This window comes from Nyctereutes procyonoides, unplaced genomic scaffold, assembly GCF_905146905.1.
Source record: "Nyctereutes procyonoides isolate TBG_1078 unplaced genomic scaffold, NYPRO_anot_genome, whole genome shotgun sequence".
NCBI classification, from domain to species: domain Eukaryota; kingdom Metazoa; phylum Chordata; class Mammalia; order Carnivora; family Canidae; genus Nyctereutes; species Nyctereutes procyonoides.
This window is the reverse complement of record NW_026575140.1, coordinates 25940687-26187420: the sequence shown is the minus strand read 5'-3', so window position 1 is coordinate 26187420 and position 246734 is coordinate 25940687. Positions and strand designations below refer to the sequence as shown.

The 246734-nt window shown below is 48.8% G+C and overlaps 3 protein-coding genes, 1 long non-coding RNA gene and 1 other non-coding gene across 21 annotated transcripts; 3 read left to right on the top strand and 2 right to left on the bottom strand.

Moving 5' to 3' along the window:
- Positions 1 to 13785: 13785 nt before the first annotated feature.
- On the top strand, positions 13786 to 84337 carry PIK3CD (phosphatidylinositol-4,5-bisphosphate 3-kinase catalytic subunit delta). 7 transcript variants are annotated; one of them, XM_055305099.1, is made up of 24 exons: positions 31277 to 31356; positions 54902 to 55020; positions 69692 to 69864; positions 72055 to 72283; positions 72359 to 72588; positions 72921 to 73100; positions 73444 to 73593; positions 74099 to 74188; positions 75240 to 75305; positions 76090 to 76186; positions 76275 to 76405; positions 76834 to 76884; positions 76953 to 77120; positions 77217 to 77338; positions 77482 to 77625; positions 77756 to 77855; positions 78020 to 78198; positions 78287 to 78399; positions 78666 to 78744; positions 79295 to 79462; positions 80081 to 80204; positions 80311 to 80456; positions 80639 to 80771; positions 81451 to 84337. In XM_055305099.1, the coding sequence occupies exons 3-24, from the start codon at positions 69724 to 69726 to the stop codon at positions 81586 to 81588; spliced, it is 2979 nt and encodes a 992-aa protein (XP_055161074.1). In that variant the 5' UTR covers positions 31277 to 31356; positions 54902 to 55020; positions 69692 to 69723; the 3' UTR covers positions 81589 to 84337. The 7 variants fall into 7 exon arrangements, with proteins under 7 accessions (XP_055161072.1, XP_055161074.1, XP_055161073.1 ...); XM_055305098.1 differs by having other exon boundaries at positions 75240 to 75461; positions 76956 to 77120; XM_055305094.1 differs by having other exon boundaries at positions 75240 to 75461.
- On the bottom strand, positions 83259 to 163741 carry CLSTN1 (calsyntenin 1). Of its 4 annotated transcripts, XM_055305101.1 has the most exons (19): positions 163425 to 163741; positions 120707 to 120829; positions 108028 to 108057; positions 106654 to 106849; positions 105075 to 105283; positions 103148 to 103297; positions 102845 to 103030; positions 100263 to 100511; positions 99779 to 99900; positions 94351 to 94513; positions 91353 to 91409; positions 90027 to 90184; positions 88738 to 88886; positions 88204 to 88430; positions 87543 to 87713; positions 87014 to 87159; positions 85757 to 85892; positions 85300 to 85484; positions 83259 to 84852 (listed from the first exon to the last, which is right to left on the bottom strand). In XM_055305101.1, exons 1-19 carry the CDS (start codon positions 163513 to 163515, stop codon positions 84655 to 84657), a joined length of 2946 nt encoding a protein of 981 aa, XP_055161076.1. In that variant the 5' UTR covers positions 163516 to 163741; the 3' UTR covers positions 83259 to 84654. The 4 variants fall into 4 exon arrangements, with proteins under 4 accessions (XP_055161076.1, XP_055161078.1, XP_055161077.1 ...); XM_055305103.1 differs by lacking the exon at positions 91353 to 91409 and having other exon boundaries at positions 163425 to 163740; XM_055305102.1 differs by lacking the exon at positions 108028 to 108057 and having other exon boundaries at positions 163425 to 163740.
- LOC129497988 (small nucleolar RNA SNORA40) lies at positions 119370 to 119480 on the top strand. The gene has a single exon (XR_008662033.1). It is a non-coding gene; the product is annotated as a small nucleolar RNA SNORA40 (small nucleolar RNA).
- A 259-nt stretch (positions 163742 to 164000) lies between the features above and the next one.
- On the bottom strand, positions 164001 to 236748 carry CTNNBIP1 (catenin beta interacting protein 1). 8 transcript variants are annotated; one of them, XM_055305599.1, is made up of 5 exons: positions 236542 to 236748; positions 213533 to 213617; positions 208538 to 208656; positions 207889 to 207979; positions 164004 to 164369 (listed from the first exon to the last, which is right to left on the bottom strand). In XM_055305599.1, the coding sequence occupies exons 3-5, from the start codon at positions 208631 to 208633 to the stop codon at positions 164152 to 164154; spliced, it is 405 nt and encodes a 134-aa protein (XP_055161574.1). In that variant the 5' UTR covers positions 208634 to 208656; positions 213533 to 213617; positions 236542 to 236748; the 3' UTR covers positions 164004 to 164151. The 8 variants fall into 8 exon arrangements, with proteins under 8 accessions (XP_055161578.1, XP_055161579.1, XP_055161574.1 ...); XM_055305601.1 differs by lacking the exon at positions 236542 to 236748 and adding an exon at positions 213768 to 213831; XM_055305602.1 differs by lacking the exon at positions 236542 to 236748 and adding an exon at positions 213698 to 213772.
- On the top strand, positions 164376 to 176545 carry LOC129497092 (uncharacterized). The gene is made up of 3 exons (XR_008661872.1): positions 164376 to 164914; positions 171582 to 171679; positions 175207 to 176545. It is a non-coding gene; the product is annotated as an uncharacterized LOC129497092 (long non-coding RNA).
- Positions 236749 to 246734: the final 9986 nt, after the last annotated feature.

The following is a 246734-nucleotide window of genomic DNA, read 5'->3' as shown; positions in this document are numbered from 1 at the left end:
AGGTGGAAAGCCTGTCCCAACCAGCAATCCCCAGCCCCACCCCAGAGCCCAGGGGCAAGAGACCTTTTTCTCCTGAGCCTCCTCCCAGGGGCCCCACTGGCCCTCCTGGCAGTGAGGCTCAGCACCAGTCCTGGTGTGCAGGACACTGCCCAACCTGGGTGAGGAGGCCTCACTTCAGGCCCAGTGAAGGGCAGGTGTAGGGTGGGCCTGGAGAAAGCACTTGAAGATGCTGTACTGTACCCACGCTGAGCCCAGCCCAGGGGCAGGGCCCACGGGGTGGCCCTTGTCTGTGTCATGTGCAAACTCTGCTTGAGAGTCCATGCTGCCCTGAGCAAGACTATGATGAGCAGCATTTGCAAGTCCCTTTGGTGGGGGTCTGTTACTATGGGCTGAGTTGAAGTCTGAGGTAGCAGACTTGAGGGGGTGATAAAAGCACAGCATGGTGCAGAGGGGCAGCCCAACAAATGTGAGCACCAAGGGGAGGATGGGAGGGTGGCATTTGGTGGGGACAGAGACTTGGCCAGTCATTCTTAGACTAGAAGCTGATCCTCTGGGATGGCAGGGCCAAGCTGCTCACAGATGGGACCTCAAAACTGATCCCAGAGGTCACAGACTTCCAGGGTCCTTGTGATGCCCCAAGTCCATAACCAGCCTGCAGGGTATGCTCACAGGAGGAGCCCTCGGCTCCCACAGTCACAAGCCACAAGCGTGTCCCCTCACCCTGGGTTCCCAGGACTCCCCGGGCTCTGTGCTGTGAGCAGGAAACCAGGTGGGGGCGGTGTTGTGAGGGATTCTCTTCCATCCCTAGGTGTATTCATATTACTCTACTAACATCTCTTGTTGCTTTCTTCTAAAAGGGAAATACATTCATGTAGGAAATCCAGAAATACCAGTGAGCAAGAAAGATCCCTCCCAGTCCTGCAACTTTATAAAGTACGGGCCTACTCTTCTGATTTTCTTCTATGTATGTGTTGGATAAATGGATAGGTAGATAGATAGATTTTATTTATTTTTACAAAAATGGAATCTTTCTGCACCCAGCATTTTGTCACTTCACTTCTGATACCATCATAAAGCTGTTCCGGGCTATGGAGTCAGCTTTCTCATCCTCCTAGAGGCTGCTCTGTGCAGCACTGCTGTGGTTTTTGCTCACTGCTGAGGGCCTGGAAGACGCCCGTTCTCCCCACACTGGTAATTGGAGCTGCCAGTCGCCTCTGTAGGCTCCTACCTCTTCTATATGTAAGGCTTTTCTTGGGTAATTCTTGAGAGTCGGAATATTCTATCAAAGGTTTATCAAGATTTTTTTAAATTTTTTTTAAATTTGTATTTATTTATGATAGTCACACAGAGAGAGAGAGGCAGAGACACAGGCAGAGGGAGAAGCAGGCTCCATGCACTGGGAGCCCGACGTGGGACTCCATCCCGGGTCTCCAGGATCGCACCCTGGGCCAAAGGCAGGCGCTAAACCGCTGTGCCACCCAGGGTTCCCGGCTTATCAAGATTCTAAAGCTTTCTATATGTGATGCCTGGTTGCACTATAGAAAAGACAAAATTATGCAGTTATGGGGGTTTTTGCTGTTTGTTTTTCAAAAATCCTGAGTTGATTTGCTTTGCAAACCTGGCCGCTGGTTACCAGACAGTTTACATGGTGGGATGGACAGATGACCAGGTTGGAGTTCTAATAATATTTGTGAAGAGATGGTGTTGACCCCAGGCTCCAGGGAGAATCTGGAGGAGGATGAAGGGAGGGGGCCAAGGTGCCCGGCACCCCCACTTCTATGCTGGGCTTCACTTGAGTTTTATGTGGGGAAAAGTTCTCCTGATTTTGTAAAAAGTTTCAACAACCACTGCCAGCCTTCCATATGGACCCTTACCCATAATCCATGAGACACTGGGACCCCTCTATGCAGCAGGAGTGGGAGGTCCTAGATGATATGGCCCCTCTGAGAGGTGATCAGAGGTAAGAACCTCCCTGTTAGGACACATCGGGGGTTCTAGAGTGGTTCCACCTCTGCAAAGTGGTTTGTTGTTTTTTTAAGATTTTATTTATTCATGAGAAACACAGAGGCAGAGACAGAATGCAGATGCAGATGCAGAAGCAGGCTCCCTGTGGGGAGCCGGATGCTGGACTTGATCCCAGGACCCCCTGGGATCCCTCACTGAGCCGAAGGTAGATGCTCAACCACTGAGCCACCCAGGTGCCCCTGCAAAGTGGTTTTTATGATAGTAACTCAGGGCATTTTTTGCAACCTAGTGTGGGGAACCTGGAGGAGGCTAAGGCACTGGGGTTCAGCTAGCTTCGGGGCTGACGTGGGATTGTGCCCAATTGCCAGCTTTGAGTTTGTGGGCTGAGAGAGCTGGATCATGGTGGAGGAGAGGAGTGATCCAGGATTTCCAGGGCACACTCTCCTTCATCTGTCCGTCACCAGCCAGATTTGCACAATAGTTACAGTGGCCCCAGCGTGTGCATGGAACAGTGATGGTCCTGCTCAGTGGAGCCCTACCTAGAACAGAGGCAGGCTCAGGTCAGCACATGCATAGCAGAAGGCAGTGAGGTCATGGGACACAGTATCTGGTGTGAAGAGTCAGGAGGCTGGAGAGGAGGATCAAGGACGAGATTGAGATCACTGTATGGGGGAGTCAGTGCCTATGGAAAGGACCCAGGGTCAGCTTTCAAGGAATTGAAAGGACAGTGTGGCAAGAGCCCAGGGAGGGAGGAGGGCAGGCAGTCTTCCGTGAAGGAGGCACTGGGATTTTAGATTTTATCCTAAGAACAAAGGGAAAGCCAATGCTGCATTCAAGCAAGGGAGTGACAGGAACAAGTGTGCATTTTAATTTTTTTTAAGATTTTATTCATGAGAGAGAGAGAAAGAGGCAGAGACATAGGCAGAAGGGGGAGCAGGCTGCCTGCCTGACATCCAGGTGCCCCCAGATGTGCATTTTTAAAAGGTCACTGGGCCTAATATGGAGACTGGGTTGGAAGAGCACAAGAATGAAGGAGGGAGCCAGCAGGAGCTGCTACCTGGTTCAGGAGAGAAGGTGCAGTGAGAACAGGAGTGTGGAGGACACTGCCAGATTGCCGGAATGACCCACAGGACTCGGCGATCGGAGGTGGGGGCAGAGGGATGTCCAGGTTGACCTTTGGGCGTTTAGCATGTATAGTTGGCTGGATGGAAGAGCCCTTCCTAATTTAGGGAAACTAGGAGGGAGACAGGGTAGACTGCGAATTCTATAACATTCAGCTTTGAGCATTTCCATTTGCTGTTTTGGAGAGAGTGGGTGGACACCTGCCCATGGGGGCCCTGCCCAGAGCCCTCCTGCCTTAACTGCACAGCTTCAGGCACCACTCAGAGGCCACCTGCTTTGAAAGGCCGCCTCTGTCTGGATCCACCTGTGACTCCCTCAGTGCCCTGTTGCCTCCATTCAGTTCCAGCGGTGGCCACCTCCCCTTCAGAAGATAATTCCCACCAGGGCAGACACCTCGGCTCATGGTGGTGGCTCCAGAAATACTGTTGAATGAATGAATGAGATGTCCACAAGGCATCTGGCCTGCATGTATTTCCAGGCCTCAGCTCCAAGGAGAGGTGACAGTAGAGACTCGCGGGGTCCCCTGAAACCAGGCGATAGCACCAGGTGCTAGCTCAGGGAACTGGAGCCAACAAGGAGGGGAGGTGAGTTGGGGACCACAGAGCTGAGACCAGGTCCCCAGGGAGGCTTGAGGTCATGTGTATTCCATCTCCTGTCCCCTTAGGGTTTGCAGTGCTGGGGGCAAGGGGGACCAGGATTAAAGGAACAGTCACAAATAACTACAATTGTCAGACATCCTGTAGGACAGCAGAGGCCAGGAGGCAGCCCAAGCCCCTCCTCACCCTGAAAATCCAACCCTAGAAGGATGGGGAGGGCTTCAAGGTGGGGCAGAAGGCTGGTCTAGGGAAGAGGGCCTAAGCAACCCAAGGTTTGACCCTCTGCTCAGCTGCACTGTGTGCCAGAGGATGCCCAGGCCATGAGCGTCAAGGGGGAGTGTTTCAGGGTGGAAGCCCAGCTCCAGCCTCATACTGGAAGTCACTGGGGAACTGATCTGACTTAGGCAGTTTCGACTTCCTGGATCCGTTTGGAGAAGGTCCCCGCCACCCACATTCAGAGATGAGGTGCTGGTGCCAACTGGGGTCAAAGGAGGGGGAGTCTCTCAGGAGGAAGAACTGGGGGACAGGCACTTGCAGATGTCCTGGGCGGTCTGGCCACTGACCTGCTGTGACCCTAACAAAGAAAAAGCTGTCAGGCCAGATCTGAGGCTACAGGGAGGGACCTCGTGGGATAGTGGGTCTGCAGGCTGCTGGGAGGGCATCACAGAGAGGAGTGCAGGGGCGAAGGGATGGCTTTCCTGGGGGCCCAAGGTCACCGCCTTGGCTGCCACCCCAGGGATGGACCTCTGAGCTCAGCAGGAGCACACAGACTGGGGACTGTGGACAGAGCCGCTCACTGTGGATCCACACAGAACCAGAGAGGAAGCCGCACTGACCCTTGGGGTCTTTCCTGCCTCCTAAAGCCAAGTAAGGACTTAATGTTAACCTAATGTCCCTGAGGAACTGGGACACCTCAGTGGCTCACCGGCTGAGCGTCTGCCTTTGGCTCAGGATGTGATCCCAGTTTGGGGATCGAGTCCCACATGAGGCTCCCTGTGAGGAGCCTGCTTCTCCCTCTGCCAATGTCTGCCTCTCTGTGTGTGTCTCTCATGAATAAGTAAATAAAATCTAAAAAAAAAAAAAAAAAAAAAAAAGCAATGCTGAGGAGCTGCTCAGAGCCAGGCTTCCCATTCAGTGCGGGCTCTGGGGTCTGGGGGGAACCTCCAAAAACTGACTGAGTCATTGCTGCCCAGAAAAAGCACATCCGATGTCAAAGAGTGGGTCCCCAAGGGGCAGAAGAGGCAATGCCTCTATCATACGCTGTTGGGTTTGCAGAGACCCATGGTGGGTGGGTTCATCTGCTGTACTCAGTGCAGTAAGTCCCCCAACCTGGGGCTAAGGGTGCAGGGGAAAATTTCCTGGGGCCTTTTCATTCTTTCCATGGATTCTAAAGACAGAAAGCATTTTCAGGTGGTGAAGTTTTTTTTAACTAAGAGTTGTTCAATTTTTGGAGAACCAAAAAAGATCCGAGTCCAAGATCCATGTGCAGAGAAGCATTTTCTGTGTTTGATGTTTTCCTCTACTTAACAGAGTCAAATATTCACTTAGCTTGAATCCTGTGTGGAAAGTTTTTTTAAGTGTTTTTTTTTTTTTTTTAAGATTTATTTATTCATGAGAGGCTCAGAGGAGAGGCAGAGACATAGGCAGAGGGAGAACCCCAAGATCACGACCTAAGCCAAAGGCAGATGCTCAACCGCTGAGCCACCCAGGCATCCCTCCTGTGTGGAAATTAATAAACTAATACCTACAGCATCTCAGCCAGAATCAGGCAGCACAGGTGACAGGGGTCGCAGACAGGCTTCTGGGGCCACTTGATGCCTTTTACGGAAATAATTTCTGTAAATGAATTTGACTTTTCCTTGTAATACTAATTGTAATTTCCAGGTTAATCCATCCAAGTGCTGTGCATTAGCACAAATCCCCATGGAGGGCCCCAGCTTGCAGACCCCTACCCCCAGGACCTGCTGGGGGTTCCTTCCCAGTGTCGAGATGCAGGCTTTTCCTGTCTCCACTTGCTATAGACCCAACACAGGAAGAACAGAGCTAAGGTGCAGCACATGGTTTTTGATTTTATGGCAAAGTCTAGCACAGAGCAGCCGCCACTGGTTAGGGCATTTTATGACCTTGAGTCCTCCCCACAGCTGCTGAGAGGTTTGCTGAGCTGGGATTTTGTGTAAAGATTTCGTTTTCTTTTTGCCAAGACACTGACAATTTGTCATGAACTAGCAGCTTCCAAATTCAACTGTGGTCGGGCTTGAGGAACAGGCTTCTCTGTTTTGACTTTATAAATAGTAAAAGGGGGAAGCTGAATTTTTTTTAAGATTTTTATTTATTTATTCATGAGAGACATAGAGGCAGAGACATAGGTAGAGGGAGAAGCAGGCTCCCTCTGGGGAGTCCCATGTAGGACTGGATCCCAGGACCCTAGAATCACAACCTGAGCCAAAAGCAGATGCTCAACCACTAAGCCACCCAGGCATCCTGGGAGTTGAATTTAATATTTTCATTTGGCCCCTTCACTCAAACTTGCCAAATTACCAACTGCATTCACTGATGACTTTACAAAATGGCTGATATAAATGTCCCTAAATGACCCCTGGCACAATGGAGCAATGTAGAAAAAGACCAAATTAGCAGGTCCCTTCTTCCACCTTAATGGTGAGTAAACAGCAGGCTTAAGTTGCTTTTTTTTTTTTTTTTTTTAAGATTTTATTTATTGGGGCAGCCCAGGTGGCTTAGCGATTTAGTGCCACCTTCAGCCCAGGGCGTAATCCTGGAGGCCCCGGGATTGAGTCCCATGTCGGGCTCCCTGCATGGAGCCTGCTTCTCCCCCTGCCTGTGTCTCTCCCTCATTTTCTCTCTCTCTCTCTCTCAAAAATAAATAAAAACTTTAAAAAAAGATTTTATTTATTGGAGAGAGAGAGAGCGTGCGCCTGCACGAGCAGGGGGAGGAACAGAAGGAGAGGGAGAAGCAGACTCCCCCCTGAGCAGGGAACCCTACAGCAGGGCTCAATCCCTTGAATCATGACTTGAGCCAAAGTCAGATGCTTAACCGACTGAGCCGCCCAACCACCCCAAGTTGCTTTCAAACACATTTTATTAAACTTGTATTTTCCTCCATGAAATCACTAGAATACAAGCAACTGGTGTGGAGTTCCTCTTTAAAAAAAAAAAAAAAAGATTGTATTTTTTATTCATGAGAGACAGAGAGAGAGAGAGAGAGAGAGAGAGAGAGAGGCAGAGACACAGGCAGAGGAAGAAGCAGGCTCCACGCAGGGAACCTGATGTGGGACTTGATCCTGGGGCCTCCAGAATCACACCCTGGGCTGAAGGCAGACGCTAAACTGCTGAGCCACCCAGGGATCCCTGGTGTGGAGTTCCTAAATATTATCCTATGTGAAAACAGAACCTTGTCATGGAATGTTGCTGATAGTGTTATGGGTTCATTCATCGGGACAGAGGACCCTAGAGCAATAGCGTGAGATGGTAGCAGTCAAGGAAAGCAGATGTGGGGTGTACAGAAACCCTACTATCTTCTTTGTAAATCTAAAACTATTCTTTTTTTTTAAAAAAAAAAGATTTTTATTTATTCATTCATGAGAGACACACACACAGAGAGAGGCAGAGACACAGGCAGAGGGAGAAGCAGGCTCCATGCAGGGAGCCCGGCACGGGACTCAATCCCGGGACTTGATCCCAGGTTTCCAGGATCACACCCTGGGCTGAAGGCGGCACTAAACTGCTGAGCCACCCAGGGATCCCCTCTAAAACTATTCTAAACTAAAAAGGTCATTTAAAAAAACAACAACAGAAGGACACCTGGGTGGCTCAGCCGGTTAAGCATCTGCCTTCAGTCCAAGTCATGATTCCCAGGGTCCTGGCATCAAGTCCCACATCCAGCTCCCTGCTCAGTGGGGAACCTGCTTCTCCCTCTCCTCTGCAGCTTCCCCTGCTCTTGCTCTCTCTCTGTCAGATAAATAAATACAATCTTTAAATAATAATAATAAAAATAAACAACAGAATGTGGGGAAGTGGTCATTTTATAATAACGTTACACAATGGGACAGTCACTTGAATATTTTTCTCGGTATTTCCCCCAATAGATGTCTGCACTCTTCCCCTTGGTTCCAAACTGATCACCACTGTATATGCATCACCACTGTCTAATTCCAGAACATTTTCATCACCCCAAAAAGAAACCCCATACGCATTTGCAGTCGCCTCACCTTACAGTCATTAGAGGAATAAAAACCAAAACTGCAGTGAGACCTCACCCCCTGCCCCCAGGACAGCCAGAAACAGCAGAGACAGACAGCAGCAAGTGTGAATGAGGATTTGGAGGAATCACAGCCCTCACGATTTCCAAACACTGCACACCAAGGCACCACGTGAACCAGCACCCCGACTCCTGGCACAGACCCTGCACAGAGACTCACACATCAAATCCATAGCAGCTTTATGCACAATGCCAAAAACTGAGCACAGCTTAAATGTCCATCACTGGGTGAATGGATAAGCAAAATTCAAGACCCATGGAACGGAACACAGCCTACAAACCAGGAATGGTCTGTATAATCAGCATGAATGGGTCTCCAAGTCAGCTACGTTAAGCCAAAGAAGCTAGATACAAAGGAGTACTACATTATCATCCCATTTTTGTAAAATTCTAGAAAACACAAACTACAGTAATTAACAAACAACAACAATAGAACAACCCCCGACCCAGAGCTGTGGGCCTGAGCCCAGCCGCCTGCCCCCAGTCAATCCCTGAAAGTAGACCACACTCTCCCCTCCTCGCCTGGTCGCCTGGACAGCAAGCAGCTCAGCAGCCCCTCTGTCACCTGCTGCTCACAGCCCACACTTGGGGCACTGCTGTCTTCTCTCACCCTCCTCCTCCAACACCTACTGGGCCAGAAGTGGACAGTCCCTCTCTCCCTCCCTCGGAGCTGGTTCCTCCCTGGGAGGGTGACTTCGGGGCTGGCCGCCCCCCTACCCCCATTTCCCATCCTCAGCTAAAGTTTGATGAATTGAAATCAGACCTCTGTGCCAACTGGTTTTCTTTGTTTTCAACAAATATTGGGTTTTGTAATTTAAAAAAACCAAACAGAGAATCCCTGGGTGGCGCAGCAGTTTAGCCCCTGCCTTTGGCCTAGGGCGCGATCCTGGAGACCCTGGATCGAATCCCACGTCGGGCTCCCGGTGCATGGAGCCTGCTTCTCCCTCTGCCTATGTCTCTGCCTCTCTCTCTCTCTGTGTGTGTGTGTGACTATCATAAATAAATAAAAATTTAAAAAAAATAAAATAAAAATAAAAAAACCAAACAGATGAGTAGTTACCTGGGACTGGGGCAGAGGGAAGGATAGATACAAAGGGCCCCAAGGAATCCTGAGGAGTGATAGGAATGTTCTTTATCTTGACAGAGTCAGTGTTTCAAGGGCAAATACGTGAGTCACAACTCAGCCAACAGGACACCGTAAATGGATGTGGTTTGCAATACATAAAGTATAACTCTGAAAGGTTTTATTTTATTTTTAAAAGATTTTATCCAGGATCCCTGGGTGGCGCAGCGGTTTGGCGCCTGCCTTTGGCCCAGGGCGCGATCCTGGAGACCCAGGATCGAATCCCACGTCGGGCTCCCGGTGCATGGAGCCTGCTTCTCCCTCTGCCTGTGTCTCTGCCTCTCTCTCTCTCTGTGACTATCATAAATAAATAAAAATTAAAAAAAAATAAAATAAAAGATTTTATCCATTTATTTGATACAGAGAGAGCACAACAGGGGGAGCAGCAGAGAGAGAGGGAGAAGCAGACTCCCTGCAGAGTCTGATGAGGGGCTCCATCCCAGGACCCTGAGATCAGGACCTGAGATCAAGGCAGAAAGAAGCTTCACCAACTGAGCCACCCAGGTGCCCCAAAAGGTTTATTTATTTATTTTTTAAAGGTTTTGGCCTTTTTTAAATGATTACTTATTTATTTATTCATGAGAGACACAGAGAGAGAGGCAGAGACACAGGCAGAGGGAGAAGCAGGTTCCCTGTGGGGAGCCTGATGTGGGACTCGATCTCAGGATCCCGGGATCATGACCTGAGCTGAAGGCAGATGCTCAACCACTGAGCCACCCAGGTGCCCTAAGAAGGGGTTTTTAAAAACTCTTTTTTTTTTTAAGATTTATTTATTTATTTATTATTTTTTATTTTTATGATAGACAGAGAGAGAGAGAAAGAGGCAGAGACACAGGAGGAGGGAGAAGCAGGCCCCATGCTGGGAGCCTGACGTGGGACTCGATCCTGGGACTCCAGGATCACACCCTGGGCCAAAGGCAGGTGCCAAACCGCTGAGCCACCCAGGGATCCCCCTAAAAACTCTTTTATTGTCTCAGATGTATGGCTCCCAACTTAATTAAATGGACATGGTGGCAGGCAGAATGATGAATGGCCCCCAAAGATGTCTGTCTGCACCCTAATTCCTGGAAGCTGTTGGATTCGGAGAGGTTGGGAGGTGCTCTGCCTCTGGCTTTGAAGATAGCAAAGGGGCCACAAGCCAAGGAGCGAGGTGCCTCTAGAAGCTGTAGAAGGCCGGGGAGCAGATTCTCCCCTGGGGCCTCCAGAAAGGAATGAGCCCTGACTCCTTAACTGATCTTAACCCAGTGAGATACCCCCACCCCCAATGGCACATCTAACGTGCAGAACTGGAATGTGATGAATGTGTGTGGTTTTAAGCCACTAACTTTGTGGTTACTTGTTACCGCAGCTACCGGGAGCTAAGACAGCGACCTCCCTGATGCTGGTGTCCATGTGGACACGCCGGAGGGGGCAGCCCTCCCTGCACTTGAGCTGCTCTTCTCTCTCACTGGCCACCTGCCCAGGTTGAGATCCAGAGCTCTCGTGACCTTGTAGTGCCGCCTGCACCTGCCCCCAGCCCAGAGCCGGCCTCGTCACCTGCCTGACGCTGCTCCCCTCTGTGCCCTCCATGCTCTCACCCTCGGCCTGCATGTTCCAGGTGAACCGTTTCTGGCACTACCCTCTGTTTCTCCCGAGGACTCTATCTTCCCACTGGCTAGGGCTCAGCTCAGACTGCAAGCTCCAGCCCCACCGCATGGAAACATCCTTTCCCCAGAAACAGGCAGAGGTAGCGGCCCCAGAGGGCTGCTGCATGTTGGTCATGAGATGGAGAAATTGGAAGTAACCTGCATATCCGTTGTCAGGAGACTGATGAAATGAGCGTGGCACATCTCCAGCCGGCGAAGCATCGGGCAGCTGCTGGCAGCAAAGAGAAAACTCTGTGCGTGCTGACCTGGAAGTCGGCTCATCTGCAGTCTCTGTCTCCAGAGTAACCAGGTAGAGTCAACTGGGCAAACCCCAGACCACACCTCCTGTCTTCCGATCCTCTGTCCGCCACTCCCGCGTAGCCTTGGGTCAGCTGCTGGTCCCCTTCCTGCCTCACCTTCTTCAACTGTGTAATGGGGATTAGGACAGTTTGCCTGTACCCTGGGCTGCCTACCTCACAGTGCTGTAAAGGAGGCGTGCACAGTGCCTGGTACATAGCATTTCCTGTTATTCTTCATAAATAGAAAAGCAAGTACCAGTTGGAGGATAGCCTGTGAGGAGGCTGGCTTTTCTTATATATTTAAAGTCCTGAACATATTTTGGGAGTGTACTGAAGAGGCAAACCAGGGAGCAGGGGATCCCTGGGTAGCTCAGCAGTTTAGCACCTGCCTTCGGCCTGGGGCGTGATCTTGGATCACGGATCTTGGATCACATGACTTTGGAGCCCTTGGATGGAGTTCCACATCAGGCTCCCTACATGGAGGCTGCTTCTCCCTCTCTCTCTTTCTCTCATAAATAAATAAAATCTTAAAAAAAAAAAAAAGTAAACAGGGAGCCGAGCTAGCTTTAGGAGTGTGAGGCCCATGCAGCAACACAGCCCCCCACGTGCAGAAAGGGCCCATGCCCCACTTAAAGTATTGCTCTGCTGCACCATCTTGAAATTCTTAATAATCCTTGAACCTGAGGCCCCACAGTTCTGTAGCCGGTGCTGGCAGGAAGGGACCGCTCCAGTAGCTATTCCTGGGAAATAGGACTGGGGCAGAGTGAAAGCCCCAAGGACCTCTTGTAACCTTCTGTATCTGCATGTTTACAAGCACTCAAGCTTTGGTAACATATTTGTACCTCCAGAATGTGAGAGGAGATGTCAGGGAGAAGCCAGCCACCCAGTGGAAAAGGTGTGGGCTCGCAGTGGGCAGAACTGGGTGGAACTACGCCTCTACCAGTGAGTTACTGGTCCACTCACCTTGGATAAATTAATTATTTTGCCAAGCCTCAATTTCCCCCTGGAAAACAAACAAACAAACCTGGCAATTGTTTCCTACCCCTTAGAGTAGCTGTTAGATGGAAAAGAGCCCATAGTGTGAAGGTGCCTTGTCTGTAACACTGGTGACAAACTACTGCTTGTTCCTGAGTGAGCATGATTGGGGGGGGGGGGAGGCAAGGGGTGTAAGAGCGCTGGAGGACAGATTAGAGAGAAGACCCTAGGGGATCCCTGGCTGGCTCAGCCTTTTAGTGCCGCCTTCAGCCCAGGGCGTGATCCTGGAGACCCAGGACGGAGTCCCAAGTCGGGGTCCCTGCATGGAGCCTGCTTCTCTCTCTGCCTGTGTCTCTGCCCCTCTCTCTTTCTTTCTCTCTCTGTGTGTCTCTCATTAATAAATAAATAAAAACTTAAAAAAGAGAGAGAGAGAGAGAGAGAAGACCCTGGGGTCAGAAGCCTCCCCTGAAATGTGACAGGTGACAAAGTGGGAGGCTCCAACTCAGACCAGTTTCAGCCAGAGAAGCCCTGGGCAGGGGGAGGTGAGGAGGCAGGCTGGTTGTGCCAGGATCAGAAGCCCCCCCCCCCCCGGGGTGAGACTTTGGTGGACAACTTGTCCTTGCACCTCTCAGGGCCCAGGGAGGAGGCCTCGGGCTACCGAGTTCACTCCACTCACATTAACCCCAAAGACAGGGAGCCTGGGAAACTTGGCCCCTTGTCTCTAAGGGACGGTAACTGGGTTGGGTGTCTGGAACCAGCAGCTGCTCCGTGGGTGAGGACAGGCAGGCAGGGGCAACAGCCTAGGGGGCGAGAAGAGAAGGTAGAGGGGCAGGTGTAGGTGCAGACCCATTGGGACCAAACCCCAAAATCCAAAGAAATGCAGCCATGCGGATGGGTCTCACACCGCCAAACCTCGAGGCGCCTCCTGTAGCCCCACAGTTCCACTCCTGGGGAGTCCTGAGGGATCCTGGGGAGACTTTCTATACCCTCACTTCCCACCCTCATTCTCAGCATCTCCTGCCCTTTCCTCTGCAGCCAGTGAGCTTGCTTCTGATGGCACAGAAACAAAACCACAAAACCCAGGAGAAAAGTCCAGACTGCTGGTTATAGCTACCGGCCTGTGGACAGCCCCTGCCCTCCTGCCTGAGGCTAGACTGTCCTCACAGCCCTCCAGGCCCGCTCCCTATCATAGACCATCCCACCCCCTCCTACCCTGCGACCCCATCCAGTCCCACCAGGCTGCTCCTCTGCTATCTGAAAACACCCTTCTTTAGGGTGTATGGCATTCACTGAGCTACTCTTTCTGCTTTGGGGAGGGTTTAAAATTCTCAAAATATCCAGTTGATTGGGGGCACCTGGGTGGCTCAGCCTTTTAGCACCGCCTTCAGTCCAGGGCGTGATCCTGGAGCCCCAGGATTGAGTCCCACATCGGGCTCCCTGCATGGAGCCTGCTTCTCCCTCTGCCTGTGTCTCTGCCTCTCTCTCTCTCTCTCTCTGTGTCTCTCACGAATAAATAAAATCTTTTAAAAAAGAGAGAGAAAGGAGGGAGGATCCTCGCCTGGGGTCTGTACCCTAGAGAGTCAGGAAGGCCTGCGGACAGCAGCAGCCTGAGCTGGGGTGTGGAGCCCAGGCAGGGTGAGGGGGGCACCTGCCTAATCTGGCGGCCCCCTCCCCGGCTTTGTTCTCCCTAGTACCACCACCCTGCGAGGTGCTCTGGATGCATTTGTTTCTTACTTGAGTCACCTGCCCCGCCCCTCACTTGAATGTCCTGGAGGCAGGGCTGCTGGTGGCCGCAGTATCCTCTGGGCACAGGACCGCACAGGACCGCGCCTGGTGGCTGGACAGCAGGTGCCGAGTGGGTGAGTGAAGCTTGGGGCCCCGCCCCTCGGTGGCGGTGCAGACCGCGAGGCTCGGGACACCTGCGCGGGGCTGGGGCGAGGGAGAAGTGGGCCGGGTCGGGTTTGTGCGCCGGCCGCGGGGTGCGGAGGGGCCACTTTCACCGAGGCAGGAAGGAAGTGAGGGGCCCGGCTGGGCTGGGCGGGAAGTTGAGCTGGGGTCCACCCCGGTGGAGGGGACACGGAGCTGCCCCGGAGGGGCGAGGCGCAGCGGTCCGGGCCCAGGAACTGCGAGCGGCTGGGGCCGGGGGCGCCGAGCTCAGCCCGAAGGAAGCTCCGGGACAACCTGCGTCGTGCGTGCGGTTACTGAGGAAGGAACACAAGTTTGGGGGAACATACATTTTCAGCAAAACGAGCTTGCCGCCTCGATACCTGCCCGCAACCCGGCAGCGGCGCCAGGGTCTTCGCGTTCGGCCGCACCCCGCCGGGACGCCGGAAGCGCGGCGGGAAGCCGGAATGAAGCCCGCGGCGCGGGTCCAGGAGCTCCGCCGAGGCCCGCCCCGAGACGCGGCGCTCACGCCCCCGCCGCCGCCAGGTGGCGCCCGTGCCTCCCTGGATCCGCCCGGGAGGCCCGAGGTCGGCGCCGCGGCGGGAGGGGGACTGGCCGGCGCGGGGGACCCGCCCCGGGCTCCGCCTCTGCCTCCGGGGGTGCAGCCTCGCACCCCATCCTGTCCTCCTGCGGGGGTGGGGGCAGCCCAGAGGTGGGTGTGTGGGTGCTGGAAGGGGGGTGGTTGTGTGGGTGGAGCGGGGGTCTGTGTGGGGGTGCGGCTGGGCCTGGGGGAGTGTGCATCCAAAGCTGGCCTCCACGCAGAGCCTCCAAAGGACTTGGCTTTAAATCTCGGTTCAGGCACTTAATACTGCCTAAACGTAGGCCTGTGACTTCACTTCCCTCTCTCGTAAATAGGCACGTAATCCTGACCTCACAGGGGTGTCGTCAAGGTGAAATTAGATGGGGACGCCTGGGTGGCTCAGCGGTTGGGAGTCAGCCTTTGGCTCAGGGCGTGATCCCTGGGGTGCCAGGACCGAGTCCGCATCCCGCTCCTTGCATGGAGCCTGCTTCTCCCTCGGCCTGTGTCTCTGCCTCTCTCTCTCTGTCTCTCTCATGAATAAGTAAATAAAATCTTTAAAAAACAAAAGATTAAATTAGATGGTGATGATAAGGGACACCTGGGTGGCTTGGTGATTGAGCCTCTGCCTTCGGCTCAGGTCCTGATCCCGGGGTCCTGGGATTGAGTCCCACATCCTGGGATGGAGTCCTGCATAGGGCTCCCCATGGGGAGCCTGCTTCTCCCTCTGCCTATGTTTCTACCTTTCTCTGTCTCTCATGAATAGATAAATAAATCTTAAAGAAATAAAAACAAATGGATAGCCCGGGTGGCTCAGCGGTTTAGCACTGCCTTCAGTCCAGGGCATGATCCCGGGGACCCTGGATCAAGTCCCGCGTCAGTCTCCCTGCAATGGGCCTGCTTCTCCCTCCTCCTGTGTCTCTGCCTCTCTCTCTGTGTGTCTCTATGAATAAATAAATAAAATCTTTAAAAAAAAATGATCATAATACCCATATATTGAGCTCTTTACTAAGGGTCAGGCATTGTTCTAACCACTTTACATATAACACCGTATTTATTTGTTTGTTTGTTTGTTTGTTTGTTTTAAATAGGCTCCACACCCACTGTGGGGCTTGAACTCACAGCTCTGACTGAGATCGAGTCACAAGCTCCATTCACTGAGCCAGCCAGGCACCCCTGTAACACCTCATTTTAATAGCTCCCTCTTACGTGGAGGAGCCAGAGACAGAGGCTGGGTCTTTTCTACAAAGGAAAGGAGGCATCCCCCTGGCCCCGGGGTGCTGCTCAGTACTCAGGGGGTACTGCTAGCTGAAGAAGGCAGAAAGAGGCAGGGAGGCCTGAGGCTGGAGGCTGAGAGCCTCTCTTGTTTCCAGTTGTGGAGCTCAGCAGCCTGGCCTGTGGGGAGCAGACGTGGAGCCCACCCAGTATCCAGAGAGCAGCAGAGGGACCACTGAGGCAGACGGTACCTCCTGTCCTGTCCGTACCTGGCTTCTGCTGTGGTCTGACAGCCCCCAGGCTTCTGGGAAAAGCACCCTGTCATGGCGTGTGAGTGAAGGCCACAGCACGACCCTGTGGCTTCAACCTCAGAGATGGAGGTGGGCGGGGAGCAGTGCCTTCTCTAGGGGGTGGCCAGATTCGGTGGGCCTGGGAAACTCTGCTTGAGAGCTCTGTGGGGTGTTGGAGGATGCCCAGAGAGAGCTGGAGGTAAAGAGGTGGTGGCCAGGAAGGTGTGGGTGGCCAAGGATGCCGAAGCACAGGGCATGACCCTTCTGTCAAGGCCTGGGAGAAACCAGGCCCGAAAGGGCCATCTCCTGCCTCAAGGCCTCAGATCTGTGGAAGCCGGCGCCAGGAAACCTGGGGTAGAAGTCTGTGAGGGGGGTTCCCTAGACGTCCTGATTTGCCTACTATGGTCTGTCCTGGCATGGGGTGAGCAGGGTAAACCGGGCATCACATCCCAGGGCCGGGAATGCTGGTGTCCAAGTGAGGGACTGGCGGGGTGGCTTTCGGAGGGTTCTCTCCCCACCGCATCACCTCACCCCTCTCTGGATACCTGGAGCCAGTCTCCCTGCTCCTCCTTGGACTCTCGTTTTGATAATGCCTCTCAGGCCTGAAACCATAGGACTGGGGCTCCCCTGAGTCCCAGGCCTGAGAGGGAAAGAAGGTTCTGGACTCACCTGAACTTTTGAGTCCTTTGGGCTGTCCGCCAGCTGAGGTTATCAGTACTTGATTTTGTATTGGGGGTCAATGCCCCCGCAATGCCTGTCAGTTGGCTGACTTCCCCTCCCTGGCACCAACCCCCCTCCAACAAAGGGACCAGGGCACTCGGACCTTCTGGCTCACACGTTGCAGGAAACAGAATCTCAAGGGATAAGCCCTCAGCAGCCTTTTCTTACCGCCAGTTTAGATGTGCTGAGATGAAGGAGCCAGAAAGAGTGCTCCCCTCCTGCCCCCCCAACCCCCCCCCCGTCCGCTCACAAGCCCAGAACAAAAACACACCACAAATAGAAGTCAAAGTCTGAGAAAGAATCAGGGAGCCATGACCCGGCCGTGGGAAAGGCTGTATGGCCTTGGCCAAGTCACCTAACTTCTCTGGGCCTATTTGTTCATCTGTAACCTAGGGTGGTTGGACTAACCTTGACGAGCTACTGTGAACAGGTGAGAGAAGATGCAAAATGCAGAACACAGATGTAATGTTGTCTAAAAGCAAAGTCCCTAAAAATACAGCCCAAGGGTCTTTATTGGACTCTCCCATCGGCACCGCCCCCCGTCTGTGCCCCCACGGCTCGGGCTGGGGCTGCCCCCTCGCCACTTTCCTGTAAGGCTGCGGGTGGAAGGGGCTGCCACATTCGCCTGGGTAGCGCCTCTGCAGCCTTGCTCTCAGGCTCCACTTCCTGTTTTTCTCCCCAACGAATTTTGCACCATTGCTCTTTCATCAGAGCAGGCTGGGGGGTGGCGAGGTAAAGGCAGAGGCCTGCCTGGGAAGAAACCCTGGGGGTCAGAGGATCCCAGGGGTGGGGGCACCAGGAAGTGTGCTGGGTGTGCTCTGGACTCTGTGATCTCCGGCTCAGAGCAGATGCAGCAGTGGAGGCTGGAGGCTGGTGGGAGAAGCCAGGGGTCCACCTGATGGGAGGACCTGAGGGGTCCCTGTTCCCATCCTCAATCTGGAAGCAGTGGTTTTTCCTAGACCTGGGGGCAGGACCTAGGGATGGAGTGATACAGGCCGAACTCACACCTCTGGTGAAATGAGGGGTGGAGGGCCTGCTCTGAAAGGTGAGTCTGGACTCCCTGAGGCTGTCAGGCCTCTGAGCATCTGGCTCCCCAGGTCACTGGGTGTTGGGCTACCCCTGGGAGGAAATGAAGGAGCTGTTCCCACACTGGCAGGACCAGGACCTTGTCCTTCCTCTCCCTTGGCTCCAGACCCCTGACCCTTCTACCTGGCAAAGCCTGTCCGGCCATGACAGGGTTATTTCCTTCATTCATTGGTTCAACATTTCTACAGACTCACTTGTCAGACTCTGGGTGCACCACACAGAGCTCAGGGCCAGGATGCCAGCCTGGAACCAGGCAGAGGCCCTGCTCCCTTCCCAGGGCAGCTGAGCACCCAGGCAGTACAGTTGAGCAAACTGAGTCCTGTGGGGGATGGTACAGCCTGGAATAAAGACCTTCTAGACAAGGGGGCCGAGTGGATAATATCTGTTCTGACTGGCTAGGCATAAAGAGAGGGATAATAATAAAGAGAGGGAGAGTAAAAGGAATTGCTGGGAAGGGGACTCCAGGCAAAGGGAACTGCATGAGCAAAGGCTTAGAGTCAGAGCGCCTGGGGTGGTCTGGAGCTGCAAGGCACAGCCCATGGTGCTGCAGCTTGAAGGGTGGGTGGGGGAGGTTGTGGGAGGAACCCCAGGGGGGTAGCCAGGTTGGTTCACTTGATTCTTAGATGTTTTGAGGTCATTCTCCAGCCACAGCTGACCCGGTACTCCGGTGTTGGTCGCTGTCCCAGCAAATAAGTGGTTCCAAGGATCAGAAATCAGTGCTTGCTGGGGTCCCTGGGTGGCTCAGTTGGTTAAGCATTTGCCCTCAGCTCGGGTTATGATCCCAGGGTCAAGGGATTGAGCCCCGCATCAGGCTCCCTCCTCAGTGGAGGGTCTGCTTATCCCCCTCCCTTTGTCCCTGCCCACTGCTTGTGCTCTTTCAGATAAATAAAATCTTAAAAAAAAAAAAAATCAGTCCCTGATAGGAGTGCCTGGCAGGCTCTGTAGAGCATGCAAATGGAAGGTGTGGGTGGCCGATCTATGGTTAATCTATGGTTGTGAGATCAAACCCCACATTGGGTGTGGAGATTACTTAAAAAAAAGAAAGAAGGAAGGAAATCAGTGCCTGGTAACTCAAGCAGGAAAGGAGACTTTTAGCAAAGGTACAAGGTGTTCTCATGGAACCCAGAGATGCAGCCCAGCTTTGGAACACTGGGACCAGAGCTCTCAGACACTTTCTCAGCACTGCTTGCCTGTCCCCATTTGTCCACCTGCATTACACCTGCATCATACCTGGATCATTTAACCCAAAGAGAAATATTTCCAGGTCCCAACCCCCGGGAAACGGGAATCAGCGATGGCCAGTGGTCATGTTTATATGCTGCCTTTCTGTAGTGACTATGTGAGGGAGGGTTACCAGAAAAGGGGGCCAGATGGACAACCTAATAGCCTAAAAGCCAGTAGTGTCCACTCTAGGCCATGCCGTTTTATCCTACACACACACGCGCGCGCACACACCCACACGTTTCATTCTGTTGGCTTTCCCCAGATACCTCCATTCCAGTTGCTCTTGCTTAATCTTTATACCACAAAGTCCACCACAAATATTTCTCCCCCTGCCAAATGTGAAGCAATCTACGGCAGGTCAAACTATTGCTTCCAGGACTCTGATCTCAGAGCTACCATCTCCAGCTGATATCCACTCCTGTCTATTTCTACTGAATCTCCTCTAAGATGGCTCTTCAGGATCCTCCTCAATCTATAGACTAAGTGATCAATTTAACCTCTCCTTCCATGCATGATCTATAGAGCAGAAAAGGGAAGCACCATACAGAGTACGCACCATGGTCTTCTAGTCAGGCAGGGTAAATTAAACATCAGGAACAAGATACTGCATGGGGTTTGCTCTGCTGGTTACCTTCTCTGGCTTCTTTGTTGGTAAACATGGCTGTCCCAGGTTCTGCCCACTGGGAGGGGATCCCTTCTCTAGGGGTCTTTCAGGCATGCCCTTGAGAGGTTCTTGGGAAACCTCTTTCAGGCCTTGGCAGCCTGCTTCATCCTGGTGCTGGGACTTGAGCTTTGGAATCACCCAGAGGGTAAGACATCAAAAGCGCCAATTTGCCAGGTTTTAGGATTTCCTGGAGTTTCAGTCGTACAGAAGCTGAGTTGATTGACTGTCAATTTTATTTTGGGCCATATCATTTACCAATAACCACCCCCATGAAATCCTGTCTGATTGAATATTTGGTCTTAGACTGAGCCATCCGCCAGGGCTGGGGTTTCTCAGCAGCAAGCACAGCGGCTAGTTTCTTCTTTTAGCCTAAAGGTGAATTGGAAATCATCTAACTTAAGTGGAAAGAAGGCTTTTTATCTAATTTCTTTTGGAATGTTACCCCTACCTGCCTTCATACCAGGTGACAATGAGAGGCTTAAAGACCAGAGGTTAAGGGTTATTCACTCCTGTGGCTCTTCCCAGATAGCCCTATTCCAATGCTGAGCTCACAGACTTTTCTGCTTTGTGTGCTAACCTTAGGGTTAGACACAGGGTGTGGCAGGGAATGTGGCTGCTGCTGGTTGTCATTGGCTATAGGAAAAAAAGGATTTCCCTTAACATAGTTAAATATTTGCTCTGATTTCCCCCAATCTTGTACAGAATTGAACAAAAGCTCCTCTTGTATGGGCAGCCTGGGTGACTCAGTGGTTTAGCACCACCTTCAGCCCAGGGCCAGATCCTGGAGACCCAGGATCCAATCCCACGTCAGGCTCCCTGTGTGGAGCCTGCTTCTCCCTCTGCCTGTGTCTCTGCCTTTCTCTCTCTTTGTGTCTCTCATGAATAAATAAATAAAATCTTTTTTTTAATTAATTTATTTATTCATGAGAATACACAGAGAGGAGAGAGAAGCAGAGACACAGGCAGAGGGAGACGCAGGCTCCATGCAGGGCGCCTGATGTGGGACTTGATCCTGGGTCTCCAGGATCACACCCTGGGCTGAAGGCGGCACTAAACCGCTGAGCCACCCGGGCTGCCCAATAAATAAAATTAAAAAAAAAAAAAAAAAAAAAAAAAGCTCCCCTTGTAGCAACTTCTGAAGGGTGATAGATAGAAGTGAATCGTATACTCATGCTGGACACTTTGCTACCAAGTTTCCTAAAATGTCAGCCTTGGTTGGCACATGTTCTGAGTACCATGAAACCATTGAAAATAGTTCAACTGATCTGTTACCACATAGTGAGAACTGCTGGTATTCCATCCAAGTATAGGGAATCCTTGTCACCCCTCACTCTACCTCAGGTCACCTAGTTTCAAAATTTTCCTTGAAAAACTGTTTCTTGGGGTGCCGGGTGGCTCAGTTGGCTAAGTGTGTGCCTTCAGCTTAGGTCATGATCCAGGGTTCTAGGATCAAGCCCCACATTGGGGTCTCCTCAGCAGGGAGCCTGCTTCTCCCTCTTCCTATGTCCCTCTCCCCACTCATTCTCTCAAATAAATAAATAAATAAATAAATAAATAAATAAATAAAAATCTTTTTTAAAAAAGGAAAAAAAGAAAAGTTGTTTCTTTCAATGCTCCACTTGTGATATGGATTTCTATATTAATTTTGAATGTTGCTTTGTTGTTTCAAAAAACAGAAACCAACTCAAGAGAGTTTGTACTGGGTTGAATATCATCCCCCCAAAATGCATGCTCACATGGAACCTCAAAATGTGAACCTCATTGGAAATACAGTCTTTGCAAATCTAATTAGTTAAGATGAGGTCATCCTGGATTACGGTATCTTTATAACAAGAGGGAAATTTGGACAAAGACATAGACACGCAGGGAGAATGCCAGTGAAGATGGAGGCAGAGATCAGAAGGATGCTTCTAGGAGCCATTGAATGCTAAGAATCGCAGGCAACACTGAAAGATAAGAGAACTGAATCTCCCTAGAGCCCCTGGAAGGAACCAATCTGGCCAACACCTTGATTTCAGACGTCTGGCCTCTAAAACTGCTAGAGAATAAATTTACATTGTCTTAAGCTATCCAGATTGTGCTAATTTGTTACAGCAGTCCTAGGAAACTGATATAGATTTTTTTTAAAATTTTTTTTTAATTTATTTATGATAGTCACAGAGAGAGAGAGAGAGAGAGAGAGAGAGAGAGAGAGAGAGGCAGAGACACAGGCAGAGGGAGAAGCAGGCTCCATGCACCGGGAGCCGACATGGGACTCGATCCCGGGTCTCCAGGATTGCGCCCTGGGCCAAAGGCAGGCGCTAAACCGCTGCGCCACCCAGGGATCCCTTTTTTAAAAAAATTTTTTAAAAAGTTATTTAGGAAACTGATATAGATTTTAAGCAGAATATGAGAGTAAGGCATAAGGGTGTAGGGGACTTTCAGGGCAAGGGCAAGAATGCAGTGGAACCTCAAAAAAGATACAAGGACAAGGAGCTGAAAAGTTGCCCCAAAATAATCTCTCTAACCTGTGATCCTCTCTTCCTCTCTGTGCACCTGCTTGCTGGTTTTCTCTCAATCTATCTCTGCACAGCAGCCTCTCTGATTCCCTTAGCCCAGGTACCTGAAGAATCACTACTGTCTTGGTTCTAATTCCATATTCCTAAGGAAACGACTCGTTGGGGAACCTGGGGCCAGGTGACCACCCCTGGGACGATCAAGTTGGGCATGCTTAAAAGCAAGCATATCTGACCCAAGACTGCAGGTATAACCACGTGGACACACGGGGAAGTGTTCCTAAGAAGGGAGGTGGGTACACACCCCAGGCACTCCATGCTCTTGCCATCTAGCACTTCTCCAAGCTGTTGCTCCCATTGGCTGAGGCCCTACTAGTCTCTGATGGACTTCCCTGACGCCATCTGTATTCCCAAAGGAGTCCTTCTCCTGGCTTCTCATCCCTGTACAGGGTCACCCCTGCTCCTGAGAGACGGGGCAAACGTCTGGTTTGTGGAATGAAACAGCTGCTCCTCCAATGTCCTGGTGGGAAGAGCAGCAAGAGGGATTAACTCTGGCTTGGGGGAGGGAACTAAAGTTTTACATTTTTTTTTCAAAGATTTATTTATTTATTCATGATAGACATAGAGAGAGAGAGAGGCAGAGACACAGGCAGAGGGAGAAGCAAGCTCTATGCCGGTAGCCCGACGCGGGACTCGATCCCGGGACTCCAGGATTATGCCCTGGGCCAAAGGCAGGCACTAAACCGCTGAGCCACCCAGGGATCCCCAGGCTTTACATTTTTTCTGCAGCTTTACTATACATTTGGCCAAATGTGTAACAAAGGAAAAAATGGCAAGGAAAACTTCTGTAACCCTCCTGTTCTGAGGCTTTCACTGTTCAGGCACCTCCTACCACATACGTGTGCATAGGTACCACTCACACAGTGGCAGTCCTGCACAGGGGCAGTTCTGCATTGGACAGGAGCCCCTTGATGATGTCATCATTTTCCATGATGCCATGGGTCTTCAGGATCACCACTTCCTTTTCTTTTTTTTTTTTTTTGAAGATTTTATTTATTTATTCATGAGAGACACAAAGAGAGAGGCAGAAACACAGGCAGAGGGAGAAGTAGGCTCCCTGCAGGGAGCCCGATGTGGGACTCGGTCCCAGGACCCCGGGATCATGACCTGAGCTGAAGGCAGACACTCAACCACTAACCCACGCAGGTACCACCACCCCCCTTTTTTTTTTTAAGATTTTATTTATTTATTCATGAGAGACACACAGAGAGGCAGAGACACAGGCAGAGGGAGAAGCGGTTCCATGCCGGGAGCCCGATGTGGGACTGGATCCTGGGTCTCCAGGATCATGCCTTGGGGTGAAGGTGGCGCCAAACCACTGAACCACCCAGGCTGCCTCCACCCCCCTTTTTAAAGATTTATTTATTTACTTGAGAATGCACACACAAATCAAGGGAGGGGCAGAGGGAGAGAATCTTCAAGCACATTCCCCACTGAGCACGGAGCCTGATGCAAGGCTGGATCCCATAACCCATGAGATCATGACCTGAGTGGAAACTAAGAGTCAGTCGCTTAATCAACTGAGCCACCCGGGCGGGGGCTCCAGGATCACCACTTTCAATGGCTGCACACTATTCTATTAAGTGGATGTACCATGCCTTCCTCTGGACTGTTCTGGCCACGGGGGAGAAGGCAGACATTTTGCCGTGTGAAGGTGACACATTTTCTTCCTTCCATTTTTGGTTCACAGTCCAACTTCCTACGATTGCTGGTCCAGTAGAGCCCACACCCTTTCTGTCACCTGACTTCAGAGTCCTAGGAAGGCTGCCACCTAATGAACTCCCTACCTGCCAGCCAGGTGACCTTGGTGAGTTACTTACAGCATTGCTTTAGCTTCTTTGTAAAATAAGGTAAATGGCTCCGAGGGGACAGAACAGGGTAATGCATGAAAAAGGCACATGCTGGAAGCTCCCTATAGTTCTACTTTATTCCATTCACTGTGTAGCCCAGACCTTCCCATAAGGCCACATTTACTGGTTGCATATATGCTATAGCAAAGTGCCACAAGCACTGTGGTAAATAAATAGATAGATAGATAGATATAAATAAATAAATAAATAAATAAATAAATAAATAAATAAATAAATAAATAAATTTGGGAGCATCTGGCTGGCTCAGCCAGAAGAGCATGCAACTCTTGATCTCAGGGTTGTGAATTCGAGCCCCATGTTGGGAGTAGAGATCACTAAAATAAATAAACACATAGACTTAAAAAACAAAACCCCAAACACTGGACATTTCTTCTCTCACAGTTCAGGAGGCCAGAAGTTCAAAGCAAGGTGTCAGCAGGGCCACTCCCTCCAGAGGCTCCAGGGGCGAATCCTTCCTTGCCTCTCCCAGCTTCTGGAGGCTCCTGATGTTCCTCAGTTCATGGCTGCATCACTCCAGCCTCTGCGTCCGACTGCCCATGGCCTTCTCTGTCTCGACTTTTCCTCTGTCTTTCTCTCATAAGGACGATTGCCATGGGATTCAGGGCCCTCCCAGATAATCCAGGATGACCTCATCTCAAGATCCTTAACTTAATTACATCTGCAAAGACCCTATTTCCAAGGTCACATTCCGGGGTTCCAGGGGCTATGGCTTGAACATACCTTTCTGGAGGTCACAGCCAGCCCCCTCCAGGTAAAAGTGGCTTTCCTTCTCCTTCTAACTTCTCTTTCTCTAGCATTTATGCTTTTTTGCTCTCTTTTTCCTGTCTGAGGAAAAAGTCACCAGACGCATGCCTCCTCGTTGAGGTTTTGGGGTTTCACATGGGGGTGCTCCTCAGAATCAATGCCTTTAAAGATAGATATCTATCTAGATGGGTACTTAGAGATTTTTAGAGCAGGTGGTAGTGTGGCGGGATGCAGGACTGGAGCAAAACCTGGCTCCTTCCAGCACTACCTCTTCCGTACCCTGTTTGCAAAGGCGTGACTGTCCCAAAACCACTTTCACTGACATATCTTTTGTTAGTCTTACAGGCTCTCTGAAGCTGGAATAATAAGCCCCATCTTAAGGAGGAGGGGACAGCCTGGAAGGATGTGGGGGCAGGACTGGGTCTCAGAATCCCCAGAGAAGGTTCAAAAATACACTCCCTCGGGCACCTGAGTGGCTCAGTGGTTGAGCCTCTGCCTTTGGCACAGGTCGTGATCCTGGGGTCCTGGGATAGAGGCCTGCATCAGGCTCCCTGCATGGAGCCTTCTTCTCCCTCTGCCCGTGTCTCTCTGTGTGTCTCTCTTGAATAAATAAATAGAATCTTAAAAACAAAAACAACAACAACTCCCCCTCTCCATCAGACTCTGAGGGCAGAGAATAAGACCACACCTTCTTATTTTCTGCAGCACCCCCTTCTGTGACTCTGCCTGCCCCCTACCCCAAACCATTGTATTCAGGCTTGTAACTGGAAGGTCCTGCTTCAAGCCCTAGGATTGGTTGGCTTTTTCCTCTTGCCCTACCTCCCCATTCTTTTCTTTTTTTTTTCTTTATTTTTTTAAAGATTTTAAAAAGTCATTCACTTGAGGGAGAGACAGAGAGTATTGAGTGAGAGCATGATGGAGTGGGGAGTGGCGATCAGAGGGAGAAGGAGAAGCAGACTCCCCGCTCACTAGGGAGCCCCACACAGGGTTCAATCCCAGGACCCCGGGATCATGACCCAAGCCAAAGGCAGAGGCTTAACCCACTGAGCCACCCAGGAGCTTTATTATTTTTTCTTTAAATAAATGTTTACTTTTAGAACAGTTTCAGATTTATAAGGGAGTTGCAAAGAGGATCCAGAGTTCGCACACACCCCACACCTAGTTTCTTCTATCGCTACCATCTTACTCTACTACAGTAGGTTTGTCACAATGTTGAACCAACATTGATACATTATTATTAACTAAATCCTGACTACCTTAGTGTTCACCTACTGTTGTTTCTCTGTTTCAGGAGCCCAGCCAAGACACTGCCTGACATTCATAGTCATGTTCTCCTTAGGTTCCTCCTGGCTGTGACAGTTGCTCCAATTTTCCTGGTCTCTGATGACCTTGACAGTTCTGAGGACTGCTCAGGTGTTTTTGTAGATCCCACTGCCCCTCCTCCATCTCTCCCCTTCTCCCCGCCTCTTCTTTCTTTGCAGCACTTACTACTTCACGACACTGTATCTTATTTTTATTCTGCAGAGTTTCTCTTCATGGAGTATAAGCCCCGGGAGGGCAGGTCTTTGGCCTGTACGGTGCTATATCCCAGGGCCCTGACTGTAGCAGGCACACGGGCTAAATGAGTCAGTGTTGCAAAGCCTGGGTCACCCCCAGTGTATGGAGGCAGGAGTTTGGATCCAGGCTCATGACATCAAACCCTGCTGCTCCCCACCACCCCCTTCTCCCAGTACCCCTGCACCTTGGACTATGAAGAGTCTTAGAAGGTATGTTTAAAAGCCAACTGCTGGGGGCACCTGGGTGGCTCAGTGGGTTAAGTGTCTGCCTTCAGCTCAGGTCATGATCCCAGGGTCCTTGGATTGACCTCTGTATCAGGCTCCCTGCAGGGAGCCTGCTTCTCCCCCTCCCTTTGCCTGCTGCTGCCCTTGATTGTGCTCTCTCTCTATGTGTCAGATAAATAAATAAAATCTTAAAAAAAAAAAAAAGGCAACTGCTGTTTCTGGAACACTGGCTTTGTGCCAAGGGCTGGGGCCTCCCCCAGCCCTGGGTCAGGAGGGCAGGAATGACCTCCTCCTAGGGTTGAACAGTGGGCAGGTTGTTGGGCTGGGATTTGAAACCAGGCATCCTGGGTTTGGAGTATTTGTGTTTTATAAAAAGGATAACTCGATTTCCGTTTGGAGCCCCCGTATACTTGGGCCCAGAAATTCAATCTCCATCTGTTCAACATTGGCCCCATAAGGGCCTCGTTCACCTGGGCCACCTCTGAGCTATCTGGGTCTTTCTGGACCGTTCAGTCCATCTGTGACCGAGATGAAGCACAAACCATCCACCTGAGTTTTCCTCCAGAGGGCACGGCTTGGGAGTGGGGGCTGCAAGGACCCCCCCCCACCCTCCATCTTCTTTTTCTCAGGCACCTCCACCTGGCCAACTCTCTGGGCTCCTCTGAGCCTATGTCCTCAGAAGTCAGATTTTCCAGGAATCAGTTCCCTCACAGTCTGTACAGCCCTTGTACCACCACCACCACCACTATCATGACATTGTCCAAGGCAGCAGCTTTCTCATCGTGTGGACTGGAGCCTGCAGTAAGAGATGCATTTTACATCTTGACTTAATGCACACTCATACGTACCTAAAAGGGCAAAAGCCGCAGGAAGTGGTATCCTGCTCCTGCAGTGGAATACGACCTGGTCATTTCTATCCTATTCCATTTTTGTAAACTTGACCCACTGAATGGGTTTCCAGTACACAAAAGTGTTCGTATGTCACATCTTGCTGTTGCTATTAGCAGAAAATTGTTGCTATTAGGAGAAAATACTGTTTTATTTTTATTTTTTTTTAAGATTTTATTTATTCGTGAGGGACAGAAAGAGAGAGAGAGAGAGAGAGAGAGAGAGAGAGAGGCAGAGACACAGGCAGAGGGAGAAGCAGGCTCCACACAGAATCCCGATGCAGTACTCCATCCCGGGGCTCCAGGATCCAGGCCCTGGGCTGAAGGCGGTGCTAAACCGCTGAGCCACCTGGGCTGCCCCTGTTTTATTTTTATTTATTTATTTATTTATTTATTTATTTATTTATTTTAAAGATTTTATTTATTTATTCATGAGAGAGACAGAGACATAGGCAGAGGGAGAAGCAGGCTTCCTGCGGGAGCCCAATGGGGGACTCGATCCCAGGACCCCGGGATCATGACCTGAGCCAAAGGCAGATGCTCAACCACTGAGCCACCCAGGTGCCCTGAAAATACTGTTTTAGAGCAGAAACATCCAGTCCCACAGAGCACAGGCACTCTGTTCTAGGATAGCTCACTAACTGACATTTTCTGGGGGTTCACTCTGTACTGTTCGAAGCAGTTTACATGTATTATGTCATGTAATTCTAAGAAAAAAAATTTTTAAAGATTTTATTTGAGAGAGAGAGACTACCATCTTGCAGACTTGAATGACAGCATGAGCAGGAGGGAGAAGGCAGAGGGGAGTTCTGAAGAAGCAGACTCCTTGCCAAACAGGGAGCCCGAACAGGGAGCTGGTGAGATCCTGGCCTGAGCTGAGGCAGCCCCTTCACGGACTGAGCCGCTCAGGTGCCCTCTAAGAACAATTCTAAATGCTGAAAGCCGTGATTAGCCTCCCTGTTTTTTCAGGTAAGGAGTGGAGGCTAGAGCTAAGGAGTTTGGCTCCAGGGAAGGTGCTCTTAGTGAGAAGCTTCACTATACATACATTTCTTAGTTGAGGCAAAATGGGCAAGGATTTGAGCTGGTTAATGTCCGCTTGGGAGGAAAGGACCCGCCGCAAAGTGAGCTTCCTGCCAGGATGGGCCAGGCAGGCAGGTGCCCTGAGTCCTCCGTGGAGCGGCTGAGGAAGTGGGCTCCTCAGGCTTCTGAGCTTGGCTTCTGGCTGCCCTGAGTTAACCCTGCTTGTGGGCATGTGTGGGTGTCAGTGGTGAAGCCACTCAAGGTCGAACAAAGACGCTTACTGCATCCGCGAGAAGCTGCAGACGCTGGATGGCTTTTGGAGGGGAAGTTCTGCAGGAGAAGCAGCAGAAGGAAACAGGTCTGGAGGCCTGTGCGCGCTCCTGCCGCCTGCCTACCCGAGCCTGTTCTCCACCGACCAGCAGCTCCTTTAATAACCGAGACCTCTTCTTCCTCTTCCATAAAATGGGGCGGAAGGATTTCCCCTTCAGGGGGTCATGTGAGTGATAAGGCCTTGTCTTCCAGGCGGCTAAGATGCTCCTTTTCTCCTAGGACTGCTATAAATTCTCCACCATGGCTAGTCTATTTTGTTTACAGTTCAAAGGGAACTTGAAGTAGCTTCCTCCAAACACACATGACAGCAGTTAAAAATAAAGCAAGAAAGAGAGATCAGAAACCATAGAGAGGAAGGCAGAAGGCAAGTCTATCGGGAACTTGAGAGACAAGGGACAGTGATGACTGTGCTCGATGTTATGGTCGGCGTCCATCTCCTGGCACCCCAGGCAACAACAGAGGGAGATACGTCTGTATGGTGCTGGTCTCAAAAAGGAAATGTGCTGGGTTTTCAGGAAAGTGAAACTTCTAGGACTGGGGCATAGGCAGCATGCCATGGTCAGAGGAGCAGTTAGACACTGTGCGGCCCCCAAATGATTAAACCTTCCAGAGCCTCGGTTTTCTAATCTGTAAAGTGGGGATAAGATATCCCTTGGGAGGCTGTTTTAGGGACAGGAGTTAACAATATGAGGAGCGTATCTGAGCATTTGGCACACCTTGGTTCCCCGTGTCACACATTACAAAGAATGACGTGAATGGCTGTCCTCAGATATTCACTGAAGAGTGCTTTAAAAAAAAAAACAGTTCTTTTTTTTAAATTTTATTTATTTATTCATGATAGACACACACAGAGAGAGGCAGGCATCATACAAAGAGCCTGACGTGGGACTCGATCCAGGGTCTCCAGGATCACACCCTGGGCTGCAGGCAGCGCTAAACCACTGCGCCACCAGGGCTGCCCTGAAGAGTGCTTCTGAATGATGCAAAAGCATTCCTCACCTGATGGCTTCTTCCACGGAACTCTGAAAGCCAGGGAGTAAATTGTTTAAATTGCAAACTAGCAAAAGCAGGGCTGGGACGGGTGTCGGAGACCTCAGGCCGGCTGCCTACCCTGCCATCAGATTTTCTCTCTGATGTGTCCATTTCTCTTCTGGCTCTTGGATGTATCTCCCTGGAGTGGGCTGGAGACTTCTGCCGAGGACAGTGAGATGGACCTGGGGTAGGATGGCCTGGGCTGTGAGCCTCCGATGATTTGTTGGGAAGGATATTATAGGGTACATTCCTGGGGACAGACCCAACATTTTTTCTTTTTCTTTTTTAAGGTTTTATTTATTTATTCATTCATGAGAGACACACAGAGAGAGGCAGAGACATAGGCAGAGGGGGAAGCAGGCTCCATGCAGGGAGCCGGACGTGGAACCCGATGCTGGAACTCCAAGATCACATCCCAGGCAGGGCGAAAGGCAGGCGCCAAACTGCTGAGCCACCTAAGTGTCCCAACATTCTTTCTTAAAGGGACAATATGGGCCCTTGTGGCTCCTCCACCGGCGTCCTGTTGAGAGTCCAGAGAGCCAGCAGCCTAGATCTCAGAACACTGGAAGCATTGAGTAACCAACGGGTCTTTCCTCATGCTGTCCCCTTTCCTGGCTGCAAAGGGAAGTCTCTGGTCCTCTCTTTGCTGCAGCCAGAGCTGGGCCCATGCTGGTCCCGGGAGGCCGGGGTATTGCTTGGGTAGAAAGAGCCCTTCTGAAACCTCAGGTTCCTCATATCTCCAAGGGGAACAACAGGTGTTTTACTTCCCAGACCCGATTGGGGAGGGTCCTTAAGTCATTGTCTAAGCAACTGATTCTTTGGCCATCACACCCTAGAAGGGTTTGAAGCTACTATTGGAACCTGGCTAATCCCACAACCCCTCTTTGTTCTTGACTCGCCTGGGCTTAGAGGCCATGGCTTTGCTCCAGGGCTGAGCCCATGGGACTTTGCACCTTGGGCCTCCGTTACCCTCCCTCCAGCCCAGCTACTCCACTCTTGGCGCTGGGAGCACTGCTCGGGTGCCTAGAACTGAAGCCACCGCCTCCCTCTCCCGCCCTCCAACCTTTCTCTGGCCACTGTGGAAATTCTTGGTGTGTGAACGTGGAAAGCGTGGGGGGTTTTATGGGCTTTAGGACCTTTATTTGGTTGTTTTTCTTTGTATAAAAAGAAAACTTGTTTTGAAGAAGGGCAAGATGCAGCTTCCAGACACCTGGGATGCTGCTCCTCCAGCCGCAGACGGGGTGCGGATTTGGGGGGGTGGAGAGGACGGGGTGGGGGGTGGGGGGGCTGGCGGGCGGCAGGAGGACCTGTTGTTTTTCCTGTTGCAAGTAAAAAGGAAACAAAGTGGGAAGTGGAGTGTGCGGGCTGTCAGCAGGCGGGGCGCCCCCAGCGCGCCCCGCCTCCCTCCCTCGAGGCTCACTCGCGCCCAGCGCCCTATAGCTCCTAGCGGCCGCCGGGCCGAGCCGCCCAGCCCCTGCCAACCGCGCCGGGACCGGTAAGCGCTCGCCTCTGGCTGCGTCTGGGGAGGTGGGGAAGAGAGCCCCGGGACCCGGGGCTTCGGGGACTCGGGGGCCGGCTCGCGGGCGTCTCCGGGTGCCCACAAGCGGCGCGCCCTGGCCGGGTGCGTCTCCGCATCTGGCGAGCGCTGCAAGGGGCGCCCTCCCGGGGAGGCCCCGGGACCTGGGCGCGCACGGCTCCCCTGCGACCGGCAGTCCCCGGCTCGGCGGGCCCGGGCTGCGCTCCCAGCGGCGGGCGTGGAGCCCGGCGGTGCTCGGCCGCGTGCGCCCTGCCCCGAGCGCGGGCGAGCCGGCAGAGGGTGCGCTCCGGCCGCGCTCCCGCTCGCTGTGCGGCTCCGGGCTCCCGCCCTGGCGCGGGCGGAGGGTGCGCGCCGTCGGCGGCGCGGCCAGCGGGGACCGGGCGGGGAGCGGCCCAAGCCGAGTCTGCCGGGCGCCCCCCTCTGGCCCCTCCCGGCGCGCCTGGGGGCCCCGGGCCTCGGGCGCCGCTCGCCGCGTGTTTACTGCAGCCGCGGGCGGAGACCTGCCCCCGGATCTGCGGCTGAGCCCGGGTTACGGCGGCAAAACCGCCTCCAGCTTTGCATTTCCGGACTCTTTTTTCCCCCCTTCTTTTTAATACTCTTACCCGTAATTCAGCCACAGTGAGGCTTCATCTTTTTTTAAATCGGGTTTCCTGTTTTTATTTAGGCGTCCTTCTCTGCTCCCTGCCTGAAATCTAGGAGAGGGGAAACAAGGAGACCTTTGGTGGGGACCGGGATGCGGGAGCACCCAGCGGCCGATGCTCCGCCCGGGTGGGAGCTGGGGTCCATAGGGCCAGGAAAAGACAGACGGGAGGCCCCGAAAAGTACGCTCCGGACGGGACGAGGGTCGGGATGGGATCTCTGGGACTGGGGTCGGGCGCCCGGGGCGGCCCAGGCTGGCGGTCCCCGTACCAGACCTGGTTCCCGGCACGCTCGGGGAACTGCGGTTGGAGCCCTCGGGAGTCCTCGAATGACCGAGCAGCTTTCACTTCGTTCAGGTCCCCTGAAGGTAGAGAGCTGAGGGTCTCGGACCCCAACAGAATATCCAGTGGAGCTGCTTCACCTGCACTCCTGGGGCAGAAAGCCCCATCGCGCCCCCCCCGCCCCCAAATGTGCTGTGCAGTCGCGGGTGGATGCGGGAAGTGTGCACTCGGGGTGTGTGTGTGTGTGTGTGTGTGTGTGTGTGTGCATAGGTGGGAGGGGAAAGTTCGCTACTCCAAAGGGACCTTGAAACGGAGGATTCATCCCACCGCTCACTTGCAGGAGAGAGGACTGTTGGAGCCCCTGGCAGTGCCTTGGTGTTCTTGCCAAGTGAATGAATGGTACCCTTGGGACTCCCCCCCACACACACACACAGGCAAAGGATCGACCTTTTTACATACATGTTTTCAGTTGAACAGTCATAGGAGCTGAATGATGTCTCCATTTTCCAGTGGAGGAAACTAAAAGGCCCAGAAAAGTTAAATAACTCGCGACCCACACAATTTGCAAGTAGCTGATCCAGAACCCCCCCCCCCCCCCCCCCCCGCACTGAAGCGTTGGGTCATCTGTAGGTGCTGTGGTTTGCAGATTAAGGAGAACATTTTCTAATAGTTCTCTTGGCCTGGGCATGGGGAATCTCGGATGGCCTTTCAGAGATGCAGCCTCTAAGGGACCCACCTTGATAATCCCCTGTTAACCATCAGGTTTGACCGGGGTGATTAAGTGTAGATAAAGAATCTTCTGATTAAGGAAGCTGCCACCAAACACAAAGAGATGGGAATAGAACTTTCTCTTCTGCTCTTTAGAGCAGAAGTTTGCCCACGCTTCAGCATTTCCACGCCCTGCTGTGGTTTGATTTTTTGACTTCAGGATTCCATCCATTCTGCCTCATGAGAACACTGCCTAGCACATGCTGAGGTTGGTTATTTTGCTGCTTTCACAAACTCCTGCAAGTGATGAAAGACACTCTGGGAGGCGAAATGGGAGTGGTGCTCTTGAAACCTTGGCGTTGCCTGTTCTGAGACATCCCAGCTTACCTCTTTCTGAGCCCCACTGCCCCCACCTCCTCTGCCCATGTTTGGAAACAGTGCTGGCCGCTCTGCATATATAGATGTTTCTGGAATTAGGGCAAGTGCCCCTGAGGTACTCCTGGCCACGCCAATGGTCCCCTTCCACCAGGACTTTTCTCTTGCTTCACTACCCCTAACATCTAACGAGTATTTATTGAGATCCCCTCCCAGGGGCTGTGCTAAGAACAAGGCAGGCAGGCAGGGAGGGTACCAGCCCCCTCCCCAGGTGGGTGGATCGGCATCTTACGAAACACAGACAGTCCGCCTGAAACTAGAGACCAACCTTGGGCCTCGTTCGCCTGTGCTCTCAACACTGTTTTGTCCAGGGAGTTCATGGGGATATGAACGGGGGTGTGAGGGGTCAGTTCCTGCTTCACCTTGTTTTTCTTCAATTGCACAGTTAAAGGGAGTTAAAGGGAGAAGTGAATGTGCAACTCATGAGGCAATTCCCCTTTGGCTGGCTTATTTTTCAGAACAATTTTTGTTTAGAGAGCAGTCTCCTCCCTCTCAGAAGCCAGCTGCTTCTGTGGGTCTGGTGATGGGTCGTGGGGCCCCACCAAATGTTTCTTTACCATGGGATCTTAGAAGAGCTCTTTGAGCCACTCCCCAGGGGACAATCATGTTTACCAGCAAAGCTGTTGGAAGGGCATGTCCAGAGCGATGTGCCCCAGGAGGATCCGGGAGTGCCGCCCTGTCTGATGGCGGAGGTATGTAGTCATTGACCACCAGCTACACGATGGCAGAAGCCTGACTTGTCAGGAGGAGAGGGAGACTTCTCCTATTTGTGTCATGGCCAGTGTTTCATAAATGACAAGGGTTGCAAAACTTCTCTCTAAAACTGAATTTTCTTTAATTTGGTTGGTGGAAATCCCCCACAATCATATCAGAAATGCTGCCAGTTTCAAGATGGAAAAAAAGAAAAATTAAAAACCCAGGAACCTTCCTCCTCACTCTTTCCTAGCAGACACACACTGTGACTTTCTGTGGGTCCTACCAAAATATGGCAAAATATGGCCCACTCTCACCCTCCCTGGGGGCAGCAGAGTCCCTGGGGTCTGAGGTTGGTGCAGTGAAAGCTCCAGCTGCCCTGGTTTGTGTGCCTGTGAGAACCGCTCCCCCTACATACACTCCTTCCCCAAGGGTGCTAACCTGGCTCCCTCTGATGAGGCTCAGGATGTCTCCTAGAAATGGGTGCTTCCCAAGGCCGCCTACTTTCTGGGCCAAGAGGGAGAGTGCTTGTAGTAATGGGTGTGGCATTTCTAGAGTGGCATTTCAGTTAGCTTCGGTTTCACTCACTTTGAGGGAAATGCTTTCTCCACTTAGAGAAAATGCCAGGAGAGTGGGGAGTGGGTGGTTAACTTGAGGAACAGCCGCCGGGGAGGGAGCGAACTGCCTGGCTCAGGCTTCGGTCCCGGAATGATGCTGTGTTTGTTGCCTCGGGCCGCCGCCGTAACAAACCACCACAAATTTTGTGGCTTAGAGCAGCAAAAAATGTATTCTCTCACAGTCCTGGAGCTCAGAAGTCCCAAGTCAAGGTGTCAGTCAGGCCTCGGGAAGAATCCTTCCTGCCTCTCCCAGCTCAGGTGGCTCTGAGGCCACACCACCCTACTCTCTGCTCCCTCTTCTTGTCTGTGTCTGTATCTTTCTGCTGTTTCTTAATGGACACTTATTGGATTTAGGGTCCATCCTTAATTACATCTGTGGAGATCCTTTCTCTGGATAATGGTTTTCCCAAATAATTCACAGGTTCCGAGGGTCGAGACTAGGGCACATCCTTTTGGGGCCACCATTCAGTCTGCGGCAGATGGACAGGAGCACGTTTCTTTCAGTGGCTGCTGGGAAGGTGTTGAACACAGTTATCTTTGCAGGAAACCAGCTGTCCCCTGGGTCTGGGCCCTGGGCTGCTGCTTCCTAGTGTCTACCCTTCCTCTCCTATCTCCAGCTTTGTAAACTGGCAGTCCCCCTCCCCAGGGTCCCAAGAGCACAAAAGACAACTTCCAAGCTGGAAGGGGCTACCTGCAGACTAAGTTCTGCACCTGCAGAAATGCCTCCGCCTCCTGGCTGTCCTCCAGTCTCCCTCCTGATCTTCCCTCTTCAAGAACTCTGCTCAGGGCCCCTCCCAGCCAGGGCTCCCCCCACCCTCTGTCTGGGGCCACAGAGCACCTCTCATTTTGGAGTTTCCTCTGTTGAGCCGCTCCCCGCCTCCTCTAGAGGTGGGAGCAGGGCTCAGTTTTGTTGTTGCTTCTGCCTGGCCACCCAAGGGGCCCTGGCTGTGGGATGGGTGCTGAGACGGATCAGGAGCTCCTGGGACAGGAGGGTGCAATTAAGGAGTGCTCCAGGGCTCTCTGGGGGGTGGGGCCCCTCTCCTGCCACCCCTCCCCCTCCCCACCCTCACCCCCCAGGCTGGAGCGGGGTATGTGTGCATTGCTATGCTTTGCTTTGGTTGTGAAATCTGGGAGAAGTATTTTCTTATCAATAGGGAAGCAAGGTCATAGCCCTGTTATTGCAACTTTGAAAAGTCACTTAAGGGTGGTGGGGTGGGGTACGGAGGTGGTGGTGGGAGTGTTGCAGGGAAGAAGTCCTGTCTTTGGACTGGGTTTTCTTTCTTTTTTCTTTTTCTTAAGATTTTATTTATTTATTCATGAGAGACACAGAGAGAGGGAGAGGCAGAGACACAGGCAGAGGGAGAAGCAGGCTCCATGCAGGGAGCCCGACTGGGATTCGATCCCGGGTCTCCAGGACCACACTCTGGGCTGAAGGCGGGGCTAAACCTCGGCTGCCCTCAACCTCTTTTTATCTGCTGAGTGCCCTCTGGCAAATCACATAACCCTCCTGAGTCTCAGAATCCCCAGCTATAGCACTGGTAGAGTAATACCATCATCCTGTAAGATTTCATATGTTGTCACATGTTTAGTGCCAGACACACAGCCACATGGCAAAACATGCAATGCCTATAAAGGAGCTGGTGCAGGGGCACCCGGGTGGCTCAGTGGTTGAACGTCTGCCTTCCGCTCAGGTCCTGATTCCCCAGTCTTGGGGTCGAGTCTCACATTGGGCTCCCTGCAAAGGGCCTGCTTCTCCCTCTGCCTGTATCTCTGCCTCTCTCTGTGTGTCTCTCATGAATGAATAAATAAAATCTTTATTAAAAAAATGGAGCTGGTGCATAGTGGGTGATCCGTAAGTATCATTATCCCATTATCCCAACACAGCCACTCCCAATTTGAGTATCTTTCCCACTTTGGGGGGTACACATTTGACATAGTTGTACCTAGTAAGCATGTGGGGGGTTTTATATTAATTTTTGTGTTTCAGTTGTAAAATATCCATGAAAAAATTTACCATCTTGATCATAATATACAGTTCTGTGGCATTTAGCACATTCACACTGTTGTGCAACCAGCACTGCCATCTCCAGAACTTTTTCATCTTGCAAAATTGAAACTCCGTCCCCATTAAGCAATTTTTCTCTCTACCCCCGCCATCTGGCAACCACCATTCTATTTTCCGTCTCTATGAATCTGACTGCTATCTGTACCTTATTAGTGGAATCATACAACGTTTGTCCTTTTGTGACTGGCTTATTTCACTTTGCATAACATCCTCAAAGGTTCATCCCTGTTGTGACACATGTCAAAACAGGCTTCCTTTTTAAGACTGAATAATGTTCCATGGTGTGTATATGCCACGTGTTGTCTATCCACTCATCTGTCCATGGACACTTAGATTGCTTCTGTCTTTTGGCTATTAGGAATGATACTGCTGTGAACACGGGTATACAAATATTTGTTCAGGTTCTTACTTTGAATTATTTTGGATGCATACCCAGAAGTGGAATTGCTGGATCATATGGTTGGTATTCCTATGCTTAATTGTTTGAGGAGCAAGGCTGGACTTCTGTAGTTTGCTTTATTCACTTAATGTTGGCTCATTGGCATGTTTCCTCTTTGCTTCACAACCCAGCCATCCTTCTCAGTGGCATTGTAAGTGTCGAAGGAACACCATCGTTATACCAAGCATCCTCCATTGTGGGACATTTATGTTGTTGTGTGTAAACACATACACACACATATGCACATGAGACTCAAAATACTGTCATTGACATTTTCTCATATTTGAGAGTTATTATATCAGGGCACCTGGGTGGTTCCATTGGTTAAACATCCAACTCTTGGTTTTGCTTCAGGTCATGATCTTAGCGTCATGGGATCAAGCCCCATGTCAGGCTCCACGCTCAGCATGTAGTCTGCTTGAGATTCTCTCTCCCCTTCCCTCTGCCCCTCCCACTTGTGTGCAAGCTCTTTCTCTCTCAAATAAATAAAAAAATATCTTTTTAAAAAAGATTTTATTTATTTATTCATGAGAGACACATAGAGGCAGAGGGATAAGCAGGCTCCCTGTGAGGAGCCCGATGTGGGACTCAATCCCAGGATCCTGGGATCAACCCCTGAGCCAAAGGCAGATGCTCAACTGCTGAGCCACCCAGGTGCCCCTAAATAAATAAATCTTTGAAAAAGAAAAGAATTATTGCATTAAAGACATTGAATATTTTGATGGCTCTTCCTGCTAAATGGTTTACCAAGAAAGACTGGACCAATTTATCCCGATGATACATAATAGTTTCCCCACATGCTCACTAACATTGAATAATATTGGGAAAACATGTTTTACTCATAGGCCCCAAAGGTAATCAATCATCTGAAACGTGTTTCTCTTATTGCTAATGAGGTTAAATAGCTTCCTTTTTGGCTCTGGCCGTGTGTATAACCTGGGGTTTGCTGCAGTGTAATACAGCATTTAAACCCCTGAACTCTGGAATCAGATGGATTCAGATCAAAAACCTTAGCTTCCCCATTTGCCAGCTGTGTGACCTTGACTAGATTACTTACCTTCTCTGATCCTTGGTTTCCTCTTCTGTAAAATGAAGCTAATGCGACCTATTCATAGGATTGTGTCAAAGATTAAATGAGAGGGGGATCCCTGGGTGGCGCAGTGGTTTGGCGCCTGCCTTTGGCCCAGGGCGCGATCCTGGAGACCCGGGATCGAATCCCACGTCGGGCTCCCGGTGCATGGAGCCTGCTTCTCCCTCTGCCTGTGTCTCTGCCTCTCTCTCTCTCTGTGTGTGACTATCATAAATAAATAAAAATTTAAAAATTAAAAAAAAAAACAAAAAAACAAAACAAAGATTAAATGAGAGGGCAGCCCTGGTGGTGCAGCAGTTTAGCGCCGCCTGCAGCCGGGGGCGTGATCCTGGAGACCCGGGTCCCACTTCGGGCTCCCTGCATGGAGCCTGCCTCTCCCTCTGCCTATGTCTCTGTGTCTCTCATAAATAAATAAAATCTTAAAAAAAAAAGATTAAATTAGATAATGAACATTAGCTAGCACATAGTTGGCAGCCAGGAAATATTAGCTGTTATTGTTCTTACTGTTATTCTAATTTAAGTTAACAAGTCTCCATTCGCCATCAAGATTCATCTTGTTTCATCTAGGGGAGACAGTACACACTTACGCTGAAGGGATTTAGGTTAAGCACAGGGATCAGTTTCCTGCTATAAACACAGACGGTCCTAGGAGGGAGCTGATAGCTGCCTTCTGGTGAAGTGGGCAGCGTCCTTGACTGTCTGGCTGGATTTGGGCATAAGCCTCTCTGAGGCAAGCAGATGCCAGGGGATGCTTTACCTCCCTGGGAGATGAGAAGAGCTTCGACGGGGTGCCCAGAAGCCCAAGGGCCCAACAGGGCTGTTTCTCCAGGACCCTATTTCCTGCAGTCCTGCAGCCTCCATAGCGTGCAGATGGCAGATAAAGCCACCCTAATGATTGAGTCCAGAGTTCATACTGGTGGCTGGCTGTTCCACTACTGATATCCAGATGCTCCTTCAAACAGTTTGGGAAACTGAGGCAGGCATTTCAAGGGCGGGACCTCTGGGCTTTGGTGCCAGCATGGGTCGCTGCCCACAAAGCCAGCTTTTACAGCCCCTTGGAGGAGGGTGGGAGGCACTTCCCTCTCCGGGAGACGTTGGGCAGCCCTGGGGGAGGGGGATGTCGGTGGAACACACAGCACTCGTACACGCTTGTGCATGCTTGTGCATGCTTGTGCATGCCTACTGCGTGCATTCTCTGCTGCTGCCGACCCAGGTCTGAGGGGGAGGTTAATGAAACTGGGCTCTGACTCTCAACCTCTTCTCAAGAAGTTTCTTTTGGGGGAAAACATAGAAAACCCAAACTTTCCCCGTCACCTGTCTCTATGTTCAGAGCCAATGAAAGGACGAGCAAGACCATGCCTCCCGCTTCTGGTGGTTCCTGGGCCTGGGTCCCGAATGTTTGCTTCCTGTTGTGTGGTGTGGTGAATATTTGAGTAAAATAGTCCATCTGCTGTCAGTTGGGAAGCAGTGACGAATTGTGGGCTTTTTAAAAATTAAATGCAGCAGCACATTGAAAATGTGGTAGTTTCTCAAGACGTGTGTGGCTTCATATTTCCAGTGGGAAGCATGGCGCAAGGCACAGCGTTTCAAGAATGGGCTGAAAGGAAGCTGAATGTTAGTGTCAGAAGCCAGAACTTTGGGGCACCTGGGTAGCTCAGATGGTGAAGCATCTGCCTTTAGCTCAAGTCATGATCCCAGGGTCCTGGGATCGAGTCCCACTTGGAGATCCCTGCTCAGTGGGGAGTCTGCTTGTCCCTCCTCCTTCTCCTCCTTCTCGTGCTCTCTCTCTTTCTCTCTCTCAAATGAAAAAATAAAATATTTTAAAAATATATTTTATTTATTTATTTATTCATAAGAGACCCAGAGAGAGGCAGAGACACAGGCAGAGGGAGAAGCAGGCTCCATTCAGGGAGCCTGATGTGGGACTCAATCCTGGTACTCCAGGATCATGCCCTGAGCCTAAGACAGACGTGCTTAACTGCTGAGACACCCAGGTATCCATGACTAAATAAAATCTTAAAAAAAAAAAAAAAAGCGGGCATACTGGGTGGCTCAGCGGTTTGGCGCTGCTGCCTTCAGCCCAGGGCCTGATCCTGGAGACCTGGGATCGAGTCCCACGTCAGGCTTCCTGCATGGAGCCTGCTTCTCCCTCTGCCTGCGTCTCTGCCTGTCTATCATCTATCTGTCTATCTATCTATCTATCTATCTATCTATCATCTCATGAATAAATAAATAAAAATCTTAAAAAAAAAAGCCAGAACTTTAGAATGAGATGAAAGTTCAGGTCTTGTCTCTGATGGTAGACACATGATGACTTTCCCTCTCTGAGTCTCCAAGTTTTTTTCTGAAAAACAAGTACTTCTTTTCCTGGATTATCGCGAAGATTAGAAATAAGGAAAAACCGGGGGATCCCTGGGTGGCTCAGTGGTTTGGCGCCTGCCTTTGGCCCAAGGTGCGATCCTGGGGTCCCAGGATCGAGTCCCACGTCGGGTTCCTGGCATGGAGCCTGCTTCTCCCTCCTCCTGTGTCTCTGCCTCTCTCTCTCTCTCTCTATGTCTATCATAAATAAATAAATAAATAAATAAATAAATAAATAAATCTATCTTAAAAAAAAAAAAGAAATAAGGAAAAACCTGTCGCAAGTAACAGGCTCTCCAAACATGGCTACTTTTGCCATTGGATGAATGAATCCTTGTAGCCCACGTTGTGGGAGCAAATGGATTTCGAGTGATGGGTTCTCTGTCACAGATTGTCTCTCCACTCATCATCTTACTTGACCCTTCCGGGACTGACCCGTGTGGAAGGCACAGAGCAGGTGGCAATAAATGCTACCATTTTATAGGTAAAGGTCGGAATGGCTTTGTCCTTTGTTATCAAGGACAAGTCCTTTGTTATCTGCTCTTCTTAGATGTGTCAAGTCCCAAAGCTTTGTTTTTCCCAGCTTTTTCTAACCCTTCAGCATCTAAAGGAACCTGAGGAACAAGAGCAAAGGAACGAGGGGGTGAGATCTCTCTGGGCCTTTCCTTCCTTCTGCCCTGCAGGAAGTGCAGGGAGATGGGTGGCAGGAGCAGCCCCTGGGCTAGCCCACCTGGCCTGGCCTGGCAGGTAAGAGCCGCTTGCCAGTGAGGCCTGCCATCTGGTGACCTTGGCTGTGGCAGTGGACACACTGGGTCAGACACCTGTCATTTGTGAGTGGCAGCCGTGAGTCGGGCTACCAAGTAGGCGAGCTGCCTTGGAGGCAGCCGTGCCAGGAGCCCTTGTGCTGTGGGTTTGTGGGAAAGTAGCTAGGGGAACGGTTGGCAGCTGGTGGCAACCTTGACCCTCATGGACCGCGTGTCTCCTGCAGGGGATTGGGATGTGCAATCCTGGCCACAGCAGCCCGCTCCAGCCGTGACCTCACTTTGAAGCTTCCAGTTTTATTTTTAACACTAATGTTAATTTTACATTCTATTCCATGATAAGCTCGTGTTTATTTTACTATGAGGCATATTTCCCCCTAAACATTGAGTCAGATGGATACTCTGGGAAGATGTTTGTATTTTTTCTGTGTCTTCTGCTACTCTTAGGACAGCATCTCCCACTGTAGTTTGAAAGTGTGGATTGGGGCAAAACAGTGTGAAGGATGATTAGCTGCAATCATGACAAGAAATGCATAGTTTAATAGGAACCCTTTGTTCCCTCTGTGATTTGTTGGTTGAGTCACTGAAACTCTGGTTTGTGTAGAGAGTATTAAAATGCTACCCCTCAAATCCAGGGGCTCCTGGGTGGCTCAGTCAGGTAAGCCTCCAACTCAATCTCAGCTCAAGTCTTCATCTTAGGGTCATGAGTTGAAGCCCCATGTTGGGCACGGAGTCTACTTCAAAAAAGAAATTTAAAGAATAAAATAAAATGCTATCCCTCAAACCCACACATTTTAACCTAAAATGCATACATATATCTTGGTCCACTGACCAGATGCCAGTCCTTGGCCTGGATGGAAGGCCAAGGGCTTCAGCCTGAGTAGGCTGGTCATTTTTGCAGAAGGTCTCCTGCAGGGAATGGGCCTGTCAAACTTTGCTCTTTCTCCCCAGACTTTCTCATGCCTTGGCCATTCCACTGCAATGAAAGTTTGTGTTAGTGGCTCTTCTTTATTGGGTTTCTAAAGCATTGTGCTTTGTTGTCATGGAAACAGCTCTTTTCTTACACACCCATATTTCTTCTCTTCTACACTGTGTGATCACTAAGGTGAGCAACTAGCATGAGCTTATGTGGGTACAAGCACAGCCAATTCTTTTTTTAAAAATTTTTTTAAAAAAATTCATTTATTTATGATAGAGAGAGAGAGAGGCAGAGACACAGGCAGAGGGAGAAGCAGGCTCCATGCACCGGGAGCCCGATATGGGATTCGATCCCAGGTCTCCAGGATCGCGCCCTGGGCCAAAGGCAGGCGCCAAACCGCTGCGCCACCCAGGGATCCTGCACAGCCAATTCTTATTAGCGGCCAAGGACTGGGACCAGGCGTGTCAGTGCCCCGAGGAGAAGCCTGCTGGCCCCCAGGCTCATCACACTGAGGCCATCAGCCAGAATGTGTTCGAGAGGGGTCGGAAAGCACAATTCACTCCAGATTCTGCTGGGAGAGGTCGGGTAGGTTGGAGGGATGGGAAGGACTACAGGGCAGGGGCCAGAGGCGGGTCAGAACTCCCGGCTGAAATTCAGAGGCCCTCGCACTGAGAACAGGCACCACCAGCCCTAGAAGGGAGGCATCCGGATCAGTTTCTTTTTCTTTTTCTGTGGATCCAATCAGCAAGCGTTCCTCCTTTGGAGCTTCCCCATCAGCCAGCTCATCACCGCCTTTGTTAACCGTGCTATTTCTTTGTCTGATAATTTTTTTAAAAAATGTTTTATTTATTGATTCATGAGAGACACAGAGAGAAGCAGAGACCTAGGCAGAGGGAGAGGCAGGCTGCCTGAGGGGAGCCCGATGCGACGTGGGACTCGATCCTGGGACCAGGACCACACCCTGAGCCGAAGGCACACGCTCAACCACTGAGCCACCCAGGCATCCCGCCTTCCCTGTCCTTGCAGGTCCTGCACCTCTGGTAGAGCTGGGACCGTGGGCTCTGGTCCACTACAGACAGGCCAGGAGGCTGCGGCTTTGGTACCCAACCCCAGCCCCGCCTGCCCATTCCCCGCCTCTGTCCCCAGGAAGCAGGGCCTGGCATCTGAAATCTCATCCCCTCCTTGCCCAACTCGTGAACCTTTTCCGGGAAGTCCGTCTGAGAGCCCTCAAGTTGCTGGGTGACTGAATCAGGGCAGCAGGACTCTGGTGTCTCTTCAGCCAGGGGCCCAGATCCAGCTCCTTTGCACAGACCCAGGAGAGGTGACATTCGGGGCAAGGGGAGCAGCCCCTGGAGTCAGCCTGGGTTCTAGTCTGCCTTTCTCAGTCAGTGGTCCTGCCCCGCGTCCCGCTCTCCTCCTTTACAAACAGAAGGCCTGCCCTAGGGGCTTGGCGTGGTGAATGAATGAGCAGAGACACGAAGCACCTAGACTTTGCCGGCTGATGGCAGGTGCCCAGGGATGGGCGCTGCTGTCTCATGAGCCATGCAAAGCTGTTGTTCTGGACAGAGTCTGAGCTTAGCCCCAGAGCTCCCAGGGGCAGAAGTGGCCCGGAGACCTGCTCTGGCACAGGAAGGAGGGGAAGGAGGTGACACGGGGCACTTGCTAGGAAGAGAGCGACCAGATGACGGGTGGTGGAAGGTGTTCAGGGCACTGTGTGTTGTCTCCAACACTTACAAGTTGTGTGCAGATCTGGGGTCTCATGAGAACAGGAGGGGAGGAGGCCATGTAAGCCCATGGCCGATGGGGAAGTGTAGTGTTGAGTGCCTGGGTAGGCAGCCAGCTGCAGAGCCAGACCCAGGAGAATGGGGCAAACGACCACTTAGCTGAGACTTTTTTTTTAAGATTTTATTTATTTATTCATGAGAGACACACAGAGAGAGAGGCAGAGACAGAGGCAGAGGGAGAAGCAGGCCCCATGCAGGGAGCCCAATGCGGGACTCAATCCCAGGACTCCAGGAACATGCCCTGGGCCAAAAGTAGGTGCCCAACCGCTAAGCCACCCAGGCATCCCTAGCTGAGACTATTTTTTTAAATTTTTATTTATTTATGATAGTCACACACACAGAGAGAGGCAGAGACACAGGCAGAGGGAAAAGTAGGCTCCATGCACCGGGAGCCCGATGTGGGATTCGATCCTGGGTCTCCAGGATCGCACCCTGGGCCAAAGGCAGGCGCCAAACCGCTATGCCACCCAGGGATCCCCCTAGCTGAGACTACTGAGAAGGGGACCCATCTCCACTGCCCTCCCCCGTGTGTGTGTGTGTGTGTGTGTGTGTGTGTGTGTGTGTGTAATTAGTTTAGGAGGTCAGGACAGAAGAGGGAAGTAGAATTTGCAGTTTTGAAAGATATTAACTATTTGGGGGTCTTTTAAATTATTTATTTATTTATTTTAAACGATTTTATTTATTTATTCATGAGAGATACAGACTGAGAGAGAGGCAGAGACACAGGCAGAGGGAGAAGCAGGCTCCATGCCGGGAGCCCGAAGTGGGACTCGATCCAGGGACTCCAGGATCATGCCCTGGGCCAAAGGCAGGCGCTAAACCGCCGGCCACCCAGGGATCCCCTACTCTGTGCTGTTTAAATCTTTTCTTTTTTAAAAGATTTTATTTATTTATTCATAGAGACACAGCTAGAGAGAGAGAGGCAGAGACACAGGCAGAGGGAGAAGCAGGCACCACGCAGGGAGCCCGATGCGGGACTTAATCCCGAGTCTCCAGGATCACGCCCTGGGCTGCAGCGCTAAACCACTGCGTCACCGGGGCTGCCCCTAAATCTTTTCTTTTGTCTTAAATTCACTGCTCCTTTTGGGGGTGCTTTCAGCAAGGACTGACTTACCTGGATCATTTGGTGACCCTCTCTTGTAAGGTCAGCTCATTTATGGAGCCAACTGACCTTTGGGACACTTGTAACTTGTGGCTTTGTGGCCCTCCCTTCTGTGTTGAAGAGCCTTGGCTGGGGCAGGTGGAAGGGCCTAGGAGAGGTGGGCGTACGTCATGGGTGGGTGGCGTCATTTACGGAGGATGGGAAGTCAGGACCATGTCCAGGCTTGGCATGTTGGGCCCCAGGCAGCTTGAGACCAGGCAGGGTCTTCCAGATTAGCAGGCAAACCTCCTTTTGCCAAGTGGGGGGCAGGGGTTTGTGTGGCTGGCCCCGAGCATCCCATACTATGGCACCCGAGGCATTGATTAGCTAGCTATATCCTGTGACCTTCGAACCATGGTCTCTGCCCCAAGCATGGGGAGACCCCTCCACTTCCTTTCCTCAGCCTTGTCAATAGTAGGCATCCCTAGGTATCACTCCCTACTTGAGACCTTGCCTGAGCCCCTCCTCCTCCTTTTTTAATAAAACAAGCTTTTGGGACACATGGGTGGCTCAGTGGTTGAGCATCTGCTTTCAGCTCAGGATGTGATCCTGGGTCTGGAGATTGAGTCCTGCATCGGGCTCCCTGTGAGGAGCTTGCTTCTCCCTCTATGTCTCTGCCTCTCTCTCTGTGTCTCTCATGAATAAATAAATAAAATCTTAAAAATAAAAATAAATAAATAAAACAAGCTTTCTATATCACTTAATGTACACAATTCCATGGTTTTCATTATTCACAGAGTTGTACCACTTTCACCAGAATGGATTTTAGAACATTTTCATCATTCTAATAAGAAACCTCATACCCATTAGCCCTCCCTCTCCACTTCTCAGTCTTCCCAGCCCTAGGCAACCATGAATCTACTTTCCATGTCTATGGACTTGCTTATTCTGGACATTTTGTGTAAATGAAATCATACAGGATGTGGTCTTTTGTGGCCAGCTTCTTGCACTCAGCCTGTTGCCTTTTCTTTAGAAACACGTCTGACTCATACAGTTACAGTAGAGGGGTTTACACCAATCTATTACTCTGTCACAAGTGTTGATGGGGCATCTGTTGTAGGAAGCAGGTGCTTGGCCACACAGCAAGGAACACAGCAGCCATGGATGGTGTATTAGTTATCTATTGCCATGTAACAAATTACCCCAAAACTTAGCAGCTTAAACAACAAACACTAATTATCATCTCACAGTTTCTGTGGGTCCAGAATCTGGAAGCGGCTGGGGCTGCCCGTGTCTAGAGCCGGTTTGTTGGCAGATCTCTGTGACTGTCCTGCTGATGGCCAGATATCTCCATGCGCACCCCCCTCCATGTGGGCTTCTTCACGGGGCAGCTTGAGTGGCCTTACAACATGGCAGCTGGTTTACCTCATAGTAAGAGAACAGAGACAAGGAGCAGAAGACTAAAGTTGCATAGTTTTTGTGAGTCATACCTTTTTTTTTTAACATTTATTTATTTACTTATTCATGATAGAGAGAGAGAGAGAGAGGCAGAGACACAGGAGGAGGGAGAAGCAGGCTCCATGCTGGGAGCCCAACGTGGGACTCGATCCCGGGACTCCAGGATCGCGCCCTGGGCCAAAGGCAGTGCTAAACTGCTGAGCCACCCAGGGATCCCTGTGTGAGACAGATCTTGAAGGTGACCTGCCATCACTGCCAGATTCTTTGGGTCACACAGACCCATCCTGCTATAATGTGGTGGGGAGCTGCAAGGAGGGGTGAATACCAGGAGGAGCAAGTAACTGGATATGGTTTCATGTGGACAATGGCTCTGACAATAGTCAGCTCCCAGCCCGCTTGTTCATAAAACACCCCCCAGGCTGCCTCTGAATGAGCCTTGGGTCAGCTGTGAGTTCTGTGGGTTCCATGCTCCACTTGGGCCTCTTCTACCTTTCCCTGCCCTGTATCTGTAACCAGGGAATGTAGTGTGTAATTATTATTATTTTAAAAAAGATTTTATTTATTTATTTATTATTTATTTATTTATTATTATTTTAAAAATATTTTATTTATTTATTCATGAAAGACACACACACACACACACACACACACACAGAGGCAGAGACACAGGCAGAGAGAAGCAGGCTCCATGCAGAGAGCCTGATGTGGGACTCCATCCCCGGTCTCCAGGATCATGCCCTGGGCTGAAGGCGGCACTAAGCTGCTGAGCCACCTGGGCTGCCCTATTTATTTATTTATTTGACAGGAGAGAGAGAGGGGAGAGAGAGAGAGGGAGAGAGAGAGAGCTCGCGCGAGCAGAAGCAGGGGGAGCTGCAGGTAGACAAAGAGAGGGAGAAGGAGAAGCCAACTCCCCGCTGAACAGGGAGCCCAATGTGGGTCTCTATCCCAGGGCCCTGAGATTATGACCTGAGCTGAAGGCAGCCACTCGACTGACTGAGTCACCAGGAGCCCCTGCGGCGTGTGATTATGTACATTGCACTTGGTGCCACCAGATTTATCCACTTCACGTAGGATGATTTTTTACAGACAATTTTCCAGGTATTTGTGAATTCTGTTTGCATTCCTATCAAATTGATGAGCCAGCTTTTGGATTTCCTTTCATTCATGTTGTCCAGAAGGATGTTGAGCAGATGAGTCCCAGGAGCCATCCCAGTGAGTCTGACATTCCCCACCATGGCACTGGATCGCACCATCTCACAGAAGTCACTGGAGACACCTTTCCCGATTGCCCTTGAGACTGTCTTGAGGGGCAGATCAGGTCTTGTTAAAATGAGCATGTATCATGCATTAAAAAACTGAGCCTCAAACCCTAAAGTAGTAGGGATATTTGTTGTGAGAAGCAGTTTTAGGCTCAAATACACTTAGAAGCTTCCCACAGAGCGGCTAGCAGATCAGTTTCGCGAGTCCCCAGGGTATCTTCCGTGAGCCTTGATGTGTGACTCACAGTGAACGCCCTGTTGGTCCCTTTACCCCCTTACTCCGATTTCTCCCAGGACGGATTCGCAATTGATCTTTTCCACAAACAAGGGATAGCTTTTCTTCTATAAAAGCTATAAAGAAGTCTAAGACGTGGTGTCCTCCCATGAGGATCACATTCTGGAATTGGACAGACCTAAGACTGCAGGAAACGGTTGCAGAATGCAGTGTGTCGCCGGATGCTCCGCTGCAAGGTCCTGGCTGGAAGCCCCCTTCCAGATGCTGTCCCATTGCCATTTGCCTCGCTGGCCGAGCTGGGCACGGGGTGCCGGCACCCGCTTTCACAGATGAGGAAACCGCTCTGGAGTGGTTAGGCAACTCCTCCAAATCCAGCTCTAACCCCAGGGCTCCTGCTCCTACCTTCTGCGAGAGTCCCTGCAAGCAGGAGTGCTTTTGGTATACACTTGGGAGAGTGAGCATTGTGAACAAGAGCATCATTTTTTTTTTTTCCTCTGCTGTTCCCCTGTCCACCCCAGGTCACAAACTCAGAAAGTCTCAATTAAGGCAGACTTTTTGTCTAAGCTTGGAGACTTGGCTAAAGGAAAAAAGAAAAAAGCTCCGAATTCTAATTAACTTTGCTTTTTAACTACAGATGAGCCACTTTTTGAATTAACTGGGGGTGAGAGTCTCAGAGATTAATGGAAATATGTGAAGATGTCAGGGAACAGGGGCCAGACACTCCTATAATTAGGCTCCCTCATCTGTGTGCCTGGAGAGTAAAAAGATCAAGGGAAGAAAGCCATAGGGGGATTATATGAATAACTGGGGAAGCTATCTCTCCCCTTTGAGGAGGATTATTTTCCAGAGTCCTCCTGTTTTCCCTAAAAGAATTAAAAACATTTAGCTGGTTTTTTTTTTCTTGTTAGTTGCATCTTATTTTTACTGACTGGAGCATTCCTGTTCTCGACTCTACTCTGCATCTTCTCTGATCACACTTAAAAATGCTGTAGGGCAGGAGAATAAATTCCCCTCTATCCTTCTAGATTCTTGGCTCAGAACCCTCCACCCCATGATAAAAAGACAGATTATCGTGAGAAAAACAAACTTAATCACTAAAGTATGGGAGCCCCACAAAAATGCGAGATTCAAAGAAGTCACTAGAGCAGGAAACTTTATACTTTTTATTTTTAAAAAGACTTTATTTATTCATGAGAGACACACAGAGAGAGGCAGAGACACAGGCAGAGGGAGAAGCAGACTCCTCAGGGGACTCGATCCCAGGACCCCGGGATCACACCCTGAGCTGAAAGCAGATACTCAACCACTGAGCTACCCAGGGGTCCGACCTTTATACTTTTTAGACAAAGAAACAATAAATTCATGAAAGATTGACAAGACAAAGGGGTTCGGGCTTTGGGTAGTAAAATGGTGAATGGCATTCACCAGTAAAACGGTATTTATATGGTCTTCTTGGCCCTAAATCTCCTGTCTCTGGTGAGAAGCCTGCCTTCTACCCTCCCAACCCCCCCCACCCCGCCCCCTACAGGGAGGGGTACTTTTCACAAGCAAGATTTATCCCCTGTTTTCAGGAGGACAAAGGAGGTTCAGAGTGTCCTTCTTGCACTGCTGTTTCTCAAATACCTTTAATTCAAGATATTCAGTATCCCAAAGTGGCATGGTGGAGGTGATAAACCCCTACAGTGCAGAGTGCCAAATGTGAAAGGCTGGTGTTTGGGATTTTGGTGGGCAGCTGGGAGAAGTTGACATTTCCTCACAGTGAGGTTACCTGGAAGTGTCATGAGAGAAGGGGGGGTGTGTGACTAATGGAGCAGATAAGCTTCCCTCTTCTGGAGCCTGGTGATTGAAGCAAGGGTTCTCAGGCGTGGGAGCAGAGGCTCCTCTGGTTTCCTGCTTGGGAACTTATAAAGAGGATCCAGTCTTTTAGCTGTAGCAAGTAGAAGGGCGGGAATCTAATTTCTCTATTTACTCTGATTTCCTAAGAGTGAAACTTATTTAGTCACTAAACAAATTTATTTATGCCCTCATCTGTATTTCAGAAAGGATTTAACATTCCTGAGCCCTGAATGAGGCAGGAGTCGGACACTTTGGTATTCCTTTCCTCTCTGCCACCAATTGATCGTGGAGCACAGCACTCCACCTCTTTATGTTTCCCATCAGTGAGAGCAAACGCTTTTTGAGCAATTACTGTACACACCCGACACTGTTCTAGAGGCTTTCCACTCACCTGTATTAATTCGCTTAATTCTCTCCCAAACAAATTATTACATTATGTGTCTTTCTGGATTTGTTAGTGTGGTTCCAGTACATGGTTGTAATACAGGCAGGATGACTTTTTGTGGCTTCTGCCATTTTGAAGAATGCTGGCTTTTCCTCTGGGCTCCAGAGAAGATGGTACGTGACGCCCCCAGTTTGGACCCCAAGCCATGTCATTGGGTTCCCCTGCTGATAAGGACCTTGTCTTTGCACTTGACTTTCATGCTGGAAAGGAAGGCAAGTCTGTAGGACTGGGCCCCTAAGGAGAAGGGCACCCACTGTGTGGATGGGGGAGTGGAACCCAGGAGCCTGTCTGCCCACGGAGAATCTCTCCCTGATGGGGAGATGGGGAGATGGGGATGGGATCAGCAGTGTGGAGTCATTATCCTTCCCCAGTTGGGGGTTGTTGGGGATACTGACCCCAAGCTAGGATGGCTGTCAAAACTCCCAGCTCAGTCCGCCTATCCAAGGTCGGGCCGTGACTCCTGGCAGCTTATTTATCATCCTCATACTACACCTCCACCCCACCCCACACCACCCCTGCACCCCCACACTCCTTGCCTGTGGGTCAAGGACCGCCCAGCTGGAGGCCAGTCCTCCACCACCCAGACCTCCTTCAGACTGTCTTCTGCCTCACGGTTCCCCTTCCCAGACTGGGGGGAGGAGTGAAGAGCAAAGTAGAAGAAGCCAGTGGGTGCAGCCCTGGAGGGGAACGGGTGGCACACTGGGCGATCTGCATCCAGTGGCCCAGGATCCTCCAGCGCAGGCCCATGTCACCTGCCAAGTGGACAGCCACGCTGCACCGAGTAGGTGGTAGAGCGAGGCTTGGTGTGTGAATGTGCGTGATGGGTGTGTGTCTGATCTCGGTGTCTGTCAGCGTGTGTCAGCTTATGTAATTGTGTGTGGGGGGTGTGTCTTGGTGAAAGTGCATCCGTGTGTGCCATTGATCTGTGTCTGAGTGCATGTGAGGGAGAGTGTGACTTGACGTGTGTCAGCTTACGTAATTGTGCCTGAGTGTGTGTGTGTGTGTGTGAATGTGTATGGGAGTGTTTGCTTTGTGTGAATGTCTGTGACATACGGGGCTGCGATGGAGAGGGGTGACCCCTCCTGCCCTGAGATGCCAGGGATGCTGACCACAGCCCTGACAGGGTCGCCAGGTGCTGGGGGCGGAGACACTAGGGTCACCCAGCGGGAGCGTGGCGGGACTCCCCACAACGCAGCGGCGGGGTCCTGTCATCCCAGGCTTCTTCAAGAGTCCAGGAGCTTAAAGCTGTTTGTGTCCTTTTCCTCCCCGCCTGCACCGGGCAACGCTGGGGCGGAATGGACGGGCCCTGCGGGAGGCACCTCACCTGGACCCTCGATGCAGGCCGAGACGACCACCAGAGTGGTCCTCAAACCACTTTCCTCATCCCTACGCCCTCCGCACCCGCTGGGACACCCGGGCAGGGGGTGGATTCTGAACCCACACTCCCTCCTTCCCTTGCGTTCCACGGTGGCAAAGCTTTAGGTCTAGGGCTATGGACCCCAAGGAACATTCTGAGGGCCACCGCACGGGACTCGGCAGGGCAAGAAGCCTAGCAGTTCTGCACCAAACCACGGCGGTTCCGAGGTTAGCTCTGCGCCCGGCCCTGTGTGCATGCGAGGGGTCAGCTGCTTGCCCTCGGAGCTTCAGGGTTCGCACTGACACCCCGAGGGCAACAGCACGCACCTCGCAGGCGGATGCTTGGACTGCCTGGAGCGCCGTGTGCAGTGCGGGGCAGAGGGTCACTGCGTTATTGCACCAGCGCCCGCCAGCGCGCCGGGAGTTCGTGGTCATGAACCGAGGTACTAGCGAAGGTCCCCGGCAAACCCATTTACCTTCTGAATCCGACCCGTGCGGGGAACCCCGATGGAAAGGAAGGCCCAGCGGCTGGGGAACGGCCCGCACACTGGATGGGAGCTCAGAGCCCGGATGGCCAGTTCTGAGGGTGACCCCGGCTCCGGACCAGTGTCGGGGGTCCAGTGCCCTGGCGGTTCCGGTGACTCCCCGGGAACCCGGGAGGGGAGAGCGGTTTGGGGGACCCCAGCCCTCGCTCCCTTCGCAAACACTACTTTGTATTCTCCAGTCACGAGGCGGGAGGGGGCCCAGGGCCAGCGTGCGCACGCTGCCCGGGGTCCCGCAGCGGCTGGGGGGCTCCTGGCTCCCGGCGCACGCTCCACCTGCCCGGGGCTGAGCAGCGGGGGTCGGGAAGCATTTGCAGCTGCGGCCGCCGCGCAGCCCGCGGTCGCCGGCGCTCAGACACTCCGCCTGGCTGGGGCCGCGGGAATTTGCCGACGGTGCCCGCGGCGCGGCGCGGCGCGGCGGGCCCTGGCCCTGGCCCCGCCCCCGCTCGGCGGCCCGCCCCCGGCCCCGCCCCCGGCCCCGCCCGCGCCGGCCCGCTGTCCGGGCCCCGCCCCGGGCCGCGCCCCTCCGCCGCTGCCCGGCTCGCCGGCTCCGCGCCGCGGGCCTGCCCTCAGGCCCCCGCGGGCTCGGCGCCGCCGCCGGGAGGCTCGCGTAGCTCCGGGACCCGCCCGCCGCGTCCCCTGGGCAACCGTCTCCAGGGAGATCGGGCCCCGCCCCCGGCACCGACCCGGTACGGAGCCCACCTGTGCGGGCGTCTGCGGGGTCCCAGTGCCCCCCTGCGCTCACCCCGCCCCGCCCGGCGCAGGGCTTTGTCCGCCCGGGGCGGTCGGTCCAGGGACGTGGGGGCTGGGGGAGGCGCGCGCGTGTCGGGGCGGACCGGACCCGGCTGGGGAGGCCGAGTCAGGGGGTCGCGCTCGCGTCGTGATGCTCGGGTGTGGGCTGGTTCGTGCTCTCCTGCTCTCCTGCTCTCCGTGCATCCCTTTTGTGCCTCCGGGGGGGCGGGGATCCAGGGTGTCCCGCTGCCGCCCTTGATGGGATGAGCAGGGCCCTCAGCCGGGCTCTGGACGTGGACGCGCCTGTTCAGAGCAAGCTGTTTACTTGTCAGGGACCCAGCAGTTGCCGTGCGCATCCTCCCCTCCCCCTGTCCCCGATTCGGGACGGAGCATCCTGCGCTGTGCCCATTCCTGGCATTGCTTCCCAAGCTTTGCCCTTGAACCCAGAGGGCTAGAGGGCGGCCGACCCAGATCCTGAGGTCCTGGGCAGCGTGAGGGCCGGAGCAGAAGACGCACCTTCCTCCGGGAAGAGCCTCCTCCTTGGCCGCCCTCTGGTGAATTCTGCTCCAGCTCCCTGTTTCCTGACCTGAATTCCTGAGGACGAATTCCTTCTTGCCTTCCCTAACTCTTCCTTCCCTCGGCTCCATCTCCATCGTGCATTCTGCTTTGTCTTTCCTCCTTTTGCAAGTGCTTTCTCTATAACCATGTCTTATTTCCCTGTGACTGAATTGCTGGGGTTTGTGCTCTTAACTCCTTGGTCAGCGATGGAAGTTATTTCTTCCTTCACCCCTGGCGCTGACCTCTCATTTCCCTTAGGAAGTCCTGGCTATCCTCCCCTGGATGCCCAATGAAGAGACCATACAGGGTCCTGTTCCTGGGCTCCTGCAGCAGGCTCCATGGGGTGTCCTTCCAGGGATTAGGCTCTCAGCAGTGAGAATTCTAGCTTGGTTCTGGAAGTGGATCCTTGGAATGGACACCTTTTCCAATGGCTTCCCAGTATGGGCTTTTTGCTGTGGAGAAGCAAATGATTTAAGTTTCCTGCTCCTCAAGCCCCCCTAGCCTTGCCCAGTGGGTTCCAGGCAGGAGTCTCCCTGCTGTGGAGGTAGCTGTGGCCTTAGCTCTGGGTTGGAGAAATTGGCAAGTCCTGCTCTTAGAATCCAGCCGGCTGGGCTTCCGGAGCTCAGGTGTCTTCCTGTCTCTGGGGTCAGATTATTTCCAGGAGTGGCTGGCAGCGGGGGAGAGAAACACCACCAATGCAGTGAGTGGACAGGCCTCTCCCCACACATCCATCCTTTTCATCTCCAGCAAGCAGGGATGAGTCTCCCTGTATGATACAATTTAGTACTTGAGTAGGGACCTCAAGTGCAGGAATCTGCTTTTTGCATCCATTGAATGGAACTTGAACCCAGGCTTGACAAGATCATTTGCTTTGCTTTCAGAAACCAAACAAAACCAATGAATAACTCTAAAAATGATGTAAGTCATCTTATGATCTTGCTTCAGGTCCTGAAAATGCTCCGATGGTTTGCTTCAGTGCCATCAAAGGGGCTGGGGGTGGCATTGACACAGGTGGTGGAAAAGGCCCATCAAGCAGAATGTGATTGGTTTGCAAAATGGGAGCCTAGGTGAAACAGTTGCTTTCAAGCTAAAACCCTGTGAGGGAATGCTTAGAAGGTTTGTGAGACTTTCTCTTTTAAAAATGTCATTCGTTCATTCATTCATTCATTCATTCATTCTTTCTTTCTTTCTTTCTTTCTTTTTTTCCCCCAGACAGATAAGGAGCTCAGAGTCAGGCAGGGGCGGAATGGTGCTCATTGATTCCAAAGCATCTCTGATCTGCCAGACAGAGGGGCCTTTGCTGCTTTTCTTTCTTGGACCATTCCAGAGAGGTAGGTTGGCTGAAGGAGAGAAGTGTGTGGGGAAGAAGAGATGTCATTTTGTAGATAGCTTAAGAATTTGAACAGACTCTGCCTTCCCTGACCAGCCAGCCAAAGGAGAAGCTCTCTCTAGCTTCCGATCTAGAACTAGATCACGCAAAGGAAGAGAATGACCCAGATGTGTGCTATGAGCCAACAAAGGGAAGTGAACCAGACCTCGGCCAGCTCCCCAAGAGAGGGATGCTGCTGTCTGTGAAAGGAAGGGGGGCTCTGCTCCCAGGAGCCCTGGAGCTCATTATTAAGCTATTTGACTTGCTTCAGTCATGGTAGAGTTGGGCTGGCCCATTTGGGGAAAGAAAAATGAAAACATTCTTCCAGAGGAAGTGAATTGAATTCTTGTAACTTGGTATTAGTTCTCAAAGAGTCCTTAGGTAGGGACACTGTTTCCCCAGAGAGTTGGCAGTCACCGTTTCAGTAAGACAATGCTCCTTGGAACTTCTAGGACATTCGCTGGGAGATGAATGCAGTCTTTTCATTGTGCAAATGAAGAAACTGAGGCCAGAGACTGACATTGAGCATTGGCTTTGGTGTCTGGGGCTAGCTGGGTATGGTTAGCAGGCTCCCAGATTGGCAGGCCACAGTCCTATTTGCAAGCCCTGTGGGTACATAGGTATGTCTGGCTGCACAGTAAATTCCTCTTTTCCTGGATGCTTGAGCAGCTACTGTCATTTCTGATGGGAAGGAGCACAGGGTTACAGCATGGTGTCATCCCTTGGAAGCTTCCCCCTGGCCCCACTCCAGACTCATTTTCTCTAGATTTTCATCAGTACTTTCCAAACTTCTCTGTTAGTGTGGCTCTCTTTAAAAAGATCAAGATATTAAAAGCATAATGTTGACCTATAGAGTCGATAAAAACAGAGTGCCCTGTGGGACAAGCAGAGACTGGCTTAGGACTTCCACTCAGTGCTCTATTTCAGTTCTGCCACCCTTTGAAGACCTTGGGACTGCTTCTGTGGAACCCCAGGACCCCTGGAACACAGTAAAAAGCCATAGATTGTGTAGACCTCTGTTGGGGGATTAGAGTTTCTTCTATACACCTGTTTACACACCTATTTACAATATTTTTTCTGAGATTGATTAATTTATTTGAGAGAGAGAGAGAGAAAGAAAGAACACAGGGGGAAGGGCAGAGGAAAAGGAAGAGAGAGAATCCCAAGCAGACTCCATGTGAGCACAGAGCCTGATGCAGATCCATTTTATAATCCCGAGATCATGACCTGAGCCAAAACCAAGTGTCAGACACTTAACCAACTGAGCTGCATGGGCACCCCAACAATATCTTGATTCTTGTTTTAGCAGATGCCTTTTAATAATTTTTAACCATGATGCTTTTTCATTTATTAAAAAATACCTACTTACTGTTGAAAATTTGCAAAATCAATTAGCATAACCTACCTCCCCCCAACCCCCCAAAGAACCACTGTTTCCTTGATAGGAGTAACTTCCTCCCCCAGATCCCCCAGAAAGCCTTCTATGTGTCTGTCTTTATTTTTTTTTTTTAAGATCTTATTTATAAGAGACACACAGAGAGAGTGAGGCAGAGACACAGGCAGAGGGAGAAAGAAGCAGGCTCCATGCAGGAAGCCCGACGTGGGACTCCATCCCGAGTCTCCAGGATCACGCCCTGGGCTGCAGGCGGCCCTAAACTGCTGAGCCACCCGGGCTGCCCTGTGTCTGTCTTTAAAACTTGATTATGATGTATTGTTAAATATTATTATGAACTTCCGTGAAAACCTAGCCAATGGAATGCATAGGTTTATCCTGGATCTGTTTCAAAACCTCACTAAAATGAGAGTAAAAGAATAAAAAAGGAGTGCATCCTTAAGGAAACAGACAAAGAAATGATTGAGGAGGAGCAGTGAAGCAAACACACTGAGAGGCAGAAAATAGGTTGGTGAAAGAGATGCAAAGCTTAGAATCTTGACTGTCCTGTGCCATGGTGGAGGCAGACTGGTGTATTCAAGGAGCCACCAAAGGCTTAAGAGTGGGAGCTAAAGTGTTTCTGATGATAGAGTGCAGGGTGGACTGGAAGCAGGAAGATTGATCGGAGGTATGTGTTGGAACAACCAACCCCTCTCTCAGCCCACATGATCAGGTGACTCCTCTAGCCTAGCAGAAGATGCCTGTTTTTCCAGAGGTATTCCTGACCTGGAGCAGCTCAGGCCCAGCTGAGGGTGGAAGGAGGTGGTGTGGGGACCAGCTGAGGGCAAGAGGCACACTACTGAGAACAGAAGGAGTCAGTGAAAATTGGTATACTGAACAGTGAGATCCTTTCCTGGTTGGATCCCAGAATATGGCAGCCTAGTTTATACCCCTCTCTGGTTAGGCCCTTGAGAAACTTCTCTCTAAGGAAATGGACCCATAAGAAAAGGTGACCCTCAAATACTGACAATGAGGGGACTCTCTTGGAAAGCTAGCTTGCTACCTTATCATTTCACAGTGATGTCTGCCAGGCAACTGGACTTTCCTGTGCACAAACAGCTTTTAGTGCCTCTGTCTTAAATTTGAATGGGCAGCTATGGGTCATCCCACATAGAGTGAAGCCTCTAGCATGAAAGACAAAGACCCAAACAAACAGAAAAAAGGGAGTCAGAAGTCATATCATAAACATAGTTGTTTATAAATGGGAATATTCATAAAATAATAAGCTCTTAGATATAAAAGCTGGGGTAGTAGAGGTGCCTGGTTGGCTCAGTTGGTAGAACATGTGACTCATGATCTCAGGGTTGTGAGTTTGAGCCCCATGGTAGGTATAGAGATTACTTAAGAATAAAATCTTAAAAAAAAAAAAAAAAAACACCTAATAGTAAAAGCAAACATTTCAGTAGAATAGAGCTGGAGATTGAAAATTAAATTTCTAGAAAGTAGAACAAAAAGATGGAAAATAGAAAATAAAAAAATAAAATAAAATAAAATAAATTAAAAAATTAAAAATTAAAAAAAATAAAAGTAATAAAAAAGGAAAATAGAAAATAAAATATAAGAAAACTGGAGAATCAGTTCAAGATGCCCAATATCCACCTCATAGAAACTCAAGACAAAGAGAAAAATGAGGAAAGGGAAATTATCAAGCTATAGTAAAAAAAAATTCTAGAACTGAAGAGTCTCTGAGTAGTACTCAACAATGAATAATAAAAGACGTACTACATAAAAGTAAAGTATGTACTGCAGGACATCATCATGAACTTTGAAAACTTCAGAGGTAGAAACTTCTACAAGCCAACAAAGAGAAAAGAGACCACATCTAGAAGATCAGATAAAAGAGTGGCTCTGGACTTTACAAAAGCAATACCAGAAGCTATAAGACAATGGAGCAACTCTTTCAAATTTCCAAGGGAAATTAATTCCTGAGCAAGAATTCTGTAATTATCATTCAAGCAAAATAATAGGATAAAGGCACCTTTGTAAATGTGGATTTTCCAAAGCTATGTGTGTGCACATGCATGCATACACACATACCTTTGTATCACTAATCAAGGAAACTAGTGGAGATTGTGCTGTACTAAAATGAGTGTAAACTAAGAAAGAGGAACAAATGATACAATATGTAATTGTCTTTTGTTTTCATTTGGTTCAGCTTCCAAATGGCTTTCAGTATTTCAGCTGTTATCTTACTTTGAGTTTGGAGAAAAAACAGACAAACACTTACCTCACCATGGGAACTGCAAAGGACTTACTTCCAAGCTTTCCCTGTAGCTAGGACCTGTGACCTAGACTCCACTGAAGAGATGCACCCACTGTATTTTGACAGAGGAGATGGATGATGCATGTGCTGTATCTGTGGTTATGGTGGTGGCAACAATGAGGGGCTCCTCAAGATCAGCTTCTTGGCTCAGAAGTGGCAGAGGAACAAACTGGCCATCAGTATTCAGTGGCAATAGAGGCAATTTTGCCATCAGACATGCAGTATGGAATCCAGGGTACTAGTTATATTTCTTTTTTTGTTCAACTTCTTGTTTTTCCTGGGGTTGATAAGCACCTCATCTTTTTATTTGCTATGTTTGCAATGTACTAATCACTAATTTTTCCTCAAACTCTCCAGCAGAACTGTGAAACTCCTCACAAATCAGATAATTTGCCAGCACCTGTTCTGCTTAATCAGTGGGAGTTGGCTTCTTTACTTGCAACCAAGACCCTTGACGGTAGAGAGATTGGTGAGAATTCCCATAATAATGGTGAAGCAAAGTTCCAGCTGTACAGTATAGCTGCACAGCTCATCTCGAGATCAACTAGGCAAATTTGGAGCAATATGGCTGAGGGCCCCAGGAGGAATATCTCCAAGAAAAAAAATGAAGCTCATGGATTTTCCGACATATTTACCATATTTTTAAAACTTTTATAGTTCTGTTAGAGAGTTTAGAGAAGAATTATATATTTGTACACAGAAAACAAAAAAAATATGTTTGTACATAGAAAATGAAGCAAATTATAAGTGAGGCAGCTATCAACTATAGAAATAACAAAAAATTGAACAAGAGAGGAAATAAAACCATAGTATACTATGCGGTTTGGTTTTGAACAGTATTTATGTAGTCATAATAATGTAAGCACTCAAGTTTGATTAACAAAAAATTATCATATAGATATGTTCAGAAGATGGAGGAGAGGATATGTGTATCTGTGTGTGTGTGTGTGTGTGTGTGTGTGAGCAGGAAAGCACAATGTCATCTTCTAAGATAAGAAGTTAAAGGTTGAAAATCAAGAAATATCCATATAAATCGATTATTTAGAAATATAGAGATAAAAACCCAAAGAAACAACTGTAGTCACGGGTGGTAGGTTTGGATGTGCAGAGCAGGAGGCTGCTGCTTTATTTCCTGCAAACATTTTAGCTTTAATTAATTTTTAAAATCATGTGCTTGTGTAACTTTCATAGATAACAAAATTTTGAAGTAATTATTTTAACATTCATATCCACCCATATGATAGCTGTTTTCATTTTCTCTATGCTTTCTGAAATGTTTTGTCCACAGACAGATGTTGCCATGGCAAATGGATGTGCATTTTTTTGTTTCATTTAATGTGGGGGATATTTGCAGTGCTGTGCTGTGTACACAGGTGTCATTTTAATGACTGTATTCACTCCTATTAATTATCATACTTTTTCTATTATTTTTGGTTTTCCACTTTCACGAGCAATACCACAAATGAGTATCTTTATACATATAGCTTTTTTTTTTCCTCCTTTGAATTGCTTCCTTAGGACAATTCCCCAAATTACCAGACCTGAGATCATGGATCTTTCTCTTGATTTTGATGCATAGTGCCAGGCCCGTGGCCTTCAATGGGCCATGAACTGAACATCATAGGAGATAGTTGGGATAGAATTTTTTTGATAGGATAGTTGGCTCACTTTTCTGATGACAGCAGAAGAAATCAGGAGTCTCCCTTTTTATAGAAGGGAATTTCCAGAGACCTTTGCCTTTCATTCTTCCATGTCTATTCGGTTTTCCTCCATTGGCGATTTTTTTTTCATTCTTAAATATTCAAAATAAAAGATATTGCTCTATTAACTAATATGGCTTCAAGGGAGGCACATTTAAAATGGGAGACAGTCAAAAGAAGAAGGGAAGAAACAAAGAACAGAGGGAGGCAGAAGCAGATAGACAAGGAGTAAGGCAGCTCATGTCCTTAGCGTACCTGTCAAGCAGACATTGGGAGGCCTTTTGCACGATTTTACATCACTTTGTTATTTCATCAATTCTCGGCCTTCACTCCTCCCACGCCTTTTTCTCCTGTTGCTGGAGCTTGGGGTGTCAGACCACCCTCCAGACAAGGCCTTCCTAATCCTGAGCATGGTTTTGGAGATGTCTTGCTTGGCTGGCCTCTGGTTTATGGAGATTTCCCTCCCATTCCTGTTTTGGATACAGGTTCCTCCTCCAACTGTACAGTAGCTTCACAATGTGGCACTTGGATTGCAAAGGTCTCCTTTTTGCTGTGGCTGACGTGCCTTTGCTGTGCTGTAGAGACTCTGCCCTACAAACTCTGGTGGCCACCAGGGACAGAGGATGCTGGGTCTCCAGGGGAGACACACTGAAGTGGTTCTTTTTTTTTTTTTTTTTTAACCTGGTTTCTTTTTTTTTTATTTATGATAGTCACACACAGAGAGAGAGAGAGAGAGAGAGAGAGAGAGAGGCAGAGACACAGGCAGAGGGAGAAGCAGGCTCCATGCACCGGAGCCCGACGTGGGATTCGATCCTGGGTCTCCAGGATCGCGCCCTGGGCCAAAGGCAGGCTCCAAACCGCTGCGCCACCCAGGGATCCCCACTGAAGTGGTTCTTATGAAAAGTTCTGTTTTTTGGAAGAACACTCACCCATCCTAAAATTGTACCTGTTAAGGGGACCTTGTGTCAGTCTGTTTTCCATCTGGTCTATGGCTTCAGTTCTTTGTCAAGAAAGTTCTTATAGACAGAAGGTTTCAAGGTGGGGGTGCTGAGATCCCTTCTCCTCAGCATTTGGGGCATTTTGTGGCAAATAGGGCCCATGTTTTCCCTCATTCATCTTGCCCTGCCAGCTCTTGCCAGGGGTCTTGGCCTAATTCCTTTCCCACCTTATTCTTGCCTCCCTCACTTCCATTTTCCTCAGCACAGCTGAAGGAATTTTTGTAGAGCATAAAGTCAGGGCATATTAATCTCCTGCTTAAAACCCTCGAGTGGCTTCCCATTGCAGTGATAATAAAACCTGGTTCCTTGGACAGCCCAGTGGCTCAGTGGTTTAGCACCGCCTTCAGCCCAGGGTGTGATCCTGGAGACCCCGGATAGAGTCCCACATCCGGCTCCCTGCATGGAGCTTGCTTCTCCCTCCGCCTGTGTCTCTGCCTCTCTCTGTGTGTCTCTCATGAATAAATAAATAAAATCTTAAAATTAAAAATAAATAAATAAATAAATAAATAAATAAAAAAAAAAAAACCTGGTTCTACACTGCAGCTACAAGGCCCTGCCAGATTGGCCTCACTGCTTCTCCCAGTCATCTCCCCTCTGGGTTCTTAACTCCAGTTTACCTGATCTCCTGCCTTAGGGCCTTTGCACTTCCTGGTCCAGTGAACCCTATTTCATGGATCATTGCCTGATCTTCCTTTGGGCCTCAACTCCAATATAGCTCACTTGAGCACCCTCCCCTGACCTGCCATCCAAAGGATATCCTCCTTCCCTGCAAGTCCCTTTTATTTCATTACAACTCTTTTCTAATCTGAAGTCATCTTGTTTATTCATTTTCCTTTTTTCTTTTTTTTTTATTTTCTCCTGTTAGACTAAAAACTCCGTAGAATCAGGGATGGTGCCTGTCCCATTCCCTGATGGGCACATTCCCTGATGCTCAGATAGATATTTGCTGCATGAATGAATGAACAGGACTTATAGCCTGCAGCATCTTGGGCTGCAGGGGGGCCCATTATGTCCTTTTTCCTGAGGTCTCTGGGAGGATGTGGTTATTGAGTGATTGCTGGGCTTGTCCCTGGATGCCAGAGCAAGAGGTGGTTTCTAGAAAGCTCCTTTAAGGCAAACATCCAGGAGCTCTGCTGGGAAGTGGGGCCTCTGGGTAAAGCACCTTTGGAATTTAGCTATGAAGTGCTCGTGTGCATCCACTTTCCACATAAGTTAGGCAACAGGAAAAGCATCTGCTTCGTTCTCCACGGAAGAGAGTCTGGGCAACAGAGCACTCATTAGAAGGACTGTTTGAGGCTGAAAAATACCTGAAATCCAGCCCAGGTCAGGAGGCCTAACTGGACTCTGCTCTGTTTGGCATGGTGCAGAAATCCAGCATATGTGGCTCCCTGTCCCTTGTCAGAGTGGGTACTGGTCTTGGTTCCTCCCAGCCTGGGTTGATGGTAGATATTGGACAATATGTGTAACCACCTTGGAGACGTTTCTGAGACTCCTCTTGAGCTATTTGGGTGGTAACTCTTGGCTCTGAAACCCAGGTTTTGAACAGATGTTTTGTCCTGGAGTTAACAGGAGCATCTCTCTCTATGGACAGATTCCTAGCCCTGACCTCGAGGGGCCTTTAGACTCTTGCTCTAGAATAACATGTGGATCTAGAGTAACATGAGAAGGTACGTGGCATGTCTTGCCCAGGGCGCCCCTAGGGAGGAGGATGTTTATTGCTCAGATAAGCAGGATACAACTTCCCTTCTCCCTGCTGCCTGTCCCCTGCTCAGAGCCAGCTGAGAGTGACTCATGTGTTCCCTTGGGAAGCTGTTCCCCAGGGCATGTGATTCTAGCACCAAAAAGCCTGTCTTTACATTGACAGATGCTGGGCAGTGGCTTCTTCTACTCAGAGTGTCAGCCGCATTTGTGATAGCCACTAGAAAGATCCGTGGAACCCTAACAGACTCAGGAAACAGACCCTAGCTCACAGCCCTAACATGGTAAAACTTCAAAAGAAATGAGAGGGACGCTTCAGGAGTCCCGGGCTTGGCACAGGCCACCAGCCCAGGGGGACTAGCACATGGGTTGCCACCTCATTCCCAGTCTGGAGCAAACTTTGGGATGCTATATCCCTTGCTTGCCCTCCTCTCTTAGAAATAAATTAGGGCCCTAGGGGCGCCTGGATGGCTCAACCAGTTAAACATCCGTCTCTTGATTTCGGCTCAGGTATGATGTCAGGGTCCTGAGATAGAACTCTGCATCAGGCTTCACGCTGGGCATGAAGCCTGCTTGAGATTCTCTCCCTTTCTCTGTCCCTCTTCCCCCCCAAATAAAAATCAACTTCAGTTTTAAAAAAAGAAGAAGAAATTAAGGCCCTTGAAACAGGGAAGGGTGATGGCAGCACACATGCTCTTACGAAATCTTGGGAGAAACTCCTCTGCTGGTGGCTCAGGACTCAGATATTGACAGCAGGAGAAACTGTGCCTCGACCTCGGCCCAGAGAAGGTGTGTCTAACTGGGCACATCTCAGAGCAGCTGGCAGAGGGGTGGTGGCTCCTGGGCCTGAGACCCCCAGCTGGGAACGTCCCGCCATCACACAGCTGTGCCATGGATTGGGCTGGCCAGAAGTGGGAAGGTGAAAGGAAGGAATGGCGCTCCTTCTTGTCCAATGTCTGATATTTTATTCATGATTCAGAGGAGGACAGCCAGGAAAGTCTGCCTCGAGAGTGGCTGACTCAGCAAGCAAGGAAGGATTGCTCATGGTTCATCTTTGGTTGACGCCACTCTGGTGCCTCGAGGGGGTCCTGGACCTCACATACCCTCTGTCTCCAGGCCAGCTCACATGTCTCTGGAGATAGCTTCCTGACCCCAAATTATACCTTGGGAACCCCAAAGACCTCTCCTCTAAGCTCCACGCTAGGGACCACTCCCTGGCTCTCTTCACGGGGATGTTCACTTAAGCAGCTCAGATTCACCATGTCTGAAGTGGACCTCTTGCCATTTTGTTGCCTCCAGATCTGTTTCTCCCTCATCTGATCTGTTTTCCCCATCTCAGTGTATTTCCACCAGCCTTCCAGTCTTCCCAGCCGCACTGGCTGTCATCCTTACATCCTCCCCCCAGAACGTCCCGTCTCATCCACCAAGCTCCTAATATATCTTGATTCTCTGCCTTTCTCATCACCAGGGACATGAACCCCCTGCCACCATTCCCCATGTGCTTGCTCCTCTCCGAGCTTCACACTGAGTCAGGGGCTTCATTTTGGATACAAGTTAGATCCTGTGGCTCCTGTGCTAAGACTGCCCACACCACTCTTGGAGTGACACCCAGGCGTCTCCCCTGTAAAGGCTCCGGACTTGGCACCTGCTGACTTTCTCAACTCATCTCACCCCATGCCCTCCCCGCCCTGCCCTATTCACACGCTCCAGTGGCCTGCCTTTCGTCTGCTCTGGACACGACTGGTGCACTCTGGTCCTCTGCTCCAGTGTCCTCTTCTCAGAGGGGCTTTTCCTGGCTTCCCTGCAGGGAGAAGGCTGTCCTCCGTTACATCACCATCTGGCGTATGCTGTCTTCACTGTGTTGATAAAATGTGTAATCTTGGAGTATAGGCTTAATCCACCACTGTGTGCTAGCACCTTGCACAACTCCTGGCACTTAATAATGTGAGTTTAAACTAATATATCTCACACTGAGTCCTATGTATGAAATATCAAATCCAGTAATACATGGGTGCTAGTTATTCCCACGAGATGAAATTACCAACAGTAAATGTGAATTCCTGTATTCAGATTCAGGAGATTAATTGGGAGAACGTGGGGTCTTGTGAGAAATAGCTGGAAGGTTGGCAGCCAGTGATATAGAGGTTGGAGCTCAGTGATATGATTGCTGAAGAACTTTCTTGGGGGAGGGGACTGATATGCTTTTAGGCTAAGCAATAGGAATCTGGTACCCAGAAAATTCTATAGTTGGCCTGTCAGGCCCTATCCACAGCATCGTGTTTTCCCAGAGTTCCAAACAATGGCAAGACTCTAGAAATTGTATTTCTAGAGGTACTGAAGCCACTATCCAGCAGAAAGAGCCATCAGATGACAGTTCTGTGTGCCTCTAGATGACAGCACAAAGGTCAGAAATGGCTCTTAGAGGCAGGCCAATTTCCAAGGAAAGAACTTTCAAAACACTAGAAGCTTCCTAAAATGGAACATGCAGCTGCAAGTGCCAAAAAAAAAAAAACCCCAACTCAAACCGCTCTAAGTTTAAAGGGGGGGGGGCGGATGGGGAGCGGAAGACAGGGAGAGGTTTTGGCTAATAGAACTGAAAGGTCCAGGGATAGTGTGTAGCTTCAGGCATGCCTGGATCCAGGGACTCAGAGGATGTCTTCAGGACCCCACTAGTCAACGCTCAGCTCCGCTCTCCTTCTACTTCTTTTCTCACTTTCCACTCCTAAGAGCCGCAGGAGGTGGCCGCCATCAGTCCTAGGTGAATATTCAATCTTTTCTGCTCCCCCAGGAGGAAGTACCCAAAGAAGTCCAGATGTCAAAACCCACTGGACTGACTTGACATTCCCATGCCCATCCTGGGATCGCTGTAGCCAGGAGATGACATACAGTGATTGGCTGGGCCTCAGGCCCATTCCCAACTCTAATCCAATCCCTGTGGCCCCGCGGGAAATTCAGGGCTCTGATTGGCTGGGTCTGAGTCTCAGGCCATGCTAGTGGCCAGACGTGAAGCCAACTCCTCTAAACCCCTCAGACTGAGGCTGTGTTGAGTTTGTGAAAAGTCCCCAGCAACCAGATCAAGAACCTGGAAATTACCAGCACCCAGAAGCCCCCTCATACCGCCTTTCCCCTGGGGTAACTGCCCTCCTTCTGGGGAGACACCTGTCTCTTCTTCTGCCAACATAGATCAGCTCTGCCTGTGTTTGTTCTCTGTATAATTGGAATCATGAGCACAAACTCTTCTGTGCCTGACTTTTGTTCAGCTTCATGTTTATGAGATTCACTTACATTGTTGTGTGTATTTGGAGATGGTTCCTTCTCCTTGGTATGTAACATTCCACTGGGAAAAGATACTGTAATTTATTTCTCCATTATACTGCTGATGCACATTTGGGAAGTTTCCAGTTTGGGGCTATTATAAATGGCAGCACTGTAGATACTCTTGTTTGTGTCTCTTGGTGCAAATGGACTCCTGTTTCTGTTGAGTGTATACCTAGGAGTGCAATTTATTGCTGGGTCACAGGGCACACGTGTGCTCAGCTTTAGTTGATACCTTGCCAAAAGTAGATACTTGGCCAAAGTGGTTGCATCACTTTGCATTCTTGGAGCAGTTCTAAAGTCCCTGGATTAGGGATGCCTGGGTGGCTCGGTGGTTGAGCTTCTGCCTTCGATTCAGGGCATGATCCCTGGGTCCTGGGATTGAGTCCCACATTGGACTCCCCTCGGGGAGCCTGCTTCTCCCTCTGCCTGTGTCTCTGCCTCTCTCTCTCTCTCTCTCTCTCTCTCTCTCTCTCTCTCTCTGTCTCTCATGAATAAATAAATAAAATCTTAAAAAAAAGTTGCTGGATTAGTTGGCATCTTTGTTCCAGACACTGCACAATGATAAGTCTGAGCTTCATAGAGTTGGGGCTTGTTAGCAGTCATACCTGGGTCCTGCGCCTGCAAAGAGAGAGAAGGCTCCTGCTTCCTCCTGACTCATCTCTGGCATTTGATTGTGTCCTGCCCGCACCATCCTGGGTCTTCATTTCTTAGGCATGACCTTTATACATGAAAATATTTCCGTGCATCCCAGATGGGTGAGTGAAGCAAAGGCTTCATCCCACACAGCACTAAGAGGCAGAAGAGCAAGGGGGCACAATTGTCTCAGGTTCCACCCCTTTGGCTGGAGTCCCAGGGAGCTCATGCCACGTGTGCTCATCTTCTCCTTGGGATCCAAGTGGCCAAACATGCTCATGTGCTCCTGACTTCCTGAGCATGGCGGAAGGACATTTAGCATTGTAAGTGGATCCTCTGGGATTCCTGCCTGCCCTCCACATTTTGAATCAAAAAGAAAGCCTTTGGCCTGGCCAGTCATAGAAAGAGGAACCCAGAGTAGGATGTGGTTTTACAATCAGAGGAAGTGGATCCCAGCAGTGGTAACATGGTAGCACAGTGTGATGCACGCATCCTGCTGCTCCAAGCAGATTCTGCGTCTAGCCCTTCTGGAGGCTGAGGTCTGGGCTATATTGGCAGAACCACCAGAAGAATAGCTCTCATAAACTGAAAAATTCCTTTCAGTTATTTTTCAAAGTCATTTAAATGTAGGAGGATGTGACCCTAGAGTGGGAAGTATTTTTCTCAAGAATAAATATCATAAAACACAAAGGACAGTATTTGACTACATCAGCGTTACGAACTTGTCCTCTCAAAAAGGTGCCATAAATAAAGGGAAAAGATGACTTGGACCAGAAGAAGATATTTCCAACTCATTTAATCAACAGAGGAATTGAATCTAGAAAAAAAAAAATATATATATATATATCACCCTATAAACCAATGAGAAAAAGATAACCCCACAGAGGTTTATCTTCTTTGCAGAAGATAAACATTTTATGGATAATCAGGGAAATACAAATTAAAACAACAAAAGAGCATTCTGTGCCTGTCAGTTTGGCAGAAATGAGTGAATTTGACGATACTATGTGCTATGGAGGTATGGAGAGTAAGCAGTGGACAGTGGTGCCATTGCTAATGGGCACCACTACTTGACCTAAAGCTCAGGGTGTTGTTCTAGGTGTCATAGGTGGTGACTGTGATCTGACAGTTCCGCTGGACCTGTGCTGTCCAGTGTGGCAGCCCCCTGCTACGTGTTGCTCTTGAGCACTGAGAATGTGGACAGTAACTAAGGAACAGCATTTTTAAGTATTTTACTTAATTTTGATTCATCATATGTAAGAATGGATACTCAACTCACTCCTTGGAAAACTTTTCAGTATGTTTGGAGCAACTTGAGTCTGTGGACCTAGTTTTTCATCTGTTAAGTGCATGACATCGACATACAGATGAGGTATTTCTGATGGAAATCTTGTGTCCAAACTGCAATGTGCTGGAAGTAAAAAATACATGCCAGCTTTCAAAGACCTGGTGTCCAAAAGAAGAATGTAAAATGCCTCATTAGTAATTTTGCTATGTTGATGACATTCTGAGATGACTAGATTTTGGGTATATTGGGTTAAACAAAATGTAGGACTCAACTTAATTTTATCTTTTTTACTTTTTTTTTTAATGTGGCTACTAGCAACTTTGACTTTACAACATGTGTTTCACATTGTATTTCTTTGGACAACATCATCCAGACTCTACACAGGGGCAAAGTGAGATGTCTGAGGATACACATTGTAGCATTATTTGTAATAACCTAAAAGAGTAGAAACAAACCCTGGGGTTCATCAACAAGAGAAGGGGCAAATAAATTGTGGTTTATGGACACAGCGAAATACCACAGGAGTTACAATAAATGAGCTAGAGCTACATGTATCAGCATGGATTAGCCTAAAGAATGGAATGTGGACTGTCAGAAGCAGGTTACAGAAGACTCGCTATTTGCTCTTCAAAGTTTGAAAGCATGCAAAAATATTAGGAATTGTTTGTGGATACATATTAGTACAAGAAAAGTATAAAAACATGCATGGAAATTATAAACAACCAGAATCCAGATGGTGGTAGCCTGGAGCAGGGGAGAGACTCAAAAGCCCTTTAATTGTGTCTATAGCATTTTGTTATGGGGAGGGGTTGCTATGACTTAGATATTTCAACAAATTTTTTGATGGCCAAAGCCATTTTTAAGCCACTTGGTTTCTGGTTAGAAAGTTTCCAAGAATTACTGGAAGTAATTCCTGGGTTGTCCTAGGTTGTCGGACTAGCGACCTTGCCATCCCCCACCTCTGACAGCTGGTGCCCATGGAGGGAAGTCTCCCACATGTGTGTGTTCTTGAGAAAAAGTGATTTGGAATGAGTGTGTTGGTGTCTTGACTTTGGGTCACTAAGGTGAGGGATGCAGAGTGTGATGAGAGGTGAGGTGGGGTCTGGGGGCAGTGAGAGCCACAAGCCACCCCAGGCAGGACGAGGCCCAGGAGGAGGTGAGCTTTGGGTGCCTATGGGAGGGAACCTCCCTTCCCCAACCTCCTGCCACCAAAGCTCCTGCCATGCTGTTTTCCAGAGGATCCTTTCCAAGGATTCAGTCGGTACCCTTGGGATGGCCCATTTTGCCTTTCCTTCCTTTTCAGGAAAGCTGGTGTCTGAGAAGTGAAGAAGCAGGATGCCCCCTGGGGTTGACTGCCCCATGGAATTCTGGACCAAGGAGGAGAATCAGAGTGTGGCTGTTGACTTCCTGTTGCCCACTGGGGTCTATCTGAACTTCCCTGTGTCCCGGAATGCCAACCTCAGCACCATCAAGAAGGTACACGATCCTGACCTTAGAGCTTGGAACTCAGAGGGAAAGACAGACAGACACTGGGGCTCAGATTTGAGATCGTACAATACTAATTGTAAAAGATGGATAATATCTAAAATTGGTTTAGAAGCTTATAGTTAGAGCCCAGCTGGCATTTTTTTAATACTTATTTTTTAAAATTTTTATTTATTTATGATAGAGAGAGAGAGAGAGAGAGAGAGGCAGAGACACAGGCAGAGGGAGAAGCAGCCTCCATGCACCAGGAGCCCGACGTGGGACTCGATCCAGGGTCTCCAGGATCTCGCCCTGGGCCAAAGACAGGCGCTAAACCGCTGCGCCACCCAGGGATCCCTCAGCTGGCATTTTGAATTCAGCTTCCCCCTTTATCATGGCAGGGTTACACTCCCTGGATTCCACTGGGAGCCCCAGGGTGTGGTTCCCATGGTGGCTTTTCCTTCTCTCCATGACTGTGCCATCATTTCTGGAACCACTCCCCGTCCACGGCCACTTAAAAGAGTCTTATCAATCTTTTCTCTGTAGAGCTGTCATCATAGTAAACATCATCTTTGGAAAGAGTTTTTGGTTTTGCTGAATAATTTTCAGGGTGGATTACTGAGTCAAAGGGTTAGCCATCTGGAAAATATTTGGTAGATATTGTCTTGTGATCTTTCAAAGGGCTTGTCCCACTTAGGAAGTGTGGGGTTTAGTAGGTCATGCCCACTTTGGAGGACAAGTCCTCAGCTCAGAATTTTAAAAGTTTATACTTGGGAGCAGGACCAAAAAAGGGAAAGAAGCAGTGGATCATCCCTGAGTTTTTGTTTTGCTTTTTAATCTCCCCTTCCTGGGAGATTTCTTTAAAAATTAAATTGCTGATTTTTTTTTTTTCCATTTCAAAAGCAATATGGACACATTGATTTGGGAAAATAGGAAAAAGTAAAAGGAAAAAAAAAAAATCACCTGTGATCCAGCCCTTAGGAGACAACCACAGTTAACACTTCGGCTGTTTCCTGTTTTCTATGGAGTGTTTTTTTTTTTTTTTTTTTGTAATAATTCTGATTATGAAGTTTGAGATTATTTTTTCTGAGTTAACATTGTAACATCTTTTTCAAGTGATTAACTCTATTTTAAGGGTAATCTGATTTTTCTGAACCACACATGCATGCTACTACAATTCCAACAGTGCAGAAATGGGAAACACATGGGTTCCTACACACACTCCAATTCAACTTTAATTCCTTCATACTTTTATTTATACAAGAGGTCAGCTAGTAAATATTCTAGGCTTTGCTGGCCATCTGGTATTTGTGGAAACCACTCAATTCTGCTGGGGTAGGGCCAGAGCAGCCTCACACAGCATGTAAATGAGTGGGCTTGGCTGTCTTCTAAGAACTTAGGAGTGGACCAGGTTTTGCCTGTAAACTCTAGTTCCTTTTATCAAATCCTGGTCTCTACTGGTTACTATGTTTATTAGAGTTGTTTTTATGGAAATGGACTTGAATCACATCTGCTGTTACATACCTTGGGGTTTTTTTCCCCTACTTTGCGTGTCTCTTGGAACTTTCTATGCCTATTCATACAGGTATCCCTAGATTCTGGGTCATGACCCTTACCTCCAAACTGTCCCTTTGTGCTGACGGACCATAATTATCCATCCCCCATGGAAGACAAATAGGGCTATTTTCTCCTTTTCCATCTTCTCTGTGACTCAGTGGTGAACACCTTTGCACTCAAGCTCGACCATTAGATGACTCTGCCAGGACCCCTTGTCCTTGAGGCATACACTAACACAACCCATGAAGGATTTGATGGCTCTCTCTGTGGGTTCAACGTTTCTGAATTAGTGGCCAACATTTAGAAATCAGGGTGATGAACCCCAGAAGGATTAGCTGGGGGGTGCCTGGAGGTCACGTCCTGCTGGCTGTCTCTCAAGGGTAACATACAGGGGAGACTGTGGACTGACTTTTAGCATATACCAGGCACCCTCCACAGAAGGATAGAAATGGAGACTCCTGGTGACCCAAGTGGTCAGGGCTCAGGGAGTCTGGAGAGGACAAGGTTTGGGTATCTTGCCTTTGCCCTCTGGTCAGGGTCATGCAGGGTGGGACACCCAGACTGAGGCCAGCCTCTGGCCAGCTCTGTCTCCTTGTGGCCCTGTTCACCTTGGCTGGAGGGGCTGACTGGCCTTTGTCCCCTCAGGTGTTGTGGCACCGAGCCCAGTATGAGCCACTCTTCCACATGCTCAGCGACCCTGAGGCCTATGTGTTCACCTGCGTCAACCAGACTGCGGAGCAGCAGGAGCTGGAAGATGAGCAGCGGCGGCTATGTGACATCCAGCCCTTCCTGCCAGTGCTGCGCCTGGTGGCCCGAGAGGGTGACAGGGTGAAGAAGCTTGTCAACTCACAGATCAGCCTCCTCATCGGCAAAGGTGACCCGCGTGCAGGTGGGGTAGCCCCAGCCCCGGCCCTGGCCTCCCTGCTGACCCAGCCTCCCCACCTCTCAGGCCTCCATGAGTTCGACTCCTTGCGGGACCCCGAGGTGAATGACTTTCGCACCAAGATGCGCCAGTTCTGTGAGGAGGCGGCCGCCCGGCGGCAACAACTGGGCTGGGAGGCCTGGCTTCAGTATTGCTTCCCCCTGCAGCTGGAGCCCTCGGCCCGGAGCTGGGGGCCTGGCACCCTGCGGGTCCCCAGCCGGGCCCTCCTGGTCAACGTCAAGTTCGAGGGCAGCGAGGTGAGCCCCTGGCTCCTGCTGGGGACTCCAGCCCGTTTGCAGTGTCCAGGCTGCTGTGCCTGCAGGGGATGCTTCCCCGTGAGACTTCCCCGTCCCCCACCAGCATCCCAAACTCACCCTCCTCCCAGTGGGACATCCATGCCTGTGAGGGACTCACAGGCAAATATCCCACCAGGCAAGCTGGGTGAGGCAGACTGACCAGGTGGCCTTGGTCATTGGTCCATCCATTCATTCAGTAAGGATTTCCTAGGTGTCGACAGTGTGTGTTTATCAGACTCTGCCTCGCGTTGCGGGCGATGTGGGGCAGCTCTGACCCTCCCTCCTCCCCGCAGGAGAGCTTCACCTTCCAGGTGTCCACCAAGGATGTGCCGCTGGCGCTGATGGCCTGCGCCCTCCGGAAGAAGGCCACGGTGTTCCGGCAGCCGCTGGTGGAGCAGCCGGAGGACTACACGCTGCAGGTGAACGGGAAGCACGAGTACCTGTACGGCAGCTACCCCCTCTGCCAGTTCCAGGTAAGGGGTGGGGTGTGGGAGGGGCCCTGCGCTCAGGTCCTGGGGTCCCCGTAGCCTGTGCCAGGGCCCAGGTGGTATGGGCAGCTGGGCCTTTGGCCCCTCTCCAGCACGATGGGACAGGCCTTTGGGTGTCACAGCACAGCGTCCCCTTGCTGGGCTGTCCTCCCCTTGAGCACGAGGAGGGCTCCATCCTCAGGATATGGGTGGGGGCAGAAGAGTCCACAGGACAGGCCTGGAGGGCCTGGGATAGGCGGTGGTCAGTGTCGGGGAGTCCTCGGGTGGCCAGTTACCCAGAGAATATTGGGGCTGCCCTTCGACCACTCACTCTGCCCCCCTATCTCAGTACATCTGCAGCTGCCTGCACAGCGGGCTGACCCCCCACCTGACCATGGTGCACTCCTCCTCCATCCTCGCCATGCGGGACGAGCAGAGCAACCCTGCCCCCCAAGTCCAAAAACCACGCACCAAACCACCCCCCATTCCCATGAAGAAGGTGAGCCGGTGCCTTCTGCTTACCCTCCCGTCCGTCCCTTCCTCCCTGCCACTGTTCAACCCTAGAGCACAGTGGCAACCGCTGTGGGCTGGCAGTGGGTCTAGGGCCCCTCATCTCATGCTCCTTGGTTGCTCAATGTTGAGAGTTGGGCCTGGAGCTTGGCCAGAGCCCACAACGCTGGTGTGCTGGGTTGCGGGGTGCTGTCTGAGCTTCTCAGGGCAGCCCCCCGGCCCGGCTCTCGGGCTACCCTTCTTATGTCCTCCCGTCCCCCTGTGCTAGGCAGAGGGAGAACTCCATGCCCTGTGGAGCTAGAGATCCTGGGGCACCTGCACGGCAGGTTTGCTGGCAAAGGGCAGTATTGTGGGTGGACACCTGAGCCTTGTCACAAACCGGCAACGTTCTCACCCCACCCACGAGTGGCTATGGGCCTTGCTGGTGGCCAGGGTGCCAGCCATGGGAAGCTCCCTGGATTCCTCTGCTTTGACGGCCCTCCCCCCCCCCCCAGCCCTCTTCCTTGTCCCTGTGGTCCCTGGAGCAGCCTTTCTGCGTGGAGCTGATCCAGGGCAGCAAAGTGAATGCCGATGAGCGGATGAAGGTAGGGGGCTCCTGGGGGGGAGGGGGGATGTTTTCCGCACAAACAAGGTGGCTGTGGTCTAAAGGGGTGGCAGAGGAAGAAGGGGGGGGTCACATGAAAGCCACCTGACCACATTACCCAGCATCCCTGCCTGGGGTGGTTGTGAGCCGCTTCAAAACAGGAAGGGGGGAGGGGAGCAGGCTGGCCGGCCAGAGAGGCTAATTCGTAGAAACCAGGCCCAGTGAGTTCTGGGTATTTGACTTTGGTGGAAGTTGTGGGGCCAGGCCCAGGCCCAGGGATGTGGGAACTGCAGTCTAGGAGGTGACAGGTGTGGGAGAGGAGGAGGTCCGGCTTGTCCCCAGGGCCATGGGACTCCCAGGGGGCCCTCGGGAGGTGTGCTGCCTGGACCCCTAGGGGCTGAGCCCTCTCTGGGCTGTTCACACACCCATCTCCCTCAGTTCTCAGGACAACCAGCAAGGTGCTTATTTCATTGTCCCATCTGTTGGACGTTACACCTGAGTCGTCAGAGGTCGAGAGTCCCATGTGGAGCACTTTTTCTTGGGCTGATTTCATGAGCCTGGCACGTCTGGGTTTCCCTGATAGCATGGAGCACTGGCCGGAGGGCCGTGAGGGCTGTGATGGTGGAGTCAGAGGAGGCAGGGAGGGGTGTCCAGGTGGCATGAAGTCCTTCCCTGCCCACGGGGCTCATCCAATTCTGAGCAGTGGAAGGAGTTCTTGGGTATCAAAGCAAGAAGGGCCCCCTGGAGTTCCCAAACCCTGGTGGGGACACTGAAGCCCCAAGCAGGGCAGCGACATGCTCTGAGGTCCCACAGAGTTGTGGGGAGCCCATACACAGCCCGCGGTGCCCTCCCCTTCACCCTGTGGCCCTGTGACCCAGCAAGCAGTCAGCTGGCCCTCTTCTGTGCCACTCTTCCGAGCGGGAAGTGGGTTTCAGGCCCTTGTGAAAGGAGGACGTTTCAGAGCTTTGAGCCTTACGTGGGTGGGAGGACCTTGGAGAGGCGAGGGAGGCTGAGCCTCGGCCACCCGTCACCTATACCTGTGTCTTCCCCAGCTGGTGGTGCAGGCTGGGCTTTTCCACGGCAATGAGACGCTGTGCAAGACGGTGTCAAGCTCGGAGGTGAGCGTGTGCTCAGAGCCTGTGTGGAAACAGCGACTGGAATTCGACATCAACGTGTGTGACCTGCCTCGCATGGCCCGTCTCTGCTTTGCACTTTATGCTGTGATCGAGAAGGCCAAGAAGGCTCGCTCGACCAAGAAGAAGTCCAAGAAGGCGGTGGGTGGGCCAGGCTGGGAGGCAGGGGCCAGGCCTCCGGAGCGGGCATGCTGCGGCCCAGGGCCACTCCCAGCAGGCACATGCCCTGGGCATGGGGTCCCCCGGAGGGCTGGCAGGCCCTGGGTCCCCACCCCGGCCACCACCCCTGCCATGTGATGGCTCTGGGTTCTAGGGCTGGTGAGCAGGGTGACTCAGAACATCGGGCCTGAGCCGTTAGGCCTGGTGGGAACCCGCAGGCAGCTCTGTGGCGTGGCAGGACCGAGACACTGTCCTCACAGGGAGCAGGGTGGCCTGAATCAGCAGCCCACAGGGAAGGAGTGGTAGGTCGGCACTGAGTCACCAGACCCAGGATGTGACTGGCCACTGAGCCATGCCAACTGAGCCACTGCTGAGCTGGGCTAGCCTTCTGGGGCTGGTGTGGTTGGCTTGGGGATAGGGATGGATCTGAGAGCAGGAGGTAAGGATGCATCTGAGGGCAGAGGACGCTGAGAGGTGCTGGACCTTGCCGGCTTCCTCACAGGGAGTCCAGGGGAGGGCAGGGGAGCTTGGCCTGTAGGCTACACCCACCCTGCAGCTGAGCAAACGGAGGCTGGGCGGCTGGCCCTGACCCGCCCGTGGTCTTTCCCAGGACTGCCCCATCGCCTGGGCCAACCTCATGCTGTTTGACTATAAGGACCAGCTCAAGACCGGTGAATGCTGCCTGTACATGTGGCCCTCCGTCCCAGGTCGGCCCGGTGAAGGGAGAGGCTCGGGGTGCGCGGGCTCCCAGATGGTGGCATCCCCCACGCAACTCCCATCTGTTCCTGTGTCCAGACGAGAAAGGGGAGCTGCTGAACCCCACAGGAACAGTGCGGAGTAACCCCAACACAGAGAGCGCAGCGGCCCTGGTCATCTGCCTGCCTGAGGTGGCTCCCTACCCCGTCTACTACCCCACCCTGGACAAGGTCAGCCTCCTCATCACTCAGGGTCTGGGACTTGCCCCCGGGGCTCCCCAGAGCATGGTTCCCCCCACCATCCCCTGAGCGGCCCAGGGCTGGCTGGGGCTTGGTCACCACACACATTTGGGGACTTCTTTAACTCTCCAGAATCCTAACATGCTCTAGGGCAGTGGTTCTCATTCAGGGCCACTTGGCTTCCCAGGGGACTTGGGGCCATGTCCAAAGACACATTTGGGTGTCATAGCTAATGGGACAGATGCTCTTGGCACCTGTGGGGTGGAGGCTGGGGATGCTGGGCATGAGGCAGCCCTCACCACTGAGAGCAGCCGGGCCGAGGCCAGGGATGCTGAGGGGTGGACACCCCCCCACACCAGGGCCCTGTCAGGCCTGGCCCGGGACTGGGGTCTCCACTGAGATCAGGCCGCTTATTGCAGATTCTGGAGCTGGGGCGACATGGCGAGCATGGGCGCTTCAGTGAGGAGGAGGTGAGCTGGGGGCTGTGGGTGGTGGGGCGCTGAGCTGGGCCGCAGCTCACCCTGCCTGCACCCCTCAGCAGCTACAGCTGCGGGAAATCCTGGAGCGGCGGGGGTCCGGGGAGCTGTATGAGCACGAGAAGGACCTGGTGTGGAAGATGCGGCACGAGGTCCAGGAGCGCTTCCCCGAGGCGCTGGCCCGCCTGCTGCTGGTCACCAAGTGGAACAAGCATGAGGATGTGGCCCAGGTGGCGGAGAGGGGTGGGAGTGGGGGTGGGGGGGCGGGCGAGGGAGCCTCCTGCCCGATCGCACCTTGACCACCTTGACCACGGGCCCCCCCCCAGATGCTCTACCTGCTGTGCTCGTGGCCTGAGCTGCCCGTCCTGAGCGCCCTGGAGCTGCTAGACTTCAGCTTCCCGGACCGCCACGTGGGCTCCTTTGCCATCAAGTCTCTGCGGAAGCTGACGTGAGTCCCGCGGGCCCTGGGCTCCCTGCTTGCCGGGGAGGGCTGCTTGGGCCCCGCCGCCTGGAAGGTGGAGCCCGCACCCCGGTAAGGACTGAACCCAGCCTGGGGTCTGCTCAGGTGAGGCCCGCCTCCCTTGTCCACAGGGATGATGAGCTTTTCCAGTACCTGCTGCAGCTGGTGCAGGTGCTCAAGTACGAATCCTACCTCGACTGCGAACTGACCAAGTTCCTGCTGGACCGGGCCCTGGCCAACCGCAAGATTGGCCACTTCCTCTTCTGGCACCTCCGGTAGTGGACCTGGCGGCCCCCCGTGTCTCCCCAGGACCCCGGGGAGGAGGGGCCCCTGGCCTGCTGGCCTCATGGTCGCCCGGGTGGGTGTGCGGGTGCAGCGAGGCTCAGCCTCCCTTCCTCCCTCCAGCTCCGAGATGCACGTGCCGTCCGTTGCTCTGCGCTTTGGCCTCATCATGGAGGCCTACTGCAGGGGCAGCACCCACCACATGAAGGTGCTCATGAAGCAGGTGAGGCTCAAGCCCTGAGGCCCTGCCCTTTGCCAGGCTCTGGCTGACCATTTAGAAGGCCCTGCCCACTCTCCCAACACTCCCCCTGCCCAGTCCTTCCCCTGGGCCAGGGCTCAGAGCGCCCCTCCTGGCCTCCTACACCACTGTCCTATTCTCCCTGCCAGGGGGAGGCACTGAGCAAACTGAAGGCTCTAAACGACTTTGTCAAAGTGAGCTCCCAGAAGACCACCAAGCCCCAGACCAAGGAGCTGATGCACCTGTGCATGCGCCAGGAGGCCTACCTGGAGGCCCTCTCCAACCTTCAGTCCCCACTGGACCCCAGTACCCTGCTGGCTGAAGTCTGGTGAGCCCCAAGCCCCCCTGCAGGGCCACCTCCCGCCCTGCCAGACACCCTGCAGAGGGGCCCCTGCTGACTGGTCTCTGGCCCACAGCGTGGAGCAGTGCACCTTCATGGACTCTAAGATGAAGCCCCTGTGGGTCATGTACAGCAACGAGGAGGCAGGCAGTGATGGCAGCGTGGGCATCATCTTCAAGAATGGGGACGGTGAGCAGGCTGGCAAAGGGAGGGATCTGTGGATGATTGGGGAGCACCACCACTGACGCATGCCACTCTATGCCCCAGGCAGTGGCAGATGGATAGGGAGGGCAAGCTGGGGAGATGGGGTCCTGGGATACTGGGGCCTGGGTCCCCCATCCCCATGCGTGCTGTGCTGCACCCCGAAGGGGGATAGGGGTCCTGGGACTCGGGCCCAGGCAAGGCTGGGAGCTGAGAGCCCACCAGAAACTCACACTCTTCCTTCTGGGGGACAGACCTCCGCCAGGACATGCTGACTTTACAGATGATCCAGCTCATGGACGTCCTGTGGAAGCAGGAGGGATTGGACCTGAGGTAAGAGTCCCTCCTGTCATCCGTTTGCACTTCCTGCAAGCCTAGGACCCTGTCCCCAAGGAGGCACACTCTGTCAAAGCCAACATTGCCACCTCAGTTGCTCTAAGAAGAGCAGAGACCAATTTAAAATTAGGGCCCAGAGAGGAGACAGGGCCACAGTAAGAGTGGAGAAGGCCAGGCCTGGCGCTTGGCATCTGTCTGGCTCCACGGTTTCCTGTGCCCCATGCATGCCTGGCTTCCTGCCCTATCTTGGGAAGCAGTGGCATCTTCTTCCAACCACCCGGATTTTTCCCTGAGCAAACCTGAGCTCAGCCACAGCACCGCCGTCTCTTCTATGCACCTTGCATGCAGGTGCTGACCTCTCTAAGGAGCTTTCCTTCGGAGTTCCAGGAGTCAAAGACTCCTCCTCAACACCTCTCTTCTCCTTTTCAGCATCTCCTCTGGGTATTTTGGCTGTCTTGAGCTCCCCTGGGCAGGGGCGGGGTGTCAGGTGCCCCCTGGGACGGCCGGTGGCCATGGCATTTCCCTGTCTCTCCTCCCACCTGGCTAGGATGACCCCCTACGGCTGCCTCTCCACCGGGGACCGCACAGGCCTCATCGAGGTGGTGCTTCACTCGGACACCATCGCCAACATCCAGCTAAACAAAAGCAACATGGCGGCCACAGCGGCCTTCAACAAGGATGCCCTGCTCAACTGGCTCAAGTCCAAGAACCCAGGGTAGACTCTGGGTCCTAGGGGCAGACACCCTCTCTCCTTTCCAAGACGTGCAGTGTAGTTTAGGAGTCAAAAGTGAGGCACAGGGCCCATGACCATCTCCGTGGCTTCTGGGCTCAGCCGAGGAGCAGGTCTGCTCTGTTGGGGTGGGTTAGGTCTCAATCCCCCCACCCTGGTGTCTGTTAGCCATCGCCATGTAAGGCGATGGAACGCCTTAGGAACGTAAAACAGCCATCAGTTATTATGGGCTCACAAATCTGTAGCTTGAGCTGGCTGAGCTGCCTTGTTCTTTGGCCTGGAATCACTCCTGCAACTGTTGGCTGCTGGTTGCTTGACTGGCCTGCATGGCCCCAGTCATGTGTCTCCATGTGCCCTCCCCTCAGCCATCAGACCAGCCTTGGCTTCCTCCCATGGCACCGGCTTAGGTTCAAGAGCTGCAAAGTGGTGTTAAGGTCTGGGCTCTGGGATGAGCCCAACACTATCTCCTCCATGGCCCATTGGTTCAAGCAAGTCCTAATGTCCGACTCAAGGGGAGGGGACATAGCCCCCACTTCTTGGTAGAAGTTGCTGGGAAATGGTCGTCATGGTTTTGAATCCCCCTTCCCACCAACGCATACACAGGGAGGCCTTGGATCGAGCCATTGAGGAGTTCACCCTCTCCTGTGCCGGCTACTGTGTGGCCACTTACGTGCTGGGCATCGGTGATCGGCACAGCGACAACATCATGATCCGCGAGAATGGGCAGGTAGGGGCAGACAATGGCTCCTTTCCTCTGGCTTTCTTCATCCCTCCGGGCACCCCCTACCCCCATCTAGGCACTCTCCTGTCTGATGCTTCTCCTTCCCTCTTAGCTGTTCCACATCGATTTTGGCCACTTTCTGGGGAATTTCAAGACCAAGTTTGGAATCAACCGTGAGCGAGTCCCGTTCATCCTCACATATGACTTTGTGCACGTGATCCAGCAAGGGAAAACGAATAACAGTGAGAAATTTGAAAGGTGAGGGTGCTCGGGAGGGGGGCACCAGGCTTGGTGCAGGGTTTGCAGGGTCGGGTCCTATAAGATGAAGCTGGGATGGGGGTGGCCGGAGGGTGTGGGGGCTATTTCCAGGGTGAGAGCAGGGTGGGAATGGCTGGGAGGACCCAGAGCCCTGCCTCCCACCTCCCTCCACCCCTGTACAGATTCCGAGGTTACTGTGAGCGAGCCTACACCATCCTGCGGCGCCATGGGCTGCTCTTCCTCCACCTCTTTGCCCTGATGCGGGCTGCCGGCCTGCCTGAGCTCAGCTGCTCCAAAGACATCCAGTATCTCAAGGTAAATGCCAGGCAGACAGTAGCCCCCACCTCCCCCAGACCCACCTCTGGGCATTGCGGCCTGTGGAGCCCTGAGCATGGGGGAACCCCACAGGGCATCCCCAGTGTGGCTTCCTCATGCCACCTGTGACCCAACCGCGGGGTCTGGTGGAGACAACCTGGTTCTGTTGCATATGTGTTGGGACCTCCCTTGGGCCACCCTCTTGCGGCTCCTCGTACAAGAGGGCTGAATTAGTTACACTCCCTCTCTATTTAAAATGCTTTTCCTCCCTATGTCTTTTCAGTTTGGGAGAAGCTGGGGGTTCATGAGGGTGGTCAGCCCCAATCCCCTCTTTGGTGCCTGGTCCATGCAGAATGAAGCTGCCCCCTTCCTCCCCCTGGAGTTAGTTTCCAATGCAGAAGACAAGGCCATATGTCTCCCACTGCTCCCCCAGGGGGCCGAGACTTCCTGGCTCGAGCTGGCATCTCACTTTGATGGTGGGTCAGGAGGCCCATCTTGGTTTGGGATCAGAACCAAGAGCTTTTCCCAGGGGAGAGGTCGGTGGGTGTCTCCTGATTTCCTTCCTGCAAATTCTTTCAGGAGGGAATTTACAATGTTGGGGGCAGAGGGGTTGCGGCATTGAGCTCCCAGTGGCCCCCTTCCTCCAGTGGAGCTCACTGCTTTGATGGTTTTGCCTCAGGACTCTCTGGCGTTGGGAAAGACAGAGGAGGAGGCTCTAAAGCACTTCCGAGTGAAGTTTAACGAAGCCCTCCGGGAGAGCTGGAAGACCAAAGTGAACTGGCTGGCCCACAATGTGTCCAAAGATAACAGGCAATAGCGGCCCCTTCGGGAACCGTTGGGCCCTGGAACCAGGCACCCTCAGCTGCCCTTTGGGGCCGAAGAGCCGAACTGCACCCCATGGGAAAGAACCTACACAATTGCCTTTTGTTTACAATGGTTATTTATTTATGACTTGAAATGTTTCAGGAACTAAACAGCCATATATGGAAATGCATCCTTTGCGCAGGGGTGGGTGCCGCCCTCCAGCACCCCCAGTCAGGGGTCTGATGAGATGACACTGTGAGTGGGGCTCGGGCTCCTGGGAGGCTGCATCTTGCCAAGGACTGTAACCCTGAGTCTTCCAGCTGGTGAATCAGGACCCAGCAAAGACTGTTCTCCCCGCCGCCGGGAAGCCTGCCTTCCTCACAGGCTCCTGCCGGGCTGCATGGGCTTGGGCTCCTGGCGGTCAGCTGGCACCCGCCATGTAGACGGGGCCCCCATGACTCTGCTCACCCCCTCCACCTTCGTGCTCTCTCCACTGAGTGAGTGCTGGGCAGCTCCCAGAGGAAGCCTGGGTACCCTCTAGATTCAGGGATGCTTGCTTTCCACTTTTAAAGTGACTCTTGGGTACGGGAATCCTCTCATCTCTCTGCTGTAAAGCAATTTTGTTTGCGGGTAAGAAAAAAAAATAGCCAAACTACATACTGAACCTTGATGGCTCAGAATGGCCTCCACCCCATAAAGTATAATATATGCTGGTCCTCAAGACATTAAAAAGATTTGAGCTTGATGGAGCTCAACCATGGATGCAGGCGCAAGCAGGTCAGAGTACTTTGTGCAATTATCTGCCTCCTGCCCTTGTTAAAGCAGGTTTTGAGGGTGGGAGGACTTGATCTCCAGAACTTTCCCTTTTAAGAACCTGCTGTGAGGAATCAGGTACCAGAAATGTGAGGTGGGTCTGGGGTGGAATCTTCTCCTCTGACGGTAGTTTGCTTGAAGCGGTTCAGGCTTAGCCTGAGGTGGATGTGAAGAGCTCTAGAGATGCCAGGTTCCTGGGCCTCTACCAGCCATCTGAAGCCAGTGCTAGAGAGGGGATGAGGAATCTGGGTTTCTCAAAGCCCACGGTGATCCTAATGTATTAGCAGCCGCCTTGGGCCACACCCAGTGACACTACTGGTCTCTCGAAGGCCTTTCAAGGCCCAGCAGAGCCGGGGCGGCTGCCCTCTGGACAGGTGCGTGGCTTAAAAAAAAAAATAGCCCAGGTGCTGACCTTTTTTGGTTAGGTGCAGTCCAAAGGCAATAAGTGCCGCCCCCAGAACACCACTGACCACACTCTTGTCCTCATCTAAGTGCTGAATTCCTTTGCCCCACCTCGCCAGTTTGGAAATAGGAAAAGACGAGTGTATGTCTCTATGTCATGTTATTTATTGAAACACGTCTCTGTGCTTCCTGGCATTCTGGTTCGGGTACCATGGCCTGTGCGCTGGCAAGAAGAGTTTTTTTTTTTTTCTTCTCAGTCTTTTAATATTTCTCTATGGGGAAGGTGACTTCAACACAAGAGATGTGGGTTAAAGACCAAGCACTCTGTGAAGCCCTGACGTGAGAGGTAAAAGCATACCAGAAGAAATAAAAAGCCTTCTTATGTTGTTATCAGGTCAAAAAACAAAAACCAAAAAGAGGATGCAAGATTAAAACAAAACCAGGACAAAACCTGACACACTCTGCCACTGGAGTTAGAACCAGCACTTTATTGTAGTGTATACACGTTCTGACCTCATCAATATACACATCTGGAAAGTGACACCACGCGGAGTCCGCATTAGCATCTATCATTGTCTACACAGAGCAGCTACAGTGACAGTACATGAGGATGGCCACACACGACGCAGGACAGCTGCATTGTCCTTGAAACTAGCAGTTATGATCACAGAACAGTATTCAAAATTATTTTCCCCCGGTTTTAGAAATCTAAAATTTTACATGTAAATTAAAAATGAAGTGCCATAGGGGTTTTAGCTCATGACTTGTCCTCTCCTTTTCCTTCCCCGCCAGGCCGAGCAGCAGGGCTCCTCACTCCTGGGGAGTGGGGCTTACCTCTGGGGCTGCTGGAGGGAAAGCTGGCACTTTGCCTTTGGGCCACGGGGCGTCCTTGGGAGCGTGTCTGTCCTCAGACGTTCTGAGTATGGACCCCTCAGGTGGGTTCTGACTCCAAACCAGGTGGCCAGACGCTTTGCACCATCCACACGTACACTCACCAGCAGGGCAACGGACATCTAGTCGGTGTGAACCCAAGGCTGCGCACGAGGAGTCCAGCTTCCTGCGCAAGGAGCTGCCGGTCATTGGAGGAGTGTGTGAGGCCAGGGACCCGGGGGCCCTCTCCCCTCTGCCAAGTCAGAAATGGGAAGAATCCCAAAAGAAAGCCCTGGCCATTTCCAGCCTCCAGAGTGGGGTCCCTGATCCAGTGCCCTCCTGCTGAGCAGCGGGGGGGGGGGTGGTGGCAAGTCTGTGCCCACTAACTGCCTGCTACCCTGCTGAGGGGGTACACCCAGCAAGGCCCAAGCAGGGCAGCTCCCTCTCCTCTCGGGGCAAGGGTGGGGCAGGAGCCCATGGGGTCTCTCCTGCGCTGTGTTTCAAGCTTCACTTGGCATGCCAGTCCTGGGTGACACGAGCACAGAGGACACGAGGAATCCCACTTTATTTACAAAATATTAAAAAGTCAGTTTGTCATCTACATATTTAACCCCCATTCTGCCATTTTATACATGCACTAGTTTGGAAAAAAATAAAAAAAAAAAAAAAAAAAAAAAGGAGAGAGAAGAGGATTACGAGGTGGGAGTGAGCAATTTGAACCCTTTGCCAACAAGTCCGGTCATCGCAGCTTTTCCAGAGGCGCGAGGGGGCCGCACAGCATGAGCCATGGGGTGCGAGCAGCAGTTTCCCACATAACTTAGGAACGGGGTGGGGGGGCCTACACACCAAGCACAGGCGCGTGGGCGGCGACAGGGAGGGTCTGTAGACCTACTGGCCAGAATGAATTTGTACACCGTGGACCCTGGGGACGGGAGGACACATGACGGCACAGTCTCCTGAAGCAGGAAGCAGGTGGGGGGGGCAGCCTCGTGGCTCAGTAGCTGAGGGTGGAGTCATCCCACTCTAGCTGTTGCTGCCTGTTCACGTTCTGCTGGTCTCCGTGCTCCCCCTCCTCCTCCTCGCTGCTTTCCGACTCGGCACTGGTGATGTCATCCTCCTCTTCCCCATCCTCACTCTCTTCTTCCTCCTCCTCCTCTTCCTCCTCCTCACTGCTGTGCTGGTCCTCGTATGTCTGATAAAGAGACAGCACATGAGCCAAGCCCCTGGGCCCCACCTGGGTGTGTGACACGAATGTCCCCTCCCCTGCCATCCACCGGCCGGAGCCGCGGAGAAAGGGAACGCTGCATCACACTCCACGTCCATGGAGGGCTGGAGGTCACCCCATCCCAGATGAGAGCAAAAACAGCTCTGGTCACCACCCCCAGGGTCTGTCAAGTGGAGGTAGTGTTTCTACACTGACTGGGTGGCACGAGCTGGAGTAAGGCCTCGCTGGACCCTCGGTTTGCCTGCCTGAGGAATAGGAACACCTGCCCATCACAAACTTGTCATGTGGATCGAGGGACATTTAAGCCACGTAAATGGGGAGATGCCAGGGCCATGCTGCGTTTCCAGGGCGAGTGTCGCTTAGGCCCTGGCCTGCAGTGGTGTTTAGTCACGGGGGCCGCCTGCCTGCACCTACCTCCATAGGGTTTACAGTGATGGTCAAGGCAGAGTCATCCCAATCCATCTCATTCTCCTTCCCGGTGTCCTGGTCCCGCATGGTTCGCTGATGTGCAGCCCGGATCCGGAACACTCCCAGGATAATCATGAAAACCAGGAAGCTGACACACACCACGATCACAACAGTGGCGGTGCTGGGGACAACTGTAACCGAGAGGACACAGGACTGTGATGTTGGAACCTGCACAGACAGGGCTGTGCCCTCAACCTTCCCTACACACACGTGGATGCTTTGTGGGCTGCCCACCTCCTGCCCTGCTGGTGCTTTATTTAGTCCTTTGTGGTGGCACAGAATCACAGAGCCCAGCCGGCTGTGGCTATTGGGACTGGGGGCTGGGCTCCTGGCTGGAAGTGGGAGAGCATCCCCATCATCCCAGACCTGACCCAGATGGCCCTGCGGCTGCCCACAATCCTACCTGCGAACGGGTGGGGGCTGGCCAGGTTGTGACCGGAGAGGTCAACGAAGGCATGGTGCTCCGGGTGGACAAACTGCGGCTGGGCAGCCATGTGGCTGGCGTGCTCCATGGGGCTGGCCGCGTGGATGACGTTCACCTGCAGCAGAGAGACACAGCAGTCCAAGTGAGGCCCAGGGCAGAAATGCGGCTCAGAAGTGACCAGGACTAGCACAACTCAAAGGGGTCCCTGGACCAGCACTGCTGAGCGGACAAGGGAAAAGAACAAAATCAAGGGTCAGCTCTTGGAAACCTGATACTGTCACACATCCCAGAAATAGAGCGCTGTTCTAAGAATTCCTTTTTATTGTATTTCATAAAAAGAACCTGTCCACAAAAGACTAGAAAAGCCACCAGCACCGTCCTTCATTGCGGGAAGCACCAGCACAGCCCATTTTCCTGCTTTTCCCCCAAATCACAGCCACATGAAAGAGCACAAATCATAACCATTTATTTCCTTTCAAATCTGTTACCCTGTGGCTCAAACAAAACCCTCCTCAATTCTTCGGCACTGTGACTCCAGCATTTGCTGCTCTGAGCTCACCGTGCAGACATTCAATTGCTGAAAATCACTCTGGGCCCATTTCGCCAGACCACAGAGGCCCTGAATAATGAAGGGGCTGCCGTCCAGGCCTGTGGAAGACTTCAGAGCAGGGTGAGCACCCTCTGATCACTATGCCCTGAGTCACCACCACCACCAGGCTCAGCAGACAGCACAGCATCCCTCTCTACGGGCCAGCCCCACTTCGGCACCCCTCTCTCCTGGGCCAGCCCTAAGTTGGCACCCCTCTTCTCCCAGGCCAGCCCCACATCAGCACCCCTCTCTCCAGGTCAGGCCCACACGGGGACCCCTCTCTCCCCAGGCCAGCAGTCTGCAAAGAACCTTTGGTTCCCTGGGAACTGCTCTTTCTCAAGCAGTATCAAATCTCAACAAACCACCCTGGCCCTACTCAAGAGGTATTAAATGCCTCTGGCTCTAACCACCTCCTTCCAAAGGCTCCTCAGACTCCCACGAAAGGGGCGTACCAGCTGCACCCTGCCCCCCAAACCTGTGCAGGTCTGACCTGCAGCAGCCCCCAGAAAGGCTAGCGCACCTGGGAGGTACCCCAACAGTTGCCACATAAATGTTCTAAAAATGCTGTTTGCAAGTATAAGGGCCGTAGGTGGATGGGCACCAAATCACCCACCACTGGCCCTTCCCAGCGGGGGCTCTGCACCCACCTCCACCTGAAACTCGTTGCTGACATAGCGGCCATTCAGCTCCGAGCAGACGAGCTTGAACTTCCGGTCAAGCAGAGACCTGGTGTGCCAGTTCCGATAGCGCAGGAGGCGTAGAACCTCCTCGTAGCTGGCCATGGTGTCCACACCTATAGGAAGAGGGTGCAAAGATCTCCTGGTGACTGGGGTCAAAGCCAGGGTCAGGGGTAGGCTAGAGTCAGGCCCAGGGGTGGCTGGACCATGCGGGCACATGTTCTGGGTTTCTGGTTGCGGGGAGAAATGCAAGTGTGTGGGCACGTCTGCCCCTCTCCAAGGGGGGTGCCATCACCTGCCTGACTTCCAACCCCTTGTCAGGATAGGCAGTAAGGCGATGCCTGTACTTCCCTTCATGCCAGGAGAACATGTGCAGCCCACACCGATGCCGGTGAGCCTCTCCTCTACCATCGCTTCCAGGACTCTCCCAGAGCTTGAAGGTGATGGGCCCAGGGCTGAGGCTCACACTCTGCCCCCAGCTGGGCCTTGGCCTGCTCACCTGTAAAGACCATGCCCAGGTCGGAGCCGCTCACTGCAATGCCCTTCTGCTGCAGGCGGGCCATGTCCACCTCCAGGCTCTCCTGGGCTGGGTTCAGTTCCTCCCCGTCCACCGTGACCTCGCAGGTATCCAGGTCGTGCACGATCTCCTCAGACACCAGCGACTCTTGAACTACAAAAACAGACCAAGCACCCTTAGCAGAGGCCGGGAAGCCCAGGGAGGCTGGTCACACTGGGTGGCCTGCTGGCTCTCCTGGAGCTCACAGAGCCCTTTAAAAGACTGATGCCAGAGGCCCATTCAAGAATCGGGGTGCTTTATGTGTCTGGGAGGACTGGTCCCCAGGCAGCCCTAAGAATGGGGAGCCCCTGTGCAGCCAGCAGGAGCCACTGTGTCCCCTACAATTGGCCCAGATCCTTTCAGATCTGGACATCATGCCAGAAAAGGAGGAAAGGACTCTTTCAGGTGGGTTTCCAAAGAGCATAATGAGCTCTAGACTGTGGGTCAGATTCTGGAAGCAGACTGAAGAATAACATCAAAACATTCAAATCTCTCAAAAATCTCAGAAGAACCCAACACAGTAGGAAAGTAGTGGCTGTGGGGGCTCAGCCACCTGGGTTGGAGCCAAGGTGAGGGTGACTATTCCAGGCAGAAGAGGTGTTACCTGTGGGGTCCTCGTCCCCTTCCCCTTCAGGCTCCACTTCTCTTGTGATGGTGCTGATGATCCGAAGCTCAGGGAAAAGGAAAACTCCTTCTGGGCTTTCAAACTCAGAAGCCGCTCGAGCAAAATGGTGGACCCCACTCAGGCTGATCTTGGGCTCCTCCGGCTGCAACACCATCACGTAGCCATCCACTGGGGGCACGGAGATGCAGGCGGCCTCGTTAAAACACCTGCCAACAAGAGATGGAGGAGGCAAGGGTCAGGGCTTCAAGAAGCGGTTTTATAGGCTACATACACAATGGCCTATGGATTGCAACTGACTGGATCCCCCAAGCACCGGGGGCACAGAGGCAGCCACAGGCCAGGCACAGGCCTCCGACAGCATTCATAAACACTGTCCACACCCTCTGGTAACAAGCAATGGCTCAGCTGTCCTTACAGAAGGGAGGGTGGGTTGTCTTAAAAACTTAAATATACACGTTTTCTTCTCGAGAGTCATGAGGAAAGGCAGCTTTATAGTTAAAAATCAGCACATACTTGACCGTGCTGGTGATTTTGAGTCTTCGGATCCCAGGTGTGGGGAATTGCCGTGAGTTCAGATAGGCGACGTGCTGCATGGCCTTATCCAGCTCCCCAACATCGTCTCCCTCCAAGGTCAATGCCAACTGACTGGGGTTGGTATGGATCTGAAATCATGCCAGAAAGGGAAGAGAAAAAGGATTCTAACTGTAAGAAGCTGAAACCACACACATGCTGGCAAACAGGGTTTGCTGGGGACCGATCTGCATCAGTGACCTGGCGAGAAATAGCTCACATAATCACAGTGACAAGACCCTTTCTTCAAGGATAAACACCGAAGGCACAAATATATCTGTGGCATAAGAAATAGAGGGGCACCTGGCGGGCTCAGTGTATTGTGTGACTTGTGATTGCGGGGCTATGAGTTTGAGTCCCATGTGGGTATAGAGATAACTTAAAAAAAGAAATAAATCTATTTGGCCTCTGTCCCCAGTTTCTGATACAGAGTCCGCCCAAACCCTGGAAATTTCCTGAGCGACAGGAGCACCTTTTGTTATATGTAACAAGCCCCTTCCAAGCACACCAGCATCTGTGCTAACGAGCAGGCTCTGGGTGGCTGAGATGGTTTCAGGATGGAGCTGGCTGCCGAAATCAGCCGTGTAACTACAGGGCTGACACTTTCAGTCCCAACCCTGACCCTCTGGCCAATGATTTAACCAGCTGTGCCTACATACAGAAGCTCCATAAGCACCCCAGAATGATGGGGTGTGTGGGAGGGTGGCGCTCCTAGAGAGGGTGGGGAAGCTCCTTCCTGTTCCCTACTTCCTTGCCTTCTGCCTTGTCGCCATCTGGTTGTTCCCGAGTGGTATTCTTTATAGTAAACCAGTGGTAGTAAGCAAAGCGTTTTCTGCAGTTTTCTGGATAAGTCAACCAAATTACTAAAACCGAAAGGTGGGGAGACTTTGGGGATCCCTGACTTTGTAGCCAAGCTGGACAGAAGGGTGGGTAACCAAAGGGCCCGACACTTGCCACAAGCATCTGTGGTGGGGGGTGGTCTCATGGGGCTGAGCCCTCACCTGTAGGGTCTGTGCTAACTCCAGGTAGTCAGTGTCAGAAGTGAACCCAAATGTGGGACCCTCACAGGTGCCTGGAGAGTTGGGGAACTGGTTAGTGGAAAAAACCCTACACACTTGGGGTCGGAGATGTTGTGAGTAAAAACAAGCCAGGATCAATCACTTATCAATCCTTTGCCAATGGCCTGCATACTTGTGAGCCAAGGAAGTCGTGTGAGGGAATGCCAGGGTTACCTTCACGCCTCTACTGCTGTCCTCGGGGACTTGCAGGTCTAGCCCTTCTTTGCAGGTATACAGACAGTCAATCACCTTCTTGTCCGCGAGTTTCCCAGAACGGATGGTTAGGCCAGCCAGATTACCTCGGAAAAACTGGGTCATGTGCAGGTCACCACCTTAGGGACACACGAATCAAAGCAGGCAGTTATTATGGGCACAGCCCGGGGCCTCCTGCTTCACTTTTCAACGCAGTGTTACCAGTGGTGGCAGCTTGATGGAGGGACATGCGGGTTAGTTCGTACCAAATCCTGTTAGCCTTGCAATCTACATGGAAGCGCAATGGAGAAATTAAATCATTTATGATCATGCATATGGCCTGGAGACAAGAGGTGTGGGGGGTCCCTCACCTGACGCCCAGAAGCCAAGAGGTCCCATGAGTATCCCTGCGCAACTGACCACTCCCTGGAAAGGGTGGCCTACATTGCACCCATCACGCTGGTGCACAGGTGACATTTTCCAGCAGCGCCAGGCTGGTGGATCACTGCCTTCTCAATCAGGTGGGTCACGCACTGGGCTGCTTTTTCTAACTGAGCACACTTGGGGATACACAGAAACTTGGGAATGAACCCACGCCAACAGGACAAGGAAGATGAAAGGGACGCTTACTCTCCCTGTTTGCACATAACAGGCCTTGTGTGGCTTATCTGGTTGAGTCCCATCGTGCCCGGCCCCCACTATTGAGGACAACTGGGAACTGACGGTGTTATAAGGAAGACAGAAACCCAGAAAGTGGTCCCGAGGGGCTGTAGCCAGGAGCCAAAAGCAGGTGAAATGGAACATATTCTCGTAACGACAAAGGAGACCAATGTCCAAGCATGTCTTGTTCCTGATAAGGACTTTAGACACTGTAAGCCATCACCAGGGAGTGAGATTTCTAAGAAGCAGATGTTTAAAATTTAGTATTGGTGAGGACAGAGTATCTAGTAATGAGTTTCTTCCTATCCTGTGGTTCAGCCACATGGGAAGCAGGAGGTGGCCTCCCTGATGTGGCCTGTGAGATTTCAGCAGGGAGCCTCATGCAGTGGGATCAGGGTAACATCTGATGGTGGGGAGGGTCTCATTAGTGCAGTGCATTAATGAGTCATTTGCCCTCACAGCAACTGGGATCAGATTGGGCAAAGGGTCAACCCCATGAAGCACTGAGGGAACTTAATGCAAAGCAGCAGCTCAGATGGTGTCTGGGATGAAAATGCAACTCGGGCATCTCATGCGAAATGTGCAATGAATTGATATCTCGTCTTTAAATGAAACACAAGAGTGAACCGTAGGGAAAGATCCAGCAACCTGCAGAGGCCATAGGCACAGGTTCGGTTTCATTGTCATTTTCAAATGCTGGATACTCTGTAGAAGCAAGACAAAGACAATAGAGAAGGACCAAGAGGTTAGGCTCTTCACATTGGAACTTGAAAATTAGTCTTGAGAAGCTACCGAATATAAAACACAAAGAGAAGAATTCCCATCTGGGCCCTCTTGGAGACATGCCTCCCATTCCCCAAGCAAGCTTGGACCTGTCTTTTCCTAAGAGTTGTCCTTACCAGCCCCCTCCTCCCTGCCTGTCCACATTCTTCTTTTATCTCCTCTCTGTACATCCACCTTGCCAAAACACAGGCTGACTTCACAACGAGATGAACAAAAGCACGTCCACTGAACTCCCGATCGGCCTCTGCTACTTGGGGCATTTTAAGGAGGCTGCTTACACAGATGGCAGAGCTGTGCCAAAAATATACAACCAAGCCCCAGGCCCACAGTACCATTCCCCTGACAGGGAGGACACTTATATAGACAAAATGGGACAGCACATGTAAGCATCCAAAGCCTGGTATATGTATGGTGAATATGGAAAAGTGTGTACTTTTGTGAGCTCCAAACAAGTTCACTTTGGTCTAGACTTGAACCCCTAAGTCATAGAGAAATGAAGGCATTTTTATTCACTTTATCTGAACAGAAAAGGAGAATTTGAGGTTTAGGAACTCACCTGGAGAAACAGGTGGTAGGCCTGGGGCCTCTAACCACTGATCCCTCTTATAGGTCCCAGGCCAGGGTTCTGACAGTAACACCAGCCCGATGACCGAGCATAGAATCTCCACTTTCCAGATCATGTCGTGGGAGCATTCACAGCCCAGGGCACAGGCCCCCACACCTCCTGCCTAGAATCAGTGGGGGGATGTGCTGGGGACAGGCCAGGGGTGTGAGGCTGCGCTGGTATGATGCCTCCATGTGCCCCGAAAACACCATTACAGATGACATTTCGGCTGATGAGCGTGAGGCTGAGGCTTACACACAAGCCCACCACCGTGAATTTGTAAGGAAAGTGGTTTCAAATCTGCTGAAAGGAGGAAGATCTTCCTGCCAGGTAACTAAATTTTATAAATGGTGTGTTTGATTTGGGAACTTAAACATGGTTTTCTGGCTGAGGATCTCAAGTGGCTGAAGCAGAAAGAGATGAAGCTGATGGCTCCTGGGTGGGAGACGCTGTGACACAAACAGGACCCGGGAAGCAGCTGGGAATAGGGGGTTTACTTCGACCCAAGCAGCACAGGTCTCAGGTTTGCATTCCTACTTTTATAACAATGCAAATTGTTATTTAATTTGGGAAGCAATTCTGGACTGAAATGCTAACACTGAGCAACTAAAACATTTCCTATTTCCCTGATGATCTGTTCCTCATTCTTTGGCCTTTTTTTTTTTTTTTAAGATTTTATTTATTTATGACACACACACACACACACACAGAGAAACAGAGACAGACAGAGGGAGAAGCAGGCTCCCTGCAAGGAGCCTGTTACGGGACTTGATCCCGGATCCCAGGATCACACCCTGGGCCAAAGGCAGACACTCAACTGCTAGGCCACCCAGGCGTCCCCCTTGTTCCTTGACCTTAAGGTCTACGGTCTTAAGGTTCATAGATTAACTGTCCCCAAAGATAAACTGAGTATCAACTAAAGAGGTTCATTCTAAAATGCTGCCTTAACCTTTCTCAAGTTAGATGGATCTGCAGGAAAATGATGACGTTCAAATTCTCTGAAATTAAAGCAATGCTGTTGTGGGAATTAGGCTGTTCTGCAAACTTCTCACCCATGTCAAGGTATGATGTTTCTACAGGAACAAGAACATACTCAGAAGGTCTGTTTAGCAGGTTTGGGCCGTGATGGTGACCCCGTCAAGTGTGAGTGGTCACGTGAGGGCGTGAACCTTGAGGGCAGACTCGGAGGTCCGTGAACTTGGGCGGGGAAGATTTTGTGCTTATTTCCACTAACTTCTGAAGCTTAGCTTTTCCTCTGGGAACGAATGTCGGCTACAAAGCACAGTAGCTCTGGCTGTCATGGCTACTTCCTAGCACGCCGTGTGGCTGCAAACATCACAAAGCCCATCACTACTTCCAAATTACCTGCCGCTAGAGCTTGTTCTCCATTTGTTCATGAAGCAGCACAGGCATTATCATTTCAAAATGTTAGCCTTTTAGTGCTTTGGTAAGTCTTTCAATTTAATTGGTTACCTTGGAAATCCTATGTATTTTGTTGCATAGATTAATAAAAAATTATCCTGAGAAGGGCTCCCCATCAGACCATGGGCTCTCATGCACCAGTTTCAGGGGTTCGAATCCTGAGGCCAAGATTAACCAGTCGGGTAAACCCTGGGCCCTGACCCTGTTTCTTTGGCTATAAAATGAGACTAAAAACTGCTCCTTCCCCCACAAACTTACTGTTCAGGATTAATGAAATAATGCAGGTAACCGCCAAGCAGCCTGCCAGTTAGAACATATGAATAAATACTACTGTCGCTTTGGTGGTTTTCTGATCCCATCTCTGGTCTTGCAGCAGAGATGTCCTGAGAGGAAGTCTCTTCCAGCAAAGCACCTGTGGACGGTGCTCCTGCTGGGTTGGCCAGCACTAAATGCTCTGGAAGAGTCCCCTGGGTCAAAGTACTCCTACAGTTCTGTGCCTGATGGTCAGCTGCCACCTCTTTATTTTTGCAAGCTTTTCAATAAACAGATTAATTTACAAAACAATCCCTCACTTGCACTCTCCCTCCGTGAAAGGCTCCCTCCCAGGTTCCCAGGGAAGGTGATGATTGCTTCAGTTCTGTAACACATGGTTAGTGAGCGCCCCAGACAATGGCATCATCAGTGTCCCCAGAAAGGCCAGGCCCGAAGAAGGGACAAGCAGATGAAGCCCATGAGGGTCAGGGGTTAAGACACCAAGATGAGCCTGCTTCCACCACTAAGGCCACAAGGCAAGATTTCATTCCTACAACTGGGGAAGAGGGTGCCAACGACCATTACCTTGCCAGCAGGCCCCAACCACGAGCTGAGTTTCGATCTTGGATGGATGAAGTGGGTAATCCTCGGTGACAGAGAAGGGCTCATGAGAAACACCATCCACATAGAGAATCACGCTTGGGAATTCTACATTGAGGACGTAGTGGTGCCACTCCTCATCACAGACCTATGAGAGGCCAAGGGAAAAACCAGAGCATGAAATGTCTACCTTCCCTCTCATCCAGAGACAACAAATGCCATAAACTGGATACTGAGAGCAAGTCACCCGTAAAGAATAATGTCTTCCAAAAAAGGAAAGATTTTTAAAAAATCTAACAACAAAATACATCTCATTCACTCAACCACATCTCACCCAAAAGGGCCATGGTAAGACTATCACATCTAGGACATTCCAGACCAGGGGGAAGTGCCCAATCATCATGTGACAGGGCCTCAGAATACAGAGCTGCCCAATTCTCTTTGGCCAATAGTCTGACACCAGGAGATTTGCATATTGGCAGGCTGGACAACTTCCCACTGAGCCAGCTTAGCCTGCAAACTGGCCATGCTTCCTTTTCTGGATCAAAATGAAAAACACCTCTGATCTGAGGATAAGGTATGCTGGAGCACATGCATTTTCTTTTTCAATTCAAAGGTGATGAGCTAAATAAATGTGAGCAATACAGCTCAGAGGGCATGATAAATTAAGCTGCACTCCTTCCCTGTGGTGAATGAGCACCCCCCTCACTGCCGACAGAAAGTACTGATCGGCAGCCTCCACGGCCCCTTTGGACTGGCACTCCCTGATCTTTGGCTTCAGAGAAAGAGGCAGGTACTCGAACAGAGATAGGCAGAGAGGAGACGGAATGAGATCATGTTTTTAAAAATGTATTCCTAAATAAGCTTGCCCAATTAATACATTCTTAAAAACTGAATCCATGAGAACTTAGACTAGAAACACCACAATAAATGAAGAAATTACTAAAGAATATCCCCCAAGAAAAGCAGCTGCTCCTGATGAGTCTATTACAAAAAAAGTTCAAACCTCTAACACTACGCCCATGTCTGCTGCATATACATAATGTAGAAGTATGTATATATTACACAAAACATTTTTAAATGAAGGAATTGCACGGTAATTCATTTTTGAGATAGGCAATATCTTAATTTCGGTTTGTTTCTATTTAAAACAAGTTCTGTAGTGTTAGCTTCTTGAAAAGGAATTTCTATACGCCTAGTTCTTTCTTTTTTTTTTAAGATTTTATTTATTTATTCATGAGAGACACAGAGACAGAGGCAGAGACATAGGCAGAGGGAGAAGCAGGCTCCCTGTGGGGAACCCAATGCGGGACTCGATCCCAGCACCTTGGGAATCACACCCTGAGCAAAAGGCAGAGGCTCAACCACTGAGCCACCCAGGCATCCCTGTACTCCTAGTTCTTGAAGTATTGCTGGTTTCTGGGGCATCAGCAGAATGACTCTGTATTTGGAAGTCCATCTGGCTACAGTCAAAAGTCCCTGAGAGTATTCTGAGAAGACAGGGATAGAACTGGCATACTTTTTCTGGTTTCCCTGAAAACTGGGCAATGGGAATAGCCAAGTCCAAAGCGGCAGACAACCCACGACATTCCTTAGTCCGATGCCTGTGAGCACCCTGAGATGCGTGTGGAGAAAAGCAAGGGGGATCCCGGTCCAGGGGATATCAGAGAGTAAAGAGGCCATGTTTGTTGAGATGCTTAGAGCCCGAAAACTAGGAAAACCCAACTCCCTCCTTTGAAAATACAGAAAAGTAAATTTATATAAAAATAAAGAGGGAAAGGATCACAACTCAATCCCATATGAACTTTTTAAATTTTTATTTATTTTATGATAGTCACACACACACAGAGAGAGAGAGAGAGAGAGAGAGAGAGAGAGAAAGAGGCAGAGACATAGGCAGAGGGAGAAGCAGGCTCCATGCACCGGGAGCCCGACGTGGGATTCGATCCGGGGTCTCCAGAATCGCACCCTGGGCCAAAGGCAGGCGCCAAACCGCTGCGCCACCCAGGGATCCCCCATATGAACTTTTTAAGAAAAAGAGAGAGATTTGCTGGAATAATATCTCTCCAGACCCCCTTTCAAGACATGCTAGTGATAGACATGAAAATGATCATCTATGGTCTCAAAACACACTAGAAATGTCAGGAAAGTGTCACACAACACAAAAGAACATAGTTCATGACTAGAACAACTAGACTAGATGGTTTAACAAAACAGGAATGACTTGGATAGAAAGTGAAGGATACAGATACAGAAAACAGGTAAGAAATACCAACCAAAGGCAAAGGGTCCCCAGAGAAGAAAAGCAAAGTGATGAAGGGGGCATGCTAAGAGCTGTTAACAACAAACACCACCATAAACTTGCCTGAAATACCAAACAGCTTTAAGCTCCATACTAAAAAAGGGCATACCACATATCTGGGAAAACAGACCCCAAACAATTAAGTCTATGCGTAAAATTAACTGGCTTCAAATAAGAAAAGAAACACATCCTGGGGCGCCTGGGTGGCTCAGTTCTTTGGTGACTCAGGTCATGATCCTGGAGTCTGGGGACCCTGCATGGCATTGGGCTCCCTGCTCAGCGGGGATCCTGCTTCTCCCACTCCCACTGTCCCTCCCCCACAGCTCGTGCTCTGTCTCTCACTCAAATAAAAAAATAAATTCTTAAAACGAAAAGAAATGCATCTTTTGGTCACGCAAACAGAAGGACCAAGTGTTTTTTACAAGGGAAAGATCAGATTGCCATCAGATTGCAACAGCAGCATCTTATGTCGTAAGACAGCAGAGATCTAGTCTTATAAATCCTAAATGGGAGCCAGAGGTTTTATATCCAGCCAAACTGACCTTCTGTGTAAAGACTGCAGACACACTATTAAACATACAGGAACTCAGGCTGTTTCCGTGAATTCCTCCTGGGGACACACTCCCTACAGCACAGATGACCGAGACCCAGTGAGCACCACTGGCTCCTTACATCACAGAAAGGGAAACCAACCACCAAACATGGAGCCTAAAGAGACCAGGAATACATAAACCCAAGCCCAATCCAGCCTCTAAGCCACACTACCAATTTACAGGTTACAAGGAAGAGAGTGGAATATATGTTTAACGGCACCACAGGGATGCAACCAGTCAAATCTACACTATAGGAAATTCTGTGGGACAAACAGCCTGATTGTGTCATCAAATAAGTTACAGGAAAGAAGAGAAAAATCTAGATTGTAAAATAAACTCAAAAGGTTTTCAACCAGTCACCATGTATGGCCCCTTATGTAGATCCTGATTCAAACAGATTATAAACATAAAGATATTTATGAGACGGGGACAAGGGTGGCTCAGTAAGTTGGGCGTCTGCCTTTGGCTTGGGTTGTGACCTCAGGGTTCTGAGACTGAGCCCCACACTGGGGTCCCTGCTTGGCAGAGAGTCTGTTTCTCCTTTTCCCCCTGCTCTTCCCCCTGCTTATGCTTTCTCACTATCTCAAATAAATATTAAAAAATATTTACAAGACAACTTGAAACCTGACCAGTGGCTAAACAGCTGACGATATTAAGTAATTGTTAATTTTCTTTTTTTTTGAGAGAGAGAGACAGAGAGAGCACGCACATGCAGAAGTGGGGTGGGGGTGGCATGGGAGAAGCAGAGAGAGAAATTTCCAAGCAGACTCCATGCTGAGCATGGAGCTTGATGTGGGGGCTCGATCTCATGACCCTGAGATCATGACCTGAGCTGAAATCAAGAGTTAGATGCTCACCTGACTGAGACACCCAGATGCCCTGTTAATTTTTGTAAAATGCAAAAAAGTATTGTGATTATGCTTATCTTCTGGAGACACATATTGCATTATCTCCACAGAAAACAAAACATCACATCTGGGATTTACCTCAAGAAGATAACAACAATCATTAATAGCGAGTGGGGGTAACCATGAAACCTGACTGGCCGAGTATTAACTGTTGAAGCTAGGTGAAGGGTACATGGGGTTCCTCTTTATACTCATCTGTCTGCTTTTACATATGTCTGAAATTCCCCATAATGAAGTTTTTTTTACTGTCATCAGAACTAAATATGTAAATAGACTATGGTTATTATAACAGAACTGCCTACAAAGTCTACATACATTGCAAAATGGTTTTTTGAACTGTGCCTTTCTTTAGTTTCTTGAAAAAAATGTTATGTATAGAAGTTTCTGAGACAGATTCTCTATGTAAATGAAAACGACACCAGTAAGTGCTACCAACTAGATGTCACTTCGTCTTTCCACTATCACATGTGGTCTTCCTCTCTCATTTATGCTATGCTCTCACACACTGATCTGTCTGGTCAGTGTTGTGGCTGATTCCTGTATTCCACAGGCATGTCTGTCAGCTCTGGCCCACTAACTCCAGGAGACAAAACTAAGGTCAGGCTAAAGGTTTCTGTCTTGACCCCACCCGAAATCAAGAGAAGAAATGGTCTGCTGTGATATTAATGGAGAGGCTTCCTCAGTTTACAGCATCCCCTTGTTTCCTGTTACACATCGGTTTTTTTAATGTGATACTTGCTTTTTATCACAGAAACTGTTGGGAAAGTGGCTTTGCAGAGATAGGCTATCATCAAAAGGGATATAACGTGACCTAATGTTGAAACTGCCAACACCCTTAAGCTATTAGTTTGTGTGGTTTCTGAAAGATTGTCAAGATTGCTGGCTTCGTGACAATTTAAATCCCATGGCACCCCTAAGTCTCCTGAGCCCCCTCCTGAGGGCTCCCTGGCACAATTCAGGAGCCAAGGCTTTAAGTAATGAATACCCCAATACAAAGATCTCAATCCCAATTTTTAAGCAAGTGCTGCTTATTTCAATAAATTACAACACAGTATTTTGAATGTAAAACATCTAATTCCTCTATATTAATACTGGCTGTATAAAATACCCACTTACAAAAAGAAAAACTTAGGCTTTTAGTGAAAAAGAGTTCAAAGGATGTAACTGCTATCCTATTACCCACAGGTAATATAATAAAGTATTTAAAAAATGTCATCAGAGGAAACTAAATATGGTTACTACAGTTACTATAATAGAATTGTGCCTACAGGGACACCTCGGTGGCATAGCGGTTTAGCACCTGCCTTTGGCCCAGGGTGTGATCCTGGAGTCCCAGGATCAAGTCCCACATCGGGCTCCCTGCATGGAGCCTGCTTCTCCCTCTGCCTGTGTCTCTGCCTCGCTCTCTCTGAGTCTCTCATGAATAAATAAGTACAATCTTTAAAAAAAAGAACTATGCCTACAAAGTCGATGTAGGTTGCAAAAAGTTTTTTTATATTTATTCATAAATATAAATATACACTGCCCAGAGTAGCTGGTCCTGTGTAAAGCTGCAAAACCTAGTTATACTCTCTGAAAGATCAGAATGAGCAAGTTTTCTGGGTCTGTACCTGATTCAACTTCCAGTGGAATTCCGCAGGTTTATACTTCTTCTCTTCCGAAGGATCTTGACGGAGGAGGAAAATCAGCCGGCAGCCATGGACATAGAGAGAATAATGGTGCCGGTTCATGTCTGCAAAGGGAAATCCTACTGGTAAGTTGCCAACTTAAGACCCTAAGGAGAAGTAAAAGCTATTTCCTTAATGGATTTTGAAGATGCAGTTTCATCAGAGTAAGTGAACTCTCTAGTTGGGCCAAGGCAGGATTTAGAAACAAACACTCAGATTTTACTGAGAAGTGGAGCCCGATTTACTGTAAAACAAACAACCAAAGAGCATTGCACGCAATAATTTGAGGACAGAACCACAGAACACTGTGTGTCGCCAAGCAGCCTGCAGGAGCCCGTGGGGTAAGAGCATGGCGTCCCACCTCCGGCACCCACTTCAGGAACCACTCGAGTATGACCGTTGCCCTGAAGGCAAAATTGGAACCTACCTGTTTTGTCCGAACTACAAAGAATCGTCTCCTTCTTCCTGCCAAAAGGCCCGTGCCTCATCCACACAGAAATCGTAAAAGGTTCCTTTGGGTTGACTGAGACAATGCCATCTGGGACCCTCACTGCCTGCGTGCCATTGAACTCGAAGACCTGGTCACTGTCATGGCCGTTGTCAGTGGGGAGGCCGACGGTCCAGTTCGAAGACCCACTTGGGGAAGGGAGCAGTTCGGCAGTGCCAGACGTAGCACCTATGCCAACACGGTAACACCGAGTACACGTTATGGGAAGGACTTCAAATAGTTTCAAAGCCACACTAAGGCAATTAGTCTGCTGGTTCCAATTTCTGTTCCCTCAAAAATAACGGTTTTGATTTTTAAAAAATCTTAAATAGTAACTGGATATTTTTTAAAAGGGAAAAAAAGGAAGAAAACATTACTTGTAATCCCATTCAAATATGTCCACTATTAACATCTGAGTATAAACACTTCCAGTCTTTTCTTTATGAATATATACATATTATAAAAATGGAGCCAAGCGATGTGCATACATATACACTCCCATTACTATTCTTCCATAGTGTAATTTTAAATGTCTGAAAGGCATTGTGTTGCATGAATATCCTGTGATTTACCTGACTGATCTCCCTAATGAACACTGAGGTTGTGAGCTCTTTTTTCTATGACAAACCTTGCCTTTATGAGGACCTCTGTGAGACTCCATGATTATTCCCTTAGCAGAAATTCCTAGAAATGGAATTAATAAGCCAAACAACAGGGAAAAAATTTTCCAGCTGTGATTACACACTGCCAAGCTCAGTTTTCTTTTCTTTTTACTTTTTTTCAGATTCTATTTATTTATATAAGAGACAGAGAGGGAGAGAGCAAGAGCAAGCACAAGCAGGAGGCGCAGAGGCAGAGGGAGAAGCAGGCTCCCCACTGAGCAGTGAGCCCAATGTAGGACTTGATCCCAGGACCCCAGGATCGTGTCATGAGCCGAAGGGCAGATGTTTAACCAACTAATCCACCCAGGAACACTCAATTTTCTTTTAAATGTGCATACAGAAGAAGACTGTGAGCTCTCCCAGTCACCTGGTCCTTCTCTGTTCCTCGGAGCTACATGATCTAATGTATAAGGCTGATCAAATGTGAGCGCCTGACACTTCCTAAAAGTGTGAACTTCTCCTCCTTCAGTCACAATCAATTCTTCAGTAAAAATGAGGTCAACACCACCTCCTTTGTCAGCGTGATGGGTACATGAAATGAGGTAGCACATACGGAAGTACAGAGCATACAGTAAGCACTCACATATGAAATTCTTTCCATTCTTCCTGACTTTAAACTGTTCTGCTGAGAAAATGTTCACTTAATACCATAAAAAATCATGGCACTGGAGAGAGAAAGTACGTTTTAAACATTATACTTAAATATATACAGGGGTGCCTGGCTGGCTCAGTTGGTTAAGTGTCTGCCTTCAGCTCAGGACATGATCTCGGGATCTTGGGATTGAGCCCCACATCAGGCTCCCTGCTAAGTGGGGAGTCTGCTTCTCCCTCTCCCTCTGACCCTCCCCTCCCCTGCTCATGTTCACTCTCTCAAATAAATAAACAAAATCTTAAAAAGTATATATATATATGTAATATATATAAACTATATGTCTATATATACAAACACAGTTTAAAAAAGAATTTGTCCCAGTTCTCTTAACTATATATATATATTTAAGCACACGAATATTTGGACTCAGAGTCACGCAACACCAGCATATATTCATCATCGGGATAAGCTAGCAAAGAATATACTTTTCTGCTTTTGCTTATTCCAGTTTTGTAAGAAATCCTAAACCTACTGGCTATTATCAGGCTGGTGGAAAGACAGGTCAGCACGGGCAAATGCCTTCTGCAGAGCTGATACTGAGCAGCTCTGAAGACAAAATCCCTTCTGATTACAAAGAGCTCACTCAAGTTATGTGTATTCTGGCACTGGTGAAGTGAAACATTCCCCCTCAGCATTTTCTACAAAAGGCATCCATATCTCACCTCTACCTCATTTAGATAAACTAGAAAAATGCTCACAACTGATGGTGAAGGCAGAGCTCAAGGCTTTGATCAGATTTGTAACCACTGGTCTCTTGACTTGACGTAATGTTTGTGCTAAATACAATCTGCTGAGACTCAACGTTAGATATATCTTTAGTTTTGCTTTTCTACCTCACGTTTGCCAAAAGCTATTGTACCACCTATGTTTTTCTTCTTCAGTCCTTAGACAAACATCTCATTTCATTTCCTACTCACCCTACTTACACAATCCCTCTTTGAATGAATGAGTCTCTAGGTTAGAGAAACACTTTCTTCAAATCACTCGTTCTTAAAATGCGCTTCCACATAACATTTTGAACAGACTTTCAGGGGTTTATGAACCTCCTAAAGCCCATCCAGTAGGAAAATTAGCCAGGAAGGCAGTAATGGCCACTGGAGAGTCAAAGTCTGATTGAACACATGATTGTGACCAGCAATACATGCACACACTTCCCTTCCACTTGAAAGGGTGTCTCTCTCCTTCACTGAACCACTGGGCCTCCTTACCACATAGCTGGTGAAGGGACTTCTCCGAGTAGGTGTCACGGTCACAGCCTTTCCCGATGTGGCCAGTCTCCAGCTCCACCGTTGCCTGCACCGAAGCCACAGATTCATCACACGTTTCCAGGTGGACATTTGGGAAGAGGGCCAAAGTGCCTGTGCCAGGCTCATACTCGATCCTATTGTTCCATCCTGGGTCGGTCCACAGAGATTGGGATGAGAAGAAAGGAGGCAAACGGACACTTTAGCTTTCTCTCCTAGATGCCACTTAAGAACAGGTGTGAGAGCAGAAAGGAAGACTGGGCTCACCTTGCCACCCGGGGCTGCAGGTGGGCTTGATGCTGACCTTCACCAGCACATCTTCTGCTGCTCTTCGCTTCCCACAGTCATAGGCAGTGACTGTCAGCTTATACTGGTGCTCCTTCCCATAGTTTAGCTTCTCTGTGTTTTTTATATAACCTTCCAGAGGGGGAGAAACAACAGTGAGGATGCAAAGCCGGGCTGAGTGCAAAGTACATGGGCTTCAAGTGTCAGAAACACCAGCAGAGAAATAAACCCTGGGCTGGTGGGAATTAGCACTCGGTCTGGCTTTCCTGAGCCTAAAGACACTAAATCCACCTTACAGACTGGTGAAACAAGAAACCCAGTCTACACAATTCAACCTTCATTTATTCTCATAGTTTTTCTTTTTGGATTTTTTTTAAAAGATTTATTTATTTATTCATGAGAGAGAGAGAGAGAGAGAGAGAGAGAGAGAGAGAGAGAGGCAGAGACATAGACAGAGGGAGAAGCAGGCTCCATGTAGGGAGCCCAATGTGGGACTCGATCCCTGATCTTGGGATCACAACCTGAGCTGAAGGCACCGCCCAACCACTGAGCCACCCAGGGGTCCCATCTTTTTGGGTCTCATATTTGCTTTAAGATTATGCAGTTCACATGTAAGAGAACAAAAAAGACATAATAATTCAAGTATTTCAAATACTAAGCACAAGATCAAGCTGCAGTAAATATTTCTTGTTAAAAGATTTATTCCGGGGATCCCTGGGTGGCGCAGCGGTTTGGCGCCTGCCTTTGGCCCAGGGCGTGATCCTGGGGACCCGGGATCGGATCCCACGTGGGGCTCCTGGAGCATGGAGCCTGCTTCTCCCTCTGCCTGTGTCTCTGCCTCTCTCTCTCTGTCTCTGTGTGACTATCATAAATAAATAAAAATTAAAAAAAAATATATTAAAAGATTTATTCCGTGTGTGTGTGCGCGCGCGCGCGTGTGTGTGTAGAGAGACTTCCTACTACCATCCACCAGAACAGGAGCCTACTTTTGAATCTGAGTACAGATGTCTATAAAGTGTTTGCAATGTCCATAATTTCATCAGAAGATTCTGGCCTGTGCATTAACAACAGAGACACCGTATTACCGGCAAGAAGCTGTAACCTAATAAAGAAGCTGAGTTTTAGCATGAGTTCATTCTGCTCAATGACAAAGGATGGAGAATCTGGCAGGAAGGCATGAGCCTTCATGTTCAAATGAGGCAGAAGGCCCAAATCCAACAGAGGACAGGAAACAGAACAACCAAAGGTCAGTCTTTTTGTATGTGTATCAGTGGAAAGATGAGAAGGTACAGATTAAAAACATGCCAGGTGGGGGATTTCTTTGACCTTGGTGGGAAAGGAAAAAAGAAGGGCGCCCCATAATAGAACACATGACTTCAGGTACAGAAGAGACACTTTCTGGGGACAGGATAAAAAAATGTGAGACACACACACCACTAGGGTTCTGCTATGGACTGAATGCTTGTCCCCTCGAATTCATGTGCCAAAGTCCTAACAATGTGATGGCGTTATGTTTGTGTCCCCCCAAATCTGTGTGCTGATGTCCTAACAATGTGATGGTGTTACAAGGCAAGGCTTTGGGGAGGAGCTCGGTTTTAGGTGAGGCCGTGAGGGATCACGGGATCCCAGAGGGCTCTCTCCCTCCGCCACATGAGGATGCAGTGAGAAGACCGCCCCCTGTGAACCAGGCCTCAGGCCTCATGAGACACTGAACATACCAGCACTTCACCCTACGCTCCCAGCCTCCAAACCCGTACGAAGTGTCTGTCGACTGAGCGCCCCCAGCTTATGGCACTTTGTTACAGGAGCCTGAAGGGACGGAAGATCGTCTCCAATCTGAGTTTCGCTGGCGTGCAGACCTGCCCATGTACCGTTGCCTCGGCAAGGAAGGCTTGCTCCTCTGACTCACCATCTTTGTCGATGGCGAATGGCACATCTGGAGTGACGATTTCATAGCTGCAAATCTGGCTGAACTGAGGGGAGCAATCCGCGTCCACGGCCTCCACCCTCAGGATGCTGTCGTACTGCTTGCCCTCGATGACGGTTGCCTTGTAGGACTTCTCCTTGAACACTGGCGCATATTCATTCACATCGTTCACCTGAATATGGACAGTTGCTCTGGAGGAAGAAGAAGAAGGAGAAGAAAAGCTGCGTGTTCGGTTTGTTTTTTTGTTGTTGTTTACCCAAAGTCTACCGATTCAGCTGTGTTTTTAGATTTCCTTCTGCTACTGTCTCATTTCATGAAGTTCATATGATGGAGATAAAAATCAAACAAGTCATTGTTTTTACTTTCATGTGGAGATAACTTTTAAGAAAGTCAAAATAGGAATCTGAGCAGATTATTCCAGGTCCCAGGAGGAAGACAGCTCATTAAAAAAAAGGGGGGGCAATAATATAAAATAAAAGAGACTTGGGGTTCTCCTAACAGTGTGGGTCAGGGCATGCAGAAGAGAGATGAACTAGATAAGACAGAATGAGAGCCAGAGGAAGAAGGGGCGAGACGTAGACAGGAGATGGACAGGGAGTCTGATAGGAGCACGCGCACAGCACTGTTCCTCCTCTAAGGAACAGAGACCACCAGCAAGCCACTGTTGCCCATCACTTGTTAGTGATCCAACAAACGGGGGATGTCAACGTGACCTCAACGTTGCCCTCCCCGCAGACCCCTTGCTGCCACGTTCTGCCTCCCCGCTCGGGCAAGAGGCAACCAAGGCACCGTGAGGCCCGATGCAAAGAGAGGGCTGTTGATCAGGGCGTGTTTCTGACAAGATCTCCTACTAAAATCAGGCCTTTTGCAAGGACCACAGTCATGCCACACTGTGCAAGACAGATGAGGAGGGGTTCGCTGGCACTCAGCACCCTGGCGCTCACCGGGACCCTCTGCGCCCAGTGCCTTGGGTCCTTCCTGACCCTTACAGGGGCTCCCCGGCTCTTGTCCCCTGCCTGCCCCTCTCTCCTGTGCCCAGGCACTAAGTAGAAACTGAGACTCAGCCAAATGAAGTCTGCCTAATGCCCAAGGGATGGCGAATGATGGAGAAGACAGGAATTCTATCTAAATCCAGGTCTTGTCCAGAGTCTTGTCGGTAACCTTGGTAGTCCTTAGCAGGCAGGAAGGACAGGGGCACAGCCAGGATGGGGCACAGTGGCCAGCCTGCTCTCACCAGCACAAAGGAATTCCACGTCCTCAGAAGCCACAGGAAGGGCGCCTGGGTGGCTCAGTGGTTGAGCATCTGCCTATAGCTCAGGTCATAATCCCAGGGTCCTGGGATCAAGTCCCGCATCGGGCTCCCTGCTCAGTGGAGAGTCTGCTTCTCTCTCTCCCTTTATACAGCTCCACCCCGGCTCTTGCTTTCTCTCTCTCTCTCTGTCTCTCTCTGTCTCAAATTAAATAAATAAAATCTTAAAAATAAATCAACAGTCTTGGGGACAGGGGCATTGGTCACTACTGCTTTCTTCACACATACCCTGTCTCTGCCCAGCTTACTTACTTATGAGACTTTTTCACGCTGGTGCCATCCGGCCCCTTGCCGCAGTCATAGGCCTGGATGGTGAATGTGTAGTCTTTCTGCAGCTCACAGTCCAGTTTCTCTTTTGAGCGAATTATTCCCTCACCAGTGGACTTATCCACTACCACTGCATCAAAGGGGACATTCTGCCCATGAATTTTAAATCCACAAATCTCACCTAGGGAGTCAAAGCAGCACAGGTTAGAATTTCTGCCCCACGAGTCCACACATTGCACCCGCCCCTCCCCATCCTTATGCTCCCCAAAAGAAAAGAAACAACAACAGTTCAGCAGCCAGGGGTTTAGAGGGTCTGTGGACAAAGCAAGAGCACTGTGCTTTGTGGGGTAAGTTCTGAGGGCTTTAGTAAAAAGAAGCATGTGTCTGGCTTTCCAAGCAACTTGCTTAACTTTGCATCCATTCATGCAGGAGTACAAAAGAGAAAAAGAGAAAATATAGACAGGCATTTCACAGGAGTACTTAAGATAGCTCCAGGGTAAAAGTAGTCTCATTAGCATACAGCCATGGCCTGATAACACTGAGGAACTGACCCCAGCTCTTGGGGACAGCTGGGCAGTGATTCAGATTTGGACCAGAGAGAAGGCTAAAATGCAGTTAAGTGTTGAGAGAGGAAGAAGTATGACATATAGGTTCAGCACCATAATTGCAGAAATTCTGTCCAGAAAAAAAAAAAAAAAAGTCAAAAGAAACAAGTCTTCCTGTGCAATGAGCCTGGCTAAAATTAGGGAATCAAAACAAACTACTGAACGAGAAAGGTAGAAATACCAACTTCTCAGGCATCCATTTCAACAGCTAGAGTCTACTATTAAGATCGGTTCCATCATGGGGAGGGATTTGCTAGACTTGCCTTTGTTTCCAACGCTACCCTATCAGACCTGAAAAAGAAGCCTGCCTGGGGACATCCAGAGATCTAAGTTGGCTCACAAACTTAGTTGGGGTGAAAATCTAGGTTTCCGTTCTTGCTCGTGGGAGAACAAACATAAGTGTTTCGATGTACATATAAAACTTCAAAAAAATGTATTTCATATAAAAATGAGACTGCCCTCTTCCAAAATTATACCTCACAGAAAACAGTTACAAAGTGAATCTCTGAATTGAGGAAAAAATGTACAGTACTATCCATACAGTTCAAATGGATGTCTGATTTCCAGATATTTCTAACCAAGGGTTTGGTTACATACAATTTCCATCATATATTTAAAAATAGAAACAAAGTAGGAGAATAAATCAGAGTAAAAGAGCATGACAGTTTCTTCTGTTTAAGGGCTGATTCCCAATTTTATAAACAAAGTTAGTGGGTTAATATTTATAAGAGGGATAGAAAGAACCCTTTATCACCTTCTTTGGTGACTGTCACCTCAAAACTCTCTAAAGGGAGAAAAGATAAACCCATGTCAGTAATGCAGGAAAGAATAAAGATGGAACAATAAGGAAAAAAGTCAAAGATGCACATATTACATAGAAAAGCTTGACATAGTTCAACAATCAGCTTGGTAGCCACTCCCTAGAATCACTACAGTGGAACTAGATCTTCAGGAGCCCAGTGTCTCTGAACCCAACCCCACAAACTACTACGTGATGTCCTAGAGGTGAAATCTGCTGCAAAATTTCGTAACACCATCAGGTGTCATTTGGACCATTTTTAATGACCACTTTCACAGTCACAGTTAATAAGTAAACCTATTTGTTAGTTTGCAGTTTTCAGACTTTTCCTTTTCAAATTAAGTTCCTGTGGCTTAAATCTGGTAACATTCAACCCAGCAAGAGATTCTGATGAAACAGAAAACAAACATTTGGAGCAAAGGGTTTTTAAACTTTGTTCTTAAGCTAGAGAAATAATCACGATTTTCTAACCTAAAAGACCCAACTAAGGCAATGCACACAAACCCCTCTTTTAATGGAATATCTGCTTGAATGTGAACCGAAACCAGATTCCATTTTAAATGCGGTGATGTCACAATGACCATGGCTTTTAGTGAAAACGCAGTCCTACTAAGTCAACAGACTGCTGCCTACTGTGGTAGGGGGAAGGGGCTGACACGCAGAGGTCAGGAGGCCAGGAGAGAGTCCTGCTGCCTCTCCGGGAGGGAGCCACAGAGCCTGCCTCAGCAGGGCAGCTTCTCTTCCCTAATGGCAACATATCTGAATTCTCTTGTTTTTCAATGGTTTTACCATGTATTTGTATATCCCTGAACTGTGTTTCATTTTGCTTGTTTTTGAGGTTTGAAAAAATGGTATTACATGGTATGCAATTTTTTACTTGCTTTTTTTTTAAGTTTACTTATTTTATTTCTTTTTTCTTTATTTTACGTAGCCTCCACACTTGGCAGGAGCCTACTTAAAATGCAAAGTTCGAACTCATGACCCTGACTGAGATCAAGACCTGAGCTGAGATCAAGACTCTGGATGCCTAGGGAGGTGGGCGGGGGGTGGGGGTGACTGGGTGACGGGCACTGAGGGGGGCATTTGATGGGATGAGCACTGGGTGTTATTCTATATGTTGGCAAATTGAACACCAATAAAAAAAAAAAAAAAAAAAGACTGGATGCCTACCTCACTGAGCCATCCAGACCCCCTTTATTTTTTTAAGTAGGCTCCGTGCCCAACATGGGGCTTGAACTCACAATCTCGTGATGGAGAGTTGCATGCTCTACTGACTGAGCCAGCCAGGTGCCCTGTGCCTTGCTTTTTCACTCAACCTTGTGCATCTAAGATTTATTCATTCCTCTTAGTGGATATAGAATACAGTTTATTTACTTTCACGACTACCTTCAGCGAGAACCCAAGGAGTTAGAGCAGGTAAATGCTTAAGACACTGCCTGGCACTCAACAAGTGTTCACTATCACTATATTTTCCATTGTGTGAGTGCACCACAATTCCTGTTTCCTGCTGTGAACAATGCTGTGATAGGTATTTCTAACCATGCTTCCTGTTGCACATTTGCAGTCACTGTAGACCTTGTCCTGTCCCAAAACTGGAGCCACTAGCCACATGGGCTGTTTAAAATTAAATTAAAATCCATATTAAAATTGAATAATATTGGGGCACCTGGGTAGCTCAGTCGGTTAAGCATCTGCCTTCAGCTCAGGTCATGATCTGGGAGTCCTAGGATCGATGCCCCCATCAGGCTCCCTGCTTCTCCTTCTGCTAGCCCCCCACACACACACACACTCGTGCTCTCTCTCTCAAATAAACAAGTAAAACCTTTTTAAAAAATTGAGTAATATTAGAAATCAGTTCCTCCAGCACCCTGGCTGCCACACCTCAGGTGCTCAGTGGCCATGGGTGACTAGTAACTATCAAGCGCAGGATGCAGACCCAGAACGGCAAGTTCTAGTGGACAGAGTGCTCCGAGTCAGGGCAAACTACGGTGTGCATGCCGAATCCAGCCTCTGTGTGTTCTCAAATAGCCTAGAAGTTAAGAGTGGTTTTTACTTCTTCAAATATTATTTTGTGACACAAGTAAATTGACTGAAATTCAAAGTTCAGTGTCCATAGTAAAGTTTTTTTTAAACGATTTTTAAAAATTTATTCGAGAGAGAGAGAGAGAGAGAGAGAGAGAGGCAGAGACACAGGAGGAGGCAGAAGCAGGCTCCATGCCAGGAGCCTGACGCGGGACTCGATCCCAGGACTCCAGGATCACGCCCCGGGCCAAAGGCAGGCGCTAAACCACTGAGCCACTCAGAGATCCCCCCATAGTAATGTTTTATTGGAATACAGACATGCTCATTTATTTATGTATGGTCTATGGCTGCTTTTCCATAAAGTGGCAATGCTGGGTCACCACGAGAGAGACTCTACAGGCCACAAAGTCTAAGACTTTTACTACTAGCCCCTTACAGAAGCTGATCACTAAAAGATGAATAGATCACTAAAAGATGAGTAGAACTACTGAGTGTCAGGTATGTCAAGGTATGTCAAATTTCTAGAATGTTCTTTTTTTTTTAATCTTTTTTTTAAATTTTTATTTATTTATGATAGTCACAGAGGGGGGGGGGGGCAGAGACATAGGCAGAGGGAGAAGCAGGCTCCATGCACCGGGAGCCCGATGTGGGATTTGATCCCGGGTCTCCAGGATCGTGCCCTGGGCCAAAGGCAGGCGCCAAACCGCTGCGCCACCCAGGGATCCCAAATTTCTAGAATGTTCTAATTCATTATATTATGTTTACATTTTGGGGGGTTCATATTAATACTGAATAATGCATTTTAAAATAAGTCAGGTTGCTCAGTTTTCAACTCAGAGTTTATGCTTCTAAAGAGAAAATTGTGATCAGATCCACATGATCTGAGTTGGCATACCTGAAAGTGACAAAGGATTCCTTCCTGATGAAGGCCACTGCATAGGTGAGTGTGGAGTTAAGACCCTGCGATGAAATATCTGACTTGGGTAATGCTGCCTACGTAGTCATTGCTGAATAAAAGTATAAAGACACCCATTCAAGCAATGTCCTTGAGACTGTTCTGACCATGAGATTATCATGAGGAGTGGAACTGTTTGCCAAAAGATATACACTCTCAAACTCTCTCCTTTGAGATACCAGGCTGGGAGGTAGGAGGAGGAGAATGTAGAGTATAGAAAGGCAATGGGGAGTTTCAATTTTATACTTCAATGTTCAGGGGAGGTTTCATTGATAATGTCTGAGTAGAATGCAGAGGGAACTAAGGGAACAAGCCACATGATTATCTAGGGAAGAATTTCAGATGGGACAGCAAGTGTAAAGGCCCAGAGGCAGGCTGCATAGGAACAAGGAGGCCTACCCTACGGCAGTGGTTAAGCAGAGGGTAGGCCAGCAGATGGAGCCCTACAAAGACGAGTAACCTGAAGCCACAGTGGCTGCTACAAGAATTGCAGCTCATTCTCCAAGTGAGCAGGAAATGACTGGAATGTTTTATGCAGAGAAAAAACTACAGTTTATATTTTGAAAGAATCTAACTGACTTCTGTGTTGAAAATAAGTCTATAAGCAAGGATGGCTACAGGAATGACGCAGGCACAAGAGGCTGAAAGCCAGAACCGGGGGCGAGTGGGGTGGTGAGAAGTGGCCAGATTTGGGGTGTGTTCTGAAGGTACGGACAATGTCAGGGGATTATGAGTGAGAAACCCAAGGACTCCTAAATTCCCTTCAGTTGACATGGGAGAGACCACGGATGGAAGGTCTGGATGGGGGAAGGGGAATTCATATTTCAGCTTGGAACGTTCATCTGTATTATGATCTATTATAAGGAATAGTGTCTCAAAGATATGATTATCAAATTAAAGAATATAAATTATTTTGAAACTCCCGTATTTCTAGGCTTCTCTCTAAAAGACTGGATCCATTTATAATGAGAAGAGCAAAGGGTGCACTTCCATCTTTCCTATATGTCCCCACCTATTCTGAGTATTTAAGTGGCTACTTGAATCATGGGCTATGCCAGAAAGATGCAGTGCCTCAAATCCACAGGTACTTATTAAATCGCTGGCAGGCTGGGTCCTTTCGCCTAGAACGACTTTAGACACTGTCTGGCCAAGAGGCAGCTCGCTGCAGTAGGAGCTGTACCCACTTCACAGACCTGGGTTTTCCCTTCACAGACCTGGGTGACCCTCCGTGTCACCGAGCCCACCGAGCCACCTTCTGCAGACCTGGAAGTGTACCCACTGCACGGACCCATCTCGCCTTTTCATTAAAACATAACTACAATAACATGACACAGCCAACAGAATTAACAATTCGTTAGGAATTTTCATAGTGAGTGTTCTACTGCCTCGCCAATTACACTCAATTTATCATCTTCTTCCCTCCAGCCAGGGCCCGGTTTCCATTACTTTCTGTCCCCATTCTCCCAGGAGCTGATCTGTTAAACTTTGAAGTTGTCACAATTCATTCTTCCTCCCTCTTTCCTCCATGCTTGTACCTACAGCTCTATTATTACACATACATGACAGTTACATATGTGTAGTATACATGTTCCATGGGCACTTCACGGTGACCGTGTGTAAGGTGCATCTCTGCCCCTCTGTATTCCCAGGCTGCTCCCCTGGCCTCAGCCTTCTTTCAACCTTCACAAGGAAGGACTTCTCAAAGTCACCTCTCCCATCCTACTTTCTTTCTGCCCTGCTGTCCCACCCAATTCAGACCACCTACTGCTGCTCTGCGAGGTAAGTCTGCAGAAACCCCCACTCTCATCATATGCAAAATGTCCCACCAGCTTTCCTAGGTGACCTCTCCAGCCATGCTGGCCTCCACATACACCAGACCCCTTTCCCTGCTCTCTTCTCTAATTCTCCAAGAGCATCTAAAATAGCCAAAGAGGGACACCTGGGTGGCTCAGTCGTTGAGCATCTGCCTCCAGCTCAGGGTGTGATCCCGGGGTCCTGGGATTGAGTTTTGCATTGGGCTTGCAGTGGGGAGTCTGCTTCTCCCACTCACTGCGTGTCTCTCGTGAATGAATGAATGAATGAATGAATGAATAAATAAATAAATAAATAAATAAATAAATAAATAAATAAAATCTTTTAAAAAAATAGCCAAAAGAACTTTACTGACGCATTCTTTTAAGCAAAACATAAAAACATAACAATGGTTAAACTCAACAGAGTACAGATTTTTTAAAAGATTTTATTTATTTACTCATGAGAGACACACAGAGAAGCAGAGACCTAGGCAAAGGGAGAAGCAGGCTCCCCACAGGGAGCCTGATGCAGAACTCAATCCTAGGACCCAGGGATCTTGTCCTGAGTGTGAAGGCAGATGCTCAACCACTGAGCCACCCAGGAGCCCTCAGAGTACAGATGTGACTTCTCCATGTCCAGAGTCACATCCAGGGTTCTGGGCTGACAATGACAGCCCTCCCTTTGAGAAACCCAGCTTCAGGCTGGCCCTGCCTTCTTCCAAACCGGAATATGGCCCCACACTACACTGCTCTTCCCTAAATGGAAGGGGTATCTGCAATGTCTATCCTAGAACAAATTAATTTTATTCTTTCAAATTTTAATGTCTCCCGGCTCCTGGGGCAGTCCTGCCCTTATATGCACTCCTTATGATCTCTAGTGCTGACTCAGTTAGGGTTCTATGGTTGTAACAGACACCCATTCCAGCTAACTCAGGCAAAAAGGGACTTCAGTGGAAAGCCATCAGGAGCTCACAAAATTGACTGCAAACCAGAGGAAAGGACTTGGAAAGACCCAAAAACCAAGGCAGGAATAGGACCCATAACTCGCAGAGCAAAACAGCCTGGGTGCTTGGAATGCAATTGCAAACAGTATTAGCAGCTTTGTCCCTCTTCTCAGTATTCATATTCACGGAGGGAGCATCTGGTTGGCCAAGCTTGGGTTTGTGTGCACTTGGCTGGGGAAGGCGTGGTAATGCAGATCCACCAATCTGAACCCAGTGGGGAAGAGGTTAGAGGCTGTTACTACTACACTCTTGCTAGTCCCATTCTTGTCCCTAACCCGCTTGTCTCTACATAGCCTCGGTGCCCACGCTCACCAGGTGGATGTCCAGGCTGACCCCGCCACCCACCCAAGGGTTACCCTGAACAACCCAAGCAGAGCAACCAAGGGCTACTACACCCATTCTCCAAGCTCCTCCCTGGCTACAGCAACAACTCCCAAATTTCAGTATGCTAAGAACTGCCTGAGACGCTTGCTAAAAATGTGGTTTGTCAGGCTCCATCCCCAGAAATTCTGACTCAGCAGCTCTGGGGTGGAGCCCAATAAAGCTGCATTTTTAACAAGTGTCACCAGATAGCTCCAATGCAGGTAAGCTGTAGTCTACACTCAAAAGAGACTGGCCTGCTGGAGGCTTCCAAACCTCACTGGCTAGATACAGGCTTCTCAGGCTCTCCCTGGAGATACAGACTCAGCTGAGAGTAGGTCATCTGCATTCAAGGCACAGGCCTCGGTGATTTGGACAGGGTATTAAAAATCACACGTGCAGTAACATCCCATCTCCTCATGTTGGCAACAGAAATCCTCTGGCCCCTAGTTGATTTGCAGCCCTCTGTTCCTGCACTGTGTGCTCACCCCACATGCCACACAAGCTGACTATTTATGCCTCCCTTTGGAAGCCCCTCCGGTTCCCACCCCTGCTCCTATCTTTCCCCTGCCTTCACTGGGTATGTCAGTTATGCTCATCCGTTAAGCCCAGTCATCCGTGAGCCTTCTCTAACCCACATCATCTCGTCTTTTTAGCACTGCAGTTCAGACTGCTCTCAATTAGCACTAAATTAAAAACTCCAAGTAGCCCCATTTAACTCCTTGTCAATGCTGGTTTTGCCTTCCCACCTAGATTATTGTTGCTTAGAAAACAGGGACCAACTTTTATGCTTCTTTCCATTCTCTAGGAGACCTGGCATGGCTACCTGATATTTAATAATTACTATCTCAAACCTTTCCTGGAGGCAACTGCACTTAAAATGAATTCCCTCTAGCACTTAGCATGGATTTTCTGTCCAGACACTTAAAGTGCTAACTTGGGACACCTGGGTGGCTTAGTGGTTGAGTGTCTGCCTTTGGCTCAGGATGTGATCCTGGGGTCCTGGGATCAAGTCCCTCATTGGCATCCCCACAGGGAGCCTGCTTCTCCCTCTGCCTGTGTCCCTGCCTCTCTCTCTGTGTCTCTCCTGAATAAATAAATAAAATCTTTAAAAAATAAATTTAAAAAGTGCTAACTCAATGGAGTACCGCCTTATGTTAGGCTGAACCACATGAAATTTCTGGCATTCTATTTTTTCAAATATTTTGATATTTTCAATATACAACAATGACAATTTCATGTGGTATAACAGAATATATCCAACTCATTGTGGCAAACACAATGCCTGCCCAGTTGCATGGGCTAAAAAAGCAGAATTGGTAGTGATGTGTGGCAGTCAACCCCACTGGCCAACCTTAGGGCACATGAGTCACACAAATGAGACCGAATGTGGAGAAGATTACAGATCTGAGCTGGTTCTAGATAGATATCAACAAAGATACAGTTCCATTCTTGCCCTGAAATTTCTTTCTTTCTTTTTTTAATTTTTTTTAATTTTATTTATTTATGATAGTCACACAGAGAGAGAGAGAGAGGCAGAGACACAGGCAGAGGGAGAAGCAGGCCCCATGCACCGGGAGCCCGACGTGGGATTCGATCCTGGGTCTCCAGGATCGCGCCCTGGGCCAAAGGCAGGCGCTAAACCGCTGCGCCACCCAGGGATCCCTTGCCCTGAAATTTCTTTCGAATTCTCTTCGTATTTTAACTGTTTAACCTCTTATAAATTACCCAAACTCCATCTGGGAAGGCAGGAAAAAGAGCGCTGGGCAGGAACCACATAGTAAACGGAAGGGCCGGGGGGGGGGGGGGGGGGGGGGGCTGATGGGTGGTGCTGGGCTTCTCCTCCAGGCAGTGGGGAGGGATGGCTGTCAAAACAGCGGAAAAAGCCCTGTATAAGGGGTGTGAGGACTTAACTTCCCACTGAATACATAAAACATACAACATGCTTTCATATCCACATCTACTTAGGCTATTAGCAGATCATGGAAAAGGGGTTGAGAAAGGAATTCACTCATTTTAATTTCCTAGAATAGCTGACAAGTACCAAGACTTGAGTCTCTGGGTTTCTCCCAAGGAAACAATCTGGGCTGGACCCTGTATATTCAAATGAGTGTCTGATTGGTGACGGTTCACAATGCAATCTGGTGACTAAGCTTCCAACCCTACGTGTATATTTATTTCGGGGCTTCAACAAGTAAACTCTGGTGGTTGTCCACACTCATATCCTGTGATGGGATGCGACTGTGAGCCAGGACATTTATAGAGCGTTTTAAAGATAACATCGGGGGTGTCTGGGTGGTTCATTTGGTTGAGCATCTGCCTTCGGCTCAGGTCACGATCTCAGGGCCCTGGGATCAAGCCCCACATTGGGCTCTCTGTTCCTCGGGGAGCCTGCTTTTCCTTCTCCCTGTCACTCTCCCTGCTTGGGTGCCCCCTCTCTGTCCCTCTCTCTCTGTTAGATAAATAAAGTATCTTTAAAAATAATACTTTTTAAAAAAGAGAACATCAGGGAAGTGGACACAGCAAATGTACCAATCTACACTGGAGCCAGACCACTGGGCTGGAAGGCAGCTCTATGGCCTATGAGCTGTGTGATCTTGGGCAAGGCCTCTCATTCCTTCTACGAATGTTTGTGGAGCATCAGCTACTCCCACATGCCAGCCTGGGCGCTGGGGATTAACTGAAGAACAAGGTTGTCAGGCTGCTGATGGACACACTCAGACCTCCATTCCCTCATCTGGAAAGCCAGCAGCAGCGGGAGTACCCACTGCAGGAAGCTATTGAAAAGAATCAGATAAAGTGACCCATGGAAAGCCCTTCGAACAACCTCTGCCATACAGTAAGTGCTCGGGAAGTAGTAGATGCTACTACCCGCACCAGCACCATCATGGTGGCAAATTAAACTCCATGCCATCACCAAAACCAATCAAAGATCAAAATAAGCCTCCAAATGGGGCCTCTGGCTTACCCCAAAACACTAGTTAAGAAACTCAGTGAGAAAATGGAGTACCATGAAGTCTATTACAGAAAGACAGAAAAAATATTTATCACACAATGTTAAATAAAAAAATATTTCTAAAATATTCAACTATTAATAACAGCAGCAGCAAACACTATATATAGCACTTACTACATACCAGGCATTGTTTTGAGTTCTTCATATTTACTTATTTATTTTTTAAAGATTTTATTTATTCATGAGAGACACAGAGAGAGAGAGAGAGAGAGAGAGAGGCAGAGACACAGGCAGAGACACAGGCAGAGGGAGAAGCAGGCTCCCTGTGGGGAGCCTGATGTGGGATTCGATCCCCAGGACCCCGGGATCACAACTCGAGCCAAAGGCAGATGCTCAACCACTGTGACACCCAGGCACCTGAGCTCTTCATATTTATAAATAAGCAAATAATCCCCAAACCCCTGAAGTATGTGGCATCACTATCCTTGTTTTACAATGAGGAAACTGGAGCACAGAGATGTTCAGTCATTTGCCCAAGGCCATCCAGCCAGTAGCTGCAAAGGCAGGACTCAAGCCCAGGCCAGTAGGCTGGGGAGGGCAGGTGTCTGTGTTCCTGATGGTACCCGCCTGCATGGCCCCAGAGGGCAGTGTTCTGTGCAGGACAGGTGCCATGGCAACAGAGGACTAGGGAGGCCCTGCAGAGGCTCCCCTCCAGGGCAGCAGGAGGAGGGCTATGCTTTAGTAAGAGTGTTTGCAGAGCAACTCCACTCCCAGGCATACACCCAAGCATGCTGAAGACCTATGTCCACACAAAGACTTGTACACTAATGTTCACAGCAGCATGATTCATAATCACCACAAAGTGAAAACCATCCTAATGCGTGTCAGCTGATGAGCGGATAAATGAGAAATGTGGTATGTCCATACAATGGCATACTATTCGACAATAAGAAGGACGGAAGGACAGATGCATGCTATTACTGAAGCATGGGTGAAGCTTTAAATTACCATGCGAAGGGATCCCTGGGTGGCGCAGCGGTTTGGCGCCTGCCTTTGGCCCAGGGCGTGATCCTGGAGACCCGGGATCGAATCCCACATTGGGCTCCCGGTGCATAGAGCCTACTTGTCCCTCTGCCTATGTCTCTGCGCCTCTCTCTCTCTCTCCCTCTCTCTCTGTGACTATCATAAATAAATAAAATTTAAAAAAAAAAGATTTAAAAAAAAAATTACCATGCGAAGTGAAGATACTAGTCACAAAAAAATCCAGAACAGGCAAATCCATAGACACGAATTAAATTAATGGTTGCCAAAAGGGGTGGGGGGAGTGGGGAGTGGCTGCCAACAGGGTGCAAGGATTTCTTTTAGGGTGATAAAAACATTCTGGAATTAGACAGTGGCTGATGGTTGCACAATCCTGTGAATACACTCAAACCCAGTGAACTGTATACTTTAAAAGAGTCGATTTTATGCTATGTGGATTATATTTTTTAAAAAGAATCTAAGGGGATCCCTGGGTGGCGCAGCGGTTTAGCGCCTGCCTTTGGCCCAGGGCGCGATCCTGGAGACTTGGGATCGAATCCCAAGTCGGGCTCCCGGTGCATGGGGCCTGCTTCTCCCTCTGCCTGTGTCTCTGCCTCTCTCTCTCTCTCTCACTGTGTGCCTATCATAAATAAAATAAAATAAAATAATTTAAAAAAATAAAAAAATGAAAAGAATCTAAGAATAACTGTTCCCCATGAAAATCTCCAGAAGGAAGGAATTGATTTACCTGTCTACTATGGCAAATACAATCACGTTACCACTATGACTTGGCTGTAAACTGCTTCTTTCTCTTTATAGTTTTTAAATCTTAATATGTATCTTTTGTGCATTAATAAAAAACAGCTAGGAATCCCTAAAAATGTACAACTTTAAAATAAGTAATATTGCATCCATAATACATTAAGTTTTGATAAATGATACAATAACATTCAATCCAGAGAGAAAGAAAAAATAAATGATATTTTATTAATATGACTTTTTCCTTCAAAGTATATTTCACTTCCTGCTTCCCTTGTAGCTTCCTGCGGTGCTCACCATGGGCTTCATGGCAAAGAGTCACCCTGCTTGCCTTGGCATCCTGCCTCTGACATATGCTGATGGATGAGGTCAGTGCTCTGTGTCCCAGATTCCTCTCCTAAAGATGAGGATAGCAGAAAGCACTGGCATTTGCTTTTGTTTCATTTGTGGGCAAAGACTTAGACAAGAACACAAGTCCTCTCTTGCAGCCCAGAGTTCACTGTTCAGTATGAATGTTGATACAGAGGAGAAGGAACCTGATACCCAAAACACAGGAGAAGGATGGTGGGGCTGCTGATCCACAGGAAGGTTGGTTGCAGAGTTACCACAGAATCACTAAAAATACACGATATGGGGGAAGTCTCAGCTATGCTGAATTAGCATTTTGATTTTTATGCCAACTTGCAACAAATATGCCTTCTTTTTCCAAGCTTTTCACTTGAGAACCCAATGTCTGACTTAGAGGTACTGGCATATCCTCCAAATGTTTCCAGTTCCGGGGTGTTCCATGTTCCGGGGTGAACATGGTTTGGACTTCTTTATGTGAAGAGGGTGTCTGAAATTGAGAACCATCTATTCTGACCCAACACACGAGGGGAATTTTTGATGTATGTCCATATTCAAGTGGAGGTCAAAGGAGCCCAACTGGAAGAAGTGTGGATGGACAGTGCAAGTGTGGATGGAACAAATGTTCTCTTGGAAAGGGCTATTCTGAAGACTATGATTCTGACTTTGGAGGAACCAGAGTGACTGGGAGCGTAAGGAAGCACGACATCTGAAATTCCTTACATTAAAACGTATTAACTTTAAAAAGAAAAAAGGAAACCAGGGATGGCAGGAAGCATACTTACCTCATAAGACTGTGGAGGATTAAATACAAATTTGTGTTTGGAAAGCACTTAGAACAGCGCCTGCAACATTGCAAAGGCTTTATAAACGTTCTGTATTATTAATAATGCAGCAGGAGGGTGCTCTAGACACAACAGGTCTGCAGTGGACACCCCGTAGAGAGGCCCAAGGGAGTGAGTCTAGAACTCCTGACTCCAGGCACTTCTTAAAATGCAGGAAATGTATCAGTCCACTCAAAAACATAAGCTAGATAATCTGGTAAGGTTATTTACACAGGTCAGAGAGCAGAATCTCAGGTCCCCACAGACCTACTGTACCCAAATCTGCATTTTTAACATGATCCTCAGGCACTCTGTGTGCATGCTAGTCTGAGGCACACTGGTCCAGATGTTACCTATCTGGTCACACCAAGGAATACAATGATGCAATAAATATTTTGCTTTTCTACAAGGACAGGCTTTTTTTCGGCTACCAAACAACTATTAAAATCGAAAGATGCAGTACACAGAAGCCACAAACACCTCTTAGTTAGCAAGACGTTCTCAGAAAGGCTCAAAAATAACCTGACTGCATTTATGTGAAATGCTCTGCATCCAATCCACATTTATCAACAGTAAGATAAAAGCCACATTCGTACCTGCAAATCGCAGAGGTGCGTCTTTATCCAGGGCAATCAGAGGAGGGTCGAGGAGCACTGCATTATCATTTTCTGTGATTATGCCATGATAGGTGGGCTCAAGCCATGGTTTGTGTTTGTTAACTGTATTTAAAAGAGAAAAAGATGGAAATACACCAGGTCAGAATTATTAAACTCCACTGCTTTTTAATAAAAACACCCATCTATTACTAAAATAACAAAACATTCATTAGTCTCCAGGCAATAATTGTTTGTTTGTTTTTAAGATTTTATCTATTTAGGGACACCTGGGTGGCTCAGCGGTTTGGCGCCTTCCTTTGGCTCAGGGCATGATTCTGGAGTCCCAGGATCCAGTCCCACATCGGGCTCCCTGCATGGAGCCTGCTTCTCCCTCTGCCTGTCTCTGCCTCTCTGTGTCTCTCGTGAATAAATGAATAAAATCTTTAAAAGAAAAAAAAGATTTTATTTATTTGAGAGAGAGAGAGCAAGCACCAGCAGGGGGAGGAGCAGAGGGAGAGGGAAAAGCAGACTCCCCACTGAGCAGGGAGCCTGAAACAGGGCTCCTTCCCAGGACCCCAGGATCATGACCTGAGCCAAAGGTAGATGTGCCACCCAGGTCCCCCAACACTTGTGTTTTGTGCAGTTTGGTATTAAGACCCTAATGGGATTAATCCCAGAGTAAGTAATGTAGAAACTGAGTCTATGAAGCAATCAGAATTGAGAAATAAGCTGCTCTAGAAATTAAGAGAGACTGATGGCTATAGACAAACCATCTGTTTTTAGCCTATCACAGGAAAGTTACAAAGAAAAAGACACTAACACTTCTTTATGGCAATAAAAATATAGAATCACCTATTTAAAACTAGCATTATGAACAAAAATAGTAAATTTATGAACATCTCAAAAAAGAAAAAGAAAATTTATGAACATAAAATTACAAATATAGAGTATAAATAAAACTAAATGCAAAATTTCTGAAAAACTTTACTAAAAACAGGGTTTGCAAATAACCCACGTAGAGGTCAGGCCGACTTGGGGTCAAATTCCAGCTCCCTTCTATTTCTATTGTTCGCTGTGTGACCTTGAGTACATAGCTGACCTCTTAATCTCAGTCTCCTCACCTGTACACTAGAGACACCCTCGCAAGCCACAAGGCTGGGGCAGATCACTGGAACGGCTACCTGTATCCCTCTTAGATGGGAACCAGCACTGCTGCTTTCATCTGTAAGGTAAGAACTGCCATCCTAGTGGTCCGCTCACACCAGTGAAATCCAAGTTTCATTCCTATCCATTGTTTTTGCCTGGGGCCTGGCTCCCACGGACCCTGCGTGAGACCTTCTCCCACTGAGAGCCAGGGCCCTCTCTGAGTCCCCATTCCTCCAGCATATAATGGGCAGCCCAAACCTTTTTCATTTCTTTTTGCCTTCACGAGTGCACACATCATAACCCTGGCATGTATATTCCTGCCCCAGCTGAGCCGATCTAAAGCAGAAGGAATGGCATGAAACTTCATTTTCAAGGAGACAGTACCTATTTGTCAAATGAACTACCTGCTTCTTTTCTGTAAGTCCATCTTCAGAAGGATCTAAAACTAAGATTCGGAGCACTTGGGTGGCTCAGCGGTTTGGCACCTGCCTTCGGCCCAGGGCGTGACCCCGGGGTCCCAGGATCGAGTCCTGCATCGGGCTCCTGCGTGGGGCCTGTTTCTCCCTCTGCCTGTGTCTCTGCCTCTCTCTGTCTCTCACGAATAAATAAAATCTTTAAAAAAATAAAAAATAAATAAAAATAAGATTCAATGATGTGATACCATGTGTCTGCTGTTGCTTGATGACCATTATGTGAAGACAGGAGACTGTGCCAATCAGAAGCACCAGGCTTCACCTGTATTTACTCTGATGTGGCGTTCACGTGTGCCATTCTGAACTAGCAGGGATGCAAGGGGAGAAGCTATCGTCTCACTAATTAATGACGCATTTACCAGACATTTATACATGCCATACCTAAACCAAGAGCAAATCCTGTTGTCTTCACTTGCAAAATAAAGCCAGACCCATGGGAGCTGTTTAGTGGGTATAGAGTTCCAATTTTGTAACAATTTTGAAAACAGTTCCAGGAATTGGCCGCACAGCAAAATGAATGGATGTACTTAACACAGTGTGCACTTCCAGTGAGAGGTTTTACATGTACGTTACCACAATTTAAAACAAAATCCAGGGCAGCCCAGGTGGCTCAGCAGTTTAGCGCTGCCTTCGGCCCAGGGTGTGATCCTGGAGACCCAGGATCGAGTACCACGTCAGGCTCCCTGCATGGAACCTGCTTCTCCCTCTGTCTGTGTATCTGCCTCTCTCTCTCTGTCTCTCATGAATAAATAAAATCTTAAAGAAAAAAAAAACCCACACATAAAATCCAGACAGAGCCATTTCTCATCATCTGTGCTGCTCACCTGGAGTATCTGCAAAATCCAGGTAACCAACCTCACCCTTACCCTCCTGCATGTGCTCTTCACACAGCAGCCAGAGGGAAGCTTCTAAACCAGTGGTTCTCTGCCTCTGTTCCCAGAGCCCATGGACCCCAAATGTTATTGAGGACACTAAATGGCTTTTGTTCATGGGGGATCTATTATCTGGCTACTTAATCAGCATTTACTGCCCCAGGAATCAAAAATCAAGAAAAAATTTTATCATTTACCAATTCATTTTTAAAAACAACATATGTTAACATAAATAACATTTTTATGGGAAAAAATATATGTATTTAAATTTTATTTACTTCAGAGAGAGATAGTGAGTGCAACCAGGGGGAGAGGGAGATGCAGACTCCCCAGTGAGCAGGGAGTCTGACTCAGCTTGATCCCACGACCCCAGGGGGTTAAATGCTTAACCAACCTGAGCCACCCAGGTGCCCCAATAACTATATTTTTAAAAATAGAGTTTACTAAGAAGGGTGGCAATGTTTTCTATTTTTGCAAATCTTTCTACCATCTGGCTTAACAGAAGACAGCCGAGTCCTCACTTCTTCTGCAGTCAACAGGCTGCCCTGTCACATGTCATGCAGCCTCTAGAGAACTCCGCCAGACACGCAAGAGAGAATGAGGAAAAAGGCAAGTAAAATCTTAACATTATTAAAATAGCTTTGACCTCTTCGAACCCAACAGGGTCTCAGGGGACTCATCACCTCACTCAGGTCTCTGTTCTAACTTTCCCTCCTCCAACTACTACTACTGCATCTGCTGCTTTGGTCCTCACTTCCCTTTTTCCTTTCCTTCTGCTACTCATCGGCACACTGTCAAACATAGGGCAGTGGTGCCAACCTGGAGCCTCAGGGAAGGTTACTTGGCTTCCTCCATGGGTCTCAGTTTCCCCATTCATAAATTGAGGACAGCAATAGTACCCACTGGATAGGTCGCTATGTGATCAAACTAGTCACATTTTGTGACATGTTTAGGACACAGTCCGGCACTCGGTAAATGCCCATAGGTGGTGGTATTATTTCTCCTCTTCCACTCATTCATGAACAAAAATAGATTCTGGGAGAGTGAGACCTCTTGTTCTCTGTTAATTCCCAACACCTAGCACCACGTCATTACTCAGGAACTACTGAGTAAATGGATGAGTATATAAGGAATCTCATGTGTAGTACAATTAAAGTCAGTGCTCTGGTTTGTAAACTGTCTCATAGAGAAGGTAGTTTGGGTGCTGAGAGCTGAAAAAGAGGTATGACTTGGAGTTTTAGACATTGCAAAGGTGCTTTTTGTTTCTGGCAGGTGGATGTTCCTTCCAAGTGGAAGAGACTAGAGATTCCAGAGGCACAGAATACATAAAAATACTGTGGGATCTGCCCGGAAAGGTGTGGTGCAATTAGATTTCACGAGGATATGATGTGAAACCAAACCCTGATCATAAAGACCAGAAATTCAAAGGGCCTTTGGAAAATATATCCTCCCCTCACAAAAGCTGCTGCCAGGACAAGAGATTTGGTAAAGAAGAGAATTCAGATGGTCATGCTCCACCTGCCCCTCTTCAGAAATATTCCCCAGGACAGAGGCAAGTTACCTGGGGGACTGCCTAAGTGGGTCCCACAGTTAGCTGGAGCCTCTGGTCTGAGAAGGTCACTCTAAACACAGGAAATAACCTCACTGCAGTCAGGCTGAGTGTGTTACCCAGTTGCCAAGACTCCCATCCTCCCCAGATTTCTGGTTAAACCATGCTAGGATGTAAGCTGGAACGCTGCTTGCAGTTACAGATACAATACTGAGAAACAAGCCACTTTGAAGGAAGTAGTGCAAAGCCCTCTGTTGTTTGTCACTAATCTCATTTTTAAAGCACAGAATATGTTAGTTCAACTTACTATTAATGCACCATTAACAGCAATGTTTGATTCCAATTTGTTTTTATATTTAAGGTTTTATTAATGAAGTTATAAGCATGGCAAATAAAGCTGAAGATTATTCAAATGTGCGAGTCCATAATAGTCCTGACAAACTGAATTACTGTATTCAGCCCAGTAGGAATGTGGAAATGCCAGGCAGACCAAACTACAGAAAACCTGTGATGGGTAGGAACACAACAGGTGCCCTTCTGCTACAGGAGGGAAGGCCTGTGGTGGGGCACCTGGCTGGCTCAGTCAGTGGAGCGTGCGACTCTTGATCTTGGGGTTGTGAGTTTGAGCCACGTTGGGTGTGGAGATTACTTAAAAAGAAAATCTCTAAAAGAAAGAAAGAGAGAGAAAGAAAAAAGAAAGGCTCATAACTGAAAACAGCTAATGGTTCAAGGCCAGAAGAATTGTATAGCTATATTCCCAGTATTCTAATTTTGTAATTCAGAATTTATAAATTGGTCCTTTCAGCTGGCAGTGGGATGAAGAGATTCGGCCAGTTCCAAGGACTGAACTTTTAAATATTTAATAAATGATATTTTTAATATTTCATCACATTCAATTGGCCTTATCAAATATTTATAGAAACAAGTGAATGATATTTCTGTAATCTTCCAAAAAAAAATCACAAATAAAGGAACACATCACCCATGTTGGGGGTTTTCACCTGATTCATTTCACCACATTCTAGATCATTAAAAAGCCAATTAAATTTTGAATGGCACTCTTGATGGAAATCATGGAATAGCATGGCTGGCAATCAGACCTTCCATACATGTAAGTTCTATCTAGGGGCACATCTATGACTTTAGGACATGGCTAGTTTTTGTGATTCTGGTAGATTTTTTTTTTTTTTAAGATTTATTTATTTACTTGAGAGAAAGGGAGCATGAGTGGAGGGAGGGCAGAGGGAGAGGGAGAATCCCAAGCAGACTCCCCACCAAGCACAGAGCCAGGCACCAACACTAGGCTGGATCTCATGGCCCTGAGATCATGACCTGAGCCAAAATCCAAGAGCTGGACGCTTAACCAACTGAGCCACCCAGGTGCCCCTGTGGTAGATGTTAATCATTAGAAACTGTAGGGGATCCCTGGGTGGCTCAGCGGTTTAGGGCCTGCCTTCGGCCTGGGGTATGATCCTGGAGTCCTGGGATCGAGTTCCACATCAGGCTCCCCACATGGAGCCTGCTTCTCCCTCTGCCTGTGTCTCTGCCTTTCTCTCTCAGTCTGTGTCTCTCATGAATAAATAAATACAATCTTTAAAAAAGAAAGAAAGAAATTGCCACCAATTTAAAAATCAAGAGAAAAAGAATGCAACAGTTAATCTTAGGGTTAACTTCAAATGTTATACTTATGCCTCCCTAGTACATCCCAATTCTGTGGGCGGAGGAGAGGTTGGTCACTCATCCAGGCCACCCAAGTCATCCACCCCGGAGATCTGGTTCTAGAGCCGGGGTGCTGTGGCCTTGATATCAACCCAGCACCAAGCAGTTCCCCTCTGATTTCCTTCTTTTACTATAAAGAGAAACCCGCTGTTTTCAAAAGAGAACTTGACTTGTGCCCCTTCTCATTCCCAGGAACCCAGGCTGGTCACAGTGGGCCAATAACATAACAATTAATAACAGCTGGATGTCTTAAGAGACTGCCAGCATTTCACCAGCAAATCCTAGATGGTGTTACGTTTTGTTTGCAGAATCAGCTTTTAATCTTGGGCCCGAAAGAATCTGCAATTAAGAAATGCTGCCACTAGATGACGACAGGTACCTTTGATCAGCTTAGATGAAAAACTCTAGCCCTCTCCTCACTGAAGGAGCAGAATGCAATTGGAGTCACCAGGCCCTCTGCTAAAGATGATCTGCACAGAAAAGTGTCCTACACAATAGAAGTATAAAATCTCCAGCTGATTCTTTTTTTATGCCAAAGAAATATTTCGAATAAGTAAAATATACAGTTCCCAAATCAAAATGTAAAAAGGCATACATTCTCAGAGACTCTCTTAAGTACAGTCCCCAATCATAAATTCATACTTAAATCAGACCATCCCTGTTCATTCATACCAGCTTACCGTCAAAGGTCCTTTAAGCTTCACATCCCACTGACTGATTTTGCTCCGAGATCTTTCCTGAATTATCTACTATACAGAAGCACGCCACAAGGTGCTGGGCTTTGGGGAATCAAATCACAATCTCTCAGAGAACACAAACATAGCAACAACCATCTACAACATTCCAAAATGGCATGGCTATAATTAAAGGGCTATACAGGGTGGTGTTAAAAAACAAACAGGGCGGCCCCGGTGGCGCAGCGGTTTAGCGCCGCCTGCAGCCCAGGGCATGATCTGCAGACCCTGGATGGAGTCCCACGTCAGGCTCTCTGCATGGAGCCTGCTTCTCCCTCTGCCTGTGTCTCTGCCTCTCTCTCTGCATCTCTATGAATAAACAAAATATTTTTTAAAAAATAAAAAACAAATAAAAAACAAACAAAAAGACTATAGAAGAGGATTCACCCAGTGCTGACAACTTCATCAGTGAGCAGAGACCAACATGATCAAGTAGCCACCATCTCAAAAATGGTCATGTCCTGTGCCAGTGAGAAAGGGTAGGCACCCTGGAGGGTCTTCTCATGGGAGCTAAATCTTCCACCCAGAAGGGACAAATGGCTCCTAACTCATTTAGCCAGACCTAGTCACATGGCCCCACCCAAACCCACCAGGGGGAAGTGCCATGCTAACCCTGTGTCTGGAAGAGGGGCTGGAAATACCTGAGATTAGCTCTAGAGTCCATCAAAGCACAAGTGGAGACTACCCAAGGACATAACTGAGGTCTCCTGGGTGTGAGGGAGTATTTTAAACAGAATGAAAACATGTATCAGGTATAAAGGTAGTAAGGTATGTGGCACATTCTGGGACCAGCGAGACTGGTAAACGTACAGCTCGAAGAGAGTGATGAGGTGGAGCTGGAAGAGGCCTGACTTATCACTTATGGTGAGCATCCCCTTCAGTACTACACTAATGTGCCCTCTCGATTCTTTAGACAGCAAGATGTTGCTAAAAGTTTTAGATAGGTGCAGTCTGGTAGCAAAGGCAGGAACTCTGGGATTGGACAAAACGTATTAAGTGAATTTTGTTTCTGACTCACTCTGTAACTAAGTGTGGATTTCTTCTCAGGTATGTCCAGGACCACCTTCCACAACCTTGTTTGGAGGATTATAAATAACATACGTGAAGAGCCCACACTGTGCCTGCCACACAGGTGCTCAACAAATATTTGTGGATAAGTTATTAAGCAAGAGCTAGGCATCAGGGCAGCCTGGGTGGCTCAGTGGTTTAGCGCCACCTTCAGCCCAGGGCCTGATCCTGGAGACCCGGGTCGAGTCCCATGCTGGGCTCCCTGCATGGAGCCTACTTCTCCCTCTGCCTGTGTCTCTGCCTCTCTCTCTCTCTCTCTCTCTCTCTCAGTAAATAAATAAAATCTTTAAAAAAAAAAAAAAGAGCTAAGCTTCAGAAATAACTGGTAGGACAGAGCAAAGGAGACTCAGGAGGCCGTTCCTATGATGACCTCACTATCATCATCTCAAGTAGAGCCCAGAGCTACAGGAAATCCCTACAGTCTCGGGCCCTTAGGGGCCTCACTTTATCCCTTTTATTCAGGAAAGAAAGGGGTTAAGTAGTGTTATACACAGTAATACTGTTAAGTGTAAAACAAAAAGCAAACAAAAGAAGTGGCTTTTTTTTAGTGAAAGAGGAAACTTTTTAATTAACCAAAGTAACAGTGCATGAAATTTACAAACAGCAGCTCCCCCTTTTAGCTGATATTGTAGCTACTAATGGTCTGGTTAACAGCATGGTTTCCTCTGCCTTTGTAAAACACTTTAAAAAATTACTCTGGGCAGCCCGGGTGGCTCAGCAGTTTAGCGCCACCTTTGGCCCAGGGCGTGATCCTGGAGACCAGGGATCGAGTCCCAATGTGGGATTGAGTCCCACATTGGGCTCCCTGCATGGAGCCTGCTTCTCTCTCTCCTTGTGTCTCTGCACCTCTCTCTGTCTCTCACGAATAAATAAAATCTTTAAAAATAAAAATTACTCTTAACTTTCTTCTAAAATAGGATACTTCCAAAGAACCTCTAGACAAAATCTGTAAGCACAGGTTTAAGGGCTTCATCACAATCCCAGATAAATTTATTATTAAAGTGTTTGGAAAACCCCAACATAATAGATATATTTAGCTCAGGGTCTCTCAACCTCAGCACTGCTGCTGTTGGGTGACAGATCATTCTGTCCTGGAGTGTTCTTGTGCACTGCAGGTGTTTAGCAGCTCCCCTGGCTGCCACCCAGTAGATGCCAGTAGCACCCTCCCCATTTGTGACAACCAAAAATGTCTCCAGACGTTGCCAACATGCCCAGGGGACAAACGCCCTCCCCAGATCCCTGGAGAACCACTAACATATGCACTTCCTTAAGGAAAACCAAGGTCTTCCACATTAAAATCATTTGCAGACTTCAAAATAGCCAACTTTATAATTTATGTATATTACATTAATGTGGAGTTCATTTTTAACATAAAACCACAATTCTGTGTGAAACAAATCCTTAAATTAAGCAAACACTTGGTCTTTTGAATGGCACAGTGAGAAGTTTGTGTTTATTCACTCTTCATGTGACAAGCATTCCACATACTGCACACAGCTACCAGGAGCACCCACGGTGAGTGCTACCCTCACAAAAGGTAGGAACAGTGACCTGCCGGGGAGGCCGCTGGCCCCTCAAATCGGCCCTGGGTGAGGCCAGGCTCCCCGTCAGCCACCCTGGCAGCCTGAAGAGCTCCCCGTGGTTCCATGTGGCCGGGAGCATGGCCTACAAGGAGGGTGCCACGAGATGAAACCAGAGAGGATGCAGAAGTCGAATGAGGAGCAACCTAGATGCGCTTTTACAAGCTCAAACCTCACAGTGTATGCAAAGTGGAGAGGCACTGAAGGAGGAAGCCGGGGGAGACCTGATGCTGCGCCTGAGGGAAGATGTTTGGCCACAGAATGGAAGTGACAGGAGGGGTGAGAGTGGAACCACGAGCCAGTTAGAGGTCAGGTACAGGGGCAAGATGAGAAACGGTGAGGGGCTGAACTACGGTTGTGGATTAGTGGCTAGGCTTCTGCAGCACGGGGCTGACGGGGTAGCTGGTCCCATTCAGGGCTGAAAGGTCAGGAGGGACAACAGGACTGGGGAGAATCCAGGGAAGGGGGCTTTTTTCTTTTATTCATTCATCCATCCACTCGACCCATCCTGTCTGTCCATCCACCCCCATCCATCCGTCTGTCCATCCACCCACTCCACCCATCCATCCGTCTGTCCGCCTACCCCCTCAACCATTCACTCCACCCATCCGTCTGTCCGCAAACATCCATCCATCCACTCCACCCATCCATCTGTCCAACCACCCCTCATCCATTCACCCCACCCATCCATCCGTCTGTCCACCCCTCCAACCACCCACTCCAACCATCCATCTGTCTCTCCATCCACCCCCCTCATTTCATCCACTCCATCCATCCATCCATCCATCTGTCCACCCACCTTTACTGAGCCCCAGGTAGTCTCCTCCATGCTGAGGAGACAATTAAAGGGAATTAAACAGTCCCTGTCCTTGTAGAGCTTATGTTATGGTTGATTAAAATATTAGTTTTAAGCACATTCTGCAAAAGAATTCTTAAGGGAGTTGAAATCACACTTTCTCTAAATCCAACTTTTCAAAGATTAAAGGGGGCCTTGCTAATCATTCCTTCAAATTCCAAGCAAGTTTTTTTCTTTTTAATCGTGGATTAAAATACAACATAAAGGGGATCCCTGGGTGGCTCAGCAGTTTGACGCCTGCCTTTGGCTCGGGGCGTGATCCTGGGGTCCCGGGATCAAGTCCCGCATCGGGCTCCCTGCGTGGAGCCTGCTTCTCCCTCTGCCTGTGTCTCTGCCTCTCTCTCTCTCTCTCTCTCTCATGAATAAATAAAATCTTTATTTATTTTTTCTCGGAACGTCATGGTGATCACCTTCCTTGATGGTAAACCTGACATCTTTTTTTTTTAATTTTTATTTATTTATGATAGTCACAGAGAGAGAGAGAGAGAGAGAGAGGCAGAGAGACAGGCAGAGGGAGAAGCAGGCTCCATGCACCGGGAGCCCGACGTGGGACTCGATCCCGGGTCTCCAGGATCGCGCCCTGGGCCAAAAGCAGCTAAACCGCTGCACCACCCAGGGATCCCAAATAAAATCTTTAAAAAATAAAATAAAATAAAACTTACCATCTCAGCCATTTTTAGGTGTACTATTCAATGGTAGTAGCTACATTCACATTGTTGTGCAGCCACGCCACTTTCCATCTCCAGAACTCTTAATCCCAAAAAACTGAAACCACCTCCACTTAACAATAATTCTCCATTCCCTCTTCCTCCAGTCCTAGTGACCACTGCTATGAATTTGACTATGCTAAGCATCTCCAATAAGTATTTGTTTTATGATGGGTTTATTTCACTTAGTATAATATCCTCAAGGTTCATTCATGTTATAGCATGCATCAGAATTTCCTTCCTTGTTAAGGCTGAATAATATTCCACAGTGTGGATACACTACACTTTATCATCATCCATCAATGGACACTTGCGTTGCTGCACGATTATTCACAATATGGCTGCACAAATATCTTCTCAAGACCCTGCTTTCAATTCTTTTGGGTGTATACCCAGATGTGGAATTGCTGGATCATACGGTAGTTCTATTTTTAATTTTTGAGGAACTGCCCTACTGTTTTCCATAGTGGCTGCACCATTTTATACTCCTACCACCAGTGCACAAGGGCTCTTTTCTCTACATCCTCACCAGCACTTGTTTTTTTCTGGGTTTTGATAGTACCTATCCTAATGGGTGTGACCAAACAAGTTTTACATTGAGTAATTATCTAATAGTATCAAATCTCCAGTCAGGATTCATACTTATCTGATTGTTTTGCTACAGCAAATGATTTAACTCAATACATCTCCCTGAAATGTTTCATCATAAAGTCTACTGCTATGAAAGGGAAAAACCTTAAACAATCCTTTAGTGGTTTCCACAACTTCCCCGACTTTTTTCAACAATAAGTATGCCTACTAATTATGTTTTTCTATAATTATTCTTTATCAGGTTGAGAGAGTTCCCCTCTAAACATACTGAGGATTTCTGTCATGAATGGGTATTACGTTTTGTCAAACACTACTTCTGCATTAATCAACATGATCAGGTGATTTTTCTTCTTTAATCTGTTGATATGGTGGTTTATTGATTTTTTAAAAAATATTTTATTTATTTATTCATGAGACACAGAGAGAAGCAGAGACACAGGCAGAGGGAGAAGCAGGCTCCATGAAGGGAGCCCGACATGAGACTCAACCTCAGGTCTTCAGGATCACACCCTGGGCTGAAGGCAGCGCTAAACCACTGAGCCACCCGTGCTGCCCAAATTATTTTTAAATGTTGAATCAGCCTTGTGTACTTGGAATAAATCCCATTTTGTCACGGTTTATAATTCTTTTTATACATTGTTGGATTTGATCTGCTAATAGCATAATGGGGATTTTTTTTTTCCAAACAGTTCTACTGAGATTGTCATTTTAAAAAGTATCTTTTTCCCCCCCTAGGATTTTATTTATTAGGGGCAGCCCGGGGGGCTCAGGGGTTTAGCGCTGCCTTCAGCCCAGGGCGTGATCCTAGAGACCCAGGATCGAGTCCCACATCAGGCTTCCTCCATAGAGCCTGCTTCTCCCTGTGCCTGTGTCTCTGCCTCTCTCTCTCTCTCTCTGTGTCTCTCATGAATAAATAAAATCTTTTAAAAAAGGATTTTATTTATTTATTCATGAGAGACACACAGAGAAAGGTAGAGACATAGGCAGAGGGAGAAGAAGGCTCCCTGCAAGAAGCCCGATGTGAGACTCGATCCCAAGACCCCAGGATCAAGCCCCAAGCTGAAGGCAGATGCTCAACCGCTGAGCCACCCAGGCGTCCCAGAAGTATTTCAATAATATGGGGCACCTGGGTGGCTCAGTTGGCTAAGTGTCTGGTTTGGACTCAGGTCATGATCTTGTGGATCCTGGGATCAGCTCTGCTCAGCAGGGAGACTGCTTCTCCCTCTCCCCCTGCCCCTTCCCCTGTTCTCTCTAACCCATGTTCATACTCTTTCAAATAAATCTTTAAAAAATATATATTTCAATAATTTCTGTTCACTTCTGTGTTGACCTGAAAATTCTACTGGCCTGAAGGATAGCCTGGCTGGCTCAGTCAGTGAAGCGTGTGACTATTGATCTCGGGGTTGTTAGTTCAAGCTCCATGTTGGGTATAGAGATTAAATAAAATCTTTTTTTTGTAATTTTTTATTTATTTATGATAGTCACACACACACACACACAGAGAGAGAGAGAGAGAGAGAGAGAGAGAGAGAGAGGCAGAGACATAGGCAGAGGGAAAAGCAGGCTCCATGCACCAGGAGCCCGACGTGGGATTTGATCCCGGGTCTCCAGGATCGCGCCCTGGGCCAAAGGCAGGCGCCAAACCGCTGTGCCACCCAGGGATCCCAGATTAAATAAAATCTTAAAAAAAAAAAAATTCTACTGGCTTAAATAATATCCAGTTTTGTATACTGAGCATCAAATACAGCATGTACTCACTGATCATCAGCTACATTCCAGGCACTCTGTATGCTCAATTTTGCTTACCATTAAGACTAATTTTCTTTTTTTTTTTTTAAGATTTTATTTATTTATTCATGAGAGACACACACACAGAGGGAGAAGCAGGCTCCATGAAGGGAGCCCAATGTGGGACTCAATCCCAGGACTCCAGGATCATGACCTGAGTCAAAGGCAGATGCTTAACCACTGAGCCACCCAGGCATCCCAAGAATCACTATTCTAAAACATAGTGGAATCTCTACTAATGACTCTAAGAGGGGCACCTAGGTGGCTCAGATGGTTAAGTGTATGCCTTTGGCTAAGGTCATAATCTTTGGGTTTTGGGATTGAGCCCCATGTCAGGCTGCCTGCTCCGCGGGGAGTCTGCTTCTCCCTCTCCTGCCTCTGCCTCTCTTCCTGCTCACGCTATCAAATGAATTAAAAAAAAAAAAAATGACCCTAACAAATCTAGCATCTTCATCTGGCACCTCAAAGTAACTGGAAATCAAGTTGTAACACTGTTTCTTTTATCCCCGCTGTTCTCAAATTTTACTTGCATTATCTTCAGCAACAATGTCTTAAGAGTTCACAGATTTCCCCAAATGCTACCCTGGGGAAAGAGACCAGGGAGGAGACACAAACAAGGTGTGACATTGGTGCTGCATTTCCAGGAGATGGTGACACAGAAGGGTTGAAAACAACAAAGAAGTTAGCTTAGAGCTGAAATGACAGAGAATGCTTTGAATAGTGGTAAGAAGTACACAATAAATACAATAACATTATGCTTTTATTGAGAATAAAACAAATTAACAACTTCCATGGGTTGCTTCCTGTTTCCCTCATTGGTTTTAGAGATGGATGTCTTTGTTACACTATTCAATGGGTTACCTAACTCAATATTCTCACTTCACCATATGAGAATGACCGAACAGATAGATGGGTAGGTAGACAGATACGCAGAGAGATGGATAGACAATATAAGCACTTCTTTCTTTAAACAAGTTCCGTGTATTCTACAGAGGGGTCCGTGAAGCTCTGCTCTGTGTACGCACCCATGTGCAGCACAGAATAACCACCCATCCTAAACCAGCAGCTGGTATATTTTATTCACTGTGATCAGGAAAATGTGTATATTTTAAAGAAATCTGTAACAAATTTTTTTAATGATTACATTTAAAGAGGCTCCACCTCAGTTACTTCCTATCTCATTTTTCTACCACTAAGATTTTTTTTTTTAAGATTTTGTTTATTTATTCATGAGAGACACACAGAGAGAGAGAGGCAGAGACACAGGCAGAGGGAGAAGCAGGCTCCATGCAGGGAGCCCAACATGGGACTCGATCCCGGGTCTCCAGGATCATACCCTGGGCTGAAGGCAGGCGCTTAACCACTGAGCCACCCGGGCATCCCTCCTCCCTCCTTTCTAATTCCTCTCTCCCTCCAGGCCACCCTCCGGTGTGGATTACCTCCTCACCAGGCCTGGGGCCTGACATCCCCATCCAGCCACCCAGGGCAGCAACTGGCTGGTCCCCTGCCTCCCCACCCCCTGCCTCATTCCTTTGGCCTGAATTTTAAAGGAGGAAAGGAAAGGAACAGAAGGGAGCAGGCAGAGAGGGTGGTCCCAAAACTGGATTCGTAGACTTTTAAGGATTAGTCTCCTTCAGGATGCGGCTGTAACATTTGGAGGGGTCCAGGTGGATGTGCTCCTGGAGGCCCAGGATCTCTCTCAGGGGCTGGTAATGCCCTGCGGCCAACCTTGTTGCCCTGGAGCCCGCAGCCCCGCCTTTAGCTACAGTAGCCCTGGCAACAGAGCAGGCACTTGGCTGGAGTCCCACAACACCCCAGAAGTGATGAATACAGATGGGTGCCTGAAAGAAGAGCACTGTTTGCTGCTCTACATCCCCAGGGAACTTGGGGAGCTTCTTTGACCAATACGGGTGGGTGCTGGGTTTGGTCCAGAGGATCCTGAGTTCTTCTCAAGCTCTGTTCCCTCAGGTGGTGGCAGAACTAAGTTTTATGAGGAGGAGTGAAAAGCAAGGAAGAGACGGGAGTTGGAGAACGCGTCTTCCTCCTTCCAATGTTTATCTCTGCAGCAAGTAGAGGAGGTGCGAAACTGGAGTCATTATATTTATTAAAATGAGTATCCTAACAGAGGAGGGGAGACCAGAGAGCCAAGAATATGCCTCAGTTCATCAGCCACAGCAGAGCTCCTAGCCCAGTGTGAAGTAGAACCCCCTAGAGCCCTCCAAGCAACTACATCTCCTGGGTCCCATGCTGGAGTCTGAGTCAGTTGGGCTGACCTGGGGCTGGGCAGGTTTGGAATGGAACATTCTCTAGGAGATTCTGACGCACTCCCCAACAAAGAACAAACGTATCACAGAAGGCTCATGAATAGAGGCATCTGGAGAGTTTCCTTGTCAGAGAAACTGGGTGATTTTCACTTTTGCTCTCTTGCTTTCCTGCCCTTTGTACTCCCCCCAAAACTCCCCCACTTCCGAGCTATTCTGGTAGGGACCTGTCTTTGGCTTAGCTTTTCTAGGACACTTACTCATAGCTGGTACCAACTATGGCCATTGGCTCCAAGCTTATTTTAGCACAAGAGCTCCCCCACTTAAGCAAAATCATCTCATGCATGACTATTAATTCTCAGAAATGTAACGTAGGGCATTTCTCATAGGCAAAGCAATGCAAAAGTGTGAACTTTCTCTTCGTTGTCAATCCACTGTCTTTCTATATGTGCTACTAACAGGTTCCCAGAGCTTCTCCTGGCAGGCCAGAGTTTCCAATGTGTACACCTGTCCCCACCCCCATCAGTATGTGCTTCCAACTTTCCTGATTTCTTCATTTGCACCACAACAAAACTTACCTGCAGCAACTTTCCACTTCCTCACAGTCCTGCTAAGACTGGCCAGCTGGTCTGAGAAACAAACTTGAGTCGGGCGTTAATTAATGATAAGGCCTTAGGTACCCGCACTTATATTTTGCAAAGAACTTCAATGATTTAATATAAAAGTAGAAACTAAGGTAAGAAGTGGAGGCAAGCTGCAAGCTGCTGGAGGAAAATATTTTTGGAACAGAGCCCTTTCACGCCTCTCAGTTCCTAGCTTATGTGCATGGAAAGGATTCAGAGTACATATATTTTTATGCAGTTTTCTACAGAATTAAATATATAACATGACAGTAACAAATTCACTGCCAAAACACGATCAGAACATTTCAAGTCGTTGGTTCATACTCATCCAATTATCAATTAACCCTTATGATGCAAGTCGATTGGAAATCTAGCTACACAACAAAGTGCAGGCCATTATTTCCTTAAATTTCTTATTCTGCAACGTTATCAGAAAATACAGGCCAAGTGTACCCTTTCCTTTTTTCTTTATCATTTGTCTCGAATTCAAATAGGACAGGGCGCTGTCTCGAATTGTAACGTAATAGTCTGGTGGTAATTTCCAAGTTCTGTGTGTTTTTTTTAGACTCCTGACCTTCATATACAATGGAAAACTTTATCATGTATAGTTCAGAAAAGGCCACCCAGGATTCAGGACCTGCTGACATTGACCCTCAGAGCAGAGTTCTTAACAGCTGTTACCCAAAGTACTGTCGTAAGTTGACTAGAATCGCCTAATAAATCCAGGACAACTAGTTAGAAAGATGAAGATTCTGTCCTTGCTCATTGTTTACATTCTTACAATACTATTCACTGCAAGGTAAATGTTTTTAAGTAGAGTTCTTCCGTTACTTAAAAATTAATGTAACATTTTTTATGATGAACACAGAAAAGAGAATCATTCATTCAATCTTATTTTGATGCTGTGTCTCTCAAGAAGCACATTTAGAGTAGAAAAAAGTAGAATCAATATAATGATGAGAGAACCACAGTCCAAGACTGGGGAGGACATAGAGATGAAGGAGAAGAGGACGCACTTCTCTGAAGTTAGGAGGGGATGTTCAAGTCACAGGACACGGAGACAACACTCGGACAGAATTGCTAACCCACACCACAGTTTAACTTTAAGGAATTTGCAAAGCACATAAAAGATGGACAGTTTAAAAGTGTATTTCAGGGAGTTTGACACTGATCATAAACAAAATTCTAGATTGGTTTTTGTGCCTTTAGAGAAGGAAAAAAAATCACAAAGGGCTGGTAACCAGTACAAATACAAGTGATCTACACATTTTCTCTTTTGAGGGGGTTATTAGGAAAGTCACAGGGATGCTGGAAGAACATTAGCTACAATTTATCAAAAACAAAACACCTCAATAAGAACTATGTCTACCACCACAACTCAACCAAAACTCTAGAAAAAGTGTATTAAACTGTGATGAGACATCTGATGAAGACTTTCATTTTCGTGTGACTAAGACTAAGATGGCAGAATGGAAACTGGATGGAAAAAAAAGATGGGTGAACTTATAATGGGTTTAATGACATCCCAAAAGGTCACTGAATAATGAACCTGAGGAAGCCCAGGACAGTCTCTCATAACTTTCCAAGTTCATACTTGGTTGGCTCTCTCCAGCCTTTACATCAAATTAGAGAATGAACAGATGGAATGTGGAGTTAAGATCAAAACTCACTTGACAAAATGAGGTGGTGGGTCACACATAGCAAGATAAGATGTAAAGACCTGCACTAAAACAAAGCATCAAGTTAGAAGATGAGAAATACGGTTCAACACCAACATGGTGGAGGGACTTGGTTAAATAAAGATGGTGTGACAAGGTGGCTAAAAAGCATAGACAAGGGGTGCTAGGCTATACCGCTCCAACTCTGCTCCTGTGTACAGAGCCCCATTAAACCATCTGCCCCATCTGAAAAGTAGTATGTACACATGGAGCACTCAAGGAGAAAGAAACCAGCAGGCTGGCAGAGATTCTGGAAATAAAGTCATAAGTCATATGAAGAACAGCTGAAGGGGGCAGCCCTGGTGGCACAGCGGTTTAGCGCCACCTGCAGCCCAGGGTGTGATCCTGGAGACCCGGGATGGAGTCCCACATCAGGCTCCTTGCATGGAGCCTGCTTCCCCCTCTGCCTGTGTCTCTGCCCCTCTCTCTCTCTCTGTGTGTGTGTGTGTGTGTTTCTCATGAATAAGTAAATAAATAATTCTTTAAAAAAAAAAGAAGAAGAAGAACAGCTGAAGGAATAGAGGACACTTTACTTTGAAATGTAGAAAATTGATGCGTGTGGGGGTGGAGGGGGTAGTAACACCCTCTGCAGGCAGGAACACAAAATAATTCAGGCATGTTCCGTGGTTCCTCAACAAATCAAAGAATTACCATATGACCCAATAATTCTACTCCTCAGTACATAACCAAAAATCTGTTCCAGGTACTCAAATACTCATACATTAATATTCCTAGCTGCACTATTCACAACAGCTAACAGGAAGGAACAACCCAAAATGTCCATTAACAGATGAATGGATAAACAAAATGTGGAGGAATATTATTGAGCCATTAAAAAGGAACGGAGTACTAACAGGCTACACTGTGAATGAGCCTCAAAAACATCATGCTACCAACAGACACATGAAAAAATGCTCAACACACTCGGCATCAGGGAAATACACATCAAAACCACAATGAGATATCACATGACACCAGTCAGAATGGCTAAAATTAACAAGGCAGGAAATTATAGATGTTGGTGAGGATGTAGTGAAAGGGGAACCCTCTTACACTGCCAGTGGGAATGCAAGCTGGTGCAGCTACTCTGGAGAACAGTATGGAGGTTCCTCAAAAAGTTGAAAATAGAGCTGCCCTATGACCCAGCAATTGCACTACTAGGAACTTACCCCAAAGATACAAATGTGGTCATCCGAAAGGGCATCTGCACCCCAATGTTTATAGCAGCAGTGTCTACAATATCTAAACTATGGAAAGAGCCCAGATGTCCACCAACAGATGAACGGATGAGGAAGACATGGTATAAATACACAACGGAATATTCAGCCATCAAAGAAAATGACATATTGCCATTTGCCAACAACATGAATGGACTAGAGGGTATTATGCTAAGTGAAATAAGTCAATCAGTGAAAGACAATTACCATAGAATAATGCTCATGATATATCTTGTTAGTAGAATACTGAAAAAAACTTCTAAGTGACTCTACAGAAACATTTTTAGTAATGGAAATAAGAACTTTTTAAGTAGCCAGTTTACATTAGTTTAAAGCTTGGGACTGCCTTCAAACAAAAGACGTGGACATGGATATTATGTGAGATTTGAGGGTTAAATGTTTTCTTTAGGAGGGTTAATAATCACATGGTTTACATTTAACCAGTTTCTATAGATGCTATGTGGTGCACATGTATAGGCTTTTAAAAACAATTATTTTTGCTATATAGCTAAGACTTCATTTGGCATATCAGTTTTCTACTCCTGTAACAAGAATAAACGTAAACTGAAGAGTAATTTATAAAAGTAAACTTTACCAAGCTGCTATGGACTAATACTTTCCTTGCCAAAGTTCTTGTATTTTTTTTTCTAGTCCATGTATGACAATGTCTATAAGCACATTACGAAATCTTTTAAAAAACTTAAGTCATGCATTACATTTTCAAGCCTAATGCTTTTTTTCCTAATATGTTTTTTAATTATAAAATACTGTCAAGCATGTTTGCAACGTTTAAATTCACTTTGAATTTCTTCTCTGAATTGTTTAAGTTACTGACAATCTCATTTATAAACACTAAATCCCATCACCTCTTGTCATTTAATTTTGCATTCATTCAAACGTGTATTATAAAAATGTATTTTATAATCTTACCCAAATAAACATTTGCAAAGGACAAACAAAACAAAACTGTTATGCTAAGTGACAGAAGTCAGACATAAAAGGTCACATATTGTATATTTCTATTTACATGAAATATTCAGAATAATTATATCCAGAGACAGAAAGTAGATTAGTGCTTACCAAGGACTCAGGGTAGAAGGGAATAGGAAGTGACTTCTGGGGTGATGAAAATGTTTTGGAATTAGAGGTGGTGGTTACACAACATTGTGAATATACTAAATGCCACTGAATTATACGCTTTAAAATGTTATATTGAGGGATGCCTGGGTGGCTCAGCAGTTGAACGTTTGTGTTTGGCTTAGGGCGTGATCCCAGAGTCCGCAGATGGAGTCCCACATAGAGCTTCCTGCATGGAGACTGCTTCTCCCTCTGCCTGTGTCTCTGCCTCCCTCTCTGAGTCTCTCATGAATAAATAAATAACATCTTTAAAAAAATTTAAAATAAAAAATAATGTTATATTGATGGGGCGCCTGGGTGGCTCAGTCAGCTGTATATCTGCCTTTGGCTCAGTTCATGATCCCAGGGTCCTGGGATCAAGCCCTACGTCATGGGGAGTCTGCTTCTCCCTCTCCCTGTTCATTCTCTCTCTCTCTCTCTCTCTCAAATAAATAAATAGGGCAGCCCAGGTGGCTCAGCAGTTTAGCACTGCCTTCAGCCCAGGGTGTGATCCTGGAGTCCTGGGATCAGGTCTCATATCGGGCTCCCTGCATGGAGCCTGCTTCTCCCTCTGCCTGTGTCTCTGCCTCCCTCTCTCTCATGAATAAATAAATAAAATCTTTTGATAAATAAATAAATAAATAAATAAATAAATAAATAAATAAATAAATTTCTTTAAAAAAAATGTTATACTGAGAACTTCTGGTTTCTGGTACAGCATGTAAGGAGTTTAGAAGTCTCCACTTTGTCCTAACAAATAAAACACTGAACAAACTGAAATATAAACAACTCTTCTTATATCATCAGAGAAGTGAGGTCACAGGGCAGATCACTGCCCTGCAAACTGTAGAGACAGGAATACAGCGAGAGAATTAATGATTCATCTGAGCAGAACCTTCATCAGGAACCAGTGCCTGTCTAGGAGAACCTGAACTGTAACTGATGAATAGCTGGAGGCTCAGTGTGGACAAGCCTGAAAGTTAAAAACCCCAGGAGGGCTCAGTCTCTGGAAGGCACTCACACTTTTGTGAGTTTTATCTCCAGGAGCCCTACTAGATCCTCGCAGTAAATATCAGAGAAAATCCCTTGGGGCTTCCAGGAGAGGAAAAGGAGAATAAGCATTTTGAAATATATTGAAGCATTCTATTCTTTACAAGGCCTGCCCTTGGGAGGAACTATTTTATCAGAGCCCAACCTGCTGGAGGAAAGGAAATACCCAACTCCAGCCCACCCTAGCCATCCTGTCCCACCTAGGAGAGGGATGACTGAGAAGCACTAGGGTCGTTCACAGTCCCAGGACACAGGCTACTAAAAGACTGACTTAATCACAGCACTAGGAAGCACCCCCTATGCCTCTCACCACTGCACTGAGGGCCTGTTCACTGCAGGTCCTTTCACCCAGCACATCATGTCACTTTTCAACAAAAAAACTACAAAACATTAGAAACATCAACACAGTCTGAAGAGACTGAACAACCTTCAGGAGCACCACATATGGCGGGAGCTTTTAAAACGAGGATTAATATGCTAAGAGTTTTTAAGGAAAAAGTAGACAACATGCAAGAACAGAAAGATAATGTAAGGAGAGAAATGAAAATTCTACACAAGAATAAAAAGGAAATGCTAGGGACCAAAACCAGTGTAACAGAAATGAAAAATGCCCTGAAAGTCTCAATTGGACTGTACTGGACACAGTCACAGAAACACTCTTTGAGCCTGGGAATATGACAACAGAAACTTCCTGAACTGAAAAGCAAAGAGAAAAAAAGAGTGAACAACCAAACAAACAAGAGAAGAAAGATTTGTTGCCAGAAGATCTGCCTTGTAAGAAATGCTAAAAGTTCTTTAGAGAGAAGAAAAATTATCTAAGTCAGAAACTCAGTTGTACGTAAGAGAGAAAGAACAATGGAGTATGAATAAGGTAAAATAAAAACTTGTATTTTTCTTACTCTTAATTGATCTAACAAATACAGTTTTTCAAAATAACAACAGTAACAATATACTTGATATTGGAAGACATGAGGAACAAAGAACAAGACAACAAAAGAAAGTAGTTATTAAACCAAGTAAATCGGAATGCCTGGGTGGCTCAGTGGTTAAGCATCTGACTTTGGCTCAGGTCGTGATCCTGGAGTCCCCAGATCAAGTCCCGCTTCGGGCTCCCTGCATGGAGCCTGCTTCTCCCTCTGCCTGTGTCTCTGCTTCTCTGTGTCTCTCATTAATAAATAAATAAAATCTTTTAAAAATAAATAAATAAACCAAATAAATCAATAATCACTGTAAACATCAAAGGTATAAATTCATCAATTAAAAGACAGAGACTATCAGAATGGACAAAAAGTAAGACCCAACTATGTGTTGTCTACAGGAAAGCCACTTAAATATAAAGATACATATAGATTAAAAACGAAGGGATGGAGAAAGATATACCATGCTAATACTAATCAAAAGAAAGTAAGAGTAGCTTTATTAATTTCAGAGCCAACTTCAGGAAGGAAAATTATCAGGAATAAAGAGAGACATTACATCATGACAAAAAAGTCAATTCTCCAAAAAGACTTAACAATCTTTTTTTTTTTAAGATTTTTTTTAAAGATTTTTAATTTATTTATTCATGAAAGAGAGAGGCAGAGACACAGGCAGAGGGAGAAGCAGGCTCCAAGCAGGGAGCCCAACGTGGGACTCGATTCCGGGTCTCCAGAATCACACTCCAGGATGCAGGCAGCACTAAACCTCTGTGCCACTTTAAACATGAAATGTCAGGTACATTTGACCAACACCTAAGCCAAATAGCACATGCTGTTTCTCAAGCACAGATGTTGGTTCAGGAAGGACATCTAGACTAATTTTGTTCAGTAAAAGGTAATGTGTATCCTTTGTACTACTGGGGCTTCTAGAAAAGAAGTTTTCTCACTTTTCTGGAAGAGCCACCAAACGATGCTCTCCCCTCTGGGCAGGGTGGTTTATGGGTAGGAAACTTTGGTTTCTAGATTCCTTCTGCCACTTAAAGAAGCCAGGTTTGGAATGATGCTGACAAGGCTAAAGCAGAGCAACAGCAGCCAGGTCTTTGATGACATGGTTGAACTACCAAATCAAACCACCTGGAAGCCTATCCTACCTTGGACTTTTTACTTCTAATAGCCAATAAATCACTTTCACTGCTAAAAAAAAAAAAAAAAAAAGCCAGGCACATTTGTCTGCACCTAGCAACACAGCAGCAAAATGGGTGAGGCAAAAACTGATAAAACTGCAAGGAGAAACAAATGAATCTACTATCACAGTTGGAGATTTTAACATCCCTCTAAGATAGATGGATCCACTAGGCAGAAAATCAGTAAGGACGCAGCTGAACTGAAAAGCACCAATCAACTGAGTATAATTAACACTTATAAATTACTTAATCCAACAACAGTAGATGACACATGTTTTTAAGCTTACATGGAACATTTATCAAGATATACCACTTTCTGGGCCATAAAACACACCTTGACGGATTTCTTTTTTTTTTTAAGATTTTATTTATTCATTAGAGACCCACACAGAGAGAGGCAGAGACACAGGCAGAGGGAGAAGCAGGCTCCATGCAGGGAGCCCGACTTGGGACTCAATCCTAGGTCTCCAGGATCAGACCCTGGGCTGAAGGCAGGTGCTAAACCGCTGAGCCACCCAGGCTGCCCCCACCTTGACAGATTTAAAAGAATAAAAATCATACATCATCTACTCCCAGACCATAATGGAATTAAATAAGAATTAATAACATAGGGATCCCTGGGTGGCGCAGCGGTTTGGCGCCTGCCTTTGGCCCACGGCGCGATCCTGGAGACCCAGGATCGAATCCCACATCGGGCTCCCGGTGCATGGAGCCTGTTTCTCCCTCTGCCTGTGTCTCTGCCTCTCTCTCTCTCTCTGTGTGACTATCATAAATAAATAAAAATTTAAAACAAAAAAAAAAGTTTAAAAAAAAAAGAATTAATAACGTAAAGATAGTTGGGAAAGCCCCAAATACTTGGAGATTAGACGTTATACTTCTAAATAACACAAAGATCAGAGAAGAAATCTCAATAGAAATTTGAAAATATTCTGAACTAGTGAAAATGAAAATACAGCTTATCAAAATGTGTGGAGTGCAGCTAAAGCCATACTTTGAGGGAAATTAAGAGCATGGAATGTATATATTAGAAAAGAAGATCTAAAATCAATAGTCTAGGGCAGCCCTGGTGGCACAGCGGTTTGGCGCCGCCTGCAGCCTTGGGTGTGATCCTGGAGACTCCGGATCAAGTCCCACATCGGGCTCCCTGCATGGAGCCTGCTTCCCCCTCTCCCTGTGTCTCTGCCTCTCTCTCTCTCTCTATGAATAAATAAATAAAATCTTTAAAAAATAAAAATAAAAAAATAAAAAATAAAATAAAATCAATAGTCTAATCTTCCATCCTAGGAAACTAGAAAAAGAGCAAATTAAACCCAAAGTAAGCAGGGGCACCTGGGTGGCTCATTGGTTGAGTGTCTGCCTTTGGCTCAAGTCATGATCCCAGGGTCCTGGGATTGAGTCCCACATCAGGCTCCTCTGGGGAGCCTGCTTGTCCCTCTGCCTGTGTCTCTGCCTCTCTCTCTGTGTTTCTCATGAATGAATGAATGAATGAATGAATGAAATCCTAAAAACAATTTTTTTAAAATAATAAAATAAATCTAAAGTAAGCAAAAGAAAATAAATAATAAAAGAGCAGAAATCGGGCAGCCCTGGTGGCGCAGCGGTTTGGCGCCGCCTGCGGCCTGGGGTGTGATCCTGGAGACCTGGAATGGAGTCCCACATCGGGCTCCCTGCATGGAGTCTGCTTCTCCCTCTGCCTGTGTCTCTGCCTCACTCTCTCTCTCTGTGACTATCATAAATAAATAAAAATTACGGATCCCCGGGTGGCGCAGCGGTTTGGTGCCTGCCTTTGGCCCAGGGCACGATCCTGGAGACCTGGGATTGAGTCCCACGTCGGGCTCCCGGTGCATGGAGCCTGCTTCTCCCTCTGCCTATGTCTCTGCCTCTCTCTCTTTCTCTCTCTGTGACTATCATAAATAAATAAAAATTAAAAAAATTTAAAAAAATAAAAAATAAAAAAAAAGAAACTGAATCAGTAATGAATAACCCCCCAAAATAGAAAACACCAGGCTCATATGGGTTCACTAATAAATTCTACCAAACATTTAAGAAAAAAATTGTATCAGTACCCCATAATCCCTTCCAGAAGACATAAGCAGAAGGAATAGCTCCTAATTCATTCTATGAGGCCAGCATTACCCTAATACCAAAACCAAACAAAGATATTACATGAAAACTACAGACCGGGAATCCCTGGGTGGCTCAGTGGTTTGACGCCTGCCTTTGGCCCAGGGTATGATCCTGGAGTCCCCGGATCGAGTCCCACATCAGGATCCCTGCATGGAGCCTGCTTCTCTCTCTGCCTGTGTCTCTGCCTCTCTCTCTCTGTGTCTCTCATGAATAAATAAATAAAAATCTTAAAAAAAAAAACAAACTACAGACCAATATCTCTTATGGAAAAATCCCCAACAAAACATTAGCAAATCTAAACTAACAAGGTATAAAAAGAATTATACAGCATGACCAAGGCGGATTTGTATGTAGTATGTAAGGCTGGTTCAACATACAAAAATCAATTCACGTAACCCATCACATCAATAAGGAAAAGAAGAAAAACTACATAATCCTATCAAAAGAGGGAGAAAAAGTCAGGTGCCTGGGTGGTACAGCTTGTTGGGCAACCAACTCTTGGTTTCAGCTCAGGTCATGATCTCAGTCCTGACTTCAGGGTCATGATATCAAGCCCGGCGATGGGGTGATAGGGCAATGGGCTCCATGTTCAGCGGGGAGTCTCCTTGAGATTCTTTCCCTCTCCTTCTGTCTCTCCCCCATCTCCCACTCACATTCTCTCTAATAAATAAATCTTAAAAAAAAAAAAAAAAAAAAAAAAGATGGAGAAAAAGCACCTGACAAGGTCCAACACATCTTCTTGGAAAAACAAAAACAAAAACCCAAACCTCCCAGCAAGCTAGGCATAAAAAGGAATTTCCTGGGGTGCCTGACTGGTTCACTGGACTCGGCAGAGCACAGGACTCCTGATCTCAGGGTCGTGAGTTCAAGGCCCAAGTTGGGTAGAGAGCTTACTTAAAAATAAAATTAGGGCAGCCCAGGTGGCTCAGTGGTTTAGCACCGCCTTCAGCACAGGGTCTGATCCTGGAGATTCGGGATCGAGTCCCACGTCAGGCTCCCTGCATGGATCCTGCTTCTCCCTCTGCTTGTATCTCTGCCTCCCTCTCTCTCTCTCATGAATAAATAAATAAAATCTTTAAAAAAAAATAAAAATTAAAAAAATAAATAAAATTAAAATAAAAAAAAAGAAAGGAATTTTTTCAACTTGGTAAGAAACATCTACAAAAAGCCTATAGCTAACATCATATTTAATGGTGAAAAACTTGAAGCTTTCCTGCAATAAGCAGGAACAAGACAGACATGCCTTATAACCACTGCTTTTCAACATTGTCCTGGGAATCCTACCTAATGAAATGAAACTAGAAAAGGAAATAAAAGGTCTACAGACTGGGGGGGATGAAATAAAACCATCTTCTGTTCTCAGATGATACATGATGATCTATGTAGAAAATCTGAAAGAATTAACAAAAAAAAAAACTCCTGAAAATAATAAGTGATGATGGCAAGGCTGGAGGACAGATGGTTAATATGCAAAAATCAATCAATTTCCTACATATTAGCAGTAAGCAAACAGAATTTAAAACACATTACCATTTACATTAGCACCCCAAAAATGAAATGCTTGTGTAAAAATCTAACATATTTATGCATAAGATCTATATAAGGAAAAATCTAATCAAAGATATCAAAACAGAACCAAATAAATGGAGAGGTATCCCATGTTCACGGAGAAGAAGACTCAATATTGTCAAGATGACAATTCTTTCCAACTTGATCTATAGATTCAATTCATTCCAATCAAAATCCAGCAAATTATGCTGTATCAATAAGCTGAGTCTAAAATTTTTAAAGGGAGGCAAAAGACCCAACTCAATACTGAAGAAGAACAAAGATTTATACAAAGCTACAGTAATCAACACAGTGCGATACTGGTGGAAGAAGAGATAAATAGATCAATGGAACAGAATAAATAAATGGAGAGCCTAGAAGTAGATCCACGTATAGTCAGTCAACTGATCTTTTTTTGTTTATTTTTTTAAAATTTTTTATTTATTTATGATAGTCACACAGTGAGAGAGAGAGAGGCAGAGACATAGGCAGAGGGAGAAGCAGGTTCCATGCACCGGGAGCCTGACGTGGGATTCGATCCCGGGTCTCCAGGATCGCGCCCTGGGCCAAAGGCAAGCACCAAACCGCTGCGCCACCCAGGGATCCCAGTCAACTGATCTTTAACAAAGGAGCAAAGGCAATACGATGGAACAAAATCCTTTCAACAAATGGTGCTAAAATAACTGGACATCCACATGAAAAAGGATGAAATCTAGACACAGACCTTACACCCTTCACAAAAATGAGATCCAAATAGATGTAGTAGACCTAAGTATGAAATGCAAAACTATAAAACTCCTGGAAGGTAATGCAGGAGAAAACATAGATGACCTTGGACATGGTCATAACACAATCCATGAAAGAAAGAATTGATAATTGGACTACATTAAAATTTTAAAACTCTGCTCTGTAAAAAGTAATGTCAGGTGAATAACAACACAAGCCACCAACTAAGAGAAAATATTTGCAAAAGATTGATAAATGACTGCTGTCCAAAATACACAAACAACGAAAACAAACATATGGGACACCTGGGTGGCTCAGTGGTTGAGCATCTGCCTTTGGCTCAGGTCGTGATCCAGGGTCCTGGGACGGAGTCCCACATCGGGCTCCCCACAGGGAGCCTCCTTCCCCCTCTGCCTATGTCTCTACCTCTCTCTGTGTGTGTCTCTCATTAATAAATAAATAAAATCTTTAAAAAAAAACAAACACACAAACTCAACAATAAGAAAACAGTATGAAAAAAAAAACAGTATGATTTTTTTAAATGGATAAAAGACCTGAACAGATACCTCATCAAAGATATACAGACAGAAAGCATACAAAAACATGTTCAACATCATATGTCATTTGGAAATTATAAATTAAAACAACAATGATACCCTACACACCTATTAGAATTGCCAAAATCCAAAACACTGATAACACCAAATGCTGGGGAGGATGTGGAGCATAAGGAACTCTCACTCGTTGCTGGTGGGAATACAAAATGGTACAGACACTTTGAAAGACAGTTTGGCAAGTTGCTTACAAAACCAATCATACTCTTAACATATGATCCAGCAGTCACACCCTTTGGTATTTACTCAAACGAGTAGAAAACTTATGTCCACACAAAAACCTGCACATGGATGTTGACAGCAATTTTTTTCATAATTGCCCAAACTTGGGAGCAACCAAGCTGTCCGTTAGTAGGTGAATGTATAAACTGTACTTCATCCAGATAAGGATTACTTAGCACTTAAAAAAAAAAAAGAAAGAAAGAAAGAAAGAAGAAGAGCTGCCAAGCCATGAAAAGACGAGGAGGAACTTTATGTGCATTACTAAGTGAAAGAAGCCAATCTGAAAAGGCTGCACACTGTGTGATTCCAACTCTGTGACATTCTAGAAAATGTTAAAACTATGGAGACAGTGAAAGATCAGTGGCTGATGAGGTGGCGGGGGGTGGGGGTGGAGAAGGGAATGAACAGGTGGAGTGCAGAGGATTTTCAGGGCAGTGACACTATTCAATATGATTCTACAGTGGTGAATACATATCATCAGACATTTGTCAAAACCCACAGAAACATACAACACCAAGTATAAACCCTAATGTAAACTATGGACTCTGGATGATAAGGATGTGTCAGTGTGGGTTCTTTTACTGTAATACATATAACACTATGGTGCAAGGTGTCAATAGTGGGGGACGTTGTACACATGTGGCGAACACGGCATATGAAAACTCCCTGCACTTTCCACTCAATTTTGTCCTGAACACTGCTCTTCAAAAAAAAAAGTTCATTAATTTAAATCTGACAATGCAGGCTGCCCACCCTTCCCCCAAAATGAAAAGAGCTCCCTGATTAGATGAATTCCAGCACAGACTAGCTAATGATGCCAGTCCTCATCGTAGAGAAGAATCACATGCCAGGAATTGCTGTCAACTCTGACACTGTGATTTGGGAATAGTGTGCAAACTTCTGGGACATGTGCACAAACAAGTACTACAAAATTGAAAATGATGTAACTTTAATACAATGCACTTTCTCCAGAATTTTTAAAACTCCAACCCAATTTCATAATCATTCCTGACTCAACTGCACATGAAAGGTTCCTAACTAGTCACTCAGCTTTATGCTTTCGGAATATTCTTTGTTACAGAGAAAAATGAGATTAAAGACTCTAGATGGGGCTTATGTATTACTGCTTTTCATAGTATGAGCTATAAAACATCATACTGACAATAGTAACCACTAAACTCATCTCCTCTTCAGGAAAATGGGTTGATTGAGCTAAATTAATGGTAAAATCCTCTCCATTTCTAGAATTCTAGCCATATAATTCAGAAACTGATTTTTTTTAGATAGATTAGCAGATTTTTAGGTTCCCAGTTTTCTTTTTTAAGATTTTAATTATTTATTCATGAGAGACACAGAGAGAGAGAGAAGCAGAGACACAGGCAAAGGGAGAAGCAGGCTCCATGGAGGGAGCCCAATGTGGGACTCAATTCTGGGACTCCAGGATCATGCCCTGAACCAAAGGCAGCTGCTTAACTGCTGAGCCACTAAGGTGTCCCTAGGGTTCCAGTTTTAAAAAGTACCTGAAGTTCGAATGCAATAATAATATGCAAGTAACCAGAGATTACTTAACTGGGAAAACTAAGTTGTCAGGTTTTAAAAGGAAAGGACTGGGGCTGGGGCGCCTGGCTGGCTCAGTTGGTTAAGTGTCTGATTCTTGGTTTCACACTCAGGTCGTGATCTCAGGGTTGTGAGGTCGAGCCCCACATTGGGTTGAGAGTTTACTTAAATATAAAATCTTTTTTTAAAAATTAAAGTAAATGTCTTTATCATAAAAGAGGGAAAAGGATTATATGACCTTTCAAGAGGAAACTGGACTTATGGAATGTAGTCCCACCAAGAACTAGATCATTGGTAACCAAGAGTCCTCCCAAAACAACCCATCAACCATTCCCCACCAAGACAAACAGGACAAGTACTTATGCATAACTTACTCGATTCTGAGAAAACTCCAAAAGATTTTTTAGGAAAAGAAAGCAAATAGCACTAGAGAATTCCTCTTTGCGGTAGTTATTAAAAGCATTTTTTACAATGAAATCAGCCATTTAAAGGTCTTTAAAGGGCCATCTTATGAGGAAAAACAAAGATGGTAATCTTTTCTAAATATTGAACTTTAAAAAAAAAAGCTTGATTTTTTCTAGAGCTCATTCTAGAAATACTAATTAAGTGTATACTCCCAAAGAAAAAGCCCCCCAAAATCTGATGTTAGTATCTTTCTCTACTTGTTCACCTATTCTTGCCTTTTCCCTCATTAAAAATTTGTCCTGTAGTAAAATTAAAAAGAAAACCAAAGTGATAAACCACAGGCACACAAGATCCTGATTCCTCACACAGAGGGTATTGATGGCCTACTGGTAGCGGCCCCTCATTGGAGAACATGCTGCCCATATTACATTACAGGCAAATCCATACCTGGGGAACAGAACCACAACATCTTCTACAATCAAGAAAGCAAATGACCATGTAAATAAGAAAGAAATACTCTGGATTATAGGAATCTGCTGAATTAACTCTAATTTCTCCTTTTTTAAAGCATATCCTTTGCAAGCTTTGCTTTCTACTTCCTCTATTATTTAGAAGCAAATTACAGGTGACATATCCCTCAACTGTATTTTGACATCAACTGTATTAGACTATGGTCAATCTGAGAACTGCTGGGGTCCCCAAGACCCTTTCAGGAGGACCACAAAGCCTCCCTTCTCCAGCTGCTTATTTGTGTGAGGCTAAATTTTCCTCCCCTACTTCAACCAAACAACAGATAGCAAGGAGTTGACTGGAGAATCTGGCTGACTTCTCTTAAACCCACATTAAAGAGATTAGCAAAAAGGTAAAACAATACCAGTCTTCTTACGAACTTGCTTTTGGGGCAGCCCAGGTGGCTCAGCAGTTTAGCGCCGCCTTCAGCCCGGGACGTGATCCTGGAGACTCAGGATCGAGTCCCATGTCAGGCTCTCCTGCATGGAGCCTGCTTCTCCCTCTGCCAGTGTCTCTGCCTCTCTCTCTCTCCCTCTCTCTCTCTCTCTGAATCTCTATGAATAAATAAATAAAATCTTTAAAAAAAATAATTTTTGAGAGCACAGAGGTTTCTGAGACCAAAGAGCTTGGAACCCTATAGGATTAAATAGAACCTACTACATACATCCCTTTAATGGATACACCCACCATACCCAGACAAACGTTTAATAAATGACATGAGAAGGTTATGAAACAACTAGTAAAAATGAACTTGTTTTGTTTAAAACTTTTGACTACATAGATACATTTTTACAAGGGAGATATACACAAAGGGGATAAGACTAGTGATCTCAAAGAGACAGTATTTTAGGTCATTTTAACCTATTCTTTTTGTACAAAATCATATTTTTTTTCCTACAGTATGGAGGTGACAGCATTTCCCAAACTGCTCTATGGTATACAATAGCGTCATGAAAGGCTCCACCATCGTTAGCTAGATGAATGTGGATTACATTCTGCCACTCTCCACCCCCAGCAATTCAACACAGTCCGCTAAAGGTCTGAGACGTCCTGCAGCACTGACCCCATTTCCCAAACTTAGGTAACCAACACATCCCTTTTAACAAGTGACACCTATCCACATAACATCCTTAGGGAAAGACTACCTCAGAGATCATCCTAAACAAAGATTTGAAGAGGGGGCCTGCAGGCACCGTTTTTCATTACTGTTAGAAGTCACCAGGTCACTACTATTTAGAATGGATGACCTCCAGTAAATAACATGTACACATCCAATCAAAAGTACTTGGGCCTGGGATGTCTGGGTGGCTCAGTGGTTAAGCGCCTGCCTTCATCTCAGGGTGTGATCCTGGAGTCCTGGAATCAAGTCCCATGTCAGGCTCCCTGCATGGAGCCTGCCTCTCTTTGTGTTCTCATGAATAAATAGATAGAACCTTTAAAAAAAAAAAATACTTGGGGCTTAGAGCACCTGGTTGGCTCAGTGGTTGAGCCTCTGCCTTTGACTCAGGTCATGATCCCCAGGTCTTGGGATCCCTGCAGGGAGCCTGCTTCTCCCTCTGCCTATGTCTCTGCCTCTCTGTCTCGAATGAATGAATGAATGAATGAATGAATAAATAAATAAATAAAATATTTTTTAAAAACCTGCAGGGAGTAAATTTAATTTGTATGTATTCTGGAACTTGGACAATTCAAGGAATGGTCAAAAAAAGTTTTTTAAGATTTTATTTATTCATGAGAGACACACACAGAGAGAGGCAAAGACACAGGCAGAGGGAGAAGCAGGCTCCATGCAGGGAGCCCAACGCGGGACTGGATCCCGGGTCTCCAGGATCAGGCCCTGGGCTGAAGGCGACACTAAACCACTGAGCCACAGGGGCCGCCCCAAGGAATGGTCAATTCTTAAGTAAAATTTTCTTTGATGCAAAACATAACCTGACCATAAGTCATTCCTTTAAATGATGCATATTGGCAAGCATCCTCTGAAAGGGGAGACCTGCACACACAGGCAGTTCTCGGAGCGTGCACCAGACACACGGCTGTTGGCAGAAAGCCCATTGCACCCACTGTGCCGCTCCCCCTTCTGGCCCCCCGTCAGCCACCCCTGCAGTGCTCCCACCTGGTCACCAGGGGGCGTGCTGGCCCACATCTTTCTCTTCCGCATCCTTCCTCTTCAAGATCACAAGGAGCAGGTCACAATTCCCTCCTGCCCCTCTCACAGGCCAGGTCACTTGGAAGTCACCCCACTTCCGTCCAGGTGTGAGCCAAGAGTGACTGATCACGGCTGATGCTCCCAATGAAATCTTTTTTTTTTTTAAGATTTTATTCATTTATTTTTTTTCAAAGATTTTTTTTATTTATTCATAGAGACACAGCTAGAGAGAGAGGCAGAGACACAGGCAGAGGGAGAAGCAGGCACCGTGCGGGGAGCCCGATGTGGGATTCGATCCCAGGTCTCCAGGATCAGGCCCTGGGCTGAAGGCGGCGCTAAACCGCTGAGCCACCCGGGCTGCCCTGATGAAATCTTTTAAAGCCACTTTACTACTTCAAGACCAACTTTCCACATTTTAACAGGCACTTCATTGCTGGTTTATAAAATTAATACTGTAATGATGTATCTGCTGTGTTTTACTACAAATTTGCCTGGTTTCCACTTGTGTTATGGGTTAAATCAGTTTTGACGATCACTTTTAGAACTTAAACGGTTTATAACATTGTTTCCAGGGGAAAAAAAAAACATTGTTTCCAGGAAAACGCAATTTGAGATCTAACTTGAATTCCTAATAGGTGGATACAGACTGCCTTTTCAGGTCATCAGGGAATCAGACAGAAATGGGCCCCAGGAAACAACACATCAAGTCCAAGCTAGGTTAGCAGCTGCACGAGGAGACTGCACAGAATGGAGGTAGTCAAGGAGCTTCTGCGTGGGGTGAGTTCACCGTGCCCAGGCCATTGAATGTGAGAATACAAGAATAGAAGACTAAAACATACCACAGCATTCGGGAGAAAAGTTCTCGATCTGACCAGATCTGAGCATAGACTGACTTTCCATAGCCACTGCTGAGAGTCCTGGGGTTCTATTGCTGCCCACTGTACCAACCTGCCTCAGTCTGCCTGTCTCTACTTGAAATTCCAAAAGATAAGAAGGTACAGTCAGGACTGCTCTGTTCCAAGTCAAGGCTTTTGCCCCAAATCCCTATCTGTTCTCCTACACCACTGACCTGAGCTTCCAGATAAAACAGAAACTTCAGGAAACCCGTCTAACATTCTTCCTTCAGGCCTAAACCACCAAAGCCTGGTCGGAGTGGCCCGTATTTGCTTTCTCACTGCTTCTAGTTTCATTCTGTCCATCAGCACTGAGAACCACATAAACACACACTTAATAGGAAAAGAAAAAATGCAACAAATACATACTTGTCTTATGCATTACTTTTTTAAAGTAGTGATAAAAATCTCAAACCTTTCAAGAATACTCAAAACAATTCTAGGGCAGCCCTGGTGGCCGAGCGGTTTAGCACTGCCTTCAGCCCGGGGTGTGATCCTGGAGACCCGGGATCGAGTCCCACGTCAGCTCCCTTCATGGAGCCTGCTTCTCCCTCTGCCTGTGTCACTGCCTCTCTGTCACTCTCTCTCTCTCATGAATAAATAAAATCTTAAAAAAAAAATTCTAGAAAAAGTGGAGTTAATAAATTTTATCAACTGAATAAGCAAATATTTACTAATCACTGGCATTTATAAACTTTCTAAAACATTTCATCAATCAAATACTAATATTGCAGTTGTTATTAATTAAAGTTGCCATCAGGGGGAAGGGGAGACTATGTTATGAAAATATCCCACTGGTTACAGGTTCTTCCAGTAAGAAAAGGTTTAAAAATGACTAATTTCAAGCAGCCTGGATGGCTCCACGGTTTAGCGGACCAAGGGCCCTGGTGAAAATCCCAGAGCCAAGTCTGCATTCCAACTATTAATATCCTGCCATCAGGGTAAGTCTATCAATATTCAAGAAAATTTTCTAGGTCTTTTGGGTCCCATGCTTGGTGTAGTGCTTTGTCATCCTGAAATTAATAATTTTTGAGCAAAGGGGCCTGCACTTTTTGTCGTTGTTGTTTTTTAAGATTTTATTTATTTATTCATGAGAGACAGAGAGAGAGAGAGGCAGAGACACAGAGACACAGGCAAAGGGAGAAGCAGGCTCCATGCAAGAAGCCCAATGCGGGACTCGATCCCAGGACTCCAGGATCACGCCCTGAGCTGAAAGCAGACACTCAACCACTGAACCACCAAGGCGTCCCAAGGGGCCAGCACTTTGTTTTGTTTTTAAAGATTTTATTTATTTATTCATGAGAGAGAGAGGCAGAGACACAGGCAGAGGGAGAAGCAGGCTCCATGCAGGGAACCCCACGCGGGACTCGGGACTCGATCCCCAGACTCCAGGATCACGCCCTGCCCCAAAGGCGGGCGCTAAACCGCTGAGCCACCCAGGGATCCCCGGGGCCAGCACTTTGATTTTGCACTTGGCCTCACATATTATCCAGCTGGTCCTCACAATATTTATTAACTACATCTGAAATATGTAAAATCAAATGTGACTGAATTCTGCATTTCAGATGGAATAAATCATGTTCTTTAAAAGCCACTTAATACAACTTTATACAAATGATTCTCAAGTTTTACATATCTTCAATTTAAGTTTATGATGACTGATCTTTTTCTTGGGGATTCTTAATATCAAAGTACTGTATTATATAAGAAAAAAAATTATAACTATTAGGAAGAGCTCCAAATAAATGTCTTTGTTACACTTTAAGGCCTTAAACAAAGATGACTTTCATATTTACTGAGTTTTAAAATTCACTTTGTATCTAAAAGACATACATTTCTATGTTTTATACTATGATTAAAAATTGGGTAAATAACAAATAGTTAAAGAATAAAATCAAAGAACCAGACAAAAGAATTCACTTTAACAAAGCACACTTTTTAGCCAATTAGAAGGAAAAAAATGTAATGAAGAAACATCATATTCCAAACTAGTTGTTTAAGAAGTCTAGGATTCCGGGGGCACCGAAACCAAGTTAAGTGTTGGACTCTTGGTTTCGGCTCAGGTCCTGATCTCAGGTCGTGAGACAGAGCCCCTTGTGGGGCTCCGCACTTAGCAAGGAATCTGCTTGTCCCCCTCTCTGTGTTCCTCCCCTGTTCTCTATCTGGAATAAATAATTAAAATCTTAAAAAAAAAAAAAAGAATTCTAACATTTCGTCCAGTTCCTTTCTAAAAGTTAAACCCTGCTCCTGGAACCTGGAGGTTCACTCTGCTTATCCCCTAACACAGAGTCTGGACCTTATGAGCTCATTTCTCATCACAGCCAGAAATCAGAGCCTGGGGCTCAGCCACTCTTAAAATGAGAGTGGTAAAAACAAAAGAGCTGCAGGACTAGATGCGGCAAAGATCTAAAGGACTGGTAAGCTTCAGACCTAAGGTAAGCCAACCCAAGTCTCAATGTTTTTCAGAGAAGCATCGCTTTTTGTGCTAGCAGGTGCCCAGGCTGAATGATCAAATGTCAGCGAAGTGTGAAGAAACATCTGTTTTTACAGGAAGGGCTACTTGCATAGAGGGCAGGCCTTTCAACACTGGAAATGATACAGGAGAGGATGGTTGGAAGAAGCTGGTTGGATGAAACGCCAGTTTATCCCTAGAGCAGGAAAACATCAGCAACTTAAAACCCTTGAAAGAAAACATAGACAACTGTGAAATATGTATCTGATTAGAAAAAACCTCCCAGGAGTGATTCAGAGGTCAAGACTGAGTGTAGGTGGTACAGCCACTCTGAGAAACAGTTCTGCAGCTCCCCAACATGGTGAACAGAGTTATACCACATGACCCAGCAATTCCACTCTTAGGTGTACACCCAAGAGAACTGAAAATATATGTGCACACAAAGCCTGTACACAAATGTTCACAGCAGCAGTATTCAGAGTAGCCACAAAGTGGAAAACCACCCAAGCGTCCATCAACTGGTGAACATATCAACAAAATGTGGCTTATCTATACAAAGAAATATCGCCTTAGTCTATTTGGGCTGCCAAAACAAAATACTACTGGGTGGCTTGTGAACAACAGAAATTTACTCCTCAGAGATCTGGAAGCTGGGAAGTCCGAGATCAAGATGCCACCATGTTTGAGTTCTGAGATCCTTTTCTGGTTTGCAGACAGCCATCATCTTGTTGTGTCTTCACTTTGTGGAAGGGGTTAGGGAGCTCTCTGGGTTCTCTTTTATAAGGGAACTCATGCCATTCGTGAGGGCTCTCCCTCTTTCCCTAATTACCCCTCAAAAGCCCCATCTCCAAATACCATGATATTGGGGATTTGGTTTCAACATATGAATTCTGGAGGGACACAAACCTATGTCAAATATTATATAGCCATAAAAATGAAGTTCTGATGCACGTTTCAACATAGATGAACCCTGAAAACATCAAGTGAAACAAGCCAGTCACAAACAGACCATATGTTACAGGATTCCATTGATACGGAAAGTCCAGCACAGTCAAACCCATAAAGACAGGAAGTAGATTGGGGTTGTCAAAAGCTGGGGAAAGGGGAATTAGAGTGACAGCTAAGGGCTCCTGTTTAAGGTGATGAAAATGTTCTGAAAGGAGGGCGCCTGGCTGGCTCAGTTGGTAGACCATTTAAGACTTTATTTATTTATTCATGAGAGACACACAGAGAGGCAGAGACACAGGCAGAGGGAGAAGCAGGCTCCATGCAGGGAGCCCAATGTGAGGCTCGATCACGGGTCTCCAGGATCAGGCCCTGGGCTGAAGGCAGCGCTAAACTGCTGAGCCACCCAGGCTGCCCAAAAAGTAGCTGATTCTAAGAAGTTCTTGTCACAAGAGAATCAAACCGGTCCAAAACAGATGACTGAAAAGCCATATTCATGTCTGACCCAAGGTAAAAAAGGAAAACGTGATTTTTCCTTTATTATGTTACCACCTACTTCTTACTGGGGTTCTGGAACAGAAGATGTGTTTTATAGGTTTTTAAGATGTTCTCAATTCAGTTACTTTGAAGTAAATGAATTTTCATCTAAAACTTTAAAAATGAAGAAGCCATAGCAACACATCTTGTGAAAAACTTTAACAATATCATCCTACACCTAAATAAGAAAATGAACAAAAATATGCCTAAAACACAGACAAGAAAGGGCCTATCAAATGCAGTATCCCAATTCCTAGGTGGTGTGGCCTAGAGAGTACTGGGCAGCACAACATCAGCCTGACAGCAGGGAAGGGAATATCAGTCTAAGGGTTCCCAGCTCTGGCTTTTTGCAGTCTCCACTGCTATCAAAATGTCACCTTTGTTTAATTTTTTACAGTGCTAGAACACAATGCTGCATAAATCATTTCCACCAATCCTGAATCGCTATTTCTGAAGCTCCACTTAACTGTTTTTTTTAACTGTTTTATAAGAAATCAATTATCTTAGATTCCATTTATAAAAGACACAAAATATCTTCAAATACATCTGCTGTTACCAAATCAAGACCACAGAAAAAGCAAGATACATTTCGTTTTTTTTTTTTTTTTAAGATTTTATTTATTTATTCATGAGAGACACACAGAGGGAGGCACAGACACAGGCAGAGGGAGAAGCAGGCTCCATGCATGGAGCCTGATGTGGGACTTGATCCCAGTCTCCAGGATCACACCCTGGGCTGAAGACGGTGCTAAACTACTGAGCCACCAGGGCTGCCCATAAGATACATTTCTTAAAAGCATAATGATCCTAAACCTCAATTAACCAGAAGATGTGAGCAATAGACTCCTGGTGATTTTCAGGATAATCAGACCTCCTATTTTGTTTCAACTCTTATAAATGAAGACTTTCTACCCAACCCCACCCGCTATTATATTTTCCTGTCTTAGAAAGCAATAACAAAAATAATTCAATCCTTTTAAAAAATGTCTTAAAACTTTAACATCCTCACTTTAAAGATTAAGAGATGGTTTAATGAACTTAGCCAAGTCCTGCAACCAGTATCATAGAATTACAGCATTCTCTAACTTGAATGCAAAAATGTTTTATTTCATTAAAATTTCACTTATGGGTCATATTCTTTACATCTAAAACTGAAATATTGTTTTGTCTTAAAAATCAAATAGTACTGACAAGGATAACATATGATATGAACTCCTAAAACTTCCTTTTGCAAAAGGATTCCTATGAAATTGCTTGATTTTATGTTATTCCTCCTTAAAGTGGTCTGCAGCCAGAAGACGAACTCTTGTAGTTAACTGAAGGTTCCAGTTAACTGAGTTAAAGCTCTTAAATTGGAATACATTTAGAATTAATATTTTATCATTTCTTTAGTAGTTATATAGGTCTCCTACATGAAATAAATGACATTTACTCCCAGTAATACAACGATTAGATTATATATAATATTGAAGTCTATATTCAAAGCATTCTTCCTCAAAGCTACTTGAGAAAAAAAGGTAACAAATTAAGAAACCACTTTCCAAAAAAGCAGAGAATCACAGCATTTTTAAAAATTAGAAAAAAAAAAATTAGACACAGGGGCCATGAGTGACTCAGTCGGTTAAGCGTCTGCCTTCGACTTAGGTCATGATCCCAAGGTCCTGGGATTGAGTGAGCCCCTGTGTCAGGGCTCCCTGCTCAGTGGGGAGCCTGCTTCTCCCTCTCCCTCTGCCCCTCCCTCCCACTTGTATTCTCACTCACTCTGCTCTCTCACTCAAATAAATAAATAAATAATGTTTAAAAAATTATTGAACAATTTTTAAATTGTGGCCCGGGGCGTGATCCTGGAGACCCAGGGGGTCCGATGTCCGGCTCCCTGCATGGAGCCTGCTTCTCCCTCTGCCTGTGTCTCTGCCTCTCTCTCTCTCTCTGAATGAATGAATGAATGAATGAATAAATAAATAACATCTTAAAAAAAAAAAACAAACCTACAGACCTCAAAAGCTGCTACAGATTTTTATGCTCTAATATCCCCAACAGTGCAATCAACAGAACAGATCCTTGAAAAATTATCTAATGATTTTCTATATCCACAATGCAGAATTTAGGTGTGTTTTATCCTCTGTAATGCCTTTTTCAGTATATAACATTTACCTGCCAGATGAAAACTAGGACACCAAAATACTATACTGTCAAAACTGATCAAAACTGAAAGAGTTGTCCATCCAGTCAATCACTCAACAAATACTGAGTACCTACTGGTACTGTATGGATGTGGGGGTGATAGGATTCACATGTGAACAGAACAGACCAAACTACCTTTCCATCTTGGGGCCTATGTCCTAGTGAGGGGAGACAGATAATAAATAAATTAAGGGTGTCAGAATGGGATTAAGTGCTATGGAAACAGAAAAAGTGAAGCAGGGAAAAGAGGATTCAGGAGTTCAAAGAGAGATGAAATTTTACATAGGATGGTGAGGGGAGGCCTCACTGAGAGGTCTGTGCGCAAACGAGCAGGAAAATAACAATGAAAATTATTTCTTTGGCTTTGAAATGGCAGTCCAAGCTCGCATTTAAAAATATATATATTCATAAGCTTTCTATATTCTCCATTTCAATTGACTATTTCCTGATCGTTGACTGACTGAAAGAAAAGCAGGTAACCTAGGGCATGCCAAGGATATGCCTAACATTTTGATTTACTTGATATTTTTTTAAGAACCGCAGCTACAAATTAAGTGAATGCAGGGATCCCTGGGTGGCGCAGCGGTTTAGCGCCTGCCTTTGGCCCAGGGCGCGATCCTGGAGACCCGGGATCGAATCCCACGTCGGGCTCCCGGTGCATGGAGCCTGCTTCTCTCTCTGCCTCTCTCTCTCTCTCTCTCTCTCTCTCTCTCTCTCTCTCTCTCTATCATAAATAAAATAAAAAAAAAAATTAAAAAAAAAAAAATAAAAAAACATAAAATAAAGTGAAATGCAGAGTTCTCTATTAAACAACTAATTAATAGTCAAGATGCAACTTATATTACAAAATCTAACATTCTCTCTAGCAATTTATACATGATATTTATCCCATTAATAATTATTAGATATAGCTAGTCTTATGGCAATAAAGAAGTCAGATATTAGTTGAAATGATCACGCTTCAAAATGAGCTCACAGAAAGTGCCTCTATAAATTGCATATTTACATATAAAATCCATTTGTAACCCCTCAAAGTGAAACCATTTTATTAGCATTTCTTGTAATATTCACAAGACATTTTCTACCGCAGGCTGGGGGAAAGAAAAAAAGCAACAGAATAACTGATGTTTAAAATGTATTTTTATTTTGCAGACTAATTATTCTTAAGTACTATAAATGCACCAAGAAAAGGTCATAGAAAATCAGCAAATTACAAAGGACTCGGCGCTCAATACATCTTTCACGTAACATTTGTTTGCCCACCACAATGAAGATACTTGATAGCTGAAATTTATATTTGTAATATAAACTTAAGTAATTCAATAATGAAAAGCAAGTGGAGGTGAATGGATGTTTTTTTAACAAGAAACATTATCACTGACTAAACTAAACATATTTGAACTGTTCCCAAAATACTCAGTCCAAGCACATATTTTTGAAAATGTGTGGGTTTTTCCCCAAGAGATGCAGAACTTTGACATTTTCTCCTGGATATATTGGACTTTCAGACCTCCACTCCACATCTGGAAAGAACATTTCAAACTCAGCTTGATGTAACCTCTAAAAACCAAAGTGAGAGCGATTCTATACTTCGTGACTGAGACTTGACTATGACAGTCAACAGAATGTTAGAAATGAAGTAATCAAAAGTTTATCATCCCCAGTGTGAAGAAAGGAACACGGAACAAAAGATGCATTTGCCTCTTCTGCCCTTTAATTTGTGAACACCATACTTCTCTCCGTCTGTCATGCCAAGAAAGAGAAAAATGAGGATTTTTTTTAAAAAAGCTTATTAATATGAAACATGATCGTTTCATCTAGACTTTTATCAGCCCTCTCCCCCCAAGATTTTTGATTAAAAATCAAAAAAAAAAAAAAAAAGATCCAAGTACTCTATAGACTACACCTAGATTACTTTGCTCCAAGGCCAAGGAAAATGTTTACGATTCCAAGACCCATTCGGAGGCACGTATCTGCAATGCGTAAGCTTTTCGCTGGCAAGATCAGTCAATATCAGAAAGCGTGCACTGTTTAAAAGGTTAAGTGGATGAAGGTTAAAACAACAACAAAACCATCGATTCACCAAGAAGTCTTTTGTTTTGTTTTGTTTTGTTTTTGGCCCGGTAACCGTACAATAACGTCGGCCCTGAGCAATCAAGGAGAACCTGTAAGCCCCTGCACGATCTGAATTACCGTCAGAAAAACTGCACCGCGGGGTCGGCGGGAGCGGAGGAGACGCAGATTGCTAACGCGGGACGAGACCGCGATCGTAAACCTCAGCACAATTTTCACCTTTGGATGAAACGTGGGCGGGGAGCGAGAAGTTTCAGCCTCGGCTTGTCTGCAGACAGACAAGATTTAAAGGACCCCGGGAGGAGGCGGAAAGGGGCGAGGATGCGGTGTCCGCGGTGCAGCGGCGGAGACCCGGGCTCCGGGAAGGGGATGCGGAGGAGTGAGTGGGCTCTTATGTAAGCGCACACCAACACCGAGCGCGCGCCCCCAGCCCGGGGCACCTGAGCACACCACAGACCTCCGCGGCCTCTCCCCGGGGTGCACCCCCGCCTGCGGCCGCCGCGGACCCGTGTGCACGCCCCCCCCACCCGCCCGGGGCCGGAGCCCCGCTCCCCCGGCGCCGCGCGCCCACCCCGGCTCCCCCGGCCCGCCCCGGCCCGCCGCTTACCTCGCGCGGCCCAGACCACGCCGCCGCTCAGCAGCCCGGCCAGCAGCAGCCAGGCGGCCGGGGCCAGCGCGGGTGCAGGGCGGCGCAGCATCGCTCGGGCTCCCGGCGCCGCGGCCGGCCCGAGGCGGGAGCGGCTGGCACGCGCGCGGGGCGCCGAGCGGGGCTCTGGCGGCGGAGGCCGGCTGCTCCGCGCCGCGGCGAGCTCCGGGGTCCGACGAGCCGCCGCCGCGACGCTGGGCCGCGCGCTCGGGCCGCGGGCGCCCTCCCCTCCGCCGAGGCAGCGCCGGGCTGGAGGCGGCGGCAGCAACTAAGATGGCGGCGGCGCGCTCTCTCGGGTCCGGCGAGGGTACCGGCGGGGGCGGGGTGGCGGCGGGAGGGGCGCGCGCGCGGGGAGGCGGGGAGGCGGGGAGGCGGGAGGGGCGCGCGCGGGGAGGCGGGGAGGCGGGAGGGGCGCGCGCGGGGAGGCGGGGAGGCGGGGAGGCGGGAGGGGCGCGCGCGGGGAGGCGGGGAGGCGGGAGGGGCGCGCGCGGGGAGGCGGGGAGGCGGGGAGGCGGGGGCGCGCGCGGGGAGGCGGGGAGGGGGGGGCGGGGCGCGCGCCTCGAGTTGCCGGCTGAGCTCGGAGCGCGCGCACGCGGGGCCGCGCCCGGGGTACCTCCCGAGCGGCCCGAGATGTCCAGGGGCTGCACCCTCTGCGCCCGCCGCGGGCGAGAGCATCAACCTCTTACCCTTACGCTACGCGCGCCCCCAGGCTCCGGGGCCAAGCAGTACCCCGGGGTCGGCGCCGGCCTTCCAGCCCCGCGGAGTGCAGACCCCCTGGAGGGGCAGGGGCAGAGGGTGCCGCCCGGGGGTCCCTGAGCGCCAACACGCTGGGCCACCTCAGGCAAGGCACGTCGCCTCCCAGAGTCCTGGCGTCCTCTTCTGCGGATGGAGGTGATGACAGGGAGCCTGCGGGGTCGTGAAAGGTTTTCAAGGAGACGGAGGTCAGCAAAACGCACTTTGTCAACAGTCAAGGACCGCGCAGCACGTGCTGCCGCGGTTCAGCCCTGGGAGGGGCACCCGCTGCCCCCAGGAGTCTGTCCTGAATCTGTATGTCCAGATTCCTTCATTCGCTGGAGAAATCTGTGATGGCTTTTTAAAGATGGCTCGTGCTCGCCCTTTCTCGCTGATCTTAGTAGGATACCAATGGCCCCTTGGAAATTCAGAGCTCCAACTGGATGGAGAAGGGTTCCTCCCCGGGGGCTTGAGTCCTCCCCTTCTCCCCTGGTTCCCCCACCTTCCCTCGGCCCCTGGGAGCGCCCCCCACGAGAGGTAAGGACTGGCACAGTCATGGATGGGTTCCAGTGCCAGGCACTGTGCCCTGTGAGACATGATTGGCTCCATTTTGCAGATGAAGGAACAGAGACGGGGACACGTGTAGTGAAAAGAACCATCAGCCCTCGAGGACAGGGCGGTGACATTAGGGAGACCCCAACAGCAAAAGCTAAATAAAGGTAAGATGTGGACTATTCCAGACTGTGCTGAAAGAACTATCCGACTGTGCTTTGGAACACTGTATTTGTCATAGCTGTGATAGCTGAGAGGGTCTGGCAGGCTGGTGGGTTTTGTGGAGGTGGGCTTGGGATGGGGTTCCGGAGGTGCCCCCCAAACCCGGAGGCTGGGAGAAGTAGGAGCAGAGCAGAGGATTTATTTAGGAGAATAGTGGGTGAAGAGCCCCAAAAGTGGATTCAGACCAGAGTACGAGGTGCCTTAAGTGGCAGGATGGCCCCACAGGCCACAGGAGGACCTTGAATAGCAGTGATCAGAAGCATGATGTGACCTGATGGGAATTCCAAAGTGACCTGTAATGGAATATGCTCCTCCCTTCATTTGTCCCTCAAAGGCATCCTCTACCAAAGCCTGCAGGTTCTATATCTTTCCTTCCCCTGCCACCCCCTTCCCTGGATCTGAGAGGACTAGACTCCCCTTGGGTAGACCCTTCCCAAGGTACCTGCCTATCAGGTTCCCACCATCTCCAGGCCTCACTGCCTCACTCCTTCTAACCAGCACTGCAGAGTCATCCTCTCCAGGCATTGCTTTTGCTTCCCTCCCCCTCTGGCTCTTGTGAGCTCCTTGTTGCCACTTTATCTGGTCCAGACAGCTCTGCCAGGCTTTCCAACCCACAACCTCATGCCCCACCCAGCTGACCTCAGGGCCTGCTCTCTCAACACAGTCTGTGCTCAAGTTCATTTCTGCCCAAGGCCAGCATTATATAGCACATCTTCCGCTACCTTTGCCCCAAGTCACACCCAGGCTGTCTCTTGCAGGAAGTCCTCCTGACCCTCAGGCCAGCCCTCCCCCATCCCCACCTGCTCTGAACCAGGCAGTGTCTAGGATTGATAATGTGCTACGCTGTGCCATTGACCAGCTAACCCATGTGTGTCCCTGGGTTAGTGCTCTAGTGAAAAGGACCCAGACAGTACAGTCAGACAGTGCCCAACAGGAACTCTAGCTGCTTCTACTATGAGTGATCTCAACAAGTCACAGAACTTTGAGTCACTTTCCTCACCCTATGAAGAGATGAAATGAGATAGCAATACCTATTTCCTGGAGTTGTCAGAATTAAATGAGATGATGCAATGAAAGTGCCTCGCAGACCTTAATACATAGTATGTCTAAACACACAGGAACTTCTCTTTATTCCCTCGGGAATCTTCCGAGCTGCTTGGATACTACTGAACATACAGTAGGCACTCAATAAATACTCAGAGATGAACTAAATGAATTCCTGTATTCATTTTTGTATTGTGGACCTCACACCTCAGAGATAAAAAAAAATACCCTGTATCAGAGGTTCCAGGGACCTCTGAGATTTACAAAACACAAAATCAGAAAGGTATAAATCTCAGAACTATGTCTTGAGTCAATAGGATGATGCCAAGAGGGAAAATGTAATGTATTCAGTTCTATTAGAAACACAAACAAAAGCTCTTTGGTGTCTGGAATCCTGATCCCTTTATCTTCTTACCCTCACTGTCCCTGCAAGAAACAAAGAGGTAGATCAAAAAGGTTCAGCGGCAGGTGGGCAGACAGAAGGCTGGTGAGCTCGGTGCAACCTGCGCACGCTGAGATTTTGCCCACGGGAGAGTTAGTCCAGCTGCAAGGCTCAGCTTGACTGTCTTGGAAGCCAGGGAAACCAGTGAACTCAGTTCCCAATCTGCCTAACAATAGCCTCGGCCATACTGGCACTTTTCAGAGGTTTCCACGTGATGGATTAGTTAATCCTCAAAATGGCCTTGAGATGGGGATTGATCCAGTCTTAACAGTTAGCAGAGACGAGTCTCTCCTGAGCAGAGCCAGCCGCTGAGAGAGCAGGAGCACCAGGGGTCCCGGGGCAGTGGGAAATGTGGCGGCGCCCAGGCTTGTCCTAGTCAGGGTCAGACATGGGAGAATAGGAGGGGGTTTTGATAACCAGGCCAAGGAAGACTTGAGCTTCAGGGCATATAGTCAACCTGTCTGTGCAATAGGGTAGAAGAACACAGAATTTCTAGGGTGCTGGAATCTTCTGAAATGATTCTACAACAGTCTCTACTAAGCTCTTTACTGGGGACATTTCATTTATGCCTCCAGCAACCTTTCCAGAAGGTATTTTTATTGTGCTAGATGAAAAAAATGTAAAATTTGATGAAGGAACCCATTGCTAGAAAGAAGGACACCTGGGATTCAATTTTATGTAGGTCTGAGCCCCAAATAATGCCTCAGCCACTACGTGAAATGACACCTCAAATACCAAAGGAGGAAAAAAAAAAGTCCTGTGCAGGATCCTGCAGCGTGGAGTCATCAACCTGGTCCACCACAGTCACACGTTGGGCTGTGCCACCTGGCAGCTCTTCTGAAGCCATGGGAGGTGTCCTCACCCAGCCTGGGTTTCTCACCAAGACAGTCATTCCCAGGTCCAGGGTTGCTGAGAGATGGAAACATGGTTGCATGAAGGAAAACTCTTTGCCAGGAAGCTGAACTACTCTTAGGTGGCATGTTAGGACTGTTAGCGCAGTGTGCGCTAGGCCAGTGTTGGCAGGAGGCAGGTAAGCAGTCACTGTGGACAGTGTGTGAATGATATGCTTGGGAGTTAACCCACTTTAGGGATGCAGCAGAAGAAGGCTGTAGGAATCTTGATGAGAGCTACCATTTATAAACTCCCCCAAATACTAAAACCATAGCCCCCAGCACCATTACTAGGGTCCCCCTGGAGCCCCAGAAGCCTCAAAATCTGGCCCCGTCTCTGCCTTCTGGTGGCCCAGCCAGGTCTCTCCATTCATCTGAGAAGAGATTATTAATGAGGGGCAAAAGTACCAGAGGCTCCAGTTGAACACCTGAGCTCAAACCCATCTCTATCCATTTCCTTTCCTTTTGCAAAATATCCATTTAATTTTGTTTTATGGCCATATTAAATAGTTACAAGTCTCCAAGGTCAAATCCGGAAAACAAGGGGCTCAGAAAAGTCTAGTTCCATTCCTGTCTCCTCTCTGTCCCTGCCTGCCCTTAAAATTACCATCTTGTCTGTTTTTGGCTTCTCCTTCCACCGTGGGTTTTTAAAGTACAAGCAAGTATTCGAATGTATTTCTCTCCCCTTTCTTAGATAAAAAGAAGTGTATCACATCTGCATCTTGCTTTTTTTCACTTAATAAAATATCCTGGCGATGGCTCCATCTCAGTATCCCTTTCAGAGCTGCATTGCTCTCTCTCATGCAGTATGATATTCTGATATAATGAGAAACAGATAGTTGGTCTTCATCTCCAATTCCTAGCACAGAGCTGCTTAATCCCTTGGAGTTTCCTGAATAAGAGGAGCATCTTTTGTTGTAATGACCCTACTCCAGGCAGGCTCCTGGATGGGAGCTAGTCAACAGAATAACCAAGCCACGATAGAAGCTTGGAACTTTCAGCCCCTACCCCCACCAATTTGGGAGGAGAGGGGGGCTGGAGATCAAATTAATGATCACACCAATGTGATGCAGCCTCTCCCCAAATCCCTGAACTACAGGATGCAGAGAGCCTCTGGGTTGGTGAATATAACCATGTGCTGGGAGGGTCATGCACCTTCATCCTGTGCTCAGGACCCTTCCACGCCTTGCCCCATGTATTTCTCATCTGGCTGTTCACTTGTATCCTTTATAACAGCCTTTATAACAATCTGATCAATGTAAGTAAAGTGTTTCCCTGAGTTTTGTGAGTCCTTATGGCAAAACATTGAACCTGAGGAGGAAGTCATAGGAATCCCTGAAAAGATACCCAAGTTAGACAGAAGTGGAGATCACCTGGGAACCCACTACTTGCAAATGGCATCTGAAGTGGGGACAGTGTGAGAATAAGCCCTTAACCTGTGGGGTCTGCACTAATTCTAAGTAGTTAGTGTCAGAACTGAATTTATTTTTTTAAAGATTTTATTTATTTATTCATAGAGACACAGAGAGAGAGAAAGAGAGAGAGGCAGAGGCACAGGCAGAGGGAGAAGCAGGCTCCATACGGGGAACCCAATGTGGGACTCAATCCAGGGTCCCCAGAATCAAACCCCGGGCTGCAGGCGGCACTAAACCGCTGCACCACCAGGGCTGCCCCTCAGAACTGAATTTTTTTTTTCTCAGAACTGAATTTAATTCCAGCACACCTAGTTGGTGTCAGCAGAGAATCAGAATAGCTTGGTGTAGAAAACTCACACATGTGGTGTCAAAAGTGTGACATACATATAACATTTATATGTCTGACCTACATACATGTAACGTTTTCATTCATGTGGACATACCAAACTTAATCAGTTCTCTATTGATGATCAGTTCTCTAATTCTCCCACACTGACCGGTTGTTTCCAGTCTTTTGCTTTTACAAAGAGAGCTGCAGTGAGCCTTTTTGTGTTTCTTGCTAACTGTGTGGATTTCTACCTCTTGGTTAAGATACTTCATCTCTCCAATCTTAGTATCAATTGTAAAACAAAGATAAGTCTGTGCCTGCCTCACTGGGGGTTAGTGAGGAATAAATGAGCCAACATACAACATTAGCTATCATTATTGTTCATCACTGTCCAAAGACAGAGCTTCACGCCTCTCTGGAATGGCAGAAACTCTGACTTAGGAAGGGACATCCCTGTGGTCTCCAGGGAGTCAGGTCGAGGCTCCACAGTTTGTTTCAGACTCCCTCTAATGCTTTCTATGGCTCTCCATTTGCAAAGGAAGTAGGAATTCCCATAGATGCAACATCAGCTATCACTGGCTGCTGAGAATTTCCAAAGAAGGAAAATCTCAACTTCCCATAGAAGCCAGGAAGCTCGCTTTTGCACTCCCAGAAGGTGGGACAAGGATTGAAGTTTTCTATTTATGCTTTTCCCAAAGGTAACACACAGCAAAGTCCCCTCCTCTCTTAGGACTGGCAGCTGGGGGGATCCCTGGGTGGCGCAGCGATTTAGCGCCTGCCTTTGGCCCAGGACGCGATCCTGGAGACCCGGGATCGAATCCCACGTCGGGCTCCTGGTGCATGGAGCCTGCTTCTCCCTCTGCCTATGTCTCTGCCTCTCTCTCTCTCTCTCTGTGTGTGTGACTATCATAAATAAATAAAAAATAAAAAAAAAAAGGACGGGCAGCTGGGAAAGCACAGGATCTACTCTTCTGTATAGCGGAGGGGAGGGGTGGCTATTTCACTCTGCAGCATGAATTATACACACAATGCACTACACACACAAACAACATATGGACAGGCACGGAGTGTCTGTGGATACACAAGCCAAATATGATGTGCCCTGTCTGCACACTACATCCCAATGGACAGGACTGGAATAGGTGTATGGGAAGGAGCAAGGAAAGAGAGAAAGGGTAGGGGCAGAAACAGCACAGCTTCCTCAGCACCACCGAGGGAACACAGGCACTGCTTGAGCATAGTGGAAGCAGCACAGGCCTGGGTTCTATCCATAGTTCCATCATATTTCCTGGAATTGGGGGGAGGGTAGGATAAAATGGTTTAAAAAATAGGAGGAATGTCTTACATCATCTGGATTAAGACAGACCTGGGTTCCAGTTATTAGCAGAAAAAAACAGACAACCTACTTACTGTGAGCTTCAGGTTCCTTAACTATAAAATGGGCAAATAATAATAATAATAATAATAATAATAATAATAATAAATACCCCCTTTAGATTATTGGGAAGATTGAATGAGAGGATGCATAACAAGGGTTTATCTCCATGTATGGCACATAGTAGGTGCTCAATTAGCAGTAACTGTTCTCACCAGGATGATAATATATGTGACTATGCTTTGAAAAGTCTGAGGAGTTGATGATGGGTATAACTGCTTTCACAGTGGAGCCTGGGGGACTCAGTCAGTTAAGCCTCCAACTCTTGATTTCAGCTCAGGTTGTAATCTCAGGGTTGTGAGATCAAGCCCCCCATTGGGCTCTGGGCTAGGTGTGGAGCATGCTTAAGATTTTCTCTCTCCCTCTGCCTCTCCCTCCCCCACTCTAAAAAAATATTTTTTAAATACTGCTTTCACATAGCACTTTAGAGTTTGCATTTGTTTAGCATGCTCCTTTTTTTTTGGAGGGCATCTATATATTCTGGGGCCTCATGGCAATCTTCTTAGTAGATGTTTTCACTCATTCCTGTTTAACTGATGGGAAGCAGGAGTTCAGAGGGGTTAAGTGACTTGACAGTGGAGAAGTAGTGCAGCTGGCCTCAGGTGAGACTCTTCTGGCCTTTCTGTGCTTTTTCCTTGCCTTTCAAACTCCCTTAGTCATCAAACACCAATAAAAAATCAAGAGCCAGAGTTCAGAATTTCTGGCCCTTTCAAGCCTCCAGCTCATTTACCTGCTCAGGATTACTTCTCTTTCTCTCCTTCCTCATCTGCGTCTCAGGGATTAACCACCCCTAGAGATCAGGAGCTCACATAAGGAGTGTTTACTGTGGGCTGGCCTTGACTGAAACCTGCTGTGTGCACGGTCTGATTCTATGCTAGCAGCAATCATGTGCGATGAACACCGTTATTACCCTTCACTTCCAGAGCACAATACCAGGGCTGAGAGAGGTTAAGTAATTTGCCCAAAGCCACACAGCTAAGTGGGAGAGTCAGGATTTGAACCTAGGTCGTTCTGACTCCAAAGTAGAAGCTCTTACCCATGACATTACTATCTCCCAGAAGCTGCTCGATGGTGAAAGTTTCTACATGGCCCTGGAAAGTCAGAGGCATCAAGATGGGAGAATTGCCTGGCTGATCCCCGTCTGGCTCGTGATATGGTGAGTGGTCAGGAGGGAGCCAAGAAGTTCAGTGGTGCATGAGGGGAAGCAGATGCCCGACCAATGACCAGGCCTCCTACTCCATCCCAAAGGGCAGCCAATACGTCCCCTCTGTGTAAGGACAGTCCTGTCCTGGTCATCCCAGGCCGGCTCCCATGCTCACACTCCTGCAGAGAGGGTCTTCTCTCTGCCTGTAGCCCTTTTCAGATAACTCAGCCTTTCTTATACCTTCTCTCATTTCACCCAAAGTCAGCCACTTCCTAGCTCAGTGGCCTCTCCTTTGTTTTGTCATCTATAAAACAGGGATCAGAATGACACAAACCTAAGAGGGATGCTGTGTGGATTAAATGTGATAATGCACAGAAAGGACTCAGCACCGTGCTTGACACATTGTCAGTGTTCAATCGATGTTGGCTGTTATTCCAGTGAGGACGGTCTTGGCCACATGTGGACAGGGAGGGGTATGTGTGGGGGGCGGGGTGGGGGGGATTAATTCTCTTCTCTCTGCCTCCCCAGATCCTGTGGGTTCTTTCAGAGCCCTGAGGCCTGAGCCCTTGCATGTGTGACTGGGGAGGATGAGCTAGGTGGCTTCCTCCTGGAGCCTCCTTCCCCTCTGGTTTGACCACAGCCCCAGTCATCTTCAGGGCCTGCAACGTCACAGCAAGGCTTGTTGACATGGGCCTGGCACTGTCCCATTGTCTGTTCAGCCTGCAGGAAAAGCAGGGGGAGAGAACCTTACCTAGAGAGGGACTTCTGCTCCTGCTCCTTTTTGCACTCCTAAGGGCCTTCTGTTTCTAGTCCCCCTTGGGTCTCAAGGGGCAGGAAGAAAGGGAGAAGTCCTGCTCCTTTTTCCCTCTCAAGCCAACCTCCCCGACATCACAGTGCTGGGCTTTGATCATCCAAGGACATTGATTTAGTGAATGCAAATGAGGAGACTGTCTGTGGAGGGAAGATAGTCTTCCCCAGGATGGCAGATAAGTCTCAGAGAATTCTCAATAAGCCTTTCTGTGGCTGGCTTGGCAGAACCCAGGGAGGAGGCCAGCACAGCCTGGGAAACACAGGGACCCAAATTTCAAGAAAATGCTGAGCAAGTAGGGCTGTCACCCTCTGCCCAGGTCCAGGGAGGCAGGGGCAACCCAGTGGCCTAAAAGGGGAGGGGAAGGGACCAAGTAAAGAATCTATTAATCCTACTGTCCCATGATCCCCTAGCTTCACAGCCCTCAAGGTGCAGTGATAGGAGAATGAGGGAAGGGTCCTTGACCTGCAGGCTGCAGGCTGGGTCCCTGAGCATTCAGTGTGGGAGGCCTGGGAGCCCAAGGAAGAGGGAAGAAGCAGACGGGGAGACTAAGGACAAGGAGCCCCAGATGTGTGGCCCGGGGTAAGGAGGCTCTGCTTGGCACTAGCTGGGCAAGCAGTGGGCCGAGCTGAGACTAAAGCTCGTGTCAGCTGCCTCCAGGCCTGTGCAGGGCCCCTTCCAGCCAAAGGAGGCAAGCATGGGCAGGGCAGGCCCCAGACAGCCCAGCCCTGGAGCCACAGAGATCAGGGGCAGTCCAGGCCTGTGTGCTGGGAGGGCAGAAGGAAGAGAAGCCAAAAACACCTCTCGGTCATTCTGAAGAGGGTCTGCCCCCTGCCAATGGGACTTGACTGCCACCCCAGGAATGGAGGAGGAGAGGTTGCAGCATTAACCTCCAGCCTCTACATTGACTCAAACCTTCCCTGGGGCCCCACATAATCACAGTGCTCTGTGAGTCACTCCACATGCCCTAATCACAAGAGTCCCTGCCACCCTGGGCTGGGTACCTGCCAAGGCCCAGACAGGCTGCCCTGATGTCAGGAAATCCTTGAGGAAAGGTCTAGACTCCTCACTCCTTCAAAGTTCTCACTTGCCTATAGTTCCAAAGGCCGGGCCTCCGGTGCTTGGCCCTGAACAGGATCTGACTGGGGGCCTGGCCATGTATGCCCCATCCCCGAGATTCCCCCCAGAGCTCCCGTCTAAGCAGGGTGAAGGGGAGGCAGATGTTAATTTGCTCATCTTTGCTAATTTGAAAAGGAGCACAAACAGCAGAGCTTGGTTGCACTGCTCTGCCGAGGGTGCAGTTTAGGTCCAATTATGTGTTATTAGCGCATCTACTCTTTGTTCCCCTGGCATATTAATTGCAGGTCTAGTATTGTGGCAATTAACACAATTATGGGCTCTCTCTTCCGGCAGGCTGGAATCCACATGCTTCCGGCCAAGGAGCTGGGCTGCTGAGATGGAGGGAGATGCCCACTGGGGAAAATGGGTTGGATTGTGTCCCCCAAAAAAACCATATGCTGGGGGCACCTGGGTGGCTCAGGTTATGATCCCAGGTCTTGGGTTCGAACCCTGGTCGAGCTCCCCGCTCAGTGGGGAGTCTGCTTCTCCCTCTGCCGCTCCCCCTGCTTGTGTGCTCTTTCTCTCTGTCAAATATATAAATACAATCTTTAAAAAGCAAAACAAAACAAAACAAAATACCATATGCTGAAGTCCTAACCCCAGTACCTTGGAATGTGAACTTCTTTGGAGGGAGGGTCTTTACAGACATCATCTGAGCTAAAATGAGGTCGCTGGAGTGGACTAATCCAATATGACTGGTGTCCTCATAAAAAGAGTACATTTAGTCACATAGAGGGAAGATAATATGAAAATACAAGGGAGAGGCCTAGAGCACACTCTCCTGCACGCAACCCTGATCACACCTTGACTTTGGATTTTTGGCCTCTAGAACTGTGAGACAGTACATTTCTGTTGGTTAAACACCTACAGAGGTTCGTTAAGGTAGTTTGAGCAAACTCACAGATCCACTCTGCTCCAGGCAGAGTCCCCCGGGGGGTGGGGGTGAGGGGACAAGAAAGGCGGGGGAGAGAGGGGCCACCAGCCTGGCTGTCCCCTCTGAAGCCTCAAGCAGGGATCAGCAGGGATAGTCAGCACCTCCCTCCCACCAGACACCTCTTCCCAGGGCTTGCCCTGCATTCATGTCACCTGTGTTCTTCTGGCCCTGGGGCCTTCATTGTTCATGGGACTGCTGCGTAGTTCCTCCTCCTCTCTGAGCCCTAACAGGGTCACTTGGGTTGGCTGATCTTGGATTAGTCACTTCCTTTCCCTTTGGCATCCCCTTACCTTGTCAGGTAAACAGTGTATGCTATTTCCCAGGTTAAGCAAGTTAAAATGGTCAGGTAGCTGCACAGCTCTTTACAGCTTATAAGATACTTACCAAAGACCTGTCTGCTTGATACAACCCTAAGGGGTTCGTTCCACCCTTAAGCAACCCTGGGAGGTTGGGATGACCCTTGTATTCTACAGATGGGAAATCTGTGGCTTGGAGGAGACAACCTATAAGCATCAGGATTCAGAACTTGAGCTCTGATTTTACACCTAGTACTCTTCCTCCACATAAGCAGTTCTTATGGAATATTCTACGGAATCCTCTATGGAATATGTGAGAAACGTAAAGAGTTCTGTGGTCAAATAAAGTAGAAGCTAAATGACATGGATGTCTTCATTGCAGGACTTCTCAGAGCCTTCAACATGCCATGATTTTCCATAAGAATGTGTACAGCATGCAACTTTTTTCAGCCTTCTTTTCCTTTTGTGGGACACCTGCTGTTTCAGACAGCACTGCATGAACTGCTCCAGGATGGCAAAACCAGGTCTGAATGGGGAAGAAGAAGCTCAGTGGGAGGGCCCCTTCCTACCCCTGCTTTTCCTCTTCCCCATGGCAGGCTGGCGGAGCACCAGGGATGGTGTCGCTGTGGGATTTCCTTACGCAGAGGTTCAGCCAGCACCAGGGCCCAATAGCGGAGGGTGGCTTGTCCCTGACCACACAGCATTCTTCCCTTTAGGCACCACTGCTACCCCCTGCATGTGACCCTGGTGGCCTGCTCCCACGTCCTCACCTGCTAGTGGAGCCAGAGAGAAACAAGCATGTTTCAGATAAATAAAATAGAGCACGATAGAAAATAGAAAGTAAAATAGGGTGGTCAGTTAGGATCCTCGGAGAGGGTATTATGATCTGAATGCTTGTGTCCCCTCAAATTCATATGTTGAAATCCTACCCCCTAGAGTGGTGGTGTTAAGAGGTGGGGTCTTGGGGAGCGGAGTAGGTCATAGGGTGGAGCCCTCACCAGTGAGGTTAGTGCCCTTGTCAAAGAGAGGTCCCCAGAGCTCCCTTGGCCCTTCCATCATGTGAGGACACAGAGAGGAGACAAAACCTGGGGAGAGGCTCTCACTGGAACCCGACCACGCTGGCACCCTAATCTGGGACTTCCAGCCTCCAGAACTGCGAGAAATGCATTTCCCTTGTTCATAAGACACCCCGTGTGTGGGATTTTGTTACAGCAGCCCGAGGAGACTAAGACAGGGGGTGACATTTAAGCTGACAAAGGAAATTGAGGATTCGGTGGTGTAGGAAGAGCGGTGCAGGCAGAGAACCAGCTCTGCGGTGGGGCAGGCTCAGCATGTCTAAGGGATGCGAGGCTGGTGGTGCAGAGGAGGGGATGGTGGTGAGAGCTGAGGTCAGAGATGACCTGCAGCTGGGTCCCTGAGGCCTCGGCTGCCCACGATAGGGAGGGGAGGTTCGTATCCTGAGTGTAAAGGGCAGCTACTGCCCTACAGAGTTCAGGGTGTAGACCTGGGAGGTGTTATTGGTGTTTTCTCAAGCCCCAGAAAGGCAAGCAGCTTCCAGACCCAACCCTTCAGGAAGGCCTTGAGCTGGGAGTGGGACAGCGTATTCTCAGAGGCAGCAAGAGTCAGAAGCTTCACAGGCTCGAGATCACTGAGGCAACATAGTGGTTGGGAGAGGCCAGCCGATGGTGCAGACAGACACAAATGGACCCAAGACCCGCAGGGCACAGAGCCACACTCTTCCTTCCTCACTTGTGGACTGGCTGGGGCTTTGCCAGGACCCGGGCGGATAGGCAGCAGCCTCTGGAACATTACCAAGCGGCTCTTAAAGCTTCCACCTGAGGGTGGGGGGTGGGGGTGAATGGGTGACGGGCACTGAGGGGGGCACTTGACGGGATGAGCACTGGGTGTTATTCTGTAGTTGGCAAGTTGAACACCAATAAAAAATAAATTTATTATTAAAAAAATAATAATAAACATTGCTAACTGAAAAAAAAAAAAAAAAGCTTCCACCTGCAATGACCCTTCACGTCTACCCATAGGTCATTAGCTAAAGCTTGGGCCACACTTACTGGAAAGGGGGAGGGGGCTGGGAGAACCTAAGGGGCAGCACTGACTCCCATGAGCCTTTTTACAGCCGGGAAACTGAGGCTCTGACACAAAGAATAGAATCAACCAAAGTCGGGGGCTAATGGTAGTGGTCCAGTGCTCTCTCTGCAGTGCCCCACTCCCTCCTCACCTCCCAGCCTCTCCTTCTGGCTAATGACCTTGAGGAGCTTAATCTCCTAAGCTTCTCTGTCCTCAGCCCCCAAGCATGAGCTCGTCCTCCTGGCTTCTCAGAGGGGGGACAGGTACTAGGACATCCCCTCTTGTCTTTCCTCTCCCCAGAGACAAATGCTTGGGGTCCTGAGCAGATCACACAGCCTGGGGTGGGAGGTGGTGCCAGGAGCAGATCCAGCCAGCACCAGCAGGAATGCACCAGGCCAGGTAGGTAATGGTGCACTGCTGGTTTTCCAGCACCACCCAAGGACTTGCCCTGACACATCACTCCAAATGTTTTCTCCTTCTGAGGCAGCTTTCTGGGCCTCTCCAGCTGCCCTCTCTCGGTCTGGCTACTGGGGAGGAGCTAGGGACCAGCCAGGGCACACATAGGCCTCTGCCACTACCTTGCCCTGACTCCAGCATGAGCTGCAGAGCATGGCTGAGAGAAGGATGGCCCATGGGCAGGTGCTGGAGTTCTGAGGGGCCCTCCTGACGCCCTCTGCTCCCTGTAGGCAAGCCTGGGTATGCCAGCCCTGCTCTGCCTCCTTGGTGACCCAGCCTGTCCTTCCCCATGGGACGCTGCTCTGCTGCAGCCTATTTCCAGATCAGCCTGCCGCAGCGGCCTTGGAGACCACAGGGCAAAACTGCCTCCTCTCATCCCTGCCTCCTCAGCTCATATTCAGCAAGTCTTCGGTCAGCAGTTCCTGACTGGCTCAGTGGTACAGCTGGGCTGGGTTAACTCTCCAGGAGTCTAGAGAAGTTGGGGGTGGAGGGGGGTCATCCAGATGGCTCAGGGTTTACTCACCTCTGGAGCAAGCCACGTGAGCTGGGAGGATCTGTGAGAGCTATGGAGAAGGAAGGTTCCGGATAGAAACCTTGAGGGACCAGAGTCCAGGCCGCCCCTCTCAGGGTATGTCCTCTCTGCAGCCCAGGCAGCTCTGGATGGGGGGTGGGGGTGATTCAGCCAGAGAAAAGTCCACGGGCCACCTTTTCCTGGGAGGCTGGACCCCCGCGCCGGGACAGATTCCCAAGGGATGAGCCAGCAAGAGCAGCAGGCTGAGAAGGGTGGGTGGGCAGGGCTGTTGCTGAGGGAGCGCCAAGGGCCCTGGCTCAGGAGCTGCTCACAGAGGCCAGTGAGGCCAATGAGGCCTGGGAGGGTGTGTGGGCACAGCTGAGGGGGAGACTGGCCCCCCCTGGGACCTGTCCTGCTGCCCCTGAGCCAGGCCCCATCTCCACTCACAGCTGAGCCCTGCACCCTGGGGCCTGGGGCCAGGCCTGCTGCTCTGGCTCCCCAGGGTGGCTGGTGTTTTTCTTTCACACAAACACAGGGACGCAGGAGGATGTGCAGCCTACGGGAAACAAAGAGCTATTTTTACCGCCTCATTGTTTCCTCTCCCAGCGTCCCAGCTCCCAGGCCGAGGGACATCTCAGGCCTCCCTCCTTACACCCAGGGGCCTGCCGGGCTCGGCCCTGCCAGGTGGCCCTAGCACAGCCATGCTCTCTCTCAGGTGCAGCCCCAGAGCCCCTCTACAGAAGATGGCCATGAGGCTGGAGAGGCACACAGAAGGTGCCAGAGCCAGGCCTGGGAGCTCCAAGGCCGGTGGGTGTCTGGGCCTGTCTACCTCACAATACCTGGCTATTTCGACCTGCAGCCTGTTCAGAAGAAACCCCTTAAGGGACGCCTGGGTGGCTCAGTGGTTGTGCATCTGCCTTTGGCTCAGGGAGTGATCCCAGGGTCCTGGGATCAAGTCCTGCATCAGGCTCCCCGCAGGGAGCCTGCTTCTCCCTCTGCCTGGGTCTCTGCCTCTCTGTCTCTCATAAATTAATTAAAAAAGAAGAAGAAGAAGAAACCACAACCCTTTGAGCAGCCCAGCCCCTGCCTCAGGGAAGGTCAAAGTTGGGCCCAACCCCCTCCCCTATCCTCAGCCCCAGGGGTCAGAGTTGCCAGTTCATGGAGACAATAAGGAGGAGCCTAGCCTTCGGTCAGTCTGGTTGGTGTGAAATTCTCCCCAGCCAATCACTCCCCCCCCCATTGCCTGTGGGGTTGGGGGGCAGGCACTGAGGCTCACAAAGTGACTCTGTCCACTCCCATGTCCCAGACTGGGAAGCCGGTTTGACCATGCTGGGTGGTGTGTCCCCATCAAACAGCTCGTAATCAGGAGCGCCTGGGGCGCTCAGCTCAGGTGGTTAAGCATCTCTCTCTCTCTCTCTCTTTTTTTTAAAGATTTATTTATTTATTCATGAGAGACAGTGAGAGAGAGGCAGAGACACAGGCAGAGGGAGAAGCAGGCTCCCTGCAGGAAGCCTGACGTGGGACTCCATCCTGGGTCCCCAGGATCACACTCTGGGCTGAAGGCGGCGCTAAACCGCTGAGCCACTGGGCTGCCCAAGCGTCAGACTCTTGATCTCAGTTGGGGGTCTTGATCTCAGGAGTCATGAGATTGAGCCCCACAGCAGCTCCGCGCTGGATTGAAACCTTGAGATCTTGTGAGGGGGAAGGGCATTAACTGGAGCAGTCCCCCAGCCTCCCGGAACCTGCAGTGCTGAGGTGCACCCCCAGATGGACCCTGTCGCAAGAAAAAAACCAAAAAAGCTTGTAACTGTCACAGCCTGATTTGGAACCCAGGTGTGTGCAGCTGAGCCCAGAGCCCAGAAGGACCTCCCCAGGTTGGCAACCACTGCCTGAGGCCTGGAAGGGCTGCATCTTACTCCTTTGAGGTTCAGTGGGGTGGGAAGGGACTTCAGGCCCTGGAGGCTGAGATCTGTAACCTGGGAGGGGAAGGGGGGTGCTGGGGGCTCAGGGCTCAGGGCACAGTGGCTCCCCTGTCCTCCTGTTTGCTCTGAAGCAGAGCCGGCTGCAGTGGGAAGGAGCCTCTGGCAGTGACGGGTTTTTTTTAACTACTTGATCATGATCAAGGATTTAATTTTATCCCCTTCCCTGGCTGGCTGTGATTCTATTTGGAGTTTCTGCACAAGCTAGTGAGCAGGAAGGTCTCTGGAAGACAGGACTTCCCCGCCTCTGGGCTCGGCAAGGCCCCTCCTTGCCTGTCCAGATTCGAGGAGGTCCTTCTGGGGAAACCCTCAGCCCCGCAGGTTGCAGGTTTGAGTGAAGGCTGAGGGACTGCACCAATTAACACCCTCCTCCCTCGAAAAGCTGCTTAGCAGAGGGAGAGGTGTGGGGCGGGCAGGGGAGCAGGAGCCGCTATCCCTCAGCCGCTATCAAGGGATCATCTTGGTTCTTTCTCACTCATCAAAAAAGTGATTAACAGGGGCGCCTGGGTGGCTCAGTCCGTTAGGCATCTGACTCTTGATTTTGGCTCAGGTCATGATCTCAGGTTGTGAGATTGAGCCCCATGTTGGGCTCTGTGCTCAGAAGGGAGTCTGCTTGGGATTCTCTCTCCCTCCCTCTCCCCCTCTGCCCCTTCCCCTGCTCACCTTAGCACGCTCTCTCTCTCTCAAATAAATAAATAAATAAAAATTTTTTTAAGCAGCATTTCACAAGCACCTGATGGTACCTATGGCCACATTCCTCCCCTCCAGGAGCTAGCTGCACACACGCCTTCCTCTGAATAACTTCTAAGTAGAGGGGATGGGGGTGGGGGACACCATCATGTGACTTAATGATGCTCATATGGGCCAACCACCCACTGTGGGCAGGTCTCTGCTAAACTTGTCATCTGCATTATATCATAATTCTCAGCAACAGCCTTAGGGGATAGATGCTCTCGTTCCCATTTTTCCAGTAAGTTGGATAATTTGCCCCAAGTCATGCAGCTACTAAGTGGCAGAGCCTGTTCCTAATCCCACCAGTGGGAGCCCAGGGGTCTTACTGTCTCCCCAGCCCCCAACTGCATGGACATAAAGATTTATATTGTGGGAGTAAACAGTATACACCAAGGTCAAGAGAGAATCAACTGGACTCAAAGCATTGTTGGTGTGGAATCTGTCAAAGGTGCAATCATTGTTATTATCATTCCCATTTTACAGATGAGGAAATGACTGAGACCTGCTCAAGAGTACAGAGGTCACAGTAGGGAGGCTGGGCTCCTATTCCAGTCTGCAGTCCCCAAATTCTGACCTCTCTAGTTGACCTCACATGGGGACAGCTATGCTTCGAACCAGATACTGGCCAGGGGCTGTGAACAGGAAGAGGCAGAGAGTAGTGGAAGAGGAACCTATTCTAGAAAAACCAGCTTAGAAAAAAAAGAAAGAAAGAAAGAAAAACCAGCTTAGCTTGGAGAACTGCCAGGTCCCCACAAATGGGCAAGAGGTAAAGAGCAGGAGTTTGATGGCTGGCTCGGGGCAGCCACTGGGGCACCGTGAGTTGTTGGGAGGCGAGCTTCACCCAGCCCAGCCTAGCCCAGGACCTTCTTCAGCCCAGCCCGAGGACCTAGCACCCAATGAATATTTAACAACCTAGGATGTCCAGACACAACAGGAGTTAGAGAACACTGACAACACCCAGAGTGGTCCTGGGGTCCCAGAGAGGGCATTGGGCAATCCAGTGATGTGGGGTGTACTCTCCACCGCCTACCCCATCAAAGTAGCAGCTCCAAGCATGGAGTCTGGGGTCAGACAAGCTGGGTTCATGTTCTGACTGTCCACACTGACCTTTAGCAAACTGTGTAACCCTCACTTCCTCTTCTGTAAAATGGGGATAATACCATACTTACCCCATACAGGACTGAAGATGGTGTATATACAGTCCTATGCACCTGCACACAGGTAGCACCCAATGCACATTCCTTGCGTTATTAAGATGGGGACGGGGCAGTAACCTGCATAAAAGATGTTTATGAAAACCCCCTTCCTTCAAGGGCTGAGGCCAAAGGCCAACGAAGTGGAAACTCTCAGAGGTTCTGGGTCTGAAGTCCCCTCCCAGGGCTGTGGATGTGTGGCGGGGCTCCCACAAGTGTGCAAACAGGGAAGCCACCTGTTGCACACACTGTTCCTTCTCTAGGGACTCGGGAAGAGGCCCAGGCAGGGCAGGGTGTGGCTCTGCTCTGGGCAGCAGCTCCCCTGACCTCCTGGCCTGGCAGGATGGGCAGGTCCCTCTGGGAAAACATCCATGAGGGGGCAGTTCCAATGTCAAGGACGAAAGTGAAGGCAAGGCATTGGCTGATACTCAACAACCAACCATTTCACTGTCCTTATCCTTTCAGCAGCCCTTTTTAAAAATTAGGACTAGTAGCAATGGTCACCCCCAAATACCCCAAATCTCCTAAACACCCAGTTATTTCTCAAGAGACGTGAGTTTCCTCATTGGACAGAGAAACATTTTCTTTATTTTATTATTTTTTTTGAGAAACATTTTCTAAACATGGCCTCCGTGGATCCCTGGGTGGCTCAGGGGTTTAGCGCCACCTTCAGCCCAGGGTGTGATCCTAGAGTTCCGGGATCGAGTCCCACATCGGGCTCCGGGCATGGAGCCTGCTTCTCCCTCCTCCTGTGTGTTTGCCTCTCTCTCTCTCTATGTCTATCATAAATAAATAAATCTTAAAAAAATAAGTAAATAAACATGGCCTCAGGTCAGTCTGGGACTATTTCATCTGGGAAAGGGGTGGGTGTCATGGGCAACCGGCAAATTGAGAATGCCCCGGACAGGCAGGGCAGGTGGGTAGTGGTGGGGTCCCCTGGGACCCACAGAGCTCCCAGCTCTGGAAGCTGGCTCCAACCCCCACCACTGAACCAAGTGCCACAGAGGGATCAGTTTCCCTGCTACAAAGGGTCCTGTTCAAAGGTTGGAGCAGCCTGGATTCTCCCAACTGCTAGGCACCTGCAGGGGTGGGGAGAAGTAGCGCTACATTCTCAACCACCCTCCCCCCAGGGCTGGGAAACACCAACAAAAGGCAGGGTGCCCTGCCCCCCTTCTCAGCCCATCCTCACCTCCCCCACTCAGCCGGGCCCCAGGTGGTCTCAGGCCCCAGCAGTCCCAATCCACCTGTTGTCATTTCTGGCTGGATGCACCTGTACCTAGAAAGGTACAGGTTGCCTGCCGTGTGGGCTGGGGGACCCTGACTTCAGGGCTGCCCGCAGTGTTTCCCCTTGGCCTGCTGAGGTGTCCCGACTCCTCTTTCTTGGTGGCTAGTTCTCGTTAGAGACACAACGAGTTAGACAACCCTGAGATGGTATCTCCCTCCGGGCCCTCCTGTTCCAGGCTCTCTGCTGGGGGTTGGGCCATGGCTTCCAGGATGGCCAGCCCCTCCCTCTGCTCAACCGCTCAGCTTGGAAGAGCAGATTGGCTCTGAGGCTGATTCCCGACACCACAACTCAGAACACAAATAATTTACCTTACATGAGCTCTTGATTTGTCTCTGTGATGTTTGGCTCACATAGCTGTTTTTGTCTTTTTCTCAACAACCATGAAATCCTTCCCAGGAAAGGAAGTTACAGGGAAAGGCAGGCCAACTCAATGTATGAATGTAAGTTAGCTGAAGATGGAATGGGCCGTCTTGTGAGGCAGTGAGTCCCCCGTCCCAGAGGGTATTCAAGCCAAGGCTAGACAAGCCCTTTTTAGAGATATTTCAGAGGCAACACACACATCTGGTCACTGTGTGTGCTGCTAGGCAACCTCCAACATCTCTCCCAACACTGAGAGTGAATGATGTCGATTGTGTTGTCCGTCCTCATATTCTATAAACCCCACGGTGTCTAGCACCCGGTGAAACTCTTTGAAAAGGAAATAGAGGGATCCCTGGGTGGCGCAGCGGTTTGGCGCCTGCCTTTGGCCCAGGGCGCGATCCTGGAGACCCGGGATCGAATCCCACGTCAGGTTCCCGGTGCATGGAGCCTGCTTCTCCCTCTGCCTATGTCTCTGCCTCTCTCTCTCATTCTGTGTGACTATCATAAATAAAAATAAAAAATAAAAAAAAAATGAAAAGGAAATAGAAGCAGTGAGTCCATGTAAGCATGAAAAAAAGAAAAGAAAAGAAAAAGACCTAAAATGAGATGATGAAGGATGGAAATGAAAGATTCTAGAAAATGCTTCCAAAGCAAAAATTCCTAAAGAAGGAATGATTTCAGCTTCTAAACTTGAATATACAGCTGAACACCAATAAACCTCCCATTTCAGGGATGAGAGAAGAGGCGGATATTTCATTTGGACTTTTGCTACAAGCAGCTCAAGACTGCTGCCGTTGCACAGGATGCTGGGGTGCCTAGGGTGGAGGGGAGCCCCTTTTGGGGTGCTTAGTGTCTGCTCGGGTGGGCCTGGAGGGGCGAGGTCACCTCTGAAGACTACTGACCTCAGTCTGATCTAGGACGATATTTAGAATCTCCAGGTCCAAAAGGAGGCTCAGCCTTCTACGGACCCATTGGCTAGGCTGGGAAGATCTCAGAATTCTTCCAAAGCCCAAGCTCCGAGCCAGGTCGCAGGCAATTAAACCAGCAAAAGTGGTGCTTTTTTGAGGAGAGAGGGCCCAGTAGCAGAGACTGTTGGACATGGGGAAATCAGTGAGTGCACCCAACTCCGAGGGAGAGAACTCAGCTCACACACCACACTAGTAAAAATCTTTATTGTTAATTTTTTTCCCTCCAACATATAATTTTAGTCCATATATGGAGCCACAGCAACACCTTTGCTTCTGCTCAAATGACAAGACAGATTGGGGCCATCACTGTTCCGAGAGGGAGGCAGGGACCTCAGCAAGGGTGGGATGGGGCAGAGAGCGCACCACAGGCCAGGACTCGGAGCCTTTATGGGAGCTACAGGTACAGAGAGAGGGCAAACAGCAACACGGCACCGGTGCCTGGTGACAGATGTCACAACCTGGGGGAGAAGGGCTGGAAAAAGCTTTTTCCCCAGGGGCTCAGCTGGAGCTACAGGACAGAGCCAGGAGTGAGTGTGTCTGTGGGGGCACATGCGCACGTGTGCCTGCACACACGCACCACCTCTCCCAGAAGACGACGCTCTTCAGGCCCCTGCTGGAGTCCCCACAGTCCTTGTTCCTTGGGGATCAACGGTCTTTGCAGGTTAACCTGAGCAGGTCAGCTAAGCAGGGCTGGGGGCCCATGTATGGAGGTCATGGCCATCTACACTGTGACCTTCTGGTGCAAGGCCCAGGCAATGCTCAGAGGACAGCATGAACCACCCACACAGTTCCAGGGCAGCTCCAGTGATCCATGACCGCCCCAGCCCTGAGAAAGGGGAAATTTGGCTCAAGAGTCCTCTGGCTCCGGGCACCTGGGGCATTTAGTATCTCAGGAGGAGGATGGAGGCTCTCCGTCCTCCTGAGGCCGGCATCTTCCTCCACCTCCCCACCCAGGGTCCACTCTGGTGAAAGATACAGGGAGGAGGGGGGGCTATCCCCAAGGGCAGAAGTGGGGGCAGGTGGGAAGACCTGGGGTTGTCTTCCAGCCCTTTGCACACGGCTGCTCTGCAGTGTGTTTCTGGGGACTGGGTTGAGGGCCAGCCTGATGGGACCTGCTCAGCGAAGGTCCCAGTTGGCACTTCGTAAATAAACGACGACTCTGTCCACTGCAGGCTGACATGAGAGAGACCCTTCTGAAGGCAGTGCAGTGAGGGGCACGGGCCTGGGCTCTGAGAGAACCCGGAGTGCTGGCCAGGGCCTACTGCCCAGCAGCAGGTGCCTTGAGAGCCTGGTTGGCAGAGGTCAGGGCTGGGTATTTAGAGCCAAAGGCCTCTAGGGCCTTGTGAGCCAAGCTGGGGCCTCTGTGAGGGTTCTAGGTTCCCAGGCAGAGACCTGTGCTCCACTGTGGGGTCTCCCTGCTGGGAGCAGCTCCCGCCCTTTACCCAGGGAGCCCCGGATGAGGCTTCAGGAAGTAGAGATGGGGTGAATGGCTGGAGAGCCACAGCCGCCCAGTGTGCTGCTCCTCTGCTCAGCAGGGGCAGGCCAGAGAGGCCCTGCCAGCGCTCCAGCACTTCCATTCCCCCGATGGGGAGCTGGCTGCTGGCCAACTCATGGAAGTGATGCACATAAATCCTGCCTAATGATCACCTCTAAGCTCTGGCCGGCTGGTCCAGGACAGCACAAACCTCCTTGGGGGCTGTTTTCCAGCTGTAGACCATGCACGGGGTCTTGAATGGTCCCCTTGCCAGTGGAGCCAGGTGTGGTCACTAAAACAAATGCACATTGCAGGTGGACTGAGCCCCCTAAGGTGGGGGGGGGGGAGCCCATGGCAACGGGAGTCATGGAGGAGCCAATGAGAAACCGAACACACATCTCAGAAGCCAATCAAATGCAAACACAAACATGTGAAAGTAGCAAGCTCTTTGTGTAATAAATATTGCAAAGCGCACTTGGTTTCTTTCTTTTTTTTTTTCTTTTCAAGTCAAATATAACAACCAATGTCCCAAACCCTGTTTTCAGCATTCAAAAGAGAGAAGCTGGTGCTACCAGCAGAACACCTGCAGCCAATCACAGAAAAAAAAAAAAAACACACAAAACGTTTCCCACTAGCTGGCCAATCAGAATCCTTTTCCAGTTTAAGCAGCCAATTGGGCCTCTTCACATTCCTAAAAAGTGACCTAAATAAAGCACCAGATCTCGGAGAGCTTCCTGGGAAGCCATCTACCGAGGCGCAAATTAAAAAAAAAAAAAAAAGGAAAAAGGAAAAGAAAAGAAATAAAAATAAAAGGTTTCTGTTGGTCAAGATTTAAAAATAAAGGGGTTTCTTTCTGCCAATCATGAGTCCGTCCCTTTAAGCCAATTGTAACTGCATCACCGGTGACTCCCTCGATGCCAGCCCTGCTGAGTGACTGTGGGGTGGGGTGGGTGGGGTGTCGGGGCAGGGGGAATCGGGAAGGTGATCTGCTGCCACTCAGCTGGCCAAGGTCCACACAGATCTCTTGGCCCTTGCCAGCTTCCAGGGTGTTCCAAAGGGTTCACAGCTACTGCCTCCGGTCCTCCGTCTCCGACCTGGAAAATGCCATCACCACATCCTCTGCACCTGCAGATCAGGGGAAAGAACCGTTGGCTGGGCCTCTGGTGTCGGGCTGCAGTCAGGACAATACAAGGTGGCCAGGGTCCCCAATACACTCGTCCATCATGCTTGTCCACCGCACTGTGGTGCCTCCCCAGTACACAGTGCTTCCAAGGGCAGCCCATCTCCTCTCTGGGCCTTCACTACAGCCTGGCCAGGGCACACGCCAGCAACCCTGCCATAGGGTGGCAGGGGGAGTGCAGGGGTGAGGCTTGAGGCTTGTTCAAGGCTATGCCACTGACAGGTCTGAGTGACAAGAACCCAAGGCTTCTGGTCCTAGAGCAGGGCTCTGCTCACATCCCTTACTCCAAGGTCACCAAAGCCAGGGGTGCTGGGAACCTCCCTCTTTCTTCTCAAGACTCGTGTCCCTTTGGTGGTTCTTGTTCATTAGGGCTTTTTTTTTTTTAAAGATTTTTATTTATTTATTCATGAGAGTCACAGAGAGAGGCAGAGAGAGGCAGAGACACAGGCAGAGGGAGAAGCAGGCTCCACGCTGGGAGCCCGATGTGGGACTCGATCCCCGGTCTCCAGGATCACGCCCCGGGCCGAAGGCGGCGCTAAACTGCCGAGCTACCCGGGCTGCCCCTCATTAGGACTTCTAATAGCCATTCCCTCTTTGCCTGAAGCCAGCACCTGCTCGAAGGAGCATAGCCAGGCCCATTTCCAGCCTGCAGTCAGCCTGGCTCCTACAGAGATAGATAATGGCCAGAATTTTTATTATTATTATTTTTAATCATGGATTTGAGATTTTGGTCCAGGCACTCATGAAATCACTTCCTTTGTCTTGTTTTCCATAAGACAGGCTCTGACATGCAGCCAGAAAAGGCAAGAGGGAGGAGGGAAAGAGCTCAATATACTGACCTGCTGGAGCTGCCCAAAGTTGCTCCCACAAGAAGAGGCTGCAGGGCAAGTGAGCTGCCAACAGGTCCCGCCCAACCCTCTGGGCCCTGGTCCTCCCTGAGACCTACTGCTTTCTCCTTTTTTAATAGCATTTGTTTATAAGAATTTTTTTTTTGTTTGTGGGGCTCAAACTTACAACCCCGAGATCAAGAGTCCCACACTCTGCGGACTGAGCCAGCCAGGTGTTCGTCCCCTTTTTCTAAAGGATGGCTCTTGGTCATGCCCTGAACAATGCTCAGCGGCCAGTGGCCTTTCTGACATACTTCTCTCCTGTACTGTCCAAGGGATTTTCTCCAGAAGGAAAGGATGGGAAGAGCAGACACAGGGAAGGCCACAGAAGAGGGAGCCAATGCGGATGGTGCAAGGCAGAGCTTTTGGCGTGGGACCCAGAGTCCAGGAAGGGACCTAGGCATGGTGTTGGCAGCCTTCTTCCACACCACAGAGAAGTCTCCCCCCTCGTCCTAACTGTCCCACCACACATGGACTGGAGGAGGCACCAGCTGCGGGTGCTGCAGGAGAAGGGCTCACTCACAAGGTGGTGGCATCACAGAGATGTGCCCACACTCCGGTCACCAGTACACCAAAGTGCTGCCAAGGGAACCAACTCTGCCACTCGCACCCCAACCTGCCTTGATGGGGTTCTGCTGCAACCAGCATAACTTCTATTCCTGAAAGGGGGAGTAAGCTTCCAGACAGAGGCTCAAATTATCTGATTTCTTGGGGTGGGGGCTCCTTTGCTTGGAAAGCCCCACAGATCCTTCCCTGTCTTCTTGGGAACATTCTGTTCTCGCCTCAGTCCTAGGACCATGAAATATCACTGCAGGCAGAATTTTCCTAGCAACCACGGAATCTAAGATGACATCATACCCTGCATGGCAGCTGAGCTGGTTCCCTACCAGATGCTGGCTCTTCTCGGGCACCGCCTGCTCTGCTCACTAAGCAGGAGGGGCTGGCAGGGACTGGGTGGCGGAGTGGTCAGCAATGAGCCATGGTGGCCCACCTGCTTCTTCCCTTGCCCGTCTCATGGGCTTTCTCTTGGGGACCTTAGGCCTCTGTACTGAGCTGCGGGCACAAACATAGCATTGGCAGCCCTCAGACGGAAGAGCGAGTCTGCAGAGGGACAGCCCGGACCCAGGGCTGAAGACAGCCAGCATTGCCACCTGCCTGGTGTGTGTGCCGGGGCTACGCTCTGAGGGGACCTCCTTGAGGTCACACAGGGACTCTGAAGACTCTTATTAAGCAGGACACCTGAAGCAGATTTGCCAGAGTCCCACTGGTGCCACAGTGCCAGCTGGTCTCCCGTCCCTGGCGGGCGTGGGGAAACCGGCAGCTTTCATTTTTAGAGCCTCCCACTTTGCTGCTGGAGCTGAGGGTGGGAAGGGCCCACAGAGCTGCTGCCCATGCTGGGCCTGGTTCTGTTCCTATAGGGCTTGCTGGTTTCCAGGCCTCACCAAGAGGGGACGGAACCTGCCGGAGCCTCCTCTGTTCCATCGGCTGGCCTGTACTCATCATTCCACCAGGGCCTGGCCAGGAACCATGCAGGCCTCCAGGCAAGGATGTTGCTTTTCTCTCTCCGTTTCTCCATGAAACTTGGGCCAGCAACCTCACGGTGTGTGTGTGTGTGTGTGCGTGAGAGAGAGAGAGAGAGACTGCTGCTCAGTTAGCTGTTGTAATTGAGCTCCTAGAGCTTTAGAGCTGGGGCAGGGGGTGGAGGGTGGTTCAGGTTGGTGCTCATGGTCCCTCCTTCTCCTTTAAAGTCCAGTATGTTGTAACTCCCTTGGGTGCAATCACCAGGCTCAGAACAGGAAGGCCCAGCTCACTGTCTCCAGGCTGTCAGCTAGCTTTCCTACACCAATACACAGATGAGGCTGCGTCCACCTCATTGTTACCTCTGCTGACACTGTCTGGGCTCAGGCTCAGAACTTCCATTCATCCCTTCCCACCTGATGTAGATGAGCACTGGGGGGGGGGGAGGAGGTGACCAGGCTCTCCTGCTCAACACTCTCTGACACACCAAAAGACAAAGATGGCTAAAACCGAAGGCATCACGAGAAAAGAGAACACATGCCAATATCTCTTACGAATATAGATATTCATAATATCTGTGATATGCAAAAATACTCAACAAAGTACTAGTGAACAATATGGCAATATACAAATAGGATTGCATACTCTCAACAAGTGAGATTTATCCCAGAAATGCAAGGGTGTTTTAACACCTGAAAATCAGCTACTGTAACACAGACTATCAATAGAAAAAGAAAAAGAACCATACATTGTCTGAACAGGCACAGAAAACACATCTTGACAAAATTCAACACCCCTTCATGGAAACATGTTGAACAAGCTAGTAATAGAAGGGAGCTTCCTCAATCTAATAAAAAGCATTTACTAAAAACTCACATCTGTTATCATACTCAGTGGTGAAAGACTGGAAACTCTCTGCCTTCAAGATTAGGAAGAAGGATGTACACTCCTGCCATGTCTATTCAACATTGTGTTGAATGTTCAATCCAGGGCAATTAAGCAAGAAAAAGAAATAAAAAGCATCTAAATTGGAAAGGATAAGAAGTAAAATTGTATTTGTAGGTGACATGGATCTTGCATATAGAGAATCCTAAGGAAGCCACTAAAAAACCATTAGAACTAACAAAGTTGCAGGATACAAGCTTAATATACAAACACCATTTGTATTTCTTTTTTTTTTTTTTTTTTTTAGCATGATAAAATTCCTTTTATTCTAAAATTTCTTCCAAATTGAGCACAGACTGTTTCTATATTCCTTCATTTATTATATATGCCTTGTATATTTTACATAGTATAGAGAATATATTCTCTTTTATCCTCTCTGTATTATTTCCAGTACATTTTCAATAAGTCCTCCTATAGCCTTCTCATTTTTTAAATGAACAATTTCCTTAAATAGTGAACTCAGGATAATTCTTGATAATCTCATTTGCTTATCTCTGGCAGGCCTCAATCCAATATCACTGAGGCTCATCAATCAGAAGTACACATTTAAACACTGGGAAACAGCAGTGGAAACTCACTATCAACATTTATAATTCTCAAAATGCATGCAAAATAATCTAATATATCTTTACATATACTATTATTCATAAGCTTGCTATATGCCACTAAACATTATGTATTTGTTTTAGCAATTCTCAAAATTTTAGTCTGAAGACTTCTTTATCTTCTTTTACAGAGTTCTTTTTTTTTTTTTTTTTGGTTTTATTTCTTTTTTTTTTTTTAATTAATTTATTTATTTATGATAGTCACACAGAGAGAGAGAGAGAGGCAGAGACACAGGCAGAGGGAGAAGCAGGGTCCATGCACCGGGAGCCTGATGTGGGATTCGATCCCGGGTCTCTAGGATCGCACCCTAGGCCAAAGGCAGGAGCTAAACCGCTGCGCCACCCAGGGATCCCACCATTTGTATTTCTATACGTTAGCAATGAATAATCTGAAAATGGAATTAAAACAATCTCATTTACAATAGCATCAAAAATAATAAAATACTTAGGAATAAATTTAACAAATGGAGTATAGACTTTGTACTTGGAAAAGTACAAAGCATCACTGTTCAAAAACATCATAGAAAGAAATTCAACACAACTCCTATCAAAATCACAGCTGCCTTTCTTACAGAAATTGACAAATTGTTCCTAAAATTCATAGGAAATTTACCTTGCACCATATACAGAAATTAACTCAAAATGCATCAACGATGTACATATATATAAGTGCTAAGATTATAAAACTCTTAGAAGAAAACACAGGGTGCAGCCCCGGTGGCGCAGCGGTTTGGCGCTGCCTGCAGCCCAGGGCCTGATCCTGGAGACCCAGGATCGAGTCCCACATCGGGCTCTCTGCGTGGTGCTTGCTTCTCCCTCTGCCTGTGTTTCTGTCTCTCTCTGTGTCTCAATAAATAGATAAAAATCTTAAAAAAAAAAAAAAAAGAAAAAAGAAAACACAGGAGTAAATCTTCATGACCTTGGGTTAGGAAATTATTTCTCATATATGACACCCTAGGCATAAGCAATAAAAGAAAAAAATCGATAAACTGGGCTTTCTCAAACTTAAAAGCATTTATGCTTCAAAGGATACTACCAAAAAAGTAAAAAGGCAGGGGACACCTGGCTGGCTCACTTGGAGGAGCATGTGATGCATTTTTTTTTTAATTTAGATTTTTTAAAAAAATTTATTTATGAGAGAGGCAGAGACATAGGCAGAGGGAGAAGCAGGCTCCATGCAGGGAGCCTGATGCGGGACTTGACCCCAGATCCCGGGATCACGCCCTGGGCCAAAGGCAGACGCTCAACTGCTGAGCCACCCAGGCATCCCAAGCATGTGACTCTTGATCTCAGGGTCGTGAGTTCGAGCCCCAGCATGGGATGCCTAGATGGCTCAGCAGCTGAGTGTCTGCCTTTGGCTCAGGGCGTGATCCCATGGTCTGGGGATCAAATCCCACATTAGGCTCCCTGTAGGGAGACTGCTCCTCCCTTTGCCTATGTCTCTGCCTCTCTCTCTCTCATGAATAAATAAATAAGATCTTAAAAGAAAAAAAGAGAAAAGCAGGAGACCTGGGTGGCTCAGTGGTATCTGCCTTCAGTTCAGGGTATGATTCCAGGGTCCTGGGATTGAGTTCTACATTGCCTCCCTGTGAGGAGTCTGCTTCTCCCTCTGCCTTTGTCTCTGTCTCTCTCTGTGTGTCTCTCATGAATAAATAAATAAAATATTTTAAAAAAATAAAAAATAAAAAAGAGAAAAGTTTCAAAAATTAAAATACAATGAGAAGACTTAGTATTAAAAAAAAAAAAAAAAAAAAAAGACACCTCGGTGGCCCAGTCAGTTAAGCAACTGCCTTCAGCTTCGGTCATGATCCTGGAGCCTGGGGATCAGGATCTAGCCTGTATTGGGTTCCCTGCTCAGTGGGGAGTCTGTTTCTCCCTCTAACCTTCTCCCCTCTTATGCTCTCTCTCTCTCTCTCAAATAAATAAATACAATCATTTTATTTAAAAAAAATGGAAAAGCAACCAATAGGATGGGAGAAAATATTTGTAAGTCATACACCTGGAATATATAAATAATGCAATTTGATAATAATAAAAAGTCAGCCCCATTTTTAAAATGGGCAAAGAACTTGAAAAGAGATTTCTCCAAAGAAGATATAAGAATGGTCAACAAGCACATGAAAAGATGCTAAACATCATTAGTCACTATGGAAATGCAAATCAAAGTTACAATGAGGCACCACTTCACACCCACTGGGATGGCTGGAATCAAAAAGTGACAATGACAGGAGTTAGGGAGGAGGTGGAGAAGTTGGAGTCCTCATACATTGCTGGTGGAATGCCAAAAGGTGTGGCTCCCAAGCCCACTCCACCCTCAGCCTTCCCCACCTCAGCGATGGCAATGCCATCCCTCTGGTTGCTCAAAAACCCTGAGAGGGGACTTCCTGATTCCATCTTCCACCCCCTGCCCCATCCACTCTGTGTACAGCACATCCACAGATCTTACTGGCTCTACTTTTGTTATTTTTTCAAAGATTTTATTTATCTGAAAGGTGGGGCAGAGGGAGAGAGAGAACCCTAATCAGGCCCTCTACTCAGTGTGGCCCATGCAGAGCTCTATCTCACAACCCAGAGGCCACAACCCCAAGATCACAACCTAAGCCAAAATCAAGAGTCAGACACCCAACCGACTGAGCCACTCAGGCACCCTTATTATTTTTTAGTGGTTTTGTTTTGTATTAGTAATCTCTATACCCAATGTGGGGCTCAAACTCACAACCCCAAATAAGAGTTGCATGTTCTACCAAATGAGCCAGTGGGTGCCTCATATTGGCTCCATTTATTTAGTTATTTAAGAGAGAAAAAGTGAGAGAGAGGGAGAGAGAGAAAGAGAGAGAACTCTTGCACACAAGCAGGGGTTGGGGATTGAGGAGAGGCAAAGGGAGAAGGAAAGAGAATCTTAAGTAGACTCCACGCTCAGGGCAGAGCCTGATGTGGGGCTCGATCTCACAACCCCGAGATGACAACCTGAGCTGAAATCAAGAGTCATACTCAACCAACTGAGCCACCCAGGTACCCCTGGCTCTACTTTTAAACTATATCCTGAATACATCACTATTTCCCCTACCACCACCCGGTCCAGGCTATCACTATCCCTCACTAGCTTCCTGTACCTCTTTTCCTGGATCTCCCCACTCCCCTGATTGTCCATTCTCCACACAGCAATCTGAAGGAAGTTCGTAAAAACATAAGTCAGATCCTGCCACTCCTTGAGAGGCTCAAAACTCTCCAAAGGTTTCTTTCTTTCTTTTTTTTTTTTTTTTTCAAGATTTTATTTACTCATGAGAGACCCACAGAGAGAGAGAGGCAGAGACACAGGCAGAGGGAGAAGCAGGCTCCATGCGGGGAGCCCGATGTGGGACTGGATCCTGGGTCTCCAGGATCACACTCCAGGCTGACGGCGGCACTAAACCGCTAAGCCACTGGGGCTGCCCTCTCCAAAGGCTTCTTAAGTAAACTTTCTTGTCGCACTCAAAGTAAGCTCCAAATTCCACACCTGGCCTGTAAGACCCAACATGTTCTGGCCTCTGGCTTCCTCCTTACCTCTTTTTATACATATCCTTCTCTGGGCTCTCTGTCCATATGGGCCTCCTGGGCTCTCTGCCCTTCAGGCACATGTAACTTGTACCTCAGGACCTTTGCTCTTGTTATTTCCTTTACCTCAATGCTCTTCCCCAAGTTCATGTTACAGCTCTTGCACTTCATGCCAGCGTCTGGGCAAAATCAGCTCCCCAGGCCCTCCCTGACCACAGCTTCCAAAACAGTGTCCTGTGGCAGTCCCTCAAGGAGCTGTAGCCTGCTTCAGTACCCTCAGCATGACCTACAGAGTCAGATATATTGAAGTGATTTTTGGTTCCTCATTGGAAAGCACATTCCCTGCTATCAGGGACTTTATCTTGATCATTCACACATTCACAGCACCTCGGAGAGTTCCTGGGACCCAGGATGAATCCTTATCTTATAGATGAGGAGCCTGAAGCTCAGAGAGTCAAAGCAACTTGAGACACAGGGAGGACCCAGAGCTAGACCGTGAAGTCCATGCCTTCACCACTACCACTTCTTTTCGGGAAAAGGCAGTAACTGACCTTCTCCAGTCACCCAGAGCACTGTGGCGGCTCAGACTTCCTGGCAGAGACTAGACCCATCCATCTGCTCCTCTCAGAATGGAACTAAGACCTAGGATTTCAAAAACATCACCAAAACAGCTATGGGATAGTTGCAGAGAATGCAACATGGAACCCAAAACACCAGCCTAGGAGGACTCCCGAGCCCAACTCCCTGCCCTGGCCTCCGGCCTCTACCAGCTGTCTCCCTAGTCCCATGATTCACCTGCTATGGGAACAGGGCCAAGGTGCTGGTGAAACACAGCTCTCTGAACCAGGGCAGGGCACTCGTCCCACGCCCAATGCCAGCTCTGCCTCTTTAACAGAGTCCAGTCAAGTGACTGGGCAGAGAAAAATGACAACTATGCAGGAGCTTAGAAAAGAGAAGCTGGCCCCTCACCGGGGGCGGGAGACAGACAATGGGCTCACTGGTCTGTTTGCAAGCTCAGGATGAATTCACACCAGCGGAATCGAAAGCCCAGAACAGGCTCCACACACCAGCACCAGCACACGGCCATCAAGAAGCCTGGTTCCCTACAGGATGCAGGGGGAAGCATGGTGTGGAGAATGCTCCAGGGGCACACAGACAACACCCAGCATTCAGAGAATCCCTCTTGGTATTTGAGGGTCTAACATAAAGGCTTTCCAAGGTCTTTTCATCAATGCATAAACACCTCAGTATGTTTCCTGGATTGCCAGAAGATGCTCCTCTCTGCCATATGTTTCGAGTCGCCTCAGTGATTATGGATGACAAAGGACAGGAAAGAGGAGCATGGAGGGAGCTGCAGCACTGAGGCTGATGTGGAGATGGTATATGCATACGGCTTGCTGCACAACCCTGGTGGGAGAAATCCTAGGGGAGCAGCTCATGCTTTTCCAGGAAAGATGGAGCTTGGTATTGGAAAGCCACAGACCCTGGAGCTCCAGCCTTGGGGCAGAGGAGGACTGCCTTGGACACCATGGACACCACACTCCCTCTCCAGGAGGGACCCTGCCCAGAGAGAAGACAGGCACAGGGGAAGGAAGGGACAAGGCCTCCTAAGCAGCCGGGATGCACGGTTCCTGCCTGCATTCCTCCAAAGCACCTGGCTGCAGGGGGATAAACTGACCCCAAGAGTTCTTCCAGCTCTGGATCCTGCAAAGCCCACCTTAAAATCAGCACTCAAAGGTGGACAGGGAGGGAAAACAGCTCTTAGGGCAGACCCTGCCTAGAAATTGACACATGGTATGAAAAGCCTGGACTGGCTCCCAAAGGTTGCCGGAGCCCGGGGCCCCACGGTCCAGGATACAGCCCTGCACAGATGTCACTGGAATAAAGGGAGCCTCCCAGGAACAGCATCAGTGACTGGTGGGCGGGTCCACGTCACCCACCTAGGAGCCATGAGCTCTTGCAAGCCCTGCCTCCCACAGCCATAGAAAGAAGGGGGCTTTGAAGGCAGCAAGGCTCTCTGAAACCCCTGCACCCCTCTCTGGCCAGAGCTTCCAGGACCACTCCAGAGTCAGATGCTTCTGACCTCCTAAGGGGCCTGACACCTTCCTCGTGAGAGTGAACAAGGAGGGACTGAAAAACTCAGAAATGGAACCCCGACACCTCAGAGGCGTCAAATTCCCATGGCTGCTGGAAGCGAGAAATGACACAGGAAGCTCATTTCAGCTAAGAGCTTCCAAACAGTACAGGGCATCTGACCTGCTGAGCTCCAGCTATCCTCCATGCACACGGGTGACAGGCAAGAGAGGAAACATGACCACATGCTCCAAAGCGTCCAGGACAACTCCCACTTCCCATGTCTGCCCCTTTCCTGACCTAGGATTCTCGGTGGCGGTACGTCCTCCTGAGCCCCATGAGCTTGTTGTCAATACTAACTAGGGTCTGCTACCTAGCTACCCGAAACTGCAGTGGCTTGGCGACTAGCTCCGGGGAGATGAGCCAGGCAGCAAGGCTCCTGGAAAAACAGGTCCCAGACTCTCCTCCAAAGGGGAAAGTTTCCATGGGGATGAAGCTCCAGCACCACCCTGGACTAGGCCTCCTCCCAGACAAACCCACTGGGTGGCATGTGCTGTTTTTAGCAGCCACGGCCTAGAAGCCCGGGGGTTCTATACATCTCACCACTGATGCCTCAAGTTCCCAGGGGATGGCTTTTACCTAGAGACGGCATGACACTGGTTGCCATGGGGACAGTGGCCACAGATCCACCAAAGTCTCAGCAGCCAAACCAGGTTCCAGGCTCAGTGGCGCCTACCGGGCTCCAGGCTGACAACCACATCACCAGGCACTCGGGCTGCCAGAAGGTGAGCACATGGCACCAGATAGGGGACAGGCTCCTAGCAGAGGCACTGGGCCTCCTGACCAGCCAGCAAGGGCTTCCCTGGACTTCGGGTCCTTCGGTGGACCCTGGCACCCCAGGACCTAGGCCTGGGTCTGATCCTGCCCACCTGGGCAATGTGCCCGCACATCTACTTCCGTTTTTTTTTTTTTTTTAATTGACTTATTCATGAGAGACACAGAGAGAGGAGCAGAGACACAGGCACAGGCAGAGGGAGAAGCAGGCTCCACGCAGGGATCCCGACGTGGGACTCGATCCCGGGTCTCCAGGATCACACCCTGGACCGAAGGCGGCGCTAAACCTCTGGGCCACCGGGGCTGCCCTACTTCCATTTTCCCATCTGTGAAACACGACAAATCACACCTATCCCACCCATCTGACCGGCCAGGATGACATCTGCAGCAGAAAGCATCAAAAGCCACCACTTGTGTGGTCACAACTCAGAGTTCTAGTACACCTGCTCTGCTCTCATCCCAGACAAGCTCCCTCAAACTCACTCATGATGTCCTACCCTCCCACTGTCCTGCTGAGCCTGACACACACACGCCCCCTACCTCTGGGGTTGTCTTCCCAGGTGAGGTACTTGGTTTCTTCAAATCCATCGGTTCCCCCCACCCAAAATGTAAGCTCTCCTAGACCATTGAGCTTGGCTGTATGCAGAAGGGAAAGAATCGGGGAGGAGGGGTCAGGAATGACCAGGTCTTGGGGTGCCTGGGTGGCTCAGTCAGTTAGGTATCTGGCTTTGGCTCAGGTCACGATCTCAGGGTCCTGGAATCAAGGCCCACATGGGGCTCCCTGCTCAACAGGGAGCCTGCTTCTCCCTCTCCCTCTGCTCCACCTGCTTGTGCTGTCAAATAAATACAATATTAAAAAAAAAAAAAAAAGGAACGACCAGGTCTTCACCGAAAGCCCTGGTATATTCTCAAATTCTAGTGGACATCAGAATTGCCTTGGGAGTTTATTTCAAATGCCAATTCCCAGGCTCACCTGGCAGGCATTCTGATTCAGCAGGGCTGGGGTAGGGCCCAGGAACCTGCATTTTTAACAACTACCCTCGGTGATTCAGGGGTGGTAGCCTGGGGCCCATACTCTGAGAACTCAGTGCTCCAGAGTGTACCCTGACCCCCAACCCCACCCCCGAGCTGATGTCCCCTCTCCACCAAGATTCTGTTTTTTTTTTTTTAAGTTTTTTTTTTTTAATTTATTTATGACAGTCAGAGAGAGAGAGAGAGAGAGAGAGAGAGGCAGAGACACAGGCAGAGGGAGAAGCAGGCTCCATGCACCGGGAGCCCGACGTGGGATTCGATCCCGGGTCTCCAGGATCGCGCCCTGGGCCAAAGGCAGGCGCCAAACCACTGCGCCACCCAGGGATCCCTCCACCAAGATTCTGAAAGAGACCTCTGTCCTCCTCTTCCACGTCCTCACTGATCCCAGTCCTGGGGCAATCTGGCTTCCAGCCAGGGCTCCACAGAAACTTTTAGGAAAGTCGCCACTGACCCTTTAATTACAAGCCCAGGGACCTTGCTGTCCCTCCCTCCTTTCAGAGCTGCAGTGCGTCCCCTGCCATCCTTGGTGCTGTGCTCATGGGGCTCTGTCCTCCCCTCTCTGCCTGCTGTGATCTCCCTTGACCCCACACCTGTCCCTGGCCCATACTCCTGCACCTGTTCCCACCTGGCACCTGAGCTCTGACACAGCTCCTGCCCCTGCTAGACATTCCCAGGCCCCTCCCACTTAGAGTTCCCCTTCCTGCCTCTCTAGACCAGGGGCCTCTCACACTGGGCCCTAGGGCTCAAACACACCCCCACCCAGCTGTTCACCCTGCCTGTAGGTTCTTGGTCCCAAATGTCCTGCCTCTGAAGAATATCTGTATCCCCTCACATGTAGCGGTCACCGTGACCCTCCAGCTATCTCCCTGCCTTACCCTCTGTCGTGATCTCTCCCCAGGGCTCACCCTAAATGGATGACGATCTGACCTGGCCATCCCTCCCCCTTCAGATCCATGGTGACCCTGGCTGTCTTCAGGATAAACTCTGTCCAGAGCCACTGACCACCCACTGGAAAGCCACCATACCAGTCTCTTAGGGGGACACGAAGACACCCAATACTCACGCTGGGCAGGCTCCAGAGGCCACCTCCCCACACACACATACACACATTCCCACATATCCATCAAGGCTCAGCCACTAGCACCTTTTCTGGCTTTCGGGCTGGGCTTCCCTTTCCCCAGAACTAGTCACACTGTAATCTGTGTGCATTCATTCTTGTGTCTGTCTACCCTGCTGGACTGACAGCTTGAGGGCAGGGGGTGTCAACTGGCACCACACTCAGCACATGGATTGATGGGCTAAAGTGGGTGAAATTGGCCCATCGATCCTGGATTGATGCTCTGCTCCAAGACAGAGGTCTGCCTTTTTGTGGGGCATTGGGAAGTTAATGCAGAGTTGCAGGGGGTGCTTTGAAGTCTCAGAGGCCCTTGTTCTGGTTCTACACAAGAGAACCCATTAGACTGCAGAAAGGTCAAAGCAGCCCCTCCCAGGCCAGGACCAGAGGCTGGACAGGGCAATGGGCCCTGTGTTTCAGCACATCCTTTACCCTATCTTGGGATGCTTTTTTACTTTTTCTGTGTATCACATACACAATCCTTCTGATTCATTTTTCAGTTTGATTCAATGTATATGTGATCTTTTCTGTTCAGTTTTATTATTACTAGGTTACAGGTAATTCTCATGTAAGTGTTGACTAAAGTTAAAAATAAAAAGTTGACGCCTGGGGTGGCTCAGTGGTTGAGCACCTGCCTTCGGTTCAGGACATGATGCCGGGGTCCCGGGATTGAGTCCCTCATTGGGCTTTCTGCATGGAGCCTGCTTCTCCCTCTGCCTGTGTCTCTGCCTCTCTCTCTCTCTATGTCTCATAAATAAATGAATAAAATATTTGGGACACCTGGGTAGCTCAGCGATTGAGAATCTGCCTTCGGCTTAGGGCATGATTCTGGGATCCGGGATCGAGTCCCACATGGGGCTTCCTGCATGGAGCCTGCTTCTCCCTCTGCCTATGTCTCTGCCTCTCTCTCTCTGTCTCTCATGAATAAATAAATAAAATCTTTATAAATAAATAAACAAATAAATAAATAAATATTTAAGAAAATAATTAGCCTCCCATCCCATAGCCTGGAATTCTCCTAGGCCCTGACTGCCATTTCAATCCAGGGTCTGTCACCATCAGGAGCCTCTGGGAGAAGCTGTGGAGTCCCACCTGGGGGAAGAAAGGAGCAGAACCCCCAGCAGACAGCCCATGCTCTTACAGGACTCACCTCCCAGAGGCCTGGTCTGCACAAGGACTAAGTAAACCAGCTCTATGCCAGAAGCCGGACTAAGGGCTGAATGTGTGACTGGGAACACTGCACGGTTCTGGGTCCCAAAGGGCTCCAGACAATGTGGCAGCAGCTATGCTTAGGAAAGGTCACAGGGAGCTCCGGAGAGAGAGGAGGGGCATGGGCTGACCCCAGAGGGTGTCAGAGAGGGCTGCATGGAGGAAGTGAAAGAGCAGATGCTAGAGAGAGAGGGGACTCCAGGAAGAATGCTGGCTGGAGAATGGGGCCCATCGTGCCAGCACCTCACTGGGGACACTGAGAGGGCTATGTAGAGGGAGCAAGCAGAGAAGGGCATTCACTTGGTCAACCGTGAAGCCCATGTGGTGGTGGGCCCTCCTCGCAGTCACTGGCTCCCTGTTGGTTTGCCTGTGACCACAACTATTTTAACAAGGTTCCCAGAGAAACCCTGAGACCAAATGACCTATTTTAGGCTCTCTGGCAGCATACCCTGAGCAGCAGTCTTGGCTTCCAAGGGGGAAAGCCAGAAGAGCCCTGGGACAGCCCAGCTGGCTCCAGGCTGGGGACCTTCCCTGGAAAGTCTCTTGGGGAAAGAGCGTGATCAGAAGGAGGCTGGAACGGCTTGAGCAGCCACCATGCCAGCACTGTGGTTCCCAGAGCCAAGAAGAGGGGTAACAGATCAGGGGATGTCCTCGGAGGCCCCTCAGTGGAGAAAGGACAGAGTTTCCTTAACAAAATGGCCTGTGTCTAGACCAGGGCCCCAGAACACCTGGACAACACCTGTCCAAGGGGATACACGAGGACGAGAGTCCTCCAGGCAACTTCTCACAGGGAGGCTTTGAACAGTGCCAGTGGGGGCCCAGGATGGACATTTGCTGGGCACCCCATTCCCTGGGTGGTGCTGAGGCAGGAAGAGACTGGGAGCACTCAGAGAAACTTCAGGAGAAGGGCCCAGAATAAAAAGGCAGTGAGAAACTCTCAAGTGTTCTCTGTACCTTTAAAAGACATTAATTGCCCGAATCACCCCCATTCCTCAGATAAAACGCAGTCTTGCTTAAAAACGCACATGATCTGAAAGCCACTCCTAGAATTCATCTTAAAATAAACGATGAAGAGGAAGATTTACATGCAAGGATAGATGATTGATGCTTGCCACGTCCAGTGCCCACCCTGATGGTTCTGTGGCCGGAGCACCAGCAACCCTCTCCAGGCAGGTCTTCTCCCTACGGCAGGGCCCTGGTAGGGCCCTGACAGCCCGTGCCTCACAGCACTGTCACGGTGACTCCCTGGGGTGACCTTTGTGTGCTACCTGACAAGCAAGCCGGCACACAGGAGGAGCTCAATAAATGTTTGCTGGTATTGTAATTAATAGCAAAAATGAGAAAGAAATGTCCAACAGGTAACTATTGGTCAATGACTTACGGCAAAAGCCATGGGGCTGCATGTTATGTGATCATGAAAATGTTTTCTTGAAACTTGTTTCAAAATACTATAAAATTGGGTGCCTGAGTGGCCCAGTCATTAAGGATCTGCCTTGGGCTCAGGTCATGATCCCAGGGTCCTGGGATCAAGCCCCGTGTTGGGTTCCCTGCTCAGCAGAGAGCCTGCTTCTCCCTTGCACTCTGCCCGTCCCCCTACTCTTGCTCTTTCTCTAGCTCTTTCTCGTTCTATCTCAAATAAATAAAATCTTTTTTAAAATACTATAAAATTATCATAAGTGTAGATGTTAAAGTGGATATTAAAATGTCTATACTGTACAGTCCAAAATTTATGATGTAAATACAAGCCTATTTTTAAAAGGCTGATGGGAACTTGAGCAGGAGGTACTCATGCTTGCAGCTGTGTGGTCGGATCCAATCCTTTCAGCTTTTCTGCTGCTTCTCCCTTTCCCTGCTTTCCACAATGACTATGCATTATTTTATAACAACGAAAAATGATCAATATGTGTTCTCGAGAGAGTAGCACCAGCAATAAGAAAGGAATGAACTCAGCATTCTGTTAAGCCTGCTTTTTGGAAGCTACAGCTCTCAACCCGTATGCTTCCAGCTGGGCTTTCTCAGCAAGGCGACCTTCCCAAAGAGGTATTGATCTCCCTTGGCTCAGTCAGTCCTGCCTGGCTATCAGGTCTGCTTGGCCATCCCCAAGGGGTGTGCTCAGAGAATCGGCTCCACATTCTTGCCTTTCTGGGGGATGGTGGGCTCTCAGACACACACCCTGGTCCATTCATTGGCCCAAGCATGCCCTGGGCCTCATGGGGGCCCAGCCCCAGAAATACAAAGGGAGGGAAGCCATAGTCCCAAGCTCAAGGGGCTCAGGGTTGCTCAAGAGATGGACCAGGAGACAGGATGGGGAGAAGCACAGCTGGGGTGCATGTGTGTGATGGTAATCCCAGAAGGGCCTGGCCCAGCCTGCAAGAGGCAGGGGAAGGCTGGGGGTCAGGGCTGAGCTCCTGGCAGCCCAGAGGTCAATGCAGAAATACAAAGGGCAGCCCGAGACAGGAGCTGAAAGGCATTTGCTATGGTGCATGAGGTCACTATGTCAGGGGGTCTTGCTCATCACACTGGGGGGCTGGATTTCAACTGCAGGGCAATAAGGAGCCACTGAAAGACCTGCTGAGGTAGGGGCAGGAAGTGCACTGGAGGGGCAAGGTGAGAAGTCAGGATGCCGGGAGCTGTTTGCAGTGATCAAGACAAAAATAAACATGGGCTCTGAACAAAATGAGGATTGAAACCAAGATGGAGAAGACAGAGCAGATTTGAGGAGCATTAAGGCAGAAGAATCACAAAGACTTGGTAACTTACTAGACACTTGAGTCTTCAAAAAGGAGTCCCCAGGGCACTGGGTATTAGGTGATACATTTGTCACTGAGAATACAGGTGGAAGAACAGATTCGAGGGGGTAGAGCAGGAATCTGGATCTGAGTGTGAGTTGTCTGTGGTAAGATGGTCAGGAAGGAGTTGCCTGTAAAGTTCTGGGCGGGGGAGGACCCTGAGTGGCTCAGCGGTTTAGCGCCTGCCTTCGGCCCAGGGTGTGATGCTGGAGTCCCAGGATCGAGTCCCACATCAGGCTCCCTGCATGGAGCCTGCTTCTCCCTCTGCATGTGTCTCTGCCTCTCTCTCTCTCTGTGCCTATCATGAATAAATATTTTTTTAAAATTAAAAAATAAAGTTCTGGGGGGTCAGGAGAGGTCTGGGACGGGGGTGTATATTTGGAGGGCATCAACCAGAGCCTGTGAGACCCCCAGGGGCAGACTGTGGAAAGCCCCAGCATGGTTCAGGAAAAGGAGCACTCGGACAGCAAGCAGAGGGGGCAGGAGGTGAGGCTAGGAGAGATGGAGAGACAGAGAAAACAGTGTGTCACAGAGGAAGAGGGAGGGGAGGCAAGCTTCCAGAAGGAGGCTATCCCTGGAAGTCTCAGATCAGCAAAGGCCAGGTGGTCCAAGGCTCAGCACTAGTTAGTGAGCCCCTGAGGTACAGGCCGATGCAGCATGGTCTCTGGCACCTGCCCAGACCCAGCAGATACTGCACACACGTTCATGGCTCACCAAGGGAAGACCAGGAGGGCAGGAGGCCTGGGTGTGGGGTGAGGGATGCGCAGCCCACACTCCTCCTTGGGGCTAGGGAGGGCAAGCAGTGCTCCTAGGACCAGACCCCTCCCGCCCCAGAGGAGAAGCATGTGCAAATCTAAAAACGGTAGACTGGGCAGCCCAGGTGGCTCAGTGGTTTAGCACCGCTTTCAGTCCAGGGCGTGATCCTGGAGACCCGGGATTCAGTCCCATGTCGGGCTCCCTGCAGGGAGCCTGCTTCTCCCTCTGCCTGTGTCTCTGCCTCTCTCTCTCTCTCTCTCTCTGTCTCTCATGAATAAATAAATAAAATCTTTTAAATGAATGAATGAATGAATGAATGAAAATGGTAGATCAATGCCAAGCTCTATCCCGTTGGTGGGTGGCCCTAGGCCCCCACTGAGGGGAACTCAAGGAGTCTGCTCTGTCTTGCAGAGGACCGTGCTGGGCATTTGCTGAGACACAGTGCCACCTTGTGGCAGGAGGTGCTCACACCAGATTTCTGCCAGACTGTCATGCCCATCATCACCCTGAATGCTCCTAGGCCTTGGGGACGAAGGGGTCTTTTATGCTGAGATGCCATGCACTGGAAGCAATGATCCGGGGCAGTACCTGGGCCCCTGACAGCAGCATCCTTGTGGCATCAGCTGAGGTCGGCCCTATCTACAGATAAGGTGGGCAGGCTAGAATTTTAGCCAAGACCCATTTCATTTAGCCCCATAGTTTGGGCAGAAACATGGGGTTCCACTCTCAGGGTTGTGCCCCCACAACGGGAAAGCCTGTACTGATCGCTGCTTTGTTGTGCATTTGTGCATTTGTCTGCAGGGCCCTTAGGCACACAAAAATAATGCAATGTTCGTAAAGCTCTTCCAGGCATAGCTGTCCATTTATCTCCTACTCAGCCTAAAGGAATCCTCAGGACTTTGTGCACCAGTGTGTCTTCCTGTGTGGTTCAGCTCAGGAGTAACCGTGGTGGGGGAATCCCTGAGTGGCTTAGCGGTTTAGTACCTGCCTTGGGCTCAGGGTGTGATCCTGGAGTTACGGGATTGAGTCCCACATCAGGCTCCCTGCATGGAACCTGCTTCTCCCTCTGCCTGTGTCTCTGCCTCTTTCTCTCTCTCTCATGAATAATAAAATCTAAAATTCATGTCTCTCATAAATAAATACATAAAATCTTAAAAAAGAAAAAGAAAAAAGGAGTAACCGTGGGGACCCAGAGCAATAGGCAGGGTACCCCAATAGCAGAGAACCACCCCGGCCACCACCTGGGTCCTGGTGAAGCTCCAGAAGCCTGCTCCCTGGGGAGACATATCTGAGGCCTGCCTGGCTGTCCCATAGACACCCCACAACAAGGAGGATGCAAATTCTGGGGTCACACTCACAAGCCCACAGGTCACTCCTGACTATTAAGCAGTTTGAGGCCAGGTGAGGTTATTGTGACCTTAACCCCAGAGTTCATTTTTGTTCTCAACTGCTATTAGCTAGGCGAGATGGAAAGGCCTCTTAATGCTTTTTAAAACTTCCCCTTAGGGATCCCTGGGTGGCGCAGCGGTTTGGCGCCTGCCTTTGGCCCAGGGCACGATCCTGGAGACCCGGGATCGAATCCCACGTCGGGCTCCCGGTGCATGGAGCCTGCTTGTCCCTCTGCCTGTGTCTCTGCCTCTCTCTCCCTCTCTCTCTGTGTGACTATCATAAATAAATAAAAATTAAAAAAAAATAAATAAATAAAACTTCCCCTTATTACAAAAGAAATGTATGTGCAATGTTAAAAAATTGAGTTTTATAAAAACGTATGACTTGGAAAGTTAAAGTCCCTTATATAGTTCTACTCTCTATTAAAATTTCCTATTAACAGCCTGGTATACATTCTTTCAGCTTTTTTCCATATACACATACACATGTGAGTGAGTGTGCGTGTGTGTGTGTGTGTATGTGTGTGTGTTGCGGGGGCACTGGTCTCTACACTGACATACAGTTCTACAACTTATTATGATTTTTTCCTTTAAGAGCATCCTACTAGAGGCATTCTTATATCCATCCCAAATTCTGGTTAACTCAGGGACTGAAAATCAGGGTAGGAGAAAAGGCAATGTCCTAGGGACGCAGCAGCTTGAGGGTTTCAGGGAGATATGGTTCAGGAGCCAGGAGTCTGGAGGGCTATGGAGGACCCGTGCTAGAGACCCGGATCAGCTGTGGATGAGAAAGGATCTCTCTCAGAAACAAAACCCTGGGAGGGGCAGACTCCACCCCTGACAGTTCAGAACAGGCTGGCAGCATGAGTGTGGCCCAGGCAGGTCGTACTTAGTGAGTGGCTAACCCGGGGAGCTGCCGGCGCCATGGGGACGCCCTGTATGTTTCTGCTGAGTTAGGTGCACAGGCCAGGTGACACCCGATGTCAGAGCTAGGGAACCTGGGCCCTGTGCCAGAGCTGAGGCCTATGATCTCCGGGACAGCAAGACAGCTTCAAGACAAGTGGCCTCGAGTGCTACACCTGCTCTCCTCCTGGGCCCCACGGATCAGCAACATGCCCCTCGGCACTCTGCTTCTGGGTGCCAGCTCACATCTGACATTATTTTATGGCCAATAATATCAAATGGGAGATAAAATAAAAGGAAAGGAATAGTTGGAAGGGCTGGTCAGGACATTGTGGGCTCCAGGGTCAGAGGAAGCCCTTCAGAATAGGAGAGCCCATAAGTACCCCATCTCCTGCTGCTCCAGGACAGACCATGACTAGTCCTACTCTGGAGCTGGGCAGCAGGTTTGCATCACGAGCCCTCTGGTGACTGGTGTAAGACTGGGGCGATCGCTTACTACTACTGAACCCGTTTCCTTGTCTGTTTTTTTTTTTTTAAAGATTTTATGTATTCATGAGAGAGAGAGAGAGAGAGAGAGAGAGAGAGGCAGAGACACAGGCAGAGGGAGAAGCAGGCTCCATGCAGGGAGCCTGACATGGGACTCGATCCCGGGTCTCCAGGATCATACCCCGGGCTGAAGGCAGCACCAAACCCCTGGGCCATCAGGGCTGCCCTCCTTGCCTGTTGAGTCAAGTAATACCACCAGTACCTCTCTACAGTTAAACAAAATGTTGAGTGTCCAGGACTCATCAGATGCCTGCAGACAATAAATAACTCAAATGTTACCCACTACCATTATTATGATTGGATGAGGGCACCCAGGGAGGAAATAACTCTCAGGCAGAGACCTCAGGTACTCAGAGCCATTGGGGCCTCCCATCTGGGTACAGCCAGGAACACACAAGCACCTGCATAGTTGGCACCCAGAACAAGTCCTAGCCCACGAGGGTGGTTTCACAGGGTGATGGGTGGGCAGCGGTCAAGCCAAAGACTGAGGAAAGGCAAAAACCAGAGCCTCTGTAATCACAGGGGCAACCCGATGCCTCTATTTCTCGCCTCCCCCTGGCCTAAAGAAGGGGGGAACCCCACCATCACCTGATGGGGTTCTTGGCTCCCACCTGGGGAAAGCCCCAACCCCTCCTGTCTACCCCAGGAACCACAGCTGAGCTTCTCTGGGAAGGAAGGGTGTGGCTGGGCGCCCTAGCCGGGACTCACCCTGGTCGATGGAGTGCTGGGGTAGCTGGCTGAGCTGGCTGTTGACCACCCCCGCGTAGGTACGCAGGAACTCCTCCTCATTGGCCGTCAGCTGCAAGGGGAGACAGCTGTGGGTGAGGGGGCGGCACGCTCTGGCTCCCTGAAGGTATTTCCTCTAATCCCTGGGCCCCTGTTCCTGAGTTCTGACCCTTCAGTTCCACAGCAAACACCCTGACCCCCACTCTGAAACTTAGCTTCCGGGGCCCACAGGCCTTGCCACTCAGATCAGATCTGAGACTGGGTTCCAGGGCAGCACATGGCTAGGAAGAAGCACAGGCCTGCCCAGGAAGCCCATCCCTCTCAGTGCCCATCCTGTACAGCGCCCCATGGACACCCCCCAAGGAGACGGGAGGAAAGGAAGGTCAGGACCTTTAGGGGCTCACGCCCGCCTGGCCCAAGCTCGGCACAGAGATGGGAAGACTGCCCCACCAAGACCCCTGGAACTGGACCGGCAGGGCTCCGAGTGACATGAATTGGCCACAGAGTCAAACCACAAGCCCAGCACCCCACCTTCCCTGAGAAGGGGTGTTACAGGAGGTGGCTCTCTGTTCTGCCCACATCAGGCACCCTCCCTGGGGGACCTGTCACTCAGCACCCCAAAAGCACTCACATTTGATCCCATCTTCCTCAGCATGAGCAGCACTCGGACCTTCTGTTGAATGTACATTTCCTCCGGACTCTTCCCGGGAGCCCCCTCGCGGTTCATTCCCTGGCCAGCCCTGGGGCCTCCTGCAGATGGGGGAGAAGCATTGAAGTGGGGGTCAGAACGAGATGCACCAGATACACACAGGGTGCTTGGCAGGAGTTGTCAGGCAGCCCAGAGTGCCTCAGGGGCTCACTTCTGAGAGCCTAGAGCAGGTGGTGAGTTGCGTGTTCCTCCTTCACCCCTACTGGCCCCGGACAGCCAGACTGAGCGGCTAGCTCCCGGAGCAGGCACTGGCGGCCAACACCCTCTGCAAGGAGCTGTCAGGCCCAGGGACGCCTAGCTGACCCAGACTTCTGGCTAGCTCGGCCTTCCGGCCCCACCTCAGCAAGAACCCTGCTATGAGCCACAGGAGATGTGCTGAATGAAGCCCAAAGTGTCCCAGGGTTTCAAAGCATGTAAGTTCCGCAAGGAGCAAGAATGACATGACCAGAGGCAGCCGGCTGGTGCCTCTGGCTGGAGAAACCATGAGATCAGTACCCAGCCCCGAACACTGGGGCAGCCCCCTCCGCAGAAGCCCCTGGCGAATTCCAGAGGTCCCGCGCCTGGGCTGCACTCCAAGGAGTCCCTCGATGGGGACAGGCAGGCCTGGGCTGTGGGGCACAGATACCCCCCTGAGCTCACCGCCGTCACCCTCCCTCGCCACCCCACCCCAGTCAGAGGGCAGCTCCTGCCAGCAGCAGCTGTGTCCAGGTACGGCCAGGACCCAACCTGCAACAAGGTCCCAGGAGAGAAGTCCCAGGGTTTCCCCCCTCCAGGAGGAGCCGGCAGAGAGGAAGCCAGGCGTGGAGGGGTTTGGGTTACACACTTGTAACTCCTGGATGAGTCAGAAATAACGCAGCAGCTGGTGGGGGTGGAGCCTCAGCAGCCCTGGTGCCAAGGAGCTGTGTTCAGAGGACCGAGGGAACCTGGCTTGCGAGCCAAGGACACTCCTCATGCCGTCCATCCCTTGGGGGCCAGCATGCCCTGGACCAGCAGGCTCTCCCAGGCAGGCTTGCTCTGTGGGCAAAGGGCAGACTCAGAAATGTGCCCGAGCCCAGGCAGCAACCTCCTTGGAGTCCCCGTCCACTGCTCAGTCCCCATAAGCTCGCAGGGGCTCTGGCCCCAAAAGTCCACACGATGGGCTAAAACACTGGCAAGCTGGAGCTTAAGCAGAGCTGTACACTCAAGGCAGCTCTGCTTCTTCTCTCCTTCTGGGGCCTTCTTTCCCCTCACTTCCTTTCCCCCCAGACCCCCTATTATATTGTCTACCCGCCTGCCACCTCCTCTGGGCTCTGAATACTGGTTAAGAGGGGTGAGGCACCTCAAGAGGGTTGTGAGGAGAGGCAGCCCCACCACCCCATGGGGCTGGATGCACATCGGTGCAGTGGACAACCCTAACTCCCTAGTACAGCTGAGCGGGAAAGTCCTGCTGTGGGTCATCACATCACCTCTTGTCACGTGGACCCCTTCTCACTTCCTCCCACTCCACTACCCCACACGAACACCCATGAGGCCTGCACGGGCAGCCCTGCCTCTTCCTCCTCCTCACGCCTCCCCTCACGCCCTGCCTTCCTGACTCCAGTCTATTTCTAGAACATACCAAGAAGCTCTTTCCCCCAGGAGCCTTTGCACTAGGTGTCCCCTGAGCCTGGGCTGGCTTCTTTTCATCCTTCAACTTGCTTACAGACGCCTTCCTGGGGAAGCTTTCCTGACAGCATAACTGAAGCAGGCTCTATGTCCCCTGACCCCTACCCCCTCTGGGTCACAGGACCCAGGCTCTTCCCAATTTTCTAAAAGGGTCTTGCTGGAGTACTTGTTCATCGTCTCTCCCCTGCCCCACTAGAAGGTCAGGGCCCACTTATTCACCCTGTCCTCCACAGCCCAGCACTGTGTCTGGGAGGCACTTAACAGATACCACCTGGCTGGCTAGTGGAAAATCAGGACAGCTTCTCCCTCTCTATAATATCTACATTGATTTAGGGCCAAAAGTCACCCTGAACAGACCAAAGTACCTAATCCAGTCTCTATAGCCAAACTGAGCCTTGACAAAGGGATCCTAGTCAAGCAGTTGGAGTGCCTTGGGCTTTCCCGTTCTCCAGAGGGCTTCTGAAACACTCCACAAAGCCTTCAAACTAGGAGTCAGGGCTTCAGGGAGTGAAAATCTTCCACCCTATCCTATGCCCAAAGGCTAATGGTCAGTCTGCTCTCTCCTTGTGAAAGACAGCATTGAAAACCAGTGACCTGCCACTAGGTGTCACCACGCACAAAAGAACCAGAATTCCAGCAAGATTCCATACCTACCACCACCCCAACTCCTCAACAGGCTCATCTGGTTCAAGCCCTTATTCTGATCCTAGGTTACAAACCACACCCCAGTCCCAGATCCCAGAGCAAGATCTATTCATCATTCAGAGGCGGGCTCTAGTCAGGCAAAGATACGTATCTGGTTTTGCTGCACATCCTAGGACCTAGAGGTCCTGGCTTCGCAGTGGTTGGGAACCCCTTCCTCACTGTCCTTTCCTGACCAGTCATGCTTCCTCCAACAGAGATGTGGGCTCAGAACCAGCAGAAGTGTGTGAGTATGACCATAAGCCTGAGTGTGCGTGAATCACTTTACCTGGTCTATTTTTACAGAATGTCGCTCTGTCCAACAATCCTGGCATCCTGTACAGATCTACATCACTCCATTGTCTTCCACTGAAGCCACACTGTCCGGGGGACCTTCCACACTCATACTGTCATTACTAGAGGAGTTTTACCACCCAGCCATGGGCCTAGGGTGTTATGGGGCCTGAATGGGTCTTTGGGATCAGGCTACTCCCACTTCAGCTTCCTTGGTAGAGACAGTTTTTTAAAACTGTCTCTTCCCACTTGGAGGAAGACTCATCATTTCTAAAAAAATCTGGCTTTCTAGTATTCTTCGAGCTCTACTTTGAGCTTTGCCCTGCTGCCGGAAAAGGGGAAACACCCAGGGCTGGATTTGGGGCAGGATGTAGTAGCTACAAGCACACGTGCCCACCTTTCACACTTCAATTCTAATAGATGAAGACATCATGACTGACACGATTCTGTCCTAAACAGAGTCTGTATCAGGGGTATCGATGTGAAGAAAATTAATAATTGAAGAGAGTAAATCATAATCAACCCAAACAACACATATATTGCAGTCGCTGATATGCTACAAAAATATTAAGGCATGTTTGAGTTTGGTGCCTGTCCAAGACAACATGCTCTAAATTTTCATCACAGTTCTGACAAGTATCAGATTAACTTCATTTGAAAATCCTTATTCTCCTCTGTAGGGATCAATAATTGGGCTCCAGTGGGATGTGTGAATTACATAAATCCAAACTGCAACTAATTTGGACACAATAGTCATGCAGTTCAGCCCTGAGAGGCAAAGGTAACGATGCTTCTCAATTATGGTCTCCCAGCTGCTCTGTAAACATCCCATCATGTAAACTGGTGGCACTTCTGGGACACCTTGGTGGCTCAGTGGTGTATCTGCCTTCAGCTCAGGGCATGATCCTGGGGTCCTGGGATCGAGTCCCACATTAGGTTCCCAGTGGGGAGCCTGCTTTTCCTTCTGCCTATGTCTCTGCCCCTCTCTGTTTCTTATGAATAAATTTTTTAAAATCTTAAAAAAAAAAAAAAACTGTGGCACTTCCATTCTAAGTCCTGAGAAAATGCCTCCGTGTTAATTGCAAGAGTCAGAGACAGACCTGCTTCCTCCCCTTGCCACCACTGTGAGAGCTAACTAGGGGGAAAGGTAGATGAGAGAGAAACAGGAAATCATCAACTACCCAAATGAATGGTGAAGGCAGAGACCCATGGCTAAAAACTATGCTGTAGATAGCCATGTGTTATGCAAAAAGTGGGTATGAGTCCAGAAGCTTATATCTGATTGGGACAAATGCAATTAAGAGAAACCAAGGTACATACGCTCAGTGCAGATACACATATTCCCCACCACACCCCCTACATTCCTGTTGGTTCTGAACCCATGTCTCTGTTGAAGGAAGGCTGATGGGAAGGGGATCCCAACCACTGGAAGGGATTCACACAAAGTGACAAAGTGACCCATGGCCTAAGAGGCCACACTGCATTCTGTGGCAAACATCGAGGTCGCACGTGAGCTAGCATACTCCTGCCCTGCTCTGCAGGGATGTAACCTCTACCAGCACACGATCTCCAGTTTTGAAGCAGTGGCTGTCGCTTTAGAAGAACCACAGTATAGAAGGAAGCCCAGAATAGGACTGCTGAGTGTTACATGCAGCAGTCAGATTCATTCTGATAAACAGATTAGAAAGTTGGCCTCCCTTTGACAGGCATAAGTGGCCCTGGATACAAACATAGCCATCTGCACTTATTCTTCTTTATAAGCTTGAAGCTTATGTTATGTGAATACCCACATTTATAAAACAGGAATATACATTTATATACGGGGTGGTCTCATACCTGCTTAGAAAATAGTGAGTGACCTTAGGCTGGGGCCCAAGAGCAGAAGAATCCTTTACACACACAATCCACCTCTGCTCCACGCATCCCAGCCCGTCATTTGTTCTACCCATTTTTTAAAAAGTGATATATTTTAAATGCTTACATTAAAAACTGTACATTTTCATTCGTGCAATGTTTACGTTGCACAAAAATGCATCATATAATGGTGATTCACAGAACTAATACAAACTATTAATGCAGAGACTGCACACATCTTAGCCTGAACAAAATGAGCCATGCCACGGCATGGAGAGGAAGAACCCACATGGCTGGAGAAGCGAGCAGTATCAGGCATGGTGGTGGGAAGAGGAAGCAAGATGAGCTCTCTTCGCACTCGGCCCCGCAGCCCAGACCCAAGACCCGCTCCCCGGCACTGCCCTATGGCCTGTTAACCAGAAGTCCTTCCCCTGGGGTCCTTACCTGCCTCTGGAAATTAACTTCAGGCAAACAGCTGCTCAACTGTGATGGGCGGGCTGTGGCCGGGGAGAAATAGGAAGGTGGGGCCCTGTGGAAACACAGAACACGGGTCATGGGAGGAGCCGGGAGGGCCCGAGGGGCTGCCGGAGTGGGAGCTAGAGCACACACCCCACGCTGGCGGATCCACAACACTGGCGGGAAGCTCATGGCAACGGGCTCTGACATGGTCCAGAAATACCTGTGTGTCTGGCCGGCCCAGGGAACCTGCACCGACGCCTCTGGGATAAGGTGCTGACTGCAGCTATACTCGCCTGTCATTTCCGGCTGAAGCAGGTCACCACACACCCGCCTTCCATGGGTTAGTCACCAAGTCCAATGGAGAGCTGCGCTTGGAGATGTGAATCACTCCAGGGCAGCTGATGGGCAAGTCCTGCACCTGCACGGGAAGGCGTCCCACCCACCAAACATAACCTGAGCCAGGCGCAGGTACCGCGGTGCTCCACCTGCTTTGTGCTCAGACAGGCATTTATGTGTGTCTCGTGCCTCCTGAACATCTGTAGCTGTATATGTAAACATAAACCAACCCTCCCCATACACATAAAACACAGCTGCAGGCAATTTACAACCCTACGGGCTTGGCCCCATGTCTACTGGCCCCAAATACACCTCTTGCAGGGATCAAAGAACACAGTCTTTTCCTCTTTTGCCCACAGCCTCATCATTGAGGTCCTCTGCAGGTTTCTCTGGCAGGAGCACAGGCCGAGGCAGGTGGGGGGCACCAGGGAGAGGTGCCTGCTGCTCCAGCCCGGCCACGTCTTCTGCTTATGGGCACGGACCTCGGAGCCCCTGGTTACAGGCTGACTCCCAACTCTCGGCCCTGCTATGTGAGGACAGAGGTCTGAGGATGACACTGAGATAACTGTTCCTTGGGAGATGCAGGACCAAGGGCAACCGTGAAACCCCTCTTCCACTGTCTTTGGGCAAAGAAAGATGCTCACTCACCCAGGGGGCTGAAGAAAACATGTTTCCCAGAGAATATGCGATTTCAAAAGCCTGCCCTACAGGGCAGACGCTTCTCGAACCCTCTGGGTCTCTGGTCTGAGTATCTCTTCAACCAGCAATGGCCCTCAGATGGAGGAGCTGTCACCCACCCCGCCACTCCCTCTACCCCCAGACTACCCCTACAGGAACAGGCATCTTTAGCGATTAATTGCTCTTTTATTCTTCTAGATATCAAAACACCGAAATACCAAGGCTCCCTGGGGAACCTTCCATCCAAGTCCCCACACTCTTTTAAAAAGAGATGAGAAGAGACAGCTTTCTCCCACTTCTGAAGGGCTTTAATTTCTTCAATTACCGCAACAGCCAATTAGTCTCCTACTGCCTATAAGACTCAGGCCCTTCCAAGAAGCAGAGAGGACCTCTGTACTAGTGACTTTAAGGAGAAGGCATCCAGGGGCAGCCCTGGTGGCGCAGCGGTTTGGCGCCGCCTGCAGCCTGAGGTGTGATCCTGGAGACCCGGGATTGAGTCCCACATCGGGCTCCCTGCATGGAGCCTGCTTCTCCCTCTCCCTCTGCCTGTCTGTCTCTGCCTCTCTCTCTGTGTCTATGAATAAATAAGTAAAATCTTAAAAAAAAAAAAAAAAAAAGGAGAAGGCATCCAAAGGCTACAGTGCTGTTCCTGATGGGACTGTCCAGAGATTCGCAACCAGCTATTCTTTTTGCCATTTTATGATCAGGTCAGTGTCCCCATTTTACAGAGGAGAAAACTGAGGCTCAAAGTCCTGGGGGTCCCTGAGCCAGTGGAAGGCAGTTAGCGTGCTCCAGGAGCCGGGCTATTTCTGGTTCTGTTTCATTGCCAATCAGCTAGGCACCCTTAGGTGGTGGCTGCCATCTGGGCCCTTCATTTTGCCCTCCATAAAAAGGAAATCATGACCTCTATCATGTCCTCCCTCACTGGACACAATGAGATAAGGGTGGGTTCATGAGCTGAGGCCTAGAAGGCCCCACCTTTGGTGTAAAGCTCTGCTATCACAGTCTCAAAATGCTTAATCATTTTTGAACAAGGGGCCCTGCAAATTATCAAGCTGGTCCAGAATGAGAAAAAGAATGTCAAGGCACCTCTTAACCTGCCAAGGGCCCTGGAACCTTAAGTAGACATGACACAAACCCAAGAAGGATTTCCTAAATCCTGTCTTGGTGTACATGGCCCTGTGTCAGGCTCGTGGAACAAGACACACAAAAGTGGGGCTGTGACACCGAGCCTGCCTTCCAGGAAGTGACTGAGGGGCTGAGGAAATCACACCACACAAAGCAAATGGAAAACAACACAAACAGTGCCTAACAATGAGTCAAAGAGAGACGTCAGGTGAGGACACAAACATTGCCAGAGTGCCAGATGCATATAATGCACAGGGCCTGGGCAGCCCGGGTGGCTCAGGAGTTTAGCGCCACCTTTGGCCCAGGGCCTGATCCTGGAGACCCGGGATCAAGTCCCACATAGGGCTCCCTGCATGGAGCCTGCTTCTCCCTCTGCCTGTGTCTCTGCCTTCCTCTCTCTCTCTGTGTGTGTCTCTCATGAATAAATAAATAAAATCTTAAAAAAAAAAGGACGGGGCCTGACACTGACCCCAGAGCAGCTCGGAAGCAGCAGGAAAACACCCAGGGCTCGGACCCAGTGTAGTAAGTGACAGAATAAGGATTGTGCAGAGCTCTGCAAGAACACAGATGGCGAGGAACTAGCTGCCATGAGCTCCAGGGACAGGAAACTAGAGCTAGGTCTTGAAGGATGAATAGAAGTTTGCTGGTAGAGAGGAAGGAGGACACTGAGGACAGGCTCAACAGCTAGGACTGGCTCCACGGGCCACAGAGAAGCCCATGGGGGCTGGTTAGTAGAGCAGAACCACCCTTTAGATAAAGCTGTTACTACCATGGACACCTACAAAGTGTTCTGGAGACAGAGTCAAAATGTGGTGAGTAACAAGATCTGGGAGACACTGTGCCCTGGATGGGGTGGGGAGGATGGCGCAACATGTGTGAAAGTGAAGAACTGTATCCCGGTAACCCCACTTACCAGCCAGGTGGCCCTGGGGAAGTCATTCAACCAACAAATTTACTGAGCACCTACTGCGTATTGGGATATATCAATGAAAAAAAATGAAAAATCCCTACATACTCTGGTGAGAGGGGAGAAGAGACAAAAAAACTAAAAATCAATCAATGGGAAATAATACAGTGTGGGTGGAAGAAGGTGACCGACAGATGCAATGATAAAAACTGAGCTGGGTGAGGGGACCAGGGATGTAGTCCTGGCCGGGTGGAATAAGACTGGAATAAGGTGATGGGGTGAGCTGTGGGAGCCCAGAGCAGATCTGGAAGGAGACCAGATGTGCTGGGTAGGATGTGCTGGAGGAATAGCAAGAAAGGCCATGGGTGCCACAGGAAGGGAATGCACACGGGGACAAGGGGCACAGGGCAGTGGATGGCCAGAGCCCAAGAGGCCTCTGGAAAACTTCATGTGACCTCTAAGAAAGGGCAGCCAGCAGAGTGTGTAGTCTAATCTAACCTGGGTTTTGGCAGGACCACCCTGACTCAGATACAGAGAAGAGGCAGGGGGCGGTGAAAGCAGAAGCAGGGGGAGGCTGTGGTGGGAATCCAGGCTAAAGGAGTGGTCAGGACTTCAGGAGGACCAGCAGTACAGCATGCAGTGGGGGGGCAGGTGCATGGGACGGGGACTCCCAGGCCTGGGAGCTGAGCAACCTCCTATCAACCAAGGTGGGAGAGAGCAGATGAAACAGTTTGGGGAAAGAACCAGGGGTTGAATTTCAGACAGCTTAGAGCCTTCCCATCAATAAGCCTCAGTTTCCTTATCTGTAAAATGGGGATGATAATGGCATCTGCCTCAAGGGCTGTGAAAATGAGCTAACACAGAGAGAGCACTTGGCACAGTACCTGGCACACAGCAAAGGCTCAATAAACACTAGTTACTCTAGTGATAAGATCACAGGGTGATAATAGACAATGTGAGTGAGTGATATTTTTCTTCCAGGATCAGGGGTGGGAATAAGACTAAACAGTAAGAAATCAAAGGCTTAAAATACCTGGCTTCCTTTCCTCCTCCTTCCCTCCCAGTTCACTCATCAGCGCCTAGCTGGCTTAAAGGAATGATAAAGGGTGAAGAGCTACAAGGTCAGGGGAGCGCAAGACCCCACCTCCATGCTCCACATGCCGCCCTGAATTGCTGGGGATGCTTTAAAGCAGAGTTTCCCAACCTTGGCAGGTTGGAGATTTTGGAATTCTTTGTTATGAGGACTGTCCTGTGCATCATAGGATATTTAGCAGCATCCCTGGGCGATGTCCACTAGATGTCAGCAGCACCTCCTCCTTGTTGTGACAACCAAACCTGTCTCCAGGCATGTCCATGTGTGCTCTGGGAGGTCAAATCACCTCCGGTTGAGAACTCCTTTAAAGAAATAGTTGACACACGATTCTAACTATTGGCCAAGTGCGGTGCTCAACCCTTCATGTACATGAATTATTCAGTGTTCAGAACAGATATCCTTATAAGGTTTTACAAATGATGACGTGTAGATGTGGAGATCAGAGATCACTGAGCCAGTCTGTCCTACTCTGTCCTGAGGCAGAATTTGAACCCAGATCATCCATGCTCTGAACCACCATGCTATATCACTGTCCAGGATACATGTAAATGGGTAGGACACACTCAGGGCCAAGGAGAGGGAGGCAAGACTGAACCTGGTTTATAGCTCTACACTGGGCGGCAGCAGCTCAGACCCTTAGCAACATTAAAACTGGGGCACCAGAGAGAATTTGTACAAGCTCTGCTCTCGGTAATTAAACTGCAACCTCCTAGACTCTGGGGCCTCATAAGCAACTGCCTTAATTAATAAATTCCACACTGCAGCCTCCTCAATCCAGAGCCAGGCTTAGCATTCTTGAATTATGTTCCAACAGCATGAGCAAAACAGGTGTAATGGCAGCTCTGGCAAGTCAGGGAGTCCGTAGGACACAGCATCATTCTATGGGGATGAGCTCGGGATAAAGAATTTGTCCTGAGGTCACCAACCAAGTTCAAACCTAACCCTAAGTTCCTTCCTGCTCTGTGAAGCCAGGCTGTGGGGCGGAACAACAGTAATTACTGCTATTGCCGGAGTGTTCTCCAAGGGCCAGGCAAACAGTCAGTCACATTCATCACATTGCCTTGTTTAATTTTAGTCCTTGCCACAGCCTGCAAGGTAAGAGTTATTCCCATTTGACAGATAAGACAACTGTAACTCAGGGATGGTTAGTAATCTGCCCAAGGCCACCAGACCTGGATTTGAATGCATGAGTCCCTTCCATCCCATCAAGCCCCTCATGGCTCAGGAGTTGAGGGAAGCATCAGTTGTTTCAATTGAAATGAAAATGCAAATCCACTTTACAGAAGAAAAAGCCCAGAACCCCAAACTGCTGCCAATCAGAAAATGAGATAATGAAGAAGAAGGAGGAGGAGGAGGAGAGGGAGAAGGGGGAGATGGAGGAGAAGGAGAAGAAGAAGAAGAAGAAAAGAAAAAGAAAAGATAACGCAGCATAACACAGTGAATGGTCCTTGATGGGATGGGGGTGGGAGGTCGTAAAGGCCATTACTGGGCGATTAGGGAAAATTTACTAGGGAATATATTTTTTTAATTTTTTAAATTTATTTATGATAGTCACACACACACACACAGAGAGAGAGAGAGGCAGAGACACAGGCAGAGGGAGAAGCAGGTTTCATGCACTGGGAGCCCGACGTGGGATCTGATCCCGGGTCTCCAGGATTGCGCCCTGGGCCAAAGGCAGGTGCCAAACCGCTGCGCCACCCAGGGATCCCCTACTAGGGAATATTGATTAGATAATGATATCATATCAACGTTGTATGTGTTGAATGTGATTTCATCCCAGTTGCTCTAGATAATATCCTGGTCCTTAAGCGATACAGGCTGAATGAAGTCTTTGTGAAACATCTAAATGCTTGCAGCTTACTTTTGAATGGTTTAGAAAACAAACAAACAAACAAACAAACAAACAAACGTGTATAAGTGCGTGTGAGCATGCACAGAGATGGTGGGTGAGCAAATTTGGCAAAAGGTGAACTCTGGTGAAACCAGACAAAGGGCAGAGCTCACTACTATTCCAACTTTTCTGCAGATTTGATGTCAAAACTTAATAGTGGGGAAAACACTGAAAAGCCATGGGGAAATGGTGAAGTGAGGCAGTAGGAGGGACCTGCAGTTGCTCATGGAGTTACTGTGTGGGGAGCTGAGTGTAGTCCAACCTGAAGGCCCTGCTACAGCCAGGAGCAACTCTGAGGCCTGAATAGAGAGGAGCCCTGCTCCTCTCTGGCTGCAGGTCCGTGGGTGCAGGAGTGATCCTAAACTCTTGGAGTTCACCCCACACACACCTCCCACCTCTAAGCTGCAACCTGCCTTTCACAGCAACGCGGCCAGCACATTCTGTTCCAGTAGTGAACCACTGATGAAGACCCTCTGGTGAGGTTCTTGCAGCATTAAAATCAAATCCATGGGACCTGATTGAAAACAACCCAACAACAAGCAGAGCACAGCCACCCAGCCCAGCTGTCCTGACAACCATGGGAAAGGCATCCACATGGAAACTCACAGTTAGGCTGGGAAGGTGGCCCCTGGAAGCATCAGGAGGGCCTCCATGGTAGACTCCCATCCCCCAGAACAAGGCCCCAGGCCACCTGAAGGCCACTCAAGGGTACATTGCATAAAGCAAAGGGCTGCCTGGGTGTGCCTGGGTGGCTCAGTCGGTTAGGTGGTTAGGTTGGTTAGGTTGCTGACTCTTGATTTTGGCAGGTCATGATCTTAGGGTGGTGGGATTGGGCCCCATGTTGGGCTCCTCGCTCAGTGGAGAGTCTGCTGGAGATTATCCCTCACTCTCTGCCCCTCCCCTACTCTGTCTCTCTTCTCAAAATCAATCAATCTTCAAACAACAACAAAGGGCTGCAGGACAGGCACAGACTTGCCCAGAGAGAGCTCCTTCAGGACCTGCCTGCTGGACAGGAGGTGAGAAGACCCCCCCACACACACCCCAACGACTCCACACACAGGCAGGGGCAGGTCCTCAGTTGGGGGTATCTGGCAAAGCCTGGGACATTCCTGATCCTCATAGCTGGGAGGATGCTAGTGGGTAGGTGCCCGGGATAGTGCCAAATGCCCTGGGGAGCCTGCAGCAGCCCCTGCTCCCACACCTGCCAGTCGTCACCTCAGGTTACCAGCTACACCCGGCTCCTTCAACACCTCTAGGCCTTAGCAGCTGTGCTCCCTCCACCTCGAATACCCTTTCCTACTTACTGTTCTCTGCTCTGTAACACCTTCTCTGGGCTACCCTGAGCCCTGGCCTCACATTTGCCCACATTTCCCACCTTGCAGCACTACCTGACACAGCACTCCAGGTGTCTGTGCACCTCCTCCCACCTCCAAACTGGAAGCTGTCTACAGACAGGCCCCGGGCCGCCTTCTCAGGGACGTTCAAATGAACCCACACGTCTCATTAAATACAATTCTTTTATAACTCTCAGGAGGAGCTGATCCATTTTCTTCAGTCTCCAGTATTTTTGTGGGCCCTCAGAGAGCTTGCAGGCTGTGGGCTATGCACCAAAGAATCCAAATTTTGGGAGTGGGGAAATAATGCCGCCAGTCACATCTGGGGCTCTGTTCTGTGAATGAACATGTTCAGGAAGCCTGTGAGATTCACTTGGGAACCACAAAGGATCCCCAGCCTCAACATCCTCACCACAGAGAATCTGAGACATGGAGGACTAGAAGGGGCCTGTGTGTACAGACTGGATCATGTTGATATGACTGCACTGATATAAGGCATCTGTTTAGAACTTCCGGCTTGGGATGCCTGGGTGGTTCAGCGGTTGAGTGTCTCTCCTTGGCTCAGGGCATGATCCTGGAGTTCCGGGATCGAGTCCCACATCAGGCTCCCCATAGGGAGCCTGCTTCTCCCTCTGCCTATGTCTCTGCTCCTCTCTCTGTGTCTCTCATGAATAAATAAAATAAAATCTTAAAAAAATAAAAATAAATTAATTTAAAGAAAAAAGAAACTTTTCCTATGATTTTGGCCTGATTGAGAAAAATAGGTCCCTCAGCTATTGCTGTCTCTTCAAGTCCCGATTTGGGTGAAACCCCCCATTTTAGAGCTCAGCAAGAGTACCTGGCGGGTCTGCTCTGCTCTGACAGCATGTCGCAGTTCAGCTGAGAACAATGCAAACAGGAAAGGAATGCGGAGGAAGTTTCTCTGGCAGCAATGGGGACACTCCTGGTCCGGGGCTAAGTTACTGACAGAGGGACATGCAGGTGGTGATGGCTTTCTCTCCGCACCAGAGGGGGATGAGGACACAAGGTAAAGGCTATCTTTTGACCTCATTTTAAAAGATTCTTTTTTCTTCCCAGAGAACAGCTGGAGCCCTGAAACCTGGCCAAGCCAGAGCCAGAGACCTGAAGTCAAGAACAAGCGCACCTACAACACCCGGCTGCCGGTCTTCCTCTGATTCAGTCTGATTCATGACCCTTGGCCTCTGGCAGGTTTCCAGGAGTGGGTAACACAGACTCCAGAGCCCTTGTCTATTTATAAGTGAGTGGAAGAACTGGAAGCTTCAGCCCTTGAATGGGTGCAAGCACACTCTGTCCCCATCTGGGCAGGAGGCCTCCTAGGCTGGATGACCCTCACCGCAGGCTGAACACCTGGCTGTGTCGGAGCCACCCCTACCACCCCCACCCAGGTGCAAGCTGGTGACAGAAGGACCCTTTCCCTCTCCTGTGACCTGGATCGACCTCTGAGATGCCCCCTGTTTGCTGACAACCCACCCCCAACCAATGGAAAACTTACTTTGCATTGCTTGTCAGTCTCCTGGGGGACAAAAATCCAATCTACCTTAGGCTTAGTAATCCTGGAGAAGGACCTGGCCAGGAGGTTTCACAGGCCTTGTGTCACCACCAGAGAAGGAGGCCAGAATGAAAATTTCAACCAGTGAAAGTTCTGTCAACCTCACCACCCACAGCTATGTCCACTGGAGGGTCATCATTTAAAATTTTTAATTAAATTGGTAAATTAAAAAGATTTTTTTCTAAGAGGAAGAGGAAAGACTGCCAGTGCTATTTATTTAACAGGAGTTGCATAAAGTCCCTTCACTCAGAAACCTATGGACACGTTCACACGTAATGGCAGGGACAAGCCTCATTCTCAGAGGCAGGCCCAGGCATGGCCCTGGCCCAGTACTCCCCTCCCCACACTGGCTGCTCTGGCTCTTCTCTCTTTGCCTTAGCTCTCCCTCCATCCTTTCCCTCCATTAAAGTCCCTTAGAATTGGTTCAAATAAAGAAGCTTCCTGAATGAGTTCACCGCATCCCCTCAGAATCCCAGGGCCAGGAAGGCCTCCAACTTCCTGTTGCGAGAATTAGGTCATTAAATCAATGGGGTCGCCTACAGGGCGAAGTCTCAGTCCTCTGGTTGTGCCTCCAGAGCCAACCAGTCCTCACCACCCAGCTCTGGGGATGACTCTCTTCGGGATCCAGCTGGGAGGCTCAAAGCATGCCCTCCTGGGTGAAAATTCTTCCTATAAACTCTTAAGAAAATAAGTTTTAGAGAGCCTGGGTGGCTCAGTGGTTGAGCATCTGCCTTCGGCTTAGGGCATGATCTCGGGGTCCTGGGATTGAGTCCTGCATCAGGCTCCCCACAGGGAGCCCTCTCTCATAAGTAAAAATAAAAAAGAAAAAAGAGAAAAGAAGTTTTAGGGGGCATCTGGGTGGCTCAGTCAGTTAAGAACCTGCCTTTGCCTTACGTCATGATCTCAGGGTCCTGGATTGAGCCCCACATCGGGCTCTCTACTCAAGAGCCTTGAGAAGGAGCCTGTTTCTTCCTCTCCCTCTGTGTGCTTGTGCTTTCTCTCTATTTCTCTCAAATAAATAAATTTAAAAATCTTGAAAAAAAAAGGTTTTAGGATTACAGCCCCCTCTTTATGGGTTAATTTGCATAAAACAGGTATGTTTGTTTACCTCAAAATCATACTCATGCCATCGCTACAAATTGCAAGGATTCAGTCTACCCACACATCCCATAAGCCACACTGTTTGTTTGGATAACTGCTTCTGCTCTATGACACAGGCGGTGACCTCCCCTCTCCTTTCTCTCCAGCTACCTCTGAACAAAAAAATAATCCAAGGAAAGAGGAAACCTCCTCCCAAGAGGCTATGAAAATTTAGTTTCCTCCCTCCCTAAATGTTTAACAAGCTGATAGACAAAAACAAAAATATTTTAAACAAAGACAACTCCAGAATTCACATGCTTTTATTACATCAACTCCAGGTGGTGGAGAGGGAGAGGTTACCGTGAAGGTGAGAACTCCTTGATGGGCCACAAAACCCCAGCCCATGTGCTGGTGGCCGGAGGGATGAGGGATGGCCCAGGAAAATACAGGTGCTCCCTGGAGGTGGGAAAACAGCAGGAACCCAGCCACAGTTACCTAGAGGGTTGGCTCTGGGCCAGGGCCACCAGAGAGAAGCTCAGAACTCTGGACTGCAATGGACTGCATGGATGCTGGGGCCCATGTCACGGCTCTGAGAATGAAACTGTCCCCATTCCCTATGGGTGTAGGCATAAACATCCAGGCCAGACACACCCAGATAATCCAGTTCAGCGGCCAAATCCCCACCATCCATTTGTAATGACATCCTTCATTCCCAAAGCCACAGAACCATTAGTCACCAAGCAGAAGCTCCCAGCAGAACTGGCTTGTTACCACTCCCCTGGCAAAAAGACTCCTGGTTCTACAGCCAGCTACTCACCCAAGGCTGTCACATTTCATAAAATGAGACACAGGAGTCTTTTACAAGTCCATAGCCACATAATGCAAGCGGAACCTGGCCTCTTGCAAGAACTCTCAGCTGAGAAGAGAAAGCTACTATCAAGGTTTGTGGAGAGAGAGATTAATGACACTACATACTAGTTTGATGGTATTCTTGAGAATTGAGACTTTCCGTCTCGGAGAACTAAACTTCCTATAAATGTACTTGGAGCACATAATACAATGTAGAAACAAAATACAGTTACCAGCACCAACACGCAATAGTTCTCACCTGCTTCTAGAAAAGTCATGCAAGTCTGCCAGAAAGATACTAGGTCATAAAAATTTCCAACTCCGAAAAAGAATAACTCACTCAAAAAAGAGGTTCCTAAGAGAAAGAGAAATAGACAACTGTGCATGCTGGAAGACAAGAGGAAAGTAGCCAGAAATCCAGGACGCTAACCCAGGAGCGCCGGGCAAAGCCAAGGGAACCAGACCAAAATAGATTCCAGATGGAACAAAGTTGGGGTTTTTTTCTCCTCACCTTTTTATTGTGAAAAAATTTCAAAGCCACGGAAAAGCTGAAAGATTAGTACAGGGAACATCCTAATACCCTGCCCCTAGAGTCACTGCTTGCTAACATTTTGCCACATTTGTCTCATGCCTCTCCATGTTGTGGGCATATGGGGGTGTATACCCTGATTTTCTTCCTGAGCCATTTGAACGTAAGTCATGGACATCATGATACTTTGCTAAATGTCTCATCACCATCTCCTAAGGCCATCCTCCCACATAGAACCGGGACACTATTTGCACCCCCAAGGAATTTCATACTGACCCAGTAGAATTCTCTGATGTACACCCACTTCCGAGTTTCCCCAGCCCCCCTACCCCTCACTTTGGCTATCACTGGTTTTGTTCTTTTTTTTTTTTTAAAGATTTTATTTATTTATTCAGGAAAGAAACAGAGAGAGAGGAAGAGACACAGGCAGAGGGAAAAGCAGGCTCCCTGCGAGGAGCCTGATGCAGGACTTGATCCCAGGACCCCAGGATCACGACCTGAGCCGAAGACAAAGCCTCAACCACTGAGCCACCCAGGCGTCCCTGTTTTGCTTTATTAAGATTTCATTTTTAAGTAATCCTTACACCCAACGTGGGGCTTGAGCTCATGACCTGGAGATCAAGAATCGCACACTCCACTGAGGCCAGGCACTCTGGCTGTCACTGGTTTTCATCCAGAATCCAATGGAGGATCTCAAGTGCATTCAATCCCCATGCTCTTTCACCTCCCTTAGCCTGGAATGGTCCACCAGATCTTGTGTATCACAACATGAACATTTAAAATTTTTATTTATTCATATTTTAAAGATTTTCTTTATTTATTTATTCATGAGAGACACAGAGAGAAAGAGTCAGAGACACAGGCAGAGGGAGAAGCAGGCTCCATGCAGGGAGCCCGATGCTGGACTTGACCCCAAGTCTCCAGGATCAGGCCCTGGGCTGAAGGCGGCACTAAACCACTGAGCCACCCAGGCTGCCCACATGAACATTTTTTAGAGTCCAGGAATGTTGTATTTAGGACATCCCACAATCTGGATTTGCCTGTCATCTAGAATTAGAATAAGGCTAACTGGTTGGCAAGAAGCTATCATAGCTGTTGCCGACACTCCAGTAGAGGCACCCAATACTGGTTCTCCCCCTTTCTGGTGATGCCAGATTTGATTCCTTGGTTGTGGAGCAAAGTTTTAGATATCTAAAATAGAGAGTTAGCATACTGCACAAAAATGCAGGAAAACAGTGGGACAAGAGAATAGTATGAAATGAAACCTAAACATTATAAACGATTTAAAAATCTGATTGTGGGTAGCCCAGGTGGTTCAGCAGTTTAGCGCCGCCTTCAGCCCAGGGCCTGATCCTGGAGACCGGGAACTGAGTCCCACATTCAGCTCCCTGCATGGAGCCTGCTTCTCCCTCTGCCTGTGTCTCTGCCTGTCTCTCTCTCTCTCTTGCTGTGTCTCTCCTGAATAGACAAAATCTTCAAAAAAAATCTGATCATATAAAAATCAAAACTCTGTGCACAGAAATATATACTCAAAAGAATAATGACAAACTGTTGAAATTTAGGGGATCCCTGCGTGGTGCAGCGGTTTGGCGCCTGCCTTTGGCCCAGGGCGCGATCCTGGAGACCCGGGATCGAGTCCCACGTCGGGCTCCCGGTGCACGGAGCCTGCTTCTCCCTCTGCCTGTGTCTTGGCCTCTCTCTCTCTCTCTCTGTGACTATCATTAAAAAAAAATTGTTGAAATTTGTATAATGTATATCACAGCCATAAGACAAATTTTCTTAATAAATAAAGAACACCTGTAGATCAATAAGAAAAGACTGCCAGCTCAAGAAAGAAATGAACAAACAGTATAACATATTGCTCATAAATGGCTCTTAAAGCTATGAAATAAAAATTTCCTCTATTTCTTCATAAGGAAAATGCAAATTAAAATTACAATGACATACTCCTTCTAACTTATCTGATTAGCAACAATAAAAAAAGTTTGACAACTTCTGTCAAGAGCTGCACCCTTTGCTCTGGCAATTCAGCTAGAATTTATCCTACAGATACCTTTCATGCATAAAATTACATGTATAAGAATATTCCTCATTAATAGTAAAACTTAGAATAGTAAAACTAAAAGATAGAAAACTTAAATGCTCACCAATAGGAGACTGCTTTTAAGAAATTAAAATATGAGGGACGCCTGGGTGGCTCAGTGGTTAAGCGTCTGCCTTTGGCTCAGGGTGTGATCCTGGAGTCCCGAGAACGAGTCCCACATCGAGTTCTGTGGATAGAGCCTGATTCTCCCTCTGCCTATGTCTCTGCCTCTCTCTCTCTCTCTGTCTCTAATGAATAAATAAATAAAATCTTAAAAAAATAAATTAAAACATAATCAATAAAAGGAATGCCATGGAACCATTAAAATGAGTGAGATGTTCTAATGACTTTAGATAAGAAATGTAACCTCTCCATGCCTCAGTGTACTCATCTGCAAACTGCAGACAATAACAACTTACTTCACAGGAATTTTGTGAGGAGTAAATGAGTAATATAAATAAAGCACTTTTAACCATACTCAGCACACATGGGGCATCTAGCATGTGACTCTTTTTTAAAAAAGATTATTTGTTTATTTGAGAAAGAGAGTGTATTTATGTGCACAAGTTGGGGGGGAGGGGCAGAGAGGGAGAAGCAGACTCCTGATGAGTAGGGAGCAAGATGCAGGGCTCGATCCCAGGACCCAGGATCATGGCCTGAATCCAAGGCAGATGCCCAACTGACTTAGCCACCCAGGTGCCCCCTCTAGCATGTGAATTTGATCTCAAGGTCATGAGTTCAAGCCCCAAGTTGGACATGGAGCCTACTTAAAACAAAACAAAACAAACAAACAAACAAAAAACCACAATACCCAGCACACAGGAAGTGCTCAAGAGGTATTAGCTGAATGATGATAATAATGATGGTCTTGGAATAGAATGAGTTCCAGTATTTATTGTGAAGGGAAAAAAACAAGATGCAGAACATGTTATAGTGTGAAAACATATAGTGCATGTCAGGCATGTGTGTGTGATCATACATGTACATGTGTACATGTGTAGAATATCTCTGGCTAAGATGCTCAGGACACTGTCTGACAGAGGTCTCTTTTGGGACCAGGAAGCCAGGAAGGAAGGACTATATAACTTTTAAAATCCTATACTATGTCTGGATTACCTGGTCTAAAAGAGATGAATGATATTTTTTAAAGGAAGTGTAATGGGGTCAGAAGACAAGAGTAAGAGAGAGCTCTTCCTCTGGGTGGTCCCGTCAGTCCAGGAAGTGCTTGGTGGTGAGCATTTAAGCTCCTCTGTCATGGCTCTCAGGCCTAACAAACCTCTACTCTCCCTAGGAGACGGCCACAGGGCAGCCAACACCTGTGGCAGACGTGAGGCAATGGGTGCACGCTGCCTCTCAGGTGGAGTGGCAGCTTCACCCTGGCGGGGAAGAAGGACTGTGCACTTGTTCTGGCCAACTCCGCTCTGCCATAAGCTCCAGAAGGCTGCTCTGTGCAGGAAAGCAGAGCCCAGGCCCTGGAGAGACACCCCCATAGCTAGCCTGCTGGCTTACAGGCCCCTCCCCAAAATCACCAGCACCCCATCTTCCTGCAACTCCAGCGATCCGCCAGAGGAATGCCATGTGTCTTGAGAGGCCACCAGGAGGTTGCAAGAGCAGGAACAGACGGGGGTAGGGGTTGGCCCCTGTGCCTCAGTTGGGAAGGTGAACACCTGATTAGCAACGGTCCTCACACAGGTCTGAGATCATGGCCTACCCGAGCTGACCTTGGCAGTTTCCCTACTATCTTTTGCTCCCATCTTCATAAATCTGATTGGATCATCAGGGGCTCAGAACTACTACTTTACCCATTTAAAATCCCCAAATGGGGATCCCTGGGTGGCGCAGTGGTTTGGCGCCTGCCTTTGGCCCAGGGCACGATCCTGGAGACCCGGGATCGAATCCCACATCGGGCTCCCGGTGCATGGAGCCTGCTTCTCCCTCTGCCTGTGTCTTTGCCTCTCTCTCTCTCTCTCTGTAACTATCATAAGTAAAAAAAAAAATTTAAAAATAAAATCCCCAAATGATCTTGGTAGTATTCACATCTTCATGGCTATAAATCAGCCTTCTTCCACCCCCTACCCTCTCAGGAGAAACAAAATTACAAAGAGAAAATCATTCAAGTATTCTCTACCTAAAGAGAATAGAAAAACCTGGAAGGTCTGAAACACGTTTCAGTTCATATTCTACAGCAAAACATTCTATGAGATGAGGGTCAGGATGGGTCTGTGGGAAGCCAGGGCTGTCTGGAGAAGGGGCCTGTGAGGCGTTGGTCTGGTGGGGGAAAAGTGAGGGTGTCAAGGTTAACCCATGTCCTTGGAAACAGGGTCTCTGGTTTGCCTGGAGATTTAGCAGGAAGAAAAAGGGTAGGCCCCATATCGGGAAAGGTGTTTGAAATTACAGGGATCCTGATCCCCACAGGAAGCCCCGCTTGCTGAATCCAGGACTGCAGGATGACGCAGAAGTAACTTCATCTGTCTTGGAGCTGTTATTCAGCTCAGGGGCACGGACCACAGGATTCCAGCAGCAGGAAACATGTGGGTGGGATACTCAGGAGATACTCCGGCTTGAAAAACCCTTAATTGGAGCTGGTCTCCAAAAGCCTCCCACCCAGGTCTCCACGTGGGAGAGGACATGGAAATGGGTCATATTCTCCCAGCTGAACCAACGTCACTGTGGGCTCCGACCACACTTAAAGGAGTCCAGGGGCACTGAGTAACCTGGTCTTCTTGCCGTGCAGGCCGTTTCCTCCTGATCCAGCAACAAATGATGATAAGCCTCTAGACCACAGGGGCAGTTGATCAGCACCAGGAAGGCAGGGACATGTCAGGGGCTGGGTGAGAATAACATCACTCAGGTGTATGCTGTCCTGGATCTTCCTCTCACTCTGAATATGGGCAGATGCCTGTGCCAGCCCTTTGCCCCCTCCACCCCAGCCCTGCTGGAGGGACAGAGGAAGAACACTGTGTGCTTTCCCATGACCTGCTGGACCTCCCTGACCTCACTCTTCAAAGGGATCCTGAGGCCAATGCTGGGAAGATGGGGAAGAGATAGCCCTCCCACCCTGCTGTGAATATACTGACCCCACATGGTGTCCACAGGTACCAGTTCCCTCAGAAACCCCTTCGGCATGCTGGAGAGCACCAAGCAGCTGGCCCCACAGACCACCTGCTACTATGTTGCCTGCTTTCCAGAGTTGGCAGAGGGAGATCTGACAGGCAGGGAGAGAATTCTGGACAGACAAGGTCTGGTGGTCATTTCTTAAGAAAGGCACCAGTTTGGTGGCATAAATTCAAAAAACTTTCAGAAGAGCCTATGATCATTCTCTCCTGACTTGAACTCAAGTAACAAAGCTTAAGACTTGAAGTGGCAAGGATTTCTTACTGCCCACACCAAGTGCAGCTTTTGTTATGTATGACATAGAAGGGCTCTAACCTATTAACTCTTTCCTTGCCCTACTGGGAAGCCAAACACAGTCCTCCACCTTAATGCCCACCTAGGGCAGGTCCCCACAGAAGCCAATGTGTATACCTGGAAATTATACACACACACACACACACACACACACACACACATATGACTCTTCCCTAAGAGTTCAAAACATTCTTTATTCACATGACTCCATATAGATAATATGTCTCTTGGCCCTAGACTATAAGCTTTGCATGGGGAAGAACTATTTTTACTCTGCTCACTAGAATATTCCCAAAGCTTGGTGGAACCTAGATCATAATAAAAGCTCTGTAGGGCAGCCCTGGTGGCGCAGCGGTTTAGCGCCGCCTGCAGCCTAGGGCCTGATCCTGGAGACCCTGGATGAGTCCCACGTCAGGCTCTCTGCATGGTGCCTGCTTCTCCCTCTGCCTGTGTCTCTGCCTCTCTCTGTGTGTGTGTGTCTCTATGAATAAATAAATAAATAATCTTTAAAAAAATAAATAAAAATAAAAGCTCTGTAAATATTTATTAATTGAATCAGTGAATCAATAGAGAGAAGGAGGGTAGGAAGGAAGGACAAATGGAAGACAGCCATCACAGCTTGGTATCTCTGTGTTCTTGGTTTGTCTTATAAAAACATGATAGCCAGGATTAGAAACCAAGCCCTTCATTCCCCTTCTTTGCTTTGCCATCAGTAGTCCTCAACCATATTATGAGGCATAGTATACAGACCTGCTCACAGAAGCTTATACAGTACAACATGACCAGGAAAAATGGAGAAACAGTCATGACCCTCAATCCTTAAGAAACTTCAGAAGGAGGAAGACAATGTTTTGGTCCAGCTGTGTCCACCCCAGAAGGACACCTCTCTCCCTCTGGGGACTGTTGTCTTCCCCTTTTAACAAGGCTTTGTGGAGGATCAGGGTATAATAGGTCTTTAATAACCAAGTATAACAGCAATTGGTGCTCAGAGCCCTTTCATAAAAGAAGTTCAAAAGCACTTTGGCTCAAACATCACATGCCCCTGGGAGCTATGAAGGTACAAGTATCATTATCCCCATTTACAGTTGGGGAAAGTAAGGCCAAGTGAGGTTAATTAGCTTGCCCAAGGTCGGATGAAACAGGGAAAGGGCGTAGAATTCAAACCCTTTGCAGCAGCCACTCAGCTAACTCTGGCCACACTAACAGTGTCACCCACACTGGGCTTAAGAGAGATCTTTCTCTTCTCTACTGTTCTGCTGAGAAGCAGTCTCTAACATGGGCTCTGAGCTCGTGACCAGGAGACATATTGCCTGGGTTTCAATCCTGACTCTGTTCCTGACTAGCTTGATCTCTAACAAATTACTTAACCTTTACAGGCCTCAGCTCCTGAATACGTAAAATGGTACTAATGGTGCTATCTCTGAAACTAGGGTGAGGATTAAAGGAGACAATGTATGTAAAATGCCATTTTCATTCATTTTCTCGATGAGCATGCAGCACTCTCACTGGGGGAAAAAAAGTTACTTGAGAAAAGGGTTGCACCCACTCTGGGTTTGGTTTTTACAAGGCTACAGAGGACATACAACTAACAGGCATTTTGGATTCTGCCAATGAAATGTCCCATGAGCCTGAAGGTGACTTGCAACACCAAGTTTAGATTCCCACTGACTTGTATGGGCCTCACAAGGTTAGCAGAGCAAGTGGCATCGCGAACACCAACTGGCAGGGGGCATGCCTGAATGAGAAGCCGGCCAACAGCACCCAGTTTAAGGAGTCTAACTCTGGATTCCTGACCAGCTGAAGCCCTGGGTTCTAAATACCATTTCTCTGATGTTCTGCTGAGCTTCTCAAACTGCACTCAGCTCAGACCAAAGACAGCCAATGCTTTCTAGGTACCACCGTGTTCCTGACCAAACAGGAGATATTCATGGGTGGCTGGGCCCACTATAGGGGGCCAAGTGATACTCAGCAGGGGGCTGGAAGAGAGGTGGTGGTGGGCTGGGGTGAGGAGAGCTATCCAATCTCAGAATACCTCCAACAAAAACACTGTGACATATATGTGTATGGCCATCCCTGATGCACACAAAAATCAGCAGCAAAACTCCATTTGCTTTAACTCCAATACAGAGTGGCGCAGAGAACCCAAGACACGCCACTCTTGTATAAGGCAAGATGCTAACAGCTGGCAATGCTTGTTCATTCAACTCGAGAAACTGATTACTCTCATTCTCATGGGGAGAAGAAGGCTCACAGGAATCTGCAGGACACACAGACACACATACCTGGGCCTTTGTTAACCTAGCTGATGGCTCCTGCATCTCCTGGGCACCCTAGGTCAGAGAAATGAGGAACCTGATAGGAATAAAGTCAACACTACTAGCCTGCTGGCCTCCAAAAGCCTTCCCAGAACAAGGAGAACCCACTCACTGCTCTTCCTCGAACCCTGCTCTTTCTCCTGGCATGGACCCTCAAGGAAAAGTTCTCATGCAGTGACTTCCTATTGTTCAGAATTGAGGGGTAAAATTCGAACTCCTCACCATAGCCACAGATCTGGCCCCTGTCATCTCTTTGCTCACCATGCTCCAGCACCACTGGGCTTATGGCTCCCCGCTGTCCCCTCTACTCATCAGCCAGGTCCCCATTCAAAGTCATCTCCTGAGAGCTAACTAGAGTTCTGATCCTGACCCTATCCCAGTCATCTCCATCTTAGTACCCTGTTTCATTTCTCCTTGTATCTCTTTTCACCTTCCTGCATTTTGTTTACCTATTTACTGCTTGTCTCTCCCAACAAAATATAATCTCATTAGACCATGCAACCTGGTGATCTTGTTCTTGGTTCTTTATAGTAGGTGTTCAATAAGTCATTCAACTTAACAAATATTTACTGAGTGCCTACTGGACTACAACAGTAGACAAAAAAAAAAGGGGGCAACATCTCTGTCCTCAAAAAGCTTAAATTCTGGTGGCAGATAAGAAACAAATAAGAATAGAATAATAACTACTACTTCAACCAAGTGCTGGGTGCTGTTCTAAGCATCTGATAGGTATTACAAATTCAATCTTCCCAAACACATCCCTGAAGGAAGTATTAGTATTTTACAGATGGGGAAGCTACGGCACAGGGAGGTTAAGTTACTTGCTGAAGGTCAAGAAGCTCATAATGGCAGAAACCAAGATCCAAACCCAGATAGTCTTGGTACAAAGTCCATGCTCTGACTAAGAGTTACACTTCATCTTTGCTGAGTGTCAAATAACTACTGGGTCAGCGCCCCCCACAGCTGTTCTCTGGAGGCAGAGCTGGAGAGAGAAGAGATCCATCAGGGGAGGGCTGCCCTGCTCTGTGAACTCAGTGAGGTAGAGACTGCTGGCTTTACCACTGTACCCTGGATGAAGAGGGATCTGCAGGGAAGTGTGGTCTGATGATGGGACAGGGCCAGGGCCAGGATTCCTGGCTTCTAGTTTTAGGTGCTGAGACACTCAGAAAAGTCAACTGATAATTGATGAGTTTTTTGTGTTTGTTTTTGTTTTTATGTGCAGGACACTGACCTTAACGTTGTAATGGATGCAAAATGAATCTAGAGATCCTAGCCTCAGAAAGCTTTGAGTCATACTGGTACACTGGAGCTGAAACAGAGGTCAAAATTGACAGGTGCCATTAAAAAATGTATAAAGTGCTATGGGATTTCAAGAGTTACCTAGCCTCTAGGGGCCATAGGTGCCTATCCATAAAAGAGGGGGCTGGCCTACACAACCCCCTGGCTCTGACATGTTCTGACAGCACAGATTTGGAGCAGCACAGAAATCAAGTTTCAGGGCAATAATAATGCTCTCGTTTAAGTAATGCAACTGGATATGGGAATGAAACCCAGTGTGTTCTGTGCTCCTCCATCTAACTGGTTTTTAAACCCACAAACTCTCGTCCATCAAGGAGAAGGTGACCTTTCTGTGAGCACATTGTTATAATATAGAAACCACTCCCTAGGGACGCCTGGGTGGCTCAGTGGTTGAGCATCTGCCTTTGGCTCAGGGCATGATCCTGGGATCTGGGATCGAGTCCCACATCGGCCTCCTCCTGGGGAGCTTGCTTCTCTGTCTGCCTGTGTCTCTGCCTCTCTCGAATGAATAAATAAAATCTTAAAAAAAAAAAAAAAGGAACCACTCCCTATTCACCTTGTTTTTTTCTGTATCCCTGAAGTCTACCACAGTATCTAGCTCACAATAGGTGCTGAGTAAGGCTAGCTGAGCTAAACCTGATCTAGAAATTGTCTGTAAATCTGAGTCGGTGTTCCCTGTAGTTTAACTTTACAGCTCTCAGCCTCTCCCAGGGGGAGGAGACTGGTTCCACCTCTTCACTTTTACCGCTACCACCCTGGTCCCCCAAGCCACTACCAACTCTTGCCCAGAAGCTACAGTGATCTATCTTCTAACTGGCATCCTTGCTTCTACCTTTGCGCCTTACAATCCAGTCTCTATACAGCACCCAGAACGATCTTTGAAAACTTAGATCTTATCTATCACCTCTCCACTTAAAATCCTCTAACAACTTCTAACTGCACTTGGAATAAAATCCAAACCGGTTCTGCAGAGCACTTAACACTCCTGATATGATTTTGTTTGCTTATTTGTTTACTCTCTCCTCTTTCAAATGTCAGCTTCAGGAGGGCAGGGGGCTGTGTCTGTCTTCACCATGGGAGTCCCAGTGTTTGGCATGGCACCTGTCACATAGTAAGCACTTACACCACTGAATGGATGAGTCTCCACTTTATAAGGCAACTTGTATTTACCAGGCCCACTAACTCCACCAGAAAACCGTGAATGACACACCGACATTTAAAAGCCAGCATCGATGGGATGAGCATTGGGTGTTATACTGTATGTTGGCAAATTGAACTTCAATAAAAACAAATGAAAACAAAAAAAGCCAGCACCTTTTTTACGATTCAAAGTCCTGCTTTAAATCAAAGGAAACTAGTATCTCTGGACACTTTAATGGCCCAAAAGATGAGTATCATTTAAGGTCTAAGACCAGGAACAAGAGCCCAGGAGTTGCAGCAAGGAGCTAAGATCTAAGGTACTTGGGAACAAAACCTCAGGACAAACTGACTGACACACCCCATGCCTCAATTTACCCAGCAGTCAGCCAGGCACACTTCCCTAAGTTCTCTGAGTGACAGGAGACAAAATAATTAACAGCTATAGCGTACTTAGATTCTCAGATAGGAGGTGCTGCAAGCCACACATCTCATTATTCATAAAACTCTTGATTTGCTGCCAATGTAAGCCTCCTCAGCCTTCCCAGGGGCTAACCTGACAGCAAGTACTGCTCAGACAAGTTCAGCACACAAGATAGAGGGAGGCATGTGGGGCCTAACAGAAGTCGGGTGTCCAGACCTAGCTATGTGCCTGGTTACCAAGTTCAAAACTAAGAAAGGTGGTTGGGTGGGGGGCGATGAAATGGAGGTGACAAGTGCAGTGTGGGGCTCCCAGTGGTTCATTTTGCAGGCTCACATACACACACCCATCATACAGGTGAAACATGTGCCTGCACTATGCACCTTCCACGAATACTCATCAGGAGAGGCGGAATGGGGAAGCGACAGTTCAGTCACACAAGAGGGAGGAAGGGCGGCCCAGTGGCCAAACCTTGGCAGCATTTAGTTTGGGGGAAATATGGAGGGGCTCTCAACAGAGGGTCGGGATGCTGAGCGCGGGGAGCAGGTGAGGGGAGAGTCAGGAGGGCACGGCACCCGGAGTGCGACGGACGGACGGTGACAACCAGGCCGACGCGGTGCGGTGGACAACAGAGTGGGTGGCTCGGACACCTGTGGAGGCGACCCCTGGGCGAAGGTGAGGACGGCCGGAGGGTGGTCTGCGGCGGGGTCTGGGCCGCGAGCGGCAGGAGGCGGGCGGCGGCGGCGACCAGGCGGGGCTGGGAGGCCCGGCCCAGACCAGGGCGCCGCGCCTGGGGCCAGCCGGCGGGTCCGAGAGGGGTCGGGGGCGCCCTCCGCGGCCCCTCCCCGGGAGACAAAGGGCCGGTGGCTCCCCCGAGCTCCAGCGCTGCGCGGGCCCGGGCGCTGTGGGCGCGGGGCCGGCCTCGGCGCTTACCTGGGCCGCCCGAGCCGGCCGGGCCGGCGGGGGCTGCGGGTCCGTGCGCGGCGCGCGGCGGCCTGTTCCGGGGCGCGCTCAGCCCGAGCAACTGCGGCGGCGGCGGTGGCAGCAGGAGCAGGAGCAGGAGCAGGAGCAGCAGCAACAGCAGCAGCAGCAGCAGCAGCAGCAGCAGTAGCGGGAGCGGCCGCCTGAGCCTCCGCCTCCCGCTCCGTGAGTCACCGCGGCGGGGAGGGAGGGAGGCGCCAGGCCGCCGGGGGAGGGACCGGCGGAGGGGGCGGCATCTGGCTCCGCGCGGGCGGCGGAGGCGCGGCCACCGCAAGGCCCTGGGGGAAGGGGCGGGGCGAGGGCGGGGCGCCGAGGGCGGGGTCTGCGTGGGCAGGGCCTTGTGGGCGGGGCCCGGGCTGCGCGGGCACGCCCATTGGTTAAATACGTCTGTGGGGCGGGCCTCCTGCGTACAGGGCGGGTGCTGGGCGGAGCGTGGGGACACTGGGTTCCTCGGGAGAAGGGTGGGGCCAGGGGTTCCGGGGCGGGGCCACGAGATGGGCGGGTGGAAGGCGGTCCTGGGTAGCGGCGGAGCGGCTCTCGGAGCGAAGGGGTGGAGCGAACGGGGGCGGGGAGGGCGGGCCGGGGGAGCGGGGCGGGGGCTCGGAGGACGAGGTGGCCTGGAGGGCGGGGCCCGGGTTGAGGTTGAAGCTGGCTCTGCGGTAACGCGCCTCCGCCTGTCCCTAGCTGCTCCAGGAGCACAGAGATCCCGTAAAAATAATGGTCTCTCCCGCATACGAGTCTGTGTCTAAAAATGGGAGCGGTCAGACGGGGCGTAATGCTCGGTGAGGCTGGGTTCCCCAGGACCCCTGAAAAATCTGAAATGGGCGAGGTTGCAAAACATTTAGGGGCGTGGTCTTCCTGCCGGGTGGAACTGGGAACATTGCTACCTTTGAAGCAGCTAGGCCCACTCTTGAATTGGAGGCCTGTCCGGCCTGGGGTCCACGGAGCCCAGGGAGCCCAGGGGTGGGCCTCCGTGGGAACCTTAAACTTCAAGTACCAAGTGTCTTGGTGACGGACCTCTTCTGAAGAGAAAGGATCCATGATTAAAATGTTTCTATATCTGCTAGACCGCTCTGGCTGGAGACAGTGGAGGGAGAAACACCCCTTTGGGGGCAAAATATGAATTGCTTTGAACACCCACTTTCCATTTTAAAGGGAGGCGTATCTTTAAGAGTGGTCTCATTAAGGGCGCCCGGGAGCCTCCACCAGTTGAGGGTCTGCCTTGGGCTCTGGTCATGATCCCAGAGTCCTGGAATTCAGCCCTGCATGGGCTTCCTGCTCAGCAAAGAGCCTGCTTCTCCCTCTCCCTCTGCCGCTCCCCCTGCCTTGGTCCCTCATTTCTCTCTACCAAATAATTTTTGAATCTTTTTTTTTTTAAGATTTTATTTATTTATTCATGAGAGACACGCAGAGAGAGAAGCAGGCTCCATGCAGGGAGCCCAACGTGGGACTCAATCTGGGGTCTCCAGGATCATACCCTGGGATGAAGGTGGCGCTAACCCCTGAGCCACCCGGGTTGCCCTTTTTTTTTAATCTTAAAAAATATATAGTGGTCTCATTTTCAACATTTTTTTCTTTCCCATCCTTATGCAAGAAGGATATGGGATAATTATTTTTACTTTATTGTGTTTATATTCTGTAATGCCCATATGACTCTTTTCAGTTAATAACTATTTTAGTTACAATTGAGGAATATTTTAATTTTATCAAATGAGATAGACTTTAATTAAAATTAAAATCATGAGGGCAGCCCCCGTGGCGCAGTGGTTTAGCGCCGCCTGCAGCCCAGGGCGTGATCCTGGAGACACTGGATGGAGTCCCATGTCAGGCTCTCTGTATGATGCCTGCTTCTCCCTCTGCCTGTGTCTCTCTGCCTCTCTCTCTGTCTCTATGAATAAATAAATAAAATCTTTTAAAAAAATTCAAATCATGAGATTATGAACTCAAAGGCCAGAAATAGGTCTTAGTCATATCTGTATTCCCTACTACTATCCAGGCTTCTATGCCCATGGCAAGGGCTGAATATTTGCCAGTACAGTGTACCAGCTGATCCTTCACGTTTCCCAGTAAAGCCAATGCAAAAAATGTGCATATCCAAATTATTTTATGTAAATATTGATATTTAAACAAATGAATTAAAACTGAAAAAATTGCTTGGTATTCAAGACACAATGTATAAATGCATACTATTTTTAAGGATTTTGTTTATTTGAGAGAGAGAGAGAGCACGGGAGCATAAGCAGGTGGAGCAGCAGGAAGAGGGAGAAGGAGAAGCAGGCTCCCCTTGGAGCAGGGAGCCCCTGATGTGAGGCTCGATTCCAAGATCTTGAGATCATGACCTGAGCCTAAGGCAGCCGCTTAACCCACTGAACCACTCAGGTGCCGCAAATGCATACATGGAGCCCAATGCAGGACTCGATCCTGGGTCTCCAGGATCAGGCCCTGGGCCAAAGGCGGCGCTAAACCGCTGAGCCACCCGGGCTGCCCGCATACATTTTTTAAAAAGATATATGCTTAAGGGTTAAGGTAGGAACGGAATGCATAAAATGGAAACATGTCTGTTTGAAATAATGGATGTTTTTCCTTTTTTCAAATGTTTCACAAATCTGTTGTTTTTATTGTCCAAAGTTACACTACGTTCATCATCACGGTCAGTCCCTCAACTACCCTATCAATTCAGAGTTGGAAAATTCTTCCTTTAGACAACAGTATTAGTTCAGGATTGACTTGGGCTTCCACCCATCTGTAAGATGGTAGAATGAAACACTGAAGGTTTAGAACGTAGGAAACATCTGTTAGTTTTTTTTTTAATTTTTATTTATTTATGATAGTCACACACAGAGAGAGAGAGGGGCAGAGACATAGGCAGAGGGAGAAGCAGGCTCCATGCACCAGGAGCCCAACGTGGGATTCGATCTGGGGTCTCCAGGATCGCGCCCTGGGCCAAAGGCAGGGGCTAAACCGCTGCGCCACCCAGGGTTCCCACATCTGTTAGTTCTGACAGCCAGGCACTATCTCTTCCACTTGGGAAATTGCTCCTGCCTACTATCCACCCCCAGCTCCTCCACCCCTCAGCCCCCCCATTCCTGATGAGGTTATCAAGGACAGTATTCTGTCCTCTTCTCTCCACAAAAAAACAAACAGGGGAGACATGGGACCCAAGCTGGACCAGTACATTCTCTTGACTGCTAGCTAAGAAGCAGGATGTGTCCTACATTGAGCCAACTGGAGTCCTTCCCTAAAACTTTCTGAATTGGATATGAAGGGAAGCTCTCTTTCCTATTGGATCTAGAGTTAGAAGGATATGACCTCAAAAATATTCATCTTCCACACACTACATGGAAAACTCTGAAAGAATAAGGCAATGTTACAAGACAGAAAGGAACCAATATTGGGAAGCCTGGGTGGCTCAGTGGGAGAGCGTCTGCCTTCGGCTCATGTCCTGATCCCAGGGTCCTGGGATCGAGTCCTGCATCAGATTCCCTGTTCCGTGGGGATCCTGCTTCTCCCTCTGCCACCCTCTCCCTCTCTCTGTCTCTCATGAATAAATAAATAAAATCTTAAAAAAAGAAAAAGAAAGGGACCAATATTTGGAAGGAGGGAAGGGAACCGGTAGAGAAGAAGAGAGACCTCTAACAGCATTCCACACTTTCAGTAGACTTTGCACCAGCTCTGCTCACACCATCTCACACCCAGTAGGTCCCCAGATCGGCCTCTCCCCCAGTGCTTCCCACCTTGAGTAACTGCCACCACACCCCACCTGGTTGCTTGCACCAGAAGCTTAAGTGTGTCCTTGACTCACTGGGTCTCCTTTATCCCTCATAACCAGTTCCTGTCATTTCCACCGCCAAACCCTATGTTGAATCTCCCTGCTTCCCACCACCTCTACTTCTCTTAACCCATCATCAACTCTCATCCTGACTCCAACAATAACTCCCAAGAGCTCTCTCCTTCAGCCTTTCCCTACCACCCCAACTCCATTGTCCCTAGAAGTTACCAATCATGGGATCCCTGGGCGGCTCAGCGGTTTAGTGTCTGCCTTTGGCTCAGGGCATGATCCTGGAGTCCTGAGATTGAGTCCTTCATCAGGCTCCCTTGCATGGAGCCTGCTTCTCCCTCTGCCTGTATCTCTGGCTCTCTCTCTCTCTCTCATGAATAAGTAAATAAAATAAAAAATAAAAGTTACCAATTGCATCAGTCCTCTGCTATTCAATGATTTCTCTTCATTTTCTTTTTTAAGATTTATTTACTTATTTATTCATGATAGACATAGAGAGAGAGAGAGAGGCAGAGACACAGGAGGAAGGAGAAGCAGGCTTCATGCCAGGAGCCCGATGTGGGACTGGATCCCGGGACTCCAGGATCGCGCCCGGGCCAAAGGCAGCAGCTAAACCGCTGAGCCACCCAGGGATCCCTGATTTCTCTTCATTTTCATGATGAAGTTCCAATTCTGTAGCATGGCTACAAAGCCTTGTGTCATCTGAGGCCAGCCTGGTCTTGAACCCCTTCGGCTGACTGGGCTCCAGCCACATATAGGCTCCTGCCTGTTCCTTGACCACAGGGTACTACTTCGTGCTTCACAACTTCTGAGTGTGCCTTTCCCTTTGCCTGAGTGGTTCTTCTCCACTTCTCCCTCCTTCACCTGACTGAATATTTGGTCTTTTTTTTTTTTTTAAAGATTTTATTTTTTTATTCATAGACACAGAGAGAGAGGGACAGAGACACAGACAGAGGGAGAAGCAGGCTCCACTCAGGGAGCCTGATGTGGGACTCGATCCCAAGTCTCCAGGATCACACCCCAGGCTGCAGGCGGTGCCAAACCACTGAGCGACCGGGGCTGCCCTTTTTTTTTTTTTTACGATTTTATTTATGGGCAGCCCGGGTGGCTCAGTGGTTTAGTGCCACCTTCAGCCCAGGTTGTGATCCTGGGGACCTGGGATCAAGTTCTGCGTCAGGCTCCCTGCGTGGAGCCTGCTTCTCCCTCTGCCTGTGTCTCTGCCTCTCTCTCTCTGTGTCTCTCATGAATAAATAAATAAAATCTTTTAAAAAAATTAAATAAATAAAAAGATTTTATTTATTTATTTGAGCATGAGCATGAGCATGAGCAGGTGGGAGGAGGCAGAGGGAGAGGGAGAAGCAGATTCCCCGCTCAGCAGGAAGCCCCATGCATGCAGGGCTTGATCCCAAGACCCTGAGATCATGACTTAAGCCCAAGGCAGATGCTTATCTGACTGAGCCGTCTGGGTGCCCCTGAATATTTGGTCTTCATTTTAAAAAAAAAATATTTATTCATGAGAGAGAGAGAGAGAGAGAGAGAGAGGCAGAGACACAGGCAGAGGGAGAAGCAGGCTCCATGCAGGGAGCCTGATGTGGGACTCGATCTGGAGACTCCAGGACCATGCCCTGGGCCAAAGGCAGGCACTAAACCAATGACCCACCCAGGGATCCCCTATTTGGTCTTCTTAAAGGAGACTTTTCCTAACCTACGCTAGCCCCAGTCCATCATGGCCTGCATAAATTCAGGAGGGCAAGGATGTCACTGCAAACCCTCTCACCTAGCACAATATCTGGCATATGCAGATGCCCACCTAATTATTGTTGCATGAATAAATAAATAAAACCCAGGTAGATACCTCACCCAGGACTATCCCTTCCATTGGGCAGCCACTCCTACTTGCCCAGCTCCACCCCCAACCCCAATGCTATCAACCCTCTCCTCACTCTTCAGTCATGACATTTATGAGTCTGTATTTTATTTATTTATGTATTTATTTATTTATTTATCTATTTATCTATTTATTTATTTAAAATATTTTATTTATTTATTCACGATAGACACACAGAGAGAGGCAGAGACAGGCACAGGGTTCCCTGTGGGGAACCTGATGCGGAACTGGATCCCTGGGATCATAACCTGAGCCAAAGGCAGACGCTCAACTACTGAGCCACCCAGGTGCCCCTATGATTCTGTATTTTATCCTTTCAGCTTTGGGGAGGGCCTCTCTGTGCTCCCAGACATCTATGTATCCTTATTCTTATTTTTTAAAGATTTCTTTATGCATTTTCTAGAAAAGACAGCACAAGCGGGAGGGGCAGAGGGAGAGAGAAACCCAAGCAGACTTCACGCTGAGCTCCTGGAGCCCAATGTGGGGCTCTATCCGACAACCCTGAGATCATGACCTGAGCAAAAATCAACAGTTGGATGCTCAACTGACTGAGCCACTCAGGCGCCCTTGTACGTATTTTTAAATACTTGCTTTCCAGAGCAAAAAAAAATCTCTATCCCGTCTACCCAAGGGATAACTATAATAGTAAAAATTTTAGGCCAAGTGTGAAACAACAGCAGAGCCACAGCAGACTTGAGGGAAGGAGAGCTTTCTGAAGCAGTTGTGCCAAGAATGGTCCTCAAGTTTGACCCTATAAGATGGCCTTCCTGCCTCTGAGTTTAGCAGGTACAAAACCAGAATGGGAGAGAAAGGAAGAGACTTTGCATTAAATAGGGCAGAGGTAGGGGATCCCTCGGTGGCTCAGAGTCCCTGGATCGAGTCCCACATCGGGCTCCCGGCATGGAGCCTGCTTCTCCCTCCTCCTGTGTCTCTGCCTCTCTCCACCCCCCTCTCTATGTCTATCATAAATAAATCTAAAAAAAAAAATAACTAGGGCAGAGGTATGGTAGTAAAGAAAAATGAAGACCAATTCTTTTTGTGTTTTGAAAGCCAAATTTTCAATGTTAATTATTAATTTCCAGTAAGATAGGAAGTTAAATAATCTGTCTTTTGCTGGGCAGCCCTGGTGGCTCAGTGGTTTAGCGCCACCTTCAGCCGAGGGCCTGGTCCTGTAGACCAGGGATCAAGTCCCACTTTGGGCTCCCTGCATGGAGCCTGCTTCTCCCTCTGCCTGTGTCTCTGCCTCTCTCTCTCTATCATGAATAAATAAATAAAATTTGTCTTTTGCCTTGGTTCCAATATTTATCTTCCTGTTTATGTTTGGTAGAGCTCTAAGTTTTTTTTTTCTAAAGATTTTATTTATTTATTCATGAGAGACACAGGGAGAGAGAAGCAGAAACACAGTCAAGAGGGAGAAGCAGGCTCCACGCAGGGTGCCCGATGTGGGACTCAATACCAGACCCTGGGATCATGCTCTGAGCCAAAGGCAGACGCTCAACCGCTGAGCCAGCAAGGCGTCCCAAGCTCTAAGTTTTTTTGAGGACAGAGAGTGATAAGGGGGTGAGTGCTCAGCAGACAAGGAGTGCCACAGTCATGTGCCATCCTCCTTTGTTTCATTTTGGCAGATAACTTGTCATCTAATTTTACTTGGGAGATAGTTAGGAATTATTAAACACAATGATGAAAGCATTTTGTAGATCAGTGAATATACATATTTTGTGTCGTGAGTGGGCTACCGGCAGCTGTGAACATCTGGTTCTCTGCCTACCTGTCCCTAGAGCGTTGGTTTCTGCATGGGTGGATCCTCCTAAATCTCAGAACCCTGCTTGTATTGCACTTGGAAACAAGAGAAAGAAATGATTATTCGTTTCTTTGGCTCAGTATTTTGATAGACCAACAAGTCTTGTATTTTGTCTGTGCAAAAGCATTCCAATCACCTAGTAAAGACAGACATAAGACTTCACTTTGGATCCAAACACTCAGCTAATAAGCCTTTAAGCATACGAGTCTGTTTATCAACCCCCCCCCCCGCTGGTTATCATCCAACTAAGTATAAAAAATTACCCTTCCTAAAAGCAAATAGCCTTTACTCTCTGGGAAAAAGCAATAAAACAGCTCTTTCCCCCGGCGCATACCAACACGCTCTCTATCAGTAAGTTTTGCAATGCTCCCAGGATACTCAGGGTGAGGCTAAACACCATTCCTGACTGGCAGTTCCCCGCCCTATTGAGAGGTACAGACTGCCCAGCAGTTATTTTTGCAAACAAGTAGACGGGCCTGTTAATATGAAATATATTAGCTTTGCTCCTACCCTGCACTGTCGTAAGAGTAGAAATTCTCAAACGTATCTGAGACCATAAAACCTCCTTTTTCAAATTCATATGTTTCCTGCGAGTCTCCTTGAACCCTTTGCTGTTTGTGACACCAATGTCTGCCTTCGTGGTACTGTGACAGACACTTAGATTTTGCATTTTGGGCCAGCAAAGATTACTCAATCTAAATGAATTTTGTGGTTTTCTCTTCTCCACATCCCCCTCCTCTCACTTTCTTCATTTCTGTTCTTCCGGGAAATTACTTCCCATCAGCAGTATTTGCCCCCAGCTGGTGAATCAGATGGGGCTCTTTTTTATAGTTAATAAACACTGAAGGCTGAGGGCAGCAAATGTACACCCTGGTGCCAGCTAATGAAGAGCATCAGATGAAAGCTTATGCAAAGGGACAGGCATGGTGCAAATGTGCTGGGATCCAAGATTACTCACTCTTCTCCCACATGCTGCATAACAGATAGTAATGATTATTAATTATTTAAGCAAAGAACATGAGAGCCAACACAGGCAGAAAAAAAAAAAAAGGAAGCTGCACTCTGTTGAAACCATTTTAATTAGTGCAAGCAATAGAGCCAAGGGAAATAGACTGAGATATTTTGTAGCTAAATAATTTTTAAAAATTCTTTACCACTTTTTTTCCTTAGAAGAAAAGACCACTTAGCTTATACTTGTGTATGTTACTGATAAATGGGGACAGGACAGTGAAATGGCTTCCATAGCCTCCTTTCAGTGATGGCACAGGGGCAGGGCAGGGGTGCTCAGCAGGATCTTTGCAGGTGCTAGAGAATCCCGAGGCGGTGAGTTGCAAGGCTCCCCTGGAGATGTGTCTCTCATGCTTTTAAGGGGGTAAGGACATTAAAACTGGAAAGTTGAAGCTCCCTCCACCCTGATTTTGTTTCCTTTGTACTTTGGTCTGAAACCTTCATGAGATTCTCACTTCAAATTTCAAAGCTCATGTCATTCCTGGTATGTTTTAGTTTTTCTTTGTATATGTTATGATACCTAGAACAGTTTCTCTCTCTTAGATGAACTGTGACATGATTTAAAAAGCTAAGAACCTGGGGCACCTGGGTGGTTCAGTGGTTGAGTGTCTGCCTTTGGGTCACATCATGATCCTGGGGTCTTGGGATCAAGTCCTCCTTGCAGGGAGCCTGCTTCTCCCTCTGCCTCTCTCTGTGTCTCTCATGAATAATAATAAAAAAAAAAAGCTAAGAACCTCAAAGCTGTGAATACAAAAGGACATGGATTTGCTTTTATTTTCAAATTCTAGGACTACCTTCACTTGCTTGAAACTCATTGGTGGTTCTAGTACAGTCCAAAACCTTCCCATATTGTCAGTTCCTCTGCCAATGACATTTCCTCTTTTTAAATTTTTTATTTATTAGAGAACACAAGACGGGGGAAGGAGCAGAGAGAGAGAGAGAGAAACAGATTCCCCACTGAGCAGAGAGCCTGATGTGGGGCTTGATCCCAGGACACTGAGATCATGACCCGAGGTAGAGGCAGATGCTTAATGACTGAGCCACCCAGGTGCCCCGACATTCCCTTATAATCAGAGTTTTCATTTCTAATACCATCACATTTAGAAACCCAACTCTCTTTATAAGCAGCCTGGCTCTGTGACTAACAAGAGACTCTTTCCTTAGCAGTGTCTTTTTTTTTTTTTACCTTGTTGCAATATTCAAATATTCATACTCTCTTACACCAAGTCCTTACAGGATATTTCAGTTGAATGGATTTAGATCTTCATCAACATCACATGTGACCTATTCTGTGCCCCTGACTTTTGTTCAAGCAGTCTTTATACTCAATCACTCATTCAAGAACTATTAGCAGCCTCCCAGGTGCACACCATTGCACTCAGCAAGGGATAATGCGGCAAATCAGACAAATATTTGTCCTTGCCCTCATGATGCATAAGCTGAGTTGAACAAATGAGTAATTCACTGCCACTATAGGGATTCCTGGGTGGCTCAGCATTTAGTGCCTGCCTTTGGCCCAGAGTGTAATCCTGGAGTCCCAGGATTGAGTCCCACATTGGGCTCCCTGCATGGGGCCTGCTCCTCTATCTCTCTGTGTCTCTCATGAATAAATACATAAAATCTTTCAAAAAAAAAGCAATTCACCGCATTATAGTTAAGTGCTAAAAGCT

Excerpts from the sequence above, each read along its gene's own strand:
- PIK3CD (XM_055305097.1), top strand. The coding sequence starts at position 69,724 with ATGCCCCCTGGGGTTGACTGCCCCATGGAATTCTGGACCAAGGAGGAG. Across the intron at positions 78,199-78,286 it reads ACCCTGCTGGCTGAAGTCTG|CGTGGAGCAGTGCACCTTCA; the intron begins GTGAGCCCCAAG and ends TCTGGCCCACAG. Across the intron at positions 80,205-80,310 it reads TGATCCGCGAGAATGGGCAG|CTGTTCCACATCGATTTTGG; the intron begins GTAGGGGCAGAC and ends CTTCCCTCTTAG.
- CTNNBIP1 (XM_055305603.1), bottom strand. The coding sequence starts at position 208,633 with ATGAACCGCGAGGGGGCTCCCGGGAAGAGTCCGGAGGAAATGTACATT. Across the intron at positions 207,980-208,537 it reads TGAGGAAGATGGGATCAAAT|CTGACGGCCAATGAGGAGGA; the intron begins GTGAGTGCTTTT and ends CTCCCCTTGCAG. Across the intron at positions 164,370-207,888 it reads CCAGCACTCCATCGACCAGG|GCTCCCTGTCATCACCTCCA; the intron begins GTGAGTCCCGGC and ends ACGACCCCGCAG.
- CLSTN1 (XM_055305101.1), bottom strand. The coding sequence starts at position 163,515 with ATGCTGCGCCGCCCTGCACCCGCGCTGGCCCCGGCCGCCTGGCTGCTG. Across the intron at positions 108,058-120,706 it reads CGCACCTCTGCGATTTGCAG|AGAGTTTTGAGGTGACAGTC; the intron begins GTACGAATGTGG and ends TTCTCCCTTTAG. Across the intron at positions 87,160-87,542 it reads CCTGGGCATGGTCTTTACAG|GTGTGGACACCATGGCCAGC; the intron begins GTGAGCAGGCCA and ends CTCTTCCTATAG.